General features: G+C 34.2%; 3 protein-coding genes and 1 long non-coding RNA gene across 9 annotated transcripts; 3 read left to right on the top strand and 1 right to left on the bottom strand.

The window, feature by feature from the left end:
- Nucleotides 1–19,459: 19,459 nt before the first annotated feature.
- Nucleotides 19,460–75,992, bottom strand: LOC145259728 (protein BANP-like). Of its 5 annotated transcripts, none has more exons than XM_080117422.1 (15): nt 75,797–75,992; nt 60,501–60,575; nt 56,632–56,727; nt 53,347–53,560; nt 50,749–50,849; nt 48,534–48,754; nt 43,270–43,334; nt 42,046–42,069; nt 40,064–40,120; nt 35,652–35,744; nt 31,703–31,778; nt 27,935–28,098; nt 24,545–24,795; nt 23,110–23,259; nt 19,460–20,433 (listed from the first exon to the last, which is right to left on the bottom strand). In XM_080117422.1, the coding sequence occupies exons 2-15, from the start codon at nt 60,537–60,539 to the stop codon at nt 20,179–20,181; spliced, it is 1,806 nt and encodes a 601-aa protein (XP_079973548.1). In that variant the 5' UTR covers nt 60,540–60,575; nt 75,797–75,992; the 3' UTR covers nt 19,460–20,178. The 5 variants fall into 5 exon arrangements, with proteins under 5 accessions (XP_079973548.1, XP_079973549.1, XP_079973550.1 ...); XM_080117423.1 differs by having other exon boundaries at nt 50,749–50,837; nt 75,797–75,945; XM_080117424.1 differs by lacking the exon at nt 60,501–60,575 and having other exon boundaries at nt 75,797–75,932.
- Nucleotides 75,993–76,003: 11 nt separating this feature from the next.
- LOC145259729 (uncharacterized) lies at nt 76,004–104,403 on the top strand. Its single transcript, XR_013864193.1, has 3 exons — nt 76,004–76,217; nt 83,462–84,475; nt 103,350–104,403. It is a non-coding gene; the product is annotated as an uncharacterized LOC145259729 (long non-coding RNA).
- LOC145259727 (GPI ethanolamine phosphate transferase 1-like) lies at nt 93,198–216,677 on the top strand. 2 transcript variants are annotated; one of them, XM_080117421.1, is made up of 30 exons: nt 93,198–93,283; nt 126,016–126,404; nt 128,931–129,052; nt 131,812–131,910; nt 132,668–132,774; nt 135,418–135,542; nt 138,128–138,258; nt 139,686–139,808; nt 141,660–141,700; nt 147,252–147,311; nt 150,063–150,155; nt 152,994–153,049; nt 159,327–159,348; nt 163,249–163,305; nt 164,803–164,882; nt 167,588–167,775; nt 169,622–169,694; nt 172,178–172,280; nt 175,801–175,893; nt 179,184–179,275; nt 181,119–181,169; nt 183,460–183,511; nt 184,671–184,779; nt 189,506–189,608; nt 190,733–190,832; nt 201,500–201,589; nt 204,254–204,309; nt 211,900–211,975; nt 214,704–214,820; nt 216,420–216,677. In XM_080117421.1, exons 2-30 carry the CDS (start codon nt 126,163–126,165, stop codon nt 216,570–216,572), a joined length of 2,814 nt encoding a protein of 937 aa, XP_079973547.1. In that variant the 5' UTR covers nt 93,198–93,283; nt 126,016–126,162; the 3' UTR covers nt 216,573–216,677. The 2 variants fall into 2 exon arrangements, with proteins under 2 accessions (XP_079973547.1, XP_079973546.1); XM_080117420.1 differs by lacking the exon at nt 93,198–93,283 and adding an exon at nt 112,171–112,308.
- On the top strand, nt 103,584–104,408 carry LOC145259594 (uncharacterized). The gene has a single exon (XM_080117248.1). The coding sequence runs from the start codon at nt 103,584–103,586 to the stop codon at nt 104,406–104,408; it is 825 nt and encodes a 274-aa protein (XP_079973374.1).
- Nucleotides 216,678–217,005: the final 328 nt, after the last annotated feature.

The following is a 217,005-nucleotide window of genomic DNA, read 5'->3' as shown; positions in this document are numbered from 1 at the left end:
AGAGAGATCTGAGAGATTGGAGTCAAAGTGAGAAGAAAATCGCTAGGGACTGACATGAGCAAACGCTATCAATGGATGGCGTTTGGGGTTCTTCCTTCTACAGTATCTCACATACACGCACACACATACAGGGAATGCTGACTGGTCTGCTCAGGCATTTTTTGTAGGCCAAAGTATACCTCTTCTTGTATACTGGATTTTAAATCTCTACCTTCCGACCTTGTGTCACATCCTCGTGCGGTGGGAGTGGGGTAAACATTTGGGGTTCCTCCTCCTACAGTATCATACCCATAACCTACACACCCACATATACACCTCCTCACACACATATATATACACTCACACACACGTACACATATACACACCCACACACAAACTGATTTACATTCAAAACTGGTCTTGTGTTAGTTTATAGGAGGGAAATGTTGTGCATTTCTCTCCTAATAATTACTTAAATAAACACAAGGCCAAACGACATTGCTTTTAACAAAACAATAATAAAGGGTTTATTTAAAAAAGGCGAGATTGTATCTCAAACTGGAGAGAAAGAAAAAAAAGTATAAATGTCTGTTTGAAGGTGTCGTCTGCCATCAGACTGCAGTCATCAACAAGTAGCAGTGGGAAGGGTGAGTGGGAGAGGTCTGTATAGGTCGTTTGCTGGCGTCTCTCTGGCAGCTGAGATCCCAAAGGGCTAAAAATAGTCCTTAAGGGGACAGCTCAAATCAATGCGCCCTGCCAACCGATTGGTCAGTGTGGCCGAATCACTTTGGCACAGGGCAGTGATCCGCTTATAGTAAATAGTTTGTTAACTGCTACAATTTTATCAGAACATGATCACGAAGATAACAGGCCGGTCACACATGTTCTTTGTTTTGACAGATGATATCGTCTTTTTGTTACTTTTATCAGATGTCATAAACACTCTCTTTTGGTTGTACCCAACATCATTGCTGTGACGTCATAAAGTGACTTTTTGATGCCTTCCAGCAGTTTTTTTAGTGAACAATATCATCGCTTTGTGACATCATCCAGTGTGAACGGAGACAAACAAGCAAGAGGCAGTTTTTGATTTTTTTTATTATGGAAATCGCTCCAGACAAGAAATGAAGCCACTTGATGTAAGGAGCTAAAAAAAAAATAAAGGAAACTACTATGTGTTGGGACGATTAATCGGAATCGGGAATCGGAAAAATTGGAGCTTTTTGGGGTATCGGAATCGGAAATCTTTGAGTCTATTTTTCTGATGCCAAAACCAATTCCTTAAATTATCTTTTTTTTATTTTATTTTGGCTTAAGAAACATCTCCCACTGCTTGTACTAATAATACATATTTATTGATTTAAACTTCCAGAAAGACTAAAATCTATAGATCACCTCCCCTCCCAAATGTGTTTTTACAGTAATTGGGACAAAATAAAAATTTTATAGTAAAATATTTAGAGATTTATAGAGAATCGGAATCGGGAAATTTAATACGGAATCGGTAATTGTATCGGAGTCGGGAAAAATATTGGAATCATCCCATCACTAGAAACTACTACTTCAAAACTTGCCAACAATAGATGTTAGATGGAATAGATTCTGACTCAGAAAACGGCAATTCTTCCTCCTTTGTCAGAAACATCGCTCATGGATTGTGAGGATTAAAGGAGAAAATAAGGGAAGTGAGAGTTCTGACCTAACCAGATACGATGGTCAAAAATTGCCCCAGAGGTGTGCTAAGGGGAGCTGAATTCGAGCTTTTATTCATGTGAACATTACGAGTTAATACCAGGTCACCTTGTTAGTTAAAAAAAAGGGCATGTTTTTGTCTAGAAGTTATTTTTTTTTTTCAGCGAACAGCCAGCGAGACAGAGGGTCGTCAATCTATCACATCCAGCATCCATCTCGCAACATCATATCAACCCTGTCATCGTAGAAGCGGCTGAGACTGTGCCGTTGAACTCTTGTGGGTGTTCAAACCGAACCACCTAGAACTTCACTTGTGACTGGAAAACGGGCTACGCACATTAGGTTATAGAGTTGTAAGATTATCAAAAGAAAACTCAAGATCTACTTTCTGCTTTTCTTTAATATAGATTTATATTGCGACTTGGCACAGCTTGAGTTATACTTCTACCTATCAAAGATATATCCTCAACAATTAATCTGGCAAAGTTAGGACCATTTTTGAGTTAGGGATGACCTTGCCTTTGTCCAACTGAGGTATGGTTCTTGGAGGTCCGAGCACCTAGGCTTTATCTTTTGTCTTTAAGAGTGAATTATTTTATTACTAGGACAACAGAATATTCTCATTGTTTTGACTCTTGAGTATATATCCGACACAGTTAATCAACTGAGAACCACATCACTCTATATAAAAACATATAAGATATTAACAGATACACACTCGAGAGTCAAAACAAAGAAAAGAATATGCAGTTGTCATAGCCCTATTTATTACTAATCATTTGAGAAAAGCTGATTGGTTTGCTCAGGCATTTTCTTTGTTGGCCAGAGTATACCTTCTCTTGTATGCTGGCTTTTAAATCCCTACCTTCCAATCTTGTATCACATCTTTTTTTGGTGGGGGTGGAGTAAATACTTACGTCACTAACATGCAGATTCAACGCACACATGCTAAGAATATCAGTTGTCCTCCGTGTGATATGGATGATTCGAATAATTGAATTTCACCACGTACTTTATCTGTGGATCCGTCGTGCAATTGTAAAAGTTATGATACTCTTCTGGAGGCTGTAGGTTCAGTCCTCAGTGGAGGCGACACTAAAAATACAATTGCGAATTATTTAGGACTTCTATCCAGTCATGGCTGATGGGACAAGAGCATGTTACCCCTGTGGATTAAATAAAGGGTTCCATTCGAAATTCTGTAGAGATTCCAGAGTCCAACAAGATACGCCTGAAAAAGGTTGGAGGTTACATCAACAGAAATGTAATAATCACATTCAACATGAGAATAGTAGTCTGAAGAAACCAAATAATAAGAATAATTAATCATCATCTCAAAAATTCTGAAACGTACTATCAGTTCTTGTTAAACTCCGAAACTCAGTTTTGCAGTTGAGATTAAAAAACAGAAAAAAAAAATAGACAAATCCAAAAATTCAATACACAAAGTTAAGACACCGGAAGTGGACTCGGTTTACCTAAATATGGAATGAAAGTCCCTAAGCATGAAACGAAATATGAAACTATATGGAAACACTTTATTTTCGTATTATTTAGATTCATCGGACAACTGTTTTCATCTACATTTCGGTCGATGTAACCTCCGATCTTCTTCATTAAGGACCCGTAACACTGGTTAGAGTACTTGGAAAAATCAATTGTAAAAATTGATATTCTCCTGAAGGTTGAAGGTTCAATCCTCAGTCTGGGCAACTGAAAAATACAATTGCGAATTACTTACGACCTCTATCCAGTTATGGCTGACAGAACAAGAGCATGCTACCCCGTGAAGTAAATAAAGGGTTCCGCTCGAAATTCCATCCAAACTCCAGAGTTCGACAAGATACACCTAAAGAAAGTTGGAGGTTACATCAACCGAAACGTTGTGAAAATCACACTCAAGATGAATACAATAGTTCGAATAATCCAAATTACACAAATTCGTATTTCGTTTCATATTTAGTAGCTTCCGTTCCGTTCCCTATTTTACTAAACCGAGTCCACTTCCGGCATCTTAACTTGGTGTATTGAATTTTTGCACATAAAAAAAAATTAAAAAAAATAAAAAAAAAAAAGACGAAAACAAATGTCAAGTTTTAGTTTCTTTATAAAATAATCCATCAAATACAAAAGTTTAGATTGAAAAAGAAAGCTTTCTTCAACCATGTAACCATGACAACCAAGTTGGCAGGATGATGTACAGTTTCTAAAAAAATAAAAAATAAATAAATCTTGACTGGCTTTAGAATATCATTTCAGAATTATTTTTGGAGGCAAGAAAACGGTGAATCTTTGTTGTCCTTTCAGTTTTTATCCAGAATTTAACCTAATTAAAAAGACAAAAATACAGAAAAAAAAAATCTTCATGATACATGACAGCTACCGAACACGGAACGAAAATATCATGTTCCAAAAATCAAATAAATTGATCAAGTACATTTTTTTACAAAAAAAAAAAAATACTTGATAGGAAATAATTTTTTTTTTTTACCATTTTTTTAGTGATTTAAATAGTAAATTGTAGCCATTACAAGACTGATTTTGATCTCGATAGTTCGAATTAAGTTATCTTTCCATGATTTTTTAAGTTATTTTTATGGATATTACTCTAGATAATGAGTTATGGAGTTTTAAAAAATACAAGGGGGGGTATACTCTGGCCCACAAAAAATGCCTGAGCAGACCAGTCAGCATTCTTCGGTATGAGCATATCAAGTGATTAGTAATAAACTAATACTCTCTCAAAGAGAGAAGATAAAGCCTGGGTGATTGGACCTTTGAGGACCATATCTCAGTTGGTTAAATGCAAGGTCATCCCCAACTCAAAGATTATCACGACTTTGTCAGGTTAATTGTTGAGGATATATCCTTGAGAGCTAGGAGTATAACTTATTCGGCAGTGCCAGGAGTTAAGGAGTTTAAAAAAATATTACCTCAAGGTCAAAAACTTGCTATGGAATAGATTTTGACCCATGACTGACCAAAACACAGCATCTCGCTTTATCAGAGAATTTGATTTTCTTAATTTAGAATAAAAAAAAAAAAAATACCTGATCAATTTATATGATTTTCGGAATATGATATTTTCATGCCGTGATTGGTATGTACATCATAATTTTTTTTTTTTTTTTTTTTAATTAGGTTAAATTCTGGATTTGCACCTTTTTTCATCCATTTTGTTTAACATCAAACCATGACCCAAGAAATAAATTTGGAAGAAGCAAAAAATATAAAATAAAATTAAAAATTCACCTTGCTTATTATTTCTGTCCGTATCTTAAATACCAAAACCAATTTTTTTTTCTTTTTTGCTACAAAAGATCATCAGATTCCATGTACAAAGTTTCTTTCCCAGAACTGCCCGCTTTTGGTACACTGTTCTGCTGGCATGCTTCCCGGTTGAATACAACATGGTAGCCTTCAAATCTAATGTAAATGTAAACAAGTTCTTATTGAGCCGTCCTCAAAAATAATAAAATTCTACCGAATTTACACCATAGTGATTATCACCATCTTACATTCATTAATCCTTATCCTCAAGTGGCCTTCGGGTCTTGATAAGTGGTGATTCCCAAGTAAAAAAAAACAAAAAACAATAGCATATATACTTGTATATCTGCTACTCACATCTAGTAATTTCATTTTTTTGTTTGTAAATATTTTTTGCTGTTTGCTTACATTGGTGATCTTTTAAATCATCACATTTCAGGTGAAAACATTATTACGTATTTACATGTCATGGCGAAATTAGTATAAATTTTTAAAAAATAAATAATTCAGTAGAAAAATAATTAAAAGTAGAAGTAGAACTTATCGAAATATCGAGTTTTATCATACGTTTTACTGTGAATGAGTTGTGCAACCAATTCGGTATGACAAACTGACTTATCTCCCTTGACTTAAAGTAAGAGTGCGCCATTTTTAAACAAAATTTGTCAGAACATAATTGTGAAGGATTTTGTTTTGTTAAATATACATCTTCTGCGGGATCATTTTTTATAATTTGTACTAATTTCAACATGACACACAATTACGTAATAATGTTTTCACCTGAAATGCGTCGGTTTAAAAAATTAATCTACATAAACAACATTTAAGAACCTATAGATTACGGGTGCAACCAATGAAATCATAAAAAACTTGAAAACTGCAGCTGCAAGACGAATGTAGCAGGCAGACAACAGATGACTGCCTATATACATACACCTTCTCGTGGTAGTCCCCCTTTATTTTGAGACTAGCAGGGCTACCTAGCATTGCCTGGGGACATTAAAAAAAATTTTTTTTTTTTTTTTTTTTTTTTTACACAGTGATCACACTTTATCAAGGCCCGGAAGCCACTCAGGGATAAGGGTTATTTCAAGTACATTACGTTAGTAATGCATAAAAGAAGTTGAATTACGTGTGTAAGGTCTTTAGATTAAATCTTCTATTTCTCCCTCACCCCCACCAGCCGTTTCTTTATCTTTCTCTCACTATCCCCATTATTTCGTCCCTCCCCCCCCCTCTATTTCACATCCATCCAATTCATTACTCTCTCCATGTTGAAAAAAAACGAAAAAAAAAACGAATAATTTACTGTAGCTATTCTTTTTGAATGTAAAAAAAAAAAAAAAAATGTTTTAATTTTAGATATATATCTTGGGTAATACTGACCAACAAAATATAAACTTTGTAGGTTTTTGGTTAGTAGTTTTGTATTTTTAGCTGGACATACAACAGACAAGTGCCATTTATATAACAGACTAGCAAGGGGTACCCGGCGTTGCCTGGATGTTTGAAGGTGTGTGTGGAAACTCCAGGGGTGGGGGTTAAAAAAAAAAATGTTTTGGTAGGTAAGGATCGAACCCAAACCGTTGAGGCAAAGTTGTAAATTAATGTGTGAAAAAAAAAAAGTGCAACGTTAACCATTGCCCCACTGCGAGATGCTAACGGAACCACGTTTGAATTTATTTAATTACTTGGATTTGGCAGGTGCCCGTTTTAATGAATTAATGAAGTCAAGTTTGACTGCGGGATTTTTATTTTCCCTAGATGTTATAGGAAAAAGACTAACCCACATGCGGCGAGCGACAAATGTTGAATATTTATCTTCCCGAAATTGAGCAAATTAAATAGACAGGCGAGCTTCGTTGTTAACTGTGAGATATTACGATTTATATGTGATATAAAAAGTTTTAAAAAGTTGTGAAGCGAGCGACCGCTTCTCTGAAAAAAGCCTTTTGTAGACACACAGAAAAGACGAACACACAAACATACAAACATTTTCGCTTTTATATTTATAGATTATCTTTCTTTCTTTTTTTTTTTTTGAAAAATCGATTTAGGAAAAAAAAAAAAAAACCCAGGGCATTTTTAACAATTGCAACAAAGCAGAAAAGGAGGTGAAAAAGAAACAAATTCGTTCTCTCTACCTGGATAAGTATTTTTGTTTGTGTTTTAACTTATTTTAAAGCATTTTGTAAATAGTTAGCATGAACTCTTAAGTTAGGATGAGAAAAAACATGGCTGAGATTGGAGGATCACGTGGCGATTTGATAATCTCTCAAAAATTAAACAGAATCACAGCTAATAACTGTCACTAATCGTATCATGCAATATTATATTCAACCAAACTGTATATCTCTATTACCAGTATTTAATTCTCGACTTTTGAGCGATTATCAAGACTCCACATAATGTTAACCAAGTTTTTCTCATTCTACCATAACAGAGTTGACACTAGCTGTGTATTAAACTAAAAAAACGCTTTAAAATAAGTATCCATATAGGTAGAAGAGTAATTTATATTGCCTTTGGTAACATTTATTTGTTGAATATTTATTTTTATCATCCCATTTTTTGTTTTCTTTGCTATTGTTAAAAATGACAAAAAAAATCAAGTTGTTCGAATATATAAAAAAAAAAAAACAATGAAAATGAATCTTATTCCAAAAAGGGGATGCCTTTATCTCTTCCATGCAACTTCTTTTCCACAGAAGAAACGTTACTAGCCTTTCTCTGCTCGATTGTTATTTTCATGGCAAGTGTTCGTCTGAGCTCCAATCTATGCCCCTCTGCCACTATCAATAATTTTCCCCACTCTTTACCTGTGACTAAACCTAAACGTGGATTCCATGAACAAAGCTTCGTTCTTAGAACTGCACGCCTGTAGAACTCGGTTCCATTTGCCTGCTTTCCAGCTGACTTTGGTTATTTTCAAGTCCAACATAAACAAATTCTTATTGTCCTCTTAAATAATCTAATCATACCAAATTTTCACTACTAACGATTACTACGCTATTGTCTCAATGACTACGGTACTCTCATTAACTCTTATCCTCAAGTGGCATCCGGGCCTTGATAAAAAATATGTAAAAAAATTTTTAATACTAATCCAATGTAAATATCCGAGGGATAGAGACAGAGAGAAAGGGGGGGGGATTAATTACTCTGCAAGCACTTATTTTTGTATCAATTTTATAACAAGCCTGGGTATCTCAGACACTAGGGAGCAAGGTAGACCAAGAAAAACTCTGAGTACATTTGTGCATTCAATTTTTTGTGAAATACTGTCCTCATCTTTGTAGTTGTTGTTTCATCATGTTTTGGCCAACTCATCCTCTGGCCTTCTTCTGGTGATTAACCACAATCGGATAGGAATGCTGAGTCATGTAACTACTAATTACTGCCTTCCATAGTTGTCGTTTTTGGTCACACCATGTTTTGTCCAACTAAACTTCTGGCCTGCTTGGGTAGGATTGAAGAACGTGGCTTCGTGGGGGATGCCCTTTTCTCTACCCTGCAACCTCTCTCCCACAGAAGAGACGTTGCGAGCCTATCCTTGTTTTATCGTTATTTCCATGGCAGGTGCTCGTCTGAACTCCAATCTCTGGTCCCCCCTCGCCAATCTTTCACGAAAAACACCCGTCTAGCTGAATCACTGTGAAAAATTTCCCCACTCTTTATCTGTGCCTAAATCAAAACGTGGATTCCATGAACAAAGCTCCTTTCTTAGAACTGCACGCCTGTGGAACTCTGTTCCGTCTGCCTGCTTGTGGAACTCTGTTCCGTCTGCCTGCTTCCTTAAGTAAACACTTCATCAAATCTCCACACTAACGTACTGTACTTGCAATAACCCTTATCCCTGAGTGGCTTCCAGGCCTTGATAAGTGGTGACCACCGTGTAAAAAAAAAAACAAAAAAAACCTGTTACCTTAAGACAATCCCACCTTGAACGATAGAGAATCAACGCCTCTACCCACCGTGCAACGAAAATGACAAATGTCCGCAAAAAAAAACAAATGAATACACAAATTATGAAGTTTTCTCCCAAGGGATTCCAAAACACAAAACCAAAAGAAATGCTGTAAAATAAGCTATACACTTGTAAACACATTCATTTTTTTTTTTTACTTGTGGAATTTATAATAATTTCAACATGACATGTACAGATGCAGCATTTTTGTTTTTTAACTTATGGAAAGTTCTAATAAACTATAATTACATCTGTAACATTGATTTTCTGACAGTTCTTTTAATCCTAACAAATTATGAAGAAGAACTTGAAAATTCCACTGCCATCAAAGACATCGATTTGGTGGCCAAAAGATAGCTCCATTCTTATCTTATTGATTAATTTATATGATTTTTAGAATGTAACACTTTCGTTCCATGATAATGTACAAAACAATTTTCTGTATTTTTGTTGTTTTTTTTTTATCAAGTTGAATTCTGGACTTGCACTGATGATTGTGCATAGCACACAATTAATTTGATTCTTTTTTATAAACTGCACCTGCTGGTGGTAATCTTTTATTTTGATATCTTGTTTAAAACTGACTCTAGATATGACTTCACAAGTCCTGATGTTAAACATAAACATTCCTTTATTTTAACATTCATATATTTAACTTAACATTCATATATTTATTTTAACATTCATATATTTAACTTAACATTCATATATTTAACTTAACATTCATAAGCTAAGTACGTCCAAGGATGGAGTACTACTGCCACATCTGGGCAGGAGCTGCTAAAAACAGCCTATCGTGCCTTGACAGAGTACAAAATAGACTTTGTGGTTTAGTGGGGGATGCCCCTTTTCTCTTCCCTGCAACCTCTCTCCCACAGAAGAGACGTTGCGAGCCTATCTTTGTTTTATCATTATTTCCATGGCAGGTGCTTGTCTGAGCTCCAATCTCTCGCCCCCCCCCGCCAATCTTTCACCATAAACACCCGTCTAGCTGAAACCACTGTAAATAATTTTCCCCACTCTTTATCTCTGCCTAAATCAAAACGTAGTTTCCATGAACAAAGCTTCTTTCTTAGAACTGCACGCCTGTGGAACTCTGTTCCGTTTGCCTGTTTCCGTCCTGACTTCAACATGGATGTCTTCAAGTCCAACATAAACAAATTCCTGATGAACCGTCCCCTTAAGTAAGAACACTTTATCAAATCCCCAATACTAACGAATACTGCAACACTATCCCATTGATTACTGTACACAAAATAACCCTTATTCCCGAGTGGCTTCTGGGCCTTGATAAGTGGTGACCTCCATGTAAAAAAAAAAAAAAATTCATTTCATTTATTACGAGATTCGGCTACAAAACTGACACAACTATTTGTGAATGTGGAGAGGAGGACCATAAAATGCCCTCTACTGCAAAACAGGTGCAGCTTGAAATATCTTGCAACAATGATGCAAAGAACTGCATAACTGTTGTATGACCATATTCTTCAAAGACGCGCAAAGAAAAAAAATGGGTTGGTGAATCTCTGTCCCATTTGAGGGTTCTTGATAATTTGTGCAGGGACGCATTTGTAATTTGATTGGCCCCTCATCCCTTTCTTTTTCATTGCAACCTCTCTCTCATAGACGTTATGTTGCTAGTCTCAGTCTTTTTTATACATATTTTTATACATCTATTTATGGTATGTGTTCTTCAGAATTGTCTGATCTATTCCATGCTTCCTTTGTTCCAGCACGTTTGATGTGTTGGTCTAGTGGTCTCCATCGATTCGCTGTTTTAATGTGAAAAGCTATCAGTGATGAATGCCATATTCTTCATGGCTGTGAATCAACACTTCAACGACTAAAGTTAAGGAAAAGCTTCCTCAGCTATGCTGAACTCATAACAACATCTCAGGAGGAGACCAGACTACATATGTGGATCAGACGAGACTGCAAAACTGATCCAACCATCTGCGAATGTGGAAAGACGGATCACACGATGCAACACTGCCTTGTCTGCCCGTTACTGCTCAACCGGTGCAACTTGAAAAATCTTGCAGAATGCACCAATAATGCAAAGCACTGCATAAAAATGTGGGAAACTGCTGTACAACTATTTGCTTAAAAAAAAAACACACAAAGAAGAAATTTATGCACTTACATTTCATGTTTGTGTTTCAAGCAATCCCTGGTGGCTTAAAGACATGGAAGGTATATAATTAGCGGGTTAGGGGCGTGAAGAATTATTAAGATGAAATCGGATTTTCCAGAAAAAAAATGGTTAATCCAACAACACTCGGGAAGCAAGGATGCATATGTGTGTGTGTATAATATATATATATATATATATATATATATATATATATATATACCATCAATGTCTTTATGCACCGTTTTCTGGTGTTGACATCTTCTTGATACTCAGTTTTGTTTGCTTTGTTTTTTCATTGAATGTATTCACAAACACCTTAGTCTCTTATTTGAATATAGTTTATATTCTATGACTCTCTTTATTGTCACTGCTTTGGATTTAATGAATTCTCATCTATATATATATATACTAGCGGGGGTACCCGGCATTGACCGAGTGTTTGAGGTGTGTGTTGTGCAAAAAAAAAAAAAGGGGGGGTAGTAGGCAGGCAGGCAGGCTTGAACCCATGACGCGAAGACGGAAAAGAAAGTAAAAGAAAACGTGACATTTTACCGCTACGCTATGAAGCCACAGGAAGTGAAACCACAGGAAATGAAAAGCTTTAAAATTTAGCAATGTCAATCAAAAAGTTAACTTGCTAAGTGAAAGTGGAGAAATGAAAGTTGGCTGAAAGCCAGTTCAGCTCTCCGCTATTTCACTGATGTGTAGCGAAGGGGGAAGCTCTCCAAATGAATAGCAATTGTCTGATACGAGGGGTTTCCCCCCACAGTGATCAAAGCTGATTGCTTTTAAGACGTCCTGGCACTAAAGGCCGGGAAGCTGACTTCGCTTTCGCAGTTTCGCTTTTATACAAAAAACACCAACAAACACACGAGAGAACGGAATAGCGTGAATTTTATAAAAGTTGATCAAAATAAATGTAGTCACGACGTCCCTTCGCAAATCGTAGATATTATGATCTAGGGAGTATATAAAAAGTTCTAAAGAATAGTAACACCCCCCCCCTCCGAAAAAAGCCTTTGCTGGACACAAAAACGCGTGCAGCGGTTTTGTCTTATATATATAAAGTAGTAGCGTTTGTGTGTGTACAACTCTCCTACAGCCCATAACACTGGATTGATCATGACCAAACTTGACATGATGATAGTCTCTGACCTAGAGATAGTGCACACTATTTTTCAAGGCCAAGGTCAAAAGTTAAGGTCAGGACTTTGCTAGTGGAAAAAAATATTAATAGCTGTTATTTTTTCAGTCCGGTCTTTCTGTAAAATTAATGCAAACCCCTGACAATTCTTCCTCACAAGACATTTGCACTGGTGGGATCGTGCCCTTCACCATCAATGAGGAGAGTTTACCTAACCTCCTCCAGCTCCCCTGTAGGGTCGAAAAAGGAAATATGGTGGACAATAATTTAAAAAAAAAACAAAAAAAAAAAAAATAGCTAATGATCTGGAACCCAATTGTTGATTTCAAATCTCAAGGTTTGATAGCCTTCACGAGGGGCGTAGCAGTGAGGATAGATGAAGTCAGCTCAACCCACCCCGAGTGAATACTAGTACTTTATCTGTTATGCCACAGGTAACAGGTAAAGTGCAAGGTAAAATTCAGTTGTAACCCTGACACTTTTCTCGGGGTTGATGGTTCAATCACCCTTTATTTGATCCATGGGGGTAGCATACTCTTGCTCTGTCAACCATGACAGAGTAGAAGTCTTAAGTCTTTGTGTAAGGACCCATGGCATAACGGATAAAATATTAGGTAAAATTCAGTTGTAAGTGGCACTCTTTTGGAGGTTGATGGCTCAATCTTCAGTGCAGACAACACTAAGAATACAATTGTGAATTACTTAAGACTTCTACCCGATCATTGCTGACGGAATTAAAGTATACTACCCCCATGGATTGAATAAAACATTCCATTGGAAATTCCGTACAGATTCCACAGTTTGACAAGATACACCTGAAGAAGGTCAGACGTGAAATTGGTTGAAATATTCTATGAATGAGACTCAAGATGAGAAGAGTAGTCCGAAGAATCTAAACGTGGCAGAACTTAAAAAATATTTCAGACAATATGGAGAAGTAAAACCCAAATAACATTTTGGCCCATCCTTACATTGTCAGGCAGAGCATGCAGTCTCAGTTATGTTATTGTTAAACACATTAAAAGTTGAAAGAAAAAGAAAAAGTTTATCTCCAAAATATTCTTTAGAAGGACGGTTCACAGCAGCATATAAACTACATGGTTTAAACCCCCTCTCTCTTTTATTACAGTTTATTTAAATAAAATTTTTACAATTAAATTTAATGCGTGCGATATTAATACAATTGCAAATTACTTAAGACTTCTACCAGGTTATTGCCGATGGAGCATATTACTTTATGGATTAAATAAATGGTTCTGTTTGAAATTCTGTGGAGATTCCTAGATTAAAGAGTCCAACAAGATGCACCTGAAGAAGGTCAGAGGTTAAATTGGCCAAAACATTGTGAGAATAACATTCAAGATGAGAACAGTTGTCTGAATAATACAAACCATCAAGTACGATATCAAATACAAGTACATATCATCAAATATGAGAAATAACCAATATCGATAGTACTAAAACGTTTTTTGAAAAAATTCTTACTTTTAAATATGCTAAAATATCAACTGATTTCAATGGTGGTATAGAGTCTGTGCCGCATTGGAAAATGGCTTTTAGAAGAACAGCTTTGAATAACCAATAAGTCGTCCCAGACCAACTGGGAGTTCAGATTAGGGTTAGGGTTAGAGCATGTTTTAGCACATATCTTAGTGAGATGTGACTCCGTGAAACACACAAGATGCCTGTGTAAACAAATACACTTGACTGAGTGCCGGACACCTGAAAACCTAACCCACCGACTCAATCAAGTGACGACTGTTTACTGGTAATTAACTCTGAGGTTGAATCTCGATAAAACATAGATCTCTGATCTACAACAGGTTAGCGTTAGGAACTGCATTCAGCTGTAAAACCAAACTTCAAGTCTTACAATGAATGTTCTTGGCGAATTTTTCCTTGAAAACATAAATTTCATGGAAAAGCTAACTTCATACCACCATGGCCAAATTGTGCAAGCCACATGTGATATTAGATAGACATGTGAATTGAATATTAATCTTTCCAATCAATTCTAAAATTGCTTCGCTATTCATTATCTTTATCTTTTATATAAAGGGCAAATGGCTGTTCAGTTAAAACTTGAAAAATATACAACAAATACCCACAAAGTTGGAATTTTTTTTAAATTGGCGTAACCTTGGATGTATAATATCTAAAATAAAAAAAGATTTGTTATTTGAAAGTCAAATGATCTCTTATTTGAATATATTTTCTCTGCCTCTGACTTTATTTTCACTGCTTTGGATTTAATGAATTCCCATATATATATATATATATATATATATATATATTACACTAGCGGGGGTTGCCTGGGTGTTTGGAGGTGTGTGTTGAGCAAGAAAGGGGAAAAAAGGAGGGAGGGGGAGGGTAGTAGGCAGGCAGGCTTGAACCCGTGACACGAAGGCAGAAAAGAAAGTGAAAGAAAATGTGACATTTTACCGCTACGCTATGTAGCCATAGGAAGTGAAAAGCTTTCAAATTTATTGATGTCAATCAAATAGTTGACTTGCTAAGTGAAAGGTGGAGAAATGAAAGTTGGCTGAAAGCCAGTTCAGCTTTCTGCAATTTCATTGATGTGTAGGAGGAGCTCGCCAAATGAATAGCAATTGTCGGATACGAGAGTTTTCCCTCCACAGTGATCAAAGCTGATTGCTTTCTGGATGTCCTGACATGAAAGGCCGAGGAGCTGACTTCGCTTTCATATGAAAAACACCAACAAACACACGACAGAACAGAATAGCGTGAATTTTATAAATCGTAGATATTATGATCTAGGGAGTATATAAAAAGGTTCTAAAGAATAGTAACACCCTCCCGCTCCTCCTCCAAAAAAAGCCTTTGCTGGACATAATGCCTTTGCTGGACATAATGCGTGCGGCCGTTTTGTCTTATATATATATATACATAGATAAAGTAGTAGCATTTGTGTGTGTACAACTCTCCTACAGCCCATAATGCTGGACTTATCATGACCAAACCTGACATGATGGTGGTTTCTGACCTAGGGATAGTGCACACTATTTTTCAAGGCCAAGGTCAAAGGTTAAGAAGCCAGATATGGGTCAGAGCATAGGTGATGAAAAGAGAGAAGCTTGATTTTTGATGCATTAAAATTAAACAGCCACCTTTTTAAATGCGTCATTTGAATGGATGCATCTTTAAAATACACATTTGTTTTGATTTTTTCTTCTAAATAACAGAATTGTTAAAATGAAAAAACAAATCCAGAATTCCTTCATATTAAAAACAAAAATCAAGTAGTTTTAATTTTAAGCTATTGATAGAATTCATAGGCATTACAACATAAATTTAATAAGTATCAATTATCGTTGAGTTATCTCCCCCTTCTTGTAATTGTTATTCAAAATGGCAGGCGAGACAGTCGTTACTCGGATACTCATAAAAGTTGATTTTCTTATTAAAAAATAAAGCTACTTGATCCATTGTGATCAATTTTATGTGATTTTTGGAATATGGTATTTTCATTTCATCACAGATACGTACATACTACAAATTTTTCTTTATTTTTAATATAGGGGGAATTCTGGACAAGAATCAACAATCTATATAATAATATGTTAGGGCAATTTCATGTGCATATTACATCACCTTCCACCCCCTTTTTTAAAAGATGGGATCATCTGATCGAAAGAGATATAATGAAAAAAAAAAAAAAAAAAAAAAAAAAAAAGTAATTCTAAAATTTCATCTTCATGTCACCGTGAAACTCAAACAAAAAATACACTTTCTTGGTTTTTGGGCGAAGATCAAATTCAAAGACTTTTTTCTATTTTTGTTATAATAAAATAAAAAATTTTTTAATTGTATATACACGCACGCATGTAAATAATTTTCATAAAAATGTTTGGGGAATTTATTACGTAAGTTTAACTCCACAAAGCGAATACGGTATTGTGGTAAATCGTGCCGGTCAAGAGTAATCTCCAAAGTTTTGCAGACAGATTATAAAGACCCTGTATCCTTCCCTTCTCCCCCATATTTCTTATAGGGCTTCATACCTAAGTTTATTGTTTGCAATCTTACCTTTTCTGTATAGTATTATAATTTTTCAGATAAACTATATAATTAGGATCAAAGTGTAGTATCTGTTCTGTCCAAAGATGATGCAATAATAGTTGAGAGGTCTGCATTTGTGTTTCTATTCACCAATAGAATGAAAATATGTCAAACTCCTACAAGCGTCTTAGAGATCAACCCTCCCCTCACACACATAATCAGATATATTCCGAAACTACATTAATCAGAGTAACTAAATAAGTATGTTTCAGTTGGAACAAAGATGGTACAATAATATTTGTGTACGTCTGCTATCATCCACAGCATCAATACACAAAAGACAAAGGATACAACTGTGAAATTTCCACGGAGCATCAAATCATTTTGAAACTTTTGTGGACTTGAAATTGAAAAACATTCAAAACAAATTTTAAAAATTTTGTAGAAATTTCTTTATAGTTTTCATATTAAAATATTTCACAAAACTTAAAATATTTCTAGAAACAAAATATATTTGATCTCTATACAGTCAGCTTATCAAACGTATTTGAATGATACATGTTATTTATACAGTTGTTACTGTATACTGTTCAAATTTTATTTTATTTCTCTCTTTTTCTCTTGTACATTTTATACATCTCTTCTGGTTACTTAAGTCAGGCTTTTACCGTCTCATCCCGCTCTCCAGACTGGATTCTTGAACTAGCTATTGGTTGCGGTATCTACATCAATCTCCTCTACTTCTATTGCACTGTAATCATTTGACTATCGACAACCCACCTTCTTTTCTTTTTCATCTTTTCTTCTGCTTTCTGTCCGCGACATACAACATATCAGGCCATTATCGTTAAAATAGGATTTTCCTTCAATATCAAAAATCATTTCCTTTTTTTTGTACATTTGTATCGTATCAAAATTAAGGTTCACAGTGCATATTTAGAATTACACTTACTTAAAAAGAAAAAAAAAAAAAACAAGCTGAGCAAGCAGGGTCCCCCTTTACGAGTAAAAAATTTACTTTCACCATGACGAATGTTTGTGCAAAATTTCCAAAAACTCCAAGGTGTGGTTATTGAGAAAAGTGCAAAAAAATGAACGGATAACAATTTGGGGGCAATTTTACACCTATAACACCCGCCTAGGGGATCAATTTTACCCTTATACTGCCCCCAAGGGGAGCAACCTAAGTTATCCCAGAAAATCTGTTCTGGCAAAAATTTACTATCACCATGACTAATGTTTGTGCAAAATTTCAAAAAAATCCAAGGCGCGGTTATTGAGAAAAGTGCGAACAGACAGATGAATGGGAGTAAATTACTAAGTCTTGCAATCCCTTCTTTTTCGGGAAACCAAAAAACTATAGAAAAATCTTTATGATGAACGTACTTGTTACAGAACGAAGATTTCATATTCCAAAACTCACAAACATTGATCAAGTAGATTTTTTTTTTTTTTTTTTAAATTTAAGAAAATTAAATTTTACAATTTTTAGCAATTAATGTTTGGCAACCATTGATGATCCCTAAAGATGGAACAGAATTAGATAAATTTTGGTAGTCAAATTGAATTGTCTGCCCTTGAATTTTAATGCATCCTAAAAAAGTATGGCACTTAATGTCTATCCCATCCAGCTTGTTATAAAATTTGATTTTCTTAAATATAAAAATAAACTACTTGAGCAAGTTACGTGAATTTTGGAAAATATGACATCTTTGTTTCATGATGAATATGTACATCAGAATGATTTTTCCATACTTTCTGTATTTGTTTTGTTTTTTTTTAAATAAGAGTGCTTCTACACTATTGGGACGAAATTTTGTAGTTTATAAATGGAGTTTTTAGATAAAAAAAAAAAAAATAGTTTCTACTGATTTTTTTTGTCAATTCTAATTTACAATGGTAGCTTCTAAATTATGCAGTCGAAATTACCTGAATATTACTGAATTAAAAAAAAAAAAAAAAAAAACTTTAATCGTGTTAGCAAGTGAAAAATTTTGTCCAACTAATTTAACTCAAAACGGAAAATTATCTCCCTTTTGAACTCTCACGTGTCTTACGATCGTTTTCACCAAATTCTTTTTTTTCTTAAATAAATAATTTTCTACCTATCAATTTGTTATGTTTTTAATATAATCACCTTAAAAATACGAAGAATACGTAGATACCATTGTTTTCATGTGAAATTCAATATTACGATTTCTGAAATTTCGTTCTGACAGTGTAGAAGAGCCAAAATAAGTGTAATTCTAAACAAGAACCAAATTCTCATCAGTAGGCAACCCTACTCTACGACGGAATTGTCTTTTTCTTATTAAATCATTTTCAATCTATTTCTTTTTAACCATTTGGAAAATCCTCACACCTCCATTATCTACAGACTTCATTTCTAAATTGCAAGAATAATTCCATCGAAAAAGCCAAATACAGAAACCAAGTGTATTAATGTTATTCTACACCGACGAGCAGCCGACAGTGGAATTCAATTGAAGATATTTTGTCTTTTTATCACAGGAATAGTTGATAAGGTTTATATAGAAATAAAGTAAAAAAAAAATAAATAAATATATTAACGATCCTGTTATGCCCACGTCACTCAAATCTTTTGTCTTTTTTTAATTTATTTTTCAAATTGCCACTCAGACTTATGGTTAGTGGCAGGGTTAAAGAAAGGATTCTTTTTAACAGAAATCGCTCCAGACAAGGCCTGAAGCCACCTGATGTAAGGAGCTAAAAAAAGTCAAACTAGTCAAAAAAAAAATGTTAGATTGATTTCAAGCCGGAAAACAGCAATTCTTTCCTCTTTGTCAGAAACATTGCTCATGGAGCATGAGGACTAAAGGACAAAATAGGGGTATGTGTTTTTATGAATTAATTAAAATTAAATCTTATTTGAACCAATTTGAAAATCTGATTTTAACGCACCATATTGATGACCTATCTTTTGTGTAGCTAATGATCCTTTTAGCTATAAAATAATGTTAAATTTTAAACGAAACATACCATTTCTTAATTCTTACCCTAAGTCTGAGTGGCAATACAAAAAAAAGTAATCCCATTTATGTTACCAGTCAGTCATTTTGTTAAGGATTGTTAAAAATTTTAGAAAGTGATAAGGTTCAATTTCACTAGAAAATCCTAAAATTAATTATTTTTTTTTAAATATATAAAATAATTTTTTAAAAATGTATTCTATAAAAAGTTGTGCATTTTATCTTTATTTTTAGTTCTTTGAAACTAAATTAATGAATAGTTATTTCATGAATAGTTACTTTATTCTCGATAAAAATATAATGTAAGATATGGCGCATTTTTTCAACGGGAATTTAATTGAAGTCGGCGCTAATGAGAATCAATTCAATCCATTTTCCATTCTTTTAAAAAAGACTGCCTTGCAATGAAGAATAATTTAAGCTTGAAAAAAAGAATAAGAGAAAGTAAAAAATAGAAGAAAAAGAACTGGAGAAGAAAAAGACATAAAAAGGAAATAGGAAAGACAGAAAGGGAGAAAGATAGAAAAGAGAGAGAGAGAACAGAAAAAGAAAAAAAGAAATGAAAAGAAAAAGAGATAGAAAAGTAAAAAGAGAAAGAAAGAAAAAGAGAAAGAAAGAAAGAAAGAAAAAGAGAAAGAAAGAAAAAGAGAAAGAAAGAAAAAGAGAAAGAAAGGAAAAAAGAAAGAAAGAAAAAGAGAAAGAAAGGAAAAGTGAAAGAAAGGAAAAGTGAAAGAAAGGAAAAGAAAAGAAAAAAGAAAAGAAAAATGGAAAGAAAAAAAAGAAAGAAAAAGGACACCCCTCCCTCCAAGGTTTTACTGGGTTTGGTGTTTAGATTCGGTTTTGCCTGGTCTTCAAAATGTCAAAATCTCATTGTTTTTCTACGTTTGATATTCCGTAGGAGTCATATGTTTTTGGTTTTAAATGTCTCTCTGATACAGAGAGGAGTGAAAGACAAAGAAACAGATTTCAGTTCAAAAAATCTTCACTCGGCTTGTTCAATAACAACAGCCGATGAGTCCGTTATAGACAAAACAGGATTTGTCGTCGTCGTTGCTGTCTCTGGCGGTATAATAATTGACTGATTTGTTCTTGGGTTCGCCATCACTGCTTCTCCTCCTTGGTGAATATGAACAATTTCTCCATTTTCTGTTGTCACTGTAGCAACGTGGACTCCTTCGGGTGCTCCCATAGAAACAGCAAGTTGAACACCCTCTTGACCGTCACCACCTTGAAATTGCTGGGTAAAAAAAAAAAAAAAGATCAGAAAGAACAAATTAAGGAGATTGGCTTTAAAGCAATAACAGATATACATATGTGTTGGGGTGTTGGGAAATGAGTGGGAAAGAGAAAAAGAAGTATAACAAAAGACAAGAGGAAATAAGTTAACAAGCAAATGTATAGGAAATGGGTTTATCGGCAGAACAATGGAGAAGAAGTTGTTAACTGGGGTATACAAAAGAAGCTGAATGAGATTGTTATTCAGTGTGTGAAGAACAAAACACATAAACCCAACATGTAGACAGAGTATGTCGCAAGGAACATAAGACAAATAATAACTCAATTCTTTTTCTTTTGTAACAATGACATTTATTTCTGGGTACTTTCCCAAATAAATTGCGATACTGAACATGCTCTCAAACGTCATCCACATCTCTAATATGCTCTTTCTTCTTTTTATAATCTTTTTCCTTTATCAGTGATGTCATCTAGCATGCATTTGCATACGTGCGTTCATGCACTGTTACAAAAGGACCTGAGATATATTCAGAGTTGGTTTTAGGATTGGCAATGAATTTTACAACAGTCTTTTCATGATAGCTGGGAGCGGTTTGTGGACGTTCTTGGGTTTTGCAACAGTTCACAACAATCAGAGTTTAGGAGAGTTGCCAATTGATCACAGTTGAAGGCAAATTGTGATTCAGAGGAGATGGGGAAGATAATTGATCAACTGATTCATAAACACAGTATCGACAGTAAATGTAGATGTGGACCTTAGTATGTAGAGGGCTGATGGTGTCACACACACACCCAGAGCCCAACTGATATTTGCAGCGTTTTCCTTTTGATGCCTATGGAACAGAGGTTGGAGCTTGGCTGATAGTGTCAAACTTATTATATTTGAGACTCTTTAAACTCTAAGTGGGAGAGACTAGGGGTAGATGCACCAACCCAAATGTGGCAACAATACTCCATGTATGGGCAAATTGTGTGCGTGTGTGTGTGTGTATTTTATTATTATTTTTTTTTTTTTACAAAGGAGTCACCACTTATCAAGGCCCAGAGGCCACTCTAGGATAAGGGTTGATGAGTGTACAGTAGTCAACAGGAAAATATCGTAATTGTTTTTGTAAAGATATAGTATGCTTTCTGTGTAACAGAACGCGTATGAACATGTGAGAAAATAGCAGCAACAGCTGTAAGATAGCTGGCTTGCGAAGATATTAGCAGCAATAGCCGAAAAAAATTGCACATATGCAAATTAGGAAGTGTGTGTGAGCTTGCGCAACAAGAGAAAGAAAAGAAGGACACCACGTAGTATAGAGGGAAAACAAAATCAGCGCTGAAGGAGATGGACATGTAAAGTGAAGGCGAGAACAGGCCGTCTGTGACCAGAGTGAAGTAGGAAGAAGGAGAAACGCAAACCAGGTGAAATGGACATGTGGCAGCGAGAGTATTGAGATGGGGAGAAAGAAAAAAAAAAACGGTAATAAACAACTTGTGTTAAAAAAAGGAAAAGCTGAGTCGGATATATTTATTTTTGTTTGTTTGTTCCTTTTCGATGGTGCCGGACAGCATGGGGGTCCGAGAGAGGTTTGAACTGTAACGAACACGGTTCAAACTGTAGCGGTCACATTACATCTGGTGTGGGTAATTTTCTTGTGAAATCATCAGAACATTTGTTATTCATACTGCGTTCACATATCATTAGATTCTGCATATAAAACTACTGTTTATATCCGGTGTTATCTAGGTTACTGAGCATTGCTGGAGAAAAAAAAAAAAATTAAATACCATCATGCTTGCAAATTTTTGTTTGGTACTTGTACAGTTTAACAAAGACATTCAAAAATGGAAATATCGAAAAAAAGTTATATTGTACGTATCCGTTATGGAACAAAGTTCGCAAAAAAAAAAAAAATCACTTAATTTCATTTAGTAGGTTTTTTTTTTTACAGCTAAAAACAATTTGTTCTGATAGATGGAAGAAAAGCTAGTAAAAAATATGGGGAGGGTGTGTCGGCACTTTACATTGAGTCATCTCCCCGTGGCGTGTTAAAATTTCCATAATGGCTGACTTCAACATGCTCTCATAAAAACGTGTTTTTCCGCAGTAAAAAAAAAAAAAAAAAAAAAAAAAAAAAACCTACTCAAATTAAATGAAATTTTTTTTCAGAGATCTTCAGTCCAAAACAGATACGTACAATATAACTTTTTTTTCGATATTTTCATTTTTTAATATCTTGATTAAACTGTACAAGTACTCTTTTTTTTAATTGATTTTAAACATTCGTTTTACTTTGTCGTGACAACAATACTCCATGCATGGTTGAATTATGACTTTTGTAAGATCTATATCTATCTCCTTATGGTATATAGAGTTATCTTTTTTGATCTTAACTTCAAGTATACTGGCAAGAAAAGGAAAAAGAAGAATAAAAATGTGCGTCAAAGAAAATGGACGTAGAAAGTCGAGGACGAGAATGGGCCAGCTGTGACCATCATGCAGTCGGAGGAAAGAGAAATATGTGCCAGATGTAGTGGAGCAGAAGCGAAAGACTTTTTAAGTGGTTCCGAAAGTAACGGCAATAAATGCTGGTGTTAAAAGAAAAAACGCCTGAATATTTGTTTATTTCCTTTGTTTTTAACTTCTACGTTGCACAAAAACGAAGAAAAGCAAAGATGTTACGCTTACCTGTAAAACATGATCACCTTGTAATATCTGAATATGTTGTGCTTGTTGGAGTTGAGAAATTTGCTCGGGTGTCGCATGAAGAATTTGTATTTCTCCTTGCTGTAAGGCTTCCCCTTGCATCGTCACTGTATTCGGGATATCCATTTCACTCTAAAATAGAAAAAAAAAAAAAAAAAATACATCAAGTAAGCCTGCAAACAAATAACGGGTGCTTGTGTAGATAGGTGATCTTTTAAAATCAACACATTTCAGGTGAAAACATATATTTACATGTCATTCCTTGATTAATATAAATTCCAAAAATTATTTTAAAAAAAAAAAAAAATGATCCAGTAGAAGATGTGCTAGATCTGCATTTCACAAAAAAATCATCCACTATTACGTGCTTTAAATATGTGTTTAGAGATTTTAATAGAGATTAATTTTTTATCTCCCTTGTTTCCAATACTTAATTGGTTGCATAACTCTTCCACATTAAAACATACGATAAAACTCAATAATTTGAGAAATTCTATTTTTATTTGTAACTAGCAGGGGTACCTGGCGTTGCATGGATGTGGAGAGGTGGTGTAGAAAGAATATTAAGCAAGGGCCCAGCGTAAAAAAAGAGCATAGCTACTCAATGGAAAAATAAAAGTAGGGGTAAAACAAGCAGAAAAAAAAAATCACATAAATAACCTTGTTTAAATGTTAAAACTTTTTAAAAAATTAAAAAAACAGTCCATTATATGTGGGCGCGAACGTGAACGAAAAATAAAAGAAGGGAAAATAAAGAAAAAGCGAACGAAAAAAAATGACATAAATAACCCTGTTTAAAAGTAAAAACTTATTTTTTTTTAAATCGGAAAGAAAAAAACAAAAAAAACAATCCATTATGTGGGAACGAATGTAAAACCTGAAGCTTACGACGTGGCCTGGATATCCACTGCTCCACCATGTCGTCAGCAAACTAATGTAATTTTTTTTCTATTTAAACCAATTCAAGAAAGAATGCTATACACGCATGCGTGGTTGCATAAATCGTTATGAAGGAATTATTTTTTGCTACCCTCCCTCATTGCAAATGTCTATTTCTATAGGAAATAATTGTTTTTTTTTCTAATTTTCACATATTATTCGACTGAGACATTGCTCTTTCAGACAATACCGGTTTCGACTCGGTCCAATGCCACTGAGAAAAGTTTTTAGCACACATACAAACATACACACACATTTTGCCTTTTATATATTGGATCATTTTTCATAACTTTTGGAATTTGTACTAGTTTCAACCTAACACATAAGTATGTAATAATGTTTTCACCTGAAATGCGTTGGTTGAAAAAAAAAAAAAAAAAAAATCACCAATCTATACAAGCACCCCCAAAATTATTTTTAAGAAATCAAAGAACAATAAAGCTTCCATTTCAGATCAAAAAAGTCGTAAGAAACGTACCTGATGGATGTGGAATTTTGTATCTTCATGAGGATTCGAATCTTCAAAACTGCTTTGCGAATTCATGATGGAATTGTATCCAACTCCTTGATTGTGAATATAATTTGGAGGGGCTTTACCTCGGAAAGCCTTAACTGTTAAAGGTAAACCCCTCACCTTTCGATTAAAGGCAGTCCGGCATTTCGAGTCAATATTATGTTTAATTCTGTGCCAGTCAGCTTCATTGATTTGAAACCGATGAATCAAATGACCTGAAAGAAATGGTAAAAAAAAAAAAATTGTATTCAAGCAGAAAAAAAGGAGCCATTTGTGCATTTGAGGACGATTTTTTGTTTTCATTTTTGAAGACTTCCACTCAGAACAAAGGGAGATAATTTAAAAAGTTCTTCAAGTTTTGCCATAATCAATCAGAACTAGGGATGTACCGATTATCAAATTGGCTGATTATCGATTAATCGGCCGATTAATAAGTTTTTTAATGCTGATTTATCAGCAAATTTTGTTGTCATAAATGATACTAATATTAAATTATATTGTAAATAGAGACAAATTAACTTTTTTGCTTGTCAGTGAAAATTTGTCGATGAGATATGCATCTTCTACACCATATTATCAAATAACAGGCAGGACGTGCTGTTAACATGTAGACTTTTACAACTGCACTGAATTTGATTCAAATAAATGTAAACACATGGAAAATTTCCCTCCTTTCTCTTCCTATCGAATTAACATTGTTTTGTACTTTAAATCACTGTCAAAAAAAATTATTATTTCATCTTTCAGTTTTCATGTTGAGGTGAAGAAGCACAAACAAGTGTAAATTATAACATGGCAACTTTGAAACCAACTGACACAAAAAAAAAAAAAGAAATAACCAGTAAAAATGTCACAAAAGATGTTTTCATCACTCCTAATATAAGAAGACAATAGGAAGTAAAAGTACAATTATTTCTCATTCAATTTTGACCTTCATTTTTGAAGTGTGACTTTTGGCCATAATCAAAGCGTAGTATCTGTTCTTCAGATGCTGCACTTCCATTTCTTGTTCTCTTTTGGTGGAGAAGCAGTCCTTCACGACTGAGACAATTTTTTTTATTTTTGTACCTTTTCTCCATGTTAAAAAACGACCCTGGTGTCTAACTCTGTCCCGTGGGGAGGCATTGTAAAAAGGTACTTATAATAGCAAAATTGCACTGATGGACAATTTTTAAAGTATCATCAAATAAAACTGAATTAAATGACAGTAAATATGAACATTTAATATAATTCTATATATAATGATTATTATGCTTCTTTTTTTAAACAATTCCAACTGCAACTTATTTTCATTATAAGTCGATAAAAATGCTGATATGTTGAATTTTGGTACCAAATGTCATAAACATATACAAATTTAAAAATAACACATCACAAAAACTTAATACAGATCTGAAATACTGTACACCTAATCAATACATATTGAGGAATGCTATATCCAAATATCAGCTCTTTACATCATGTACTTCTTAAATAGTATCCTCAAGAAAATATAAATATAATTGTATGTTTTTCACTTTGTTTATCATGGCGGTGTAATTAAGTACATGTTCAATATCAATTTAATTTTAATAAAAGAGAGCTGCATGTTATCAATGATAGAATTCTTTATACAATTGGTATTTCTTTGTGATTCTGTTGACTTCTATGCTTGGCACTGATCATATTCGTCCATTTGAGGTGATTCCCTCAACTCCTTCCCCAGCCAAACACACACAAAGAAAAAACCTCAATTGTCCTTCTTCAATGCTTGTGGCACAAATCACTTGTTTTGTATTATTTATTCAATTGTTAGGTGAAAGTACAAACTAGTTAGAAAAACACCCTCTCCTCCACATGTTAAGAAATCGGTTTCCAAAAAGTTCTCTGCATAAGTGTGATACTATAAAGTGGACCTGAGGTGGACTTGAGCCACTAAGTGCTGAGAGAGGGGAGGGGGCAATAGACAAAGGAACAGGAAACAATAGATAGGAAGTAACAAACAATGAATCTCTAGGTATTTTTAGATCGAGCTTTTTTAGAGAAACCTACAGATAAAACAGGGAAGGGCAGCTACCGGTAGCCGGGGTGGGGTGGGCGACCTGAGATACCAACGTAGAGGGGACAGTCAGTTGACAACTAGATGCCCTTGACTGCGGATGGGAGTTGATAACGACAACAGTGCGACAGTTTTAGAGTTGACTGTGAAATAGAGACGAATGTAACATAGGTAGAACGGGGAGAAGACACACACACACACACACAAGTCCAACAGTCAATTATATTTGAAACATTGGCGTTTGTTTTTCCTTTCTTTGTTCCACGATTTATTATATTTCAACTTTTGTGAAACCACGTGTGTTCCCATCGACAGTCGCCAGCGAGAAAATGATGATCCGGCCATAAGAGGAATAGTCGGACGAAAAATCCACGATACACCGCGTTGGGAATCGGCGATCTGTCAGGTCGTGCATGTCTGGTCACATAAGTACTATTGTTTTTATTGTATTAACATCTTTATTTTATTTTTGTATTGGCTTTGTTCAAGTTAACGCTGTGAGTGTTTACAAATGATTTATTTCTGGTTGGTGCACACTATTCTGCTTTACGTTGACTGCCCAGAAAAAGTCCCTTCTGATTAATTTTTATCAGTTTTAAAAGAAGGAAACGAACTTGGATGTTTTTCAGAATAACAGAATTTTTTTTTTTAACTGGTAAACATTAACCAGAAAGAACTTTTTCATGGAATATATCAACCAGTTTACAAACATAGTTTTGTACACATCACAAACACATATGTAAATTAGATGGCAAACTAAATCTCTTTACTCTTTTATCAGAATAATGAATAGGAATAAGTCTCTATAAAAATACTAATAAGAACATAGGATTAAAAAGACTTCTTTTTAGTTATGTTTTAAAATATATGTTACAGTCTATGAATTTTTTAATTAAATCAAAATAGAATAAATAGTGATAGTGTTTGTGACCTAATCAGTTTGTCTAGTACATATTTGATTTTGATTTCACATTAAATGATAAAAGAAAGATTAAAAAAGAAACATTAAAAAAAAAAAAGAGATTAAAAAGAAAGATAAAGAAAGATAAAAAAAATAATGGTTTGGTTTAGTTTGGTTGTTTATTGTTTAACAGCATAGCAAACCTTTTCAGGTTACTTAATGCCAAATCCAGTAATTTAGAAAAAGGTTTTTATATTTTTAAATATTTATTATTTGGGTTCTTTTATAGAGTAAATAATTTTTTTTTTTTTTTTTTTAAGTCGTGTAACTCTTAAAAAGGAATGTGGTCTTTGGAGCCATTGGTGAAAATGTGTAAATGGTCAGGGTAATTAAAAATAAGAAAAAAAAAACTTACACCAAATTCCATAAATCATTAAAGGATCCAATTGTTTTTTGCCGTGCTTCCCCATCCCAGATAAATTTGAACAGGCTTGCGTCTCTCGGTCAAATAAATAATCAAGTAAAGTCAATGCCATTTTTTCTGCTGACCGACAATTGGAGTGAATGTGTAGAAGGTCACTGAAAAAGAAAAACAAAAGATTAAACCGGATGTGTTTACTCAGTGTCTGGTTGGCTTACAGGAGAAGAATTTAAAACATAGTCAAGTATACAATTTTTTCTTTTAAATGAGATTGTTTTTATTTTAGTTTTCATTTATTTTATAATTATAAAGTTATGTACATGCAAAAACGAAACACATGGGGAGATTGTGTGAAAGTTTTATTAATATAGAAATGATGAACCATTTCTTGGAAGTAGCATTCAACAATACGACTAAAATAAATAGTATGCATTCAATTTTGTGTAATAAGAAGCTGGTAATGTTTCCCCCTGAAAAAAGTTATTGATTAGAAATCCCACAAATCACTAAAGCAATAAATGAGAATTCATAGACATTACGACATAAATCTTGCAAATTTGAATTATTACGTTATCTCCCTTTGTTTTTTTTGTTTTTTTGTTTTTTTTTACCTTTTACCGCCAAATTGTACTTTCAAGTCACTTTTCAGAAAAAAAATATCTCTTACTCTTCTGGCTTGTCACCCCAACTGGTCTTCAAAGTACAGGTCTATGCATGGTTCAACAAGTGTAAATGAGGGGTTTGTGCTTCAGTTACACATAAACTTCTATCACGTGTGGGCTTCACGATTAAAAAATTTATTGCATAAAACAATTCTGATGGTAAAGGGTTAAAGATTGTTTTCAAAATCGCAGGCAAGACAGTCACTCCTCAAATTTAATTTTCTTATTTAAAAATTAAATCTACTGGATTAATTTATATGCTTTTTGGAATATGATATTTTCTATTTTGTCACCTTTCTGCACATCATACAAATTTTCTTTATTTTGTTTCTTTAGTATAGGGGAATCCTAAACAAAAACCAATTCATTTCTGTTTTACCCTATTTTTATATTTAAAAAATGCTGCATATATTTTGCGGCTTAACCCAAAAAATTTAATCTAAAAAAAAAAAAATATATATATAAATAAAAATATTTAAATTTGTTTACACTATAACTTAATTTTCTAAACAACAAGCCAAGCATGCGGGGGTCCCCTCCACAAGTGAAAAATTTACTTTTCCATGACTAATATTTGTGCAAAATTTTAAAAATATCCAAGGTGTGGTTATTGAGAAAAGTGCGAACAAACGGACGAATGATTTGGAGACAATTTTACCCTTATAATGACCCCTAGGGAGGCAATCAGAGTTATCCCAGAAAATCCGTTCTGGCAAAAATTTACTTTCATCATGACTAATGTTTGTGCAAAATTTTTAAACAATCCAAAAATGAGAATAGTGCAAACAGACGAACAGGAGTGAATTACTAGGTCCAATCCCTCCTTTGCCTGGAGACCAAAAACTGGCCACTTTGGTATAATTGTTTTCTCCACTAATGGACCAGAAAATTAGAGTTCATTCTCAGGCAAATCATAAATAAAACTCAAAAATGATACTTGATGTCCCCCTTGCTTAAATACTCAGCATTATAAGATAAAGGATTTGGAGTAATCCTGAGAAAGGAGTGGTACCCTCCTCTACATCCCTAGTAATTAATGAAAAATATGGATTTAGACAAGCCCGTTCTACTGCAGATATCCTAACAATAATCTCTGAACATATATACTATTCACAGGATAAGGCAGGGGAGGAGAGGGGAGGGCAGTAGCCCTAGATATATCTAAGGCTTTTAACAGGATATAGCACGAAGGTCTTCTCATGAAAATCAGATCCTATGGTATTACTGGATGAATGCTTAACATAATTAAATCCTTCTATATATATAAAAGCGAAAATGTATGTATGTACGCTTTTCCTCGATGTCCACGAAATGCTTCTTTCAAATAAGTGCTTGCTCGGTTCACAACTTCTTAAAACTTTTTATATCATCTATAAATTGTAATATCTCAGAGTTATCCACGGAGCTGGCCTGTCTATTTAATTTTATTGACTTTCAAACGTTAATTATTCGACATTTCCCGCATCGGCACGCGTTACATTCGGTTTTCGGTATAAAAAAAAGCGAAACTCAACTCTAATCACAGGCCAAAAGCCAGTTGTCTCAAGACATTTGTTCAATGTCGACTTCGTCATATCAGACTGTAGCTTTCATTTCGCTCCTCCTAATAAACAGGGAGCGGGTTTTTAAAAACAAACAAACCGATTTATTCACCTCATTCAAAACTGTCCTGCACAAAATCGTAACTGCTGAATACCTATCGCCATCACGTCAATCAAAAACGCGCACCTGCTTTTTTTTAAACACTTTACTATTTTCCAACTGCGCGTCGTGAAGGCTTCGGTTTTTTTTCACATTTTCGGGGGTTTTTCACATACCCCGAAAAACACCCAGGCAACGCCGGGTACCCCTCGCTAGTTTTAAATAAAGGAAGAATCCAGGTTGTCCTCAATAGTCATAAAACAATGAGATAAATGCGGGTGTACCTCAGGGGGTCGATCCTTGGACCTTTATTATTCCTTATATTCATAAATGACCTCTCTGATAAAATTGTCTCTGAGATGGGTATATTTGCTGACGACACCACGCTCTATAATAGGCACAAGGGAAAATGAAGGAAACCATATCCAAGGTAATAGCGGAAACCTTAGAAGAAAACCTTACGTCTGTAGTGGAATGGGGACAAAAATGGATAACATTCAATGCTTCCAAAACTAAGCTTGTTTCCTTTAATAATTATAAGAAACCTTCTCAACCACTAATAGCTATGGCTAAAGATACATTATCTGAAAGTATTTCATTCAAACTCCTTGGCTTAACATTCACAGTGAACATGAGCTGGAACAAATACATCAAGGGCATTGCCAAGGCTGCTGTGAGGAAGGTGGGCTCTCTCTACCATGCTAGAAAGTTACTTACGCCTGAAAGTATCCTATATCTTTACAAGGCCACCATTCACCCATGTATGGAGTATTGTTGTCACATTTAGGGTGGTGTATCTGCTACTAGTCTCTCACTCCTGGATAGGGTTCACAGGAGAGTCGCCAACCTGATAGGTTCTGAACTGTCATCTAAGCTTCAACCTCTGTCCCATCGACGAAATGTTGCATCCCTCTGTCTGTTTTACAAGTATTTTAATGGTGGAAGCTCCGACGAACTACAAGCTCTTAAATACCCCCGACAAGCAGCAAAGTCCCACCTCTACATAGTAGAGATCCCCAGATGTCATAAAGCTTTCTACTCTAATAGTTTCTTCCTCAGAACTGCCAGACTTTGGAATTCCCTTCTGGGTTCCTGTTTCCCCAACTGTACTGACATGCACAAGTTCAAGTGTAATGTAAACAGGCATTTTGCAGCTCAACTCCCTACATAGTATCCCTGCAACTTATGTTTCTGATAGTAACCCCCTACATCAAAGTGGCACTGTACCTTGATTGGGGTGAAAATGTAATAAAAAAAAAAAAAAAAAAGGAAAAAAAAGAAGAAAAAAAGAAAACGGAAGAATCTTTAGGCTGGCCTTGCCTAGTTGACCACTTTACATTTTTTTTTTCTTTCACTTGCACAATAAATCTGCAGAACGCAACAGAATGAAAAATTATATTTACTGCAGTTTTTTAAAAATGCAAACAAATTGATACGGATAACTTTTGGAAAGCTTTACCTTGTAAAAACAGGTACTCGGACACGCATTTCAGGATTATCTTCATCGCCAAGCCAGCAACCATGTGGGTAATCCTCTGGAGTTTAAAAAAAAAAAAAAAAGTTCGGGGGAAAATTTAATATCACAATTCAACATTTAATTACACAACAAATAAGAAAGATATTACATTTCTGAATTTTTGAGATGAGGAATGGTTATTGGATTCTTCAGACTACTGTTCTCATCTTGAGTGTTATTTTCACAACGGACCCATGGCACAGTGGTAAGAGTACTTGGAAAAGAATCAATTGTAAAAACAAAAAAAAGTGATATCCTCCTGAAGGTTGAACGTTCAATTTTCAGTGTGGGTGACCGAAAAATACAACTGCGAATTACTTAAGATCTCTATCCAGTCATGGCTGACAGAACAAGAGCATGCGACACCCATGAAATAAATAAAGGTTTCTGTCGAAATTCCGTCCGAATTCCTGAATTCGATAGAAACATTCCAGAGTTTGACAAGATACATCTGAAGAAGGTCGGAGGTTACATCAACCAAAACATTGTGAAAATAGCACTCAAGATGTAAACAATGAATCCAAATTATATAAATCTTTTATGTTCTGGAATTTAATACAAATAATGAATATTAATTAAAAATATAAAAACGTTTTTCTGATCGTTCTTTTCTTTTTATTATTTAATAATCATTGAAAAGTTTCTGCAATTTAATTTTAATTAAGAAATTAGTTGGGGTTTTTTTAAAGAATTATTTAAAACATTTTTTGCACTTTTTTTTTTAAAGAATTATTGAAAACACATTTTAAATCTTTAAACTATTTTGGAAAATATTATGTATTGGATATTATTTTTTTATGAGGTTTGAAATTTTGTTATTTTGATGTCAATAATTTCATTTGTTAATTTTTTGATTTAAATAATTTTAATTTTATATTTTCATAAAATTTATTATTTATTATATAAATTCAAATAAAAAACTTATTTTTAAAATAAAAAAAACTGTATTCTTATAATTTCATAAACATATTTCTTATAAAAATTCCAAATAAAATAATTTTTTTATTTCTTATTTTGTTATTACAAGTGCAAATAAAGACTAATTGCATTAATTTTGTGAATTTTTTTATTGTATATTTTTTAATAATGTCTTTTTCTTATATTTTATTTCAATAAATCGCTTCCCAATAGAAATACTGAAGAACAATAAAGGCAAAGGAACTGCTTTGCTTCACCATTTTCAGTAAAAGCCGTATTAAAAGTTAGAAAGTATATTAGCTGGCTAAAATCAAGAACTTTTTTTATCTCGGGCAACATTGTGTTTAAACACGTTTACTTCTTGATAACAGTTAATGATCCCCAAGAATGAATCCTTATTTGGGGTTAAATCGATTAAAAAATAGCTTTTATATAATCGATTATTTAAGCATGGTTTGTAAACTGCAACAATTTTGTTTTTATTTGTTTAATACTAAGTTTGTGGGTGCTTATTTCAGCATGGTCCGTAAACTGCAGAAGTAAGCATTTTTATGTTTTAAAATATGTTGCTGATTACTTTCAGTCTTAAAAGCAATAAAAATAAAAACGAAACAGAATGTTAGCTGAGATTGAAACTAAAAACTTGAGCAGGGTTAGTACAGATTTTTAACGTCCAGTTTTAACGTCCATTTTCAAAAGTTTTTCAAGATCAGCCTCATTTTCAGTTATTACAATTTTTTCAGGGTGGAAGGGTATTCACCGTTGGAGAGTCCTGTCCATACAAGGAAAGTTTTTAGGAAGTCACTAACCCCCTTTGTGCAGCCCCTCCCCCCAAATAAATTATAAATGAAAGCAAAAATAGGATTTGAATCCCTCTTCTCCCCACAAAAAAAAAAAATATTGTCATAATTAAAAACTAGGCTAGAGGATATGAATCTATGTAAAGTTATATACAGACATCTTAAAAGTAGAAAAAAAATGGGAAAAAAAATTTCACAAATTTTAAAAATTTATATTGTTTTTGTATTATTTGTATTTTTGGGACTATTATTCTCACCTTCATTGTTATCACAACATTTCGGTTGATGTAACCGCTGATCTATTTGAAGTGCATCTTGTTGAACTTGGGAATCTGTAGAGAATTTCAAATTGAACCCTTTATTTAATTCATAGAGGGTGAAGTATGCTCTTGTTCTGTCAGCCATGACTGGATAGAAGTCTTAAATTGCAATTGTATTCTTAGTATCGCCTGCACTAAGGATTGAACCTTTAACCTCCAGAAGAGTGTCGTTTAGAACTGAATGTGACTTAGTAATTTGTGTGATAATGTAATGGGTCCTTGCATTGTGAAAGTAATGCTTAAGATGAGAACAGTAGTCCAAATAATCCAAATTATCAATCCTCATCTCAAAAAAATGAGAAACATTGTTTTGATTAAATGTTGAAAAATTATGATGCATTTTTTTTTTTTTACAGTACCATTCCTCGCCAAAGGTTTCAATAAATAAATTTAGGGGTCATATAATGTTTGATGAAAAGAGTGGCATAAAGTCAGGAGATGAAAGAAAGCTTCTCGACAAATAATAAGTTTGAGACCAGAAGTTTTGTCAATGAAAGTTGCCAGTTAAAAAAGGCAGAATTAAAAATTTTTTTTAATATTAAACAAGAAAAGAAAAAAAAAATGGGACAACTAATAAACTAGCAGTGGTCGTCTGCTGGGGTCGGGCTACGTATTAAATATTTATGAAACCAACTTGATGCCACTAGTGCGCTCACAAGTGGGTAGGTAAATCCGTTCGAAATGCGGCGTAACTACCTTGGCTGCATTGGTTGATGCCAGTTTTCAAACTGCCTTAACATTTCGTTGCATCCTCAAACATCCGAGGCAACAGTAGAAACTGCCGCGTTGCTGAGGGCAGCAAATTCTGGAAAAGAAAGGCAAAAACTACGTCTATTGCGGTAGCTTGGATGATAATACGATCGGCGACGGACATTAGGAAAAACTTAAAGCTTAAATATAAACTCGGCTTTCTATCATCACTAGACATTAAAAAAAAAAAAAAACAGCTCCAGAGAAAAATGAACCAATGTTTTGTAAGATCAGAAACATTTTTTTTTCTTTCCAACACGAGAAATATGTGATAGAAAAGACACACAAAATAAGAGTTTTAAATAGGACGTAATAAAGTCAATTAAATTAGTATAATTATAACTTATTATAACTATTACTATAGCCAAGCCAGAATATCTTTATATAAAGTTAGGTATGTGTATATGCTTCCATATTTGTGTTGTATAGAACTCATTCCTAACTGATCATTATGAATTTTAGAACACAGCTGCTAGGTGTAAGAGATTATATTGTGGGCTATATTTAGTTTAATTTAGTTTTATGCAAGCACGTAAAAAGAGGTTAGAAGCTCTTTTTGAAAATTCAGGTAAAACCTGATTTTTGTAAAAATTTTATTAGGTATTAGACATCAATTTATAAATATTTCCAAATTTTAGATTTCTTCAAAATATTGAAAATTTGAACGTTTCAAATTTGCACTGAATTTTTTTTCAAATTAAAATAAGATTCCTTGAATTTCAATTTATTCGTAAGACTCCTTAAGCTTAAACCTTAAATTTTAGACATTTTCTAGAATCAAAATTATGTAATGGATTTTGATCAAAATTGGAATAAGGATTTTAAACAAAGTTTATTGACGTGATTTTAATCTTTGTCATGGGGCATAAGAGTGGTGCATTGTTTGGGGAATTAATTTTACCCATTCAGGAACAGGTATTGTTCTTGTGATTTTAATAACTGAACAGAATCATAGCATTAAATTGGGACCGGGAGTAGTATTGGTGATAATGCACACACAGTTTCAAAAGATCTGGCAATGACCAACGAGACAAAACTTCTGGCACTTTGAAAACGTATACGAGAAATAATAGAAATCAGAAAAGCAAAGTTGACATTACTTACCTTCAGAATTCAATGTAATCAACGTTACATTCGGACCAATGTTACGGATGCTGTTGTCCATTGAATTGAATCCAGCATTTGTTGATATCATTTCTGTTGAGAAGAAATCATTCAAAATCAAGAGTCGTACAGTAGAATAATTCTCAAATAGAGTGACACCCCCACCCCACTCCTCAAACATTTCACTGATAGAATTTGAGACTCAATTCTACCAAAGAAACTAAAGTGTGGTAATATTATGGATCTTGCGTGAAGTTGACCAACCATGCTGGTGGATTATTTATTACTAATGGGGAACCCAAACAAAAGTTTGATTCCCAAACAATAAGTTGAATAAAACAAAGCTGGTAAAAGCAAACGGTCACTCAGGTGAACTGGGGTGTTTTTGCCCAAGATAGATTCTTGCAGTGAAACTAATATCTATAAAAGTGAGAATGTATGTATGTGTGTGTGTTGTGTATATGAAGACACTTCTTAACCTATATACTCTATGAATTTTTTATCTACAGACTCGAAATTTGGTATATAGGGTATTCAGATATGTGGAAAACTTTTAAATTGGTTTTCATCTGGAAAAAATGGCTGCTAAGGGGTCAAAATCGAAAAATTGGTATTGGGGGGGGGTAATCAGATTATATCTATTTGTCAACTGTTTCACAAGTGCGCATGCTCGAATCATTCACATCATGTTAAGAATAAATAGATTTGAAAACCCTTTTTTAAAGGTCGTGGAAAGCTGGCCTAATGGATATCGTTCTTGACTCACTGTGTTTAGGTTTGGGTTTCAATCTCAGCTCGAGCATTTTTTTTTTTTACTTACAAGAAGTGAACTGCTTAGAAAAAACATAATACTCGCAAGCACATGTCTCAGTTTTTCTGTTTTTTTTGATTACTTCATTTTTCTTTAAAAAGGAATTTAATGTTACGTTTAATACAGATCAACACTAGGTACATCTAGTTCTCTAATAAATGGGAAAGTTGATTTAGTTTGGAAAAAAGGAAAGTTATTAAATTAGAATTTCTATATGCGAGACAGGAGACCACGTGCAAGAGGAAGATAGTATATGATTTTTAAAAAGGAAGATAATATAGAAAAAAGTCAGTAAGGTAGATATATTCATTGCAGTAATGGAGGCGAGAAATAAATTGCCAATAAAAGCAAGTTTTTTCAGACAACTGAGAGTCTTCTTCACAGTTCCTGGCAAATCTATGCTAGTGCCAGTCGTAATTTGCCCAGACTCGAGATTGAATCAACAACCAAAGTTCTTGCAGAGAGGTGTTGATGTCCTTCCTAAATGGTCACCCATTTTCATCTGACCAAGTTCAACGTTGCTTAACTTCAGTGATCTAACAAGTGTATTATCATGATTATGCCGGATATGACCTTATATTTTCCAACTCTGCAATCTACCCCCATAGATTAGATCAGGGGTTCTCAACTGGAGTCCGTGGAATATTTCAGGGGGTGTTCCACAGGCAAAATATAACAAATTGGGAGGGGGGGGCACAATGATATTTTGGTGGCTCATGAATAAAACCAACTCATAACGGTTTTTATCAATAAAAATTCAATTTCTACTGTCATTTTGGTTTGATTTCCAAGTTTGAAAAGATGCACCTAAGAACGGTTGGAGGTTACATCAGTTAACGCTTGGTAAATGTAACAATCAAAACTAGCGGGACCTGTGGAAATTCCACATCGGACTCTTTCATATTTAATATGTTAATGTTGGCATCCTGTGGATGTTCAGCGTAAATGGACACACCCTGATATTATTGTAGCTCTTTTGTTAAAACAGCTATAATATCTAAGCTAGCAGGAACGCCAGGCATAGCCTGTTGTAAAATATGCTTAAATATGGTAGTTTAATTATGCAGACAGCATATACATTATTATAGAATCAATTTTCCATCGATTTTATATATTTATAAAGTTGCAATTTCAAAAATAAAAAAATATATATCCATATGACTTGGGTGCACCAATTTGAATCGAAACCGAAACCAACTTATGAAGACTTCTTGGTAAAATTATTTATTACAAGAAATGGAAGATCATAACAAGTAAACGGTAGTCACTTAGAAGAAAAAAGATGTGTGACACACAAAATAACACACACGCTATCATATTTATATATTGATGAGGATAGTAATTCAGCATCATCATATTCTAATTGACATCTGTTTCACGTGTTGACATGAACCACTTTCAAATTAACCTACTCCGGCCAGGTCTTTATCTCTCCTCCCCTTAAATCAATTCTTATCAATTCCAGCTTTGTTTTCCCTGGCTTTCCCCTGTGGCCTGACCCTGCTACCTCAACTGTTCTACATCTACTAACCCAAGTACTCTCACCCATTCTTTCAATGTGACCATACCAGCAAAGTTTCCTGTTCTGCACGCATCTTCCCATACCACTCAGATTTAATCATCCTCTGAAGTCATCAGATCTAAGCCTGACTTTAAAACTCAAATTACACATCTATCGTCAGGGCTCTATGGACAAATTCATCTTTAGTTGACCACTAAATATTTTTGTTTACTAGCTAAATAAAAAAAAAGTTACGACCCAAACCCGCACGATTTTTTTGGAATCTGACATCATCATTCCATGACAAGTATATACATTATAAAGATATTTTTTTGCATTTTTTTAAAACTAAGTGTAATTCTAAATATGTACCAAATTTTATGTTGAGACTTAAAGATATAAACATTCAAATTTCTTCAAATGTTTTTCAAACAGCCTTCGTTTAAAAAAAAAAAAAAAAAAAAAAAGCATATGTTGTTCTTAATAGAACAACATATGCTTTTTTTTCTTTTTTTTTTATTGTTTAAATAATTTGGCTTTGTTCGTTTTATTAAAATAAAAATAAACGTTGAAAAGACATTTTCTCTCAATAATGAGCTTTGGGAGATTGTTGGTGAAAAAACACAATCGCCAAAAGTGTTTGATTATTTATAGTCGCCACTTAGTGATGGTGGGGGGGAATCACCCACAAATGTGACTGTTTCACTCGCAATGTACAGCCTTGATCAGATCATTCTCCTATCATTTATCTCCACACAATATATGAACTCAACTCTCACTTCCATACATTATCCCATGCGTACACATGCCTGGTAGATGGCAGAAGCTCCTTGAACTTTATCCACTCTTAACTGTTGCAATCACACTGCGAATACATGCTCCAGCATCACCTCCAATGATATCACCAAGGTAACAAAACTTCTGGACAACTTACAAATAGCTTTTTCCATCCAAATATCCATCTTACATTTCTTATAAAAAAGTTATCTCTCAATCTCCAAATTAATTCCACTGCACTTCTTACAATACTACAAAAAAATGGAGTTGTATCTAACTCTTTTTCCACGAATCATTTCATAAGAAAAATTTTAATTTAACACGGTGGTTTAAAAATATAAAGGCATTAATTTGCATATGAGAGGTATGGCTGTGTTAAGAAACAACAAATTGTGGAGGACAATGAGTTGAGTGTTTGGCAGCTGAGAGAATGCATCGACGTTAAGAGTTGGTGTGAATTGTGACGTCAGTGAAAAGAAGTGCTGTCAATATTTTAGATTACACAAAGAATATAATGAAAATATAAATTAAGTGAAAATAACAAAAATTTTCCGACAGATGAGCAAAAGTCAGTTGGAATTTTTTTTTTTAAATGATTGACAGATTTTAGTACTGACTTTACGTTGTGAGTGAAATAGTCACATTTATGAGTGATTTTTTCCAAGATTTTTCTAGATTTTATTTAGATTTACAAGCACAAAAAAATTGTTATCAAAATATATATTTATTATAAAAAAGAAAAAATTATGATCCATTATTTATATTTGCATAATGTTTCTCATTTGTAAAAGTCATTTCTTTTTATATCTGATGTAACAGAGTATGGACATGCATATAGCAACGGCAGCAGCTAACGTTAAATGACCAAGCTGTGTGCAAGGTGATGTCACAGCAAGGAAGAAGAGAAGAAAAAAAGATTATGAAAAAAAAAAGAAAAGAAAAACATAGCCAGAGAAATAATAAATAGACATGTTACACATGTGGCCTTAGAGTGAAAGGGAAAGAAGGGCATATCCTAAACATGGTCAGACAGAGTACCACGTGTTCGACACAGCAGAGTCTCATTAAACACATTAGAATACGAGAAGGTTTTTGAACAAGAGGCAAAGCATTATTCTGGAAGTACCTGTAAATAAATATCAGTTGTTTCACTTGAAAAAAAAAAAAAGTGAGTCAAATTCTTTCCTTGTTTTTGTTTCCTTGCGACTGTCTGCATAAAACGTGTGGATCCCGAATGTTAACATGTAACAACTATGTTACACTGAGACTGAATTTAAAAAAAAAAAGGCGTTGATGATTAAAGAGAAGACAACTTTTACTTACTTCCTTTCTTATCTTTTCCTTCTAATTGGATGGCTTGCAAAATATCGGCATCAGTTGCTGTGGAAGAAGTAAAATTATAAATTAATCAAAAAGATTCAATTCAGTTAAACTTTAGTCCATTTCACAAGCTTGTTTTTTGTTTATACAAATTGCTCCAGAGTCAAGGCAACCATTTAATATAAGGAGCTAAAAAATACTACTTCAATGCAAAAAACTAACAATGATAAACATTATAAGCAGGACTTTACGTTGCGAGTGAAACAGTCACATTTGCGAGTGATTTTTTCCAAGTGGCGACTAGAAATAATAAAATATCTGTTGGTGATTGTGTACTTTTTCACCGACAATCTTCCAAAGCTTATTTCTGAGAGAAAAATGTTTTTTCAATACTCACTTTATTTTTTTTAAATAAAATGAACAAAGTCAAATTATTTAAACAATAAACGTCTAATTGAACAATATACTCTTTTTTTTTTTTTAATGAAGGTTGTTTAAAAAAAGCATCTGAAAAAAAATTGAATGTTTATGCCTTCAAGTTTTAAAATAATATTTGGTACATATTTAGAATGACACTTATTAAAAAAAAAATACAGAAAAAAATTTATGATGGAAGTATTTGTCATTGAAACAAAGATGTCATATTCCAAAAATCATGCAAGTTTGTCTAGTAACTTTTCTATTTGGCTAGTAAACGAAAATATTTAGTTATTAAAGGGTCAACTAAAGATAAATCAGGCCTCTATGTCAGTAGAGGCCTGATTTGAATAGATTGTAATCCAGAAAACAGTAAATCTCTCTTTGTGATAAACATCGCTCATAGAGTGTGAGGACTAAAGGGGGGGAAAAAAAAGGGAAATGAGAGTTACGAGGTCGCAGAAAGTAAACATGATGTCCACTTTCTATTCTTTATTCTTTAGAAGTGGCTAAGTGGTTAACAGCACGGACTGAAAACCTGTGAGTGTCAGGTTCGAATTTAGTTTGTTCCACAGAAAAGATTTTCTATCAAACTCATGCCTGACCTTGTGTCTGATCTCCTGGAGGGTAAATAAATATGATCCTCATTCATGTCTTATTTGCTTGTGAAAATTCGATTACAATTAGAAAAGGACAAAAATGCAAAATCTTATGCATAAAATTATTTTGATGGATTTTCAGAGTTTGTTAAACTGAATTCTCAAATCTACTTTTCTAAAACAATCCGATCTCCTTTCCACGGTTTTTAACGTCGCTCCACACACAAGAACTCTTTTGTTTTTTTAATACTAAAAAAGTCATCACTTACTAAGGCCAGAAGCCACTCTAGGATAAAGGTTAACAAGATTGTAAGTTGAATGATGATTATTTTCAAGATGAGTTGGGAGACACATCACTTTTTTAGCTGGGAGAATCATCTATCTTCTATTAGTAAATGGTTTTACTTCTAACTTCTTTTTTGTGCTTTAATCCTCACATTCTATGAATGATGTTTCTGACAAAGGGAAGAAAATTGCTGTTTTCTGGATCAGAATCTATTCCATCTAACACTTATTATTGGCTAGTTTTTTTTACTTTGAAGTAGTATCATTTTTTTTTTAGCTCCTTACATCAAATGGCTTCATGCTTTGTTTGTATTGATTTCCATAAAAAAGGGGTGGGGTGGAAATTAAAAGAATGTGCTTATTCAAGATGGCTCCAAAGTATTTATTAACATTCTTCAATGGTTGCAAGAAAATAAAAAAATTATCAATTTCATCCAAAACATCATATATCTCTGATTATTGCATCCCAAAAAAGTCACAATTTTGATGAAAATTGTTTTTTTTAAATACTTTAATAAATGTGTACTGATAATGGTAATAAGTATCTATGTATGGTGTATAATTGTTTAAAATACATTTAAATAATTATGACATTTCTACTTGATGGGTTTTCATTTATCATAAGTAGGTTGCAACACAACAGGTGAGCGAATACTATACAATGCTGTATAGAAAATGCCTTACCTTTTCCTAATTGGTTGTTCTCCTCTGAAAAAGAAAGAAACAATTTTAAAGTATATGAAAGTAATGCACAAAATTTTATTTCTTACATTCGAGGTGTCTTCAATAAGTTTCCAGACTTTTTTTTTTTTTTTTTTTTTTTACAGGTATTTAAAATTATCCTAGATGCTTGAAAATTCAGTATGTTATAGCTCTCCATCTTATGAGATGACTAACCAAGTTTTATGATTTCAGGTTCAAATGAACAGCTATAGCAGGAATTGGAATACACCATACTAAAGCCTTATTGTCACAGTTGGTGAATTTCAAAAGTGCACTCTGGATGTAAGGACACTTTAGAAGAACGATATGCAAAAAAATTTAGTTTCAAAGTTGGGAAAAGTGCCACAGAAATGTAGTGAATGCTTCAAACTGCTTTTGGACCTTCTTGTATGAATCGAGGATCAGTTTTTGAGAGGCATAAGAGATTCAAGGAAGGCATATGAGAGGTGATGAGAGGTGTGGGAGGAGTAAGGAAGTAAAAACATCAGAGTTGATTGAACAAATAAAGAATTTTAAGTGAAGGGCCGTCATGTGTCAATAGAGACAATAAGTGCACAGTTTAATATCAGTGACGGAACTGTACACACACTTATTCATGAGGAACTGAAAATGCGGAAGATTTGCGGGAATATACCAGTTCAAAACTCCATCACTGTCACAGACTATTTGACCGAGATGGGCACCAAGATAGTTCCTTGCCCTTCTTATAGTCCAGCCCTTACCCCTTGTGACTTTGGTTATTCCCTAAGCTTAAGGAAAACCTTAGAGGCTGTCATTACAAGACACTTGAGATGAAAGAGGCTGTGATAAGGGTTATTAACACTCACACAAAAGAACTTCCATGTGTAAATTATTGGAATAGTACAACAAGTATATTGCAGCCGGAGAAGATTACTTCGAAGGGGAACTAGTTTCATGCGTGTACTATACCAAAAAAGAAACTTATCGAAAGCACCTTGCATAAATCTGATGCACTCACCAACCATTGTACAAGCGTCGCAAATCAACAAATCTGGACGGAAAAATCCAGTATGCATTAACGGTTATTGAAAATGTTAAATTTAAGACAACATTTTTTTTAAAGCGAGTTAGAGAATATTAAATTTAAAACAAATTTTCTTTTTCAAACAATGATATAATAATGTAGCGTCATTCAGATTATGAGACGAGGATAAATCTACTTACCACCATTCTTGTCCTGTGGTAAACCAACTATAAGAGCACCAGACCGTCGGGAAGGTGAGGCAGGACTAAGATGGAACAAAAACAAAAATCAAACACTCAATAATAAGAAAATGGAATTTTTTTGTTCATATCAGGTATATATATATATATATATATATATATATATATATATATATATATATATATAGTAGAAATTTCCTTATTTATACAAACGTTATTGGCTACATATGTGCATGCATGTTTCAGCTCAGATTTTTTTCAAAATCCAACTTCTTCAGGTTACAAGTTTCAACTCTGAAACATGTATGCACATATCAAGTTTACAATGTTTATATAAAAACATGGTTATAGTTAGGTAACATATTTCCTAACTTCTAGTGTGGTTGCTACCGGAAGCAGTGACAGAGCAAATCAGTTCCTTTACTTTTTTTCTCTCATGTCTGTATCTGCCTGCATGCACTCTTGTTTTTATTACGTTTTTTGTCAACTTTTTTTATTTAATAATCATTAAAAAGTTTTTGCGGTCTTATTTTAATCAAGAATTATTGAAACACTTTTTAAAATCGTTTTAAACTATTTTGGGAATATTATGTATTGGATATGTTTTTTTATTATGTTTGAAATTTTGTTATTTTGATTTCAATAATTTCATTTATTTTTGGATTTCAATAATTTTGATTTTATACTTTCATAAAAATATATTTATTATATAAATTCAAATAAAAACTTATTTTTAAAATATGTATTAATTTTGTATTTCTTTCAACAGGTCTGATGAGATGCCAACCTTGAAGATTTTTTAATAATATAAAGTTTAAAATTGTCTAGTTGTTGTCGAAACAATTTGTAACATTCGGAAAAATAAAAAATGTAATCTTTTTTTCCTTGTTGTTTTCTTTTTGCAAATATAATATGAATGCTCGGTTACAGAAACGTTAATCATGTAGCTTAATATTTGAGTCAATTTACCTGGTTTAATTTTTATTGATATATGTACATTGCCACTGGTTAATAGATTTTAATATATTAAACCTTTGGGAAAAAATTTCTAATAATATATATATTTGGATAAAATCTTTTCTTCATATATATATAAGAAAAGATTTTATCACAGTATAAAAAAATAGAATAATGATTTTATATATATATATATATATATATATATATAAATAAATAATCATTATTCTATTTTTTTATATTTTTTTCATTAACTGTAAAATTATACCAAACTCCTTTTCTGAAATACTGTTAAACTGCTAGGGACACAAACGGGGAATCCCCTTACTCTATAATAAATGTTTTCAAATAATAGGATTAAGAATAAAATGGAATATTTTACATTGTTACAGGTGAAAACTTGCATTCTGGTAATTTTCAAATTCAAATATTAACATTAGTTGGTGAAATTTTTGCACAATGAACTGACTTAAACATGGATATGGAAATCAAAAAGTTATCAACTCAAAGGTGAATTGTAATGTGTTTTATGTACAAAAAACTAAAATCTAATTTATTGCATGATTTCTTTAGTATTTTTGTAGATTAACACCTTCTGCTAAATCGCCTCCATCTGTCTCTTCAAAATGTGATTGTTCCTTTTTTTGGCAATTACATACAAACACACTGAAAAATTTGGCAGAAATGGAATACATATATATATAATTTAATAGAAAAATTTAATGTAAAATAAATTATATTTTAAGGCAGTTAAACAATTTTTTTATATAGAAAATAAATTGTGTGTGTTTTTTTTATACAATTATGTATGCCTTTAAGATGGTTTGTACAATGGAGGGCTTGCCATTCGAACTTAGGATTAGAGGAAAATACTTACAATACTGCAATTTTTATGATAGAACGTTGTTTAATGTGCTTGAAAATATAACTGCAATCTGTAGAAAATTTCCTTTAATTTGATATGGTACAAGCCATCCTTTGTTAATAATTTCTACGAATTGTGTCGTGGTCACCATCTTAGATTTCTCAGTCACTAGCTTGAATTTTTCACTGTGTGATGGTGACAAATGATAATGTCCATCAGAATAATACTGCACATAATGATAAGCCTTACCTATCATTTTTTGTTAGCTGTTTTTATGATGGTTCAACTTAAAGTCATTGATATGAAACTTAAATATGCTAATTAGTCCGTAAGTTGCCAAGTTAGATTATCATAAATACAGCCACCTGAACCTTCACATGTTCAAAATTTCCTCATAATATCTTAAAAATATCTGAAGATACAGCTTTTTAAAGATGAGTAGTTCTGTGAATTGTACAAATTTATTAACATTTTCAGTCACAAGCTTATATGCATTTAAATAGGGCTGACTGAAGACAAAATGTCCAGTGAACCTGGATTTTCCAATACTTTGAATAGTCATAAGTCTAGTTCTAATGGACTGACTTAAAAAAAAAAAAAAACTAAACACCATATTTCTTTATTTTTTGTGTTCTTTTCAATTGTGCTTAATTTGAGTTTCTCAAAGAAAATGGTCTGATATTGCTTTATATATATATACATATATATATATATATATATACACACACATATATATATATATATATATATATATATATATATATGTATATATATATATATAAAAGCAGAATATAAGAGTAGTATGGATTTAGACAAGCCCGTTCCACAGCAGACATCCTAACTGTAATCTCTGAATGTATATACCATTGACTGGAGTGGGGGAGGGCAGAGCGGTAGCTCTAGATATATCTAAGGCTTTTGACAGGGTATGGCACAAGGGTCTCCTCAGGAAAATTAAATCATACAGTATCACTGGTAGAATACTTAACATAATTAAATCCTTCTTAGATAAGAGAAAAATCCAGGTTGTCCTCGACGGTCATACATCTAAACAGTGTGATATAAATGCGGGAGTGCCTCAGGGGTCTATTCTTGGACCTCTATTGTTCCTAATATTTATTAATGACCTCCCCGACAAAACTGCCTCTGAGATGGGTATATATGCTGATGGCAACACACTCTATAACAGGCATGACAGGAAAACAAATGAAAACATATCTAAAGAAATGGCAAAAACACTAGAGGATGACCTCCAATCTGTAGTGGAATGGGGACATAAATGGATGGTCACATTCAATGCTGCCAAGACTAAACTGGTTTCCTTCAATAATTACAAGAAACCTTCTCTGCCACCAATAGCAATGGCCAGTGACTCCCTGTCTGAGAGTACATCTTTCAAATTACTTGGCCTAACGTTCACAGGAAACATGCGAAAAAGGTAGGCTCTCTCTACCGTGCTAGAAAACTACTGACACCTGAAAGTATCCTGTACCTCTATAAGGCGACCATTCGCCCATGTATGGAGTATTGTTGTCACATTTGGGCTGGTGTATCTGCTGCTAGTCTCTCGCTCCTAGACAAGGTTCAAAAGAGAGTCGCCAATCTGATAGGCCCTGAACTGGCATCTAAGGTTCAGCCTCTGTCCCATCGATGAAACATTGCATCCCTCTGCTTGTTCTACAAGTATTTTAATGGTGAATGCTCTGACGAACTGCAGACACTTGTGCTCCCACGACGTAGACACCCTCGACAAACCCGACAGGCAGCTAAATCCCACCCCCACACAGTAGAGATCCCTAGATGTAAAAGATCTTTCTACTCCAGTAGTTTCTTCCCCAGAACTGCTAGACTCTGGAATTCCATTCCAGGACCCTGCTTCCCTAACTGTACTGACATGCAGAAGTTCAAGTGTAACGTGAACTGACATCTTGCTGCCCAAACCCCAACATAGTGCCCCAGTAGTTGCTGCCTCTGATAGTAGCCCCCTACACCAAAGTGGCAATGTGCCTTGTTTGGGGTGAAAATGTAATTAAAAAAAAAAAAAAAAAAAAAAAAAAAAAAAAGAAGAATATCAGTACTATGACAGGTATAGGCAATATAGCACCAGTTTTAATTTTAATGTTCCTTTTCTTTCTTTGAGAGAAATAGTATAGGTTTAATGGTAGCTACCCCATAAATGATAAAATTTATAAAAAAAAATAAATAAAAACAATGTACCCATACTAATACTGCAATGTCATTATCAATAATCAAGGTAATTTTTTTTTATTTTAGTTTTAATTCATATTACTAAAGAAGAAAAGAGATTCTCACAAAGGAAAATATATATTTTTCCTTTACGCCAAAGAGATGTTTAAAAACACATAGTAAAAAATGAGAATGGATAGATAAATAATTAAAAAAAACAATATTTAGCTTTCTTTCGGACAAGACTTTTCAATTAATTGGAATGTTTATTGAGATGAGTTTTATTTTTTTTTTTTTTGCGGACTATTATCCTCATCCTCATTTAGTTGTTGTTTCACGTTTCAGCCAATTATTCCTCTGGCCAAAAGCTAAAAGGAAGTAATTGCTGAGGATGCAGCTAGAAGATTCAGAGTTCGTAACTGTTGTGGTTACCACCTGATGAAGGCCAGAGCTAAAGTTGGCTGAAACATTGTGAAAAAACAACTAAAAGATGAGGATAATAGTCCGCAATAAATAAATGAAAGACTTTTGAACATAATCATTAGCAATGAGAGGAAATGTCATATATATATTATATATATATGTAATTTCATGAAAATTTTCACCTTATCGTCAATGCATCTATATAGTTTTAATGCACAAGTTAAGCTTTCCAATTATTAGTTATTTGACCGAAATAAAATCTGTTAATCTATTCGATATATGAAATCATATTGAGAGAAACAAATGGGTGCTTATTTAGAATTACACTTATTTAAAAAAAAAAAAAAAAAATATGCAGAAAAATCTTTGATGTATGTACTCATCATGGAACAAAGATATATTCCAAAAATCATGTAAATTAATCAATTTTTTTTTTTTTAACTAAAAAGATAAAATGTGATGAAGGAAGATGTATTTTGATCAACCATGTTAAATAAATAAGAGGAAGACAATTTGAACTATTAGGATCAAAATCAGCCTTCTAATGAATACATTTAGTATTAAAATCGCTAAAAATTATAAACTTTTCTTAGTAAAAACTACTTGGTCGATTTACTTGATTTTTCAAACATGACGTCTTCATTCATGACAAGTATGTTCATCATTAAGATTTTTTATACTTTTTTTTTAAGTATAATTCTAAATAAGCACTAACAAATGATTACACATGAGATAATCCATGTTTAGGTGATATTAAAATAATATCAATATAGCAAATACAATGTTAAACATGAGAAATTGGTAAAAGACAAAAAAAAACCAATTCACTTACTGTTTGTGATTTAAGGAATTAACATTATTGTCGTTGTTATTGTTGTTGTTATTATTGTTGTTGTTGTTGTTGTTATTATTGTTGTTGCTGCCTTTATTTTGTGCCACCAATTCCAGAAGTTTTACTTCCAAGTATTTTGTCCGTAAACTCATTTGTTCTAATTTATTTTCTATGCTGTCAAGTCGTAAACAGATTGCTTTGTTGATATCGAATAAAATTTGCTGAAAAAAAAAAAAAAAAAAAAAAAGTCAATAGAAGAAAATGTTAATGATAAACATGATTTTACATATTATTTTGATCATTTGGACTACTGTTCTCATCTTTAGTGTTATTCACACAATGTTTTGGTCGATATAACCACCAGGTGTATCTTGTCATATTCCAAAATATTTATTGTCTAACTCAGGAATCTTCTGACACTCTTCAGAATGGCGATGGTTCAATCCTCAGTGCGAGCAATACTAAGAATACAATTGCTGACGGAACAAGAGTAGACTATTTCTTGTGAATTAAATAAAGGGTTCTGTTTGTAATTTCATGAAGATCCTGAATTTAGCAAGAGACACCTTAAGAAGGTCAGAATTTAGATTGGAAAAACATGCAAATAACATTCAAGATGAGAACTGTGGTCTGACAAATCCAAATTAAAAAAATTCAAACATATAACATGACTTGGGGGGGGGGGGCGAGTAAGATACACTTAAATATATTTTAATTTGTCCAGATTTCGTATATATCATCATTAGAGTCGTGATTTCAAAAGTAAAAAAAAAAGTATTTAGGTACCATCAGGTAGAATCGAAAACAAAACTGTAGCATTCAAAGCTGGTGACGTTACCACTGTACCAACGTGACATACATATAAACTGATTAAAAATTAAAAATAAACTAAGATGAATGTACAAAATGTATGATCTTTTAAATCTTGACCCATTTTTGACTCCTTAAAAACAATTTTAATCCATAAAAGAACGGCCCGTAAAAAATCCAATCATTTGAGGCCCCGAGCGACACTCTGCGACTTTTAGTTTCCAAGGAGATAGAGTTTGAAAATATGGAAACAGGCAGACATATAGCCATTTATATATTAGATTTTTCGGATGGCGATAATTTACATTTTTTGGGGATTACTCAGATTTTTATCTCGGTTTTAATATTCACATTTCAACCAATATAAATTTCAACGAATTATTTGAATTTTTTGGACTACTGTTCTCATTTTCAGTGTCATTTTTACAACAATTCGATCAATGTAACCGCCGACCTTCTTCAGGTTTATCTTATCGAACTCTGGAATCTTTCTGTTGAATCTGGAAATTTGGATAGAACTTCAAACAGAACCCTTTATTTACTTCACGGAACAAAAACATCATATTCCAAAAATCATAAATTGATCAAGTAGTTTTATTCTAAAAAAAAAAAGAAAATCAAATTTCAAGAAACAAAAGGAAATAACTAATTCAAACTTGTGAGATTTATGTTATAACTAGCTTGGGTGCTGGGCATTGCCCGGATATTTGGAGCTATTTGTTGAGCAAAGGAAAAAAAAGTAGTAGTAGGAGGCAGGCAGGCTTGAACCTATACCGCAATGGAGGAAAAGAATGTGGAAAAAAAAAAAAAGTGACATCTTTGCTGTTATAACCACCGTCAAACCAGAAGTGACGAATGTTTAAATTAAGGCTAGTCAATCGAAAAGAGGGGATGACTTTCGAAAATATTGGCGAAAAAAAAGCGACCTCTCCCTGTAGAAAAGTGCCCAGTTTAGGGTGAAGGAATTAATGTTTTAAGCCAATTTTTCGATATTTGTCATCTGAAGAGTCGAGCTTCAAAACGATACCAATCTCATGAAAATCCGTCGCCTCTGTCAAAAGTTTTAGGCAGACATACAAACATATATACATATATTTAAACAGACAGGTGAGATTTATATTATAGATCAGTCAACACAATACCACTTCTCATTTGCCTACAAATTCCCATTAATCGCTTTCAGATGATTTTCTTTATGAAAATAAAACTATTTAACCAATCTACATGATTTTTACAATATTTTCCCCTTGTCATCGGCAGATACACTTTTTTCTTATTTTGTTTTTTTTTGATTTAGAGGAATTCTGAACAAGAACCAATCAATATATACTAGAATTTACCCCATAATTCTAATATATATATATAAACATTAAAAGATAGAAAAACTCTTTGAGATGATAACTACCTTGACAGATTGTTCCATGTTTATATTAATATCTTGTTGCAACTTCATTCTTTTCATCGAAGGTTCTCCATCATAAGAGTCTTCATCATCTGCAGAAAAAACTGAAGGGAAATTATAAAACGGATTTAACGAGTTTGAAAATAATTTAAAGAAAACACTTTTGTATTTGTACATGGATGAATTGCATAACTTTAGGGAAATTATGAGAATAACCAACTTTTACAACACTGGTTCCAATTACAACACTACAGTTACGGTTTCCAAAACCAGTCAAGTGTAATTTTCCATTCTTCATCAGGTTTGGCTATTTTACGGCATATCAACACTTTTTGAATTATTTAAATGACAAATCTGGTCAGTTTTTATGCTTTAAGTTCTTTATATCTTCAAATATTTATTCATTGTGTTTGGTTTGGTTGTTTTGTAGAGGAAAATTGTTGTTTTGAGTTTGCAAAACATGACTGTGTTTTGCAAAGGGAAAGGAAAAAAACAATAATATCATTCTTTAGTGCATTTTAGGTATGGAAGCAAGTATCATCAAAAAGTCTAGATGTCATCATCCGGTTTTGATATTTAAGGTGTGGCATGTGTCTCAAACTTCAGTATGAACAATGTGGTTCGATCCAAAGGGGTTGACATTAGTTATGTTGCATGCAGTCAAATTGTGATACTATTGACATTCTCCCCATTCCAAAAAAAAAAAAAAAAAAGGTGTTAGGTATTTTTACAAAGAGGAAAATATATACAGGAAAAAAAAAAAAAAAAAAAAAAAAAAAAAAAAAAAAAAAAAAAAGTAAATAATTTATCAGCAGAAAAATGGAGAGTAAGTTCTTCACCAAGGTAGACAAAAGGGAGCTGAACAGGATTGTTGATTAAGGGGTGTCAGACAAAAGACTGGACAAGAACGTTGATATATTTAGAGTTAGTTGACAGGCAGTTTTAGGAGTAGCAATGAATTTTGTGACAGTTTATCGAGAGTTTTGGGTTTGCAACGGTTGAGGAAAGTTTCCAGTTGGACATAGTTGAAGGCAGGTTGTGGCTTGGAGCAAATCTGACGAACACGGCCTCGGCAAACTAGGTTGATGGTGTCACACACACACACACACACACAAAGCAACTGATATTTGTTTAATGTTGTCTAAATTCTTTCAGCAATCAATTCAGTTGCAAAGCAGACAAAGAATAGAAAAGAATTTGCTTTTTCTTTGTAACAAGTGTATTTATTTCCTCATTGTAATGGCTGTGACGTCCCCCATGTGATCGTCTTCTAGAGCGTCATTTACACTTCTAATGTCATCTCGAACATTCTCCACATCTCTCATGTGATCGTTCTCATAGTTTTTTGTTGTTTTTGCATGCATTTGCATATGCAAAATGTCACACACAAAGAATGTGTGGGACTGTGTTTTGTTTCATTTTTTTGTATATCCATTTCTGTAAATCCATGCGCTTTCCCCTCAGCAGCCATCACTGTGAGAGGTGACAACATGCTAGAATAGAAGATGAAAGAAAAGAAATCCATGGCACACAACGTTAGGGTCAGTGATCGTTGTTGAACGAGCGAGAATGTGGTCACAAAATCACTCAAGCCAGGTCTTCTTGGTCTATGCTTTCTAGTACGTTTGATACAGAGTTCATACAAAAGGTGATACGTTGTACGTAACCAAATCTCCAGACACACACAGTATGTAAAGCATCCATAATCCTACTAATACCAATCTTGTTAATTGAAATTGAGGTTAACCTACATATTCAAACCAGCATTGTAAATTTTCAACTGTTTTCTATGAAGTTACAAAGATTTCTCGAATCTTCCAACGAAATACTCAAATTTCTATTCTTAAATATTTTAGGTAAATTTTATAAAAATTAACATTTAAATTAAAACATATTTACAATAGCCCCCCCCCCCACCCGCCCATCTACCACATGTATGTTTGAATTAAAATTGAACACGTATTTCAGGAAGGAAATTTTCCCGAAATATCATACAATACAAAATTTCCATCTGACCATACTGATGCAAGTATGAACACAATGCAATGTTAAAATTATAAAAAACAAAAACATGTCAATAAAAAGTAACTCGGCATAGCTTTTTTATACACACACACATATAAGATTACTTATGCAATCAAATTCTCTAAATATTATTTAAAATTTGATTACATATATGAGGGATATTCCATGAGTAATGCCCGCTTTTCTTTTTATTCTGCCTGAATGGATCAGAGAGGATTGTAAACTGCATTGTTATGATGACCTGAAAGTTTTAATCTCTCTGTTGCAGATATTGACAATGTGAGACTAAGGAAGCAACTCCTTGTCATGAACGTGCATAAGAGGAGATGCGTCATTGAATTCCTGGCAAAAGTGCATCGAGAATGGTGGTGACTATGTAGAAAAATAAAATTCTGGAGGATAAAACGTCACTTGTTGTAATGGTGTCACTCCTGTCTACATAGCTCTTCAAAATTTTGAGTTAAAAAAATAAAAAATATGGGAGGCATTACTTTTGGAACGTCTCTCGTACTTATGTAACTAAATTTTTTTAAGTATCTTGTGCACATAACGTTCTAAAAGCAAAGCAGATCTTACTGGATTCATCACTCAAATCCTGATTACTCATGCTAGACATCAAGTGAACAGCATTGACAACGCGTGGCGGCGGCTTTGAAATGGCTGTCCCAACACGGACTGAATTTGGCGCAGCCAATGCCTCGCTAACGGTGACTGCAACGTTATCTTCTCCAGCTGCCGTTGTCGTTTCCGTAAGAGTAACTGTTGGTACACCCACTTCATTCATCACAATCTGAAAGAAAAGACAAAATTAAAATAAGTTTTATTCGTTTATTCACCTTGTAGTGAGCAGCAGAGTTCACCCTTCGGTGTCTAAAATTAAAATGCTTAAAATCATTTCTGCGCATATAGCTTGATGTATAGTCTCGTCTGAATTAATAAGAACAATTAAAAACATTGAATGTCTTTCTCCGAAGTTATCAAATTTGCTGTTTGATTCATTCTGAATGCATAAAATGTCATATTTTTCTTTCAATAAAAAATTTGAGCTAAAGTCCACGTCTCTTGACACCAAAATCAACAGAGTCTACACCAGAGTTTCTCCGTGAGTGAGGCTGAGGAGCTCCGCAAGCCCTTTCTTAAAGAGGACCAAATGCTTTATATGCAAAAATTAAATGGCTGCAGACAATTTTTTATCTTTTTACTGGAAAAAGATATGATACATAACTACAGGTATAAAGAGTTCCAGGAAAATTCATGAAACATTAAAATAAAAAATAAATTAACAAAAATGCAACAACTTTTGATTAATCAAAAACAAAAAAATGCTTTAAAAGCACGAAAACGTAGTAAAATCACGAATAGAAACAATTAATGAACAAGTATAAGTTAAAAATTGAAATTAATGTTTTTCATATTTATTTTAGAAATTATCTTGTTTGTGCTCCATGAAAAACCTTTCCCCTGCTCAGGGGCTCCATGGTGTCCTGAAGTTTGAAACTGGTCTAGACCATTTCGGAAATAGCATATTCAAAAATAATTTTTACAAATCAACTGTAGGTTCTCTACAGTGCAATGTGAACTACAATGTATTATGGACTAAGTCACTGCAGGGAGGATTGAAAAATATGTGATTTTACCGATTTTAATGAGAATAAACAAAATTTAATAAAAAAAGACAAAAGAATCATTTTTTTATTAGATTTTGTTTTAAAGAAAATCTAATAAAAAAATGACAATTAAAATAATCTTTTTTGGCATCGGAAAATAGGCACAAATTCTTCCGATTCTGATATCCCCCAAATTTCTGATTTTTCCAATTCTGATTTATTGTCCCAACACTACTATTAATCCCTATATTCAAATAAATCCTTATCCAATCAGATTAACACAATAAATACAATCGGCAAGACGAAAATAAATCCATTATATGACAAAATAATGGTTCCCAAACATTTTTTTTTTTTTTTTACATGGTGGAACACTATTGAGCTATTTAAATTCTCATGGAACACCTATTACAGAAAAAAAAAATTTTTTTACTCAAAGCCTTTCTATGCATTAAAATAAAGTTTAGCTTGAAGGTTGGGTGAATTAGTAATAAAGTATTTTTTCATCTAACATAAAACCATTGCTTCATTAGACAACATTAGGTTTCACACAATGGAGAAGGAATGTATGTATCTCCAATTCAATGAAATCCAGAATTTAAGTAATCATCACTATACAACCAATAAAGGTTGATTATTTTTAAAATAAATTCATAGAATTATCTAGAATTATCTATTGTCTTCATTTTTTTTTTTCAGAAATTTATTCATAATTAAGATTGAACTAAATCTCACATTGAACAAAATAATGAATCAAAGAATTGTTATCATATTCAGTTTTTTCCCCCAATTAAATGTAAATATCAGATAAGAAATACAAAGAATCTGTGAACATTGTAAACAAGATAGATGATATGACGTATAACACTTACCAACGTTTATTATCATCAGAAAATTGAAAATATCTAACAATTTAAATGATTTATATAACATTTTATTTTCTCTTTTTATCGTTTAAGCAATCAACATCACGTAAGTAAAAACGTGTTAGTATTTAATATAAATAACTGCTTATGACATGAAATTTTTTTTTCTACCTATAAACAACTTGTAATTTCAACGTACAATCTCTTCATGACACACAAATAATCATTCCACAGGACGGCGATTGGGAGCCACTGTATTAGTAAAAAAAAAAAAAAGCAAACAAACACAAACCCAAATGTGACCTTAAAAATAACGGACAGAATTTTCGATACAATATGATAAATAGCAACACTACATCATTTGAGAATTGCATTTCCTAAACGTAGCAAACGTTCGTCTAGTAACTAAAAGACTTTTTTTGCCAGTCACCTGCCGACAAGCATATGGTTTGCACAACCAGCACCGGAGAGTGTACATTGTCGGATTAGCACTCGCAGGGATTGGCCATTGTGAAAAGATCTTTTTCTTCCAACTGCTGGGTGTCAGTGTATAAAGCTGTTCCCTACCAACCCGACTCACTGAAAATATCTAACAATTCAAACAAATCGTTTATATAACATTTTATTTTTATCGTTTTAGCATAGATATCACATAAAAAATAATGTAGGAGTTAGTATTTATTAACAAAAAGAACTCCGCTTATAATGATATAAAAAAATTTTTCCACCTATAACAACTTGTAAATTTTCAGCACACCAGTAATCATTCCATATGTATTTCCAATTCAATGAAATCCAGAATTCAAGTAATCCTCACTATAAAGCCAATGAAGTTTTGATTTTTTTAAAATAAATTTATAGGAGTATCTAGAATTGTCTATTGTCTTCATTTTTTTTTTTCAGAAATTTATTCATAATTAAGATTGAACTGAATCTCACATTGAACAAAATAATGAATCAAAGAGAATTTTTATCATATTCAGTTTTTCCCCAATTAAATGTAAATATCAGATAAGAAATACAAAGAATCTGTGAACATTGTAAACAAGATAGATGATATGACGTATAACATTTACCAACGTTTATTATCATCAGAAAATTGAAAATTATTTAACAATTTAAACGATTTATATAACATTTTATTTTCTCTTTTTATCAATATAAGCATTCATAAGTAATGAGGTGTTAATATTTATTAATACAAACAAATCTGCTTATAACGACATGAAATTTTTTTTCTATCTATAAACAACTTGTAACTTTGTGGTCCACCAGTAATTGTGCCATGGCACGAAGATTGGGAACTACTGACTTAGTGTAAGTCATCTACAAGGATCCTCACTCCACTCTCACAACATCAAAGTACAAGATTCCAACAGAACACTTACAGTGGTCACATTGCCCGGATCATCGACGGACATTTCCTCCTGAACAGTTGTTGATGTGGAAGCATGCGTACCAACATTATCTTCGTTCATTGCTACCTATAAAGAAAATGTACAAAAAAAGTTTCATTAATTCTAAAATAAAAATATTTAAAAAATTAAAACTTGATGACAAATTATGGCAATCATTAAAGATCACGGGCAGAGCAAAATGCAAGTAAAAATTCTGTATAAGCCTTAAAAATGGTTTTATGTTGTTTTTATTAAATATTATGAAGTGGGGATTCATTTAGAGTTAAAATCCATTTAGTATTATACATGTAACTTGAGAAAAACATGCTTGAAATGTGTCAACATTACGTGAATAAGCGAAAAAACAAGATTGTAACTGACTTTGACCTAATATTGTGTAATTTCATTTATTCACCAAAATCATTACCAAGAAATAAATATCGACAATAAATACAAATATAACAACAACTTCAATAAAGAAAAACAGGTCATGCTTAGGAATTTAAATGTTTAATCTTTCTATATATCTATATTAACAAAAACTCTTATTATCTGGAATGTCTTTATGCAGACTAGATGATATCATTCATTAAAAAAAGGATAAGGGACAACCGTGCACAGTAGATGACATTATCCAATAAACCGGAAGGGAAGGGGGTCTTTTATAAAGTTTATCAAAACAAACCATTACCTTGTGAATCCGTCTACTGGACCAGCCATCTACACCGTTAAATTACTAAAAGTCTGGATCTAATCTTGTCTTTCATTCTTCATGATCATTATCAAGAAAAATATATATTTACTTGAAAATGGATGAGGTCATAAAGGAAGAATGATAGTTGCCAAAAGCTGTTCATGTCAGTAGTTATCTCCCTTCCACAGCAAGAAAATTAGACACCAGGATCGGAAAATGGGATTGAAAAATCAGCACTTCCAAGGAGAACTCTGGCATGCAAAAAAATGCCTAAGCAATTCTGTCGGCATTCCCTGGTAAGGACACCTCGGCAATGAACTAATCCCTTCTCCAAGGAGTAAGACAGCAAAGTCTAGAAAGGTGGACCTCCTAGAACTGCACAGAAGACATGATTATGCACTTTAGCCAACAGAGAACAAGCCATCTCAATAAATGGCATAAACTCTGGTGACTTTGGGGCTCGAGGGAAAAACCCCTGGATTACTAAAACTTTGTAGATCTTGTTATCTTGCTTGTGTCTCATATATATATATATATATATATATATATATATATATATATACACACGCTAACAGGCCGTCCGGTATTGCTGGTCGTAAAATACGCTAAAATATGATATTTTGATTTCGTATTTATTATTATACTAGCAGGGGTGCCCGACGTTGTCCAGGTTTTTAAGTGGTGTAGTAAGGACCCCCAGGCAGATGATGGGGGAGGGGTCAAAACAGCAGTAGGCAGATGTTTAAAAAAAAAAAAAAAAAAAAAAAAGTGGTAGTAGACAAGTAGACTCGAATCTATGATGCTAAGGAGGGGAGAAAAAAAAATGTGATGTCTTTGCCGACGTCTCCATTGCCAAACTGGAAGTAGAGAGCGTTGAAATTAAGCAAAGTCAATCCAACGATGATGATGACTTGCTAAAATGTCAGCATACAAAACGGCTAAGTTTAGGATGAAGGAATTAATCTTTTTGGTCAATTTTTCAATATTTGTCGTCTGAAAGGTCGAGCTTCAAAATGATACCAATCTTGTCAGGGTCCGTCGCCTCCGTTGAAAGTTTTTGCGAGACACACAAACACACATTTTGCTCTTTATATAGATAGATTATATTGGACCCAATATATAGTAATGATTTTGAAAGAAAAAAAAAAAGAAAAAAAAAAGTGATTTGTGCGCCATCACCAAGAATCAAAACAAAAACGTTTAGCTTATGATTTACCTTTTCCTTTAATGTTAATGCCTGAGCTATAAAGACATGTTTACTGCAAAGCAAAAAATTAAAACATGAACCAATAGTTATTACGTTATGCATGCATATCCATAATGCTGTCATTCAACCTTCACATGGCAAATTTAATTTCTTTAATTTTCACATTTTGCACCGACTTTCCCCAGCTAAAACCCAAATATAAAGTTTTGTATGGGTTCAAATACTCTAGATATCAAGTTTCATGTCTGTAAACCAAAAACTGACATAAGAGCTTGGTAGGTCAAATTTTTTAAACAAATATATATATATATGCATACATAAATATATATAGAAAGATGCTTCTGTTTACTATAAGCTTTTTAAGTAAATATTACGCAAGTATAAATCATGTAGAATATCTGCATGAATATAATTACACGTAATAGTTAAGTAAAGATGATCTTCTCATAAGAAAACTGAAAAAACTAATAGGGAATTAAAATAAAATGTTAAAAAAAAATATGAAAATTAACTAGATCTTTTGCAGATGAATGCAATTCCACAATCCATATATAACAAAGTTGTATTTTCTTTTTAAATAAATAGAAAAAAGGTTTTTTAATATATCAATACACAAAAAAAACTAAATTTGTAGGAAAATATATATTTTGTTATTACTCACTTATTACTGTATATATTCCTTTTTACTTGCCTCCCCCACAAGGGCAGAGTTAGACATAAGGTTGATTTTTAATGTGGGGAAAATCCAGTTCCCCAAGGGGCACTTTGGATAAAAACAAAAATTGTCTCAGTCATGAAAGATTTCTCCTCCACCGACTGAGGACAGAAAATGTGAAGTGTAGCATCAAAACAGATACTACACTGTGTAGAAATAAATAGTGATATTTATAACTAGAAATAAAATAGGTTTAAGGCTCCCAAAATTTGTACTAGAACTGTCCACAAGGACCTGTGGCGCAGAGTATTTAGAAAAATCAATTATAAAAATGATAATCTCCTGAAGGTTGAAATCTTTATGTGTGTGACTGAAAAAATATAATTGCGAATTACTTTGGACCTCTATCCAGTCATGGCTGATGGAATGAGAGCATGCTAACCTGTGAAGTAAATAAAGGGTTCCGTTCAAATTCCCTGAGTTTGACAAGATACACCTGAAGAAGGTCAAAGGTTACATCGACCGAAATGTTGTGAAAATGACACTGAAGATGAGAACAGTAGTCCGAAGAATCTAAAGAACCAATCCCCATCTCAAAACTTCAGAAATATAAAGAGTTCTGTTCGAATAACACTTATGATAAGAACACTAGTCTGAATAATACTAATAATCCAAAGTATTTTACGCCACTGAATTTTTTCCATTTCAATAAATAATCGAAAAATGCATGTGTGTCTGTTTTACAAGCACTTTAATGGACTGTGCTCTAATGGACTCATTGCACTTATGCCCCTCGACGAACATATCCGACTCACTTAACAAGCAGCAAAATCCTATCCTTTCAATGTTGAGGTCCCTAGATGCCGGAAAGCCTTCTACTCTAATAATTTCTTCCTTCAGATTGCTCAACTTTGTAATTCCCTCCCTGTTTCCTGCTTCCCTGACTGTACCGACATGCAAAAGTTTAAATTTAATGTGAACAGACTTCTTGCTGCTCACCTCCCCACGATCCCCTGTTAGACATGATCCCAAATAGCAGCTGCTTATGACCAAATGGCAATACATCTTGTTTAGGGTGAAAACGAGTATAATAAGAAAGGAAAAAAAAAAAACATTAATAGCACATAAAAACAATTGCGCAAGTCACATAGAGGCAAGAAACACATGCACACGAGAAGGCGTCACATAATTATATTAATATAAAAATGTAAATTAAACAAAATAATCTTGAATCAAGCGACAACAAAGTTATAATCTTTTCTTTTTTTTTTTAGAAATAAAATAAAACATCCCAAATTGCCTACCATTTGCAGGTGAATAGTTGTGTGCTGATTTGACGACATGAGGGGGGAGCAGCAAACAGCTTCAAAACTACGACACTAAATTGATAAAATACAATTAAAAAAAAAAGAAGAAATTTATATTGAAATACACAGTAATATTCATGCACTTGCAATCATTTTCAAAGATAGAATTATGAAAATCTTCTTAGACCAAAGAGACAGAAAAGGATTAGTTTGGTTATTTTGTTTGACGGCATATCAACCCTTTCCAAGTTATTTAATGCCGAATTCAGCCATTTTGGTAAAAGTTCCTATGATTAGAGTTCTTTAATTCTTCAAATATTTATTCATTGTGTTTTGTTTTATGACATCAACATTTTCAGGTTCAATTATTTTTGTAAAAGTTTTTAATGCTTAAAGTTCTTTGTATCTCAAATATTTATCCATGGTGTTTGGTTTGGTTGTTTTGTAGAGGAAAATTGTTGTTTTTGGTTTTGCAAAACATGATTGAGTTTTACAAAGTGAAAGTAAAAAACATCAATGTTCTGTGCATTTTAGGCCAGGAAAACTGATATCTTCAGACAGCCTGATCTGGTAGCACCAGAGTAAAGAAATTAATTTATTCACATTAATAGGTGGAGTGTGAAGCCAGAAGATGTAACAACTGAATCATCGCAAGATATGCTAGAACAGCTTGGCCCCTATGGACATTTTAATAGAGAAAAAAGGTTTTGTTAGTATTGACACGTGGTACGCTCAAGTGTTGTCATCAAGAAAGCCTGACATTTCGGCGTCCCCGGTAGATGGTGGAAAGATCGACCTAAGTTGCCTTGAGATTGCATAGCATGGAAGCTCTCTGCAGTTGATACTAATGATAGAGTTTAGAGGTGTGAAACGAGATCTGTTATGTATGCAGTTTAGCTAACCATCAGATAAAAAAGGCAGGATAGTTAATGAATATTATAATCTAGATGGTCATATAATGTAGGCCAGGAGGGATAGGCATTTGGAATGCGACTGTCGTTGTTTTGATGATTTCAAGTTGGAAACTAAACTGTAAACATTGATTTTTTTTTTTTTTTTTGAATTATGCCAATTGAGGAATGTATTATAAACAATTATAGATGTACCCCACCAATTGAGAAAAATATCAGAACAGATTTGACTATTAAAGCAGAAGTTCTGCCTATGGCTCCTTTGGCTGGGGATGGGGAGTTGAATATCACTATAAGGCAATTATCAAGAAATCTCTATATTCTACTTGTAAAAAATCGAAAGCTTTATACAAAGACTAGCGGTATTGCCTGAGGCAATGGTATAACATATTTCTATTAAAACTTCCATCTTTCTTTCCTTCTCCCCTGTTTTTTTCCTTTCCACAACTCCCTCTTTCTTCTCTATCATTTTCTCTTCCCCCCTCCCTCTTTCTTCTCCACCCAGACCATTCCTCTCTCTGGACACACACAAACAACTCCTTTTTATAGATTCTTTGAGGAATGAGTTGGCATAGGGGAAGTTACTCCTTGATTAAAAAATAAGAGTTACTCCCTTATAGTTAGTAACTAAACTGGCAGAAAACTGACCCCCCTCCCCTCCCCTGCTAATGAAATCTGCACATGTGTAAATCAAAGAAAGAATAATTTTTTTTCTAATTTTTAGATATTATTCATTCGGGGCAATGGCCATCAAGAAAATACCAACTTTGTGGGTCTCTGTTTTGCAGTTTTTGTATTTAGCTGGATATACATACATACATACATACATACATACAAACAAACAAACAAACTAGCGTTCATATAATAGATTATTTCTCATTCTGTTTCTTAATTTTTGTAGCAACACCTTTTCGATTTGAGGACCAGTAAGACAGTTACATGAGCACAAAAACACAAACTTTTGCAGTGAATATACAACCATAAATTTGTGAGCTATTGTGTTGGGCATCAGTTGTACTCTGATTTGTGTACTGTGAACACTGAGCTTGGGATATATGATAAACATAAGAATGCTGTGTTTCTGTGAAGCAAAATAGAATGTGGAATCAACAATTAATTTTAAAAAATTTTTTTTACATTTTCACCTCAAACAAGGCACATTGCCACTTTGATATGCTATCAGGGACATAATAGATTATTGAGTGAATGAAAGATAAGCTGTTTCTGAAACTGGCAAAGAGATTAATTGAATTTACAATAACTCCCAGGGTTGTAAAAATCCAACTCCTAAGGATGCCAACTCCGGCTCGTTGACCCCTATGTGGAAATCTATCCTGCAGATCGATATACTAGCCTCCCACACCTATTCAGCAAGCATTTTATAAATACTTTTATAAAACTTTTCATGTATATTATTTTTTACGTTTAACATTCACTTGTATGATGAATATACTCACATATAAACTCAACCAACTTTATGGAATAAGTTAAGATAACAAAGGGATAAAAAATTTACAATTAAATTTTATTATGCTATCGGTTCAAAAGGGAATACAATATTTAAGGATAGAGAAACCTCTTTAGGCCATGGCATATAGTAGCATGGGTTGCTTCTTATTGATTTAAGTTCGTTTTTTTTTGTTTTTTTCGGATTACAATCTGATTGTTATCTGATGTAATCCAGTGATCTCACTCAAAGACAGAATTTTCATCAATTTTGGGTGACATCACAAACAAAACGAAAACAGCTGTCCAGATAGGATTTGCAGTGATTTGATGGACAGAAATATCTTGATGAATTAGAAACATTGCAGTACAGTACAAAATATGATATATCTTCAAAAATAAAAGCAAAACCATACAAAAGCTGCTAAGTCGTGCAACTGGTAAAACCAAACCGGAAAACCATGTAAAAAATAAATTTATTGGACTTAAAGAGTCAGATAAAAAATTCTGACTCAGACTCCTAGTACTTTTAGAAATTTGACTCTGACCACAGCTAAAACCTCTGACTCCGACTTTGCAACCCCGATAATTTCAATTGTGAAAATTGTTTGTGCAACAAAACTTTTGGGTTTATAACCAGTCAAAGAATGAATTAAATTTGTTTTTTTTTTTTACTACTCATATTGCCACTTGGACATAAAATGGTTATTATTTAGGACCATGTTTATAGCGGCACTATGTAGAAAGTTGAGCAGAGAAACGTCTGTTCATAGTACATTTAAATTTCTGCATGTTAGTAGTCAGAGAAGCAGGAAACAGGAAGAGAATTCCAAAGTCTGACAGTTTGAGAAAAGAAACTACTAGAGTAAAAGACTTTCTGGCACCTAGGAACCTCAAAGAGTGAGATTTTTCATTTGTTGGGTTAGTCAGGAAATTTATGTCGAGTGAGTACAAGTGATACAAGTTCCTCAGAGCACATATCATTAAACTACTTGTAAAATAGGCACAGGAATGCAACATTGCAGTGATGAGACAGGGGTTGGAGCTTGGTTGATAATGCTGAACCTGTTAGATCAGAGACTCTTTTATGGATAATGTTTAAGAGAAAGAAACTAGTGGTAGACGCACCATCCTAGATGTGGCAACAGTACTCCATGCATGGGCGAATGGTGGCTTTGTAGAGATACAAGTTTATGTAGTTTATCACTTAAGCTTGAAGCAGCATCTTCAATGTTGTCTTCATGATGAACCAGATATATATTAAACAAATTTTGTATCCACAAGGCTAAAAGCGTTGGCAATCAGTTCTATGTGAGTCATCTGACGACTGAAGGTTCAATCCTTATTATAGGTGATAATTAAAAATAACAATTAGTTGACACTCCTACCTGGTTATGGCTGATAGAACGAAAACAATCTATCCTCATAAATTAAATGCAGGGGTAAGTAAGATATTTTTTAAAGGCTTTCCTATGATTCAATTTTTCGGGATATCTATACTAATTGTTAATATTAGTGAAAAAATGTTTTATGAAACAGAGGATCGATACCCATGCGTGTTTTTGTAAAAAAAAAAAAAAAAAACAAAAAAAAAAAAAAACACAATACAAAGCTTTTTTTTTTTTTTTTTTTTTGTGAAATTACCCCCCTTGAGCTGGGCATATCTCATGTTTTAGGAAAGCCTTTAAAAAATATCCCTGAAGATTGAACCTTCTTTATGATCGACAGACCCACCCTCAAACCCCCGGTTCGAATTCTTATAATGCAGAGCCAACCCTTTTTTCCTTAGTAGAGAAAAAGAAGCATGTTTTCAACACCTGAACTTGCAGCAACCAAAATGTGCTAATAACACCCACGATGAGAATAATAACCTGATTAATCAATATAATACAAGCATTCACATCTCATCTCAAAAATTCAGAATTTAACTTATTTCTTGTTTGATAGTGTGGTTAGACTAAGATATGATAAACTGATAAACTGAGGTGGTGAAGATTTTTTTGTAGATTGCTTTTATTAGTGTAACCCAAGTAAAATTGAAAATGTTGCTGAAATCTAACATGTTGGAGAAAAAGGCATTTTGTTTAGTATCTATTTTAATGGCTTGTCTATTTCTTTTATCTACATTTTGTTATATTTAACCAAAGTAGTTTTTGTTACATTCTTAGTGGGGAATCAAATAAATGCTGGCTATAATCATGGGTGTTATCTTTGTGTATTTTAAGTTATTGATGAATTGTTTTTCTTTTTTGTTTTTTGAAATTATTTGTATGATAAATATTCTTCATTTTTTTTTTATTTAAAACTAGAAAGATTACTTGCTCACATTTGTAGGTAGGATTAGTAATAGAAATAATATGAAGGGAGGCGGGTTTCTGTTTAATATATGTTGAGGGTTATTTTTTCTAGTATTTAATTCAAAATATTTTAGGTATTCTAAAATTTGGGGATAATTCTCAACTTGTATTCTTCATTAAGTGTGCATGGAGTAAATTGAAGAAACTTTTGTCATTACTAACCAGCAGAGATTTATGTTTGTTGATTAAGAAAGGAATCTATCAGGCATGTATGTGCAGTGTGATAATGCCTGGGAGTGAAACCTAATCAATGAGGGTGGATGATGTGTTTCATGAAGAGAATGATACAATGGATGTGTTATGAATCATACCCAGAAAAATAAACCAACAGCAATATCAAAAAAAGTTCAATTCCACCAACAAAAAAAACAAGCAAAAATCACAAGAATAGATTCATCGTCAAATATCTTGGTAAGTTGTTTAATTCCACATCAAAGTACATAGTCTTAACACTAAATTTCAGTAGTTTGTAATTTGAAAAAAATGAACTGTCATTCAAAGGAACATAATTCTTGTATAATTTTAATCAAGGGAGACAAATGCAAATGTTTTAAATATACTCGTGCTGGTCCAAAAAAACAGAACATCATATTTTTTGGCATTAAATTCTTATTGAGGACGATCTGTGAGATGTAATTGATGCTAAAATATGACTATCATGCTAAACTAACTGAAATAGTTGTTTTACAACAATATTTTTTTTCATATCAATTGCAATGTCAGTTTTTGAATATTTCATGTTTCAAAATAATAGAACAAGGCATGTAAATAAACAAAATAGGTGTTTTATTAACATAAATACAAATAAAATTAATATTTAGTAGCAGCAACTTTTGCCTTGATAACAGAATTCGCCAGGGCATGGAATCAACAAGCTTCTCCAGTGTAGACATTGAATCCCATGTGTTCTGGACTGCAAAGGTAGTAGGTTTTTCTTTGTGGAGCTTCCTCTTTATTTGGTAAAGGCTTCAATAACATTCAAATCTGGTGAGTTTGTCCGCCATTCAAGAACAGGGATCGATCGTTCTCGGAGCCAGGTGTTAGCAGAAAAATGATGTGTGTAGCCTCCCTGTCAAACTGGTTATCCAACACTGGCAATAAATTAGCTTCCAAGATATCTTGGTACATTTTCGCGTTTACAGTTCCTTTGATGAAGCATAAATTACCAACACCTTTAGCACTCATACAACCCCAAACCATGCAAGACTGCGGGAACTTCACAGACTTCCTAACGCATTCTTGGTTATACCGTTTCGTGGTTCTTTGCCAAACACGTGGCCCTTGGTCGTCGAAGGCAATACAAAATTGAGACTCATCTGAAAAGATCTCATGGCACCATTCGTCTGCAGTCCAGGTTTGATGAGCAGTTGCTTTTCAGAGGAGTCTTGATTTTGTATTTGCTTTGGCGACCAAAGGCCACGTGTTTGGCAAAGAACCATGAAACGGTATAACCAAGAATGTGTTAAGAAGTCTGTGAAGTTCCCGCAATCTTGCATGGTTTGGGGCTGTATGAGTCCTAAACGTGTTGGTAATTTATGCTTCATCAAAGGAACTGTAAAACGCGAAAATGTACCAAGATATCCTGGAAGCTAATTTATTGCCAGTGTTGGATAACCAGTTTGACAGGGAGGCTACACACATCATTTTTCTGCTAACACCTGGCTCCGAGAACGATCGATCCCTGTTCTTGAATGGCGGACGAACTCACCAGATTTGAATGTTATTGAAGCCTTTACCAAATAAAGAGGAAGCTCCACAAAGAAAAACCTACTACCTTTGCAATCCAGAACACATGGGATTCAATGTCTACACTGGAGAAGCTTGTTGATTCCATGCCCTGGCGAATTCTGTTATCAAGGCAAAAGTTGCTGCTACTAAATATTAATTTTATTTGTATTTATGTTAATAAAACACCTATTTTGTTTATTTACATGCCTTGTTCTATTATTTTGAAACATGAAATATTCAAAAACTGACATTGCAATTGATATGAAAAAAATATTCTGTTGTAAAACAACTATTTCAGTTAGTTTAGCATGATAGTCATATTTTAGCATCAATTACATCTCACAGATCGTACTCAATAAGAATTTAGCGCCAAAAAACATGATGTTCTATTTTTTTGACCAGCACGAGTATATATTAAAAATTATATATATTATATATAAAAAGCTATATGTTTGTCTGCTTGTCTTTCTCCAAATTTTTAAACTATCTCCTATGAAACTAAAAGTCGCAAAGCGACGTTAGGGTCTTCAAATGATTGGATTTTTTACGGACCGTTCTTTTATGGGTCTTTAGCTGGTTAAAATTGTTTATAAGGGGTCAAATTGAAAAAAAATTGTTATACATTTTGTATATTCATCTTAGTTTATTTTTAATCAGTTTATATGCATGTCACATTGGTAAAGTGGTAACGTCACCAGCTTTGAATGCTACAGTTTTGCTTTCGGTTTCGATTCTAGCTGATGGCATCCAAATACTTTTTTTAATTTTGAAATCACAACTCTATAATAATATATATGAAATCTGAACAAATAAAATACCATATTTAAGTGTATTTTACGACCGAGCACCGCCCACTGTTGCATATATATATATATATATATATATATATACTCACACACCATGGTCTAATAATGACATTTCTCTTACATGCAGCATTAGCTGGTGGTTCAATCATTATGACACTTGATTGCTGCAAATGTATTTGAGTTCCAAATCAGTTGGAAGCATCCATCTGTTATTATCCACACTGAAGAACCATGATACAGCAAAATAACTGTCTGTGGATGAACATTATATAGATACTAGCAGGACGCCCAGCATTGCTTGGTCACATATACTTAAATACAAATTTTTAATTCATGAAGATTATGTATTTATTATTATAGAGAATTTGCTAGTGACTATTATATTGAATCTAATATATAGTAGGGAGATCAAAATTACATATATGTCTTTATGTGTGCGTGTGACTTGAGTACTATCAACTAGAATCGAAAACAAAACATACAACTCTCCACTCATTCCTTAGCCTCTGAGCCATGCCTATATATATATATATATATAGAGGGAGAGAGAGATGGCGTAAATATCACAAAACACATTGATTTTTTCATAGTTATGTAATCATGCCCCTATTCTTTTTATTTTCTTTTAAAGTTAGTGAGTTCTTATTTTTCTGATGAGTCAGGGTGAAAAAAATTTAAAAATTGATATAACAATTATATGAATGGTTCTGCACTATGAAACAGGTGCTGTCAAGAATTGAACATTTTAACATACTGAAAGAAATAAATGGTAAGATCGACATCTTGGAACTTGGAATATAGACTTTTTTGTCATCTATCTATACTCCTAGAAATTTGTTATTTTGTTGTGTATTGATATTCATATTAAAAATCCTTTTTTATATTTATTTAAAAAGAAAATACAACTTTGTTATATATAGGTTGTGGAATTGCATTCTCTAACAAAAGATCTAGCTAATTTGCATATTCTTTTAAACATTCATTTTAATTAATTCCCTATTAGTTTTTTCGGTTTTCTTATAGGATGATCATCTTTAATTAACTATTACATGTAATTATATTCATGCAGATATTCTACATGATTTATAGTTGCGTAATATTTGCGTAAAAAGATTATAGTAAACACAAACCTTTTGCTATATATATTTATGTATGTGTATATATATATATATATATTTGTTTAAAAAAATTTGCCTATCAAACTCCTCTGTCAGTTTTTGGTCTACAGGCATGAAACTTAATATATAGGATATTTGAACCCATGTAAAAGTTTATATTTGGGTTTTAGCCAGAGAAAACCGGTGCAAAATTGCCAGGTGATAGTCGAACGACGGCATTACGAATATGCATGCATGATGTAATAGCTATTGGTTCAAGTTTTAATTTTTAGCCTTGCAGCAAATGTCTTCATAGTTCAAGCATTAACGTCAACGGAAAAAGTAAATTGTATGTTAAACATTTTGGTTTTGATTCTTGGTGGTGGCGTACGAGTCATTGTTTTTTAAACTTTTTAAATCATTAATATATATTGGGTCCAATATAATAAATACAAAATCTGCATTAATCAAGATATCATATATAAACATATTTTATAACCTGGCCATGCCAGGCAGCCTACTAGTATACAATATCAAAATTCACCTGTCATCTCTTTTTTAAAAGATCAAATCGCCCGATCATCAAAGACAAGATTCAAGCAAGCAAGCCTGGACATTCCACAGTTTTACAATTATATAGATATATGTATACTGAACGTATAATTCTTAATTTAATTTTATTTATCAATTCATAAGAAATATTGATGGAAAAACCAAACGTAAATTAAAACTTCAATAACCTGACATCAAGTTGGATCCCACAACTGATCAATCCATATCATTGCATTGGATCATATAATCAATCAATCTGTGTTATCGATCTGCTTGTTATGGGTAATCAATATTACACTCTACACTTCTTTATCATGTCATCATCAGAAACAAATTATTGATTTGTCATAAAAAGAAAAAAGAAAAAAAAACATTCAAAATATTATAAATACAAAAATATTAGCTAAAAAAATTAAATAGATAAATAGGAGGGAGGGTGGTACTTTTTTTCTTTTTTAGATTATTTTAAAAACAAATAAAATATAAATAAAAAAATTTTTTTATTTCGTATAAGTTAAAACCATTTTAAAGAATTCAATTCTTGGCAAATCATATTTTTTAACCCAGAGAAATAAGATATTAAAAATTAATAATTTTATTTCAAATTAAAATAAAGATAAATTTAATAGTTTTCTCTTGTTATAATCAAAGTTTTTTTTTTTTTATCAGTCATGCAGTCAATGAAGGAAGTGAATATATGCATATATATCTTTATTTAATGGATACTAGATATTCATTAACTTGATTATCCATCAATACCTTCAGTTTCACAGAAACATGAATGTGCCAATGGAAGATTAAATTAATGTCTAACGTATATTTAATAAAGATGGTCACTATCTCCAAGTCCCCAAAAAAAACCTTTACAATGACGACGTTTACAGATTTTTGGCAGTGTTAAAAACGAATATAACATTTAAAAGTGCTGCAGAGAAATAGTTTTCATGATATGAAGAAATTGCTTTTTGGATCATTTTTCTATATAAACTTAACATCAAATGAGCACCCACTTTCTGGCCACCTAGTGATAATGGGGGGGGGATGAAAACTTTTTTGCTAAATTTTTTTTACTTAGTTTTCACCTTAACAATCACTTTCAAAATGACAACTTTTAAAGTTTTTAAGAGTGCTGAAAATGAATACTATATTTAAATTTACTACAAACAAGTAGTTTTCCAGATATTAAGCAATGTAATTCCTTAAGCACCACCACAAAAATGGCCACCACTGATAACATAGTATGCATCATCACAGAAATGGCCACTACTGATAACATAAGCAATTACATTGCTTAATATCCGGAAAATTACTTGTTTGTGGTAAATTCAAATATAGTATTCGTTTTCAGCATACCCAAAAACTTGTAAAAGTCATCATCGTAAAGGTTTTTTCTTGGAGTTGGAAAGAATTCTGACATCGACAATAAAAATATAACTACTCTTGTACAAGAAATTGAGCACTCTTTTTATTTCTAATTCAACACTGAACTACACACATGACAGAAACTTGAATGCCTACTAGACATTCTTTGGATACTTCCTTCAACAAGTAAACCTGGACCAAATATTCAAACCCCAAATAATGTATGAGGAATGGTACACCTTCTCCAAGAAATATTGCCTATTGTAACAGTGCTAAGCTGGATACTCCACCAGAATAGATGAATTCTTGTCCTAGAATCTGGTAAGACCAAAAGACCAAAAAGGAAGACATTATATAACATTTTTAACTAGTTAATTAGTGAGAAGGAAAATTAATGTTCTTAACTTCTTTAACGACGCAACACTTTAGAGGTAAAAGAGAATTTTAATGGAACGTTCGAATATCTTACATGAAACAAAAAAAAAACATAATGCTACAGAAGTTCAGTTTCAAGCAGTGGGGGGCATACACAGACACACTGATAAGTGTTAGAGACAACGAAACACATATCTGTGGATATAATGTATATATACTAGCTGGGCAGTGGGCACCGATTGTACAATATGCTTAAACATGATATTCTAATTAATGCAGATTGCATAAGTATTATCACAGAATCAATTCTCTATTGATTATTACATATTACGAGGAATAATTAGCCGGTGGACTAAGTTGAAAAAAAAATAAAACTAAAATAATAATGTCGTTCATAAAATTTCGTCTGTGTTTGTTTACAGTGTCAGCTGACATTTGGGTTTGACAATGAATGCCCTATAAAAGTCACTTCTGATTAAAGTTTAGTTTTAAAATATGCAAACGAATAAATGATTTGCAGCAAGTTTAAATGGTACCTCTTCTTTTATCGTAAATTAAACTCATTAATAAGAAAAAAATGTAAATAAAATGGTGAGGTACATCCGGGATTGAACAGGGGATCATTCGATCTGTAGTCAAATGCTCTACCACTAAGGTAGATGACAATAAATCTGATTTTTTTAAAAAAGAAGAAATGATTTCCTGAGATTTTATTATTTCCCTTGGCCAGTGTAACATAAAATTGTCCCCTGTAAAAAATACTTTTTGTATCTATAAAAGAGAAAGACTATTTTTAAGATTGGATTTTTTTAGATTTTCAATACTTATCGGATGAATTTCTGTACAAAAGACATCCAAGAAAACTGCTAGACATATAAATTACCTTTGTATGAAATTTGCAAAAGATAGGCTCAGCCATTTCAGAACTTATGAGGAAAGAACTCACACACAAAGTGGTTGGTTGTTTTACGGCATATCAACCCTTTTCAGATTATTTAATGCCGAATCCAGTGAATTTGAAGAAGAATTTTTTAATAGAATATATTTGTTTTTTAAGTCGGTTTCTATTTAACCCATAGTTGGGACCCTAACAGGTACTACCACTCCGGGTCAGAGTCGACCTGGGAATAATGGCAATTAAAGGGTGGCTCCACACTCCACAAAGCCTGCAAGCTGGGGCCTCACCATCGGATATAGTTTAAGGTGATATCCAGGACCACACACACAAAGTGATTTTTATAAAACAGTAGAGATAGAGATTAATAAAGTTCAAGTATATTGATAACACAAACTAAAAACCAATGGTTTTTCAAAAGCGTTCAATACACGAGTCGAACATTTATAAATAAAATTAGAGGAATTCTGATCATCAATAATGTATTAATCCGAAGATTCTTTTGTCAGCATCGGTTTCCCCGACATTTTTCTTGTCAGAATTATTTAGACATCAGGGGTTACGAGAGGGATCACGTGATGGTTGCCAATACCATAAGTGAAAGTGATTTTTGTGAAACTGGATTCAAACTTGGGACCCTGAGGTCATCAGTCAGTTTCGTTAACTACTAAAAACTACTATCACCTTCCAATGGAATTGTTAAAATGTTGAACGATCAGCATATACACCTTGCAATGTTTCCTGGTGAGATCTTACTTATTAACTACAGTTTGAAACATTGTCATGCCAGTGTTGCGAAGTCTGTACATGTCTGTATAATTAGATATTGATGTAATCATATATATATATGATGATGATGGCAGCAAATTCGTTTTCGAACATTGCCATTACTTGATATAGCACAAAAAAAAAGATATACAGAAATACGAAAACAAATCAGATGGGCTGCATGAAGGTGGCTTTTAAACCCTGCCAAACTCTGGCATTCTTTGGCACACATTGTGCAGACGTGCGCCACTAGCAGCACGTTCTTGATGGTCACTTCTATGTATAATCAAATGCAGCTTCAAACCACCTGCTGTTTTGTACGTCCGCCCGCAGATGACACAAGTTAGATCTGGCAAAACAAGACTGTTTTGTGACCCACTGCGCTGATGAGTAGCCTGGTGGCTTATCAGCCCAGCTCTGCTGAGACATAATCTTGCCCACACCTCCCCGCAAGGTCCTTCTCCACGATCCAAAGCAAGACTCTGCCAGGTTCTTTCGTCTATCTCACATTTTTTTAAGGTGGACCTCAAACAATCTTTGAACCTCATTTTAGGCTTTTGAGCCAGACGCATACATACATACATGACTTTTTGACCCATTAAAAACGGGCAAAATTTATAGCCCACTTATTTGGAACTAGCCTGGGTGCTGGGCGTTGTATGTGTGTGTTGAGCAAAAAAAAAAAAAAAAAAGTGGTAGTAGGCAGGCAGGCTCGAACCTGTAACGCAAAGGCAGAAGAGAAAGTGAAATAAAAACTGACATCTTACCGCTACTTCATGATGCGACCGGAAGTTTGGAATGTTGAAATTAAGTAAAGTCATTCCAACCAATACAAACAAGGACTTGCAAAAATGGCAACGCAAAAAAATAAAAAACAACCCCTCCTTGTAGAAAAGTGCCCAGTTGAGAGTGAAGGAATTAATGTTTTTAGCCAATTTTTCGATATTTGTCATCCGAAGGGTCGAGCTTCCAAATGATACTGATCTCGTGAAAATCCGTCGCCTCTGTCGAAAGTTTTAGGCAGACATACAATCATACATCCACACATTTAAACAGACAGGTGAGATTCATATTATAAACTATGCCACACTTTTAGAGTAAATGTGGTATTATGGTGATTAATACCTATTAATCCCTAACTGTGCACCGAACAGATGCTATAACACTTAGTTTTCTACACCTTATCATAAATAAAAAATTTTAGCCGAATCGGCCAAGTAGTTTAAAAAAAAAAAAAAAAAAAAACTGGTAAGGAACGGACTAAGAAAAATAAGATTTAGATATTGAAGTAAAAGAAAAGAAAATAAGTAAATTTGAGTAGAATATTTAAATTTGCGAAAAAAAAAAAAAAAAAAGTGGATGTTAGTAAAAAATACTTTATCTACAAAAGTGAGAATGTGTGTGAGGACACTTCTCAACCTATATACTCAACGAATTTTAGATTTACAGACTTGAAATTTGGTATTCACACAATTAGAAAACTTTTTAATTGTTTTGCATTCGGAAAAAAAAGGGCTGTTAAAGGGACAAAATGCAAAAATTAGTACTTATGGGGGGGGGGGTCATCAGATTTTTATCCGTTTGTCAACTGTTTCCACGACTGCGCATGCATGAATCTTTCACATGACAGCTTCCTTATGTTAAGAATAAGTAGATTTGAAAACCCCTTTTAAAGATCGTGGCAAGTTGGCCTAAAAGCTACCGCACTTGACTCGCTGTCTTGGTTTCTATCTCAGCTAGAGTATTTCTTTTTTTTTTTTTTTTTTTTTTTTTTTACTTACAAGTGAACTGTTTAGAAAAAACAACTCACATGCACAAATCTCAGTTTCTTTGGATTTTTTTTTTTTTTACTAATTTTTTTTCAAAGGAATTTAACGTTACGCCGCTTCATACCGAGCAATGCCGGGTACATCCGTTAGTATATTAATAAAATTATGTGACCACTTTTTCTCTGTGCCTCTGTTTCTCGTCGCTGCGTGACTCTTACATTAACTTAATCTGGTTAATTATCAAAAAAAAAAAAAAAAAAAAAAAAAGTGGTATCAAGTACTAAAATCGACTTTTTAAAAGATTCCTATTTACAAAATTTAATCCACCAGAATGCATTATATAAACGAGTCAGCCAATTTAATCCATTTTTGCTTAGAGTTGACAACAAAGAAAGGATGAATTATTCTTGAGACTTCGAAATTTGAAATCCTTTAAACTGGCTTCATTATTTATTTCTAGAAAATTAAAGGACGTAAATTCTTTATAAAACTTTCATAATTAATGGGGGTTTATTTGATGCTGAAAAATCTTCATCAATTACAAATTTTGGAAAGAAAAAAAAACTTACATCCAATAACTTTATAAATAGAGATTAAAATATTACCTTTAAGCAATTAGTTTTATATTTTTTTTCAAAATATGGTTGACAACGATTTAATGACAAAACAATAATGTCAATTTTTTTAATAATTTTTTTTAGAATAAGATCTGAAATTTTGCGAATATAGGAAACGATAAACAATTAAAATATTTCACATTAAATATAGTTTTAGAAACAATCACAAGTAGAATTTCTAACATGGTTTTAACAAATATAAACAAACATTATTTTGGGTTTATTTTGTTTTTAAAAAGGGGAAAAGATCTTAATAGTTATGAAGAACTGTAGAAAGTCACCAAAAAGGCCATTATGAAAAAGTTGAATTGATCTTTTATGACGAATCGTCAGAAAAAAAAAATATTTTAGAAAACAAAAAACTTTTTAGACATAAGACAATTTGCAATAAACATTGTCACATGTTTGTTTTCCGATCGCGAAAACAACAAAATTCGAACCACGACACAAAAAAGCGTGATCTTTTTATTGTTGTCTATTAATGGCGTGTTTGAAAGGTATCCGAAGCCATGCCGGCCTTTTAGGACGATCGTTTTGTGGTAGAAAAATGGCTTTCGGTGGGGCCTAGGGGTTGTCGATCGTCAGAAATAATAAAACTCAGTCAACTTACACTTGAAGAAGCCGTCTGCTCAGTTTGGCGCTGCAAGAGTCAAAATCTGCGGCCAAATCACGTCTGCGTCTCGAGAGAAAAAAGGTGAATCGGCGATAATGGCGTCGCGAAACGAGAGGACGAGATCGACGAGTGCGCATGTCAACTGTGACGTCACCAATCCATAAACCTTTCTTGCACGGGAGTAGGAGGAATGCTAGGAAACGAGGGAGAAGGAGTATTAGGAAGGGGAATGCTAAGGACAAGAACAACAAGGCTCTTACAACCATTAACACTACCTCCCTCTTCTTTGTGTAACCTATGAAAGAAAAAAAAAAAAAATGGGCCTGTTTAACAATTATTTTTGGTATTCATTTGCTCCAGAACAGATACTACACTTGGATTCGATCCTAAATGCCACATCCAACTATTTCTATTATTAGTAAACACTGTTTATCTATTCGTTTTTTTTTTTTAAGCAGAAGTTAACCGTGATACTTGATTTTCTTCTGTACACTTTAATAATATAGCCTAGAAATGATTTTCTAGTCAACATTTTAAAAGGATTCGAATCACGTGTGTTTACGTTTTTAGCATCCTAAATTTTCTTTTCTTTTTTTTTAAATGACAATTTGTAGCATTAAATTAATTTGTTTATTTATAAGTTGCAAAAGGGGACAAGATCACAATGTAGTATCTGTTCTGATGCTACTCTTAGGGAAACTCTTCTATACAATTTTTATTTTTGCCTACTTTTAGAGTGCTCTCCTCTCCTTTTTGGGCTAGCTGGTTTCACCCACATTAAAAACAACCTTGTGTAACATTTTGCTTTCGTGGGGAAACAATAAATTGTTATTTGTTCATCAGTTTTGAAATTATAGGATATAAACATTAACAAATAAAAAAACAAACATTAACGGGAGATTTTATTAGTTTCTTTTCATATTTATCAAATTTTGAGTTATCGAACTTCCTTGTGGATATGAGTCCTTTTTCTTCTTTTCTCCGATTATATTTTCAGAGATTAAGGAGCAAAGCGTAGTATCTGTTCTAATACGACAATTATTATCTGTTTTTAAGTGAAGTCCTTCTAGACTGAGGCAATTTAAATTTTTGTTTCAATCCAGAATATCCCTTTTTGGGGATCTGGATGATACCACATTAAAAGAAAAAAAAAAAAGGTCTTGTGTTTCTGCCCTCGTCGGAAGGTAAGTAAGTAGGAAAGGTAAATAGGATAGAGCCGACAGATCGATTTTTTGGCTGACCTGAACGAGATCATCCCCACCCTCATAATTTTTATAGTACGCTTTAGTAGTATAGCTCTCGAAGTATTTATTTCGAAAGCCGTTCTTAACATGGAGAGATTGGGGGTGTTTATACTACGCTGGGTTAGGTCGTGGTGGCGACTAGAAATAATGAAACGCTTATCTTTTGGCAATTGTATTTCTTTCACTGACAATCTTCCAAAGCTCACTCACTACTGAGTGAAAAATATCTTTTCAACTTTTTTTTTTTAATAAAAAGAACAAAGTTAAATTATTTAAATAATAAAAGTTTAAAAGAACAACGTACTCTTTTTTTTAACGAAGGCTGTCTAAAAATACTTGAAAAAATTAGAATGTTTATACCTTCAAGTATCAACATAAAATTTGCTGTATATTTAGAATTACACTTGGTGTACATACTCGTCATGAAACGAAGATGTCACATTCCAAAAATCACCTGGGTTTGGCTAGTAACTTTTCTATTTGACTAGTAAACGAGAATATTTATTTGTCAACTAACGATAAATCTGTCCATAGAGCCTTGCTACAAAATGTTCCCCTTGACCGCTGTCGGTGTTGTAAACTCATTAACCCTTACCCTCGAGTGGCCTCCGAGCCTTTGATAAGTGGTGACTCCTTTGTAAAAAAAAAAGAAAAAAAAAAAGCACTTTTTTCTTTTCTTTTTTGCTACAGAATCGAATGATTGCATAAAATGTTAAAACAAAAAAATTTACTACGCTGAAAAAATAAAGAGAAAAACTTTAGTTTCTCCTGTGAGCTTTGATGATCACTAAAACAAAAACTTTCTAGTCGACAGTTTAAAGGCTTCTATGTCACTTACGAATTCGTCGTGACCACGTGTAGAAAAAAAAAAGAGGTATTATTATACAAACACCGTGACAGCGTTAGGGTTAGGGTTAGGGTTTAGGGTTAATTCGCTGTCACGGTGTTTGTATAAATTTACCAAAAAAGATAGGGTATGTTTTACAATCCACGGAGATGGTCCAAAATTGAGATATATAGCAAATAAATCTCATCAAAAGGCAAAGAATTAATTTTCCTACCTACTCACTTTAAAACGTTTATTCGATTCGAAAAACATTGTGCGAGCGTGAGTGGAGAATAAGATAAATGGCTGCGACTTGACACCTAAATATTGAAAGTTTTGATAATGACTAAAAACTATTAAAATTATACAAAATACTGTTAGAAACTCACCCAATATATGTTACCGTGACATTTATTGAGTGTATTTGTATCAGTATTTTGGTTAATTTTAGAGTGTTGAGCGATTATCGAGATTCCGAAGAGGCTCCCCATTTCCGCCATCTTGTGGTCGTTCTGCAACCACACGAGGTCTTTTAAATGTGTATCAAATCCAGCTCTCCAAAAAGGGGACTGGGTTGGGACAAAAATTACAATTCAGAACAAAACTGAGGCAAGAAGAAAACAAACAAAAACAAAACTACAAACAAATATGCAACAAATGTTACCAAATACAGGATAACTTTTCTGTGTAAGTAGAAGAGTAACATTTTTTGTTGTAAATTTTTACTTTACCTGCAACTCCACACTTACCTTTAAATTGACGACCTGAATAGGTTTTTGAGTCTGCTGAAAACGAACAGCAGATTCAAATTTAGGGCAGACAAGTAGTTTTCTGAATATTAAGACATTTTATTTTTTTTGCTCAATGAATTTCGGTGGCCGTCACCATCTTTAACATAGGGAGGGGGTGTTTTGTAATACGCACGTGCATGCATCAGTTACTTGTTTAGTTGGGAAAGATATGATTGCTAGGGACAACATAAGGGATAATAAAGGTCTTAATATTTAGAAAACTATTTATCTGCCCCACATTTAAATGTGATCTTCGTTTTCAGCATACCCGAAAACCTATAAAAGTCGTGAATTTAACGGTGAATATCGATTTGCAGTCAAAGTAAAAAAAAACAAAAAAAACTCATTTTTTTGTTTTGTTTGAACTTTTTTTGTTGTTCAAAACAAACCGACTATCCAGTCTGTTTAGTTAGAGCGAAAACAAAAAACATGACTGCCAAAAACATTGCTCATGGTCAGGATCCTTGATAATCGACCAAAAGTCAAAAATTAAACATAATACTGGTAGAAATACATCCAACAAATGTCACCAATTGTGCGAAAATGTAATGTTTTAACTAGTATTTTGTTTAATTTTCGATTTTTGAGCGATTATCCTCGTGCAATGCTCATGGCAGACATCTTTTTTCTTATAACCGAACAGGGTGGACACTGTTTGCTTTGAACTAAAAACCTGTTTAAAATTTGTTTAACCAAAAAAAAAAAAACTTATTCAAGTAGATAGAAGCGTAACTTATCTTGCCTTTGGTAACAGTTATTCGTTGCACATTTGTTTTCTTCACTCCTTTTTGTTGTGTTAACTTAGCATACTTAAGCATACCCAAATTGCCTCAGTCTAGAAGGATTTCTCTTTCACTGACTAGAACAGAAAAGATAAAGTGTACTATCAGAACAGATACTTTGCAAAAAAAAATTATTTATTTACGAAAATTATACAATAATCAAAAATGAATTAGACAAGACCTTTTAAAAGTGTGGTCATCCTTGCTACTCTACCTTATAATTGTCTAAGATATTCCTAGCTAGAATCCTCAATTACCATAATACCACATTTACTCCAGAAGTCATCTTACTTAAAATTCCCAAATCGATTTTTTTTTTAAGTAAATATATACATAAATAAAATAATTTAATTTACTCTAATAGCTCAGGCTGATTATGTATGCACTTTTATATTCAGAGCTAAACTCTTCTGAAATCAAATAATTGAAGGTCACTGATCAATGTTTGCTTGGTAACACATCTGCCACTGACGGCGAAATTGGCGACATGGCCACGCCCCATTTTATCGAAGTATGACCACCTACCAGCATTGTATCTCTAAAACCGTCGGGTGTATGTGACCACTCAAAATGTCCGGAATTGCCACATTATAAGGGGTCAGTAACACATTACGATGCCCTAAAATCAATGGTTTTCAAGATATTTTCAATAAACCAATTTCTGCATTGTACGTTGCACATTGTACTGCCCTCTGATTTTTGTTATATTACTTATGTTCATTATCCATATTTTTCAGTTTTATTTTGTGGATTTCGACACTTTGTGCCCCCTTACTTTTTGGAAAGCAGAAAAATGGAACCGAGTTCCACAGGCGTGCAGTTTTAAGAAAGAAACTTTGTTCATAGAATCTATGTTTAGGTTTAGGCACAGATAAAGAGTGAGGGAATTATTCATAGTGGTTTCAGCTAGACAAGTGTTTTTCATGAAAGTTTGGTGAGGGGAAACCATAGATTGGAGCTCAGACATGTTAGGTGTTAGTAAGACCCTCCCAACCATTTTGAGATAATACAACAACCATTCGTATTATTTGAATTCTTCGGACTACTGTTTTCACATTGAGTGTTATTTTTACAATGTTTCGGTCGATGTAACCTTTTACCTTCTTCATGTGTATCTTGTCGAACTCTGGAATTTGGACGGAATTCTGAGCGGAACCCTTTATTTAATTAATGTTTGGAATTCCGTTTGACAAAGGCATTTCCAGGTTCGGCAAGATATACCTGAAGGAGGTCAGAGGTTACATCAATCGAAACATTGTAAAAATGACACGCAAGATGAGAAAAGTAGTTTGATGAATCCAAATAATACAAATAACCAATCCTCATCTGAAAAATTCAGAAATTTAAGATCACCCACTGTTTTCCTGTTTGTGTGGAACCAAAAACAAGCATGCCAGTCTAATTGGGACTGAAATTTAGATGGGAGAGAAAAGAAAAATGGGATGGGAGAGTTGGGGAGTAACTGATGAATAATGAATGCAATTTGGGGGAGGCCATTGATGAAAAGAAAAAGTTGGAGAGTGGGCATCTTAGAAGTTTCTTATTGGAAGGGGGGGTATTCTCTCACCTAGCTAAGAAACTAAAAGGATTATCTTAGGGGCTGGAGTCCGACAGGACCAGGAACCGTGTGCGCCATGCTCAAGCAGGGAGCACGTATTTATACTTGACTCCTGCGTATACACAAGGTCGTTACCTTTATTCATCTTTTTTCAAACACGGTGTAGTGTGTAATCTTACCTAAGCCGTCGAAGTAGCAGCTCCAACAAAAGAAAGTAAAGCAGGTACAACATCACACAGCCCTGACGCACCGACCGGGATATAACGAAAAATTTTGGGAACTTTCCATTGACTTTTACCACTACCAATACAGTACGGAGATCCATTTGTGGAAGTTCATTTTAAAACCGTCAGTTTCTAAAACAGATGCCAGGAAATGATCATCGACTCTATGCTGGGCATCCCTGCTGACTTAGTTAAATACTTTACAGTTTAAACAAAAGAACTACAATAATATCAGGGCATCTACAACATCTACAGAATGCCAAACATCAATATATTACATATGAAAGAGTCTGGTGTGGAATTTCCACAAGTCCCACTAGTTATTGATTAATAGTATGCACTGTGTTTGGTTGCTTATAGGAAGGTTTATGACAAGAATTTGTTTGCAAAGTAAGTGTAAGCCATGTTTAGTTTAAGATAGTTCATTGTTCTAAACAAGTCTTGAGAGGTGACTGGTTTGCAGTAGACAGAACAGTTTCCGATGGTTCATTGTTACACACAAGTCCTGAGAGGTGACTTGTTTGCTGTAGACAGTTCCACAGAGCAAAATATTCTTACCGTGTCGAGACGGAAAAAAAGCATGTGAAATTGCTCCAGAAAAGGTTTAATATTTATGAAGCAATTCTGGTTTCTGATTGGTTGGTAGCAGAACATGAATTAATTCGATTTGTCAGTTCCTAGCAGCATCGTTTATAAATAGAATCGCCCGACTGTGTGGGATCATACTCCATTATAAGCCTCTTATGATGGGATGCGTCTCCTAGCGGCCTCGGCTGCATGGAGACAGGGTAGTACCAGTCAAGGATTCGTCACTTGACACTCAGCCCAACAGGTGAGGGGCCGGGAACCGGCCCAGCACCTGTTGGACTGAGGTACACCGCCTGGGTAATACCTAGGAGGTCCACCCTCCCAGGCCATGCCACCGGGCTTTCCGGTGGGGCAAGTTTATTGCTTGCTGCCTGAGGCGCCCCGACCGGGGAATGCCGACGGGGTTACTCAGGCAATTTTTAAAATTGCAGGAGTGCCCCTCCTTTAGGGGAGCCTGCGGGGTTCCTACTTTCCGGCCTTGTGCCACATTTTGCTGAGGTGGGCAGCAAATAAATATCTACCCCATTATAAGCCTCTTATGATGGGATGTGTCTCCTAGCGGCCTCGGCTGCAGGGAGACAGGGTAGTACCAGTCAAGGATTCGTCACTTGACACTCAGCCCAACAGGTGAGGGGCCGGGAACCGGCCCAGCACCTGTTGGACTGAGGTACACCGCCTGGGTAATACCTAGGAGGTCCATCCTCCCAGGCCTTGCCACCGGGTTTTCCGGTGGGGCAAGTTTATTGCTTGCTGCCTGAGGCGCCCCGACCGGGGAATGCCGACGGGGTTACTCAGGCAATTTTTAAAATTGCAGGAGTGCCCCTCCTTTAGGGGAGCCTGCGGGGTTCCCACTTTCCAGGCCTTGTGCCAAATAATGCTGATGTGGGCAGCATTTAAATAAATACCCCATTACAAGTCCAAAATATTGCAACAAAAGAGTCTGCTGTGGAATTTCCACAGATCCCACTAGTTTAATAATAGTATGCACTGTGTTTGGTTGCTTATAGGAAGGTTTAATGCTGATGTGGGCAGCATTTAAATAATTTTATTAATTTTTTTTTAACTTTGAAGAAGTATTAACAAAAATATGTGAATGTTTATTTATACCGTTAATTTTTTTTTTGTTTTTTACATTTTTTCAACAAAAGTTTCATTATTATTTTTTTTGTTGGTTTTTTTTTTACATGTTTTTCAATAAAAGCTTAATATTTTCTAATTTTTATATATTTTTTTTTTTAAGTTGCAATAAAATAAAAAAAGAGATGCCGGGAAACATAAGATTTATTATAAGAAAAAACAAAAATTAACAAAGAAATAACTAAAAAAAAAATCTACGTTAATTTTAATAAATAATTTTATTAACTTTTTTTCTAACTTTGAAAAAATGTTAGCAACGATATGCAAATGTTTTTGTTAATTTTTTTTATAATTTTTCAAGAAAAGTTTCAATATTATTTTTTTGTAGTTAATTTTTTTACATTTTTCAATAAGAGTTTCAATATTTTTTTGTAGTTTTAATTTTTATATATTTGTCTTTTTTTTTTTTCAAGAAAAGTTGCAATAAAAAATTTTGTTCTTTTCTTTTTTTGTTTTTGACAGATTTTTTTTTTTCAAGTTATTACATTATTTGTTTTTTCTTTGTGGGAAAGGAACCTATTACAGAACAGAATATTCGATGCCTCCGTTCAGTCTCAAAAGACAAAGGATACCCCCTGTAGGGACAGCTGCGCTTGTAATTGTGGGGCAAGGGCTGCGCAATCTCCAACCACACCTCTCCTGAATCGGCACTGCTTGACTCCAGAGGCAACGAGAAGTCCAAGACGACTAGAAACAATGCCGAGATAAGCAGAGAGCACTTGGAAGTCCCACCCATTTAGTATTGACCAGGTTCAATGTTGCTCAACTTCAGTGATCCAGCGGGAATGATTGTGCCATATGATGAATAGGATATTACTCCGAGGCTATTAGATCCCTCTCTTGGCTATAACAATGTTTCTTTAGGCACCTGGATCAATTTCTCCAATTTATTCAGAGAGTCATCTTCCTAATTTCCAATTTTTCTTAGCTTATCAAACTCTCAGCGAAATGATTCGAAAAATAAAAAAAGTTAAAGTGTAATATACATGCTACACTTATCACAGGAAAAAACAGACAAACAAACAAACAAACAGACAAGCAAACAGACAAAGTAAAGAAATAAATAAAAATCCGGGTCAGTATTTTTTTTCTTTTTTAACAAAAACATTTATTACCGTGTTGCGGACCAGAATATAAATATCCTAACTCGCTACAAAAGAAAATAATGAAAAAAATGGAATGAAGGAAACAAAAACTCAATTGCTGGATAAAATTAACATGTCGTCTATTTTATGTCGAAAATAAAATGGTTTAGGTGAAACACGTGTTCATTTAGGCGTTGACGACTACATGCGTGGAAAAGAAAGGAATGAAGTTGAGGACGAGAAATAACCATCCCGCATGTAGAAAGGGAAATAGAAAGGGAGTGTTTGCCTCAGCAAAACCATGCATTCATGATAGCAGTCGTCCACGTGGAAAAGTCTTCAAGCCAAGAGCTACGGACGCCGAACTTGCCTGGTTGATGAACCCAGGCAAAAAGGGAAGAAAAGAGGAAGTTGAATGGTGTTGTGGACTTTTATATCGGGGTGAGTGTTCTGACTGCGCATGTCTAGAATTTTCTTTCAGGGGAAGTGACGTTTCCCATGTGTGCGTACATGTACGTGTATGTGTGCATACATGTGTATACGTTAGCGTGTGTGTGTGTATGCACGTGAACACGTGAGTGTATATACGTGAACATGAATATATGTACGTGTCTGTGCGTATGTGTGTGCATATATATGTGGGTGTGTGTATGAGGATGTGTATATGCGTGCGTGTGTGTGCGTGCGTACATGTGGGTGTGTATATGTGAGGGAAACATGTTCGAACAACCGTTACTTTCCTGTTTCACCACAACTTAAAAGTTTCTCACCATCGTCCATCTCGCCCAGTTTACACTTTTCTTCCGACTGCATGCCGGTCGATTCTCATCAGCTTTACCTGTCCATTTTCTTTGACATCCACTTTTCTTCTCTCTCATACACATGGTGTATTTTTGTCGCCTTTTTTTTCCTTTCTATTCTCGCAGACACTTCCTAATTTGCATATGCAGTTTTTCGACTACTGCTGCTGCTAATCTCTTCGCAACCCAGCCATCCTTCGCTGCTGCTGATATTTTCCCCACGGGTTCATATGCACCATGTTACAAAAATACCTTCGGTACTTGTACAGTTTAATCAAGACATTAAAAAATGAAAATATCGAAAAAAAAAAAAAAGGTTATATTGTACGTATCCGTTATGGAATGAAGTTCTCCAGAAAAAAATTTCAGTTATTTCATCAAGTAGTTTTTGTTTTACAGTGAAAAAACAATTTGTTATGATACCAAGCAAAAGGTTCGATTTTTAGGAAGAAAAGCTAGTATTAAAGATGGGGAGGGAGTGTTGGAGCTTTAACTGGAGTTATCTCCCTGTGGGGTTTGTAAACTCCAAACAAAAATTAAGAAAAAATCCAAGATGTCTGCCTTCAACGTGCTGTCATAAAAATGTGTGTTTTTATGCTGTAAAAAAAAACAAAAAAAAACTACTCGATCAAATTAAGTGAAATTTTTTTTTCGGAGATCTTCAGTTCAAAACGGATATGTACAATATAACCTTTTTTTTCGATATTTTCATTTTTTAATGTCTTGACTAAACTGTAAAAGTACCAGGTTATTTATTAAATTTATTTATTGTATTGAAAAATTCTGGGGGTAAAGGGTTATTGGTACTTGTACAGTTTAGTCAAGGCATTAAAAAATGAAAACATTGAAAAAAGTTTCAATTGTACATATCTGTTATGGAATGAAGTTCTCTGAAAAAAAATTTCACTTAATTTCATCAAGTAGTTTTTGTTTTACAGCGAAAAACAATTTGTTATGATACCGAGCAAAAGGTTCGATTTTTAGGAAGAAAAGCTAGTTATTAAAGATGGGGAGGGAGTGTCGGCGCTTTATATTGAGTTATCTCCCCATAGCGTTTATAAACTCCAAACAAAAATTAGATAAAAAACAAGATGTCTTCCTTCAACATGCTCTCATAAAAACGTGTTTTTCCGCTGTAAGAAAAAACAAAACAAAAAAAAACTACTCGATCAAATTAAGTGAAATTTTTTTTGATCTTCTGTTCAAAACGGATACGTATACCTTTTTTCGATATTTTCATTTTTTAATGTCTTGACTAAACTGTAAAAGTACCATACCTTCCCCTTCATCCCCCCCCCAAAAAATTACTTAAATACTTTGAAAAAAATTAATAAATTAATTAATTAAACAAAATCAATCGACTAATTTTTTTTTTTGCCGACGTTTCTCGTCAGCTGCCAGTCAAAAGATGCATGAGTACCGAAAGTTCTTTGAGTTACTATAAACAGTTTTTGTCAGGAAAAAATACCCGTTGCTTGGGTGTCCAGTGGACAGCGATAGTAAAGAGACATCTTTCCTTGTTGCTTTCAAGAATCTCTTTGATGACCGAGCTGCTTTCCCAAATAGGCTGAAGTAGTATCACGTTGTGTCAGTGTTCATAATTTTTTTAAATTTTTTTTTTATTCAATTTTCACCCCAAACAAGGCACAGTGCCACTTTGAAGCAGGGGGCTACTATCAGGGACTTAATTAGCAGGGGCATTATGAAGGGAGATGAGTAGAAAGATGTTTGTTCACATTACACTTGAACTTCTGCATATCAGTACAGTTGGGAAAGCAGAATCCCGGAAGGGAGTCCCAAAGATCTGCAGTTCTGGGGAAGAAACTATTGGAGTAAAAGGCTTTCTTGCACCTAGGGATCTCTACTATAAAGGGATGAGACTTAGTAGCTTGTCGGGGGTAGTTACATCGAGGAGGTACAAGTGTTTGCAGTTCGTCAGAGCATTCACCATTAAAGTATTTGTAGAACAGGCAGAGGGATGCAACATCTCGTCGATGGGACAGAGGCTGAAGCCTAGATGACAGTTCAGGACCTATCAGGTTGGCGACTCTCTTTTGAACCCTGTCCAGGAGCGAGAGACAAGCAGCAGATGCACCAGCCCAGATGTGACAACAGTACTCCATACATGGGCGAATGGTGGCTTTATAGAGGTACAGGATACTGTCAGGCGTAAGTAGTTTTCTAGCACGGTAGAGGGAGCCAACCTTTCTTGCAGCAGCCTTGGCAATGCTCTCAATGTATCTATTCCAGTTCATATTCCCTGTAAACGTTAGGCCGAGGAGTTTAAAGGAAGTACTTTCAGGCAATGTGTTCTTGGCCATTGCTATTGGTGGTAGAGAAGGTTTCTTGTAGTTATTGAAAGAAACAAGCTTAGTTTTTGCAGCATTGAATGTGACCATCCATTTTTGTCCCCATTCCACTACAGATTGGAGGTCATCCTCTAGTGTTTCTGCCATTTCCTTGGATATGTGTTCGTTTGTTTTCCCCTCATATCTGTTATAGAGAGTGGTGTCATCGGCAAATATACCCATCTCCGAAACAATTTTATCAGGGAGGTCATTTATGGCACATCAATCATTTCAGGGGGGGGGGGGGTTATAAAAATGAAACTGAGCATACTTTTTGTATCCTGCTCTTGTGCCTTTTGAGCGGTTTTTGTCCAGCCATTCATTGCATCTGGAACAAAAGCTCACTCGATGCATAGCAAATCTCATTTCTTTTTGGACAATTAGTTTTTATTCAGTCACCATGGTTTTCCACCGTCAAAGTCACATCATCAAAGCAACAGTAGGCAGTTTGGGTGCAGAGAAGTGTTTAAAAAAAAAAAAGTTGGAGTAAGCAGGCAGGCTCGAACCCGTAACGCGAAGGAGAAAAAAAAAGATTAAAAAGAAACATGATGTCTTAGTCGATGTCTCAATGGTCCGACCGGAAGTCAAGAGTGATTAAATTAACCGAAGTCAATCCAACAGTGACGATGACTTGCTAAAATGTCGGCAAAAAAAATCGACCCCTCCTTGAACAAAACAGCTGAGTTTAGGGTGAAGGAATTAATGTTTTGGCCAATTTTTCGATATTTGTTGTCCAAGATGTTGAGCTTCAAAACAATACTAATCTCATTAGGCTCCATCGCATTTGTTGAAAGTTTTAGCAAGACATACAAACATACATACATACATTCAAACAGACAGATTTATATAATAGATGAGGTGATGGACTAATGTTTGATCAATTAAGGAATTTGGCAAGGAGAGGGGCGATAGTTGTGTGGATAAGTTCTTTTGCCATAATTCTTGAAAACTGGTACAACAGACTCCATTTTCCAGCAATTAGGAAAGCAAGATTTGGTAAGGCATTTTTTGAAGAGTTTGGAGAAAACCAGCGCAATCTCAATGGAGGATGTTTTTAATAGTATAGCAGGGATGAGATCTAGGTTTTGTATGGCATCATGAACATGAAAGGGAGGATTTTCGGATCATCAAATTTGGTTTTTGTCCATAAAGAGAAATTTGAGAGAGGGTGGTTTACTAGGTCTAAAGTTTGCCTCCAGTTGGAGGCAAATTGCCAGGCAAGCAGGTTTGCCTTTTCTGTGGCCATGCAAACAACCTCAAGGTGGTTGGATTGTCCATTAAAACTACACTTATAAATTTTCCAGAAATCGCAAGTTCCTAATTTCTGCAATGTTGTCTTAAGTTAAGGAAAACAGAAATCTTCCCATGTGTGTGTGTCAAGCGATAAAGAGAGAGAGAGAGATTAAAGATGGCGTCTGTTGTTTTATCAGCTGTGGTCTCACGAAATCTCGCCCCACACATGCAAATGGGGAAGATAGGCTGTATATAAGCAGCCCGAGTTGAGAAGTAGGATTGTGACCTTTGACGATTGTTGGATTTCTAGCCACGCATTTAGGGGACCGTTGTCACAAATTCTTACGAGTTGATCGACAAAAGAACAAGCTATTTCCGGCTTTGGCCACCAGCCTGAACCATATGATAAAGCCATTCAGTGGCAAAGGCGATGTGGTGGCTTGACTAAAGAAAGTGGACCTAGTGGCGAAGCTCCAAAAGATAGGTGATGTTACCACAGTGATACCATTATTCCTGGAGAGGGATGCACTAGCCTTATACTTGGAGCTGAATGAGCGAGAACAAGATGATGCTGATGCAATTAAAGTCAGATTGATACAGGCAGTTGCCGAGGGGCTGTTTGCGGTATTCAACAGATTAAAAGATATGCTGTGAATGGAGAAATCTGTCGATGTGTACGCTAATGAGATTAAAAGATTGGTGGAGCTGTCAGGAATTATGAGGCAGGCAGCAAGTCATGTGGCCAAGGTGGCATTTGTCACCGAGTTCCTGCAGGAGATTTCCGAGAGGTTGCAGCAGGTCCCGGATGTCGAGACCTTGGAGATGAGCGAGCTGCTCCCAACTGCAAAAATATTAGTGAGCACCCAACCCTCTGGGTCTGTAGGAATGGCAGCAACAGCGCGGAAGGATGTGAGCAGAAGTCAGCCGAGACCATGAGGTGCATGTTTTGAATGGGGGGGGGCACACCTGCGGAGAGACTGCAGGAAGTTCCACGAAAGGATGGCGTGTCGCAAGTGTAACCGGAGTAATTTGATCAAGTAGGTCTTTTTTTTACAGAGGAAAATCAAATTTTAATGAGATCGATCATATCCTGCCATTTTGCTTATTTCGCACACGAGGAGGGGGTGCTTTTAAATGAAAAAGGGATTAAAAAAAAAGACAAAAACTCTAAAATAAGTAAAAAAAACTAAAATATTTATTTAGATATTTTTTCTGCCCATGTTTCAAAATAATCTCATCAAATTTTGACAAACTTTAAGCGGTGTGATGGAATTATCTCTCTTAGTGCACCCCCCTCCTCATGCACAAAATAAACAACAAGATGGCAGGATACAATTGATCTCATTAAAATTTGATTTTCCTCTGTAAAAAAAAAAACTACTTGATCAAATCAAGGGAAATTTTTTTCGGAGAACTTCATTCCATAATGGGTACATACAATATAACTTTTTTCAATATTTTCATTTTTTTAATGTCTTGATTAAACTGTACAAGTACCAGATTTTCCAGTTAAGGGGAGGGTGTTTTGAATATAGACTCCAAGTTCGTGTATGTGTTTATCTGAGTCCTTAAGGCAAGGTGGAAGGTAACCAGTAGAAAGTTAAGTAGAAAGTAGAACGGTTTCTTTAATATTTCCCGTAAGTCTGAAAAAAAAATAAATAAATAAATCATGTTGATTTTATCACAATAATTTTTAACAAAAAGAAAAAATAAATAAATAAATCATGTTGATTTTATCACAATAATTTTTAACAAAAAGAAAAAATAAATAAATAAATCATGTTGATTTTATCACAATAATTTTTAACAAAAAGAAAAAATAAATAAATAAATCATGTTGATTTTATCACAATAATTTTTAACAAAAAGAAAAAATAAATAAATAAATCATGTTGATTTTATCACAATAATTTTTAACAAAAAGAAAAAATAAATAAATAAATCATGTTGATTTTATCACAATAATTTTTAACAAAAAGAAAAAATAAATAAATAAATCATGTTGATTTTATCACAATAATTTTTAACAAAAAGAAAAAATAAATAAATAAATCATGTTGATTTTATCACAATAATTTTTAACAAAAAGAAAAAATAAATAAATAAATCATGTTGATTTTATCACAATAATTTTTAACAAAAAGAAAAAATAAATAAATAAATCATGTTGATTTTATCACAATAATTTTTAACAAAAATAAAAAAAAAATAAATAAATCATGTTGATTTTATCACAATAATTTTTAACAAAAAGAAAAAATAAATAAATAAATCATGTTGATTTTATCACAATAATTTTTAACAAAAATAAAAAAAAAAATAAATCATGTTGATTTTATCACAATAATTTTTAACAAAAAGAAAAAAAAATCGGTTTAAATTAAAATCAATCGTTTTGTACTATTTTGTTTTTGTTTTTTTGTTCGTGATTTTTGGAGGCTTTTAGATAGGTACGTGCAAAATGAATGCCGATGCTCAAAATGTATAAACATTTTGACCCCTCCCTTTATTTAAAAATTCACCAAAAATCAGGAACTTAACCAATTTTAATGAAATTTTCAGTATTTATCAAATAATGATCAGGAAATATATTGAACTCATTATTTGTATTTAAATCTTCGTAGAAATGTATTATTTTGTTTAAACAAAAAATACCTTTACTAAAGTTATAGTTTTCTGTAGTAAAAAAAAAAAAGAATGAATTTATGTTTGCTTTTTTTTAATGAAAATAATGCATCATAAATTATAAAAATTGTAGAGGATTAGGATATATATATCATAATCCCGTTACAAAAGAAAATAATGAAACGAATGGAATGAAGGAAACAAAACTCAATTGCTGTATAAAATAAACGTGTCGCTTATTTACTATTGAAAAATGAATGTTTTAGGTATAACACATGTTCATGTCCACGCGGGTGTCACCATCGTTTGTTGTGGGACTGGTGGTGTAGAAAGAAAAGGAAATGTGTGTTCATCTCATGTTCGGGTCACTATCGTTTGTTCGCGCGTGGAAAGAGGCGTGAGTAATGTAGTGGAAATAGGAATGACAGTCCCGCGTGTAGACAAAGAAAAAGATAAAGGGTTGATATCAGTAAAGCTGTGCGCCATGTTAGCAGTCAGCTACGCGAACGTATTCTCAAGCACAAGTTGTATATATATAGAGAGAAAGAGTGAGAATTGTCAATCCAGTTCATGGAGAGAGAAAGCATAAAAAGTGTACGTACTGTCTGTTGGCTTTTTGCCCCACATGGTAGCACAGAAAGCGAGGCGGAAAAGGAGGAAGCAGCTTATTGCTCATGCTTTTATAGTTGTTTCCAGTGGTCTTTTGCGCATGTGTGGATTTCCTTTGAAAGGGGAAGTGACGTTGCCCATGTGTACGTACATGTGTGTACGTTAGCGTCTGTGTGTATACACGTGAATGTGAATGTATATACGTGAACGTGAATATATGTACGTGTGTGGACGTGCGCGCGTATATTTGTGTGCGCGTATGTATATGACAAGTAATATAGCTTGAGATTTGAACGCGTGTTTTTGTGTGAGACGAGAAAAGGCTCGCGCACAATTAAAAAAAATTATTTAATTTTTACAGGAACATTACGAAAAATGCCCCTAAAGTCCATATTAATAAATTTAATGTAACTCGAAGAAAAATTAATTTCTCAAACTACCGATATTATCATTGAATTAAGCAGTTTATTTAATATTTTCACACAAAAAAATTATAATAGCAAAAAATATTTCTACTTTTTTTTTTTTAATTACAGGTTTCGCATAATTTTTATATGTAAGATTTTTATATTTTCCTTGCTTGCATGAATGTGAAACTTTTGGCGTAACATAATTTTTATATGATGTTGAACAATAATTAAAAAAAATTTAATTTAAAAACAGGAACATAGAAAAATAATTAAATTAAAAAATGGCAAAAATGATACAAACGTTCAGGATAGGAATGTACGGATGCACATCTGGGAAAAAATAAGAAAACAAGCACCACCCCCGCCTCCCTTGTAATTACATGACGTTATTTTTTACACAGTCTTTCGACTGGCTGAAATTTTGGGCTTCCGTATATTCTGTGTTTACAAAATTTGCGTTTGTTGCGATTTAGCGAAGGGCAAAATCGCTTAGCTTAATCAAGCTATTTTTTGTTCAAACAAGGCGCTCTTTTTTTTTCTTTTTTTTTTATTTAATTCAATATCTTAGGACTTTACTTTATTAATTATCTTTGAAATAAACCCAGAAAACTAATATTTATCTTTTAAAGGATTTTTACAACGAATTTATTTAAGTTCAAAATTTAGCTGAATTGGTTAGCTCGCCATGAAAACTTTTTTTATAACTTTCCTTTTTTTTTTTTTTTACGTGTACAAATATTTTTTTCCTTTTAGAAATTAACTTTAGTCTTTAATCTTTCAAATACAATAAAAAAATTAGTCGGAAACCTACAAAAAAATTATAACAAATCGGCTTTCAAAACTAGGGCCCTTTTCTTTATTCGTCCATTTTTACTCGTACCTACTTTGAGAATTAGTGGACATCGTCACAGTTTGCTCGAATGACGTATCTAAAGAAGCAGTTGTCGTACCTAGTCGTACATTAATCGTGTCTAAGTCGGTCGTAAATAAATCGTAAAACCCTTTTTATTGTTTTGTTGGTTTTTTAAATTTTTTCAGTAAAACAAATAAGAATAAATAAAATGAAAAAACAAAACAAAAACGTCTTTTTGTCGATATCTGCAAGTTATCCCCCTCTTTTGCCGGTACTTATTAAAAAGGAAGACATGCACCGTTTTACACCGGATGTATTTATCTGGTTTACGATTTTCCTTTAACAGACGAATCTTCTTGAGGCCAAATGAGGTTAGAACGCATCATATTCTCAATTCTTCCTATTTTTTATTTTATTTTATATATAGTGTGTGTGTCAAGTTTTATTGCATTAATTTATGATCGAAATTGACTTTTAATGATCCCTAAAAATTCATGGGGTGCTTATGTACTTTGTGTACCGCGCTATTTTTTATAAATAGTATTTTCAAGTTAAATTCAATCTTTTTTTTTTTTTTAATCAAATTATTAGATGAACAAAATAGTTACAAAACATCCTCCTCCCCATGTTAAGAATGGCTTTCTAAAAATTAACGTTATTTCAGTACGGTAGAATAAATGTTTTTGTTTTGTTTTTGGTACTAGTGCAGTAGTACTGCAGACTGCACTGCAGTACTGTAGTGAGTGCACTTATTGATCCGTGCTGAAATAATAACGTTAATATTTCAAAAGCCATTCTTAACGTGGGGAGGGGAGGGTGTTTTGTATCTATTCTATACTTTTAACCTTACAATTGAATAATAAAAAACATATAAAACTTTAATTAAACTTGGAAATACGATTTAAAAAATAGCGCGGATCAGTAAGTGCACTTGCATCTTTTTTACCATTAACCTAACCGCCGTTCATTTTGTCGGGATTCGGGTATGCTGACAACGAATATCACAGTTACATTTGGGGCTGATAAATCGCTTACCAGATATGAAAACATTTGTTATCCAACGTAAAAGCTAATGTAATCCCTGGCAGCCATTTTTGGTGCATATGCATTTTTGTTACCGTGCTATTTTTTTAAATCGTATTTTCAAGTTAAATTCAAGTTTTACGATATCTTTTTTTTAATTATTAAATTGTTAGATGAAAGTAGAGAATAATTACAAAACATCTCCCCTCCCCAATGTTAAGAATCGCTTTCTAAATAACCTTATTTCAGCACGGTGATAAAAGTGCATAAGCACCCCATTTTCTTTTTTTTCACAACCGAGGAATTAGTTTGCGCATACGTGTAAAAAGAAAAAATCAAAAAAATTTTCCGAGCAGACGACACAAAATAATTTTTCACTCTAACACCCCACCTTTTTCCTATGTTAGAAATGGCTTTCTAAATAAACACCCCTAACCTTTCGATTTTAAGAACGACTTTCGGAATAAACACCCCCCAATTTTTCCAGGGTTTGTTTTGTAGGGGGGGGGGATATTTGCTTTGTTGTCTGCTTCAGTTGCACGCATGCACATTACTAACTGCTCGGTTGTGAAAACAATAACTACCAGGGATTACATTAGCTTTTGCATTGGATATCATGTGTTTTCATCTGGTGAACGACTTATCAGCCCCAAATGTAACAGTGATATTCGTTGTCAGCATACCCGTAGACCGTTAAAAGTCGACATTTCGAATGTGAACGGTATGTTATTGTTGTAGTTAATGTAAAAATTTACCCAATTCATCATTACCATTCATGGTTAATATTACTGGTCAAAATTTTGGGTACTTGTTAAGATAGTTAACAGATTGATTTTTTTTTTTTTAATATGTGATTTTAAGCCAAAACAATAGTAAGTATTTAATATCAAAAATAGTAATTCCTAAAAAATTACGAAAATTCGAGTAGAATAACTGCTATTGTATTTTTAGTGTATATATATATATATATATATATATATATATATATATATATATATATATGCTAAAACAAAAACGTCAGCCATGTGGCGAAAGAGGAGATAAGTATGCCCCCTGTATTCGCAATCTTCAATGCGTTTACATCTAGGGAAATGCAATTTCTTCCAATTTTCTGTAAAAATTACTTTTAATTATAAATAATTTTCTACTTAATATATCTTTGGATATATTACCATTTTTTTTCAACATAAATAAGTATGGTTGCTTTTTACTTAAAACATTTTTTTCAACATAAATAAGTATGGTTGCTTTTTACTTAAAACATTTTTTCAACATAAATAAGTATGGTTGTTTTTTACTTAAAACATTTTTTTCAACATAAATAAGTATGGTTGCTTTTTACTTAAAACATTTTTTTTTTTAAATCGATCTATCAACTCTATTTTAACAAGCACCAAATATTTTATGAAAAAAATGCCAATGTTGAACACAGCTTGTTTTCATTGTTGCTGTGCAATGGGACTACCCAGGCATTTTTTTTACAGGCCAGAGTACTCTTTCTTTAGGGTGTTAGCTTTTGGAATCTGACTTTCTCCAGCTTATGCCACTTTCTCCTGCCATGGGATGAAGATAAACATCAGAACATTCTGAAATGTGTAAATATTGGGTTCAATTCCAGAATTCAACCTAATTAAAAAAAAAAAAAAAATACAGAAAAATCTGTATGTACCAATCACTAAACGAAAATGTCATATTCCAAAAATCACAATTTTATCATTAATTTATATATATACATATATATATATATATATATATATATATATATTCCAGATTCCAAATATCCAAAAGTAAAAACCATTAAATTTCATCAAGGTTGTTCATAGTGAAAAGAGAAGATATTATTTTATTCAATTTAGGTAAACCATATTACCATAAGTCACTACAATAAATTTACTGTTTCAGTCTTAAAAAACATTGTCAGGTGACAGTAAACCTCTGGTCCAACTCAAGGTCAGTCATTTGATGAAAAATTATATATGTTCCTTGCCAAATAATTGTTTGTAAATTCTATTTTACAGAGTTCAAATTTTATACTCCTATGTATAATCATTTTTTGATGATATTTAGCAATTTTAATAGTAAATCATAGCCATTACAAGATTGATTTTGATTTCGGTAGTTCGAATTGAGTTGTTTTCTTTTATTTACTAAATCTGGCAGACCAAGACACAGCAGTCTTCCTTCCACATAAAATTTGATTTTCTTAGCTAAGAAATAAACTTGATCAGTTTACGTGATTTTTGGAATATGGCATTTTCGTTCAGTGGCCGATACGTACATCATAAAGATTATTTTAAATTTTTGTGTTTTTAATTAGGTGTAACCTGGCCTTGCACTCAATATTGATTCAAATGCTGCTGCTGTTGTAGGATTAACACGGGTTAATTGCTATTCGGACTTAGGGTTAGTATTTCTAATACTAACCCTAAATACTATTTGGGTTAATTAACCGCCTGACTAACCCTAAGTCCAAATTGGCAATGAAGTCCATGATAACGACAAAGAAGAAAAGTGTACTTGTAAGGAATAGGCACCCAAATGATTTCATTTCTTATGAAGTCGAAGTATAAACGGAGAATCCAGAGTCAGCCTTGAAACTTGCCAAAGTCGTTCACAATTTGAAGACCATGGAAAAATGATTTAAAAAAAAAAAAAAAGACGACACTAAGCATGCAATGAAAAATTAAACATTTTTAGCCCCCCCTCAAAAAATAAAATAAAGGTGAAATTTTCTTAAAAATATATAGAAAATAAAGTGATTTTTTAAATCATAAACTGCTTCAGCAATTTCCAGGACTAATTCAGGATTTTCTATCTATACTCAGAACTGATTGCATAAGAATTGAAATGATCTGGTTGCATTTCATACGATTACTCCCTAAATTAATTGGACCATTAAGTCAATGTCAAGATTCTTTCCAACTGCAAATAACCTTTAGGTAAATATTACCTTACGTTACAACAGAACACCAGCCACTCTAATTTGTTTTTTTAGAGGTATTTGAGTTTGCTGACAACGAATCTGATAATCAAACCTGTTGGAAATTTAGCGTTTGCATAGTATTAACACCTGAACCCTGGGACTATTTTGTGCCATTTCACCGCCTTCGTTAACGCTATATTAGTGTTACATGATGCGTTCACATGTGCATAGTAAAGTGACTTATCACATTGCGGAGGAATCTCCCCCCCCCCCAATTTTTTTTTTTTACATAGTTTTTTATGCTTTTTTATTGATCTAAAAAATTAAGTTTTCACAAGTGGTTTACAAAAACATTTTATGTTTTCGTTCTTTTTGGGGAGTATTCAGTTATAAAACTTGTAGTTTAACTAGTGCTTCTGCAGTTTAATTAACCGTTTTTCCATAAGTAACGCACCAACATTTACCGAGTAGAATACCGTTTACCATTTCACAGAAATTCTGTTTTTACATTTGGGGTGGGGTGAGAGGCAGTGCCAGGTGTGTTGTGGCAGCTAATTAAATGATTAATTAAACTACAGAAGCACATGTAAAACTACACAATTGAATACCCCTCCCCTCCCAAAAAAAAAAGATTGAAAAACATCAAAATGTTTTTGTAAACTGCTCATGAAAACTTACTGACGGCATTATTTTTACTATTAAATGAGCTGAATACAATTTTTTTTTTTTAATTTCATGAAAACTTTATTTATGGAAAATATTTCTTGTCATTTAAAATGCCCACCATGTATTCATGTGCCTTGTGAAACGTCAAGTGACTACACGCCCATTTCAGTAAGAAACTGATTGCGCGTAGCGTAAACAAAGGTGATGAAATGAGGCAAAATAGTCCCAGGGTCCAGGGGTTCATACCATGCAAACGATCAATTTGCGACGGGTTTGATTATCAGATTCATTGTCAGCGACCTCAAATACCCCTAGAAAACCAAATTAGAGTGGTCGGTGTTCTGTTGTAGCATAAGGTAATATTTACCAATCTTTGCAATGATAACCTTTTATAGGTTTTCAGGGGATGCTGAAAATGAATATAATCTTTTTTACAAAGGAGTCACCATCTATCAAAGCCCAGAGGCCACTCAAGGATAAGGGTTAATAAGTGTACAGTTGTCAATGGGACAATGTCATAATAATCGTTAGTAATGGAAATTTGGTAAATTGGATTACTTAAGGGGAACGGCTCCTCAAGCACTTGTTAACGTTGGACTTGAAGACGACCATATTATAATCGGCCGGAAAGCAGTCAAATAGAAGAGTTCCACAGGTATGCAGTTCTAAGAAAGAAGCTTTGTTCATGGAATTTATGTTTAGGTTTTGGCAAGGATGAAGAGTTGGGAAAATTATTAATAGTGTTTTCAGCTAGATGAGTGTTTCTCATGAAAGTTTGGCAAAGGAAGACCATGGATTGGAGCTCAGACGAGCACTTGCGATGAAAATAACGATAAAGCAGTTTTCATGGTATGAAGAAATTACTTTTTCAAAAAGTGGAGATCACTTCTATCTAAATTTAACATAAAATGAGTACCTACTTTCTGGACACCTAGTGATAATTTTCTTTTTTTGTTTGTTTTGGTTGCCTAAAAACTTTTTTTGGTAAATTTTTACTTGATTTCCACCTTAACAATTACTTAAAATGACGACTTTTAAAGGGTTTCATGCTGAAAACGAATATCACATTTAAATTTGCCGCAAACAAGTAGTTTTTCGGATACATTGCTTAATATCTGGAAAACTATTTGTTTGCAGTAAATTTAAAAAAAACAAAAAAAATACTAGGTGGCCAGAAAGTGGGTGCTCATTTTACGTCAAATTTATATAGAAAAGTGATCTCATCTTTTTGCAAAAGTAATTTTTACATGTTATGAAAACTATTTCTCTGCGCCACTTTTAAATGTTCTATTCGTTTTCAGCACCCCTGAAAACCTATAAAAGTCGTTATTGTAAAGTTGGGGGGGGGTAGAAAGGATCTTGACATTAAGCAAGTCAATTTATAAGGTAGAGGATCGTTACAAGTCAGTTTCGGATAATTTATGAGTTTTTCTACAGAATTTGAACCGAGCCAAACAGATTTTTTTTCCCCCCCGAAAGTGAAGTTCAAGTTCTACCTGTGATTGTTTACAAAGGATTTCTGTGAAATTATTATAATAAAAATGGTACTTATGCACCTATGTTACCGTGCTATTTTTAAAATAGTATTTTCAAGATAAATTTAATTTTTACAACACTTTTGTTTATTAAATTGTTAGGTGAAAGTACAGAAAAGTTTTAAAAACCCTCCTCCCATATTAAGAATGGCCTTCTAAATAATGTTATTATTTCAGTGTGGTAGCATAGATGCACAAGTACCAAAAATATATTTTATTTTTATTTTGAAATGTACTTTATTACAATTTTTTTTTCAAAAGTAAAATGAAAAACTTTTTCTTTTTTTTTCATTTTGTTTTTCAAATTGTATTTTTTTTTTTTTTTTTTTTTTAAATAAGTGAATAAAAATATTAAGAATAGTTCACTTAAAAATATTGTCTTCATTTGAATTTTTTGAAATTGTAATTTTTAATAAAAATATGATTAAGTTTCACCTTTGTTTCATTGAAAACAAAAAATACTTGTAGTAAAATATATTTCAAAGTGAATTTTGCACACTGAATTTCTACAAATATTGTCTTTGGCTTGACTGTCAGCTGACACAAACTGCTGGAATATGCCGAGTGCTGATCAAGTTGATCAGCCAATGAAAAAGCGATAACAAACACACTTAGCCAATAAAAATCGAAGCAGATGACTTTTAATAAACTGGAAGGAAAAAATGTAGTTTTAATCATGCACAAATTTAATCAGTCAAAACGTTTCCCTAACCCTAAAAAAATGTTTCTATTTATTTAAAACAAAAAAAACAAAGAACAATATTGATTCATAAAACTTAAAGTAGGTTGTTGTTTTATTTTTTATTTTTTTCCATTTGTAATAAGCATCCAAAAAATGTTATTTTTGTGTTTCAAAGCATTTTTAAATTTAATCGGCACTAGGCATATTCCAGCGGTCTACGTGAGCTGCTGATCAAACCCGAGCCAACATCACGGAAACCTGGTGCACAAAACTGAGGGACCGTTTAGATCCAGAAGTGAGGCTTGCTGATCCTGTTAGTCTGAAAGACGGATCAGGAAATGTCAGAGAATGCGATATACAAAAGCTGTGGATGATGCTACCAGCTGTGTTTGTAACTAGAGAAATCCAACAATTACTGCGGTGTACATCAAAATCACTAAATACATATACTTGGGGGTTTGTATCTAGGGAGAGTACTACATCTATGCTGTCAGAGATATGGTTGATTAGGGTCCAGTTTTGGGTTGAGGGAGAATTAAGAGAAAAAATAAGTAGCTAAGGTTGTAGGTTTAGTCTAAAGCACACGCAGGCTTGGTCTCCTGATTTTTCACCATACAGTTAATAGCTTTGCAGAAATTTTTTGTAAACAATCACAGACGAAACTTGAACTTTACCATTTATGTTTAATTTTTGTTTTTTGGTTTAATAAATTGATCGTTGTTACAGTGAAAGGTAACTTAGGAAATAAACACACGTTTGCTCACCAGTCTTGTTCCATACTTATTGTTTTGTCAATGCCACTATTATAGTGTGTGTGAGAATTTCTTCTCTCGTAAAAGAGGACTTACAGAAGTCTAAATGCAACTGTTAAACAAAACACCTTGGTGCTTGTTTAGACAAGCACTTATTTAAAAAAAAACAAAAAATAAAAATCTTTGTGGTGTACCTACTTCTCACGGCATGAACATGGTATATTCTGAAAATCACAAAAATTGATCAAGTATTTATTTTTTTTTTTTTTAATTATTTAAGACTAGCAGGGGTACCCAGTGTTGCCCGGGTGTGTTGAGGTGGATTTAGTAAGGAACCCCAGGGGGTGATTGGAAGGGAGGTGTTAAAAAGAAAAGTGGTAGTAGCGGAGGTGGGGATCAAAACAACAGTAGGCAGTTTGTTAAAAAAAAAAAAAAAATGTGGTAGTAGGCAGGAAGGCTTGAACCTGTGGCATGAAGGCGAACTCCCCCCCCCCCGTAAAATCTTAACTGATACGTCCATCACGCAATCGGAAGTTGCGAGCATTGGAATTAAGGGTAGTCAATCGAAAGGAGACAATGACTTGACAAAAATAGCGATCCCCTCCTTGTAAAAAACGGCCAAGTTGAGGGTGAAGGAATTAATGTTTTTAGCCAATTTTTTGATATTTATCGTCCAAGACGTCGAGCTTCAAAACAATTCTGATCTCGTAAAGATCCATCACGTGTCGAAAGTTTTTAGTAAACACGTGCACACACACACATTTTACCGTTTATATATTAGACTAGTGGAGGGTACCCAGAGGTGTGTGTGGTTTTGGGTAAATCAAAACTCCGGGGGGGGGGGGGTAAAATAAAAAAAAAAGATTTGGTAGGTGAGTATGAGGACCGAACCCTTGAGGCGAAGTTGGAAATTAAAGTGTGAAAAAAAAAGCGTGCGACGTTAACCAATGGGCCACCGATAGATACTCATGGAAGCATGTTTGAATTTATTTAATTACTTAGATTTGGCAGGTGCACATTTTAATGACTTAATGCAGTCAATTTTGACTGCGGGATAGTATTTTATTTACTTGGGGAACACCTTTTTTATTTTTGTTTTCCCAAGATGTTGGTGAGAGGGGGGACCAGCTCCCCTTGTCCAAATTGAATAGCAATTGTTTGATATAAGGAAAATATTTCCACATTGATCAAAGCTGATTGCTTTCGGACATTTCCGCCAATAGACAGAAAATACCGCCAGAATTAGTGTCGCTTGTATTATAGGAAAAAGACTAATCCACATGCGGCGAGTGATAAATGTTGAATATTTATCTTCCCGAAGTCGAGCAAATTAAATAGACAGGCGAGCTCCATTAACTCAGAGATATTATAATTTCTATGTGATATAAAAAGTTTTAAGAAGTTGTGAGCCTACCGACCGCTTCTCTGAAAAAAAACGTTTCTTGAACATACACAAAAAGCAAACATACATACACACATTTTCGCTTTTATATATATAGAAGAAAATTAGACTGATTTTTAGCGATTAAGTATATTTAGCAGCCATTGATGAGCCCTTGCTTCTAGAGAGGTTGTTAAAAGGGAGATAATCATGTAACAGTGTTGACGCGTGTATTGAAACTGTATGCAAATGACTGAGCCGTGTGCAAAGTGATGTCACAGCAAGGAAAAAGAATGCGTGCACAGGCTGGTGGTTATGTTAGAGAGATAAACACAGAGAGAGGATCATGTTTTATTTGGGAAAGTACCCAGAAATAAATGTTGTTGTTTCAACAAAAAAAGTGAACCAAGTTTTTTCGTGTCTCTTGGTCTCCTTTGCAACAGAATCTACAACGTGTTGGGTCCCAAGTATCTACATATAAATAATAAAAACGTGAAAATCCGTCGCCTCTGTCGAAAGTTTTAGGTATACATACAAACATACATACATAAACACAGGTGAGATTTCTATTGTAGATAAAATAGATTTTTCGAAGTTTTCGTTTTTTTTACCTAGCTGGATATGTTTTTAGTGGTTTAACTTATTTTAAAGTGTTTATTCAGTTTAAAAAAGCGACTACTCCCCCCCCCCACCAATAATATTTTTAGTTCTCCTGATTTCTACTTTCGCTTTTCTCGCTCACATGCCTGTATTCTGAATTCGTAATAGCGGGCCGACATTAATGGGTTTTTATTATTATACACATAAATTCCAAAAAGATGTCAAAAAACAAATATATAACAGATAAATGTTATCAAAGGCAAGATAAGTTACTTTACTACCTAACTTGATAAGTTTTTAGTGTTTTTATTTAATGTAACATGTTTATTCAGTTTGAAAAACAGTGTTTATCGGTATATGTGAAAAAGACAAATGGCAGCATGCTCGCTTTTAAATATGTTAAGTTTGGGAAAATGAGTTCAAACTAAAAATCTATACAAAATACTGTTAAAAATTCACTTGTGGGCTGGTGCTGAGTCCTGCTGCTACACTCATGGTTTGCCACTGGCCTGATTCCCGGTTGAATACAACATGGTAGCCTTCAAATCCAATGTAAACAAGTTCTTGTCGAGCCGCCCCCATAAATAATCAGATACTACCCAATTTACACCATTAATGAATACTACACTACCAGCTTACATTCATTAACCCTTATCCTCGAATGGCCTTTGATGAGACCTTGATTATCAAAAAAAAAAAATAAAAATAAACCCTATGCCTGCCAATATTTTTCAACCTGGCAATGCTGGGTTATCTACAGCTAGTTTACAATAATTAGCTTAATTTATATAAATTTTCTCTTTTATAATTATTTAATGTAATTTAATTTCCGTTTTCCAATGATCCATGATGAATTTCCTTTTTTTATTATTCAGCTTTTGCCTGAGCAAATTACAATTTGGATTCTTCCGATTATTGTTTGCAACATTTCTGCCAACGTAAGCTCTGGCCTCCAAGCAAATTTTTCCCGAACTTGAAATTTTCTAATCATACTCGGAAACCTGCACCGAATTTCAAACTGAACTTTTTGATTTAATCCGCAGAGATAGAATGTTCAATAAACATCTTGAATACTGGTCCACTCGCCCCTGCATGTGCACTTATTAAAAATGAAACTTGACGAGTTAAACGAATGTATTTCAACTAACGAAAAATTGTTGAATTTTCTTCTGGATTTAAAGTTATTGAAAGGGTCTACGGTCTGCGAATGCGGCTCTAATATGAAATGGTGTGCTGACGGTAAGCTGCAAGATGGGTACATACTTCGATGTGAAGTTCGATACTGTAGGAAGAAAATGTCTATTAGAAGGAACTCGTTTTTTCAAAAGTCACGGATGAGTATGAAGAAAATAATAATCCTTATAAACCTATGGGCAAACAATTATCCGCAAAACGCCATTCTTGAAGAATACGACTACTCGAGAAGCACGGTTGTCGAATGGTTCCGTTTTTGTCGAAACGTGTGCTGTTTCGATATCGAACAGAAACAGTTCGGGAAAATTGGCGGTGTCGGAAAAGTTGTCGAAATTGATGAGACCTTGATTATCAAAAGAAAATATGATCAGTTGTTGCATGAACAATGGTTGTTTGGCGGGATCGAAAGAAGCACAGACGGATTTCATTATTTTGTCGAATTTGTAAATAATAAAGAAAAAGAAACGTTGGAAGAGATTATACAGAGGAAGATAATGCCTGGGACGCGAATAGTAAGTGATAATTGTAATGCCTACAGCGGTTTAATTGGATTGGGCTATGATCATGAGGTCATTCTACACAAAGACAATTCGTGGCTTCAGCTGAAGACATTTCTAAGAGAAAAAGGCAAACATATACACAATGAATGGGAGTATATTTGTGAATATTTGTTCAGAAAAGAATATAAAGATGTATTTTCTACGTTAATTAATAAAATTAATATTGTGTATCCTTCATAGACTTGTGTTTTTTTCTTTTTTTCATTTGTTTAATTTTTTTTTTTCAATTCCCCCCCCCCCCCGGTCATCACTAACTCCATTAATATTGAAGCACAGTGAAAAGCATGTGTGTGGCAAAAGTAATAAAAAAAAACATGACTTACACAAGTGACAGCGCCTCTGACTATCCTGTTGGGTGACGGAATCAAAAAAAGGAAAGAGAAAAGAATTTTCCTCTATAGACGGATTATTAATATATCTATATCCTATAGGAGGGGCATAGGCCATCTACAACTTTTTTGTAGATGTTTTTGTAGCGAGGAGTTCTTTTTACAGGGTGACGGTGCTGGCCCTACGTCTAACCTTCCCAGAAGGTACATACAGTGACTAGCCTTCCCAAATGGTCACCCATCTGGCACTGGCCAAGCTCAACGTTGCTTAACTTTGGTGATCTGGCGAGAACCGGTGTGTCAACGTGATTATTCCGTACTTATTAATATACATATGGCATTAATTTGCATTTAAGGACAATGGCTACTGTGAAAAGAAATGAAGGGGGTGGGGAAACAGGGCAGCCTTCTCTTTTGGACATCTGAGAGAGACCGGTCGATGAGAACAGTCAGTGAAGATTACAGTTGGAGTCAGGGGTTGGCAAAGAGTTTGGACGAATCGTTATTATGTTTAACTTTTAGTTACATTCAAGGTGCTAGTGTGATTGCAAGAATTAGGAACAGATGGAGTAAGTTCAGAAACTTCTGTCATAACAAACTAGCAGAGCATTACCACTGTCGAGCAAGCGAAAGGTTTATCAAGCATGTGTACGCAAAGTGATGATCTAAGGAAGTGAAACCCGGCCAATAAGGGTTGAGGGCATGTGTTGCTTGGAGAGAAATGATATAATGGATATGTATTGTCTTAAAGATGGGCTTAGATCTGATGACCTCAGAGGAAGATTAAATCTGAATGGTGTAAGGAGATGTGTGCAGAACAGGAGACTTTGATGGTATGGCCACATCGAAAAAAAAAAATGGATGACAGTTTTTGTTTCAGTAGATGTAGAACAGTTGAGGTAGCAGGGCCAGTTTACAAGTGAAGGCCAAGGAAGACATGAAAGGAAGTGATAGGGATTGACTGGAATGAAAGACCTGGACAGAGATAGATTAGCCAATTCCTAAAAGCATGCCAGTATATTAAACCAATGGTATCTAACTCCGGCTAGTAATAAAATCCGAATCATACTAGTTTGCAAAAAAAATAACAAATTAATCTTTTCCAGCAAAAAAAAAAAAAAACGTGGATGTCAATTTTGACTTTTAATATGCACACGCAAGTGACTGTATTCTAGATTTTTACAAAATGTGTTTATTCACACATATTGTCTTATGGCCTAATGGTTACAAGCATCGTTTAACAATCACGTTAGACAGTATCTCGCAGGTTGAAGGTTCAATCCATATTACAGGTCATAATAATTAAGAATAATGTAAATGAACACTTTTACCTGATCATGGCTGACAGAATGAGAACAACCTACCCCCATGGATTAAATCAAGAGTTCAGTTTGAAATTTTAGCCAGAAATTAATTTCAAATTATTAGTTTAAATGCTTAAAAATAAAATTCGGTAAATAAACGTTGCGATTCTCCGTTTTTTTTAGATGAGGATTGATAATTTGGATTTTTTTCGAACTACTGTTCTCATCTTGGTTGTTATTTTCACGTTTTGACCGATGTAACCTGCGACCTTCTTCAGGTGTATTTTGTTGAACTCTGGGATCTGCACAGAATTTCTGCAAGGACCTATGGCATAACAGATAAAATACCAAGTAAAATTTCAGTTTCAAATAAAAATCTTCTGGAGGTTGAAGGTTCAATCTTGTGTGTGGGCGATACTAAGAATACAATTGTGAATTATTAAAGACTTCTACCAGGTTATGGCTGATGGAACGAGAACATGCTACCCCCACTCCATGAATTAAATAAAGGGTCTTGTTTGAAAGTTTGTGCAGATTTCTGAGTTTGGCAAAATAAACTTTTTTTTTTTTTTTTTTTACAAAGGGGTCACCACGTATCAAGGCCCGGATGCCATTCGAGGATAAGGGTTAATGTCATTGGAACAATAGCATAGTAATCATTATTAGTAGAAATTTGGATTGATTAGATTATTTAACTGGATGGTTCAATAAAAATTTGTTTACATTGGATTTGAAAATAACAATATTGTAGTCAGCTGGAAAGCAAACCAGAGAGTGAGGGAAATTTTTGATAGTGGTTTTGGCTAGACAAGTGTTTTTTTTGTTTTTTTTTTGTGAAATATTAGCAAGAGGAGACCATAGATTGGATTTCAGTCAAACATTTGCCATGGAAATTATAAAACAGAGACAAGCTCACAACATCTCTTCTGTGAGAAAGAGGTTGCAGAGAAGAGAAAAGGCATCCCTCTGCCTGTTCTACAAGTATTTTAATGGTGAATGCTCTGACGAACTGCAGACACTTGTGCCCTCACGACGTAGACACTCTCGACAAACCCGACAGGCAGCTAAATCCCACCCCCACACAGTAGAGATCCCTAGATGTAAAAGATCTTCCTACTCCAGTAGTTTCTTCCTCAGAACCGCTAAACTCTGGAATTCTATTCCAGGTCCCTGCTTCCCTAACTGTACTGACATGCAGAAGTTCAAGTGTAACGTGAACCGACATCTTTCTGCCCAAATCCCAACATAGTGCCCCAGTAGTTGCTGCCCCTGATAGTAGCCCCCTACACCAAAGTGGCAATGTGCCTTGTTTGGGGTGAAAATGTAATAAAAAAAAAAAAAAAAAAATCATCTACTAGATTACAAAGTCATTTGATTTGAACTCTGTCAAGGCAGGATAGGTATTCTGAGCATCTTCTACTCGGATGTGGCAACAGTACTCCATCCTCGGACATACTTGGCTCTTATACAGGTGAGGATTGCATCAGCAGTGAGATATCTACTGGAGCGATAGAATGATTCAACGATTTTTCCAGCAACCTTGGTAATGGATTTGATGTATGTGCTCCATTTCTGATGAATAGTGAAGATCAGTCTTAGAAGCTTGCCTAAACATGGCATGTCCGCAACATGAGAGCCGTTCATTTCAATTGGGATGACATGTGAGTCAGATCATTGATGATGGAAACAGAGAAGCTTGGTTTTAGATGCATTAAAACTGAAGGTCAGAGATTATATTATCTGAAACATTGTGAAGATAACGCTCAAGATGAGCACAGTACGTGATTCACAGGGGTTACGTTCTTTACACCTCCGCGAATAGTGAAAAACCACGAATATTGGATGTAATTTTAAAATGGCTATGTATGAGGTTATCAATAGACGATACTAATGCTTCCCACTCTTACTCATTAATACAGTTAATTAAAACACTGAACAATGTTTTTGTCCATCTTTAACTGGTTGCTATCTGGTTGTGCATATTGTACACACTAATAAATTTTTTTTTTTTTTTTTGCGGGGGGGGGGGGGGTATTCTTCAAACTATACTTGCAAACGAAATCTCTAGATTTTAGGGAGAAAAAAAACACTAGTCGCTAGATGCAAAATTTACCCACTATATTCCAAACAAAATCTCCAAATCTAGCGAGAAAACCGATAAATTGGCAACACTGTATACTGAACATTCATTTTTATGACGTTAATACGCTAACCCGGTATACCTAACCCATGAATATGCAGGGTTGCGAATGGGGAACCATGAACAGGTGAGAGTATGCTGTAGTTTAAATAGTCCAAATAAATATTGTCTGATATATTTAGTTTATTTATTACTAGCAGTTCAGCCTGGCTTTGCTCAGGCCCTATGTACCGTTCATAACTTTATGTGCATATGTAAATATATATATATTAAGAAGTTTGACTCCTGTCCAGGTAATCTACATCGAAGATTTCAAGTGTTTAGACCCAAAATAAGCGGAGGAGTTTGGTAGAGTCTGCAAAGGTCAACTCTGTAAACTAACCTCTTGGCAGCCAAATTTTCACAAAAAACTGATTAAAAAGCTTGCTGCATGTCTGAATACCCTTTATGTAAAATTTAAAATGTTTAGACACAAAATTGGCTGAATAGTTTGCTAGAGACCACAAAGGTCAAACCTTTTGAACTTTGATCCTTTGGCAGCCAAATACCGATTAAAAAAGCTTGCCCTATGTCTGAATACACTTTATGTAAAATTTCAAATGTTTAGACCAAAAATTGGTTGAGTAATTTGGTAGAGACCGCAGACGTCAAATTTTTTAAAACTCTGACCTCAGTTTTGACCTCTTAGCATTTATTGTTTTGGGCTCAAATCAAATTAAAATATTTAATCCATGTCCAAGTAACCTACATGTAAAATTTCAAGTGTTTAGACCCCCAAATTGACAGAGTAGTTTGGTAGAGTTTTCAAAGGTCAAATCATTGAACTTTGACCCCTTGACAGCCAAATTTCTGGCCGAAAACCGATTAAAAAGATTTTCCAAATCACAATACCCCTTATGTCAAATCTCGTATCTGTAGACTGAAAATTGACAGAGTAGTTTGGTAGGGAAATGTACACACACACAGAGACAATTTCACTTTTATAGATATATAGATTATACTGGCTATACTTAACCGACGTTGCTTGGAGTTTTTTCCACTTTCATTTTTGTTTCACTTGTTCTTTTTTGTTTTTTTAATAATTTTTGTTTTTGTAATAATGTTTCTTTTTTTTAATTAAGTTAAATTTAATTATTGCAGTATAGTTCAATCATTAAATTATTATTTTATAGCAGATCTGAGATCTACTTTCTTTTGTATTCCTATGCAATCTTTGGCATAGGGATTAGTTTGTGATTCAGTTGGCTAAAACACGCATGCTAAAATTTGCATAGAAATACATTGGTCAATTTCCAGATGAAATGCTAACCTGAAAAGACACGGCATTGCTTTCCTCATCTCTTGCCAGAATGTGTGACACAAATTCTCATTCAAGACTAATAGACTTGGCTGCAATTACATAATAGACACCGACCAAATCAACTTGCCTTACATTCTTGTGTCTGTTAACGAAACTGTTAAATAAAGGTGATTTAATAATTTAAAAAAATACACGAAATAATTATTGACAAAAGATTTTATTAAAAAAAACTAGAAAAGAAAATATTTATAAAGAAAAAAAAGAACACGCTTAACTTTAACACTAACTTTAAGTTTGAGTGGCAACCCCCTAAAATTTTTCTTAACCTTAATACTAATAAATACCCCCATTATCAATCATGAGGTTGTTTGCACAGCAACTGAGAAAGCTAGCATGCTTGCAAATCAGTTTGCTTTAAATTCTACCTTGGACCCAGCAAGCCATTCCCTCCCTGATTTTCCTCTGCTGACAGAAACCACACTAGATGATCTACAGATCACGCCCTCCCAAGTACATATAATAAAAAACCTAGACACCTCAAAAGCATGTGGACCTGACCTCATCCCAGCTGTGCTATTAAAAAAATGCTCCGCTGAGGTTGCTCCTGTTCTAAACTCTTTAACAAATGCCTTAACGAATATTGCTTTCCTGACTGTTGAAAAACTGTGTCTGTGGTACCAGTTTACAAAAACTCTGGCGAAAGAACTGACCCATTAAATTATCGCCCAATTAGCCTCCTCCCTATTTCCGCCAAAATATTTGAAAATAATTAATCAAGCTCTAGTCAACCACCTTACAGCTGCTAAACTTCTGTCAGACCACCAATATGGATTTGTGCGAGCCCGTTTTACTGCAGATATTCTAACTGTAATCTCTGAACGTTTATACGATAAGGCAGGGGAGGGCAGTAGCCCTAGATATATCTAAGGCTTTTGACAGGGTATGGCAAGATGGTCTTCTCATGAAAGTAAAATCTTATGGTATTATTGGCCGAATGCTTAGTATAATTAGATCCTTCTTAAATGAGAGAAGAATCCAGGTTGTCCTCGATGGGCGTACGTCCAAAACATTTTATATAAATACCTCAGGGATCGATCCTTGGACCTTTATTATTTCTGATATTCATAAATGACTTACCTGATAAAATTGTCTCTGAGATGGGTATATTTGCCGACGACACCACACTCTATAGCAGGCACGTGGGGGAAAACTAATGAGCACATATCTAAAATAATGGCCGAAACCCTAGAGGTAGACCTTCAGTCCGTAGTGGAATGGGGTCAAAAATGGATGGTAATGTTTGAGCTCTCTCTATCGTGCTGGAAAGTTACTTACACCTGAAAGTATCCTGTACTTCTACAAAGCCATCATTCGCCCATGGATCGAGTACTGCTGTCACATTTGGGCTGGTGCATCTGCTACTAGTTTCTTGCTCCTGGACAGGGTCCAAAAGAGAGTCGCCAACCTAATAGGTCCCGAACTGTCATCTAAACTTCAGCCCCTGTCCCACCGACAAAATTTTGCATCCCTCTGCCTGTTTTACAAGTATTTTAATGGTGGATGCTCTGACGAACTACAAGCTCTTGTACCTCCTCGACGAAAATACCCCCGTCAAACCCAACATGCAGCGAAGTCCCACCCCCACACAGTTGAGATCCCTAGATGTAAGAAAGCCGTTTACTCTAATAGCTTCTTCCCCCAGAACTGCAGGACTTTGGAATTCTCTTCCGGTTTCCTGCTTCCCCAACTGACATGCAGAAGTTCAAGTGTAATGTGAACAGACATCTTGCTGCTAAACTCCCTACATAGTACCCCTGCAACTTAGGTCTCTGATAGTAGCCTCTACATCAAAGTGGCAATGTGCCTTGTTTGGGGTGAAAATGTAATAAAAAAAAATTTTTTAATTTAAATCCTAAGCAAAAAAATTTATAACAAAATTATAAACCTATCATAAAAAATCCTCTAGATAAACAGAGAGGAGTTATGAGAAAGCAAATTAATATTTGTACTGCAGACTAATTTGTCCTATCACCGCTGTGAAAAACAAACAAAACTAGTCAATAAAATATGGTAGCTTCTTTGGAAGTTGTTGCAATATACTCCAAAAATTCTCATAGAAATTAGAAAAAAAACAAAAAACAAAAAAAAAAAACGAAGAAGAATTGAAATGTTACAAAGAGTTTGTGGCTTGGAGAAAGAATGAACTGGCATTCCCAATGATTTTTAGGAAACGCCAAGTGTGCCCTAAAGGGAGTCAAAAATTATCAACATACAAAAATTTTTTTTTTTTTTTTTTTTTTTTTCTCGAATAATGTCGCTTTATTTCGAGTACATACTTGGATTTTCAAGAAATTAAATTTTTAACATGTTTAAAAAAATTAAAATAAAACAGGGAAAGTAATGTGGTGTTCTCTGGGCTGATCAGAAAAGGAGTACTTATTCAGGTTTATTCGTGTCGACATCTTCCGGCAAGTTACGTTAGTAGCCGAAAGATGCCAAAACGATTAGTCGTGGCTGTCAGATGGCAAGTTTCGGTGAAAGCATGAAATTTATTAACCAAGAAATTTTTTTTAAAACCGAAAATGATTGTCAACATGCTATGTTAACGTGAAATCCCTTCCCCCTATGTTAAGAATGGCTTTTTAAGTCTGCGTGTCGGCATACTCCGCCTGCTTACGTAACTCGTCGGAAGATGCCGGGGATTGGGTCATAAACTGTACCAGTACCAGAAAAGAACTTTGGTTTCCTCATTTAAACTCGGGTAATGTCGAATATTCCTGCTAGCTGTTTCTGGAACTGAGTGTAAAACATGTTAGTTTGTCACGCCGGGAAGAGGTGGAAGAAATTCAGTGAGGGGACACAATTCGCCTCTTCACCGTTTTTATGTTTGAAACGCGACATTTTGAAAGTTTCCGTACGTGACTTTTGAAATTTTAAATTATTTAAAAAAATTTTAATTAAAAAAATATCCGGGAAATGATGTTTCTTACGATAATGAAAATCGTCGGTAAATACAATTTGAATTTCATCTTTTTCATCATTTGTTATTTGCTAGAAAGAAAAAAAAAATTTCAACTTTGTAAAAACAAACAGGTGTGCTTATTCAAATTGGCACTAATGGCGGAAATTAAAAGTTAAGAAAACACAGAAAAGTCTCTATGGTGTACGCACTCGTTACAGAAAGAAAGTGTTATATTCCAAAAATTACGTAATTTGATTAGGTAGGGGTTTTTTTTTCCAAGAAAATCAAATTTTACAACTAAGCAGCGAGTCAGTGTTTTCGTCGGGCATGATTGAATCCGATGAAATAAATATAGGAGGAGACAACTCAAAACGAAGTGTCGAGGGCAAAAATCAGCTGTTCAATACAGTTCTTCAGTAGTAAAATCACTAAAAATCTAAATTTTTATTTTCTTTGTTAAATACAAAAAAAAACAAAAAAAACTACTTGATCGATTTACATAAATTTTGGAATATGACATTTCCGTCCTGTAACGAGTACGTACATCATCATAAGACTTGTCTGTATTTTCTTTACTTTTAATTGCCGCCATAAGTGTCAAATAATTTGTTTCTTGTTCAGAAACAATAAAAATCATTGCGTTGTGTTGAAACATTCGTAATCTGCACAAGCACCGTAACATTTCTTCTGATACTTCATCGTTTTTCTGTCTTCGATCAAGGAAAGTAAATCCTTCTAGACTGAGGCAACTTTTAATTAGGCAATATGTTCTCGTTCACACGCCCCTATTCCGAATTCGTCGCCTTGGGCGTGGCCACCGTAAAGTTTTATGGTCGCCACGCCCTGCCCTACCCTGGGCCACCTCTCCCACACCTAACGATAAAAAAAATGATTTTGGGTTTGTATTATTGTACACATATATTCGAAAAAGTTGTCAAAAAACAAAAAACAAATATATAACAAATAAATGTTATCAAAGGCAAGATAAGTTACTTTTCTACCAAACTGGATATATTTTTCGTGTTTTTATTCAATGTAACATGTTTATTCAACCCCCAAAACATACAGTGTTTACCGATGTATTGGAAAATTCAAGATGGCGCCCGACTCTCTTTTTAACTCGGTAAGTTTGGGAAAAGGTGTTATAAATAATAAACTAGACAAAATATTATTAAAAACCCACCGAATATATGTCAACTTATGTCACGGTAACATATATTGAGCGAGTTTTTAACAGTATTTTGTCTAGTTTTATATTTATAGCACCTTTTCCCAAACTTACCGTGTTAACGATAGAGTCGGGCGCCATTTTGAATTTTCCAATCGGTAAACACAGTATGTTTTTCGAGTTGAATAAACATGTTACATTAAATAAAAACACAAAAAATTATCCAGTTAGGTAGAAAAGTAAGTTATCTTGCCTTTGATAACATTTATTTGTTATATATTTGTTTTTTGACAACTTTTTCGAATCTGTGTACAGTAATACAAACCCATGATTTTTTTTTTCTTTTCTTTAGCAGGGGACATTTATCAAAATTTTTAATTTGTTGGGCGAACTTGAGCGAACCCCCCCTCCCCTCGCTTACCGTAAAATTGCAGTGGTGCACTGGTGCAGTGCAGTGCATTTATTGATCCTTGCTGAAATAATAACGTTATTAAATTTTCAGATTAGGTCCACCTCCACAATTTTCTTTTAAATGACGACTCATATAGGTTTTCGGTCATGCTGAATACGAAAATCGCCTTGGAATTTTGCAGAAATAATTAGTTATCGAGATATAAAAAGTTGTATTATGCATTGTATTATTTGGCGGCCATCTTTGTTACAAGCGTAGATTTGTTTATGGAGCGCGGGCACGCGCGTAAAAACGATGACTGCCAAAGAATACAATGCATAATACAACTTTTTATATCTCGATAACTACTTATTTCTGCTAAATTTCAATGCGATTTTCGTATTCAGCATAGTAGAAAACCTTCAAAAGTCGTAATTTAAAAGAAAATTTCGGAGGTGGACCTAATCTAAATAAATACCAAAACAATACACCATAAAACTTTAATTAAACTTGAAAATTCTATTTAAAAAATAGCTCGAATCAATAAGTGCATTAGCACCGTAAAATGAATTCCTTTTCACGTTTCCTTATTTTTTTCTGCGGATTATCGTCGATAACAGACTTAACTTTCATAATAGCAGGAAAAAAAATGTTTAAAAAGTTTATTAAATGACTTTTAACGTAGGGGATCACTTTTAAATTATAACGTTCTATTAAAATGATACCCCACTTTTTAGTCAATCAGCAAAACATTCCTTAGTAAGCTATTTTTGTGGTGTTAAAGAAAAATTTAATAGAACTTTAAAATACTTTAAAAGTGATCCCCCCCACACACACACGTTAAAAGTCATTAAATAAACTTTAAAATAATTTTACACAGTGATCAAAGATCATAAATGTAAACAAGCACCAAAATGGTCATTGTGTCTATATTTTCCCTCATGGGGAGCCAAGTAAATAGGAACTAGTAAGTTGTTTTTATTAATTACTAGCCTGGGTGACCAACATATCCTGGGTGTTTGTAGGTGTGTGTTGAGCCAAAAAGAAAAAAAAAATTTTAAATAAAAGTGTAGTAGGCAGGCAGGCGTGAACCCAAGACGCAAAGGCGTGAAAGAAAGCGGAGGTGTGTGTAAGGGTGTTGGTTGAGCAAAAAAAAAAAAAAGGGGGGGGGGGATTGCGAGCGCAAAAAAATAAAAATGGTTAGTAGGCAGGCAGGCTCGAACCCGTACCACGAAGGAGGAAAACAATGTGAAAAAAAACGTGACATGTTAGCTGTTGCACCCATTGCCAAACCAGAAGTGACGTAGATTTAAATTAAGGCTAGACAATCGAAATGAGGCGATGACTTTCAAAAAGATCGGTGAAAAAAACGACCCCCCCCTCCTTGTAGAAAAGTGCCCAGGTGAAGGAATTAATGTTTTTGGCCAATTTTTCAATATTTGTCGTCCGAAGGGTCGACCTTCAAAATGATACATTCATACATACATATATACATTTAAACAGACAGGTGAGATTTATATTATAGACTAGCCTGGGTCCCCAGCGTTGCCTCTGTGTTTGGAGGTGTGTGTTGAGCAAAAAAAAAAAAAAAAAGTGGTGGCAGGCTCAAACCCGTAATGCAAAGGCAGAAAAGAAAGTGAAAGAAAAGCTGAGAGTTTACCGCTGCGCCATGACGTGACCGGAAGTGTTAAGCGTTCAAATTTAGCGATGAAAAGAAATGTCAACCATAATGCCATAGCGGATAAGAATCACACACTTAACTCTGGCTGTAGGCCAGTTCAGCTTTCCCCCCAGGATGTTGGGGAAAACCAGCTCCCCCCACAAAAAGGGGGAACTCTGGCAGTGTCCAAATGAATAGCAATTGTCTGATATGAAGAGTTCCCCCACATTGATCAAAGCTGGTTGCCTTCATGACGTCCCATCCGGAAGGCCAGGCAGTGTGCTTTTGCTTCGATTAGTTTCGCTTTATTTATACGAGAAAGACAAACAAACACGGAGAGCCAGGGAGCTTTTTAAAACTTAATCAAAAATGTCCATTTTCAAATCGGAGATATTATAATCTAGGGAGTATAAGTAAATAGTAACCTTGTCGAGAAGCCCGGCGAAAAAAAAGCCTTTCTTGGACATACAAAAACGCTCGCAGCTATTTTGCCTGTTATATATATATAGACTAGAGTGGGTACCTGGCGTTGCCCGGGTGTTTAGAGGTGTGTGTGTGTGTGTGTCAGGGGGGGGGTAAATAAAAACAAAAGAATAAGCAAAGTAATAACTCTGTTTAAAAAAAAAAAACAATAAACGAATGTGATGCAAATGAACACTGTTAAAATTTCTTAAAATCGGAAAAACATAAACTAAAAATGAAAATGTGATGGAACCCCCCCCCCAAAAAAAAAACTGAATGATGTTAAAACTTCTTAAAAACATTTGAAAAATAAAAACAAAAAAAACAGCGAATGCGAAAAATAGCTGTTTCAGTATTAAAAGTGTAGGCGTTTGTGTGTTGGGGAGTGGGGGGGGGGTAGATGAAACTAAAAATAATAACCCTGCTTAAATATTAAGAAATGAACAAACACAAAAAAAAAACAGCAAAAAAGTTTTGGGAAGGAGGTAGGCTCCAACCCAAAGCCTGTTACATTTCTCCCTAAAATTAAGGCAGATGAATGAATCGTGAAAATAAATGTTTTATGTAAATAATGCAGTAATAATTTATCTAATTGCGACATGACAATTAAGTCGATAAAATTTTTTTTATTTTTTATTTTTTCATGGGAATTCAATTTTTGTGCTTATTTTGAAGAAGCGCAAAATACTCATTGAAATTGAATTTATTTTGGAAATATAAGATTAAAAAAAATATTTTAATAAATTTTTTTACAAAAATAATTAATCACTGCAGTGGTTTGATATTATTTTGATATCATGAAAGGTTTTCTTTTTAATAATAAAAAAAAAATATTCAATGAAATTTTGTTTATTTAGATAATATAAGACTTTTTTCTTATAAAAATAATTAATTTCTTTAATAATTATAATCCTAGCGTATCGCATATATATGATGTCCAAAGTAATCTATTTGACTCTTCAACACCAGAGAAACTTGCAAGGAACTACTTAAAACTTTTCCAATTAAAATCAGTTTTAATAAATGTTTTTAATCAAAATTATTTTCATAATTAAAAGAAAATAGTTTTCAAAATAAATTGCAAGTTATACTTTAATGATAAACAGAATTCCAGATTATGAGTTACTTCCCTTGTTTAAGTTTCATTTACAAAATAATGGCGAATCAATGGATTGTGAAAGTAAATGTTTTATGTAATAATGCAGCATAATATGCTAGTAATTGCGATTTGACAATTAAATAGATAACCTTGGCTTTTAATGGAAATTCAATTTTGCAGCTTTCATTTTTCATTCTTATTGTGAAAAAGCATCAACAATTCTTAATCTTGTAGAAATTTTATTTTCCACCTTCTCTCTTTCCTTCTCTCTCCCTCCCCTTCTTTACCTCCTCTTTTCTTGGTGTATCTTGTGCTGCTACTGCTTGTTATATCACGTGTTGACTGCGTGCCTTTCGATTGATAAAAGGAGATGTGTGCGCCATTTTGTTGGAAGAAAGAAGTCGGCTCACTATCCCGCGTCAAGAGAAAAGACGTTAAAAATCGCAAGTTTGGACAAGAGAAACCAGTGGTTTGGTTTCTTTTTCTTCAATCAGCATTCATCAAGGAAGACGACACAGAATTAGTCAGAAAAGACTGTTTAAAAAATCAGTTGTAAACGAAATTACAACGACCTCTTCACCGAGGAAGAAAGAACTATTTTAAGGCCTAGAATTGGTCTTGTAAAAAAAGAATACTAACTCCAGTGAGGCATTAGAATTCACATCAAAAGGAACCAAGAAATCTTCTGTAGGAATACATTACACCACAGAAGATTTGGATTATTTTCTTGGATTACAGAACCAAGAGGATTGAAATATCTCGAATGCGAGCATTTAAATTAATGGCGCAAGGGAGGTCATTTACATACACCCTCTTTTAAAAAGATTAAGTGCTGACATGTTTTATTTAAGTTCTTTGACACGCAGTAAGCCCTGACTACACCTATATTCTTACCCCTACTATCCCTTACAATATTGTTAATGGATTTCTTTGAGAACCGACAGAGGGACTAATTTGGCAGACATTGTTATTGGTGAACATAAAACTGACTATATCTTTCTTTCCCTATTTACCTTTCTATTTATTAAAAAAAAATAAAAATAAATAAAATTGTTTATCGTAGTGTTTTTCGTTTTTTTGTTTTTTTTCTTCCTTCTTGTTGTGCAATGGAATAACCTTCATTGGACGTCATGATAAAGTTCCCGTTAATCTAATAGTCAGCAGGACTTTTTATGTTCGACTCCGACTGATAGTAGCCACCACCGATCACAATCAAGGATTGGCTCCGCACGACTCTAATTAATTGCAATCATTTACAGGCTGTACTATCTTTTTGTCTTTTTGATGGGATTCTTAAGTGAAATTTAATTTTTGCAGCATCTTTTGTTTGTTAAATTGTTAGGTGAAAGTATGGAATAGTTAGCAAAGCCCCTCTCTCCATGTTAAGAATGATTTTTTAAATAATGTTATTATTTTAGCATGGTCTGTAAACTGCACAAGTACATTAAAAATAAAGAGAATCAGAACGAGAACATGCTACCCCCATGAATTAATAAAAGTGTTCGATTCAAAATTCTGTGCAGACTCCCAAGTTTTACAGAAAGATTCCAGAGTTCGACAAGATACACTTGAAGAAGGTTGTAGATTACATTGACGGAAATGTTGTGAAAATGACACTAAAGATGAGAAAAGTAGGCTGAAAAAGTCCAAATAATATGAATAGAACTTTTTATTAAAAAATAAAAAATCAATCTTATTGTATTTTGCCGATCTGATATTGATAAAAGCAGAAACACCTGTAAAACAGGGGAGATAAATCAGTGTCTCATTTAACCAAGTAAAAATGAAAATGTAATACGATAAAACTGCAATTTATCATAAAATTGATTTTTACTTGTAATTAAATTTCTGCTCCATTAATTTTTTTTTTTCTAATTTTTGTTTTGGATATTTATTTCTGAATTAGTTTTTATCTGAAATGCAATTTTCACTTGTGATCAATACTAAAGAAGCACTTTTTTATGGAAGTTACTCCAGACAAAGCATGCAGCAACTTGATCTAAGAAACTAATCAGATGATTATTACAAAGACAGATGTCGTAGGAGATGTCTTTTTCTCTTCCCTGCAACCTCTATCTCACAGAAGAGATGGTGCGAGTTTCTCTGATGTATCGTTATTTTCATGGAAAGTGTTCGACTGAGCTTCATTCTATGGTCCCCCCCCTTGCCAAACTTTCACAAGAAACACTCGTCTAGCTGTAAACACTATCAATAATTCCCCCCACTTTTTATGTGTGCCTAAACCTAAACGTAGATTCCATGAACAAAGCTTCTTTCTTAGAACTGCACGCCTGTGGAATTGTCTTCCATTTTCCTGTTTTCCGGCTGACTACAATATGGTTGTCTTCAAGTCTAATGTAAATAAGTTCTTGATGAGCCGTTCCATATAAGTTAACAAATTTACCGAATTTTCATTACTAATGATTACTATATTGTACAATTTCTACTGTACACTCTTTAACCCTTATCCTCGAGTGGCCTCTTGGCCTGTATAATGTGGTGATGCCTGTGTAAAAAAAAAAAAATGTCTATTGACTTTAGTCTTGAAAGAAAAACCTAAGCTCTATATAGATATAAGGTTATGATATGGAAAGACATAGAAATGACTCGATTCTCTTTCTGAGTCATGAACGCATCACACATTTTGAATGCCATGGTTCATTTAAAAAAAAAAACATTCTTCCCACCATTCATCATTGTCAAGATAGATCTGAAGAAGGTCGGAGTTTACATCTTCCGAAATGTTAAGAAAATCACAACCAAGATAAGAACAGAAGTCCGAACAATCCAAATGTTACAAGAAACTGTTCCTCATGTTTTTGTTTTCTTCGACATAAATCGAAGCAGCATAAATGTGAATTAACACCCTGCACATGCGCAGAATGGATCCAGAATTAAAGAATGCACAAGAACTTTTTGTTCTTTTTTTTTTTTTTTTTTTTTTTTTTATATAACTCTTATTCACCTTAAGCAAAGCACAATGCCTCTTGGATGTAATGGGCTACTATTTGGGACCATATCTACAGGAACATTATGTAGGGAGTTGAGTAGAGAGATGTCTGTTCACATTAAACTTAAACTTCTGCATGTCAGTACAGTAAAGAAACAGGAGGCCAGGAGGGAATTCCAAATTGAGGGAAGAAACTTTTCGAGTAGAAAGCTTTTCAACATCCAGGTATAAAAGAGGTGGAATTTTGCTACTTGTTGGATTAGTCAGGTGTATGTTGTGGGGGCACTGGTTCTATGCAATATTGCGGTGATGGGACAGGAGTTGGAGCATGGTTGATAGTGTGGGACCTACTAGGTTAGAAACTCTTTTTTGGATCCTGTCTAAGACAGAGATACTAGTGGTAGATGCGCTAACCCAGATGTGGTAACAATACTCCATGCATGGACGTATTGCGGCTTTGTAGAAATATAGGATACTATCAAGTATGAGTAGTTTTCTAGCATGCAAGGGAGACCACTCTTCCAATGAGGCATGAGAATGAGATTTTTGGTTGAGACTCCTTGTTCACAACCAACTGTATGTACAGTCGAGAAGTATGTTTCCTTGTTCCTTGTTACCAAATTAAATTGTTTAGTTAAAAAAATAACAAGTGAAGCATGCATGGTCCCCCGTGAGTGCACAGTGAACGAGGCATAAAAAATAACCAAGTTCAGCATTTGTCCCTCCCCCCCCCATTTAGCCCCAAAAGTTCCCAGGGGATATCAAATCCTGGTAAAAATGAACAAAGTACAGTTTTAGACCTTAACACATGTAAATTTGAGTTCTGCACCATGCAAAAAAGAAATGACTAAGTTCATCATTTAGCCTCTAAAATCCCCAAAGCCTTAACATATTTAAGTTTTAGTTCAGCACCATGCAAAACTGCTAAATAAACATACACAGAAAATTTTGGACAAATATGGTAAAATAGTCCCAAAAATGGAGTGCTTTTATTAGCCCTAAAAGAGCCCCTGGAGCACACCCAAGAGTTATCACAAAGTACAGACAAACAAAATTATATAGAAATCAGTTAGTGACAACTTTTCAGAAAGTTGTATAAAAATCCAAGAAGTTTTCCCGAAAAATACTTTTTTACTCATATGATGTTTAATGTTTGTGTAAAATTTTTTAAAATTCCAAGGCGTAGTTATTGAGAAAATTGTGAACAGACAAACGGACAAGGGTGAATTTTACAAGTCCACCCTCCTTTTGTCAGGGGACCAAAAATCGTGGGTAGATCAGGTTGACCATCCTTATAGTTACCTTGAAATGAATAACAATGAAAGAAAAAACAGGAGGCAAAACAAAATGTCTGAGTTTTCCATGTGCTGCATGATCAGATTGATGTATCCCCTCTCCATAGCCAGGATGCTGGGGAGTGTTAGGAAGTGATTCATAAAAAATAAAAGGAAAAGTTATCCCCCCCCCAAAAAAAGCCATGATCCAAGACAATGATAAGTAATGATTTACCTAGGCACACAAAGGAAGTAGGATGAATAATTGGACATAGGATGAGTAATCAGCTAGGAGTGGAGAAGGCAAGTCATGTTCTATTTAGATAAAAATGAGATGCTTAGGATTTCTGGTCTAGTGTTAATATACTTCAGAGTCAGAGCAAGTTTTATGGAAGTTGACAAGTTTGCAACAGGTTTTAATTTGCATCAGTTTATGTCTCTGTGATTGGGGAGAGCTTTAGCAGATGTGCAAATGAACTGATCAACCAATCAACAAAGATGTTTTGTCAGACAGCTATCAATAGACAATGTTTGGAGGTTCTTTATCACACACACTTGGAGCACAACTTTTAATATACAATGTATCAGAGTTGTGTTTTCTCTTGTGAGTTTGCATTATTTCATTCTTTTTTGTACTTATGAGTCGGTGCTTGTACCCTCGACGATTGCCAAAAAATGCTTGGCCAGAATAAGAATAAGATGTGAAGGAGAAGAAAACCATGACATACAAGTGTTGGCACTGACAGTTGTCGAAAGGGATGCGTATAGTCTTATACATTGCAGTTAGTGTTGAATGAATAATCGGAATGCTAAGGACAGCCTATCCTGCCTTGACAGAGTACAAAATAGACTTCGTGGCTTAGTGGGGGATGCCCTTTTCTCTACCCTGCAACCTCTCTCCCACAGAAGAGACGTTGCGAGCCTGTCCTTGTTTTATCGTTATTTCCATGGCAGATGCTCGTCTGAACTCCAGTCTCTGGTCCCCCCTCGCCAATCTTTCACGAAAAACACCCGTCTAGCTGAATCCACTGTGAAAAATTTCCCCCACTCTATATCTGTGCCTAAATCAAAACGCAGATTCCATTAACAAAGCTTCTTTCTTAGAACTGCACGCCTGTGGAACTCTGTTCCGTCTGCCTGCTTCCCTCCGGACTACAACTTGGTTGTCTTCAAGTCCAATGTTAACGAATTCCAAATGAACCGCCGCCTTAAGTAAACATTTCAGCAAATCTCCTCACTAACGTAATGTACTTGCAATAACCCTTATCCCTGAGTGGCTTCCGGGCCTTGATAAGTGGTGATCACTGTGTAAAAAAAAAAAAAAAAAAAAAAAAAAAATTGGGGAAAATTGGAACTTTTTGGAGGTATTGGAATCGGTATTGTAATCAGAAAAGTTTGTGCATATTTTCTGATGTCAAAAACGATTCTTTTATTTTTATTTATTTAAAATATAAGTGTATTAGAAGGCTATAGCAATGTGCGTTACTAGTGCGAGAAGTGGTGCGGAAAATGAACAAAAATAGACGAACAGGCGGAAATCTTGTAGAATAATGAAATACCGTACGTCTGTTTATTTTTCAAAGTCGCATATAACATCAGTAAATGGGGACTTACTGTTTTTTGGGACCGGAATAATTGGTGTCTTTGATATTTCAGGATAGCACCCCTTTGTCAAAATGAAATAAGGTGTGAAAACCAATGAATGTTTCAAAAGAGAGAAAACGTCATGGTAATGAAACAGGAAGTTTAATTGAAACTACCATGCAGAAAACAAAGTCTAATGAATACTGGTGGTTTCTAAGGTCCTAATTAAATCTTTTATTTATTTTTGCAAAACTTAATTTTCTATTGTTGGTAGATAGAATGATAAATACTTGTTGGTTTTAAATTACTTGTGGAACTAAAATTTATATATCACTCCACCCAAGTGTATTTTTACGTTTGCATAAATATATGTAAATATTATATGTGCATTCATGGTAATCTGAAAATTAAAAAACAAAACAATTCTATAGCTAAATATTTAGAGATTTCAAAAGAATTGGAATCAGTAATCTGTGATACTATAAAGTGGACCTGAGGGGACTTGAGTCACTAAGTGCTGATGGGGGGGGGGCAATAGACAAAGGAATAGGAAACAATAGATAGGAAGTAACAAACAATGAATCTCTAGGTATATTTATATCGAGCTTTTTAGAGTTGACATGACAATAGAAAAAGAAGGGCAGCTTCCGGTAGCCGGGGTGGGGGGGCGACCTCAGATACCAACATGGAGGAGACAGTTAGTTGACAACTAGATGCCCGTCGTGGCGGATGAGAGTTGGACAGTTTTAGAGTTGACTGCGAAACAGAAATAGAAACAAACGTAACATCGATAGAACGGGGAGAAGAAACACACACACACTCACAAGTCCAACTGTTAATTATATGTGAACATTGGCGTTTGTGTTTTTCCTTTCTTTGTTCCACGATTTATTATATTTCGACTTTTGTGAAACCATGTGTGTCCCCATCGACAATCGCCAGCAAGAAAATGACGATCCGGCCATAAGAGGAATAGTCGAACGAAAAATCTACGATACACGACATTGGGAGTCGGCGATCTGTCGGGGCCGCACACGTCTGGTCATAATCATATCAGAATCAGGGGAAAATATTGGCATCATCCCATTGCGATACTTTCAACATCCCCTCCACCAAAGTGTTAGAAAGTAAGGTCGAAAGAGAAAAAGTGTAACTTTTTGCATCTCTGTGATGCCACCCATGCGTCTCGAACATGTCTTGAATCTTGGAATACTTATGTCTCAAACATATCCTTTTCTACTCTCTAGTGTCTCAAAGATCTGTTTCTCTGAACGCGTGTGTCCTTTGTATCTCTGCTTTTATGTCACATTGTGCAGCCGGCTTGGTCATTTGTAAATGGTTGCTACTGAAAACCCGACGCCAGCGGTTCTGTTACAGGTGTTCACAAAGGAACACAACAGAAAGCAAAAAATAGGATTGTTAATCAAGATGTGGCGATTTAGGATAAAAAGATCGGACAATGACTCAATATCTTTAGAGTTAGTTTACAGGCAGTTTTAGGAGTGTCAATGTGTTTTGAGACAGTTGAGGATGGTTTACAGACTGTCTTGGGTTTGCGACAGCTGAGGACAGTTTCCAGTTTGAGACAGTTGGTGGCTTCAAGATCCTCTGAGAGAGATCAGAAAGATTGGAGTCGAAGCTGAGTGACAGTAGATCAGGACGAGAAGAAAATCACTGGGGACTAATGCAACCAGACAACTAGCAACGGACAACATTTGGGGTTCCTTCTTCTACGGTATGCAACTGTATCGCATACACATGCCCACACAGCTTAACTGATTCATATCAAATACTCGTCTTGTGTTGGTTTATCATAGCACGATCACCAAAGTGATTGAGTTAGACCATCACTAATTGCAGTTTCTTTTAATTAAAAAACTGAATTGCATCCTTAGGGTGCATGTGTAAGATTTTACTGTATCATTTTAGATTTCTATGCATCTATGATGCAGGACGAATAACTATCAGCATCCCTGCACTGTATTGATTCAGTTATTGTTCGGAATTTAACCTAATTAAAACAAGTAAATCATGCATGGTCTCCCGTGAGTGAACAGTGAATGACGCATTAAAAAAAATGACTAAGTTCAGCATTTGTCCACACCCCCATTTAGCCCTAAAAGTCCCCAGGGGACACAACCGGAGTTTTCCCAGAAAATCTGTTCTGTTATTTTTTTACTCGTATGTTTAATGTTTGGGCAAAATTTCAAAAAATTCCAAGACGTAGTTATTGAGAAAAGTGTAGACAGAGGAACGGATGAATGGACAAGAGTGAATTTACAAGTCCACCCTCCTTTTGTTGGGGTACCAAAAAATAAATACAGAAAAATTTGTATGCTGTGTATTATCATCATGGAATGAAAATGTCATATTCCAAAATTCACATAAATTGATCTCAAGTAGTTTTATTTTTAAGTAAGAAAATGAAATTTTATGAGAAAGCAAAAAATGAATGTTTTGTGTTGCCATCTTGAAAACAATACAAGGGCAGATAACTCTACAATAATTCAAACTTGAGAGCTCAGCTTTGTAATGCTAACGATTTCACATTGATTGCTTAAAATTGTTTCAGAATAACTCTTATTTAGAGTTAAAACTCTTTTAAAATACTAAAAGATCTTTAATGATGTACTTACCCATCATGGAATGAAACTGTCATATACCAAAAATCGTGTAAATTGATCAAGTAGTTTTATTTTTATGTATAGAAAATTATTTTTATTAAGTTTTTAGTGATTTTTATAGTAAATTGTATAGTTCAAATTGAGTTGTCTCCCTTTTATTTATAAAACATGGCAGATCGAAACCCTACGTCTTGCTTAGCCATAAAATTTGATTTTCTTAATAAAAAAAAAAAAACTACTTGATCAATTTATATGATACTTGGAATCTGACATTTTCCTTCCAAATTTTTTAAAAAGATATTTCTGTATTTTTGTCTCTAAAATAGGTTTAATTCTAAATATGCACCATTTTTTTTCATATAAAAAAACAGTTACTTGAGCAATTTACGTGATGTTTTGGAATATGGCATCTTCGTTCCGTGACAGGTGCGTAGATCATAAAGATTTTTCTGTAATTTTTTTTTGTTTTTTGATTTAGGTTGACCTCTGGACTTGCACCATTGATTCTCACAGAATCCTTTTTTTCCTTTTTCTTTGTAGATAATTTGGTTTTTCATACAATGCAGCTGGACTTCCATTAGTCGCTAGGTTTTCAAAACCCACTGAATTCCTCAAAAAGACCATGGGTTAAGCCATCCGACTGAAACTTAAATCTGTTACACCATAAGGACATTTAAAGGGGAAAAAATGGCTGCTAACAAAATGCAAAATTGGAAGTTATTATTGTTTGGACTCGGAGTTCATCTGGTGCTATTTTATTCTATCTTTGATATTTATTTCAAGTCACCGCTAGTTCACGGCATGAGCCCACATTCTAGCACGGCAGTTGCTCCAGCCAAGCGAATTGTCTTATTTGTAGCAGATGGACTTCGGGCCGACAAATTCTTTGAATTAACCAAAACAGGTGAAACTAGGGCACCTTATTTACGGTAAGTATTTTGAACAATGTCTTTCAAATTAAAATCATATTTTTTTTTTTATAATTTTAAATGCATCCACAGCTATTATAATACTAAAACTGAGCGAATCAACATCATTTGTTTTCCTAAAGCTTTTTTTTAAATATATTTTAATGATGATTGTGAAGATTGATGGTGTAATATTATCAACATCACTCCCTCCACCCGCACAAGTGTTAAGAAATAAAAAAGATGAAAAAAATATAACAAATAAAAACAAAAATATGTTTATCATCAGCAGTATGAAGGTATGGAAAGTTGTTCACCAAGGAACACAAAAGAAAGCTAAAATAGGATTGTTAATCAAGATGTGGCCGTAATAGCAACAAAAAGATCATTCAATATGTCTTAGAGTTGGTTTTAGATAACTAAATAATAATTCAAACTTGAGAGATTTATTTTGTAATGCCTATGAATTCCATTTAAAAATGATTTTGTTTATAAAAATAAAAGTACTTGATCAATTTAAGTGATTTTTGGAATATGATATTTTCGTTTCATTAAGAGTACATATATTGTACAGATTTTTGTTTACTTTTAATTTTTAAAATTAGATAGAATTCTGGATAAGAACTGAATTTGGTCTTTTTATTAAAAAAAAAATTAACTGTTTTCTAAACTCGATTATTTTTTCCCAGCATTCTGATTTTCAGATCTGATTCACAATAGGCCCAAAAGTAGCATCCAAAATGTGAATTATAATCCAAATAATGCAAACTAGCAGAACCCATGGAAATTCCATGGTAGTTGAAGATTTGGAAATCACCGTATAAATAAAATGAATAAAAATAAAATGAAATAAATAACGACAAATTTAAAACAATTTTTTAGCAAATTCTTTTTTAACATTTTAAGGCTAAAAAGAATTGATTTAAAAAATTAGATTTTTTTAGCAATGAAAATTCAACACAACACATTGTTTTATTTTTTTATTCCTTAATAATTTTTTATATAAATTATAAAGGAATAGATGTCAATTCACTTGTACATTTTTTTTAATTTTAAAAAGAATCATTAAATCATTTCTCTCCGATAGGCTCATAAGAGTAGTGGTAGATGGACAAAAATCAGAGGCCTGCAATATAAATGCTGGAGTCCCTCAGGGGTCAATCCTGGGCCCAACTCTCTTCCTGATCTACATCAATGACCTCCCTAAACACATACTTAAATCATTCGTTGACATCTATGCTGATGACACGACCATCTACGGCAACACATCAAAGGCTGTAAATGACAAAGTTCTCTCTGATTCTCTCTCCTCTGATCTCGAGCGCGTGGTTCAGTGAGGGAAGATGTGGCTAGTTACCTTTAATGCATCCAAAACCAAACTCCTATCCTTACATCATCAATGCTCTGATCCCCAGCTGGCATCAATTGTGAGGGATGGCTCTCGTCTGGGTGAGGCCCCGTGTTTTGACAAGCTTCTGGGTTTGACCTTTACTCCTGATCTGAAATGGAACATGTACATCAAGTCTGTTGTCAAGGTCGCTGGAAATATGGTGGGATCCTTCTACCGCTCCAGAAGATATCTCACTACTGATGCAATTCTCTATCTATATGAAAGCCAAGTACGTCCAAGGATGGAATACTGTTGCCATATCTGGGCAGGAGCTGCCAAAAACAGCCTATCCTGCCTTGACAGAGTACAAAATAGACTTCGTGGTTTAGTGGGGGATGCCCTTTTCTCTACCCTGCAACCCCTCTCCCTACAGAAGAGACGTTGCGAGCCTATCCTTGTTTTATCGTTATTTTCATGGCAGGTGCTCGTCTGAATTCCAATACCTGGTCCTCCCTCGCCAATCTTTCAGGAAAAACACCCGTCTAGCTGAATCCACTGTGAAAAATTTCCCCCACTCTATATCTGTGCCTAAATCAAAACGCAGATTCCATGAACAAAGCTTCTTTCTTAGAACTGCATGCCTGTGGAACTCTGTTCCGTCTGCCTGCTTCTCTCCGGACTACCACTTGGATGTCTTCAAGTCTAATGTTAACAAATTCCTAATGAACCGCCCCCTTAAGTAAACACTTCATCAAATCTCCACACTAACGTAATGTACTTGCAATAACCCTTATCCCTGAGTGGCTTCCGGGCCTTGATAAGTGGTGATCACTGTGTAAAAAAAAAAAAAAAAAAAAAAAGAAGAAATTATAATAAAAGAAAACTTACAGTCTCCTCGAAACATGATTTTTTCTTTTAATTATAAAATAAAATAGCTTATATGAAACCGTAAATAAATTGCAATGTTTTTTGCTTTTTTTTTTTTTTTTTTTTTTTTTTTGGAAAATTTTTGGAAAGGGAATGTTTTTAATGACTTTTAACTGATAAAGAGCAACTATGAAAGGGAGGTAATTCATTTTTCACTAATTAATGTTTGTGATGATGATGGTTCTTTGTGACATTGGACGTACAAACAAGTAAATTAATATTTAGATGATAGTAAGAATTAATTTGCATGTCAATTTCTAACTATTTTATGAATTTTTAATTATATTTAGTAACATCATCAAGAATGTTGGTGCCTGGGGCGTGTCTCATACACACGTCCCAACAGAGTCTCGGCCAGGTCATGTGGCGCTTATTGCTGGATTTTATGAAGATGTCAGTGCTGTAGCGAAAGGTAAGAGTAAAATTTGTCGTTGTTTTTTTAATTTTCAGTGCGTGTTCCAGAATCCTCCCATGTTTAAAAATGAAAAACAAGCTAGAGAAAATTTTGGTTATAGTCAGTTAACGCACTTCCTAACTTCCGACATAGGGCTACTAGAAGCAGTGAGAAAGCAAATCAGTTCCTTCACTTTTTGGTCCCATGTTACAAAGGAGGGATTGGACCTAGTAATTCACTCTTGTTTGTCCGTTTGTTTGTTCACACACGCCTTGTATTTTTAAAAAATTTTCCACAAACATTAGTCATAGTAAAAGTATATTTTTGCCAGAACAGATTTTCCGGGATAACGCTGGTTGCCATCCTAGGGGGCATTATAGGGATAAAATTACCCCAGAATTGTTTGTCTGTTCGTTTGTTTGCATTTTTCTCAATAACCACGCCTTCGATTTTTACAGAATTTTGCACAAACATTAGTCATGGTGAAAGTAAATTTTTTACTCGTGGAGAGGGACCCCATGTATTCAGCTTGTTTCTCTCACATCTGCATCTCGCCTGTGCTCTTTTTTATCATGTTTTTCTGACCATTTCTTTTTTATTTAATTTTCATTGAAAAGTTTTTCAGTCTTATTTTAATTAAGAATTATTGAAATTAGTTTGATTTTTTTTTTCTTTTTAAGAATTATTGAAATTTTCTTATATTTTATTTCAATAAATTGCTTCAGAATAGAAATACTGCAGAGCAATAAAAGTGGAGAAACTGATTTGCCTTGGTACTGCTACTGGTAGTGTTATATCAGATGTCAATTCACTTGTACATTTTTTTTAATTTTAAAAAGAAATTATAATAAAAGAAAACTTACAGTCTCCTCGAAAGATGATTTTTTTTTAATTATAAAATAAAATAGCTTATATGAAACCGTAAACAAATTGCAATGTTTTTTGCTTTTTTTTTTTTTTTTTAAATATTTGGAAAGGGAATATTTTTAATGATTTTTAACTGATAAAGAGCAACTATGAAAGGGAGGTAATTCAGAGTAATAAAAGTGGAAAAACTGATTTGCTTTGGTACTGCTATATCAGAATTAGTATGTTAGCTGACTATCACCAAAAATTTTCATGATGTATGTATTTGTCATAGAACAAAAAGTTTATATTAAAAAAATAATGTACACTAGTCAAGTAGTTTTTTTATATATAGAAAATCATTTTCTTTTTTACGATTTTAAATGATTATTAATGTTAAACTGTAACCATTACAAGCTGATTTTGATCTCTATTTTTGGAGAGGTTTTTAAAGGGGAAGTAACCAGTGATGAATTTTACCTTTCCAGGATACAGGGTACCTTTTACATTTTTCTAACAAAATTTTTTGAATCATAATAATAAAATATATATTACAAAAGCTTTAATTATTTTGAATAATACTTTGTTTTCGAAATTTTATTACATTATTATAAAAACAAACAAAAAAGATCTTGTAAGTTCAAATGAGGTTATCTTTCTTTGTTTAATCAAGATAGCGGAGCGAGAAAGTCTATCCTCATTCTTCATAAAATTTGATTTTCTTCCTATAAAAAATCAATTTACCTAATTTTTGGGATATGACATGCGTTACCACCACATTTTTTTGTTTTTTTAATTTAGGGGGAATTCTGCATAAGCACCAAATTTTATTTTTCAGTTTATTAAAAAACAAAAAAAACTCGAGAGTTGCTAACTGATGGGGGTTAGCTAAAATGGTACTTCTGCACTTATCGACTCATGCTTTTCACAAAGTTTTTCAGATGTGCTTGGCCGCTGACGGGAATAACCGGAAGCAACCGATCACAAAACATTAAACCGTTACAAGAAAATTAAAATAATAGACAGGAAAAATATGGATATACAATAAATAAAATTACGAACATGTATCTAACCCAACCCTAATCCGAAACCCTAACCTAAACCCTAAAACAAAAGAATTTATTTAATTATTCAGTAGAGATGGAAGAAAGTTGGACACTGTACAATTGAAGAAAATGGAAACTAGAAAGTTCTTTGCTCTGTTTTTTTTTTTATATGGAAATCGCTCCAGACAAGGCATGAAGCTAATTGATGTAAGGAGCTTAAAAAAAAGAATACTACTTCAAGGTCAAAAACTTGCCAACAATAGGTGTAAATGGAATAGATTCTGACCCAGAAAACAGCAATTCTTTCCTCTTTGTCGGAAACATTACTCATGGAATGTGAGGACTTAAGGACAAAATAGATTTATAAGGCTGCTGAAAGTAAACGCAAGATGCATGTTCTACGCTCTTTTATGCTGTTTAAAGTCTTTCAGCAGTTATATTCAGACAACGATAATTGATGCTTGAGTGTCCAGTGGAGAGGGGAGAGAGAGGACGACTTTCCACAATGCTTTCTGGGTTTTTTCTGCTGACCAACCCTGATTTCCAAAGAGGTTGAAATAGTTTGTGGCTAAAAAAAATCAATGCCCTCTGCAAGCTGATTGGTTAGTGTGTGAGCAGATCGCCTTGCAGGAACATTTCTCTGTGAGGAAAATACAATCTTTCTATTATAAAAAAATCTATGAGTTTTGATTGGAAATTAAATTTGAGATGCAAGTATCTACATATAACTGAATTATACACAATATTCTCGCTATTAGGATTGAAGAACACTCCAACTACTTTATAATTATTATCCGATAGAAATTCAAAAGATTGTTTTAAAATTTTTCAGTTTTTGTTTTTTTTTAATACATTTTAATTTTTTTTTTCTTTTCTTGTTTTAAGGTTGGAAAGAAAATCCTGTTGAATTTGATTCTGTCTTCAATGAAAGTCGCCATACTTGGTCGTGGGGAAGTCCAGATATATTACCAATGTTTGCAAAAGGTAAACTTCTTTACATATACCATTAAAATTAATTCCCTGGACAAAATAGTTTTGCACTATTTTATATCCCCTTACAAAGTTATTATGCTATTAAACCTTTTGTCTAGAATCCTATTCCAATTTTGATCAAAGTGAATTAGCTGAAAAAGTCCTAAGAAGAAATTGACATTCAAGGAATTTTGCTTAATCGATATCGAATCACTATAAATCAAATTCAAAGTAAATTTAAAATACTTGAATTTTAATATGGTTTTGCTTATATTATGCTTATTAAATTATTCCAAAGAAACTGAAATTTATTATTTGACGCTTAATACCTATTGTAAAAATTGCCAAAAATTTTGGAGGTATCCAAACTTTCATGAATGACTTTCACCCATTTTTGTTCCTTTCACATAAAACTAAATTAAGTTAAATATAGCCTACATTTCCCACAATTATGCCTAGCAGCTGTGTTCCAAAATTCACAATGATTGGTTAATTAGTTTATGAGTGAGTTTTGTGCATAAATATCTATAAACATATATACATACCTAGCTTTATTTCAATAAAGACGGATCAGAGTTTTTGTATTAAACATATTGATAGAAATCTATGGAATACCATATGAGAAATCTACAGAATACCATGTGGGAAATCTTTGGCATCCCATATGAGAAATCTATGGAAGCCAGTATGAAAACACATTTTAGAATTATCTATATAAAAAACTTTTGTTGTTGTTGTTAATTCATCTGTTTTACTATTTCTCTCGTAGGTGTCACATGTCAGCATATTCACACGTATATGTACGCACCTGAAAAAGTGGACTTTGGCAGTACTGATTCTTCTCGCTTGGATTTTTGGGTGTTTAAAAAAGTTGAAGTAAGAAAAAAAAATTTTCGAACACTTGCTGACATTTTTTTTCTCCACACATCATTTCATTATTTGTCTTAACTTTTTCTGTATTTTATTTTTTTTGTATTAACGTTCTTATCTTTGTTATTTTTTTCATAACGTTTCAGCCAATGTAACCTCTAACCTTCTTCAGGTGCATCTTTTAAAACTTGAAAATTTTTCTGTGGAACTTGGGAAACCATGCAGTATTTAAAACTGGACCCTTTATTTATTTATTTATTATTATTTATTTGTTTATCAGAGTTCATGAAGACAATTTTCTGAAAGTTACAAAACTTTACAAGAAAATTTGAAAAGTACAAAAATCTTTTAACAAAACTTTACAAGAAAATTTGAAAAGCACATAAATCTTTTTACAAAATTCCCAAATATTTCTGCCACTATTTTTAAAAGAAAAAAAAAAGAAACCCATACGATCCAATACTGCTGCAAATAACCTATACATAAGAATCTATGATAAATAACTTTTCATAAAATTAAATGATCTAACAGGATCATTATGGCATTAAAACCAACCCTTATTTGACCCATACCGACCCGTACTAAAATGGCACTCACCCTAGGCAGATTGAACCAGCTTCCTCTAAAGGAGGAAGTTTCATGGGTGTATGAAATTCACAGGCGGTCCTCAGTCCTATGTATATCCCTGTCACGGGGGAGATGATGGCATTAAGTTTTTGCAGCTTTTACAGGGAGGTGTTGATGTCCTCCTACATTCAGCGCCCAATATTCCCAAATGGTCACCCATCTGGTATTGACCAGGTTCATCATTGCTTAAATTAATCTATAGAAATAAAGTGTTTTCATTTCTGGCATTCAAACTATTATTCTCATCTTGGTTATTATTTTCACAACATTTCTGGCAATATAACTGATGTAATAAGGAGGGGTGATGTTGGCTAAGTGGTTAACGACACGGACTGCAAACTTGGACATGGTAGGTTTAAATCCAGTTCGTTCCACAGAAAGACTTTCATCAACTCCACACCTGACCTTGTGTCTCACCTTTTGGAGAGGAGATAAATAAATCCATCGAGGTTCATTCTCAAAAGAATGTTTGGCTGGTGTAAACTATAAATACAGGCAGGAATAGCAACCTTCGGGAGACATCAAAAGATATGCTGAAAGCATAAAGCTTAAGCATATTACCAGCTACAACAACAAAAAACTGTTGCTTAAGGCGACTTACTAAGTTGTATTAATCGATTAGTTTAGCCAAGATCACTTAGCTATTTTAAACAAATATATCCGGGACATATCAGTAACCTTTGACTCTCTTTAAATGTATCTTTTCAAACTTGGGAATCTTCATGTCGAATTCTGGAACCTGTACAGAAATTTGAACTGAACCCTTTATTTAATCCACTGGGAAAGATTGTTCTCGTTCGATTAGTCATGACTGGCTAGAAGTGTTGATTAATTATTCTGTAATTCTTAGTAACTATCATTTGTCGTGAGGATTGGACAGGTAGCATAATGACTGTAGGCGTTGATTAACATTTGGTTCTAAGGAACAGTCTTCTGGGGTGTTGAACGTTCAATTCTTATTTCAGACGAAAATAACTAAAAATAATAAGATAATTAACAATGAATACCAAAGAAATGTTTGTTATCAAATTGTATTTTCATCTTTTTTATACGGTTCAAAATCTACTAAATTATTTTTTGATTGATTTACTATTAAAAAATCGATCAAAAGTGGTGATTAGCAATAAACTAATAACTTCTCAAAAGGCGAGAAGGTAAAGCATGGGAGGGTAGATCTCCTAAAACTTCACAGGATCATACGTCAGATCAACAGAGAACAAAGCAACATCAAACACAATATGACCAAGACTGTGTCAGTTTGATTTTGATATGAAATAGTTATCCTAGAGGGTAGCTATATATATATATATATATATATATATATATATATATAAGAGAAAGAAAATTAAAACTGTAAGTTGAACTTTACAATTAAAATTTATTGTTCAACTGAATACTCCAAAAAACAATTTACAAAGTTCTTATTCTGCGGAGTTTAAAAAAATGCTATTTTTGTTATTCTTCTCATCAGAGGACATAAAGAAATCAGCAAATTATATTTGTAGCAATGCTAGAATTTGCTAATTAAGGCATTAAGTGAAACCGCAGTTTATTGTAGTTATAAATTGCCAAATAAAAAAGTGAAAAAATGTTGGATATGTAAAAAAATATATATAAACAAACAAACCGCGCATAATATTTCAGCTTGCATGAAACTCCTCTCAAGTTGATCTGAAATGCAAAATAGTTCTTTAGAGAGAATGTATTCCAAAATAAGTCCAGCATGACGATGCATATAATCCGATTGGAAAGTTTTCAAAACAGCAGAAATAATGAAAATTGTTTTTTTTTCCTGGCAGTGCAGTAACCCAAAGAGAAGTCTTTCCCCAGTCAAATGTCTAATTAAGCCAATGATGAAGATTCTCGTACTGGATTTCTCTCTTTTTACTATTAGGTCCCATTTAGGTAACTTTTGGGATGAGACTTTTGTGTGAAGTCAATATTTTATTTTTTATTTAATTTCAATTCAATTTTAAAATCTTTTTTTTTTCTTTAAAGTTACTTCCCACAATTCTCTTGTAGGAATTTTTTGATGTTGCCCATCAAAATCAAACGCTTTTTTCTCAACTGAACAAAGATAAACTTGTTTTCTTTCTGCATCTTCTTGGAATTGATACAAACGGACATTCCCATCGACCACATTCACAGTAAGTTTTTTTTTTTTTTTGCTTTACACAAATTTTTTGGAACAAATTATATTTATTTAGTTTTGTTTTATTTTTTTACTTGGGAGTCACCACTTATCAAGGCCCAGAGGCCACTCGAGGATAAGGGTTAATGAATGTAATGTAGTAGTGTAGTAATTATTAATGGTGTAAATTGGGTAGAGTTTTATAATTGATGGGGCAAGAACTTTTTTACATTGGATTTGAAGGTTATCATGTTGTATTCACCTGGGAAGCAGAACAACGGAACAGTATTCCACAGGCGGACAGTTTTGGGAAAAAAACTTTGTTCATAGAATCTGCGTTTAGGTTTAGGCACAGATAGTGAGTGAGGGAAATCGTTTATAGTGGTTATAGCTAGTCAAGTATTTTTTGTGAAAGTTTGGCAAGGGAGAACCATAGATTGGAGTTCAGTCGAGCACTTGCCATGAAAATAACAATAATTTATTTGATAAAACAAGAACAAATCTATTCATACAATGTGTCCATTTAATTTGCACCTTTAGTGATGGAATTGATATTTGAAAACTTGACAGTCAGACTGTCCACATTCATTCCCCCCCCCTTTTTCTGATCTTTGCTTTAACTAGCAAAATGACAGATAAAATAGAGGGAGGTAGAGTTCAGTGAGTATGAAGCTCATTGGAGATCACACCTCCTACTGATGATTTGGTTTGGTTGTTTTGCTTTATGGCGTATCAACCCTTTTCAGGTTATATAACACCAAATCTGGTAATTTTGAAAAAAAATAAAAAAATTTTTATCCTTCAATTGCTTTATAAGATCATTCGTAGACATTTATGCTGACAACACTACCATTTGTGACAATGCTGCAAAGGCCGTAAATGACCAAGTTCTCTCTGATTCTCTCTCCTCTGATCTTGAGCAAGTGGTACAATGGGGAAAGAGGTGGCTGGTTACTTTTAATGCATCTAAAACCAAGCTTCTATCTTTACATCATCAGCGCTCTGATCCCCATCTGGCATTAATTGAAATGAATGGCTCTCATCTTGGGGAGACTCCATGTTTTGACAAGCTTCTAGGCTTGACCCTTACTCCTGATCTGAAATGGAATATGTACATCAAATCTGTTGCCAAGGTCACTGGAAAAATGGTGAGATCCTTCTATCATTTCAGTAGATATCTCACTGCTGATGCAATTTTCTATCTATATAAAAGCCAAGTATGTCCAAGGATGAAGTACTGTTGCCACATCTGGGCAAGAGCTGCTAGAAGCAGCTTATCCTCTACCTTCACTGAGTTCAAAATAGACTTTGTAGCTTAGTGGGGGATGGCCTTTTCTCTTCCCTCTTTCTCACAGAAGAGACATTGTGAGCCTGTCTCTGCTTTATCGTTATTTCCATGGCAAGTGCTTGTCTATGGTCCCTCCTCACGAAAAACACCCGTCTATCTAAAACCACTGTCAATAATTTTATCCACTCTTTATCTGTGCCTAAACCAAAACGTAGATTCCATGAACAAAGCTTCATTCTTAGAACTGCAAGCCTGTGCAACTCTCTTTCGTCTGCCTGTTTTTCCAACTGACTACAAGTTGGTTGTCTTCAAGTCCAATGTAAACAAATTCTTAATGAACCGTCCTCTTAAGTAATCGAATTTACCAAATTTTCACTACTAACAATTACTACGTCACTGCCATCAATGAGAATCTCATGAAAAACAACAACACCATTATCTTGCTCTGAGCTTTCCATTTTTTTAGCTTTTATTCTTTTAGTATTATTATACAGCAAGCAAATTATATGGTGGCAATCTTCCTATCACCTCCTCTCTACAGAGGAAGGGAGAAAGAACTCCAAAAAACACGTCTAGTTTCTTCCAGACAAAACAAAAACAAAAACAAACAAAACCCAAAGAGAACGCCTATTATTTCTATCTATCATATTTCGTGCTACTCTTCCTGTTCTGTTAACTTAATTCCGGACCTTAATTTCTAGAGGAAATTTTGGTGCAAGTCGACAGTTCAACCTAAATAAAAAAAAAAAAACAAATACAGAAAAATCTTTATGATGTACATACATGGAACGAAAATGTCATATTCCAGAAAACGTAAATTGATCAATTGTTTTTTTAAAAGAAAATCATTTTTAAATAATCTTAAGCAATTAGTGTGAAATTGGTAGCATTACAGAGATGATCTCACAAGTTTGAATTATTGTGGAGTTATCTGCCCCCTTTTTTTTTTTCAAGATGGTGACGTAAGACAGTCCCTTTTGTTACCTCATAAAATTTCATTCTCTTAGTTAAAAATAAATTGATCAATTTATGTGATTGTTGGAATATGATATCTTCGTTCTGTGACAGTTATGTAAAGATTTTTCTGTATCTTTATTTTTTGATTAGGCTGAATTCTGGAGAAGAACCAAAATTTCCTATTTTACACTATCTAACGCATCCTGTATACAGTATCGCTACACTTTTTTACTCAAAAGAAATCGTCAACTCCCAAATTTTTATGAATATTTCATCTAATGCACCCCACGTGCTATATCGCTATAGAAACATCTGAATTTGAAATCAACAACTCCTGTTAAATTTATTATTTCCAGGGAATACTTGCAGAACATAAGAATTGTGGACGAAGGAATCAGAAAGACGGAAAAACTGATTGAAAAGTTTTATCAGAATGATAAGTTGACGTCCTACGTCTTCACAGCTGATCACGGCATGACCAACTGGGGTAATCACAAACTTTTTTTTATTTTAAACGTATTGTGTTATTTATTGAGATCCTTTTCAAACAAGATAAAATGTATTTAACAGGAAATCCTAGTTATATATTTATATATATATATATATATATATTTGTTACTTTTTGTTACCAAGTAAGATCTATGACTTACTTGTAGTTTCATCAAATACTTTTGCAAGCAAAATCCGATCCCACATTTTGCTAAATCCTACCCTCTGATGAGAAGGAAAGTGTTTTTTTGAAACTCCACGGATTAAGGACTATCTACTTATTTAGTGTTTCCTTTTTAAAATCAAATATGTTTTTAACTCTTTTTCAAAGTGTTTTTTAACATGTTTTATCAACTATTTGTTCTTATTATAAGCTTTATTTCCTATTTGGTTTTATTGAGCTTTTACATCTGGTTGAGATTACTGTATAAATATCAACTCTTTAATATTTATAATATACTTTAGTTTTGCCATCTTGGATCATTTTGGTAAACTTAACTGTAATTCTTATTTATATATATATATATATATATATATATATATATATATAACAAAAGCAGAATAGCACAACAGTTAAAAGCTCCGACTGTCGTTTGGGTGATCGGGTTTTGATCCTAGCTTGAGGTAGTTGCTTGTCTAGCCACACTAATGAGCTGTGAAACAGCGAAACAGTACTATGTTTTTTTGCTTAACACACACCTTCAAACATCCGGGCAACGCTGTGCATCTAGGCTAGTCTTCAAAATCGCTCAGAGTTAACATCTTCAATATAGCCATTTTTATTTTATATAGCATTAATATATAGCATTCTTCATTTGGTCTTTTTTCGGCCATTTAACATGAAAAAATTGGCTTTAATTATTTTTTATACTTTGACAATTCGAGTTATTTCCCTTGTTCACTATTCAAAACAAATATGGCCAGCCTTTTTTTTTTCTTGAGTCATAAAGATATGTGAGTTTTGTATGATGCAGTAATATTTAACTCATTACGACATGACAATTAAGTCGATAGCATTGCTTTTTGTTTCTATATTTTACATTTATTCACTTTGCTTTTTTCTTTTAGGCCACATTGTTATGATTTTATCGGCAACGCTTGGCATAATCTGGTTGTTAATGTCATGTTCTGGCCAAAGTTGAGCTGAGATGCATCTGGTTAACAATACGCACTAGTACCCTTAAAACTTAAAATTAAAAAATCATCTCCACTCTTCAAAAAATCCCATTTAAACCAATTCCATGTATTCTTAAGTATGGCAAATTATGTATGCATTCCTATAAAATGACAGAAAAATATTCTGATAAGTATTCTAAATAACACAAAGAAACAAGATGAAAAAGTAATATTTACATATAAATAAATTTTATAAAAATTGTTTTTAATTTTTCGTTATTTGACATAATTGTAGAAATATTTCGACAGGTTCTCATGGCGCTGGCGACCCACATGAAACACTAACCCCCCTTGTTGCTTGGGGTGCTGGAATTCGTGGTCCAAAGAGGACGATGGCAGAAAGCAGCACATCATCTGATGGTTTATCTGAAGGTATGTAGTATGTAGATGCAGATGTGGAAAGATACAATTAGAATAAAAAATTTCCACGTAAGGTTAAAATTAAGTAGAATGGAATTTTCCTTTAGAAGTTAAGTTAAAGGAAGTTACGTCACAGACAGGAAATCCCTAATATGATGTGGTGAATAAGCTGATTAAGATGTTTCTTTTTCTATTTTTCTGAAATATGCAAGAGAATAGTCAGTTTCATTATAGGGGATGTAGGTATCTTGTATGCTGGAAATGAACAATAAAATCCCCAGAGGATTTGGCAATGGTGCAGTATTTTGGTCTAATATGCTGGTTATGATCACACAGATTTGGCCAATTATTTTTATAGCCAGGGGTGATAAAATATTTCTCTCTACTGTCTAGATTTAATATTCCTCTGAGGTCATCAGATCTAAGCCTGTCTTTAAGACTCTCATTACACATCCATTGTATCATTCTCCCATCATTTCTCTCCATGCAACGCATATCCTCAACCCTAACTGGCCAGATTTTACTTTTATACATCATCACACTGTGAACATATGCCTGATAGACTAAGTCTTCTCTCGATCAACATTGGTAATGCTCTGTTAGTCAGTAATGGCAGAAATACTAAATCTGCATGCAATCAAGAACGCATGAGGAAACGTGACATTAGAAAAGACAAAGTAGTTAGCACCTCTGCCACAAAATCATCCCACGGGTGTCTAACGTGCGAGAAGTACTTCAGAGCTGGAATCGGTCTAACAAGCCATCTTCAAACTCACAGAACAATTGCATGAACACATCATCTTTGCTAGTGATGGAAGAATATCATCACATGCCTGATAGACTAACTCTTCTCTTGGTCAACATTAGTAACACTCTGCTGGTTTGTAATGGCATAAGTACCTTGAACTTACGCCATGCATTCCTAGTCTTTGCAATCACACTAGCACCTGCTTCATCCTGTGCTCCAATGTTATCACCATGGTAACAAAACTTCTGGACAACCTTTATAGCCTCGCCATCCAAATATACTTTCTCTACATCTGAGTTTTCATCCATTTCCCTTGTCTTATACATCTTGCATAAGAAAGCTGGTTATCGTCTCCCAATCTGTAATTCCACTGAGCTTCTTGTGTATCCAAATTTAGCCAATACTGAAAAAAAATTGAGTTGTAGCCGAGTCTATTTCCATAAACTAAGCATGGAACTCCTCATTTTAGGAATTTTCCAGAACTACAACTACTGATCATGGACTTTAATCTGAGTACAATTCATTCTCACACTATTGCTTTGGAATCGGGAATTTAGTATGGGATCGGTAATTGTATTGGAATCAGAAAGAATATTGGAATCGTTCCATCACTAATGAAAATTATCGACCTTGCAAAATAATTTGTGTTTTTTGTATGGTTTGCCGAAAAAAATAATGAAAATGATTAAAAACATTCTACTTTAAATATATCTCTATCTCTACTGTTCTATAAAAGAAACTTTGCATGTGTGTTCATTCCTTATGGACTTGGAAACAGCTGGGTTGATCTTTTTTTTAATTTTACACAAAGGTACTTGATGTGTCTTGGAGTGTTCTTATTCTGAAAACTTAAGGCAGCTGATGGAAGACAGAGAAGTCTGGAGAGAGGGAGTCACATTGGTCCGGGCAAGGAGCCCGACCAGATATATGGATAGATTTTTAATCCAAATTAATTTAAAAATGTGAAAACAATGGCTCCCAAGCAACACTAATTAGGTACAGCAAATGTTTAAATAAATGCGTTTGATTGACTTTCAGTGTAGATATACACAAACTTATGGTCCGCACATGTTTTTTTTTATTATGCTCCTTCATATTTTTTTTTTTGTTTTCAGAATGGCATCTCAACCACCTGCAAAGGACAGATGTTGAACAGGTCAGTAGTGAAAGATTTTTTTTTTTTTAGTTGGGGGCTTACCAAGGCCCGAAGGCCACTCGAGGGTAAGGGTTAATGAGTGTAAGCTGGTAGTGAAGTAATCGTTAATGGTGTAAACTAGGTGGAATTTAATTATTTATGAGGAAGACTTAACAGGAACTTGTTTACATTAGATTTGAATGCCACTAGATGAGTAGCACACCTTTCCTTAGTCGATGAGGTATCGGCGAAGAGACTGACGAGGGTTGATTACGCACGCCACTGACAATCTTGATGAAGTCTGAGTGTGGCCTCCATGTTCCATACAAGTTCCACTAAAGAATGCTGAGCGTTCTTTTTCACAACATGAGCATGGACAATCAAAATTCTGATGTTGAACTTCATACAGCTGCTGACAGTTTCTTCTATTTATGTCACAATGTGCGTTGTTCAGACTATTCTCACTTGCGCAAAAACTAAAAGATTCCATTACAAAAAGTATTTGCACAAATACTCACAAACAGCCGTAATTTAAACCTGCTCGACATGCATTCCTCTACCCCACAAGGTCACGAGGAATTTCGGGTGAGTGATGTGAAAAAGAATGCTGTTCACTCTACACTCTGAAACAACAGAGAAGAGGGTTGGTGAGCTAATGACCTAGGTGATGAGAGGAGACATTTACATTAGCTATCTCCCCCACCACGGTGAGTTTTTTGTGGGCACGACAAAAAAATTCTATACAAAAGTCCTCTGAAGCTATATACACTGTACAATGTTGACTGCTGATGAAATCACTAGTCTTGGTTGCACCGGGGCCGCAGCCTACTTGCTGGTGCAGTTTCTAAAGCACCAGGAGCATTGTGTGGCATCAGTTGACTCAAGGCCCTGGGGGCCTTCTTTGTAATTGCATGCATGTTCTTGGGGTTGGTCTCGTTTCCAGCTCCAGCGTTCTTGGGAGTGGTTGCATGTGTGACCGGTACAGAGTTCTCGGGAGTGCCAAAATCTCTAGCTGGGTCAGAAGCATGAGGAGTAGTTGGAAGGATCTCAAAAGGGCTGATGGCGCGTCATAAAAATCTTTATCGCCGGACTTATGTATGGGACTATCTGTTGGATTACCAGCATAGACTTCTGGCAGGGTGGCAGGAGAGTCCTCTGGCGCCCCTAGTAGGGTGCTGACAGAGGCGTCTTCCGGCAGCCTGGTGACTGGTAAGAAGGACTCCATCACGTCTTCGCTAGTTGTGGTCCCGAAAGGCTTGAATTTCCGAAGGTGTTGTCGGTTTCTGAGTGTGAGTCTCCCAGAACCATCTATCTTGACCACATATTGGTGAAATTTTCTCACTTCCACAATGGTGCCTGTTCGTTCCCAGCGTTTAGGGTGATTTCTAGTTAGGTTTTGAATATACACATAATCCCCCACGCTTAGAGGGGGCAAAGATCTTGTATGGTCGCTCCACTTTTCATGCTCAAGGGAGTGATTGCTGCTGCTAGTCACTCTCCTTTATTATTCGCTTCGCCCTCCATACTTTTATTCACTTTTAATGATTTACATTTGGCCAAAATTATTCTTACCCATTTACCAAACAACAGGATATATACTGGATAAACATAAATTCCAGATGATATTTCGGATTGTGACCTCTACCTAAAAAGTGTAGAGTGAACAGCATAGATGAGTAGCACACCTTTCCTTAGTCGATGAGGTATGGGCGAAGAGACTGACGAGGGTTGATTACGCACAGCATTGACAATCTTGATGAAGTCTGAGTGTGGCCTCCAAGTTCCATACAAGTTTAGTTCCACTAAAGAATGCTGTTCACTCTACACTCAGCTTACGTCCTAGGTGATGAGAGGAGACATTTACATTAGCTAGCCATCATGTTGTATTTAGCTGGGAAGCATGCCAGCAGAACAGTGTTCCAAAGGTGGGCAGCTCTGGGAAAGAAGCTTTGTTCATGGAATCTGCGTTTACATTTAGGCACACATATAGAGTGGAGAAAAGCCATATACAGTGGTTTTAGCTAGTCGAGTGTTTTTTGTGGAAGTTTGGCAAGTAGCGGACCATAGATTGAAGTTCAGATGAGCACTTACCATGAAAATAGCGACAGAGAAGAGACAGGCCCGCGACATCACTGTGGAAAAGAGGTTGCAGGGAAGAAAAAAGAGCATCACCTATTAGGTTTCAAAGCCGGTTTTGAACTCTATCAAGGCAGGATAGGGTGTGCCAAACAGCTCCTGCCCAGATGTGGCAACAGTACTCCATTGTAAGACGCACCTGGCTCTTATAGAGGTAGAAGATCGCATTGGCAGTGAGATACTTACTGGAGCGGTAGAGTGATCCAACCATCTTTCCAGCATTCTTGGCAACCGATTTGATGTATTTAATTATGGTGTTACTTTTCTAAATCTGTTTCCCCCGATTGAACTAGTACCAATTTTAGGTGGACTGATCATGTTAGAACAGCCTTGAACATGGAAAGACTCTTTTAGACTTTTTATTTTTCAGTATTGTTCTCTGTTATTGATTTTTACTTTATTTTATAAGTTTTATTTTTATAATACTTGTAATCATTTTTCCACTAATAAGCACCATCACATTTTTTTTCTTTTGAAAATGAGATAATATTCTCGAAATATTAAGACCTTCACCATCCCGGTTATATCAAACAATAAGTCCATATTTACTGATTCATATTGTGATTATCTTTAAAAATAAATGGATAGACAAAGTTAAAAAAAAATAACAAAACAAATGAGGCGCTGAATATCATAACTCGGTAAGTGTCATCGCATCAAAATATGAAGTTAGTATATTATTTTATTCCCCATAGTCTCCTTTAACATGTACAAGAGTAGTTATGGTCGAATTAAGACTGGATTATGGGTAGAAATCGACTAATGCACAGTATACCCACTAAACTAAATTTTAACAGCATTTTTCTCCATTTTTCTTGTTTGTGCCACTTACCATTCAGTGCCTCAAATAAGACCTTCTTTTGTTTGTCCTTTTTTGTTCATACGTCACGCCAATTCAACAGCCGGTTATCTGCATTTCTATAGCCTTCTTATACTCTTTCGTATCTTTTTTTTTTTTAAATTAAATTAAAAAAAAATCATCATCATACTTAGTTTAACATCCATTTTACATGCTGGGATGTGTTGGATGGCAAGAAATTGACTTCCAAACATATCTTTATTACTTTTTCTACTGCTTCCCTTTTTATAATTTTTTTCCATGTTTTCCTGGGTTTTCCTCTGTGAACTAAACTTGCTACCGTATTGTTCTTGGTTATTGATCTTTTGCAATACATGGATTAATGAGCATACTCCACACCATTAACTCTATTTCTATACATCATAATTGATACCTGTTTTGTTTTTTACAAGGCAAAATTGCTTTCATGCCTTTTGTTTGTATGAATTTTTTTGTTTTCTTTGTTTTTATTTTTTTTTCACTTGGGATATATGATTATGTATTAGAAATTGACTTTCAAACTTATCTATCTCTGGCCAGGTCTTTATTTATCCCTCTTTCTCTCAAGACCATCCTTATCACTTCCTTCCATGTTTTCTTTATTCATCCCCTGCCAATGACACTGTTACCCAAATGGTTTTGCATCTAGTAACCCAAGCACTTTCATCCATTTTTTCTGTTTTGTTTTTATTGCTATTTCACCCCGAACAAGGCACAGTGCCACTTGGATGTAGGGGGCTACTATTTTGGACATAATTTGCAGAGATGCTGTGTAGGGAGTTGAGCAGCAAAATGTCTGTTCACATTACACTTGAACTTCTGCATGTCAGTACAGTCAGGAAAGCACCAACCAAAGAGGGAATTCAAAACTTTAATAGTTTGAAGGAAGAAACTATTAGAGTAAAAGGCTTTCCGACATCTAGAGATCTCTACTGTGTATGGGTGGGATTTCATGTTGGGGGGGGATACAAGGGCTTGAAGTTCATCAAAGCACAATATATTAAAGTATTTGTAAAATAGGCACAGGGATGCAACACAGGGATGCAACACATAGCATGCAACACATAGGCACAGGGATGCAACATTTTGTCGATGGGACGGGTTGGAGTTTAGTTGACAGAGCGGGATCTATCAGGTTGGTGATTCTTTTTTTAACCCTGTCTAGGAGAGAAAGTCTAGTAGTAGTAGTAGTAGTAGTAGTGTTGGATAGTTTTTAGAAATTGACCTATCTCTGGCCAGGTCTTTATTTACCCCTCTTTTTCGCAAGCCCACCTTCCATGTTTTCCTCGGTTATCCTCTGCCAAGGACACTGTTACCTAAATTGTTCTACATCTACTAAAAGACAATTGTAGACTTGAAAGATTCAGATGCAAAGTTATTGAATTTTATTTGACACATTTTTATTTTATTTTATTTTTACTTTTTAAAAATGTAACCTCGCGTCATCGGAAGTGAGGATTACTTTTAACGTGTAGCCCAACTCTACTCCTGGTGACGAGCGATGCAGCATGTAGAGTTATAATAATAATGATTTATTTTAACAACTCAAATGAATCCCATTGAAAATCAGGTTTGCTAAGCTGATGTTTGTAACATCCATTGGATTATTCTCTTCTTCTGTTTGTTCTCATTTGGTCTAAATACAGGGGAAGATAACTCTGCTTCAACATATCTAAAAATTATTTCCCCTTTAAAAGCATTCAATTTCTCTTTTAAATATAAATAAATATTTAAAAGTTTATTATTAGGTTGTCCCAAAAGTTTGTAAACACTTGCAAAAAATTGAAATTTTACTCACCAAGTAATAATAAAAAAACAAAAATTAATCCTCAAAATAAAGACCATCATTTTACAAGACTTTCTGCCATCGATCTGCAAACTTTCAGATCTGGTCAAAGTACCATTCAGCGAGCTTCAAATCAAAGAATTTTTGACATTCTTCATCGACTTCATCAAACGAGTCAGATCAGCAGCCCTTCAGAAAGTGTTGCATTGAGCAGAAATGATCGTAATCTGATGGAGCACAATCAGGACTGTAGGCTGGATGTGGCTGAACTTCAGTGCCATCCAGCTTTTTAAACTTCTCTTTGGTCGAGTGCTCAATGAAGACGCAATATCCAACTTGGTTTGCAAGTCTCCATCATCCAACTTTAATGTCCATCCAGAACGAGATTTATTTTCAAGACTCATGTCACCAGAATCAAAACGCTTGCACCACTTTGAGATTGATGCATATGCAATTGTTTCTTCACCTTCGGCAGCACAAATCTCTTCTGCGGCTTTCCTGGTTGAGAGACCTTGTTTCCAGCAGTAACGAATCAAAACTCACAGCTCAGTTTTATCAATTGCCATCTGGAATAGAAAAATGAACATCACTAATTAAAAATTGCATAGAAATTCAATTTTTCGCAAGTGTTTACGATCTTTTGGGACAATCTAATATTTCCAAGATGGAATTTGTTATCTAATGCTATAATTCATATTTTTTAGAGATTTTCCTTGTATTTTTTCTTCTGTTTATCCTGATAATTTGATTATGACATTTACAAATTTGGAAAATTGTTCAAAACGTGTAAATATTTTTTTCTTTCTTTCTAGGCTGACATTGCTCCTCTAATGGCGTCTCTCATTGGGATTCCGTTTCCAATGAATTCTGTCGTAAGTACAATATTCTCTTCTAGTTATATGAGAGTTGAATACAGTATAATCGCGTCGAGACACTTGTTCTCATTAGATCATAAAAGTTAAACCATATTGACTCTGATCGGTACCAGATGGGTGACCGTTTGGGAATAACAGGCGTTCTATGTAGGATTGTGTTGACATCTTCTTGCAAGGACTGCAAAAACTTTAATTATCTCTCCTGATGGGGTATACATCCGACTGGGTCTGAATTTGATTTTCCCATGAAACTTCCTCATTTGGAGCTGGTTCAACCTGCCTAGGATGAGTACCGCTGCGGTTCAGTCTCATTGGGATTTTGTTTTCAGTGAGTATCTTCTAGTTATACAGGCTGGAACCCTAAAGAAAATAACAGTACAGATTTATTTTAAAACTTTTATTGAAAAATTCAATTCGGTTTACTTGCTTATGTAGTACAGCTGACATCTATTCAATGTAGCCGCCTTCAGCCTCAATATGTGTTCGGAATTGGGTGCATGCCTTTTCCACAAGCACCAGCGGGAGTTCGGCAAATACTCAGCGAATGGTGGCAATCAGGCTGGCTTTGGTGTTGTGGGAGGTCATGTTGGTGATGTATGACCAAACGAATTAGTCCAGTGGGTTAAGGTCGGGGAAGGAGGGGGGTAGTGAGAGAAGGGTACAAAGTCTGAAGCCAAGCCTCGACTTGTGGGCTGACACCTATTTAGACTTGTGGGCTAGCGCAGAATCCTGCTGCCAGATCCAGGATCTACCAATGGTCACCTGATTACACCAGGGAATCACCACACTCTTCAGCACATCCAGGTACACTTTGGTGTCGACTTTCAAGCTGACTTTGAAGGTGTCATGGTGCATGATGTGGCCCTTTTTTTGAAACCACATAAAAGACCATAACCATGGCTGGAAACCTTGTTTTCATCACCCTGGGCACGTCCCTCAAGCGTTGAACCATCCAGATTTGCATTTTGAGAGTGCTAGCAATGGTCCTGTTGTCATAACTTGGATCATTAGAAAGCATGCGTTGTACAGTGGCGCATCTCCGATCATGCTCGTTGAACATTGTGTCACTTTCAGACATGATAGAAGGCTTCTATCGCTCTTGGGATTTGTACACAACTGGCCAATTAGTAGATGATCTGCAAAAAAGAAAAAAGAAAACCGATTTTCATCAAACGGAAATGGAATCATGTCATCTTTTGATGGAGATAATTTTATCTTTTCACGTTGTATAAGAATCAGATACATCCTAAGATACTGTCACATCTGAGGAGGCAGGGTGGCTAAAAGCTCTATTTCTTGCCTTGACAGAGTACAAAATTAACTTTGAAATCTAGTGGAAGATGTCCATTTGTCTTCCCTACAGCCTCTTTCTTGTGGAAGAGATGTTGCTAGTCTCTATTCTATCATTATTTTCATACTTGACTGAGCTCCAATCCCTGGTTCATTCTTATAAAACATTCACAACAATGTCTTCCTACCACAACTGAACAGAACTTTTCTTTCTTCCTCCATCTGTCTAGCATCAAGTATAATTTCCATAAACTGAGTTTCTTTCTAAGAACTACCCATCAGCAGAATTAACATGGGACTGCTTCCCTCCAGGCAACAGCAGGGCTGTCTTTAAATACAATCTCAATAAATGCTCGTCATAAAATGTCTCCCATAAGTAATCGAACATTGTTCATTCCTCTCATAATTTTCAATAATTTCATAATATTCTTCATTAATATAGTGACAATCCATTCATTTCATTAATTCTTATTCTCAAATGGTTTTTGGCCTTGATAAATGGTGACTCATTAGTAAAAAAAAAAAGGAAAAAGAAAACTCTTCATTTAAAAATTGGCTTACTTTAAAAATAGTCTCTATATTCAAAGTATAATGTTATTTGACTTTGAGTGTATGAACATAATTAAATTTCTGAATTTTTGAGATGAGGATTGATTATTCGAATTATTTGGATTCTTTCGAATGCTGTTCTCACCTTGAGTATTATTTTCACAATGTTTAGATCGATGTAATCTCCAGCCTCCTTCAGGTGTATCGTCGAACTCAGGAATCCTTTAATTTGCAGGGGTAGCATGATTCCATCAGCCATTACTGGATAGAAGTCCTTAGTAATTTGCAATTATATTTTGAATATCACCCACTCTGAGGATGGAACCTTCAACCTCCAGAAGGGTAACTTTTACAACTGAATTTTACCAACTGCTATAATTAGTATACTACCAATTTTTGCAGAAAGATCCTTAGCTAATTACTTAGGACTTCTATCCAGTCATGGTTCACAGAATGAAAGTATGTTACCTCCATGGATTAAATAAAAGGTTCTATTCAAAATTCCATGCTGATTCCTGGGTTTGACAGAAAGATTCCTGAGTTCTACAGGATATGTCTGAGGAAGATCGGAGGTTACATCAACTGAAATGTTATGAAAATAACACTCAAGATTTGAACAGTAGTTTGATGAATTCAAAAAATACATGTAAAAATAATGTTAAGAATGGTATTTTTCACAGAAGGATAGATTAAGTAAGAAAATTCAATTAGAAGTTTAAAGTGTAGAATTAGATCCATGTGACAGGATATGATGCCACAGGAAGTCGCAAAAAATATGTTGATCAGATCTTCCTGTTTTGTCATCAATCAGGAGAGATAGAATGTATGAAAACAATGCAAATATTTTTCTTCAAAAACTTACCTAATGCCAAGGTATATTTAATGGATTCATTACGTTCTTATTTTCAGGGTAATCTCCCCATTGACTACCTGAGTAGTGATTTGGCTTCAAAGGCAGAACACTTATTTACCAATGCCAAACAAATGCTTGCTCAGTACACGGTAAGTATTAAGAGAAAAAAAAAAAAAACGATTACTTCATTTTTTTTTGTTTGGTATGTTACTAATTTGTTTTGGCAGAGCTCTACAGACAAACTTATCTTTAGTTGATCTTTGACAACTAAATATTTTCGTTTACTAGCCAAATAGAAAAGTTACTAACCAAACCCATGTGATTTTTGGAATATGACATCTTCGTTCCGTGGCGAGCATGTACATCATAAAGATTTTTCTGTTTATTTTTTAATAAGTGTAATTCTAAATATATACAGAATTTTATGTTGAGGTTTGAAGGTATAAACATTCAAATTTCTTCAGATGATTTTTTTTTTTAAAACAAACTTAATTAAAAAATAGTGTATATTGTTCTATTAAACCTTTTATTATTTAAATAATTTTACTTTGCTCGTTTTATTAAAAAAAAAAATAATGGTTGAAAAGACATTTTTCCCTCAGTAATGAGGTTTGGACGTTTATCGGTGAAAATAAAACAATTGCCAAAAGATAAGGGTTTTATTATTTCTAATCACCGGATTGACTGAGACATAAACCTTCAATGTAACAAATGTAACAAAGCCACTGACACATATGCAAATGACCAAGCCATGGCACGAGTATGACGTCGTGGCGGGATCAGAGGAAGAGGAAGGGGAAAAAAATGAGAAGGGCAAATAAGTATGTGGTGGAGAGAGAGACTTTGAAGTACGTGTCGCCACATTAGAGTTTTTTTTAACCACACGAAGGAACTTTTAAACAAGATGCAGGACTCATTTATCCTCTGAACTTTTAAGATTTTCAGACGAATACAGTGGAAAAGAAACACAGACATAACAGTTGATTATGGCTGCAGACTAAGAAACTGTTAATTGACCCCAAAGAGGGAAAAACAAGGATGCGACCATATTCTTATTTTTAATTTTGAAAAACATATCAGGCGGCTTGATGTGGAAACGACCGGTAATAAATGCCTTGTCTTTCAACTGAAAAAAAAAAAAACGTGTTGAATTTCTTTATTTTTTTTGTTTCTTTCTAAGGCTTTCATATACAACGTCCAAGTTAAAAGGTAACGACCATGTTGCACAAGCATACAAGTAGACAAATGGTTAATCTGGAGGTAACGATGTAATTTAACGGCCTGAACGTAATGTGATTAAAAATTGTGCAAAGGCAATAAATATAATTTTATCTTTTTTTTTTTGTTAAATAGATCAGTTAAATATCTATAAACGCATTAAATATTAATAAACGCGTTAAATACCTATGAAAAAGTTAAATACCAATAAACACGTTAAATACCTATGAAACAGTTAAATACCAATAAACGCGTTAAATACCTATGAAACAGTTAAATACCAATAAACGCGTTAAATACCTATGAAACAGTTAAATACCAATAAACGCGTTAAATACCTATGAAACAGTTAAATACCAATAAATGCGTTAAATACCTATGAAAAAGTTAAATACCAATAAACGCGTTAAATACCTATGAAAAAGTTAAATACCAATAAACGCGTTAAATACCCATGAAAAAGTTAAATACCAATAAACGCGTTAAATACCTATGAAAAAGTTAAATACCAATAAACGCGTTAAATACCCATGAAAAAGTTAAATACCAATAAACGCGTTAAATACCCATGAAAAAGTTAAATACCAATAAACGCGTTAAATACCTATGAAAAAGTTAAATACCAATAAACACGTTAAATACCTATGAACACGTTAAATATCAATAAATGAGCAACTATTTAGTTTTATGCTCTAACGTTGTGCACTGCTTTTTTAACAATTCAGAATAATCTTCCGTAACATTTTAACGGACCCAACACATTGGAGATGAAAGGAAGCGGAAAGATATTTGACTCAGCATTTTTTTCTTTTTTTAACAAAAAAAAACATTTTTTAAGACACTATCGTCACCCATGTGTTGCTCACTGTTATTTTTTGGTCGTGTCTGGAACACGCACTTCTCCATGGTTTCTCCGGCTGCGTGTAACTTATCATCTCTGCTGTAACGTCGCTGCCGTGTCTCAAACATGTGCTATTTCGTTCTTCTCCGTCCACGTGTGTCTTTTTATTGCTGTTTTTTTCTTTCCCTTCACTCTTATCACATCGCACACTGGCTTGGTCATTTGCATATGCAAATTATGTGGCTGCTGTTGCTACCAGCATTAGCGGATCTGTTACAACGCTTGTAATCTTAAGAACATGCTTGAACTCTATACACATGCTGAAATAATTACTAATTTCCGTTTGTATGAAGACTCCATTCTTTTTTTCTAGCAATTATTTCTGCATATATACACATTTCAAACATGTTCTTAAGATTACAAGCGTAATACTAACTAGATTTTCACTAATATTTATTAAAAACAATAAGATGAAACATTATTTATCGTCTGTACACAATTTTTCAGGAAATTGTGTTCAGGCCACTAAACTGTGATTTCACCAATCTAGACAGTATAATGAAATGTATGCATAACAGGAGACTTCAATAGTATGGTCACATTGAAAGAATAATTGAAAGTTTTTGGTTTAATAGATGTAGAACAGTTGAGATAGCAGATTCAGTTTGCAGAAGAAGGCCAAACATGGGAGGAAGTGTTAAGGATCAATTGGAAAGACAGAGGGATAAATAAAGACTTGGCCAGAGATAAGTTAGTTTGGAAGTCAAATTTTTAAAGCTGTCCAACACCTGCCAACATGTACAAAATACATTCATCCAAATATGATGAAAATTCATCAATCAATCCGATCTACTTTGTTGCGTGTTCATAACTTTTATCTTCGTCTTTGTAGAATTTATTAACTCAATATTTTTTTTTTGCTTTAAAGGTCAAAATGGAAGAAATACAGAACACAAGTCTTTCCATGGCATTCCGTCCATTCAAGTAAGTCGAAAAACTTTTATTTTCACTGTTTTGTTTTTTTTGTTTTTTTTTACTATTGACCGTATTAACATTGATACATATGTCAGCCACTTTCAAATGTATTGTTTGTTTATGTACCATGTTTTTCCTGTATTTAACGTAGGATTACACGAGTCACGTATTCAACTCTGATTAAATCGTTTGAATTAGGAAATGGTCAATTTGAAAACTCCCTTAAATATAAAAAATAAAAGACAAAAGCAAACAGTATCTCTCTCTCTCTCTCAAATAGTATTACTGCTGGATCATTCTACCAATCCAGAAGGTATCTCACTTCTGAAACACTATATATATATATATATATATATATATATATATAGTCCTGGTCAAAATCATAAGACCACTTAAGAAAGTAAGTGTTTACGCATATTATCGAATTTTTAATCAAACAAATGGTTGAAACCATTGCCAAAAGGGAAAATATGATGGAAAAAAATGAAATCTGCTTCATTCGAAACCTTAACCCTGATCTAATAATTATTTTTTAAAAAACAAACATTTTCACCTGCTCAAAATGATAAGACCACTTTAATAAAATTGGCTAGTTTTGAAAAAATGAATACAAAAAGCTTTCTATGTTACTAAAAGCAACTTGTTAGTGGATAAAAAACATCTTACTAAATTATAAATGGCAAAAGGGAAACCATTATCAGAGTTTGAGAGAGGAAGGATCTTTGAGCTTAATAGGGGTGGACTCTCCCATAGATCCATTGCAAATGAAGTGAATCGTAGCAAAACAGTCATCACAAATTTTTTAAGAAATCCAGATTAATATGGGCACAAAAAGAGTCCAGGTCGACCAAAAAAAAATAACCCCATCACTGGATCAGAAGAAGTTTTAAAAAGAACTCCAGTATGAACTCAAGTTGATTGAAAAGCCAAACAGCAGCAGAATGTAGTCCTAAAACCATCAGAAGGCATCTGAAAATGAAGGGTTTCAATCATTTAAAGCGATTGCAGAAACTACGTCTTCTTGAACAGCACAAAACTAACCAACTTAAGTATGCCGCCAAATACCAGACTTGGGATGAAGAGAAGTGGCAAAATGTAATTTCCTCCGATGAGAAAAAGTTTAATCTAGATGGTCCAGATGGATTTCAACACTATTGGCATGATAAAAATTTGCCCAAAGAGACTTTTTCAACTCGGCATAGTGGAGGAGGGTCTTTAATGATCTGGGATGCTTTCTCATCAGCTGGGACCCTAAAGTTGCAAGTAGTGAAAGGCCGGCAAACATCATTGAAGTACATTTCAATGCTTGAAAATGCTTCTATCAGGATTGAAGGTCCACGTCTTTGTGGAAGAAATTGGATTTTCCACAAGACAACGCTGCGATACACACTTCTCGACAAGCACGAGAATACTTTTCTTCAAATAATATAGAATTGTTAGATCATCCAGCATGTTCTCCGGACCTCAATCCTATTGAAAATCTTTGGGGATGGATGGCAAAAGAAGTGTTCAAGGATGGAATCCAGTATGATTCGATAAAGGAACTTTCGGATTCAGTTTTCAGTGCATGGGATAAAATTCCTTCGCAACTGATAAAAAACTTAGTCGCAAGCATGCTGAAAAGAATTTTTGAAGTAATTTGTAATAATGGAGGCTATACTAAATACTGAGACCCTTTTTAGTAATTTATAATTGTCTTTTGTTAGATAAATTATCAGTGGTCTTATTATTTTGACCAGGTGAAAATGTTTGTTTGCTTATGCATAAGCCTGAAGAATCCTAGAGTGGATGAAACGCTGAATATTCAGTGTAGCTTAATCGCCATATATATTTTATAACTTACTAACTAGCTCTACCTATGTATTGAGCACTTTTGAAGTAAATACTTAAAGTTTATGCATAAATCTATATTTTCATATATTAATTTTATGTGAGTAAATTAAGTAGTTATATATATATATATATATATATATATATATATATATATATATATATATATATGTTAGTGTTAGGATGATTAATTATTGTAATTGGGAATCAGAAAAATCAGGATTTCTAGGGGTATCGGAATCTGTATTCAAATTAAAAAAAAGTTTGTGCCAATTTTCTGATGCCAAAAGCGATTCTTTCAATTGCTTCTTTTTTATTTTTTTTTATTTTTTTTTATTTATTTATTTTTTTTTTTTACATAGGCATCACCACATTATCAAGGCCAAGAGGCAACTCAAGGATAAGGGTTAAAGAGTGTACAGTAGAAATTGAACATTATAGTAATCATTAGTAATGAAAATTTGGTAAAGTTGATAACTTGTTTGAGACTTCATTTTCCATTACCAGTACTAATGATAAAATAATAAATAGTTATTTATTTTGAATTACCAGTAAAAAATAAAGTGTATTTTTACCCAAAAGTGTTTCCAAAAAATACATGCACATATTACACAAGTATTTAACAGGAATCCGACCTGCCTCAAAAGAATTTAAAGCTAAATATTGAAACATTTTAAAAGAATCAAAATCGTTAATTATATCGAAATAAAATATTTGAACCATTGTATTGTCCTCAGATGGCCTTTTAGCCTTGCTAAGCAGTGACTCACTAGTAAAAAAAAAAACAAACAAATAAAAATCATTTTAGTACTGACCAAGCTCAACATTGCTTTCTTTTTAAGTCATATTCCAAAAATCATATGCAAGATTTTTCTGTATTTTTTTTTTTTTTTTAAGTCGATGCCTCCATTCGATCTCAAGAGACAATGAATACCCCCTGTAAAGGTAGCTGTGCAAGTAATTGTGAGGCAAGGGTTACACAATTTCCAACCACACCTCTCCTGAATCAGCACTGCTTGAGTTCACTAGCAAGGAGTAGTTCAGGATTTACTGGAAACAATGCTCAGATAAACATACAGCACCTGGTATTCCTAAATGGTCACCCATTTTAGTATTGACCAGGCTCAATGTTGCTCTAACAAGAACCAATGTGTTAAGATGATTTTTTAAAATCACTATTTTTGGTTAAATTAGATTGCACTCTAACATGTTCATTCTTATGACAGTTGTTTTAAGCCTCACTACTTCCGCATACTGGCTTATGACAAATTGGAAGCAGGTGCTTTCTTACAGGGCTAACAGACTCTTTCTATCTGGGGTTTGTGTTTTTCATCAGAGTTTCCTTCTCCTAGATTGATTGCCTAAGCTAAAGAGCTTCATCTACTCCCTGTATGGTAACCCTCTGAAATATCAGAGGAAGGCTAACACCATGCCCAAGGGTGACCTGGAACTATGCAAGGCAGGGGCGTTCAGTTCCTTGAGGTATTATACATACTCGCATACATGATTATGCCGTATATATTGCGAGAAATAGACAACATAAAGAATTAGAGCAGAGGGGGGAGATCAAGAAACATCACAGATGAGACATTACTTTTATGGTAGGTGCTCGACTGAGCTCCAATCTATGGTCCTTCCCTGTAAAAACTTTCCCAACAAATACTTGCCTAACTACAACAATCACCAACAAATTTCCTCACCCCCTATCTGTGCCTAGAAGTAAATAAAAATTCCATGAGCAGAGTTTCTTTCCTAGAACTGTCCATCTGTGGAACACATAACCATGTGTCTGCTTCCCAGCTGACTATAACATAGTCATCTTCAAATCTAATGTGAATAAATTCCTATTGAGCCCTTCTCTTAAAAAATCTAGCCCTTACCCAAGTTCCACTTTAACTGATCAGGTTGTCTTACAGTCTATCTAACATTTAACTCTTTTACTAGAGTGACCTCGGGATTGACCTCCCCCTCGCCTCCCCCTAGTAAAAAAAAAAGTGAGAGAACGATCAGATTGTTTGAGTCAGGATAAAGTAAGTCTGTAAAACCAGTTAAGTTTTTTAAAAATGACAAAATCCACAAGTAGACTCTTTCTATTAGCTACGTATATATCCTGGACGTGTTTTATACTGTTTTGCTCATTAGTTTTGCTTTTCATTGAAATTCCAAAACATTCTTTTTAATAATTTTCTGAACAGAATGTAAAAAATCATGACACTATTTTTTTTTTTTCAAGCACGTATTAAATTTTTCCTGAATACTTTGACGTTTTCCATAAAAGCTCCAAAGGCCAGATTAAAAACTTTGGAAGGCTGGATTTGGCCCATGGGCCGTTGTTTGGAGACCCCTGGGTCTAGACTGTTACTTATGGCTGACTCTTGTAACTCACGAAATTGCGATACTATGATCATACCCCTCCCCCTCTCCCAAGTATTAGGAAATGGGAGGAGGGAGATGAAAAAGAGGAAATAGTTGATGAGCAGAATAAAAGTATAGCATGTAAGGTTAATAGAAAGACAATTGGGGGAGATGGTTCAGCAAGGCACACAAAGGGGCTCAAAAATAGGATAGTTAATCAAGGTGTGACAGTGACTGGGACAAAAAAACGGTCAATATATTTCGAGTTAGCTTATGGACAGTTTAGGAAGGAGGAGTGAGTTTTACAGACAATCTTGAATTGAGAGTTTACAACTGAGGACAGTAGATGGCAGTTGATGGCTCAGAGGTTCCCTAAGAGAGATCAGCAATTTTGGAATTCAAACCATGTGAGAATTTGGCGAAAATAAAAAAATTATGGACCGACGTAACTAAACAGCTAACAACGGATACGTTAACAGTTATACTAAAAACTTGTTTTGTATTGTTTTATGACGTGACCACAGAGGTGTTCCTTGGGTCACCAAATCACGAAAATGGCATTGGTTTTATGAGGCATTATTTACTTGTACTTCAATGGTTGTTGCCCTTGTTGTGTGGAGCCGACTTTCTCGCAAGCAAGTAGAGCATCTCTTGACTATCACAGTTCACTTTCACTGATCCTAACTATAACTAACTAATCTTGATTCCATAGTCGAAGATCCACAAGTAGTTAGTCTGATAGTGCTGACTAGTTCACTTCTAATTGTTGCCGTTAAGGTCTCCAACTCCTTCTTGGCCCCAAGCTGCATGCCTGAACCATCTTAGCCAGCATTGGCGAAGAACGAACAGCAAAGGTCAGAAATGTAGTTGTTGACCGAGATCTTGAGTTGGTGCTCAATTCACACGGCAGCATTATTAACCCTTATCCTCGAGTGGCCTCTGGGCCTTGATAAGTGGTGAGTCCGTTGTAAAATGAAAAAAAAAATCTCTCTTTCTTTATGTCTCCCTCTCTTTCTTTCTTTCCAACTACAGGTTAAATAGCATCACTGCTTATGGTGCTATTTCCTTTTGTTTATACTGGATTATTCCAATGCCTTTATTATTTCCTTTCCTTATTACCTTCAACTGTTAATAAAGAGGGAGATAGAGTGAGAGATAAGGGGAGAGAAAGAGTGTTAGATACCCTATAGAGGGAGGTGAGACAACATACAATGAGAGAGGGGGGGAGTGATAGACAGAAACATAGTAAGAGATAGGTCACTTGATGAGTCATTTGCAAATTATAGCTAATCAGAACGATTAAAATGGAAACTAAAATGGAAGTGTTTTTCAATTATAACTCAATCCCAAACTGAAAGAATATTTTAGGATGTATTTTTTTATGTTAAATTTTAAAAAAATAAATAAATAAAAAAGAACTCTTGAAATATTTTGTTTTTCTTTCATCTATATATATACAAAAGCGAAAATGTGTGTATGTATGTATGTTCACTTTTTGTGTATGTCTGTAAAAGGCTTTTTTCGCTGGACTTTTCGGTCGGCTCATTCCTTCTTAAAACTTTTTATATCACTAAATGTCTAAATGTCTAAATGATAATATATATGAGTTATGAACAGGGGTCACCCATCTATTTAATTTGCCCGACTTTCACGCGTTATTTTTTCCAGATTTTTATAGCATCCTGTGTATCTTTCGCTTTTCAGTATAAAACAAGCGAAAACTGACTTGCATCCGCATCATGTTTCAAGGTCAAACATCACGCGACTTAAGTTTCTCGCACCTGTTAATTTCATTTTATAAACGTTAAATTAAGAGGATTTTCATTCCTCTTCTCTCGTGGCCGAGATGGCTAGGTCCCAGTTTTTTTTTTCCATTTTGTTTCCATCTCCACATCAAAGGTTCGGGGTTCAAACCTACTTTCCTATTAAAACTTTTTTTTTCTTTTACACCTCCAAACACCTGGCCAACGTTTTTTTTTTTTTAAACAGGGTTGTTTTGATCACGCCCTCCCCCCCAACACACACACCTACAAACACCCGGGCAACGCCGGGTACCCCCCGCTAGTTATCAATAAATAAAAAATGTTTTCTTTTTTCCTAGAGAACTGACGCCAGCAAAACAGGTGAGTTCACCTAAAAACTTTTATGAAAATTTTGGAATTTTTCACTCTTATTTTCTTTTCTCTCATACATAGAATTAAAAAAAAACCCTCATAATCCATAACTTTATTGTCAGATATATATTAAGCACTTAAATAAAGCCCTCTCACAAACACAGAGATCTACATCAACATTTTATTTAACTTAATGTTTAGCTTAACACACTTTATTAGTGAGTATCAAAAGTGTATCTGATTTAGGGACTTATCATGATTGGTAATTCAATGAAACTGCAGTAAAGTGTTAAGCTAAGCAGAATTCATTTATCATTTATACAGCTCTACCTGAATAAATATTGAGCTCTTTGTCAATGATATGCAATTTCAAATCTCTAGAAGTGTAAGCCATGTTTAGTTTCAGAACAGTTTCCGATGGTTCGTTGTTCTAAACAAGTCTTGAGAGGTAACTGGTTTGCAGTAGACAGAACAGTTTCCAATGGTTCGGTGTTACACACAAGTCCTGAGAGGTGACTGGTTTGCAGTAGACAGTTCCACAGAGCAAAATATTCTTACCGTGTCGAGACGGAAAAAACATGCGAAATTGCTACTGAAAAGGTTTAATATTTATGGAGCAATTCTGGTTTCTGATTGGTTGGTAGCAGAACGTGAATTAATTCGATTCGTCAGTTCCTAGCAGCATCGTTTATAAATAGAATCGCCTGACTGTGTGGGATCATACCCCATTATATTTCTAAAATATTGCAACAAAATCAGTTCTGTTCTGACTTTTGAAAAATTGTTTTGTTTTCTTTTGTTTTGAAAATATTTAAGAAATCATTTTTAAAACCAAATTCAATGCAATGTTTTAAGAGATTGTTTTTCTTGTTTTAAAAATATTTATTCAAGAAATAATTTTTCAAATCCAATTTGATCCAATTTTTTTGAGAGATTGTTTTTCTTGATTTAAAAATATTTAAGAAATAATCTTTAAAAACAACTTTGCAATTTTTCGAGAGATTGTTTTTCTTGTTTTAAAAATATTTAAGAAATCACTTTTAAAAGCAAATTCAATGCAATTTTTTGAGAGATTGTTTTTGTTGTTTTAAGAAATCATTTATAAAAGCAGATTCAATACACTTTTTTGAGAGATTGTTTTTCTTGTTTTAAAAATATTTAAGAAATCATTTTTAAAACGAAATTAAATGCAATTTTTTGAAAGATTGTTTTTCTTGATTTAAAAATATTTAAGAAATTATTTTTAAATCCCAATTTGATTCAATTTTTTTTGAGAGATTGTTTTTCTTGCTTTAGAAATATTTAACAAATCATTTTTAAAAACAACTTTGCAATTTTTTGAGAGACTGTTTTTCCTGTTTTAAAAATATTTAACAAATCATTTTTAAAACCAAATGTGATTCAATTTTTTGAGAGATTGTTTTTCTTATTTTAAAAATATTTACTTCAGGAGTCATTTTTAAAATCAAATTCAATGCAATACAGATAAACTATTATGGTCAACTCTAACCTTCCTTGGTGAATTACTGACATTTTTTCCCACATTGTGAAGCTATCATGATGAATACCAATGATAGTTGATCTCTCTTTGTGTCAAATGGAGACTTTTATTAATGTCTAAATTTTGTGTTGAATGCTGATGATATTTGTAAGCATAACAAGTCCAATATGTCTACATTTAAAAGCACTGTAGAATTGAAAATATAAGACCTCATCTTTAAAACAAAATTTTATGTAAAAGATTTTTTTTTCAATAAATGAAAACTATATAAATCAAATATCTCAGTCGACTCCAACCTTCCAGTGAATTATAAAATAAAATATTTTGTTTATATTATTTTCATTTATTGAAAAAAAAATCGGCACTCGCACACTACTAGGACAGAATCACATTTTTTATTTTCATGGTAACATTTATTAGATGAGTTTTTAACCACCATTTTGCTTTATTTTTTATTTTTAAGTTTTTGTCAAAACTTCAAAGATGTAAAGAGACATTGCAGCTATTTTTTCCGGCTCGCACATAGCTCTTAACACGACTTATTTTTCGAACCAAATAGACATTGTACATTAAATAAAAACACTAAAATTTATTTAGTTAGGTAGAAAAATAACTTATCTTGCCTTTGATAACATTTATTTGTTATACATTTGGTTTTTGACAACTTTTTCATATCTCTGTGGATTTTAATACAAACCCATATAGTTATTATTTTAATTTTATATACGGATACGTTTTTCATGAGAAAGGAAAGATCACATTCTTAGTGCATCCCTTAGAATGGGAAACCATTGACAAGAATATTGCTTAGATGTTTTGTTTTTATTGAAAGGTTGTTTGTGATTGGTCTAATGGATAACCTTATAGACAATGGAATTGGTTATGTTATCTTGATATTCTTGTGATTAAAATGCCTTAAAATTTGAGACAAACTTGATTTTGTGCATCTTGTAGTATCCGGTAGTGGACGAAAATAATAAAGAAAAACAAAATGGCTACTGCTTCTAATTCTATTGTGACGATCTTGTGAAGTAACCTCATATGCGAATGAGATGCTGCTGGTTTGAACAAAAAGCCCGATTTTCAGAGACTGAGTTGATTTGCATTTTAGAGTAGCGAGTTTTGACAGCAACGTCTTGGATTTGGGATTAGTGAACTTTAACGGCATCATGTTGGATTCTGGAATAGTGAGCTTTAACGGCATCATGTTGGATTCTGGAATAGTGAACTTTAACGGCATCATGTTGGATTCTGGAATAGTGAGCTTTAACGGCATCATGTTGGATTCTGGAATAGTGAGCTTTAACAGCAGCGTGTCGGATTTTGGAATAGCAAGTTTTTGTTGCATAGCTTGTTAATGTTCCAATTTATGTCACATCAACCCTTGGCGGGGGGGGGGGATTATAAAAGCGAAACCAAACATACCTTTTATATCCTTCTTTCGTGCCTCTTAGTCGTGTCCTTAAGTGGTTTGTATTTTGCCTTTCATTGTATCTGGAACAAAAGCCTTCGCAACAGACACAAGTCTCATTTCTTTCGAGACAGTTGGATTTTATTCAGTTGCCATGATTTTCCACAATCAAAGTCGCATCATTGTTTCTCATCATTAGAAGGAGGGTGGGTGGGTGGGTGCCATAGTTTTAGCCAAACATTTATTTCTATCATGTCGCCTCCATGAGAAGTCTCCCAATCCATCTTGTCGGAATCAGAGACAGACTATTTCTCCGATCTACTTTCTCTGATGCCCAAAACAGACTCTCTGCTAACTCATATCACTCTTTCCCCACAATCGCGTTCCACGAATCATTATATGGCATGGCAATCCACATCATCCCATGTCAACGATTGCTCTGCCTGATCGACCTGTCTCTCTAATTTTGTTATGACATTTTTTTTATAAACAAACAACCTACCTTTGCTAATAACTTCTAATCTGAAAACATTGAGCTCCAATTTCTAATTCTATATATTGCACTAGCCACAACTGACAGCCCATCTACGGTTGGTCTATTATACAAAATTTTGACAGCAGTGTGTCAAATTTTGGATTAGCAAGTTTTGACAGCAGTGTGTCAAATTTAACTGGGAAATTGTTAGTTGAAAGTGCAAAATAGTTAACAATCGCCCATTTAATCACAATCCTTTCAGATTTATTGCATTTAATTATATTCTAATACTGTCCAGAAAGGTATGGATGCACAATTTTCCTTTGAAAATGTATAAGATAACAACTTGTGTTCAAATAATTGTATACAATGAATCATTTACACTATATATTTGCCTTTGACATTGAATCATCTATGCAGTAAAATGGACAAGCTAAATGTTATGTGGAAAGCAGGCGTATCTGATTCATCAGTAAAATATTATGTGTAAAACATTTCATTTTTTTAATTCTATTTTTTCAGGCTTTTATGATGCGACATATAATGAGGCTTTTACATGCGGGTCAATTTGAAGATGCTGTAAGTTCAACATTATTTGTTTTTCATTCAATTTTTTTCTCTATCCTTTTCTCTTTCCACACACACACATATATATATATATATATATATATATATATATATATATATGTATATAATTATTAGGCACTTATGCATATGGATTGTGTTATCATTGGAATCGTCCAGGTGGTTTATGGGAAACTCTGGAAAGTGTCAAGCAAAAGCTTTGTGATTTTTTCTTTTTTTTTTCTTTTTTTTTCTTTTTTTTTTTTTTTTTGCGAAAATGTTGGCCAATTTTAAGGAGAAGTCACTTTTTTTGCCGATTTTTTTCGAAAGTCATCTCCTCTTTTCGATTAACTAGCCTTAATTTAAACCTTCGCCACTTCTGGTCTGGCGATAGACGCAACAGCAAAGACGTCACTTTTTTTTTTCATTTTCTTTTCCTCCTTCACATCATGAGTTCAAGCCTGCCTGCCTGCCTGCCTGCCTGCCTGCCTACTACCACTTTTTTTTTTTTTTTTTTGCTCAACACACATCTCCAAACACTCGGGCAACGTCGGGCACCTAAGCTATTAGAGGAATAAAAGGCAAATCAAATTGTTTAAACACTTACATTCAATTTAGTTTAAATTTGCAGTTTTTGAAAAATTGACAAGTGTGAACTTTGTTTTTGGTGCTACTGTATGTATATATATATATATATATATATTCTGTTCATTTAATGTCACTTTCTTTTGTTCAGTGGTCAAATGTTTTCTGATAGTACACAAGCTCACCCTCTACTTTTGATTGTTCAACAATTTTCAAATTCCATATATATATATATATAAATATATATATATATATATGTATATGATGAAATTTATTTTGAAACATGATGAATTAAAAAATGAAAGTATTGGCTAACTGGTTTTGAACCTCATTCAACAGAGCTAAATCAAGGTTAGGAATTTACAATTAAAAAAAAAAAATGGAATATGGAGAATATAGCTGGAGAGAAAAAACATGAAAAAAGGCTACGGGAAAGAATCAAATACAAACCACAATAAGTCCTAAGAGATTTTCTTTGTGTTTACAAAGAGAATGTCTCAATGACTTAATGCAAATAGTTTCTAGAGTCTACAGATGAAAGGATGAGTGCGACTTTATTATAATTGAGAATAAGTCAACAACTTCACGGCACAAGAACGGTTATTTATAAGATGCTTAGCAACAATGGACAAATCATAGGCATTATTCAAAATATCCAATGGTAAATAATTTGCATGTTGGATTTTTGTTGGAACATGTTGTTTGACCCGGATGTCCAATCTTAAAAAATAAAATTTCTTGATCAATTTACGTGATTTTTGGTGTAGGATATTGTTTTTTTGTGTCACAGATACATACATCATATCAATTTTTATTCATTTTTATTATTTCATTGGGCGGGGGGGAGTTCTGGAGAAACTCCAAAATTCATTTAAAAATTTTAATCAAGAATTATTGAATCTTTTACTTGAATTTTTCTTTTTGCAGATAACGGAATCTCAAAGAGCAATAGTCTTGACCTTGAAAGGTTTGCAATATTATCAAACTTATGACCGATTCTTCTTGGGGTACGTCATTTTGTTAAACACATTACATAATTTTGTTATGTATTTTACATAATGTTACTATGCATGTTACATCATTTTGTTGTGCACAATACACAAGTTTGTTATGCACATTACATAATTTTTATGCGTAGCATACAAAATTGTAATGCATATTACGTAATTTAGTTAGGCATATTACATGATTTTGTATGCATATTACATAAGTTTGTTATGCATATTACAAAATTTTCTTAGCTTATTATATACATTTGTAATGCATACTACATTAATTTGTAACATAGAAAAGAATTTTTGGTATGCATATTACATTATTTTTATGCATCTATATACTAAGACCGTAGTACGCTTAACGTACATACGTACGTATGTCACGGTTTGCTAATTATAAATTATTTGATTGGGAGATCCTATTTATTAATAGGATAGATGGTGATAACTTACTTTGAACATTAAATTAGTATATAGATGCGCTAATTTAATGTTCGTTGTATGTTATCACCTTCTATCCTTTTTAATAAATAGGATCTCCCGATCACCAAAGCTGCAATGTAAAAAAAAAAAATGTTGCTTTTGGGCTGTATGTGAAACTAAAATATACTTTCTTGGTCTTCTAGCTAGGATCAAAGGGTAGAATATGTTCTGAATAAAGATGATATAATTATATCGTGGGGTTATCACACCGGGCATCCATACAATGGAAATATATCACAGACACCTATAAAGATATTGGAGATAAACTGTGATAATCTGATATATTCTGACACTACATTAACCAGATTACTTATATAAATATTTTTACAGTTTCAACAAAAGCGCTACAATAATATCACGGGGGCTCCATTCACACTGAACATTCACAGAATGTCGAGCAGCAATATATTACATTTGAAAGATGCCGTTGTGGAAATTCCACAGGTCTCGCTAGTATTACATACTTTGTTATGCATGTTATATAAGTTTGTATTTTTTTTTTTTTTTTTTTTTTTTTTACACAGTGATCACCACTTATCAAGGCCCGGAAGCCACTCAGAGATAAGGGTTATTGCAAGTACATTATGTTAGTGTGGAGATTTGATGAAGTGTTTACTTAAGGGGGCGGTTCATTAGGAATTTGTTAACGTTGGACTTGAAGACGTCCAAGTTGTAGTCCGGTGGGAAGCAGGCAGATGGAACAGAGTTCCACAGGCGTGCAGTTCTAAGAAAGAAGCTTTGTTCATGGAATCCACGTTTTGATTTAGGCACAGATATAGAGTGGGAGAAATTTTTCACAGTGGATTCAGCTAGACGGGTGTTTTTCGTGAAAGATTGGCGAGGAGGGACCAGAGATTGGAATTAAGATGAGCACCTGCCATGGAAATAACGATAAAACAAGGATATGCTCGCAACATCTCTTCTGTGGGAGAGAGGTTGCAGGGTAGAGAAAAGGGCACCCCCCACTAAGCCACGAAGTCTATTTTGTACTCTGTCAAGGCAGGATAGGCTGTTTTTAGCAGCTCCTGCCCAGATGTGGCAACAGTATTCCATCCTTGGACGTACTTGGCTTTGTTTTCACCTGAAATGAGTTTTGCATGTTACATATTTTTGTTATGTATGTTACATAATTTTTATACATATATGAATTTGTAATGCATATTACAGAATTATGTTACATAATATGAATTCATTCTTCAAACTAGATATATAGTGCACATTTATAAAAAGGTAGGTGCTTGTTTATATTGGTAACTTTTTTTTTAAACTAACTCATTTCAGGTGAAAACATTATTACATACTTACCTGTCATGTAGAAATTAGTATAAATTTAAAAAAATTACAAAAAATAATCCAGTAAATGTGCTGGAAGTATTTTTAACAAAAAATTATTCACATTTACATTCTGTTTACAAACGGTGCACTCTTAATTCAAGTCAAGGGAGATAAGTCAGTTTGTCATACTGAATTGGTTGCACATAAAACATGATAAAACACAGTAATAAAATTCAGTAAATTCTATTTTTATTTGTAATTATGTTTCTACTTGATCATTTTTCGTAATTTTTGGAATTTGTACTAATTTTGTCATGACAATTAATCATAATAATGCTTTCACATGAAATGCAGTGTGTATGTATATATATATATATATATATATATATATATATATATATATATATATATATATATATATATATTCAAATATATTAACAGAAGTTTAACCCAGTTTTCATCCAACCAGGATTATAAGGTATTTGTTAATAATCTTGATAAAACCTGCATTATAAATGCCTGCTCATTTATCTTAATATATATTGAGCACTTTTAAAATTTATTTTAGATACTTCATATCTCTGTAGTTCTCTAATTTAATTTTTTTCTGATGGTCTTTTTAATAAAAATCGCTCCAGACAAGGCATGAAGACACTCGATGTAAAGAGCTAAAAAAATACTGATTCAAGGCCAAAACCTTGCTACCGATAAGTGTTAGATGGAATAGGTTTTTATCTAGAAAACAGCAATTTTTCCCTCTTTGTCAGAAACATCACTCCTGGAATGTGAGGACTAAAGAACAAAATAAGGAAAGCAAGAGTTATGTGGGTTGTTTAATGTTCAGTTAAAAATGATTTTTACAATAAGAAAAATGTGAAGACGATAGATAAGCCACCGTGGAATTTCCACGAGATACTGCTAATATTTTATTGATGGATTATCTTTTTCTTTTTTTTTAGTGCAAGTGTTGTATTTAGTTTCATTGGTTGGATTGGATTTGTATCATCGTTATTGCTTCAAGAATATTCCGGACTTGTAAGTACGAAATCCAAAATGGAGATGGTTTCACTTTTGTGGTGGCAGAAAAATTCCGTTATTAAAACCTGTTTTGCTTTCCTCGGTGGCGTCACAATCGTGTTACTTTTCGGTAAGTAAATATCTATTACTAGTTGAAAATACTTGGCGTTGTCTGGGAGTTTGTTATTTTCATTATTTTTGTTTCGCATTTCATTTTCTTGCAAAATTGACCTGACAATATCATAATATTTAACTTTAATTCTTAAAATCCTATTTCTTTTAAAAAATATTTAATAAATAACCCGGTACTTGTACAGTTTAATCAAGACATTAAAAAATGAAAATATCGAAAAAAAGGTTATATTGTACGTATCCGTTTTGAACTGAAGATCTCCGAAAAAAAAATTTCACTTTATTTGATCGAGTAGTTTTTTTTTTTTTTTTTTTTTTTACGGCGGAAAAACATGTTTTTATGAGAGCGCGTTGAAGGAAGACATCTTGTTTTTTTTTTTTAATTTTTGTTTGGAGTTTATAAATGCTATGGGGAGATAACTCAGTATAAAGCGCCGACACTCCCTCCCCATCTTTAATAACTAGCTTTTCTTCCTAAAAATCGAACCTTTTGCTCGGTATCATAACAAATTGTTTTTCGCTGTAAAACAAAAACTATTTGATGAAATTAAGTGAAATTTTTTTTTCGTAGAACTTCATTCCATAACAGATATGTACAATATAACCTTTTTTCGATATTTTCATTTTTTAATGTCTTGGTTAAACTGTACAAGTACCAATAACCCTTTACCCCCAGAATTTTTTAATACAATAAATAAATTTTTTAATCATGACACTCATAAGTGATGGGAGTTAGAGTGCAACAAACGCACGAACATAAACAAACCCTCATTTACGTGTTGACCCATGCATAGACCTGTACTTTGAAAACCAGTTGAGCTGACAAGCCATAAAAATAAAAAATATTTCCTATGCAGGTGTTTTTTTGAAAAGCGATCTGAAAGTACAATTTGGCGGTAAAGCGTTAACTGAAAATGTTTAAAAACTAAACTTTAATTTCACCATCTGTGGCATACTTGAGGAGGATGTAAGTTTAATAAAGGATGCGATGATATTGAAGACACCTATGTAATTAAAATGAACATAAGAAATAGTTTTAAAAAAATGGCCAAACTCAGTTCACATGTGGTGTTTTAGTTTTAAAGAAAAAGAAAATTAAAATTTTGAAGAAGTTACTTATGTGCAATAATTTTTATAAATTCAAATCTGTTATAAACATCTTGGTTTATGGTGAGTTTATTTACCTGCCTCCTACCACAACAAAATTGAACACAAGATCAGTCTATGAGGAAATCCAGTTCCTCTAAAAAGGAGTAACTTCGGGCCAAGATCAAAGTGTATCATCTGTTGTTCATATGCTTACTTCAATTTCTTGTGTCTAACTCTGTCCTATGGGGCAGCATTGTAAATAGGAACTCTGGATGTCCTAAATTTGTCATGAGTGGTCTGTCACCATTTACGAATGAGGACACCTCAAGCAATCAGCAATAAACTAACCCCTCTCCCAAAAGAAAGATGAATGCTTGGGAAGATGGCTTCATGAACCCAGCCTGAAAACTTGAAACCTTTTAGATGGTAATTTAAATTAATTTGATAGTAATCAATGATTTAAAGGTGATCCGAGATTAATTTAATAATAAATTTAATTAATATAATGATCCAGAATTTATTAGTAATCTAAAATTATCCAAAATTATCTGAATGATAATCCAGAATTAATTTCATGGTAATTTGCAATTTTTAGCAAACTTCTTGTTTTCTCATCTTTTTTTTTTAGGGCAGAAGGTAAAAATCTTACATTTAATGGTTAAATATCTGTTAATGTTGTAAAGCAAAAAAACTTAAAAAAAAACATTCTGATAAAAGTTTTTTTTGAAATAGTAATTCTTCTTTTTCTTTAACAGTGACGTCGTCGCCCCTGATGTACTACATCTATTGCTTATTAACGTTATCGCTGTGGATGCACATCGCCCTAAAGTAAGTGCTTTTTGAAATCTCAAGAAAGGGAAGTATATCTCTTATCTAAACTGTTGATAATCATGTTTTTCTGCAATCCTTCTTCCACTTTTCCAACTCTACCTCCTCCTCATCCATCTTTGTATCCTCTTCCTCTTTCTCTTCCTCCTCCTACCAAGATGTGACAAAAATATGCACGTGTATTAAAGAGAGAAAGATCTCTGTTCAGTCTTGAGACAAAATTGCATGCCTCCTGTAAGGGTGTCAATGCAGGAAGCCTATTATGAAGCAAGGGTTGCACAATCCACTACCACAATTCTCCTAAACTGGCATTGCTTGAATTCAGTGACAAGTAGAAGTCCAAGATGACTAGAAACAATGCCAGAATAAGCAGAAAGCTGTTTCACATACAGTACTAGGTATTCCTAAATATTAACTCACTTAGCACAGACTACACTCAATGATTCTTAACTTTGGTTATCTAACAAGAATCGGTGTATCGACATGATTATGGTATATAAACCTGTATGTATTAGAATGATCAATCGGAACCAGGAAACACAAAAATTAGAAATTTTGAGGATATCAGAATCAGAAAAATTTTATCTAATTTCTGATTCCAAAAACAATTATTTAAATTTTTTTTTTTGTTTAAAACTTAAATTAGCTAATTTGCAAGAAACTTAAATTAATGAGATTTAAGTGAAGGAACTAGTAAAAAGATTAAAGAATTAACTAGTCTCTATGGATGTCGGTTTCAATTCAGTCTTCCAAAGGTGTAAATATGTTTCTTGCTTATAGATAAAATGGTAGTATTTTCAAAATGGTAAAGATATATTGACAATGTAAAATTTTTTAAATATAATGGTTAATTTGTATGAAAATAATGCGTTTTGATACAATGTTCATTTTGTTTGTTCTGTACCAGATGAAATTATTCATTTTTTTTTTTGAAAAAGTGTAGTTTTCTACTCAACTTCAGAATAATTGCTTTACATATCTTTATTTATTTATTCATTCATTTATTTATTTATTTAATTGTAAAGACAGTGGCCTAGAAAGAAAATGGCTGCCAAGTTCTTAGAACGCATCCACCGAGTCCTGTAAATGATGTTTACGACAATGTTTTCATGCAGACTGAAGAAATTACAATATTCCAATATATTATGAACTTACCTGACAATTTCAAAACAGTTCAATGGATTGCCTAATCCTTGGAGGTGTGAAATTTCTACTTTACCATGTGCATTGAACCGTTATTCGCAGTTAATTGATGGTTGGAAATGGTCAAAAGATAAATTTAGCATTCACATGCAATATGAACTGGAACAAATACATTGAGGACATTGCAAAGGCTGCTGCAAAGAAGGTGGATTCCCGGATTTGACATGTATCAAATATTCAAACACTTATTTTCACATAAATACTTTGAATTCTGCAATGATTTTTTTTGTGGTAAGATTCTCCTTGATATTTTATGCGTATTGTGACAAAAATCTCAAAATTTCAACTTTGGCACTTATGTCGTTCTTCCACCAAATGCATCATATACAGGGTGGAACGATAAAAGTGTTGCCCTAAAGAAAACAACACTACAACTTTATTTTAAAACTTTTATTGAAAAAAATCAATTCAGGTAACTTGATTATGTAGTAGAGCTGACATCTATTCAATGTAGCCGCCTTCAGTCTCAATCACCACCTCGATATTGGTCTAGAATTATAAGCATGCCTTTTTCATGTGCTGGTGGGAGTTCAGCGAATACTTGCTGGATGGCATCGATCAGACTGGCTTTGGTGTTGTGGGAAGTCATGTTGGTGATGTTCTCGACATCTGATCAAATGAAGTAGTCTAACGGGTTCAGGTCAAGGGAGGCAGGGAGCAAAGTCATAGCACTCCTTCTGAAGCCAAACCTGGATCTCTTTGGACTTGTGGGCCGGCCCTGAGTCTTGCTGCCACACCCAGGGTCTGCTAGTGGCCACCTGATTCAGGGGTGATTCTAGGGGTTCACAACACTTTTCAGCACATCCAGGTACACTTTGGTGTTAACTTTCAAGTTGACTTTGAAGATGTGAGATGGCATGATGTGGTCCTCACATAAAACCACACCAAAGGCCATAACCATAGACAGAAACTTTGTTTTCATCACCCCGAGCACATTCATGTTATTCGTGGCAATCCAGCAATGCATTTTGAGAGTGCTGGCAATGGTCCTTTTGTCATAACTTGCATTGGTAGAGAGCATGAGTTGCTATATCCGATCTCGCTTGTTGAACATCGTGTCACTTCCAAATATGATAGAAGACCGCTATCGCTCGTAGGATTTGTACACAACTGGGCAACTAGTAGATGGTCTGCAACAAAAAAAAGAAAACTGGTTTTTGTCAAATGGAAATGGAATCATGTCGTCTTTTCTATAGCAACAATTTTATTGTTCCACCTTGTATTTTGTTCATTATTTTTTGTTTTTTTTATATATTTCTTTCTTTCCTATCTTTATGCAGAAAAGATATTTTTCTGACTTCCATACGATTTGCCTCTTCTTCTGGTCAATTCGCTCCAATTCTTCTAAGAATTCTGGCTATCATCGTAGGATTAGAAATCTTGGTAAGTAACATTTTACTTTTTACTTTCAGTATCTTTGTTAGACACGTACCAACTAGTTTTTGTACGTAGAGATAACTAGCAGAAGAACCCAACGTTGCCCGTGAATTGAATGAGGATCAACGCTTCCACACTTCCAATACTTTTATTGTCATTGAAATTAAAAATTCATATAAATTCCATATATATCATAAACGTTTTGGATTCTTTGTCAAATCATCAAGGTCCTGGATATGACCTTAAACTATATCTGATGGTGAGGCCCCAGCTTGCAGGCTTTAATTGCCATTGTTTCCATTGCTGACCCGGAGTAGTAGTACCTGTTAGGGTCCCAACTATGGATTAAATAGAAACCGACTTGAAAAAAAATATATATTCTATAAAAAATTTTTTCTTCAAAATCACTGGAGTCGGCATTAAATAACCTGAAAAGAGTTGATATGCCGTAAAACAAAAACAACCAATCCAATCATCAAAAAAAAAAAAAAACTAATGAACACAAAAGCTGTAGAAAAAGGAAAGAATATTAAAAGGTACGTGTGAAGTCAGTTAGAATCCAAGAGAACATTAACAATTTCAATTCCATCAGGCCAGAATTAGTGTCACAAGATAAAATTTTATTACATTAAGAATTTTAAAATATTATTACTATATTATGTTTCATAGGCAATATTATTAATTGTTGATGAAGATAGCTTCAAGTATTTAAAATTATTTTTAATTGATTTCGAAATGTATTATATATTATATATTGCATATGAATTACAAAATATCTGATATTTCCCCAAAACTTTTGGCCTTGATAGAGGGGAGACTAGAACTTGTTGCTATGGTTTCAAATGATAGCAGTAAGGGGAGACTTAATTCCAAATATTTCTCATATGTTATATTCCCCTCTATTGGAAATAGGGTATAATTATGAATATCTCCAGTATCAAATAATCCTTATGCACTATGAAGTTTACTTTAGGTATTTAAACTAAAGAGGGGAGATATAACATATGAGAAATATTTGGAATCAAGTCTCCCCTTGCTGTTATTTCAGATAATTTGAAACCATAGCAGCAAGATTTTGTCTCCCCTGCATCAAGGCCAGAGGTTTTGGGAAAATATCAGATATTTTAAGCTATGAAAGTTACTTAGCGTTTCATTTTCATAGACCAAGATGGATGTGTTTTATTCTACCCTACATGTGATCACTTTCCGCAACAAGTTAGGATGTTCGGTGTATCTTAAATAGTATGGAACCAAAGGATTTTCATTAACTTCCCTTACTCTATGATATTTAAATGCTTAAAATCTTTTAATTGTGATTTTCCATGCCTTACTGGTTTTAGCAAATAAGGTGTAAACGATTATAATTATTTGCTAATATTTTTCTTCTCTGAAGAGATGGTAGACATCGAAATCCTATAAGATAAGGAGATAATATTTCAAATGTATTGTCTTACATAGAATAATAAAACAATAAAAAATCTTTTGATTTGAAATTCAACCATTTCACGTCATGAATTTTAAATTTATTGAATTACTATAATTTGATTTATTTGCTCTCTCTTGTATATTGAGCAATTTTTATTTAGATGGCATTGTCCTTACAGAATATTACTGCCAATAATATTTTGTAAAACCTATAATCAAGGTTTCCATACCAGTTGATTTGTTTGATAATTTTATTTTGAAGTGTATATATATATATATATATATATATATATATATATATATATATATATACACACACCAGTAGGCCACCTGGCATTGCCTGGTCGTAAAATAAACTTAAATATGATATTTTGATTAATGCAGATTTTGTATTTATTATTATATTATATTGGATCCAATATATAGTAATGATTTACAAAGTTTAAAAATGACTCAAGCGACACCACCGAAAATCGAAATCAAAACGTTTAGCTTATGATTTAATTTTCTCTTTGATGTTAATGCCTGAGCTATGAAGACATGTTTGCTGCAAGGCTAAGAATTAAAACATGAACCAATAACTATTACGTTATGCACACATATTCATAATGCCGTCATTCGACCTTCATCTGGCTAATTCCAGTTTTTAATTTTCACACTTTTGCACCGACCCCCCCCCCTCGCTGAAACCCAAATATAAAGTTTCGCATGGGTTCGAATTCTCTATATATTAAGCTTCATGTCTGTAGACCAAAAACTGACAGAGGAGTTTGGTAGGCAAAATTTTTTAAACAGATATATATACGTATACATAAATATATATATAGTAAGAGGTTTATGTTTACTATAATCTTTTTACACAAATATTACGCATGTATAAATCATGTAGAATATCTGCATGAATACAATTACACGTAATAATAAACTAAAGATGATCATCCCATAAGAAAACCGAAAAATAATGGGGAATTCATTAAAATGTTTAAAAGAATATGCAAATTAGCTAGATCTTTTGCAGATGAATGCAATTCCATGAGCCATATATAATAAAATTGTATTTTCTTTTTAAATAAGTAGAAAAAAGGGTTTTTATTATGAATATCAATATACAAAAAAAACAAACTTGTAGGACTATATATATATATATATATATATATATATATATATATATATACACTAGCATGGGTGCCCGGCGTTGCCCGGGTGTTTGGAGGTGTATACTGAGCAAAAAAAAAAAAAAAAACGGTCAATTTTTTTAAACTTTGACCCCTATTATAACCCCTTAAAATTTATTGTTTTGGGCTCAAATCAAGTTCTTAAGTTAGATCCATGTCCAAGGAAACTATATTTAAACTTTCAAGTGTTTAGACCCAAAATTGTCGGAGGAGTTTAGTAGAGTTCTCAAAGGTCAAATCGTTGAACTTTGGCCCCTTAACAGCCAAATTTCTGGCTGAAAACCGATCACAAAGATTTTCCCAAATCTCAGTACCCTGTATATCAAATATCGAGTCTGTAGACTAAAAATTGACAGTTATTGCATAGGGAAATGTACACAGACAGAGACACAGACACATTCACTTTTATAAATATATAGATATAAGAAAATATGACAATGCAAAATTACAACTGTATATTATAGAATATTAATTTATTAGAAGTTGTTTATAAAATAAATATGCGAATTAAGATGTAATAATTTTTGTGTATTTGCAGATTACTATATATACGGTATTCAAAAAATTTTATGTTGTATCATAAAATTAAATAAGAATAACTCACTTTGATGTTAGTATAATTTAGATAGTTGGAAAAATCGTTTGCATTTATTCATTTAGATAAATCGTTCAATAAATTTAATGTATTACAGAAAGGAAAATGTCTATATTAAAATTTAATTTCTTAATTTAAAACATTTTTTTTTATTTTTCTTATTTTGTTTATATCAGAAAGGAAAATGTCTATATTGAAATTTAATTTGTTAATTTTTAATTTTTTTTTTGTATTTTTTATATTTCATATAATATATTTTATAATTTTTTTAATATATTTTTTTAATATTTTTTATTTCTATTTTTTAATTATTAATTTTTTTTTTTGCCAGATTTATGGATTTTTCTTGCGACAGATGATTTCTCTGGGACTTTTATTGATGGCATTTTGGGCGCCCATCTGTTTCTGTTGGAAATCCCACAAGGTCAGTCGCAAACAGTTAAATCAAATCTGAATTCAATTGGATTCACTCTGTACACTTATGCACTAATTTACTTTTAGGGGAAAAGGTATTTACCTCCAATCTCTGTTTGAAATTTAATCTTCAATTGTTTTTATGATTTTTATTTATAATGGCACGTAAAATGGATCAAGTGAACATGATTGGGTATTGATAACCATTCTAATTAAAGTTTTAGTTGAGGTAAACAGTTACCATGACTTGATGTTCGAAAGCTAGATAAAATATCACTCCAATTCACAAAATAAAGAGTACATAATATTTGGATGGCAAGCTTCTGTTTAATCAGACAATAGTATTTTGCATCTGGTCTAATGCACTGCAGCATCTGCTGTGGCTTTACAATTACCTAATTACCAGGATCTTCCTTTCGGTGTTTCAGACAAAGTCCAATGGAAAGGCAAACCAACGCGGAAAGAGTAAGCGCAGCTGCAGGAGTTGCTGAAAAGGTGTTGTAGTGCATCACTGTATGCCTATCGAGACTCCAAACCAGACTTTTTGTCTGGGTTTACTCCATTAGTCTTTGCCTTTCCCAAGGCATCCAGTAGATGCTAATTAACAGAAAGATTCACAAGTGCAACAAGATACTCCTGAAGAAGGTCAGAGGTTATATTGGCCAAAACATTGTGAAAATTAACATGTAAGATGCGATTACTAGTCGGAATAATCCAAATAATGCAAACTATCAATTCCTCATCTCAAAAATTCGGAGTCAAAAAGATTTCTGAGTTTATTAAGGCACACCTCAATTTGCTAAGAATTTTCAAACCAATTTTTTATTTTCTATTTGACAGTTTAAAAGTACTTTAATTCACCTGGAATCGCTTAACTGACAGAACTGAAAATTTTTGTCCAATATTCTAAAACCAATTTAAAAATTACTCAACTGAAGTTATGGATTTGGACAAGTTAGAATCATCGTAAAATGACCTGCAAAGACCCGAGCGTAACAGATAGGTGCTTATTCAGATTGGCACTTATGGCGACAATTAAAATTAAATAAAATACAGAAATGTCTGTATGATGTACGTCCCAGTCACGGGACAAAGATGAAAAGTTCCAAAAATCATGTAATTTGATAAAGTATTCTTTTTTTTTTAATTCGAGAAAATCAAATTTTACTGTTTCGATGAGAGTGACAAAGATGAATTATTAGACAAAGGTAGATAACCCTAATGCATGGAGAAACTCAAAATAATCACCGATTACCTCCCCTTATTATATTCTCTACAGAAACATGGCCTTGTCTGTCACTTATTAGTAAAAAACGGCATATTAGTTTTTATAAATAAAAAAAAAACTACTTGATCGATTTTTTATACAATCTTCATTCCGTGACACGTAGGTACACGATAAAAGTTTTTTTTAAATTTTTGTTTATCACTATAATTGCCATTTGAATAAGATAAAAGTGCTAAATTATAATCAGTTCAAAATGATAATCTGGATGAAGAATGAATATAATTATGAATTACTAAAGATTTCTATCTGGTATTGGCTGACAGAACAAGAACCATCTACTCTCGTGAATTAAAATTAAGAGTACCATTCGAAATTCCACACACATTTCCGATTTGAACAAGATACACCTGGAGAAGGTTGGAGGTTACATTGGCTGAAACGTGAGAATTAACACCCAAGATGAAAACAGTAGTCTGAACAATCTAAATAATCTGAATTATCAATCCACATCTCAAAAGTTCAGAAATAAAAGCTGAACTGTTTCTGTATTATTTAGATAAATTGGACAGTTCTCATCTTGAGTGTTATCTGCACAACGTTTTGGTCGATTTAACCTCCGACCTTGATCAGGTGTAAAAATCGCCACGTTTTAACAGAAAAGAAAAGAAACTCTGCACTTTATAGTTTCAAATTTTTGGATCTATTTGGGAGTATCACACAATAACACTTATCCCTGAGTGGCTTCTGGGCCTTGATAAGTGGTGACCCCCTTGTAAAAAAAAAAAAAAATCTCCCTTGAAAATAATAGGTATTTTCTTCTCTTCTCAAACGTCGGTTTGTGTGCTAAAAGCTTTTCACACATGCAACGAACACTGAGAAAATTGGTATTGTCAGAAATATCTGACTCTTGGACGAGAAATATCCACAAATTATCCAGAAACATTAATTCTGTGCTGGTTAACTGAGCCGTTTTTTCCATGGAGGGCCAGTTTTTAGCGTCAACGTTTTTGCAAAGTCATTCACGTTTTGTGATCTCGCTGTACACGTAAAAGAGGTTATTTCAAAGGCCTGTGACGTCATAAGTTGCGTGGGCAAGACAGCTAACATGTTTGCTTTCTTTCACTTCCTTTTCTACTATCACGTTACAGGTTTGAGCTTGGCTACTGCGGGTAATTATTATTTTTTTTTTTTATTGCGCTGGGTAGTCTTGGGTATTGAATTCTTTTTTATAAGGACTTTAGTTGCTCAATACCCATGCTATTTTTTTTTTTTTTTTTTTTTTTTTTTTTTTTTGCTTACAAAATTTTGCTTTCGCTCATCCCCCCCCCCCTTGTCTTTTTTTTTAATTAAAAGCAGATTTTATGATCGGGCAACCTAATACCCTTCCCAATTTTTTTTTTTTTTTTTTTTTACGACCGGGCAACTCCAGCTCCCATCCCCGCCCCGCTAATCTATTATATAAAGAAAACAAATCTGTGTGTTTGTATGTCTGCTAAAGAAGACGAGGAAGAAAACTTAAGTGATTTCTGAAGTGTGTGTGTGGGGAGGGGGTAAACATTGTGCAGATAACACTCAAGATGAGAACAATTGTCCAATTGATTTAAACAATGCAAAGATTCATACCTCATCTCAGAAATTCAGAACTGACCTGTTTTTGATCAGCAAAATTGATATTTCACTAATTAAACATCTTTTGCAAATTATTTTAAATGTGCTTTTCTTGTCGATCACTAAAACAACATCCAAGTTATTTTTATGTTGCCCTTTCCGCACACACACACACACACACACACACACAGGGCATCATTTCATCTTGATTTCAGCTATTTTTTCATTGGCTACACGTATCCATGAAATATGTTTTTCATTTTGTCTAATCTCTAAAAGTGTGGCATGTTTTAGTGACATCACATACAGTGTCATGCTAAAGGCGTTCCTTTCAGAGACCAATAGAACTAGGGTGCTGAATATACACTTTGTCCTTTTATTTGCTACATAAAATAATAATCGATTTTGAACAGATGTTGTCATTTCTGTTAGGTGGTTAACCTTTAACCTTTTTTCAATTTCAGTTTACTATTTTGGGTTGGATCTTCTCCTGTCTTGCTGTTGCTATATTCCCTCTCTTACCTGTTGTAAACCGTGACACAAACTACAATTTTGTGTAAGTCTTAGTCTTTGTTTTTCTTTTCTTTACAGTCCATAAAAGCTGCTGTCACTCATTACATTACAGAATTTAAGATTTTTCAACGAAATGGTATTGCTTATTTGCTAGCTGCTCGATCTGGTGTTGCCTGGGAGTGTATTTTCTTGAAATTTGTTGTACTTCTTTTTTAAACTATGCCGTTATTTTTATTTTTTTTTTTTTGTTTTTAATATTCTTTTATCCTCTCACTTCATATAAATGAAGAATTAGAAAATTATTCCAACTCAGACAAAGTATTTTCTGGGAGGAATCAAATCGAATTACATTTTCTCGTTCTAAACAACACACTACAACATTCCACTAGAAAAATTGATGTACTAGAATTAAATAGTAAAACAGATAAGGGAGGTGTACTTTACTAGAACTTCACACTAAACAAACCATAACCGTTCACATTTTTTTCTCTGCAGTTTTATTACCCTTCAATGACACATGGGGATACTCTGCTGATCGTCTTATCAGTAGGAGGTATGCACCTAAGTAGGCTTCACACTTGCCAGAACTTAAGTCCCCAGATTTTATCTATGGGATTGTCTTAAAGATAATGACTATCAAAACAATCCCAGACTATTCCTGAACTAAAATGGTCCATAACAGACAAAATCAGTCGCATCCCAGTGCACTTGTAATGCAGAGGTGCATATTTCGATATTCTTCTTAACAACATACTGTAACAATCCACAAAAAAAACTTGGTACACCTGAATGGAATAGTAAAAATATTGATTTAGTAGGAATGAAGTTATCAATGACAAAAAGCAATAGACTGGCTTTATTTTATATATTAGATTTGATATTTCTGAGATGAGATATTCTTAGTGTTTACTAACCATTCCATGTGACACCAGGTCACTTTAACAACTACAAAGTACCTATCCCCCCCCAATGTCACTAATGGAATCGTTAATAAAATTTAATAAACCATTTCTGCAATCTACCAATATTTGCTACGAATAAACTTCAGTCTATGCCTAACGTATCCACAAATTTTCAGTCATGAATGTTTATTATGAAGACGTGTTAGACAAAACATGTTAAATGAAGATGTGTTAGACAAAACATGTTAAATTAAGATGTGTTAGACAAAAACATGTTAAATGAAGATGTGTTAGACAAAACATGTTAAATGAAGATGTGTTAGACAAAACATGTTAAATGAAGACGTGTTAGACAAAACATGTTAAATGAAGATGTGTTAGACAAAAACATGTTAAATGAAGATGTGTTAGACAAAACATGTTAAATGAAGATGTGTTAGACAAAACATGTTAAATGAAGATGTGTTAGACAAAAACATGTTAAATGAAGATGTGTTAGACAAAAACATGTTAAATGAAGATGTGTTAGACAAAACATGTTAAATGAAGATGTGTTAGACAAAACATGTTAAATGAAGATGTGTTAGACAAAACATGTTAAATGAAGATGTGTTAGACATAAGTTAGACAAAACATGTTAAATGATGACATTTTAGACAAAACGTCAAATGATAACGTTTTCGACAAAAACATGTCAAGTGAAAACATTAATAATAAAACTGTCAAAATTTTCATTGTGAATGATTAATTTTTTAATTTATTTTGGAAAAGTTTATGCAAAAACCCAAATTCTGTTTCAAATCTACGATTACATAATTCTGTTTCTGATTCAGTAATCACAGAAAATTTGTCCGCCTTCCTTATCTGTTAATTTATGAAATATTTTGACGTTTGTCAACAGATGGAATTATAAATTCTTCATTCGGATTGAAACAATAATGATCTTTTATATTTATTTGATGTGAACATGTATATTTCTTTCAGGTATATATCAGGTGCAATTACAGTCATCTTAGGATTAATCGCTATTTACAGGTGAGTTAATTTTTAATCATTAATTATGAAATCAACATATTTAAAAAAAACTATTTCTTTAAGTATGATACAAAATTTAGTACCAACATCTTGGTAAATATGGCCGGTACTATTTTATTACCTAGCTGACCCTACCTGGCATTGCCCAGTGTTACATATTAGTGACTCTGTCAGTAATGATTAAGTTAGCTAGTGTAAAATTTGACCAGTGTCACATTGAGTGCATGTCATTATAACTAAGATCTGTAAAACATAATCGTTCTCAGGGTTGAATGAAAGATGGTTGACAAGGAAGGTCAAATGGTAGACAAAACAGATTCGAATGGTGGTGAATGATGTCATGTTTTTTGAGCTAGAGAAGCCATGTGCATGAGACACAGCCAATAATGTAGAACAATTTAAGACGTGAATGTTACTTTGATGTTTGTCAGTCTGCATCACTCAGCTTGTTGAGTTAAAAGGTTAAATTTAAGTAAATGATTAAGAAGTTTGTCTCTCCTAAGTCTAGTTTCTTCAAATAAAACTTTAAAGAAACTTCAGTGAACGTCTCCTTGTGTCTTTCCTGCATAAAAAGTTTTATTCATCTTAGTAGAAGACAAAATGATAATGGCCACTCATGAGGAATACCCACAATGCTAAAAAGAAGTGGAAAGTGCATTAAAGACCAGCAACGTATAAACATCCGTACGTATAAAGACATTTAAGTTGGTTTATTTATTACTCATTAAAGGTGTGGTTAAAAATTAGTACAAACCTGATTTTGTACTTCATGCAGTGTTCGCATCAGGCAAGAAGAATAATAAAAATGACTGATGCGTTTACTTATAGGCTGGTGATCTCATGAGGTAACCAGACTTCAGGGTGTCTAATATGCATATGAAAGGCAGATGGTTTCAATAAAAAGGCTGTTAATGAGAGAAGTGTATTCCTTTTGACAGAAGTGAGTTTTGTCAGATGTGTTTTGAATTTTGAGACCGAGAATTGTGAGGAGAAAAAAAAAAACAGCTATGTATTGAATTTTTTTTTTTTTCTTTTTTTTTTTTACGGCCGCCTATACCTAGCAGAGATGTTCCAAAATTCATATTTGGTTCTTCTAAATTAGGCTGTTTGATACTGGTTTCTTGACCAAAAATTTGCCAAACATTGGTGTTATTGTTTTTTTCCTTTGCCTTTGCAAAACTTAATCATGCTTTGCAAAAACAAAAACAACAATTTTAATCCACAAAACAACCAAACCAAACACAATGAATAAATATTTGAAGATATAAACAACTTGAAGAATAAAATGACCAGATTCAGCATTAAATTAACTGAAAAGGATTGATACTCCATAAAACAAAACAACCAAACAAACAATGATCGGTTAATCAGTTTAAGATAGAATAATAACTACGTACAAAATATAAGCATATACACATATCTAATTTTATAGGAGTAGAGATATTAACTCCACGGTGTAATTCAACGTTTGTGTGAACCCATAAACTTCCAAATGGAAGTTTGAAGTTATTTATACAAAGTAGAACATTTCATTTATGAGATATCTTCAATAAGTTTCCAGACTTTTTTTCATATGGGCACTTTTATTAATAGTATATACGGGAGACTCTAGTCCCCTTTGAAGTAATCTCCTCTGGCTGCAATGCACTTGTACAGTTTCAACAACTTCTGGAAGGCCTCATGGAGGTCCTCTTATGTGAGCATGTCAGTGACCCTCTTCGTAGCCTCTTTCATCTCCTCAATTGTCTCATAACGACAGCCTCTAAGGTTTTCCTTTAGCTTATGGAATAACTAAAAGTCACAGGGAGCAAGGTCTGGAGTATAGGGAGGGTGAGGAACAGTCTTGATGCCCATCTTGGTCAAATAGTTTGTGATAGGGATGATGATGCTCAATTCATGCAAGATGGTCCAAAAACAGTCTGAAGCATTCCATATGTTTCTGTGGCATTTTTCTAATTTTAAAACAGAATTTTATTGCATATTGTTCTTCTAAAGTGTCCTCACATTCAGATTGTATTTTTGAAATTCACCAGCTGTGACAATCAGGCTTTAGTATGGTGTATTCCAATTCTTGTTGTAGCTGTTCATTTTAACCTTAAATCATAAAAATTGGTCAGTCATCTCATAAGATGTATAGCAATATGATACTGAATTTTCAAGAGTCTACAACCATTTTAAACGCCTGTATAAAAAAAAGTCTGGAAACTTATTGAAGGCACCTCGTATAGTTTTTATTTATTTTTAATTGAAAATTAATATTTGCTGATGATTTTTTTAAATTATTTTGCAGAACTTCATCAGACAAGAATATTTTTGCAACCAGAAAAGTTGAAATAATCCAGGTAAGAATTGTTTTGCAGTAATATGCATTCAGAGTTGTTTCCATATTGAATGCAGGATGTGATTAGATGACGTAGAAAAGGAATTTTCTGTTTTGAAATCTGATTATGTATAGGAAATTTCCATTAGATATTTAGCTGATGTTTTTGAATAAGTGACATCATGTGCACAAAAGGTCAAATTCAACATGGCATATACACTAGTCTGGGCTTTCTCACAGGGCCTGAGAGGGATATGTAATATTCATGTGTGCTAAGAGCAGTTTAAAGAAAAATAAATACTAAAAAAAAAATAGAGAAAAATATTAAAATGCAGATTGATGTAAAGGAAATGGAAAATTAAAAATTTGTGCTGATTTTTCCACTGGATTAAACAATTTCTTAAATGCACATCAATACCTGTTACCTTTGCCAGAGGATTTTTTTTGCAAATTTAAATGGTGGAATTTGTTGTTGAAAAAATTGATTTTTTGGTGTGTTTTTCTGCAGTTGAAGGTTGATGAGGATTTAAAAGAATTTGACAATGAATGCACACAAAGGACTATTTCCATTCAACTGCACTCTTTTCGGTGACAAAACCGCTCTAACCAAATTCAAGCAAACAATGGATATAATGTTGGTAATTACTTCCTTCTCGCTGCAGGAAGGTGTGAGACTCAGGAAGTTGGGCAAGTGAAGCCTGTACCCCTAAAGGAAGAGCACTCTGGCCTTTTAAAAATTGCCTGAATAGTCCCCTCGGCATTTCCCAGTAGAGGCGCCTCAACCAGTAAGCAATAAACTTTCTCTCTTCCAAAAGACGGGAGGCAACGGCCTGGGAGGGTGGACTTCTTAGGCCTACACAGGACATTTTAGCCTTAATCTCAGTCAACATGGAACAGATAATTAAAAAAAATGTCTCATACTTCATTGGTTTTGGAGCCAAAATAAAAACCTTGGGCACCGTTATAGATGTTAACTGGATTGATAGGAGTTGTATGATTCATTGATGTTATCATTCTTACTGGAACCCACAACATTACTTGAACTACTGACACACTCACATCAATTAGTTTAGGAGTGAATCCTGTACATAGAAATGTTTGAACATATACACACACTAATTTTGTATAAATATAGATATTTAACAATGTTTTTTTTTGTTTGTTTATTTCTTTGCTGTTAGCTGTTGCTGGTCGTTCTTTCTGTCTATGTGGTTTGGTCAACAACGAACAGCCTGGCCTTGCGCAATGGCCTGCCCCAAATAAATCAGTACATCAGTTGGTCTCTTTTGGGTAAGATGTGCTGCCATTTTTTCGTTTTTTCACTTTTCACTTTTCCCTGCAAAATCAATTAAAAAAATTAAAAGAAAGAAAATAATGTAAAACTTTCATGTGTTATTTTCTGTCCTCGGTTTTTGTCTAGAATTCCCCCCATATTAAAAAAAGAAAAATATAAAGAAAAATCTTTATGATGTACGTACACATGATGAAACGAAAATATATTCCAAAAATCATGTAAATTGATGAAGTAGTTTTATTTTTAAATAAGAAAATCAAATTTTATGAGTATCTGAAGAGTGACTGTCTCAGTGGCCATTTTGAAAAAAAATATCAAGAAACAAGAAAGATAACACGACAATAATTCATACTTAACAAATTTATGTTGTAATGCCTACAAATTCCAATTAATTGCTTAAAAATTTTATTTATAAAAATAAAACTACTTTATCAATTTATATGATTTTTGGAATATGATGCTTATTTAATCACAAATACGTACATCATACAGAATTTCTTCTTTGTTTTTTTTTACTATAGGAGAAATTTTGAACGAGAACTCTTTCTTCTAATAAAACAAGTTGAAAAACTGTTCACGCTTTCACTGCTATTCTTTTGTCCCATAGAACTAAGTTTAGAATAATTAAAAACAGATTTTTCAACTACTTCTCATTGTTGTTTTTTCTTATCTCTTTGGTGGCACGGGACAGTAATGTCTTTGAAAAGTGGCTAGAATATCGCTAATAATCAATATAAATGTAGCTAAATTGATGAATCTAAAAGATGGATAAAAACATGAATGGGTCACCATTCATATATATAGAGAGAGAGAAAGATAGAGATCAATTTTTTTTTTTTTTTTTGCCTGCAATATTTTTGAGCAGAAGGCAATACGTAAATGATAATTGGGAATAATTTTTTCTCACCAATGTGAGTCCTCCAGATGGGGAGCAACATATATATATATATATATATATATATATATATATATTTCTATAAATTTGAGTTTTTTTGTGTATTGATATTCATATTAAAAACCCTTTTCTCTATTTATTTAAAAAGAAAATACAACTTTGTTATATATGGGTCATGGAATTGCATTCATCTGCAAAAGATCTAGCTAATTTGCATATTCTTTTAAACATTCATTTTAATTAATTCCCTATTAGTTTTTTTGGTTTTCTTATGGAATGATCATCTTCAGTTAACTATTACGTGTAATTATATTCATGCAGATATTCTACATGATTTATACTTGCGTAATATTTGCATAAAAAGGTTATAGTAAACACAAATCTTTTTCTATGTATATTTATGTATGCGTATATATATATATATGTGTTTAAAAATTTTACCTACCAAACTCCTCTGTCAGTTTTTGTTCTACAGAATTGAAGCTTAATATATAGGGTATTCAAACCCATGTGAAATTTTATATTTTGGTTTTAGCCAGGGAAAATCAGTGCAAAAGTGTGAAAATTAAAAAACTGTAATTTGCCAGGTGAGAGTCAAACGACGGCATTACGAATATGCATGCGTAACATAATAGCTATTAGTTCATGTTTTAATTTTTAGCCTTGCAGCAAACATATCTTCATAGCTCAAATATTAACGTCAAAGGAAAAAGTAAATCGTAAGCTAAACATTTTGGTTTCGATTCTCGGTGGTGGCATATGAGTCATTTTTTAAACTTTTTAAATCATTACTATATATTGGGTCAAATATAATATAATCTGCATTAACCAAAATATATTTAAGCATATTTTATAACAAGGTAATGCCGGGCAGCCTGCTAGTATATATATATAGAGAGAGAGAGAGAAAAAGAGAGAGAGATAAAAAAGGAACAAACCAAGTTATGTGTTCATCAACATTTCATCTTTATTGTAAGACTTCTTCTGGATGAATGAAATTAAGAAAATAAAATAGCAATACAATATTTGAAAATATATTTTTGATTTAATGAAATGTATGACTTTGTTCTATATACATTTCATTAAATCAAAAATATATTTTCAAATATTGTATTGCTATTTTATTTTCTTAATTTCATTCATCCAGAAGAAGTCTTACAATAAAGATGAAATGTTGATGAACACATAACTTGGTTTGTTCCTTTTTTATCTCTCTATCTCATTGGAATACTATTTCCATTATTCTCATCATCCTATATATATATATATATATATATATATATATATATATATATATATATATATATATATATATATATATAAAATAAAAATTACAATTAAATTTACCAAAATGATCCAAGATGGTAAAACTAAAATATATTATAAATATTAAAGAATTAATATTTATAAAGTTATCTCAGCCAGATGTAAAAGCTCGATAAAACCAAATAGGAGATAGAGCTTATAATACGAGCAAACAGGTAATAAAACATGTTAAAAAACACTTTGAAAAAACATATTTAATCTGAAAAGGAAACACTTATCAAGTGTTTCCTTTTCAGATTAAATATGTTTTTAACTCTTTTTCAAAGTGTTTTTTTAACATGTTTTAACTGTTTGCTCGTTTAACATGTTTTAACTGTTTGCTCGTTTAACATGTTTTAACTGTTTGCTCGTATATATATTATATACGAGCAAACAGTTAAAACATGTTAAAAAAACACTTTGAAAAAGAGTTAAAAACATATTTAATCTGAAAAGGAAACACTTGATAAGTGTTTCCTTTTCAGATTAAATATGTTTTTTCAAAGTGTTTTTTAACATGTTTTATTAACTGTTTGCTCGCATTATAAGCTCTATCTCCTATTTGGTTTTATCGAGCTTTTACATCTGGCTGAGATAACTTTATAAATTAATTCTTTAATATTTATAATATATTTTAGTTTTACCATCTTGGATCATTTTGGTAAATTTAATTGTAATTTTTATTTTATATATATATATATATATATATATATATATATATATATGTATGTATATATATATAGCTTAGTGAGTTAGAAGAAGAGAGTAAATTCAATTCTATAAGAGGAGACCTATCGGGATAATATAAAGCTCAACAAGTTTCATTGGAGCTTATATATGGAAACAACAAGAATGGAAAATGAAGTCACAAAAACTATATATTGGTAAATATAGAATGGTTCATTTATTCACCTTTTTGCATTACATTCTATATAATATGCTCCTCCATTTGTCTTAGAATTCGATATAATAATTCCCCCAACATCATCTATAATTTTATTGATTTATTTCGTTCCCGATGAATCCCACGCTAGACATCGCATCCCCATTATGTTACCTAGCATCTTCTCTAATCTTCTGATGAGAAGCATTAAGCTTCGAAATGCCTTTGTATAAAGAGTCCCGTCTATCCCCCAACTAAATGTTTGTATACCCTTATTGAATAAATGAACCATTCTATATTTATCAATATATAGTTTTTGTGGCTTCATTTTTCATTCTTATTGTTTTCCTATATATATATATATATATATATATATATATATATATATATATCTTCTACTAAATAAAAGTCACTTTGTGTGTGACTTCCTTCCTCATAGGTTCTGAAACGGCTGAGCCTATCTTTTGCAAATTTCACACAAAGCTAATTTATATATCTGGCTGTGTTCTTAGATATGTTTTGTACAGAAATTCATCTGATAAGTATTAAAAATAAAAAAAATACGATCCTAAAAATAATCTTTTTTTTTCTGATTGATAAAAAGTTTTTTATAGGGGAATATTTTTCAGCTACCCCGGCCAAGAGAGATAATTCTCAGTAAATCGAGGGAGATTCAATTCTCAGCAAATCATTACTTCTTAAAAAAAAAAAAAAAATCAGAACTATTGTCATCTGGAAATATAGCTCAGTCATAGAGTATTTGACTACAGATCGAATGGTCCCCTGTTCAAGCTCAGGTATATCTCATCATTTTATTTGAATTTTTTCCTATTAATGAGTTCAATTTATAATAAAAAAAGAGGTACCATTTAAAATCACCACAATTCATTTCTTTGTTTGCATATTTTAAAACTAAACATTAATGAGAAGTGACTTTTTTTTGACGTGATATTGTACACAAACACAGATGAAATTTGATGAATGACATTTTCATTATTATTTTTTATTTATTTTTTTTTTTTTGCGAATTAGTCCACAGGGCAAATAATTTTTCATAATATATAATATTCAATAGACGATTGATTCTATCATAATAATACACAATCTGCATAAATTAAAATATCATATTTAAGCATATTGTACGACCGGGCAACACCAGGTGTCCAGCTAGTATATATATATATATATATATATATAAAATATGAAATAAGTTATAAAAATATATATGGCAATTAAGCTACACAGAATATTCCGCGTTTCATTCTCATGAGAATTTGTCAGGCTTATATACATATATAGACGCACAAGTCATTGCATTTACCAAGACTCACACATACATTTTTCTTTTTATTAATCAATCACTACTTATTAAGGCCAAAAGATACTTGAGAATAAAGTTTAATAAGATGAATGCAATTTAATCAATTGAATGGTGGTGAATATTATGTGGAAATTGTGAATGATGAATGGACGACATTTGATTTTCTATGAAGACAGTTTATGGCAAATATTTGTTGACATCGTATTTGAAGATTACTAAGTTGTAGCTTACGGGAAAGCAGATCTATGTGAAAATTGAATAAATGCAGAAAAACTAAAAATGTCCAGATTAAACAATCATTTATTTTTTGTTTTTTAGGTTCGTGCTTTATTTTACCGCTGTTCAGCCATCTTCGAGCCGTGGAGCGCCTCCTCAGTTTGAACCTTGCATTCATCAGTACCTTTTTGCTGATGAGTATCTTGTATCCTTGCGTGAACAACAGCAAAAATTGTCTCATTATTTTTATTAAAAATTCTTTTGTTTCTATTTGTTCTATTTTTTATAATAACTAATGAGTCTCTGCATATCGAGGTTGAAAGTTATTCAAGCATGAGAGGTTATTGAGATGGATTGTCAGTTGAATGATGAAGAATCTTACGAGAGGATTGAAAAAGGTTCACAGAATCATGACATATAAGGAAATATTTGTGTTATTGTAACATAGTCTAGATTTGCCATTAAATGACAACTCGCGTACCAAGTCAGCATTTTAAGTCGTGACGTGGGGATGACCTTTATCTGTTGAGCATAGTTGAAAATTCAGTATAGGTTCTTGAGTTCTAAAAGATGATATTTATTTTAGAAATTATCTTGTTAGTGCTCCGTGAAAAAACTTCACCCTGCTCAGGGGCTCCATGATGTCCTGAAGTTTGGGAAACCCTGCTCTAACGCACTTTGACAATTTTATAATGCTAAAAACAATTTCAAAATAATGAAACAATAACAATTTGTTATTTTATACAAAAAAATAATTAAGTATAACGTGAATATTTTTTATCTGACATTGCTTGCCACAGACTTTGAGTCACTTACTCTTCTCTATCACCAAAATTTGTAAAAAATGTATGAAACTTTGTGGGAAAAAAATACATCTATTTTTTTTTTTCTTATTTTTTGAAAAGAACGAATAAACAAGGTCGCCAAATTGGACTTTTTTGGCTTTTAAATGTCAACTGGTTCCAATATGGGGGAGTGACTTAGTAAAACGTATTAGAAACTGAGCACTCACTAAGAATCTTTAAATACTGAAGTTTTTGCATTTTTTTTTCCATGATCTGGTCGAATAGTGTTGAATCGATAATAATTTGCTGAAAAAATTGAAAAAAGGTGAAAATAAGATACATAAAGGGGAAGGTGCATTGTACAAGTCCACCAAATATTTTTGCATTAATAAAAAAAAAATTTAGGAAATGTTTCATGCATAGAAATTGGCAAGGTGAACTAAATTGATCTGCCACTGATGCGAAAAACAGACAAAATTAGTCAAATTTTTCTTATAATTCTAACCACTGGTATTTCAATGATTAATTTTCTTTAACATAAAAGCTATGAATGTTTCTTTTTATTGTCTTTGTGTTGCCTGCTTTGGTTCTGGTTACAATTGGAATGCATTGCGACTTCATCCGTTTCGTTATCAACAGTAAAAGTAAGAATATTTTTCTTTTTTTTTTCTCTTCGACTTTTTTCAAATTTTTTTCTCTTTGTGTATACGACAGAGAGCTTCGCCACATCATACTCTCTCTCTTTGACAGAATGGTCATTGCTTACCAACTGTGGCACTCTTCACGAATTGTCACCATTGACTCTGGCTCTGTGCTATTCAGAACAACTCAGCCATGCTAATGTTCGTGATTTCCTTCACATTGTCTGACATTCTTGTTTTTGGTCTTCCACGTCCTCTTCTGCCAGTTGTACTAAAGAGCAGATCTTTTGTTATGCTGTCTGTTCTGGCCACATGTCACAAAAATCTCAATTTCCTGTCATTGATATTGTCTAGCAGTCTTCGGCATGGTCCAATATCTCCAGAACCCATTTGTCCACCCAGCTTACACGAAGAAGTCTACGGTAGCAGCACAATTCAAAAGCAGACATCCACATGCTAGAGAGCAACATTTTTCCACTTATCAGCATCCTGGGCGAGTCTTTCAGCTGTCAAGAAAAACCATCCCATTATCAACCCTTATCGTGTTAGCCCATGTCTTCATCTTGTTAGCCCATGTCTTCATCTTGTTAGCCCATGTCTTCATCTTGTTAGCCCATGTCTTCATCTTGTTAGCCCATGTCTTCATCTTGTTAGCCCATGTCTTCATCTTGTTAGCCCACGTCTTTATCTTGTTAGCCCACGTCTTTATCTTGTTAGCCCACGTCTTCATCTTGTTAGCCCACGTCTTCATCTTGTTAGCCCATGTCTTCATCTTGTTAGCCCATGTCTTCATCTTGTTAGCCACTGTCTTCATCTTGTTAGCCCATGTCTTCATCTTGTTAGCCCACGTCTTTATCTTGTTAGCCCATGTCTTCATCTTGTTAGCCCACGTCTTCATCTTGTTAGCCCCCGTCTTCATCTTGTTAGCCCACGTCTTCATCTTGTTAGCCCATGTCTTCATCTTGTTAGCCCATGTCTTCATCTTGTTAGCCCATGTCTTCATCTTGTTAGCCCATGTCTTCATCTTGTTAGCCCACGCCTTCATCTTGTTTGCCCATTCCTTCATCTTGTTTGCCCATTCCTTCATCTTGTTTGCCCATTCCTTCATCTTGTTTGCCCACGCCTTCATCTTGTTTGCCCACGCCTTCATCTTGTTTGCCCACGCCTTCATCTTGTTAGCCCATGTCTTCATCTTGTTAGCCCATGTCTTCATCTTGTTAGCCCACGTCTTTATCTTGTTAGCCCACGTCTTTATCTTGTTAGCCCACGTCTTCATCTTGTTAGCCCACGTCTTCATCTTGTTAGCCCATGTCTTCATCTTGTTAGCCCATGTCTTCATCTTGTTAGCCCATGTCTTCATCTTGTTAGCCCATGTCTTCATCTTGTTAGCCCATGTCTTCATCTTGTTAGCCCATGTCTTCATCTTGTTAGCCCACGTCTTTATCTTGTTAGCCCATGTCTTCATCTTGTTAGCCCACGTCTTCATCTTGTTAGCCCACGTCTTCATCTTGTTAGCCCACGTCTTCATCTTGTTAGCCCACGTCTTCATCTTGTTAGCCCACGTCTTCATCTTGTTAGCCCACGTCTTCATCTTGTTTGCCCACGCCTTCATCTTGTTTGCCCACGCCTTCATCTTGTTAGCCCACGTCTTCATCTTGTTTGCCCATGCCTTCATCTTGTTTGCCCATGCCTTCATCTTGTTAGCCCACGTCTTCATCTGTCTAGCCCACGTCTTCATCTTGTTTGCCCACGCCTTCATCTTGTTTGCCCATGCCTTCATCTTGTTAGCCCACGTCTTCATCTTGTTAGCCCACGTCTTCATCTTGTAAGCCAACGTCTTCATCTTGTTTGCCCACGTCTTCATCTTGTTAGTCCACGTCTTCATCTTGTTTGCCCACGTCTTCATCTTGTTTGCCCACGTCTTCATCTTGTTTGCCCACGTCTTCATCTTGTTAGCCCACGTCTTCATCTTGTTAGCCCACGTCTTCATCTTGTTAGCCCACGTCTTCATCTTGTTTGCCCACGTCTTCATCTTGTTAGCCCACGCCTTCATCTTGTTTGCCCATTCCTTCATCTTGTTTGCCCACGCCTTCATCTTGTTTGCCCACGCCTTCATCTTGTTTGCCCACGTCTTCATCTTGTTTGCCCACGTCTTCATCTTGTTTGCCCACGTCTTCATCTTGTTAGTCCACGTCTTCATCTTGTTTGCCCACGTCTTCATCTTGTTTGCCCACGTCTTCATCTTGTTAGCCCACGTCTTCATCTTGTTAGCCCACGTCTTCATCATGTTTGCCCATGCCTTCATCTTGTTTCTTGTTTGCCCACGCCTTCATCTTGTTAGCCCACGCCTTCATCTTGTTAGCCCACGCCTTCATCTTGTTAGCCCACGTCTTCATCTTGTTTGCCCACGTCTTCATCTTGTTAGCCCACGTCTTCATCTTGTTAGCCCACGTCTTCATCTTTTTAGCCCACGTCTTCATCTTTTTAGCCCACGTCTTCATCTTTTTAGCCCACGTCTTCATCTTTTTAGCCCACGTCTTCATCTTGTTAGCCCACGTCTTCATCTTGTTAGCCCACGTCTTCATCTTGTTAGCCCACGTCTTCATCTTGTTAGCCCACGTCTTCATCTTGTTAGCCCACGTCTTCATCTTGTTTGCCCACGTCTTCATCTTGTTTGCCCACGTCTTCATCTTGTTTGCCCACGTCTTCATCTTGTTAGCCCACGTCTTCATCTTGTTAGCCCACGTCTTCATCTTGTTAGCCCATGTCTTCATCTTGTTTGCCCACGTCTTCATCTTGTTAGCCCACGTCTTCATCTTGTTAGCCCACGTCTTCATCTTGTTAGCCCACGTCTTCATCTTGTTTGCTCATGCTTTCATCTTGTTAGCCCACGGCTTCATCTTGTTTGCCCACGTCTTCATCTTGTTTGCCCACGTCTTCATCTTGTTTGCCCACGTCTTCATCTTGTTTGCCCACGTCTTCATCTTGTTTGCCCACGTCTTCATCTTGTTTGCCCACGTCTTCATCTTGTTAGCCCACGTCTTCATCTTGTTTGCCCACGTCTTCATCTTGTTAGCCCACGTCTTCATCTTGTTAGCCCACGTCTTCATCTTGTTTGCCCACGTCTTCATCTTGTTAGCCCACGTCTTCATCTTGTTTGCCCACGTCTTCATCTTGTTAGCCCACGTCTTCATCTTGTTTGCCCACGTCTTCATCTTGTTAGCCCACGTCTTCATCTTGTTTGCCCACGTCTTCATCTTGTTTGCTCATGCTTTCATCTTGTTAGCCCACGTCTTCATCTTGTTTGCCCACGTCTTCATCTTGTTTGCCCACGTCTTCATCTTGTTTGCCCACGTCTTCATCTTGTTAGCCCACGTCTTCATCTTGTTTGCCCACGTCTTCATCTTGTTTGCCCACGTCTTCATCTTGTTTGCCCACGTCTTCATCTTGTTAGCCCACGTCTTCATCTTGTTTGCCCACGTCTTCATCTTGTTTGCTCATGCTTTCATCTTGTTAGCCCACGGCTTCATCTTGTTTGCCCACGTCTTCATCTTGTTTGCCCACGTCTTCATCTTGTTAGCCCACGTCTTCATCTTGTTTGCCCACGTCTTCATCTTGTTTGCCCACGTCTTCATCTTGTTTGCCCACGTCTTCATCTTGTTTGCCCACGTCTTCATCTTGTTAGCCCACGTCTTCATCTTGTTAGCCCACGTCTTCATCTTGTTTGCTCATGCTTTCATCTTGTTAGCCCACGGCTTCATCTTGTTTGCCCACGTCTTCATCTTGTTTGCCCACGTCTTCATCTTGTTTGCCCACGTCTTCATCTTGTTTGCCCACGTCTTCATCTTGTTTGCCCATGTCTTCATCTTGTTTGCCCACGTCTTCATCTTGTTAGCCCACGTCTTCATCTTGTTTGCCCACGTCTTCATCTTGTTAGCCCACGTCTTCATCTTGTTAGCCCACGTCTTCATCTTGTTTGCCCACGTCTTCATCTTGTTAGCCCACGTCTTCATCTTGTTTGCCCACGTCTTCATCTTGTTAGCCCACGTCTTCATCTTGTTTGCCCACGTCTTCATCTTGTTAGCCCACGTCTTCATCTTGTTTGCCCACGTCTTCATCTTGTTTGCTCATGCTTTCATCTTGTTAGCCCACGTCTTCATCTTGTTTGCCCACGTCTTCATCTTGTTTGCCCACGTCTTCATCTTGTTTGCCCACGTCTTCATCTTGTTTGCCCACGTCTTCATCTTGTTTGCCCACGTCTTCATCTTGTTAGCCCACGTCTTCATCTTGTTAGCCCACGTCTTCATCTTGTTTGCTCATGCTTTCATCTTGTTAGCCCACGTCTTCATCTTGTTTGCCCACGTCTTCATCTTGTTTGCCCACGTCTTCATCTTGTTAGCCCACGTCTTCATCTTGTTAGCCCACGTCTTCATCTTGTTTGCTCATGCTTTCATCTTGTTAGCCCACGTCTTCATCTTGTTTGCCCACGTCTTCATCTTGTTAGCCCACGTCTTCATCTTGTTTGCCCACGTCTTCATCTTGTTTGCTCATGCTTTCATCTTGTTAGCCCACGTCTTCATCTTGTTTGCCCACGTCTTCATCTTGTTTGCCCACGTCTTCATCTTGTTTGCCCACGTCTTCATCTTGTTTGCCCACGTCTTCATCTTGTTTGCCCACGTCTTCATCTTGTTTGCCCACGTCTTCATCTTGTTAGCCCACGTCTTCATCTTGTTTGCCCACGTCTTCATCTTGTTTGCTCATGCTTTCATCTTGTTAGCCCACGTCTTCATCTTGTTTGCCCACGTCTTCATCTTGTTTGCCCACGTCTTCATCTTGTTAGCCCACGTCTTCATCTTGTTTGCCCACGTCTTCATCTTGTTTGCCCACGTCTTCATCTTGTTAGCCCACGTCTTCATCTTGTTTGCCCACGTCTTCATCTTGTTTGCTCATGCTTTCATCTTGTTTGCCCACGTCTTCATCTTGTTTGCCCACGGCTTCATCTTGTTTGCCCACGTCTTCATCTTGTTTGCCCACGTCTTCATCTTGTTAGCCCACGGCTTCATCTTGTTTGCCCACGTCTTCATCTTGTTTGCCCACGTCTTCATCTTGTTAGCCCACGTCTTCATCTTGTTTGCCCACGTCTTCATCTTGTTTGCCCACGTCTTCATCTTGTTTGCCCACGTCTTCATCTTGTTTGCCCACGTCTTCATCTTGTTAGCCCACGTCTTCATCTTGTTAGCCCACGTCTTCATCTTGTTTGCTCATGCTTTCATCTTGTTAGCCCACGGCTTCATCTTGTTTGCCCACGTCTTCATCTTGTTTGCCCACGTCTTCATCTTGTTTGCCCACGTCTTCATCTTGTTAGCCCACGTCTTCATCTTGTTAGCCCACGTCTTCATCTTGTTTGCCCACGTCTTCATCTTGTTAGCCCACGTCTTCATCTTGTTTGCCCACGTCTTCATCTTGTTAGCCCACGTCTTCATCTTGTTAGCCCACGTCTTCATCTTGTTTGCCCACGTCTTCATCTTGTTAGCCCACGTCTTCATCTTGTTTGCCCACGTCTTCATCTTGTTAGCCCACGTCTTCATCTTGTTTGCCCACGTCTTCATCTTGTTAGCCCACGTCTTCATCTTGTTTGCCCACGTCTTCATCTTGTTTGCTCATGCTTTCATCTTGTTAGCCCACGTCTTCATCTTGTTTGCCCACGTCTTCATCTTGTTTGCCCACGTCTTCATCTTGTTTGCCCACGTCTTCATCTTGTTTGCCCACGTCTTCATCTTGTTTGCCCACGTCTTCATCTTGTTAGCCCACGTCTTCATCTTGTTAGCCCACGTCTTCATCTTGTTTGCTCATGCTTTCATCTTGTTAGCCCACGTCTTCATCTTGTTTGCCCACGTCTTCATCTTGTTTGCCCACGTCTTCATCTTGTTAGCCCACGTCTTCATCTTGTTAGCCCACGTCTTCATCTTGTTTGCTCATGCTTTCATCTTGTTAGCCCACGTCTTCATCTTGTTTGCCCACGTCTTCATCTTGTTAGCCCACGTCTTCATCTTGTTTGCCCACGTCTTCATCTTGTTTGCTCATGCTTTCATCTTGTTAGCCCACGTCTTCATCTTGTTTGCCCACGTCTTCATCTTGTTTGCCCACGTCTTCATCTTGTTTGCCCACGTCTTCATCTTGTTTGCCAACGTCTTTATCTTGTTTGCCCACGTCTTCATCTTGTTTGCCCACGTCTTCATCTTGTTAGCCCACGTCTTCATCTTGTTTGCCCACGTCTTCATCTTGTTTGCTCATGCTTTCATCTTGTTAGCCCACGTCTTCATCTTGTTTGCCCACGTCTTCATCTTGTTTGCCCACGTCTTCATCTTGTTAGCCCACGTCTTCATCTTGTTTGCCCACGTCTTCATCTTGTTTGCCCACGTCTTCATCTTGTTAGCCCACGTCTTCATCTTGTTTGCCCACGTCTTCATCTTGTTTGCTCATGCTTTCATCTTGTTTGCCCACGTCTTCATCTTGTTTGCCCACGGCTTCATCTTGTTTGCCCACGTCTTCATCTTGTTTGCCCACGTCTTCATCTTGTTTGCCCACGTCTTCATCTTGTTAGCCCACGTCTTCATCTTGTTTGCCCACGTCTTCATCTTGTTAGCCCACGTCTTCATCTTGTTTGCCCACGTCTTCATCTTGTTAGCCCACGTCTTCATCTTGTTTGCTCATGCTTTCATCTTGTTAGCCCACGGCTTCATCTTGTTTGCCCACGTCTTCATCTTGTTTGCCCACGTCTTCATCTTGTTTGCCCACGTCTTCATCTTGTTTGCCCACGTCTTCATCTTGTTTGCCCACGTCTTCATCTTGTTTGCCCACGTCTTCATCTTGTTAGCCCACGTCTTCATCTTGTTTGCCCACGTCTTCATCTTGTTAGCCCACGTCTTCATCTTGTTTGCCCATGTCTTCATCTAGTTAGTCCATGTCTTCATCTAGTTAGTCCATGTCTTCATCTTGTTAGCCCACGTCTTCATCTTGTTAGCCATTGTCTTCATCTTGTTAGCCCACGTTTTCATCTTGTTAGCCCACGTCTTCATCTTGTTAGCCCACGTCTTCATCTTGTTAGCCCACGTCTTCATCTTGTTAGCCCACGTCTTCATCTTGTTAGCCCACGTCTTCATCTTGTTAGCCCACGTCTTCATCTTGTTTGCCCACGCCTTCATTTTGTTTGCCCATTCCTTCATCTTGTTTTCCCACGTCTTCATCTTGTTTGCCCACGTCTTCATCTTGTTTGCCCACGTCTTCATCTTGTTTGCCCACGTCTTCATCTTGTTAGTCCACGTCTTCATCTTGTTTGCCCACGTCTTCATCTTGTTTGCCCACGTCTTCATCTTGTTAGCCCACGTCTTCATCTTGTTAGCCCACGTCTTCATCATGTTTGCCCACGCCTTCATCTTGTTTCTTGTTTGCCCACGCCTTCATCTTGTTAGCCCACGTCTTCATCTTGTTAGCCCACGTCTTCATCTTGTTAGCCCATGTCTTCATCTAGTTAGCCCACGTCTTCATCTTGTTAGTCCACGTCTTCATCTTGTTAGCCCATGTCTTCATCTTGTTAGCCCATGCCTTCATCTTGTTTGCCCATGCCTTCATCTTGTTAGCCCATGTCTTCATCTTGTTAGCCCACGTCTGGGTTCCAGTTGATCTCCTGATGCTTAGCGATCACTCTGGCGAAAGCCCGCCCCCCTCTTTTTTTTCTTGAAAAAAAAAAAGGAGTCACCACTTATCAAGTCCCGAAGGCCACTCAAAGATAAGGGTTAATGAGTGTACACATAGTCAATGGGACAGTATTGTAGCAATCGTTAGTAGTGGAAATTTGGTGAATTGGATTACTTAAGAACTTGTTTACATTGGACTTGAAGACAACTATATTTAGTCAGCTGGAAAGCAAGCAATCGAAAGAGAGTTCCACTGGCGTGCAGTTCTAAGAAAGAAGCTTTGTTCATGAAATCTACATTTAGGTTTAGGCACAGATAAAGGGTGTGAGAAATTATTGATAGTGGTTTTAGTTAGACGAGTGTTTTTCATGAAAGTTTGACGAAAGGGAGACCATAGACGAGCACTTGCCATGAAAATGATGATAAAGTAGAGACAGGCTTGCAACATCTCTTCTGTGGGAAAGAGGTTGCAGGGAAGGGAAAAGGGCATCCCCCACTTTGCTACAAAATCTATTTTGAATTTTGTCAAGGCAGGAAAAGCTGCTTCTAGCAGCTCTTACCCAGATGTGGCAACAGTACTCCATCCTTGGATGTACCTGGCTCTCATATAAATAGAGAATTACATCAGCAGTGAGATATCTACTAGAGTGGTAGAAGGATTCCATCAATTTTCCTATGACCTTTGCAAAGGATTTGATGTACATGTTCCATTTCAGGTCAGGAGTAAAGATCAGACCCAGAAGCTTGTCAAAACATGGAGCCTCCTCAAGACAAAAGCCATTCAATTGATGCAAGACGGGGATCAGAGCATTGATCATGTAAAGATAGAAGCTTGGTTTTAGATGGATTAAAATTAACCAGCCACCTTTTCCCCCATTGTACCACATGCTCAAGATCAAAGGAGAGAGAATGAGAGAGAACTTGGTCATTTACGGCCTTTGAAGTGTTGCCAAAGGTGGTAGTGTCATCAGCATAAATGTCTACGAATGATTTTAAGGTATGATTTGGGAGATCATTGATGTAGATCAGGCAGAGAGTTGGGCCCAGGATGACCCCTGAGCGACTCCAGCATTAATACTGTGAGCTTCTGATTTCTGCCCATCAACCACTACTCTTATTATTGTAGCTAGAAATCTTTGGAGTAGACCTTTATGCCATACCCTTTATGCCATCGGCGAATATTGAAGGGTTCGATCTTCTCCACATTATCAAAGATTGAAAAGGCAACTCGTCCAGCATCACTGAGAAGCAGAGGTCATATAAGAAGAAAGAATGACTTTGATGACTGGTATTTTGGATAACATAACAATAATTATTCATAAAAAATGGTCATGCATTCCGATTCTTCACAAGTCTCAACTTAGGTCCTTCACGTTCGTGTCTGGTAGGCACTCCTTTTTTTAAAGTCTGAGCGATTTTCAAATTCAGTCAACAACCCTAAGTTTGTGGGCTAGTCTCTCAGCATTGTGGCTTACAGTGGGGAGAAAATAGAATGGGTCTGTGTGATTTTCAAGTTCAATCATCGACCCTAAGTCAACGGGCCGGTCTCTCACTGACATACAGTTCATTGGGGAGAAAGCAAAGTTAGTCTGGATGATTTACATATTTAGTCACCAACCCTTAGTTTGCTGGTCAGACTTTCAACAATGTACAGACCAGTGGGGAGCAAAGTGGAGTCTCTCAGCCCAGTCGGGTCTCTATCTGACTTCTGATGCTCTCTCTTCTCCTTGTCTCTCTCTGTTTGACGATAACTCCACCTCTCGTACTCTATTGTCAATAATGCATCAGCGTTCTAATTTTTTGTCATGTTTACTGGTTCTTAATATATGAGGATCCACCCTTCAGATATATAGTTCTCCCCGACTGCAAGAACGGTGACACTAGAGTGGGAAAGTGGGATAGAGAAGTCAGTGCCCCCGAGGATGAGGCACTCTGACCTGCAAAACGTGTCTGGGTAGCCCCGTCGCCATTCCTGGGTAAGGGTGCCTCAGGCGATTAGCAATAAACCCACCCCTTCTCAAAGGGAGAAGGCAAGACCTGGGCGGGTGGACCTCCTAGAACTGCATAGAACTAAACTGCCACTGCAAAATCAACAGAGACTGAATCATTACAGGGATGGTTTTGTTGGTTTTGGGGGCCCAAAATAAAAATCTCTAGCCAAGCTGACACTGTAATGGTTATTGGATTTACAGCATATCTTCCTTTCCTTGATCTTCATCTATTTTCTACCTCTCCCCGCTACCATGAATGGGAGGTTTCTCCTCTCGTTTTTGAGCTTATCTTCAAAAATCGCAAATGTGCTTTCTCTGTTTAATCTCCTTTGGCTATTACTTTTTTATCAACAACTTGACTGAATGTCACAACGTTTCAGTCGATGTAACCTCTGATCTCCTCAGGTTTATCTTGTTGAACACAGGGAATGTTTCTGTCGAACTCAGGGATCCACACAAAATTTTGAATAGAACCCTTTATTTTACTTCATGAAGGTAGCATGCTCTCATACCGTCAGCCATGACTGGATAGTGGTCCTAAGTAATTTACAATTGTATTTTTTCAGTTACCTAAACTGAGGATTAAACATTCAACCTTGAAAGTTCAATTCTCAGTGTGGCCGACCGAAAAATACAATTGCGAATTACTTAGCATCTCTATCCAATCATAGCTGACAGAATGAAAGCATGCTACCCCTGTGAAGTAAATTTTGTGCAGATTCTTGAGTTTGACAGACACATTCCCAAATTCAACAAGATACACCTGAAAAAGATCAGAGGTTACATTGACTGAAATGTTGTGAAAATAACACTCAAAATGAGAACAGTAGTCTGAAGAATCCAAATAATAGGATTTGTTGTTAATTTCTGCGTTTTAGGCTGTAGATGAGATTTGTTCAGCCATTTTGTTTGACAAAAATTTTTTCTTTCCAACAAGATTTTCCCTGTTGTCACTGAACATTCTCTCTTTTTTTTTTTTCAGCTTGAAAACCTGAGTTTTTCTTCTTCATCTCTGCCAGAAAAGGGACAATCAAATCTTTCCAAAGAAGACATTCGAAGAGCATTTTTCTTTGTATCCTTTTCAAGAATTCTTTTTATTTGAATCATGATCAGACGTAGGGAAAGAAGTTGCGTCTACTTTGAGCAAAAGCTTTTAGTTGAAGTCAAAATCTTATATAAAAAGTAAAGATTGTTTAAATGTTTGTCCAGAATTCCTCCTAAATGAAGGTGACAATTTTACTCGCTTAGTCACATGTATTTCCACTTTCCTTATGGACACCGAAAATAAGAATTTTAACTTTTGAATAAACAGGCAAACTATTTTCTCACAAGTTTAAGACACATCTATTTTATTAAAAACATTCAATTTTTTTTTAAAACTTTTTTTTTTAAGTGTTACAGAAGAAAGATTATTATTTTTTTTTTTAATAAAATGTCTGCTGCTCTTGTTTTTTGTATCAAATGAATTTTAATAAAATAAATCCATCTTAAAGTGGTTTCAAAACAGTTTGTCTATTTATTCAAAAGTCAAAATTTTATTAAAGATGCTTCAAGAGATTTTTTTTTATCAATCTACTCTACGACAACGATGCATTTAAAGAAAAAAGTTCTCATCCACACTACAGCATGCAACAACATCGGCACAGAGGTGATGGTACCTTAGTGGTTAATTAAATGAATTGACAACCTGGGTATGCCAAGTTTGAATCCAGTTCATTCCACAGAAACACTTTCACTTAGGGATGTTGACAACTTTCATGTAATCCCTCCTGTAACTACTGTTGTATATTGTTTTATATTGGAGGAGATGATATATTAAAATGTGTCATGTGTTATCTAGTGGATGTAAGATATTGTTCTTTTAACAGACAGATAATAAACGTATAAATCGTACGTATGTTGTTTACGTGTAAACCGAGTCATGTTGTATCAGACTTAACACACGGGATATTTCTTCAGTTCATATATAAGAAGAATAATATATGCTTCATACCTTTTTCTTGAAGAGTTCTTCTGTATCTTCCCGCTGCTCCGTGACAAACCATGAAGCGATCAGCACCCAATTGAGACATCTGTTCTTATTTGTGAAACCATTAAAACAACTCTTTATATTTTTATATTATAAATTTATTACAGTTGTCTCAAATGGTTTTCACAGGATCTACAGTTAGTCTACATTTTCTGTTCATACAGCCCGCTCCCTAGCTGTCTGTCCACCCCTGTCTAGACGTCTGTCCGCTCTGGTGGTCAATCTTCAACTCTCTGAATCTCTCAAAAATTAACTACATCACGTGTTCTCTTACGTCACTTAATTTTATGTCTCAGACCAACCTAATGTCCACATCTAGTTATTTCTTTATTCAAAACCCCAAAATAATGTTTACATATATTTTCTATTTTCACATTCCTTTTGTGATTCACATGTCAATCATTTCTTCTGCAATTTAATTGTTTATTCTTCTAATCATAATAACTGATCCAGCGACCATCCGTCGCTCAAATCAATTAATAAGAATACAATAACAATAATAATAATGTTTTGACCCTTGACCCCGCTTGCCACAGTTAACAGATACTACGCTATGATCACAGCCTAAAGGGTCATAACATTACACTACCTCATATTCTTCTAGAAAGAATTCTTAATAGAAAGATATCAAGGAAACGAATGCCAACAAAATCATCAAGAATGATGTTGAACAATAGGGAGCCTTAATATGATAAAAAAAATTTTTAAGAGTCAAATGATTTTTAATAAAATACTTGTATCTTAAAGTTGTTACAAAACAGTTTATCTGTTTATTCAGGAAAGCTTTTTTTACCAATCCTCATTATAATAAAAATTGTTTTTGATATTCACACGTCGTAATTTGAACATTTTTTGATTAAAAAAATATTTTGTTTATTATTTTTTAAATTTTTTCCTTTGCAATTAACTACTTTCCAAACCATGTTTTGATTAAAATAAAACTCCGTAAAAAACATTTATAGCAATTCCATCCTTGCAATAAAAACTTAGAACTGAATATTACTTAGTACTTTATCCATTATGCCATGGATCCTTGCAATGACACTCTTTTGAGGCTTGAAGGTGATTCTAAGAATACAATTGTGAATTAAAAAATTCTACCTGGTCATGGCTGATGGAACAAGAACATGCTACCCTTGTGGATTAAATAAATTTGAAAGTCTGTGCAAAATGCTGAGTTTGACAGAAAGATTTCCTAATTTGATAAAATATCCCTGAATAAGGTTGGAAGGTTACATTGGCTGAAACGTTATCAGATGAGAACAGTAACATGAAGGATTCAAATAATATCAAGTAAAACAGACTTTCAACTGATGGTGGTGATGATGATGGCGGTGGTGGTGGTGGTGGTGGAAGAAGTATCACATTTTTAGGAATTGGATTTTTAAGAATTTGAAGTGAAAAAATTCCTTTGTTTTTATTTTACTGCTGGTTTGACCTTTTTAAAGCTTTTTTCATTCTAATTTGAAAATATTAGAAAACCAAAAAGTTTTATGAAATATTTTATTAAATGATAGTTTTTTTTTTCTATTTTTTAATTTTTCAGAAAAAATATTTATAAAAATATTTTCATCATTTTGTGTAATATTTCATAACATTCTTTGGTTTTCTAATATTTTTTAATCAACCTTACAAAATATATTCAAAGATGTGACTCTTTTTTCATTGTCTTTAATAATTTTAATTTTATTATCCTTAATTCTTGAGGTTTTTTTAATCTTTACAGCTTTCTTTGGAACAGGTAACATTGCCAGCATCAACAGGTGAGTCCGTTTTTCATGATGAAACCCTTTTTTTTTTTAAATCTACTTTTAATTTCATTCTTGCATTTGCTGATATGATTTCAGTATTTTTCACAATTCCAATATAATTACCAATTCTAATTTCGATTCTTATAAAATTTCTAAATATTTAATTATAAAGTTTTTTTTTTCTTGGATTACCCTAAAAAATCATGTAATATGTGCATATATTTTCGCAGACATGAAAATACACTTGTGGTGGAGGATATGTAGATTTTAGTTTTAATGGTATTTTAAAATCAATAAATATTTATCATTTTATCAGCAGTGAAATGATGGAAAATTAAGTTTTAAACAAAAATATTGTTTTTGAAATTGAAAAGAAATTTTTAATTGCATTTTCACCCGAAGCAAGGCACAATGCCACTTTGGTGTAGGGGGCTACTAAGACATAATTTGCAGAGATACTATGTAGGGAGTTGAGCAGCAAGATGTCCATTCACATTACACTTGAACTTCTGCATGTCAGTACAGTCAGGAAAGCAGGAACTTGGAAGTGAATTGCAAAGTCTAGCAGTTCTGGAGAAGAAACAATTAGAGTAGATTTGAAGGTTACATTTAGGGATTCCTATTTGTAGGGGTGGGATTTTGCTGCTTGTTAGGTTTGTCAGGGATATTTATGTAGCGGAGGTACAAGGGCTTGTAGTTCGTTGGAGCACCTATCATTAAAATACTTGTAAAACAGGCAGAGGGATGCAATATTTTGTCGATGGGACAGAGGTTGAAACCTAGCTGACAGTGCAGGACCTATGAGGTTGGCGACTCTCTTTTGAACTCTGTCCAAGACTAGTAGCAGATGAGCCAAATATAACAATACACTGTACATGGGCGAAAGATGGCCTTGTAGAGGTACAGGACACTTTCAGGCATAAGTAATTTTCTAGCACATTAGAGAGAGGCCACCTTTTTGCAGCAGCCTTGACAATACCCTCAATGTATCTGTTCCAACTCATATTCCTTGTAAATATCAAGCCGTGGAGTTTGAATGAAGTACTTTCAGGTAATGTATCATTAGCCATGGCTATTAGTGGTTGAGAAGGTTTCTTGTAGTTATTAAAGGAAAGGAGCGTTGTCTTGGTAGTATTGAACATTATCATCCATTTTTGTCCCCATTCCACCACAGACTGGAGGTCTTCCTCTCGCGTTTCTGCCATTGTCTTGGATATGTGTTCATTTGTTCTCTCCTTGTGTCTGTTGTAGAGTGTGGTGTCATCAGCAAATATACCCATCTCAGAGATTATTTTATCAGGGAGGTCATTTATGAATATCAGGAATAATAAACTGCCTGGACCACTGCAACTGTCCCTCAAAATTGGAAAGATGCACAGCTAGTGACCATATTCAAAAAGGGAGATCGCAGACTGTGCGGTAACTACAGGGGTATATCACTGCTCTCAGTCCCTGGAAAAGTGTTCGCTCGTGTTCTCCTGAACAGGCTTACAGCGCACGCTGAAACCTTCCTACCTGAGGCACAATGTGGATTCCATGCAAACAGAGGCATAGCGGATATGATCTTCTCACTCAAACAGATCCAGGAAAGAGTGTGGGGAAAAATATGGAGCTGTACATGGTCTTTGTGGATTTTACGAAGGCTTTCGACACGGTGGATCGAGGCACTCTTTGGGAAGTCTTGCTGAAGCTTGGCTTTCCTGCACACTTCACCAGCCTTGTCAGAGCCCTTCATTCAAGCATGAAAGCCACAGTTAAGCTGAAGGGCGAGCTCTCCGATCTGTTCGACGTGCAGAATGGTGTCAGACAGGGCTGTGTCCTCGCTCTAACCCTCTTCTCACTCTACCTGTCAGTTGTGCTTTGGCATGCCTTTAGAAATTGTGATAAGGGTGTTTTTATACGATCTAGGCCAGGAGCAGACCTTTTCAATATCAATGCATACAAATCCACAAATAGAACAACAAAGATACTCGTACGGGAGCTCATGTTTGCTGATGACACCGCATTTGTATCGCATAGTCACAAGGATGCTCAGAACATAATAACTCGCTCCGCAGGATCAGCCAAGGCCTTCGGATTGAAGATTAACATCAAGAAAACCGAAATGATGTACCTACAATCCCTGGATCACCAGCAACAAGCCAGTCAATTAAGATTCAGAGGAGCTTTACAATTTCAGCAAATTCAAATACCTAGGGACCACGGTCATGAACAACAACAAAATGGACGAAGAGATTTTCTACAAGAATGGCTAACACCTCCATATCCTGTGGAAAACTCAAACAGAAGGTTTGGCAAAATAAAGACCTGACTTTCAGAACTAAATGCTTGGTGTACCACGCCATCGTCTTCTCGTCACTCTTATATGGTGCAGAGACTTGGCCAGTGTACAAACTGGTAGCCCGCAAGCTCAACACCTATATGATGAGACACCTCCGGCAGATTTTAAATGTCAAGTGGTATGACTTTGTCAGCAACAGGGAGATCCTATCACAAGCCAACCTCCCATGCATGTATGACCTGCTCATGATGAGCCGGGCACGTAAACAGAATGGAGAACTCCCGACTACCAAAATAGATACTGTTTTCACAACTGGTGGATGGGGTACGAGGCATAGGCAGACCTAAGCTCAGGTTTTGTGACACCGTCAAACGAAATCTAAAGGAGAGGTTCATCCCTACTGGAAGCTGGCAGACCCTCAGTCGCGACCGTGACAAGTGGAGAATGATGGCTCACAGGAAGTCGTCTTTGGACACGAAGGACAGCACATGATGATGATGAGGATGATGAAAGGTCCAAGGATCGACCCCTAAGGCACACCCATATTTATATCATGTTGTTTTGACGTACGTCCATCAAGGACAACTTGGATTCTTCTCTTATTTAAGAAGGATTTAATTATGCTAAGTATTCGTTCAGTAATACCATATGATCTGATTTTTATGAGAAGAACATCATACCATACCCTGTCAAAGGCCTTAGATATATCCGGTGCGAATGATGGCTTTATAGAGGTACAAGATACTCTTAGGTGTGAGTAATCTTCTAGCACGATAGAGGGAGCCCATCTTCTTTGCAGCAGATTTCTTATACGTAGAAATATCTAAAAAGATATGCACACCTTACTTTATATATAGAAAATGAGCTTGATTTGCTTTGGAAATAAACTTTAAATAAAACTCGCAAGATGAAATTCATCAATTTATCTTAAGGTTAAATATTGAAATAAATTTTTTTTTTTTCTGTTTCTGAATTTTTTGAGATGACAATTTATTATTTGGATTGTTCAGACTACTGTTCTCATACTGAGTGTTTTTCTCACAGCGTTTCGACCAATGTAACTTCCCATCTCCTTCAGGTGTATCTTATCAAACTCGGGAATCTTTCTGTCGAACTTGGGAATCCATACATAATTTTTAATGGAAGAATTATTTGATAAAATTGGTATCTCAAATGATAACATTACTTGGTAAAATTTAGCTATAAGTGACATTCTTCTAGAGGTTGAAGGTTCAATCCTCAGTGCGGGCAATACCCAGAATACAATTGTGAATTCTTTAGGACTTTTACCCGGTCATGGCTGACAGAACGAGGACATGCTACCCCGATGGATTAAATAAAGGCTTCATTCAAAATTCTATGCAATATCTCGAGTTTGAAAAGATACACCTGAAGAAGGTCGGAGGTTACATTATTTTATCGGCATAGCCGAGATTTCACAGGAAGTTGAGATGTACATAAAAAAAATCTGTCAAATCATACATTAAAAAAGCCATAAAGTCTTTTACGTAAATCTTTAATCTAACCTGTATCAAAGTCAGACTCAAATAGCATTTAATCTGACAAATATTTTTTTTTTTAATTACATTTTCACCCCAAACAAGGTACTTTGCCACTTTGATGTAGGGGGCTACTATTAGGGACACAGGCTACAGGGGTACTAGGTGGGGAGTTGGGCAGCAAGATGTCAGTTTACTTTATACTTGAACTTCTGCATGTCAGTACAGTTGGGGAAGCAGGAACCTGGCAGGGAGTTCCAAAGTCTAGTGGTTTTGGGAAAGAAACTACTGGAGTAGAAGGCTCTCTTACATCTAGAGATCTCTACTGTGAAGGGGGTGGGATTGTACTGCGTGTCGGGTTTGTCGGGGTATTTACGTAGAGGGGGTACAAGTGCTTGCAGCTTGTCGGAACATACACCGTTAAAGTACTTGTAGAACAGGCAGAGGGATGCTACATTGCGTCGATGGGACAGAGGCTGAAGCTTGGATGATAGTTCAGGACCTATTAGGTTGGCGACTCTCTTTTGAACCCTGTCTAGGAGTGAGAGACTAGTAGCAGATGCACCAGCCCAAATATGACAGCAATACTCCATACATGGGCGAATGGTGACCTTATAGAGGTACAGGATACTTTCAGGGGTCAGTAGCCTTCTAGCACGGTAGAGAGAACCTATCTTTCTCGCAGATGTAATTATTCCAACTCATGTTTCCTGTGAACGTTAGGCCAAGGAGTTTAAAAGATGTGCTTTCAGATAAAGAGTCTTTGGCCATTGCTATTGGTGGTAGAGAAGGTTTCTTGTAGCGAAATTTCATTTATTGTTGTTGTACTATTTTATTTGCAATATAATAATTTTGCTACAATTTATTTAAAAAATTAGTTGGATCTAGACAACTGCTAATATGGAGTATTTTTAAATAAATACCTTAAAATAAAAGTCAAGATCCAACTTAAATTGAAAAATATAATAAGAGTTGTCTACCTTATATTTTTTTATATTTTATTCAAAAAGTTACGATACTGGTACAGCTTTTAAACCAGACAAAACCAACATTTTGTTCAGCATCTTCCAGACGTTTATGTAAATATCTGAAAGGTGCTGAAATGCTCAGCCAATCAGAAAGCTTGTAAAGCAGACAACAAATTTATCTGCAAATTGAATAACTTTTAACATTCCTGGCAGGCAGAAATCTGCTAAATGAACCAGACAAAAAACAAAGATTTTTTTTTTTCAACCTTAACCCTAACCCTAAACTAACCTTTACCATAACCTAATAGATTTTTGTGAATTTCAAAAGCTGCGCAAATACCAAAAACATAAAATGCAAAAAGAAATCTGTAAAAACGATTGACACATTTGTAACAGAACTGCTAGCACTTGTAGCAGCAGCAGCATAACACATATGCAAATGACCAAGCCAGTGGGTGAAGTGACGTCACAGCAAAAGAAAGAGAAGGAAAAGAAAAGGAGAGAAGAAAAAAGACACATTTTACACAGAGGGGTCAGGCATGCCAGTGTAAGAAACTTTTAAAGCATGTGTTTTGTTAAGAACATGTCGGTGAAGAGGAACTGTAAAAAGAAAACAAGATGTTGTTTGGAAAGTACCAGTAATAAAAGCCTTTTGTTAAAACTGGGGAAAAAACCAAGTCAAATTTCCTTTTCTTTTGTTTGTTTCCTTACAGCTGTCTCTGCATGCAACGTGTGATCCGAGTGTTAAAATGTAATGGCACTGTTGAAGAACATTATGTTACACATTGATTTTATTAAAAAAAACATTTTATCAAAAAAAAAAAAATGAACTTTTCTATAAAATACTAGTGGGGGTGGGCGCCCGGCTTTGCCTGGTTGTAAAATATGCTTAAATATGATATTTTAATTAATGCAGATTTCGTATATATTATTATAGAGTCGTGATTTAAAAAAAAAAAAAAAAAAAGAAAAGTATTTAGGTGCCATCAGCTAGAATCGAAACCAAAAACAAAAATGTAGCATTCAAAGCTGGTGATGTTACCACTGTACCAACGTGACACGCATATGAACTGATTAAAAATAAACTAAGGTGAATGTACAAAATTTAAAACGATTTTTTCAATTTTGACCCATTTTTGACCTTTTAAAAACTATTTTAACTGGGACCCTTAAAGAACAGTTCATAAAAAAATCCAACCATTTGAGGCCCCTAGCGCCACTCTGCAACTTTTAGTTTTAAAAGAGGTAGAGTTTGAAAATATGGAGACAGAGAGAGATAGTGAGTTTTATAAATTAGACTAGAAGGGTGGGGCTTTGCCTGGGTGTAAAATGCAGTTAAATATGATATTGTAATTTGTCTAGATTTTCTATATGTTGGTATTTATTTGCTCCCCCACCGAGCAAATTAGGCACAAGGCCGATTTTTAACGTAAGGAGTGAAGGGAGGGGGAAGGGAAAAAGGGGACCAGCTCCCGAGAGGTGGGAAATGGGAGCTGGTTAAAGGTCAGGCATGTGGGGTTGTCCCCACATCTGGTCTCTGCTTGCAGTATCTGTCGGAACAGATACTACACTTTGATCTGGTCGCCTGTGCCGCGCAAGGCGTCGAGAATCGTGATTTCAAAAGTAAAAAAAAAAGTATTTGGGTGCCATCAACTAGAATCAAAACTGAAACCAAAACTGTAGCAACGTGACACGCATATGAAATGATTAAAAATTAAAAATAAACTAAGATAAATGTATAAAATGTATAACGATTTTTTTTTCTATTTTGACCCATTTTTGACCCCTTAAAAACTATTTTAACCGGCTAAAGACCCATAAAAGAACGGTCCATAAAAACAATCAAATCATTTGAGGCCCCTAGCAATGCTCTGCGACTTTTAGTTTCGGAGGAGATAGTTTGAAAATATTGAGACAGACTGACAGCCGTTTATAAATTAAATTAAAGAAAAAAAAAGAATCATTAATTTCCTTAATCAGAAAATAAATTTTCATAAAAAAACAGGTTCTCATCCAGAATTTTTCCTAAATTAAAAAAAAAAAGCACAAAGAAAAATCTGTATGATGTACACATTCATGACGAAAATATCATATTCCAAAAATCACATCAATTGATCAAGTAGTTTTATTTATAAATAAGAAAATCAAATGTAATGAATAAGAGAGGAGTAGCTGCTGCATGTTGCCATCTTGAAAATAATCTCCAGAAATAAGGAAGATAACTTGACAATAATTCAAACGTGTGAGTTTTTGTTGTAATGTCTACGAATTTGCATTAATCGCGAATGATTTTCTTTTATAAAAATACTTGATCAGTTCACATGATTTTTGGAATATGATGTTTTCGTTTCATCACAGATATGTACATACTACAGATTTTTGTTTCTTTTTTTGTTTTTAATATCGGGAAATTCTGGACAAGAACCAACAAACATCTTTTTTATTTTCGTGTTGAAAATTAGCCTTTTCAAGCCAGTTTGTTTAAATTCGGCTTTTTCTGGCTTTTTATGTATTTTGACATTGTTAAAAGTTGGTTTTGTCTGATTCAAAAGTCATAGAAGTATGAAAATTACTTACTCCAGTTCAGAAGATTGCTAACATGAAACATTTCAAGCAATCCCCATAAAAATAAAAATCAGCAAGGGAGATAACTCATATTTTTGATTGAAGAATATAATAGAAATTGTCTACCTAACAACTAAAATTTTATTTCTTTTTCTGTATAAGTGCAAAAAATATGTGCAAGCAAATAAAAATTAAAAACTAAAATGATTTCATGCATCCTGGGCAATGCCAGATGAGCTTGCTAGTTGTTTATGTATACTAATTTTTGATACTTTATTTTGTTTGTCAGTTTTGATCCAGCCTCGGTGTATTGTTTCCTCACAGTTTTTAATCCGTTCATCATGGGAGGTTTGTTATTATTCAAGGTAAGAAAGATATTCTTTTGATTCTTTATTTTTTACTTGGGAGTCACCACTTATCAAGGCCCAAAGGCTACTCGAGGATAAGGGTTAATGAATGTAAGATGGTAGTGTAGTAACCATTAATGGTGTAAATTGAGTAGAATTTGATTATTTATGGGGACGGCTCAACAAGAACTTGTTTACATTGGACTTGAAGGCCACCATGTTGTATTCAACTGGGAAGCATGAACAGCGGTTTTATGAATCATTAAATTTTGATCCAGATATGATCAGGGTGCCCAAGTGGTCTACTGGACATTGTTGGGGACGAGTGGGTCATCTAGTCACTTAGCAGTTTGATGGAAATTATAACTGCTCTTAGCAAAACACATTAAAGGCAAGTTGGTTTAACAGGCATGTATTAATGTAATGAAGTTCAGGTCTTTTAACTTGCCTTTTGTGGCTTGCCTTACATCTAAGCAACGATGAGAAACAAGCGAAGGATTTAATATTTTTTTTATATCTACATCTCATCTGGAACTGAATTATATTTGAGTGCAAACTCAATTGGGCAGAAAGTAGGAAAAGCATGCACGGAAGTGTTTTTTTGTTACTCAGTGTATTTCTATGTGAGTTTTGACATGCCTGTTTAAGCCAACCGAATCACAACTTATTACTACACAAGGGATTGCATATACATACGAAAAAATAGATCTCAGCCATTTAACTGCTATGCACACACACTTATCGTATATATATGTATATATATATATACTATTATATAAAACTCACTTTGTGCGTGTATATATGTGCGTAGCAGCTGCATGGTTGATGTAAACTTACATATTTCAATATATATATATATATGTGTGTGTGTGTGTGTGTGTGTGTGTGTGTGTGATGGGACGATTCCAATGCAATTACAGATTCCGATTCTTTATAAATCTCTTAATATTTAAATATAAAATTGTTGTTTTGTCCCGATTACTATAAAAACACATTTTAAATTTGCATATATTTTCTCAAACGTAAAAACACACTTGTGAGGGGTGATCTAGGGATTTTAGTCTTACTAGAAGTTTAAATCAATAAATATTTATTATTTTTTATTACTACAAGCAATGGAAGACGTTTCTTAAACCAAAATCAAATAAAAAAGATAATTTAAAGAATCGGTTTTGGCATCGGGAAATAGGCTAAAATTTTTCCGATTCTGATATCCCCAAAAAACTCTGATTTTTCCGATTAATCATCCCAGCACTAAATAATTATAATCTGTTTATTATACAAACATTATTGATTACATATGTGCGTACATGTTTCGGTGGAGTCCCTAAATAAAGAGACACACCTCGTCAAACCAAAGAAAGAAAGAAACTTAGCTTCCTTCTTTGGTCTGACAAGGTGGATCTCTTTAAATCAGGACTCCACCAAAACATGTATGCACATATTTAACCAATAATGTTTGTAGACTATATAACAGCTCTGTCCTCCACTGAGCACTCTTTAATAATCACCCCGGTTTCAGTGGATTTACATCGACGAAATCAATCTCTATCTATATAAGAGCCAAGTACGTCCAAAGATGGAGTACTGCTGCCACATCTGGGCGGGAGCTGCTAAAAACAGCCTATCCTGCCTTGACTGAGTACAAAATAGACTTCGTGGCTTGGTGGGGATGCCCTTTTCTCTTCCCTGCAACTCCTTTCCCACAGAAGAGACGTAGCGAGCCTGTCGTCGTTCTATCATTATTTCCATGGCAAGTGCTTGTCTGAGCTCCATTCTCTGGTCCCCCCTTGCCAATCTTTTTCAAAAAACACCAGACTAGCTGAAACCACCGTCAATAATTTTCCCCACTCCTTATCTGTGCCTAAATCAAAATGTAGATTCCATAAACAAAGCTTCTTTCTTAGAACTGCATGCCTGTGGAACGCTATTCCGCTTGCCTGTTTCCCTCCCGACTTCAACTTGGATGTCTTCAAGTCCAACACAAATTCCTGAATAACCGCCCCCCCCCAAGTAATGACACCTTACCAATTTCTCCAATACTATTGCTACACTATCCCTTTGATTACTGTACACACAATAACCCTTATCCCCGAGTGGCCCTTGGGCCTTGATAAGTGGTGAACTCCATGTAAAAAAAAAAAATTTATAAAACTATTGTTAATAACACAGCATTGTCTCTTCATTTGGATAAAATCTCTGTTATTCCAACTAGTTTGATGCTTTGCAAATGGTGAGAGGTGAGAAACAGGGAGTAGTTGGAGTAACAGGATGATACAAATAAATAAACAACTTAAATAAAGAAGAAAGTTAGACAAACAGAGCAAAAAAAAAAAAAAGAGGAACAAGTACAATGTACCAAATTGACCCAAAAGGTCAGATGTCATCTATTTTTCGATTTTTTTAACTTTAGAAAATTATGGACTGCGCTATTTTTAGATAGCATTTTCGAATCAAATTAAATTTGTACCATATCTTTTTCTTATTAAATTGTTAGATAAAGATATGTTAAGAATATCTTTCTAACTAATAATGCTATTATTTCAGTATGGTCCATAAATTGCACAAGTACAGGAAAATTGATAGGTTTAGTGTTCTAAAAATTCTGCTATTTTTTAAAAGTTTGAATATTTTGTTAAAATAATGAGAATCTAAAATGGCTTCTTCATTTTCTTGTTTATTGAATTATTTTTTTGTTCATTATTAATGATGTTCTATGTTTTTTTTTTTTTGGTTTTTTGACTAGGTGGGGCTTCCGTTTCTTTTGGTCACTTGTGCCTTCACGACCCTTCATCTAATTACAAAGGCACCAAAAAGAATTCTCTTTCTTATCGTGCTCATTATGTCAGACTTTATGGGAATGGTAAGCAGAATTTTTTTTGTTTACTTTTTCATTCCAAACAAGCCATACTGCCACTTGAACGTGCTATTGTCTAAATTTTGGACCAGTTTATGTAAAACACCAGAAGGTGCTGAACAAAAATTTCATAATTTTTTTTTTTAACTGGCCATTTTTTTTTTTTTTCGATAAAAAATATATTTCTGTTATTACACAGAAAATTCAATAAAAAAATTCATAAAATATTTATAGTCATGCAGAATAAGGACCCTGTTGTTAGAATTTTTGGGGGCAGTTTCCATAAAAAAAAAAAAAAAGTGCCAAACAAAAATTTTGTGAATTAAAAAAATTTAATTTTCATGCAAACGCTGACCAATTTTTTGTATTAAAAACAAATGTTCTTCCTGTTATTACAAAAATGATTCAATGAAAAATTAATTAAAAATGAAAACAATATTCTTTTTGTTATTACAAAGAAAATATAATGAATAATTTTATTTATGACAGCTTTCTGAATTACAAATTCAAAGATTATTAACCCCCTCCCCTTCCGTTGTAGGAAGTGTAAGTCGACATGTTTGTGCTCCTTCTGGGCCAGCTTATAGTGATGAAGTACAAAAACAGATGTGAATATCGCAAGATTAAGGATACGCCGACTGATTTCTGAGGCCCCTTTTTTTTCATTCCTTATCTTTGTATTTCTTTATTTCCATTTTTATTCAACCCCCCTTTCCCCCTCTGTATCCAATATCCCAGTTAGTCTCCCTTGTGAGATAACACTTTAAGATTATTATCTTTCAGTCTGTCAACACTTTTCAATTGTTTTTTAACAACTCCATTCGGAATTAACGTTGTTGTTGTTGTTGTTGCTCTTCTTCTTCTTCTTTCTTAATTTTTCTCCAAATTCTTCGTGTTCTCCTTTTTACCATCCGCTTTCATTTTCTTTTGCTAGTGTCCCTCCTCCTCTCCGTTCTTCTTCTTCCTCTTCAAATTATTTCTTTCTTTTATTCTCGTCCTCCTCATCTTCTTATTTTCTCTCTTTTTTAAGTTCTTCCTTTTTTCCTCTCTTTTCTTCTTTTGTTTCCCCCTTCTCCTCTTCCTCCCTATTCTTCTCCTTCAAATTATTTCTTTCTCTCCTTCTTTCTTTTATTCTTGTTCTCCCTCTCTGTCAACACTTTTCAGTTGTTCTGGTAGTGAATATAAATTCAAATCGTAATGAAATCAACTCCTTGATCTCTTAAAACTAATTGAAGTTAAAAAAAAAAAAAAGAAAAAGACAACTATTCTTTATATAGATTCCTCTGGGAAAGAGTGGGCATATAAGCAAATAAACTTGTTTAAAAATACCCCCCCCTCTCTCTTTTATTCCAAGAAAATCTGCACTAACTTAGAAAAAAATAGAAAATTATTCATTCTTTAACCTTAAGTTTTAGATATTAATCATCAGGGGCAATGCCAATCAAGAAAATGTCAACTTTGTGTTATGTAGTTTTAGCTGAACTTACACACTCACATTCATACAAACAACTGCCATTTATATAATAAAGGGGAGGGGCATGCAAAGAAAAAAAATTTTGGTTATTTTTTTTTGTTAATCCCAATTTTTTTTTTCTCCCGTTTCAGCAATTTTTTTTTCATGTCCGAGATTTTGGTAGTTGGTTGGAAATCGGGAGCAGCATCAGCCATTATGTGATCGTCATGTCCATGATCATCTTCCTGCTTCTCTTGGAGGTCGTTGGACATTGGCTTACATCCATCTGCTTCACAGGTTTTTGATCAACACTGAAGACGATGGAATTATAAAGAAACAGCCTTATCAAAAAGAATTTTCATCTTGTTATTTTTATAGAAAATTTTGTAATAAAAATTTCCAAAAAGACATTTCAAGTCAAAATTGCTAAAGAAGGTGATTGAACAAGATCATGTGATGTGAGAAAGAAATCAGTTAATTTTTTTATTTTATTGTTCACCTTTGTTCACCTTAAACAAGAGTATGACAATTGTTTTCCAAGGAAAGTGACTTGGTGTGTCTGTGTCATGGGATGTTTCTGGAACAACTGTTACATCCCGAGCATGGCAACTAGGGGCTTAAACACGATAGGCACACCCCCTTTAAATCAAGGGGTTGATATAACATCTGATTGATGGGTTTTGTGTAGAGTCTTGATGTCATTAATTCTCTCCTCAGAATTAATTATCTTGGCAAGGA

This window comes from Euprymna scolopes, chromosome 35 (genome assembly GCF_053919585.1).
Source record: "Euprymna scolopes isolate OS-2025 chromosome 35, ASM5391958v1, whole genome shotgun sequence".
NCBI lineage: Eukaryota > Metazoa > Mollusca > Cephalopoda > Sepiida > Sepiolidae > Euprymna > Euprymna scolopes.
The sequence above is the reverse complement of the archived record's forward strand: the minus strand, read 5'-3'. Positions and strand labels throughout refer to the sequence as shown.

Bases quoted from the DNA above. Each gene is read 5' to 3' on its own strand.
- LOC145259728 (XM_080117422.1), bottom strand. From the start codon at position 60,539: ATGTCGTCAAATCAGCACACAACTATTCACCTGCAAATG. The intron at 48,755-50,748 runs GTAGTTATCATC...TTTTTTTTTCAG, and splicing joins ACATGGAACAATCTGTCAAG to CAAATTTTATTCGATATCAA. The intron at 28,099-31,702 runs GTAAAGCTTTCC...TTTCTTTTTCAG, and splicing joins CGAGTACCTGTTTTTACAAG to TGACCTTCTACACATTCACT.
- LOC145259594 (XM_080117248.1), top strand. From the start codon at position 103,584: ATGAAACTTGACGAGTTAAACGAATGTATTTCAACTAACGAAAAATTG.
- LOC145259727 (XM_080117421.1), top strand. From the start codon at position 126,163: ATGGCTGCTAACAAAATGCAAAATTGGAAGTTATTATTGTTTGGACTC. The intron at 201,590-204,253 runs GTATCCTTTTCA...TTAATTCTTGAG, and splicing joins TTCGAAGAGCATTTTTCTTT to GTTTTTTTAATCTTTACAGC. The intron at 211,976-214,703 runs GTAAGAAAGATA...TTTTTTGACTAG, and splicing joins GAGGTTTGTTATTATTCAAG to GTGGGGCTTCCGTTTCTTTT.